Source organism: Myodes glareolus, chromosome 2 (assembly GCF_982192425.1).
Source record: "Myodes glareolus chromosome 2, mMyoGla1.1, whole genome shotgun sequence".
Classification (NCBI taxonomy): Eukaryota; Metazoa; Chordata; class Mammalia; order Rodentia; family Cricetidae; genus Myodes; species Myodes glareolus.
Genome location: NC_142027.1, coordinates 117,097,549 through 117,334,330, shown reverse-complemented (window position 1 = coordinate 117,334,330; position 236,782 = coordinate 117,097,549). Strand labels below are relative to the sequence as shown.

At 49.9% G+C, this 236,782-nt stretch overlaps 1 protein-coding gene across 5 annotated transcripts; it reads left to right on the top strand.

The window, feature by feature from the left end:
- Positions 1-58,844: 58,844 nt before the first annotated feature.
- Positions 58,845-174,955, top strand: Adgrd1 (adhesion G protein-coupled receptor D1). Of its 5 annotated transcripts, none has more exons than XM_048433707.3 (26): positions 58,845-59,422; positions 59,529-59,565; positions 71,136-71,219; positions 74,239-74,334; positions 76,177-76,299; positions 83,355-83,534; positions 87,843-88,097; positions 90,571-90,626; positions 91,878-92,072; positions 97,609-97,668; positions 100,286-100,403; positions 101,406-101,516; positions 102,927-103,002; positions 104,476-104,617; positions 134,414-134,487; positions 142,785-142,908; positions 149,025-149,128; positions 150,113-150,224; positions 150,532-150,685; positions 159,625-159,691; positions 161,050-161,116; positions 169,207-169,298; positions 171,042-171,168; positions 171,480-171,521; positions 171,812-171,904; positions 172,867-174,955. In XM_048433707.3, the coding sequence occupies exons 1-26, from the start codon at positions 59,357-59,359 to the stop codon at positions 172,960-172,962; spliced, it is 2,751 nt and encodes a 916-aa protein (XP_048289664.3). In that variant the 5' UTR covers positions 58,845-59,356; the 3' UTR covers positions 172,963-174,955. The 5 variants fall into 5 exon arrangements, with proteins under 5 accessions (XP_048289664.3, XP_048289666.3, XP_048289665.3 ...); XM_048433708.3 differs by having other exon boundaries at positions 58,849-59,422; positions 91,917-92,072; XM_048433709.3 differs by lacking the exon at positions 74,239-74,334 and having other exon boundaries at positions 58,848-59,422.
- The last annotated feature ends 61,827 nt before the right edge of the window (positions 174,956-236,782 follow it).

Genomic DNA, 236,782 nt, shown 5'->3' with positions numbered 1-236,782 from the left:
AATGTCTAAGAGGATGCAGGTAATGGGAACTCTCTTTACAACTTGGAGAACTGAGTGGTTTCTCAGAAAACTAGGCATAGTCTTTCTGCCTGATTTAGTGGTCACATTCCTTTATAGTTACCCCCAATGAGCTGCAACTACTTCTAAACAAAATCTTCCATGTGGCTATTGAGAGGAACTTTTTCATAACTGTCCAATGCAGCAGCAACCAAGCTGTCCTTCAGTATATGAAAAGATAAGCCATGGTGTATCTAGAAACAATATTAAGCAAAGAAAAGAACCAAGCAGCTGGGCTGGGGAGATAGCTCCGGGGAAAGAGTGTTCGCTATGCAAGCGTGAGGGCATGAGTTCCAATCCCTGGAACCTACAGAAAAAGCTGGGCGTGGTTGCACATGCTTGTAAACTCAGTGCTGGCAGCAGTGGGGCAGAGGAAGGTTGCTGGGGCTCACATGTCTCCAGTAGAAAAATGAAGAACTCCAGGTTCAGTGAGCCTGTCTCTAGAACAGGTAGAGAGAGAGAGTGATACAGTAGGCTGCTGAATGTCCTCTTCTGACCTCTGGATGTTCTTATGGGCATGTGCACACCACACATACACACACACACACACCACCACCACCACCACCACCACCACCAACAACAACAACCACAAAACCCACTCAACAATCAAGCCAAGAAAAACAGGAAGGAACCTTGAGTGGACCTCAAGGCTCTTGGGACCCCTTTCCTCCTACTGGGTTGCCTCGTCCAGCCTTGAGAGGAGCATTTGTGCTTGGTCTTATTGAATCTTGTTATGCTGGGTTAGGTTGATATCCCTGGGAGTCCTGCTCTTTTCTGAAGGGAAACAGAGGAGCAGTAGATCTGGGGAAGACCACGTGGAAGGGGAATGGGAGGAGTGGAGGGAAGGGAGGCTGCGGTCTGGATATATTGTTTAAGAGTAGAAAGAAAAACACTAAAAACAAACAAGCCAGGTGTGGTGGTGCACACCTTTAATCCCAGCACTTGGGAGGCAGAGACAGGCAGAGCTCTGTGAGTTCAAGGCCAGCCTAGTCTGCATATCCGAGTTCCAGGTTAGCTAGGGCTACACAGAAACTCTGTCTCAAAAATCAAAACAGAACAAAACAAACAAACAAACAAATGCCAATGTGAAGAGGCTGTGATTCCAACTCTGCCACATTCCACCCACAATGAGGTTCTGAAAAGGCAGATCCGTAGGGATATCGTTCATGGGAGCAGCCGCCAGGGAGGTCAGGAGTGAGCAGGTCAAGCACAGAGGACCCCAGGAGCAGGGCAACCCACACTCCATAAAGCTGCAATGATGGACAACATCCCCTCACAGCACAGAAGGCACAGGGTCATCTAACGTAACATACGTGCCCCTGAGAAAGAGCGCTGATGGATGGACACATGGTAGCAGGGAGCCAGGGAACCCAGGAGGGCTCTACTCTGCATGTAATTTTTCTATGACCCCGAGACTGCTCTAACAGTTAGTTCTGTTTCAGATAATAAGTTTTAACTGCATCTAAACCTATTAGGGAGACAGCTGTCAACGGGAAAAAGATGAGTGTCTTTTGTTGGACAATTTGTTAGCAAAACTGATTTGCAAAATTTATTCTTTGAATCTTGCTCAAGCCATCTCAGAAGCAAGTACTACTTGCTGTAGCTGTTAGCATGGACAGTTATACCATCTGAGTTCATATAAAGGAGCCAGAAGCCTCAGCACATCTGCCCAAAGCTAAGACTACGAGCGAGTTTTGGAAACACGGTCTCACTATGGAGTGCCTGCTGGCACTAGACTCAAGATCCTCCTGCCTCAGTCTCCCCAGTGTTGGGATTATCACCAAGTGCCACCACACAGTGGAGAGTTCACTATTTTAAACACTTGAGAGTCTTGGATTGTCTACCACTAATTTGGCACTTTGAAAATGCTCCTGGGTGGGGTTGGGGCAGTGGCTCAGTGGTTAAGAGCACTAACTGCTCTTCTGGAGGATCCGGGTTCTATCCCCAGCACCCATATGGCAGCTCACAACTGTGTGTTACTCCAGGGGATCTGACACCTCATACAGACATAAATGAAAAAAAAAATCATTAAAGAAAGAACATTTCTAATGTTGGGCAGTGATGGCACACATCTTTAATTCCAGCACTTGGGAGACAGAAAGAGATGGATCTCAAAAAAAAAAAATACTGCTCTAAATTATTTGTGATGTGAGTCTATTTACAGAAGCCTGACAGGGAGATGTGTCTGGCAGATGAGTTGACAGGAGAGGATGTATCTGAGCCATTAAGAGAGAGCTGAGCTGTCGGTTCGCTCACTTGGAACAAAAGAAACCTGGCTGGGGAGTTGGTTCAGTTGGCAAAGAGCTCGCCACACAAGCGTGAGGTCCTGAGTTTGATCCCAGAGCACACATATACCAGCTAGGAGCAGTGTACACGTTTGTAATTAATCCTGGTTCTGAGAAGGCGAATACAAGAGGATCTCTGAGGCTCGCAGGCCAACCAGACTGAAGACTCCTTGGTAGGCTAATGAGAGACTTTGTCTCAAAAAAAAAAAAAGTATGTGTATGGGGTTCTGCAGATATAGCTCAGTCAGCAAGAGTGCTTGTAAGCATGCATAAGGCCCTAGGTTTGATCCCTAGTGCTGCATAAACCAGATGTGCATGTGCAGATGTGCAATCCCAGTACTTAGGGGATAGAAGTTCAGAAGTTCAAAAGCAGCCTGGACTACATGAGACTCAATAATAGCAATAACGATAATAATAGATAAAACAGCAGCAACAATAACAACAATAATAATGGGGCTGGAAAGATGTCTCAGCATCTAAGAGCACTTCCTGTGCTTCAAGAGAGCTGGAGCTCTCGTCCCTGCACCCACATTAGGGTCTCATACCTGCCTGCAACTCTGGCTCCAGGGACCGGGACTCCCTCTTCTGGCCTCTACAGGTACTGCACTCACATGGTATGCACTTACACAGACACATACATGTAAACGAAAATAAAAATAAATCTTTTGTTTGTTTGTTTTGTTTTTTTCGAGACAGGGTTTCTTTGTGTGACAGCTCTGGGTGTCTTGGAACCTGGTCTGTAGACCCAATTGACCTTGAACTCCCAGAGATTCTCCTGCCTCTGCTTCCCAAGTGCTGGGATTAAAGGTGGGTTTCCCAACCACCTGGCCTAAAAATAAAATCCACAAAAACAAAGTGGGCCCAAAGAGATGGCGTAGAAGATAAAAGTGACTGCTGCAGAGGCTGACAGTCTGAGTGGGATCCCTGGACCCCACACGGTGGGAAAAGAGAAGTGGATCTGGGCGGTTGTCCTCTGACCTCTGCGTGTACATCATGGCACAGTGCCCCCTCCCCCCATAAATAAATGCAGTTAGAACAGACAAGGTGTATAGCTCCCAAAGACAGATGCCTGAGGCTCTCATTTAGCCTACACACACGCATGTATACACACCCTCACTCAGGAAAAGCAAAGAGACTCAGTATATTTCCGGCAAACACCTAAGAACGAGGCCACGCTGCTTCCCAGGGCCTCTCTCTAGCAGCGTGGTGCCTATCACACAGGATTGGGTCAATAAAATTCACAGCATATATTTTTTGAAACCAGCCAATATAGATAGTGCATTTTAAATGCAGCGTGTGGTAGGTTCACAGTGTGCAAGCACAGCTGCCAGTCCCTGACACATCCACCCAAAGGAGGCTTCATAAGTCAGTCCCCTGGCCCAGTTTCTTATCTCTGCTTCTGAGTCCCTCTAGGTCTAGATGTTTTGTCACCATGGGGCAACCCAGTGAATGTCTGCTGCTGTCCCTCAGTCACACATCCAAGACTTGTGGTTTTTTGTTTGTTTGTTTGTTTGTTTTGTTTTCCTTTCTTTTTATGGCTGAATACTGTTCTGTTGTGTGGCTAGACCCTTCCTTGTTGTCCACTCCTCACCTGGTGGAGGTTTGGACTGTGTCCACCTTTTGGCTCTTCGAACTAGGGGATCTGCAAACACTCTGCAAACACTCATAAGAGTGTTTTTATTTTTTAATACTTATTTATTTATTTATTTATTTATTATGTATACAGTGTTCTGCCTGCATGTACACCTGCAGGCCAGAAGAGAGCACCAGACCTCATTACAGATGGTTGTGAGCCACCATGTGGTTGCCGGGAATTGAACTCAGGACCTTTGGAAGAGCAGGCAGTGCTCTTAACCACTGAGCCATCTCTCCAGCCCCTCACAGGAGTGGTTTTTGTTTTTCTTTAAACTTGTTTTAAATTCTTTAAGATCTTGGATAGGAATAGGATGGTTCGTTCTTATGGGAATTCCAGCCTCAACTTACTATTTATGTAGTGTGTGTGTGTGTGTGTGTGTGTGTGTGTGAATGCATGCATGTTGAGGTCAGAGGACAAGCTGCAGGAACCAACTCCCTTCTTCCACCATGTGTGCTCTGGGGATCAAACTGAGGTCGTTAAACTTGGAGGCAAGCACCTCAACTTGCTGAACCATCTTGCTGGCCCTTTCCTTTTCTTATTTATTATTATTAAAGCTTTATTTTTTTATTTTCTGTGTATGGATGTTTTATCTTCACATCTGTCTGTGTACCTAGTGTGTGCCTGGTGTCAGAGGGGATTTCTGAGAACCAGAGTTACAAATCGTTGCTGGGAATCGAACCTGGGTCTTCTGGAAGAGCAGCGGGTGCTCCTAACTGCTCAGCCATTTCTCCAGTCCCATGAAGAAAAGGTTCATTTTTGCCTCATGCTTTGAGGATACAGTCCATCATGGCGGGGAAAGGATGGCAGCGGGAGCGTGAGGCATCCGGTCACGTGGCATCCACGGTCAGGGGCAGAGAGATGGATGCTGGGGCTCATCTCACTTTCTCCATCGTCTTCAATTGGGGATACCAGTACGGGAAGGACACTGATGCCCACATCTGTGGGTGTGGCTTCCTTCCTCAGCGAATCCTCTCTGTCTCCCTTGCAGGCATGCCCAGAGATGTCTCCTAGGTGCCTCCAAATCCCAACAAGGGGACAGGGAAGGTGAACCATCACGGAGCGTTATTTGAAGTAGAAGCTGTTCAATTGGAACCTCCAGCGGGGTCTGGTTCGGGAAACCCCATTTCTGTCTCTCTCTCCAAACCCCATCCACTCAGAGAATCTCCGAACAAAGAAAAGGGGTCCAAAAGCCCACGCATTCTTGGTGGCTACTGCAGCTTCCTCCCCTGAAGTTGCCAGCGGCCCAAGTCCCCACTTACGCGCTCAGCTTTTGATCCAAACCCAGCTTGTGGAAGACAAATCATCACTCCTTGCCTGCAGCCTATAAAACTTTCCTACCCTGGCTCTCTGCGAGACTTCTCGGGCCTCGAACTCTGGGACCAGAGAACCTGTCAGGCTGCTTTGCTTGATATACCTGTTGATATATTTTTTCAATTCAGTTTGACCTGGCTTACTGCATCGGGAGAAACTTAATATGGGAGGTGGGCCGAAAACCCTAGAAGCTATTTTAATTTAAAGATTTAAAGTCCACTTAAGTTTTTGTCAAGCCTTCCAATTTTTGTTTGTTTGGTTTTTTTTTTTTTTTTTGGTTGTTCTAGAAGACTTTGGACTTCATACAGCCCCTCTGTGGCATAATTTATATTAAGTTTATACAGGGTCAAGTACAAGAGTCTTTTTTTGTGTGTAGATAGCCCGCCGATCAATTTGTTGAAAATAAGTTCTTTTGTGCACTGTATTACCTTGACATCTTGCCAAAAATCCACTGACAAAACACATGCAGGTCACTGTCGGACTCATCAATTCTGGGTTGATGTTCTTCAGGTGACCTGACACTGTCACCCCAGCATCTCTGATTCATGTGGCTTATTCCTTGGTGTTTGAGAAGCTAAACGTTCAAGCTTTTCTTCTGTGAATTTACTGATTCAGGTCCTTGTGACCACCTTTATTTAACTCATTTAACTCTAGTGACCCCCGTGCTCCAAGCACAGCCTCAGCGTGTGCTGGAACTTTGGCATATGGAGGTGGGGGAGCAGAAACATCCATTCTTCCACGGCTTGTTGGACCCAGCCCCCAGTTCCTTTCCTGCCTTCTTGACCTCTCCCGACAACACTTAGAGGCAACACCTGGCGTTCAGCAGTTCTTCTGACGCTGGTCAGAAAGTGAAATCGGATTCTGAACAATCCCCGCATTTAACTCCCACTTCACAGACAGTATGGAGTCAGAGGTCTCGGCTGCATTGCATCAGGCAAGTCCAGAATTCAGGAAGCATAACAGAACAGCCTGAAACAAAACAAGGAAGGACAAGGGCACTTTAGAGCTCACACACTTGGAAGCCCTGTAGAGCATCCTGGTCCTAACAAACTAAGGGAGATATTTGCTGCATAGTTTTTTTAAAAAAATTTTCATTTGACTAATGGTTCTCAGGATTTACACTCTTCTGTGTGACAGATTTTTGTGCCTACTTTTCTTAAGTATGAACATTGAAGTAAGCAATGTGTTTATTCCCTCATCCATCTTCCCTGACAGCTTTCATGGTCATAGATGATTGATAGATGTAAAGATGTAGTGCTTCGGTCCCGATGGCACAGTGGTAATTTCTTGATTCTATGGTTCTTGAGCTTGTTAACTGTGATTCTTCTAAAGAACAGCTTTTCTACATTAACCACTTGGTAACCCTGACGCAAACCCATACAGGGCAGGCATAGTTAATACCGGTACTTTCTTACTAATAGTGATGGGTAGATAATCTTCATTGCCAGCTTGACTGGGTTTGGAGTCACCTGGGAGACACACCTCTGTGTGTGTCTGTGAGGTGTCTCTAGAGAGGTTTAATGGAGGAGGGGGCATCATCCCATAGACTGGGATGAGAAGGAGACTGAATAAAAAGGAGAGAATGAACTGAGCATCAGCACCCATCTCTCTGCTTCCTGACTGTGGATGCCACGTGACCAGGCACCTCGTGTTTCCACCATGATGAACTATATACTCAGACCATGACTCAAATAAACCCTGCCTTTCTTAAGTTGCCTTTGTTAGGCATTTTTTTTTTGTCAGCACAACGAGAACTCACTAACATATCAGCTTTGAGAAGAATTGACTCGGTACGCAGTTTCCGGGATGGCCAGTGAGCGTTTCCCATGGCGGCATCATTAGAGGGGCATAGATTCTTACATCTTGGCTGTGTTTTGATATAGCGAAGCCATTATTTTCTTCTTTATGGTTGAATGCTCTCTCTTGGGCCATCGGGGACCCATCAAATTGGTTTCTATGCCATTTTGCTCTGGCTTTTTCCCCCTTTAATGTATTTTTTTGCTTCCAGGCATGACAGAGCATCATCTTGATCTCTGGCTCCAGACCTCGTTAGAGACTTCTGCAGTTAGTGTCAGCTTAGAAGGAGGAGGAAGCCTGTGGTGCCAGGGCTGCTCATTCTTGGTCTGTCATTGCCACTAGACTGCTTGATTGACAGACATAAGAAGTGGGTATTATTCTCCGAAAGGGAAAATTAATCCTCAATTTCCAAATAAAAATTAAGAATGCACAGGTTTCACTTAATGTTTCTGAGGCTCTATTTACATCTTTATGTGTTTCCCACGTATTTGTTACTTTGTGTGTGTATGATGTGTGTGTGTGTGTGTGTGTGTGCAGATGTGAAGAGGACAGCTGTGGGAGCCAGAAAGAAGGGAGAAGGGGGAAGAGGAAAATGTAAACACATATTGGTGCAGATGTGTGTAGAGAATCCATGCATAACTCGTATCTCCTCTTTCTTTCCTTTTTGATTTTTTTGAGACAGGGTTTCTCTGTGTAGCCCTGACTGTTCTGGAACTCCCTCTATAGACCACAGAGACCCACCTGCCTCTCACCTCTGAGGTCTGGGGTTAAAGGCAAGCGCCACTACTGCCAGGCTGTATCTCCCATTTCTTATAAGATAGGCATTCTGTCTTTGACCCACCACAGCCGTCTGAAGACCTTTGAACTCATTTGCATAAGCCTCCTAGGGGAACATTTTACGTGGAACACTGCAGGACCTGCGCGAATGGGGGCTGTTTCCAGGATTTGGTGGTGGGGGTCTAGTGGGGGTGAAGCATCTCTACCTGTTGATCTAATCTCTCTTTGTTTAAAATCTCTAAGTTTATGAGTGCATGCTGGGGCCAAGAATTCAAAGGGCTAAGGCCTACGGCCATGTTACCCTTAATGCGCCCAATCTCAGCAAAGGCAAAGGCCTACTGAGCTTTGGAAATGACTTCCTGATTCCTTCATTTAGGGTCCTGCCCACTTCCATTCTCACCAGCAATGCTTTCTGCAGGTTCAAAAATCTGCGTACATCAAGTTCCCTTACTGGGGCCAAGGTATATTAGCCTTACATTCTGCTAAATAAAGTGGCATTCGGCTCCTGATGAATGAAAAAAAAAAATCTGCGTACAATTCTGGTCAGTCCTGATGGCTCACGGCTTTAGTCTCAGTGGCTGGGAAGCCTAGACGGAAGGACCACTGTCTATTTAGGCATGGGCTAAATAGCAAAGTTCCAGGTCAGCCCAGGGTACAAAATGAGATCTGCCTCAGCAAAACAAAACACACACGCACACACACACACACACACACACACACACACACACACACACACAGAGTTTAAACATTTCCCACAACAATGTACATTTTCTTGAAGAATGAGAAGCTATGACAATATGCCCCCCGTAGTCCCCCTAGCCCCCCTAGCCCCCCAGCCCCCTGTAACCCCCCGTAACCCTCCCACAACCCCCTTCATCTCCCCCCCCGCCCCATAACTGGAACAGTTCTCTGGGCTGCCTTACTCCTGCCTCTGGGACGAGGTGCCTTTGCTCCTGTGCTCCGGGCCAGGCCTTGACTCATCACAGGCCCTGGATTTTAGAACCTGCCTAAAGTCACACGTTGTACTTTCAGGCATGCGCTGTTAGTGAACGAGACAGAACAGGCCTCTTCTCTGAGTGTGCTTGTGTTTGGGGGAAGGTGAGCGTGTGTTCGACTATGGGTGTGAATCCCTCCGAGTGTCAGCCTGTGTGTAAATGTGTGTGTGTGTGTGTGTGTGTGTATGCCAAGGGCTCAGCATGTCTTACAAAGTCCTTCCATAAGGTAGAAACCAACCTCTGTTTCATGTGTTTCATGTTCCAGGACTTTTACATTTATTACTGTTTTTAAAATATTTATTTTATGTGCGTGTGTATGCACCGGGGTGTTTGTATGTCCACCATGCACATGTGTGGTGAGCCCACAAGTATTAAACAGTAAATGGACAGCTGACAGAGCTATTGGACTATCCACGGGATATATGTATGCATATACGTATATATGTATATATGTATATATATGTACATATGTACACTCCACCCGGAGAACCTGTTTTTGCAGAGTTGCAGGAACATCTGTCCTTTGGATAAGTCACCGTCAATTCTGCAAAACTCTTGTGAAATCATGGCATTTCTCCCTTCTATGGTATCCCAGCAGAGTATCAGTGTATAAACCTGACTTTTCCTGTAGGACAACTGCGTACCTCCCCCCACACCGTGGAGACTTGGCGTGAAAAGGATTCAGTTAAGTCCTTGTTCTTGTAGCCAAAATCTACATAAAAATGCTCCCCACAAACTTCCTTTATTGACAGTGGTCACTGATAAGAAAGGAACCTCACACAGGAGGCAGTATGTCTGCTCTATCAGCAGACTCAGGAAGGTGTCATCTACTGGTCTGCTCTAAACTAGTTACTAGTATTCTGTATTTACCCTTCACCTCGGTTTCAATTATCATAGGATCGTAGACAGGAGATTAGCTGTTTATACAGGGAAAAGGCCCAGTTGCTAAAACTAGCTTCAGAGAGAAAAATTCTCACTCGGGCACCTTACTGGAGTCAAAAGCAGGGTCCCCAAAAGAGATTCCTTTTAACTCAACCGGACAGATGCTAAGGCAGATCAAGCCCACAGGTTAGCACAGATACCAAGGCTGTGTTTCCAGCCGCGGGGGAACGTCACAGCCACGCCCCCTCTGAGACCTTGTGACTCTGTGAACAAGCATGCTTGATACTATTGTTACAGCCTATGGGACTGCTTCTTTGTCTGTGTGCCTGTATAAACTGAAAGCGTACCCTTAGCCTTATGCCCTTACACCCTTACCCTTACGCCTGACGCCTTTATACCTTATGTCCCTATGCTGCTTCTTCTTTTTCCTTCTTTCATCTTTCCCCAAGAAATAAAGATACATGCCGGAAAAACGTGCCTAAGTCAGTCAGTTTGTTCTACCTCTCAGATCCCCTTCCCAAGCCAGTCTTCACGTGTAGTAGAAGTCCTATTCTGAGCCCTGAGAGAGTGCTGAGCAGGACTCAGTAACCCTCAATATGCATGCAGTATCCACAGAGTCCAGAAGAGGGTGTCAGCTTCTTTTCTCTCTCTCTCTCTCTCTCTCTCTCTCTCTCTCTCTCTCTCTCTCTCTCTCTGTCTCTCTCTCTGTCTGTCTCTCTCTCTCTCTCTGTCTCTCTCTCTGTCTCTCTCTCTCCCTCTCCCCCTCCCTCCCTTTCTCCCTCCCTCCTTTCTTTTTCTTTTCTTTTTTTTTTTTTTTTTTTTTGAGACAAGGTCATACTTTGTAACCCTGGCTGGCCTGGGGTTTGCTATGTAGACCAGGGTGGCCTCTCTCCCGAATGGAATGCCACCATTCCAGGCTAGCTGGTATTCTTGACCACTGAGCCATCTTTTTTCTTCTGCTTGTTTCGTCAGTGCAGTGATGGGGCAGCTTTGTCTGAGGAAGGTCTTAATCTTAACCTTGTTCAGGGACTACCGGGGAGAGAGGGTGTCTTTGTAGGCTGTGTGCTTACATCTACCTGGGCACACTGTATCTTTTTCTGATGAGAGCAGACTTAGTAGGAGGCCACAGCGGCAATACCAGTCCTACTGTGTTGCGAGAGATACACATTTTTTTTTCTGCTCCTCGTCCTTTTAACAGGAAATCAGCCAATATTTGACAATAATCAAGGCTAGCAAAATTCCAGTGCGGGAAGCTCTTCAGTATGCTATAGGAGTGCCTCTTTAAGTGAGGATTATTGGGATTAGGCGTAGCCATTCGGATCTACTTAAACAAGGACTGGCGTTTCAGAGTGGAGATGTGACATGTTTCGTACTAAATGCCATCGAGCTACTAACCGAAATGATGTGCAGATTCCTGGAACGAGCCCAAAGCGAACTGCATGAATCTGGAAGGCTCGTCCCCCGCTCTGAAGAACTACAGCTTATTCTTCAACACACACTTGATTCTAACAGCACAATCACCAGAAGAGATTAGAGCAGAAATATTTGTAAGCCTCATCAGTCTCCCGGAGGGCCCTTCCAGCGTCTCGAGTGCTCACATTAGTCTCTGTTCACCAGTTAGGAGTGATGGTGTCCATCTCCGCTTGCCGCGGCTCTCGTTCTGTGGACCTCGGCTTCTTGATGATGCTGTGGGTCTAGGATAGCTCTAAGGCACGGCTGTCCACCCTGGTTAGCAGTCAGGGAGGCCAGGAGGAGTAAGCCCTGAGATGTCCAACTCGTGGGACAGGGGTAAGGAGCAGGAGGGATTTGGAGGGATGTCACAGTCCTCTCACTGACTTGTGATTTTTGCCTCCTGTTGTAGCCCCAGTAAGGAATAGTCACCGCCCCTGTCCCCGCCCATTGGTAGTTGGGGATTAAAATGCAGAGCCTTGTGCATGCTAGGTAATAAGCATATGACCACTGTAGTCCATTCCCAGCCTTTTGTTCTTGCTTTTGGTTCTTGGTCTGGGGATGTAGGTGACTCCTAGGGCACATGTCTAGCCTGTGAGCTCCTCAGTTTCTATCCACAGAACCATGGCAAGGTAGGGAGGGGGAGGAGAAAGAAAGAAGAGAAAAAGGATGAGGAGGGGGAACTTGGTGTGGTGGTGCATGCGTTTAATTCCAGCACTCAGGAGGCAGAGGCAGGGGCAGGGAGAGCCTCGTGAAGACAAGTTTGAGACCAGCCTGGTCTCCCTAGCAAGTTCCAGGAACAGTTAGAGAGACACAGCGAGATCCTGTTTTAAAAAAAGGAAAAAAAAACATTAGAGCCTACTAATTACGTGATTCAGCCATAGCCTCTTGGCCAGGACACCCCGGGCCATCATTTGTCCCCCGAGTTTCTCTTGCAGTGAGATCCAGCACTGAGCTGTGAAAGACTGGAGTTCAGATCTGCTGGCATTGCTAAGAGACACACAAAGAGAGTCTCCAATGGGAGTGGAGAGATGGCTCAGTGGTTATGAGCACTGGTTACTCTTCCAGAGGACCCAGGTTCAATTCTCAGTACCCACATGGCCGCTCACAGCTGTCTGTAACTCCTGTTCCAAGGGACCCAACACCCTCACACAGACGTACATGTAGGCAAAACACCAATGCACATGAAATAAAAACAAAAACCAAAGAAACAAAAACAAAACCAAACAAAAAAAGACTCTCCAATGTGAGGCTAGTGGCAAGGCACAATGAATGAAAACACTTGCTGTATGGCATTAGGGTTCAAGTTTGAATATCTGGAACCCATACAAAACGTTGGGTATGGCCATCGATCTGTGACCCAGACATTGTGCAGAGCAGACAGCCTAGCTCCAGGTTCACTGAGAGACCCTGTTGCAAGGGAATAAGGGGGAGAGCGATGGAACAGGACACTCAGGGTCCTCTGGCACACAGGCATGTGCACACACACATCTACTTACAGATACATACATACATGTGTATACAACACACATATGCACATACACCTATGCACATATGTCATAATGTGCTATAGCATACACATATACACATACATACATGCATATTTAGTATACATGCATGTATGATGCATGGCATATAGAATACACAAACACAGTCTCCAGCATGTGGTCTGTTTCAAAGGGCTCTCATTTTTTCCACTTGTTTTTATTCGCATATTTAATTGAATTTTTTGTTTGTTTTTCCGAGTCAGGGTTTCTCTATATATTCTTGGCTCTAAAGACCATGCTGGCCTTGAATTTAGAGATCCGCCTGCCTATGTCTCCCATGTGCTGGGATTAAAGACGTGCACCATCACTGGTCAGCAGTATATTTAATTTAATTACATGGAAGGTATGCATTATTGATATGTATTGGTGGGTGTGGAGGTTTGGAAAAAAAAAGTCCCCAAAGGAAGTGGCATTATTAGGAGGTGTGACCTTGTTGAAGTAGGTGTGGTCTTGTTGAAGGAAGTGTGTCACTGTGGAGGCAGGCTTTGAGGGCTCATATATGCTCAAGTCACGTCCAGTGAGCCAGACCACTTCCTGTTGCCCATGAGACAAGATGTAGGACTCTTGGCTACTTCCTAGCACCATATCTGCCTTCAGACCTCCATGTCACACCATGATGATAGTAGACTAAACCTCTGAAAATGCAAGCCACCCCAATGAAATGCTTTTCCTTTATGAAAGTTGCTGTGATTATGGTGTCTCTTCAGAGTAAAAAACAAAACAAAACAAAATAAATCAGAACAAAACAAAAAAAAGACAGTGGGGAAGCTAATAAAAGACAATATATATTTCTAATTTTGAGCCGGGCGGTGGTGGCGCACGCCTTTAATCCCAGCACTCAGGAGGCAGAGGCAGGCGGATCTGTGAGTTCGAGGCCAGCCTGATCTACAAGAGCTAGTTCCAGGACAGGCTCCAAAGCTATAGAGAAACCCTGTCTCAAAAAACAAACAGACAAACAAACAAACAAACAAAAAACCCAAAAAACCAAAAACTAATTTCAGCTGGACTTGGGGGTGTGTCTCTGTAGTCCCAGCATTTTGTAGGTAGAAACAGGAAGATAAGGACTTTAAGTTCAGTAGCCGTAATATATTGGGTCTGAGACAATGCCTGAACTTTGCAAGACCCTGTCTCAAAACCCCCAAAACTGACCAACCAATCAAATTAGTTTCTATAGCATAAGTACCAGCCACAATGTCAAATGCTTTACCATTATCTTATTTAGCCCCAGATAAAACTAATACGCATATTATCATATATATATATAATTTTCCCAATTTTAGAGTTTAGCTGGTAGATTCTGAGTTCTTTGCCCAGTGTCTATGTAGTCAGTAGTGCCAGGGAAGTAAATATTAATTGAGATGTCTGCTGGCTTTTACTCCACCATCATCGTCTTGACTTCCCCAGGAGCTCTGCCCAGTTCATACTAAATGGTTCTGTACAAAGGTGATTTAAGGATTCAGAATCAAGACAGTACTTTGCATACAGCAAGGCAGATTGAAAACCACGTGAAATCCCTCAGCCCGAATTCACCCATCTGTGAGCATCGATCTGTTCCTTTAGTAGTTGCCAAGTATCCTGTTGCTACGGTTACCTTAAGGCAGCCCTCTGGGATAGGATACAGAGAAGCGCTGTATCTCAGCACCCACTCCTGTTGGAATGCGGAGCCCTGGGCACAGTGATACTGATTCTTTGAATTTCTTGAAGGACTAGCAGAGCTCATCTTAAGGAAAACAGCTGAGGTGCTAGAAGAATGTTCCCAGTTCCCAAATCAAACAGAAAAAGTTTCTCTCCTGGGTCATTTTTTGACTAACGCTTTCTCTCTCTCTCTCTCTCTCTCTCTCTCTCTCTCTCTCTCTCTCTCTCTCTCTCTCTTTCTTTTCCCCTGAGACAGGGTTTCTTTGTAGCTTTGGAGCCTGTCCTGGAACTAGCTCTTGTAGACCAGGCTGGCCGCGAACTCACAGATTCGCCTGCCTCTGCCTCCTGAGTGCTGGGATTAAAGGTGTGTGCCACCACCGCCCGGCGCTATTTTTCTTTTTAAAAGAAGTGGTCTAACTATGTGACCCTGGCAGGTCTGCAACTTGCTGTGTAGCCCAGGCTAACTTCGAACTCACAGAGATCCACCTGCCTTTGCCTCCCGAGTGCTGGGATGCTCCCAAGTGCTGGGATTAAAGGCATGAGCCACCACTGCTGGTTTTAATGCTTTAAAAAAAAAACCATTTATTTATTTTATGCGTGAGAGCTCTATCTGCATGTACAGCTTTACGCCAGAAGAGGGCATCAGATCCCACTATAGATGATTGTGAGCCACCATGTGGTTTCTGGGAATTCAACCTAGGACCTCTGGAAGAGCAGCCAGTGAGTCATCTCTCCGGTTTCCTCAATTTTAAGGCTTTTATTATGCTGTTTTAAACACAGAACAGTGAGTGAGAGAGAGAGAGAGAGAGAGAGAGAGAGAGAGAGAGAGAGAGAGAGAGAGAGAGAGAGAGAACCATATCCATCAGAGTCATTTTGTGTTCTCAACTGTGAATGCATTGAGAAGCTCTTATTTTTACAGAGGGTTGTCTGCTAGGACTCTCATCACCTAAGAGCATAAGCCTTGAAACTGTACCCTGGAAATAAAGAACATGCTTTTTCTTCCCTGGAGAGTTAGGAAATCTGGGGGTTGAGTTTTTTATTTGTTTGTTTTTCAAATTCTTATGTTTTGATACAGAGTTTCTCTTTGTAGCCCTGGCTGTCCTGGAACTCGCTCTGTAGACCGGGCTGGCCTTGAACTCACAGAGATTCACCTGCCTCTGCGTTCCCAGTGCTGGGATTAAAAGTGTGCAACAACACCTCCTGGCAAATTCTTATTACATTTTATTTATTTATTTATTTTGTGTACACGGTGTGGGGACATGTGCCTCTTAACATGGGTGGAGGTCGGAGGACTTGTGGGAGCTGGTTCTCTGCTTTCACCATCTAGGTCCAGAGATAGAACTCAGGTCACCAAGCTTGGCAGCAGGTCCCTTTGCCCCTGAGCTATGTTGTTGGTCCATGCTTAATCCTCTCTTTCCCTTCCCTTTCCCTTCCTTTGTTCCTTCGTTCGTTCCTTCCTTCCTCCCTCCCTCCCTCCCTCCCGCCTTCCCTCCCTCCCCTTTCCTTCCTTTCTTAAAAGCATGTGCCACCACCACCGACTGGTTTCCTTCCTTCCTTCCTTCCTTCCTTCCTTCCTTCCTTCCTTCCTTCCTTTCTTTCTTTCTTTCTTTCTTTCTTCCTTTTGTGACGGGGTCCCTCTATGTAGTCCTGGCTGTTCTGGAGCTCACTGTGTAGACCAGGCTGGCCTCAAACTCACAGAGTTCTACCGTCCTCTGCCTCTCAAGAGCTCGGATTAAAGGCCTCGCCTGTGTTTGGTTTCCTAACATAAAGTCTCACTGTGTTGCTAAACCTGTCCCATAATTTGAGATTTTCCTGCTTCTACCCCAGAGTGCTGGAATGACAGGTATGCATTGCCATACTTGGTTCTAGAATGTTTTTCCCCCCATCCCTCTGAGATGGGGTTTACGTGTAACGCTGGCTGTCCTGAAACTCGCTTTGTAGACTAGGGTGGCCTTGAACTCACAGAGATCTACCTGCCTCTGCCACTTGAGTGCTGGGATTAGATGCACGCACCACCACTCCTGGCTAGAATGTTCTTTAAAGAGTAAAATAAACAAATAAATGAAAATACAGGCTAAGGTAAAAATACAGTTGAATTCTGGATCCCATGCTCCTACATAAGTAAAACATTGAGCTGTTTTCAATAAGGAAAAAAAAAAACCTTCTTTCTAACAGATGGTAACCATTCTTCTCTGATTTTTGTTTTCCCTCTACTAAAAGAGGGTTAAATGTTTTCCTTCTATAATATAAAAATCTGTTCATTTGGATTTTTTTAAATGACACTTGTATTTATTGGGATTTTTATATTATGCTTATTTGTTTATATATTATTGGCTCTCTCTATCCACCACGTTGGTCTCAGGGATGGAAGACAAGTTGTCAGGCTTGATGCTAAGTCTTATTACCTACCAAGCTGTCTCTCTGGCCCTTTACTGGAACAATTTAAAAAAAGAATGACCGGTTTTAGTTAGACAGGAGTAGATGGTGATTATACACACTGTCGATGCGGTATGCAAATGTGCCCCGGGGCAGGAACCTCACACATAGCGGTTGCTAGTCAGAGGGAATGTAATTCTCAAGCACTTTTGGAAAGTACATTCTCCCATCCCAAACCGCTGCCCATCTATGTAACCATTGGCAACAGCCTGCTGGGTTATCCTTCTATAGAGTGGTCCTTTGTCATGCTGTGTGAGCCTGAATTTAGTGAGGTTTTAATACTCTGAATTATTCGAACAAGGGATGCTTAGACATTCAAACGGGCCAAAGCTGGAGAGCTGGAGGCACCTGGCTGGGCAGCGTCTCTCTCACCACTGCAGCTCTGGGTCTGTTTTTATTTCTCATGTGTGCTGCCATGATGTGAGTATGCAGAAGAAGCAATTAGGATATAGGCCCTTGTTTTCTCTCTACTCAAAGGCGCTATTGGTGTCTGGCTTTTTTCCCTCACAGTATAGTCTCTGGGAGAATGCTCCACATTATGTATATTGAGCTGGTTCTCTCCCTGGGTTGCTGATAATGTTTTGTTATTAAGAACACAGCTGCAAACATAACCCGTGCATGCTTGTCATCCACCATGTGTGCGCAGACGTTCTCAGGGGGAGCATTGCCGAGTCCCTGCTCCACTCTGGTTAGCTGTCTGTTACCTAATCGCCTTTCCAAACCTTGGACCGTCCCGCAAGTCCTGGAAGAGCTGAGGTTTCCGAATCTTGTTCTGTCTGACCAGTGTCTTGGTAACTCAGCATGGTTTGAAATTTTGTATCTCTCTCCAATGTGAGTTGATGCCTCTTCATCCTTTCCTGGGTGCTGGACCTTTCTTTGTGGCTTCCTGCTTCTATCCCCAACTGCTCTCCCCGAAAGTTTCATTTCATTTTTCATTCATTTTATTTTGCTTTTTTTTTTTTTTCGAGACAGGGTTTCTCTGTAGCTTTGAAGCCTGTCCTGAACCTAGCTCTTATAGACCAGGCTGACCTTGAACCCCCAGAGATCTGCCTGCATCTGCCTCCTAAGTGCTGGGATTAAAGGCACGTGCCACCACTGCCTGGAGTTTTCATTTTTGGAAGCCTTTTATTGTGGAAAAATACTGTTGATAGAGCATTGGTAATATTTTCTTCCCATTCTCACTATGTAGTCCTGGCTGACCTGGAAGTCTAAGTAGACCAGAGGGTTGGAGATATTTCTGCCTCCACTCCCATTCTCACTTTGTAGCTCTGGTTAGCCTGAAACTAGATCTGTCGATCAGGCTAGTCTTGAACTCTGTGACTCTGCCTCCCAAGTGCTGGGATAAAAGGTATAAGCTACTACACCTAGCCTGATTTTTGCATTCTAAAATATAGACAAATTTATCAATTTTTACTTTTTAAAGAAATTAAAGTATGATTTATTTATTTTATGAGTGTTTGCGTGTATGTGTGAGTATCATTAGCACAGTGCCCTCAGAGGCCAGAAGAGGGAATTGTATTGGTGTAGCTTAGCAGCCCCCATAATTAAATGTCTCTTTGCAGTTAGCTCATTAGCAGTCAAAAAATTTAAAGAAAACACAGTAATATGCATAATTTAAACCCTGTGTATTTTTATCTTTATGCGGTTTATTTTTCTACTCTATTTTTTTAAATTTTATTTTTTAATTTTTGTTTTTTTTGAGACAGGGTTTCTCTCCAGTATGTGTTTTTTTAAAAATGCATTTGAAGATTACTTTGACATTTAAAGGTTTTACCACACTGATTACATTCATAGGATTTCTCTCCAGTGTGAGTTCTTTTATGCCTTTGAAGACTACTTTGACATGCAAAGGCCTTTTTTATTTAGATAAAAAGGAAAAATGATGTGAGATTCCCCTCTGTATGCTGTGAATATGTTTTTATTACCATTAGTTAATAAAGAAGCTACTTTGGCCTATGACAGGGCAGAGTATAGCAAGGAGGGAATTCCAAGCAGAAATAGAGGAATAAGAAGATGCCATGTAGCTGCCAAAGAAAAAAGACACCAGAGCCTTACCATTAAGTCACAGCCTCGTGGTAATACATAGATGAATAGAAATGGGTTAATTTAAGATGTAAGAGTTAGTTAATAAAAAATCTGAGCTAATAAACCAAAGAGTATGTAATTAATATTAAGCCTAGAGTGGTTATTTCATAGTGAGGGGGACCAGTGGGTGGAGAGAATATTTGTAGTTACAGAACTGGTTTTCTTGGAACTGAGGTATTAGGTGGTTGTGAGCAGTCGCATGTGTGCTGGAAACTGAACTCAGGTCCTCTGCAGGAGCAGGGACACTTTTAACCATGGGGCTGTCTCTTTAGCCCCTCAATTTATCAATTAAAAAATGGTTTCTGGATTTTGAGCCAGAAGTAGTAGGGTAATTTTCCCCTCACGGTGATAATGACATTTGTCGACTCACTTGGCAATTGCAGGTTTTACGACTTATGTTTTCTGTCCCTGAGACTGATCCCCATGCAAGTATCGGAGGCCTTGTTTTGTGTGCTTTTATTACCCTTGTTATGCATAAATCATCACACAGTCCCTGAAGATGCTCCATATTCTGGGATGCCCCCTTACTTCTAGTCTTAATTATTTTTTCTGTTGCTGCGGTTAATATTCTGAAAAGCAACCTAAGAGTTTATTCGGGCTCATGGTTTGCGGGTGCACAGGCCATCAGAGCAGAAGGCACGGCAGCGAGACGTGAGGCAGCTGGTCACATGGTGTCCACAGTCAGGAAGCAGAGAGAGACGGATGCTGGGGCTCAGCTCGCTTTCTCCTTTTCACTCAGCCCAGGATCCTGGCCTAGGGTATGGTGCTGCCCACTTACAGGGACTGTCTTCCCCCTTCAATGAACCTAGTCAAGTAATCCCTCATAGCCGCACCTGGGAGCCTGTCTCCTAGGTGACTCTGTTGAGTTTTCAATCGATGTTAACCACCATGGTTCTGTTACAGCTGGACATCTGGGCTCAGTCTGTACTTGTTCTGTTCCACAATGGCCGCTTCTGTATCAACACCACGAGGTTTTAATGGATGTGCCTTTAGAACTCCTCTCTCTGACTCTGTCTCTATTTCCCCGTCTGTGGAAATCTTCTTTTATGGCTTCCAATAAGATACCATTAAACTTTGTTGTATACTTTTATTTAAATACCATTTGGCTCACTTTTTGACAAATGGGATAGTTTCTTTACTTTTTATTAGCTATTTAGGGCTAATACACAGAAAATAACTTAGAAGTTTTTATCATCAATCTGTCTGCTTTTATACACTGCTTTATTTACTAGCACCATTAATTTATTTTACTAGCCTTTATTTTTGGAGGGTATGAAGTCATATTCAGAAAAAGAAGTCACACTATCCCATCCCAGATGTTTATACTGATGCTTGTGTTTATAAACCTACAGAGACTGCTAATCCCCATGGAGCAATAATGCTACTATGGATGTCAATGTCTCCTCCCTGGTTTTAATGGAAAAAGCATTTGTTGCCTTGAGGATCTTTAGTCTTGCTGTCTGTTAAATGATTTTAAATCCCATTTATTTAGAGAGATAGGATTAGAATGGTCATCAATGTTTTCAATTATCTTTTCAGTATATTTATGTAATCATTAGTTTAGTTCTTTTAGCTGATTGACACACACACACGTACACACACATATACGACCAGGTTTCACTATATATCCCTGGCTGTTCCGGAACTCACTGTGTGGCCAAGGTTTACCTGGAACTCACAGAGATCTGTCTGCCTCTGTCTTCAGAGTGCTGGCATTTAAGATATGCACCAGCCACCATTTCTGCCTTGAGGTGCTTTTTTAAAATATTGACAGACTTCTGTACATCAGACATTCTAGATCTTTTGCAGTGAATCCTGCTTGGGTTAATTCCTGTTGCGGTTCTTGGATGATCTGTTCTTGGGTCCTCTGTGTTAGTTTTTGTGCCTGTGTTCCAGTGGATATCGTGGACAGCTGTCTGGCTTCAGATGCTCCCCAGGCTTTGTGTCAAGAGCAGACAGGGCAGCACTAGCCATAACCTAGACATGAGCCACTTTTGGGAGGACCCATCCCCTACTCTCCAAAGGCCTTGCTCCTATTGACAGTGTCTCCCTTTTTCCTTTCACTTCCCTGCCTGTAGAATGAGGCTGTGGTCAGAGGTGCTTCCCCAGCATGTGGAGACTCAAAGAATCGCAGTTCTCACACAGCAGAATAGAGCTTTAAAGGGAAGGGAGAGGGGACTGGAGAGATGGCCCAGTGGTTAGGAACACTGACTGCTCTTGCCGAGAACCTGAGTTCGATTCCTAGCATCCACATGGATGCTCACAATCGTCTGTAATTCTAGTTCATGAAGATCTGGTTCCCTCCTCTGGCTTTCTCCAGTACCAGGCATGCACACTGTTCATGTTTATACATGTAGGCAAAGTACACGAACATTAAAAAAAAATCTTAAAAATATGAAAGGAGAGGAGGGTGTTCCTTTTTATCGTCTCTTAGCCTCTCCTTCCCCCTTCTCCTCACCCCTTCCTGGGATCACTGGACACCAGACCCCATCCATGCTGTGCACATACTCTATCCCTCAGCCCACTCTACATTTTATGTCTGGAGTTATGGACGAATTTATGTTTTGACTTCAATCTGGACCCAAGCACTTGCTCTGAGTGATCTTGAAATCCTGCGGACACGAAAGTGGGAAGCAGAGATACGAATTGAAAGATACGAAGAAAATGGGCTGGCTGTCTTGTGACCTTTGCAAAGAGGCGCGGAAAGCCCCCTGACTCTGAAGTTCAGCCGCCACACTCGGGCTGTGTCTTCCAGAGAGCAGCGCTCCTGGACGCTGCGTCTCTTTCTCCTCTGGAGGAGCTCTGAGTTTCGAGATACACTGAATGTGCTCCGGGCTTCTCAGGGTTTGAAGCGCCGAGTTGGACTTTTCCTTAGCAGGCCTTTAAGTGACAACAGACGCCAGACACATAAGTGTGATTTTCCCTTTTCAAACTCTGAGGGCTCTCCAATGGAGGAGTAGGCTTGTGCTTCTATAGTGAAGCCTCGTAGGGTGGCAGCCTCAACAGAAAGGTCACGTGTAAGTGGGGGACTGGCAGCAGAGAGTGAAGTTCCTGAGTGACTCCGAAGATCTGGCCAAGCAGGTGACAGCACTAGCCTTTATAGCAGGCCAAGCCACCTGACTGATCACTCCCCATGGCCGCCGACGGCTCCCGGGACCCGATGTGAATGTCTTAGCGCCACATTTTCATGTATTATCTTGTGTGACTCTGAACTGCTTCAGCCTTTACCTCCCTGCTGAGTGCTTGGACGGTCCACACTCACAGCCTTCTTGGGAGGAAAGGGTGCCATTTCCTCTAGGTTTTGGTAACTTCCAGATCTCTTGCCTCGCCACCACCTCCTCCCCAAGAGTTCTTCTGCCTGGCAATGACTTTTCCCCCAATGGGGAGGGAACACACACGTAACTCACAGGATGGTCATGTCATGTATCAGCCAGTCTCCCACGGCCAGGGAGACTCCCACGGTCTGGGATAGGGCAGCCAGCTCACTGTAAACTACCGAGAACAGGGGCTGAAGGCATGGCTCAGTGGTGAAGTTATACACTGCTGTTACATACAGCTCTTACAGAGGATTGGGGGGTGGGTTCCCAGTACCCACACCAGAAAACTCATAACTGCCTGAAGCTACAGCGCCAAGGAATCTGACCCCCAATCTTGGGCTCTGCTGGTATCTGCATTTGTGTGCGTGAACACAGACACATGTACCTAATTAAAAACAGTTTTAGAAATGCCTGGAACAGCATGTCATCACAGTTACCTGTAATTTTCAGTATTGTGATGTGCCGCCCCATAAAGTGGCATTTCTTGGTCTGTTTGGAATTGCAAAACAAATTTCCATGGCCTGGGCAGTGCATTAATGGAAAAGATGTAGCTTCCATGCTCTAGAGGTTGAAAAGTTCAAGATCAAGAACCCAATAGAGCCGATGTCTGGGAAAGGCCTCCTCCAGGTTCTCCAATGGCAGGACTCAGTGAGGGAGCACTCCAAAGTCTCTGTCAGAAGGCCTAGGACCAGGCACAGAGGTGCCATCACCTGACTAGTGTCCTCCCAAAGACCTCACTTTCCGATCCCACCCCACCAGGGATTGCTGTTTCAACTGAGAGGGGTCAGGCACAGACCTTCAGGTCACAGCATGGAGGTTCCTTGTGGTTTGATAAATGCCCATGGCTTGCTGGTTTGGGTACTAACCACGATGCCAATTCTCTTCAAACTGATCTACAAATGCTATGAACCCAGAAAAAAAGTCCCGGCAGATTGTGAAGAAATGAACAAGGTATTGTTAAAAAAAATTAATCTAGAAACATGAAAGACATAGAAGAGACAAGTTCGAGGAAGATCATCAGAGACAAGGAAGGCCATGAAAAAGATGACTACAGGGTTAAACCCTAGGGGTCCAGTCTGGACCAGAATAAGCCTGTCCCGTAGCATTTGAGGAAGGGTCCCCATGGTGTCTCTCTGCCTTGGCTGTCTTGGTGTCATTTACACAGCAATCTCTAGGGCTGGGAGAGGCTGGTGTCTGATGGGCATGATTATGACCTGGAGTGTTTGGAGTGTTTGAAGCATCTCGAACGTTTTTTCACACAGCCCCCAAACTCCAGATGAATCAGCAGGTTTCCTAGAGGCCCGCCCTCTCTCTCCCCAAATCAGACACTCTTGTCCCTTTCATGGTCAAGGACCATAACCGTAAAATTCCCATCCTCATCACGTGCAACATGAAATTTGGTGGGATTAGAACATTCACCATGTAGGGTAGACATATCATCATCATCATCATCAATAACATCATCACCATCTACTTCCTCAACCTCATCACCCTGTCCTGGCTGTTCATTACTGGAACAAACCCCCGAGGGAAGATGCTTAACAAGAGGAAATGTTTACTTTGTCTTATGGTGTCAGTTCACGGTCGCTTAGTTATCATTTTTCAGGCCCGTGGCCAGCAGAGTATCTTAGAGGGAGCAAGTGGTAAAAAGGCAGTGTCCGTGCACATGAGAGCAGATGTCAGCAGAGGCCAGAAGAGGGTGCTGTATTCCCTGGCACTGGAGTTCCAGGCAGTTGTGAATCTCCTCATGGCATCTGGGAAGCAGAAAGACAGGAGGCAGCAATATTTCCATCAAGCGCACACTTCTGATGGCCCAGCTTCTTCCTACCACACTCCAGAGTTTCGACTCTCTCCTCGCAGCACCCCAGGTGCTGCGGAGCCTTTAACACATGCAACCCTCAGCGGAGGCTTTGTCCCCCTGGTGGCAACTGCTCCCACTCTGCCTTTCCAGTTGTGCCAGCTTGGTATGAACCTTGCACCTGGAAAGAAGAAACCTCAACGGAAAAATTACCTTCGTCAGATAGACCTGTGGGCATGTCCATGGGGCATTTTCCTGATATGCTCAGCCCACTGTGGGCGGCACCATCCCTAGGCCTGGGTGAATCTGGGTTGTATAAGAAAGCCTGCCAGAACTTTCAGAATAAGTTATTATTTCAGAATAAGCCAGAGAGAACAAACCAGTAAGCATTTCCCCCCAACAGTTTCTACCTTGGCTCCTGCTTGAGTTCCTGCCCCTACTTCGCTTCATGATAGAGTGTGAGCTGGGAGTATAAGTCAAACACACCCCTTCCTCCACCGGTTGTTTTTGGGCATGCTGCTTATCCTAGAAATTGAAAAGCAAACCAGAATGCCAGCCTTCGCAACCATGGATCTGTTTTCTGTTTGCATGGATTCTCCTCTTCTGGACAGTTCCTTTAAAAGTGGCCTTCTGCCTAACTTCCCACTCAGATCATGTTTTATGACCGACCCACCTTGTAGCCTGTGGCGGAACCTCATTTCTCTCTGTGACTGAGCTCTGGAGTTGCGTGCATGGACCGCATTTGCATAGCCACTTATCGCTGGCGAGCGTTTGGTATCGACTCGTTGGCTATTGTCTGCAGCCTTTGTCTGTGGTGTACTTAGAACACCTGTTTTTTCTTCCTTTCTATACACAGCCAGGAGTGTGGGTTTACAGGTCAAGCGGTGGCTCTGGATTGCCAGGGTCCCCACAGCAGCTGGGCTATTCATGGTCAGCTCCAGTCTCTATTTTCCTTCACATGCTTGCTTTGTTCTGAAAAAAAGCTACTGTTATTGAGTCTTAAGTCCTCTTCTCGGCCTTTCTAACCAGGGTAGAGCTGGATACCTGGGGCCGCTGTCTGATCTAAATCGCCAGAACATGGAGACTTACGGGCCCTGCCTAAGGGGTCCCTCTCTACGGGGCTCCTCAGGGGTGTGTCAGGGTATTTGTTCTGTGCAGTCACAGAACAGTCTACCGTGCATCCAGATGTGAAACCCACAGACATGTGTCTTTCCTCTCTAAATGTGGCAACCTGGCGGCAGCAGGCACCACCCCCAGATGCCATGCCGAGTGTGGCTTCCTCATCTGCTTTCGTCATCACCAGTGTTGTCAGGCGTAGAAAAATACGGCTTGGCAGAGGATTGTTGGCGGAGGTTTCCATCCTGCCCGGTCCCACAGCGTCCAGAGGGGAATGCCACATCAGAGTTTCATTGAAGAGCCTGAACTATTCGTAAAAGGACACTACTGAAAGATCTCTGAGGATGGTACCCACCCTCCATAGCCAAAGAAGCCAGACATCCCTGTGGGCCTCCCTGCCCTGCTCTGGGAGGTGCCAGCCTCCTGAGGTACTTCCTCGCTCATCTCTTCCTCCCCAATTACTCCTTGTCTCTTCTATTTTCCATGACTTAAATTTATTCCCTTATAGTTCTAAAAGCCAGAATGGAAAAGTCAGGGTGTTTTCAGGGCTGCCTTCCAGAGGCTTCTGGGAGAATTCTTCTTGTCTTTTTTTTTTTCAGCTGTGGGAGGCACCATGATTCTGCCTAAGGTGAGGCGCTCCTGCATCAGTCTACCCCCTCTCTCCTCCTTCATCGACCCCCCCCCCCACTTCCCTCCCCTAAACTTTAGATGCCTTGTTACATGTCTGACGATGCCAACACCTCCCTAGTAATCAGGGGACCTCCCATTTCAGGCTCCTGAGCCATGCCACCTGCAGAATCCCTCACCCCCTGTGCAGCGACTTATTGGGCTGTTTCTCAACTGTCACGGCCTGGCATTCCACAGGCTTGCTTTGTGCGGCCAGCGCTGATGACAGAGCACCCCTGACTGGTGAGATCCTCCACTTCCATCTTTGGGCTTGGCTGTTGTTCACCATTCCTTGATTCAGGCATCCTCTGAGAGATACAGAGGCAGACAGAGTGAAAGAGACAGATTTGGAGAGAAACAGCAAAGGAGACAGACGTCGATGGAGGAGGAGACAGAATGATGCTCTGTCTGCTCCCAGAGATCTTTCAGACGGTTTCGAGTCCTCATCATCAGTTTGCTATTGTCCGTCCATCCGCCTGACCCATCACTCAGGTGCCTGCCAGGCTCTTAGTGCTGATCGGCTAACAGAGGCCTGCCTGGACCCGGACTGCGTGAGTGAGCTATGCCCTCTGCTAACTGCAGTCATGCCCCACCCTGATAGAATGCATGCTCCCCAGTGAAGGGGCCCCTTTGTCATTTTCATCTCACCTGGAAGTCCTCAGTGTCTTCGATGCTTCTGGACTGCTGAACTCGGGATGCAAACACCCCTGAACATTTCCCCTAGTAGCCACTTGGGGGCGCTCATGCTCCATACTGCGGCAACAAGCCTTCAAGAGGATTTGTTCCAAAGGCCCACATATGTCGCCTATGTTCATTTCATATATATTATACATTTATATATTTTATACTTAATACAAATATATGTGTATAAAATTTGGTGACCACGACCCTCAAGGCTGGAAGGGTCACAGGCAGCTGCAAAGACAGTCCCTTACGACACACAGGTTTGCGAGAAGTCGTGAAGCAAAGCCACTCCATGGGTCTTGGCTTGGCCAGAACCTTATGCGGGGCTGGAGACACATTCCTTCATTCTGGGGCTTAGAGTTACTGCCCTTGAGACCCTCACATTTTTGGAGCATTTTTACCTTGAGAGAAGGGACCTGAGGTGTCTCTGGGTACCCATGACAGGATAGAAAACTGGGGACACATTTGCCAAAAGATAGGTATCCAAAGCCCCAGATATGTAGGTCCCAACCATTGAGGAAGAACCTAAAATAACCTCATGGGGCCTGGGCAGGAGTCGGTCACATTTCCCACTTAGAATAGACCAAGCCACTCAGTTACCATCCATGTTGTTAAGAACGACGGTGTATCTGCTCAAAACTCTGTCCTGAAATGCTATTCTAAGCTTCAGGGAATGAATTCTGCAGAGGCTCCATTAGGAGACGCCCAAAATGAAGTTCAAATGAAAGCGGTAGGCCTTTTAGTGGTACCCAAGTCCCACATCCTCTGCAGCATCTTGGTTGATGCCGAGCAACAGACACATCAGGCAAGTTGGGATATCGTCTAGGGACAAGAAGGTAGCTTCTGAACGGCAGGGTCTGGCTGAATGAGGCTGCTGTGGTGGGTCCTAAGATCCTAGGGATGCTTGTCAGGTCTTTGGGTGCGGGGGGGGGGGGGGGCGGGCGCGAAAGGGTGGCACAGAACCAAGGCACAGTTGTGGATGCTGCTTGCTTGGTTTACATAGGGTATTCACGGGGTAACTGCAGCTGCCTCCGAATGCTGATGCGTGTGCATTTGGGTCCCCAAAATCTTGTCACAGTTTAGATGTGACTTGGTGGGTCTGGGTGTATTGCCAGCACACAGCTGATACTGGTGCCATAGTTCTTTGTCTCCATGTGGTCACATGTCTGCACAAACGCTCAGTGTAAGATGCGTCCCAAACAGAGGCCTCTGAGGCCTCTGTTCTCCCCTTGGGTTTTTCTCTCCGTCATTGGTTCAGGAAACCAAGTGCCCACAGCATGGTAGCCTGCGTGCATATTCCTCTAAGTCAGGCACCCAGTCACCCGCGAAGTGACCTCTGCTATTGACGGAGCGCGAGTGACGAAGAAAACAGCGCCACTCCTTGTTGTCACAGTCTGTCACTGTAGTTTGCAAGCTAATCACACAGTCTGCTAGTGTGATGCTAAATGAATGTGGACACGAACACAGGCCCAGGACTGGGTGCCAGTCGGCTCTGGAAGGTAGGACTGAAATCGTGCACGGAGGAGTCTTGCTGACGTATGGGGTCAACCGGTGGGGAGGAAACTTCAGAGACGAGGATCTTTGGCAGAGAAGTACTGAGGGGCTGCGTCACTAAGGAGGGCGAAAAATAAGGAGCTGAGTCGTGGGGGGGGGGCGGCTGGTGAAGTGATGGTCACCGCTAATGGGTTGTCCCCCTCATCCGGCTGTTTAAAAGAATGGGGCTAAGGCTGTTTTTCATGAGTGTGACTCTACAAAGATCGTCCACCAGGGGGCAGCAGAGCAGAGGGAGCAGAGGTTCCGCCGGAGAATTTTAGAACTGAGTGGTCCTATGGACTTTATTCTAGACGCCCGGACAGAGGTTGGGGACCTAGCACGCAATCCACAATCGCCTGTTTAGCTCAATTGTCCTCTGATACTCCTGTGGGATGGCAAGTTCCCAGGATACTGCGGTCCTGAGAGAGACGCTCACTTCTTACTCATCCTTGGGACTTCTGCATAGCAGTTCCAGAGAGTCATTCCCCTCATGCGCTGTTGCAAGGCCACGGCAGGCGCACGGGAGGTTTTCCAGATGGCAGAAGTGATTAAACCCCGAATTAGCTGTGAGGAGGGGTGGTGGAGTGGTCTGGAGGACAGATGGACAAATGTATTCAGTGTGCTCTGGCGGGGCGTGGGGGGAGGGAATCCTACCTCGTGAGCGTTACCTCATGGACATTATCAGTGTGCAGGTTCTGTGGATCTCCCACCCTCTTGGCATTCATAGAAAAAGGCTTATGGCAGAGCGGGCAGGAGGCCATTCTCAGGTGTGGGGAGACCACACCGGCAGTCGGGTTTGCAATCACGAACTGTGAATTAGGACACAGCAACGGCTCTTTCCTTTCTTCATCCACCCGCGCGCGCCCCTGTTCGCTTAGCTGGAAAGATGGTGGGAAAAAGGAGCTGAAACTCCAGCATCCTGTAAATGCACTGAGGCTCCGCCGATGTCCACAGAAGTCCCGGGACTCCGGGACTCCGTACGCACACTGTCACACTGAGGTCTCTGCTCTGTAGGATCTTGGCCCCTGAAAACAAATCTTATATGCCCCTGTGCAGCAACTGTGGTGACCAATGGAGGTCATACTTCCCTCTCCTGTCACGGACTTTAGCTCCCAGGAGCAGCCCAGGAAGCGCCAGAAATGCCAGCCTATCAGATTACTGAACCCTTTCAACAGGCGCATGATTGATGTTCTTGCTGGAGAGGCTGTTTGTGGGTGTCTGTGCCCTCCCAGCCCCGTGGCCTATGTGTGAGACTCTCGGTGGCTGACAGACAGCAGTTTTGTTCTGATTTTCTTTTCATGTGGAGCACAGGCGTAACCATGTGGCCCGTGATCCAGTGTCCCAGTGGTGTGGTGTGGTAAATGGGAGGTGACTAGAAGAGGTATTGGGCGCTGGGCGGTGGTGGCCCACGCCTTTAATCCCAGCGCTCTGCAGGCAGAGACAGGCGGATCTCTGTGAGTTTGATCCCAGCCCGATCTACAGAGCAAGTTCCAAAACAGGTTCCAAAGCTAGAGAAACCCTCTCTTGAAAAACCAAAAAGGAGGAGGAGGAGGAGGAGGAGAAGGAGGAGGAAGAGGAGGAGGAGGAAAAGGAAGAGGAGGAGGAGGAGGAAAAGGAAGAGGAGGAGGAGGAGGAAGAGGAGGAGGAAGAGGAAAAAGAAGAGGAGGAGAAGAGGAGGAGGAGGAGGAGGAGGAGGAGGAGGAGGAAGAGGAGGAGGAGGCGGCGGCGGCGGTCGTATTGGGGACATATGTCCTGACCTGTAAATACTCCCCTCACTTGTCTGGTTACCCACTCTCGCCTTGCCTGGTGTGTGTGTGTGTGTGTGTGTGTGTATGTATGTAGGCTAGAGGTCAAGGTTCAGTATCTTCTTTTATTGATTTCCACATCATCATCATCATCATCATATTTATTAATACTATTACTTTTTAAAGAATTTAACCTTTTATTACTTTTAATTATGGGTATGCATGCGGTCTATGTGCTTACATGTGTGCAGGTGCCTGCAGAGCCCAGAGGTGTAAGAGTCCCTGTATCTGGAGCTACAGGCAGTCTTGTGCCTCCTAACATGGTTGCTGGGACTCAACCTCAGGACCTCTGGCAGAGCAGTGTGTGCTCTTAACCACGGAGCCATCTCTCCAGCCCCCCACTTTACTTCTTGAGATAGGGTTCTCTTGCTGAACTTAGAACTTGCTGGTTGGTTGGACCTGCTGGTCAGGAATCTTCAGGGGTTTCCGCTACCTCTACCTCCCCAGCACTGGAATGACGGGTGTGTGTTGCCATGCTCAGCCTTGTACATGGGGGCTGGGGATTCGAACTCAGGTCCTCAGGCATGTGCCACAAGTCCTCTACCAACCGAGCCATCTTTACCATGCTTTCTCCTTTCTTCTGGCTTGATGCAGGGTATCGAGGCTATATGGTAAAACTTAGCTGGAGGAACTTGTTCTGAGGGCACGCGTGAGGAGGGTCGTGGCTACCTGGGGACCCTTGAATCCCTGCATATGACAGATGAACATTGATCTCCCCTCGTGGGTCAGGATTCACAGCAGGTGGCCCTGACATCCCTGCACCACACAGCCAGATTCCCTGGAATCCACAGATCCAGCAGCCTAAGGATGGAAGGTATCCCAAACGCTGTGTATGTTATTTTGGCGTTGGTGGCATCGCACCAGAGCTGAGTGGTAACAGAACCTTTAGTCTTTGCTGAAAGCCACCCACCCAGATTCTGGGAAGAGTCAGGTTTTATCACATAGCTTGGGGACCTGAGGTGGTTCTTGGAGTCCAGCTCAGTCCTCGGGGTCTAGAGGATGGACAGGGACTGAGGGTTTTAGCATTGTAAGTTCATGAGACGTGTCCGTGGAGCTGGAGCCAAGGGTGTGGCTGCCTGGCCGTTGCATCAGATCTGGCTGGGGAGGTGGGGGTGGCCGGCTTGGCTGAGAACACCCAAGCATGTGTAAACATTTTTTTGCCCTGATATCAGCTGTATTACTCAGGGTTCTAAGATGCAAGTGCAAGACAGAGCCTGGCAGGCTCAGGCCCAGAGGGAGTCTCCGGAGAGATGCTGGGGTCTGTAAGATCGTGAGGGCCAAGGGGGTCATGCTTGGGTAACAGAACCAACTGAGGAGCCGGGACAGGTCAGACCATGGAGGCCCTGCTCTGACTCCGTGTGAAGACAGACCGTCTGCTGCTCATTTGGGGCTCAGTCCCAGACAAGAGGGCAGAAGCTAAAGAGGTTGTGTCAAGGGTTTATCCTTGACATTTCGGGTGGGAAGCGAGGCTCTGCCTCATTTGACTTCGAACGATCTATTGTCTCTCACCATGCGGGACACAATGGCAAGGCCTTAAGAAGCCAGGGGTGATGGGGAACTATGCTCATTGTACAATTTTATGCCCTTTTAAACTAAGGCGATCCCTGAGAGTGGATAATCTTCTATGTCTGATCATTCGGGGACTCAGGAGTGTAAGCACTGACTCCGAGTTCTGTGCCTTTAGGCGGGGGGGAAGGAACGAAATGACCTCAAGGGCTGTAAAATTCCTGGCCCCAAGTACTTTGGGTGGGTGGGGTGGGTGATCCACACACGTTTGCTCATATTCCCAGAAACACCATGTCACCACGAGGGATGCTGGGAGGTATGGAATGGGGAGGAACTGGTGAGTGCCGGGTGCTTTGGCTATAGGAGGCTCATGGGGAGGGAGGGAGGGAGGGAGGGAAGGAGGGAGGAAGAAAACGTATTTTATGACAATGATATGGTGAGAATGACCTGTCATGGGGCAGGTAAAAATTCTTGAGTATCTACTCTGAGGGCTGACGTGAAGGGGTGGGAACCCTAGTGTCTGGTCCTCTCCTAAGTGTGGAGGGGAGGAGGAGGACCAGCAGCTGCCCTGTGTCAGCCCCTTTACAAAAGCATCTCTAGGGAATCACAACACCACCCTGATTAGTAAGTGTGTTCTTCCCATCCCCCCCCCCCACCCCGCAATGGCCAAGCTCAGTTAACAGCCTTCCGAAGGCTGCTTGCCCTCATCTCTCTCTCCCCTCCCCTTCCTTTCTTTACCTTTCCCCTCCCCTCCCCTCCCCTTCCTTTCCTCGCAGGGCCAGGTTGGAGCCCAGGGCCTCCTCACACACCCTGGAAAAGCTTTCCTACTGAGCCGCGCCCTGGTTCATCAATCTTGTCTGCCCCAAAGCACATTCCACATCCCATTTATCACCCAGGATAAGGACTGGTGGGTTCTGGCCTGGACCGGAAGCAGACTGATGTGCCTGGACCAGGACTGGGTGGAGTAAAAGCTATGCCATTTGGTGGCAGTGACCCATGAGCTCTAGGAGTGAGCCACGTGTTTTCTGTGGAGCACGGATTGGGGTTAAAAAGCTGGCTGGGTGGGAGGAGCCGGGAGGGAGGAAGGAAGGGAAGGAGTTTATCTGACTCAAGTGAGGGATGTTATTATCATCAAATATTTTCTCTAATTGCAAAAAAATTAAGGGGCTGAGGGATGCCAAGAAAATAAAGTACATATGCACTAGGCGTTGGCTCTTTTGGCAAAGGAAATTTGTCTGTAATCACTTTTCCAAAGATATAAAAGGAATTGCCTCCCCAAATGTGATCACTTCAGCCCGGCTTTTTATCTGTTTCTTCAGAAACATCACATTTCGAAGGGAGTTGTATTAGCTGAAGATGGTGAATTTGTCTGGTAATTGCTTCCTATTATAAATCTAAGCAACATTTAACACTACCCAGGAATGCAAAATTATCAGGAATGCTAAATGGAGCAAGGTTCTTTTGTTAACTTTTGTCTTCCTTGTTGAAAACAAGTGGTTTGTGCATGTGTCTGTTTGTGTGTGGGGTACAGAACACCATTTTGTATCACCAAACAAGATTATGGGATGTGGACAACACACAGTCCCCGAGTCCCTATGGGGTGGTGGGTCTCGCGTTATCCACCAGGGATGTCCAGTTGCATTCACTGTAGACAAGAATATCTACCAAGGAGAGGAAGGGGTGAGGCTGCCCTGTTTCCAGCTCTTTGTTGTTAGGTATTTAAACATTGGCGCGGATCTTTACTGTGGTCTGAATGTCCTTCTCCTTAGTTTAGGTTGAAATCCTTGCTCCTGGGTCAATGCTATCAGGAGGTATTTAGGGCACGAGGGTGGAGCCCTTGTGACTGGGACTACAAATAACAGCCCGCACCCCCCACAGGAGGACCCACCGAGAGCTCGCCATCTACAAACTGGTGTGTTAGTGACTTCCCTCACTGGCAAAATCCCTGACAGAAGCCACTCAAGGGGGGCACTGCTTACGTTGGCTCACAGTTTTGTGGGTTCAGTCCATTACGGTGGAGCAAGCATGGCGGCTGAGCTTGTGGCCAAGCTTGCTCAGATCTCAGTGGATTGGGAAGCAGGGCTGGATTCTAACCTTCTAGGGCACCCAGTAGTCCATGTCAGCCCAGGAGGCCCCGAGTCCCAAAGTTTTCACAGTCTTGTAAAGCAACGCCTTCAGTGGGGGAGACAAGCGTGCAAACCTATGAGCCCATGAGGTTCTCACGCAAATCTTAACAGTTGGGAAACAAATGCCAGGTTGTCAGAGCTTTGCTCTTGAACTTTTGGCCCCAGGACCGTGAGCAGCGACTGACTGTAGTTCATAATCTAGCCAGGGCACACTGTTTGTTATCGGATCCCAAATGGGCTAAGGCAATTTTTAACCAAACCCACTTGTTATTGTGTTTTCAAATCCTTTGATACCAACATATTTACAGGAATTAGAAACTGGACCCTGGGGCCTTATTTTTTTTTCTGCTTACATATTTTCTGCACATTTGAATTTGCAATGTTGTAAAAGCCAGACGTTTTACACAAGATTAGAATCTCATAGCATCTCCACAAAACTCAGAAATCCTGTGAAATAGACTCCCCCATTTTCCTGGGCAGAAGGCTGGATGAGAGAGATAGGAAGTGAGGGAAAAGGGAAGGGAGGGAAGGCCAGAGACAGAGAGAGGGAGGGAAGGCCAGAGACAGAGAGAGGGAGGGAAGGCCAGAGACAGAGAGAGGGAGGGAAGGCCAGAGACAGAGATGGAGGGAAAGCCAGAGACAGAGAAAGGGAGGGAAGGCCAGAGACAGAGAGAGGGAGGGAAGGCCAGAGACAGAGAGAGGGAGGGAAGGCCAGAGACAGAGAGAGGGAGGGAAGGCCAGAGACAGAGAAAGGGAGGGAAGGCCAGAGACAGAAGCATAAAGAGAGGGAGGGAGAGAAAGTGGGAAAGAGAAAGGGAAGAGGAGGGAGGCAGGAAAAGAGAGGGGAAGGAGAGAGAGAAACAGAGTATACATGTGACATCCCCACAGGAATGCCCAGTGTCCCACACAATAGTTCAGTGTCCCCTCTGCCATTGCTTGGTTCTTCCGCCTGTAGCTGACTGACTTACAGAGCTGGGCTGAGCACAGCCTGGTGTCCCAGGCTGTGGCTCACACACCCCTTTGTGTCTTTTCCTTACTTCCTATCCATCATTTAATGTTTCTTGAAAGGCTATGAAGTCTCTGGGCGTAAGGTCGTCATGTCCCTTGCGGTATCACACAGAACCTCCGTCATCTGATGCTCCTTGCTGATTAGTGGCTGATTCTAACTAGGGACTAATTAAGGATGGCTGCGTAGTCAAACTGCATGGTCTATGGGGCTCCTTCCTTCCTTCCTTCCTTCTTTCCTTCCTTCCTTCCTTCCTTCCTTCGTGATCAGTTTATTTATTTTTATGTGCACAATTACTTTGCTTGCATGTATGTCTGCACATGCATGCAGTACCTGTGGAAGCCAGAAGGGGACATTTGACCCTGTGGAACCGGAGTTATAGATGGTTGCGAATCTCCATGTGAGCCCTGAGAATCAAATTCAGGTCCTCTGGAATAGTAGTCTGTGTTCTTAACCATTGAACCGTCTCTCTGGCCCCACTAATTTCTTCTTCAGTGGGGTGGTACTTGCTTCTGGAGGGCTGTTTTCCTCCCAGCCAGGAGACAGTCACAGACACCAGAGAAGACCTCATATCAAACACGGGAGAGCAGAGTTTGACTGGGAAAAGCTCGGGGCTCCTTAACTGCTGTCTTCCCATCTCTAAACTGGTCAGGGAGAACCTTATTTTCTATTCTGTCTCTATCTAAGAGCTATTGGCGCGTGTGGAGCCACAGAATGGGGAGCCACACCCCCTGTCCTCGACACATACACACACACACACACACACACACTCACGCATGCACGTGCACACACACATACATGTGCACACATGCACACAATACACACACACATACACGTACACGCACGCACATACACAGACATACACATGCATGCACATGCACACACACATACACACACACATACACACACACACACACACACAGAACTGTTGCTCAAATTCTGAAGTACTAGGTTTGAAAACCAAACGATGGGTGGAGATCATCCAGTAAAGACAAACAAGCAAACAAGCATCCTGGAAGCCGTTAAGTCTTCATGTGTGCTCCAGAGCTGTCCCAGAGCAACCTTTGCAACTCAAGCATTGCGGACACCTGTAGGTCACAGCTACACATGGGGCTGGAGGGCACAGATGCCATCCCCCTCTCAGTTCTCCACAGTAACGTTTCCTTGGTATTCGTCTGCTTGTATCTCCTCTGTGCCCTCCACACAGGTAAAATACACGCAGAGAAGAGGGTGTGTGTGCTTTGCCTGAACAGCTCTCCACCGTGGTGGTGGCTCTGTTTCTCAGGCCTCTTGCCTATGAGAGCTTTTCCACTAGTACCTACAGTACCTTGAGTTTCTTTGGACCCCCTAAAGTCCCCATGGTCCTGACACCTGCTTCCTGCCCCTCTGTGACAAGCCAAGGCTCCCTTCCAGGAAAAGGATGATCTCTGCCCTGCATGGCTGGCTCTTCTGCATATTCATTTGCCTGAACCCATCGATTACTAGTCTCTATCCCGTTTCTCGATAAACAAAGTGAAAACGATCGCAATTTCTCTGGAGCGTTATCAGAAGACTGTCCTAATAACATCGCAGGCAGTCAGAGAAGAAGGCGGGACCTGGGGCTTCAGACACCTTGGTCCTCAACAAGGCTGAGCTGAGCAGCAGGATCCCTGGATCCAGTCAAACCTACAGTGGGTTATTAGTGGTCTTTCCTCCCAGGGACCTATCCATCTCCCTCTCCCCCTACAGCAGAGGTTCTCAACCTTCCTAATGCTGTGACCCTTTAATACAGTTCCTCATGTGGTGGTGACCCCCAACCATAACATTATTTTCATTGCTACTTCATAACCGTCATTTTGATACTGTTATGAATCGTAATGTGAGTATCTGATCTGCAGGATGGCCATAGGTGACACCTGTGAAAGGTCAAGGGTCGTTCAACCCGGAAAGAGGTCACGACCCACAGATGGAGAGCCACTGTCTTACAGAGTCACAGCTGCAGGGCGTCAGTGTCGGCTGCTGGCACCTTTCTTTCCTGCTTCAGCATCTGCTCTTTTGCCTCACGACCCAGCTCTGCCCCACTATTTTTGCCAGCCTTGCAAAGCACCCAGACCAGTCACGCTCCACCCGCGGTTTGAACCGTTAGGGGTTCACACCATGCTCACTTACCCGTACACATGTATCGGTCCGCATTCGGCTTTGTCACATGTAGGACAACAGCCCCCGTTTTTTCTGTGTAGCCCTGGCATAGCCTACTTGGCCACATACTCCACAGCCATTTTAGCTCCAATGTACTGGAAAAGTGACATACGGGAGATGTTTGGCCGTCTCCTCCACGCATCTATGTTTCCTGGTCTGCGTTCACCGCCCTTGAATTCCTGCCAAGGAGCTCGCGGCTTGCTGCCCTACCCTCATCATTTTCTCCCCTCAGAGAGAGAAGAGGCCAAGCATCCTGCAAACCCCTCAGCTGCCCACTGCGCATTGATCCTGCTGCTTCATTCCTTCCAGACTGTCGTTTTGAAATTTTTTGTAAAGCACTTCAGAATTTTATCAGTGAGGCAAATGGGAGCCACGCTCTTTCTCGATTAACGAACACACCTCTGGGTGCATCGGCCACAGATTTCCATGCCTGGCGCTCACGGCCAGGGAGCAGGGATGTTGGAGAGGAGGCCTAGGCAGGGCGGAATATGAGGGTTTCTTTTGTGGGGTTAAATAACCAATCATTCTCTTGAAAGGAGGATGCTATGAGCCTGGGAAGGTTTCCAAGGTCTTTGAATTGTTGCACACGAAAACACGTCACAGAACCTCGGAAAAATAATCCATGAGAATGTAAGCGAAGTGTGTCTCTCTGAGACACATCTGTGGGAACAGACCAGAGGGGGAGCCCAGGCTGTGTGTGGCTTTGTGTATTTGGCATGCTAGGCTCCAATAGCAGGGGAACAGAAAACTTCGCAAATGCAAATTTCTTTTTGTAATTTTTTTTCTGAAATGTTTGGATATGCGAGATGTTTGGTGTCATGGTCAGAACTTGATTTGGAGGCTGGACCTGGGACATTGACCCGTAATCCCAGCTATATGTGTGTGTGTGTGTGTGGGATGGCTAAGGTAGGAAGATTATAAAGTCTGTCCATTTAGTGAGACCCTATGATTTAAGAATTCCTTCCTGCGGGGAGGGGCTGGAGTGATGATTCTGCAGTTATGAGTACTGATGGCTCTTCCAAAGGACAGGGGTTCAATTCCCAGCTCCCGTATGGCAGCCCACAACTATCTGTAACTCCAGTTTCAGGGGACTGAACAGCCTCACACAGACATACATGCAGGTAAAACATTAATGCTCAGAAAATAAAAATAAATAAATAAGTAAAAAAGAATTCCTTCCTGGTGGGGAAGTGGGGGGGAGGGGCAAAAGCAATGTTTGCTTCTTCCTCGAAAGGTCCCAATAACAAATCAAAGCGCGATTCCACCAAAGTTGACCCCAGGCACCAGTGGACTTATTGGACTTCCTCACAGAGCAGGAGTAAGTGATTACCTGTGAGATCACAGGTGACCCCAAACAACCACACTGGAAAATCTTCATCCTGCGTAGAAAATGGCTTCCTGACAGCTGCAGACAGAGATCCCTCCAATTGCCCTTTTCGGCTTGTGTACACCCCTCCCGAGACCCCGAGGCCACATGTGATTAGGGAAGAATTGCATGGAAAGGCCGGGAGAAGCTTTGGCTTCAGGGGGAAGTTCAGTGACCCTCCAACCTTCTTCTCTGCGGGAACAGTAACAGTCAACAAGACCTGTCGTGATGATCTCTTGCAAGCAGGCATGGCTGATCTGATGAACATCTAGGAGGAGGGCAGTCTACAACGCTCTGTCTCAACATAAAAAGTAAAAAGGCTACACCCCAAACAAAGTTAACCTACCGATGCCCCAAATAACAAACAAACAAACCATCTGTAAAGGTATTACAACAGGACACACCCTGCCGCATTTGGCCTTGGCAATGAAGATGCAGGTGACGTCTGGGATGGCAGAGAGAACAAAGAGGAGGATGCTGTGTCTGAGAGGACATGGCTGTATGGGAGGGGTACCAGTGTCTCCCTCCTCTGTGCAGACTCTGCTCAACTGTGCAGTGTTTATCTACTCGGGACTCCACAGTCGAACCATCCCAGAGACACCCGAAGGCAGGCTCGCCATTCAGATGCCCAAAAGGTTCACAGCTTTGAGTCAGCAGCCTAATTTTCCAGAATGGCTAGAACATCATCGCTCCCATGCCTCCTGCTGGCACGCAGCTTGGCAGTCACATGACTTCAAGGCTATTTTCCCAATGAAGGAAAAACAAGATTGGTTATGGGCACAGTAATAATTTTGGAGTAAGGGCCAAAAGCAAGGCAATTTCTTTCATTTATCCATTGGCTGTTTCTGCAGGTCTGAATGAGATGTGTGTCCCTCAGTACAGTACCTGCCAATTTACTTTGCTGGCTTGTAATCAATACTTCATCACTCTCGTCTCACTCCCTCTCCTCCCTCCTCTGCACACAAACACACACACCACACACACACACACACACACACACACACACACACACACACACACAGAGGCCACATCCCACGTACAGGCATGCACATCCCACAGGCACAGATAACATGCACACATGTGCATAGACACATAGACACAGGTGCTCCCTATGCACACACACACACACACCACACATCACATGTACATAGATATAAATACACCCTTCTGTGCACAACCACACACCCACACACTGCATCACAAGCACACAGACACACCCCGATAAACAGACAGTCACACTCACAAACACACCACACACACATGAACCCACAGACACAAACACACCACACACACACACACACACACACACACACACACACCAGCCATCCCAATGCTATCTCCTCTGAATCATTGTTATTCTGTTCTGACAGATGACTTAGAAAGATCTGGAATTGTCGGAACATAGATTAGGATCCCACATCCTTTGGCTGGTCTGCCCTACTCCTTACATAAGACACAATTTAGAGCAGAAACCAAACGCTCTCTGAAGGCTATGCTGTTCCACAGTTTAATACACAAACTGAGAGAGACGGAAGACTCCTGTTTTCTACATCGATGATTTTTCACTTGGCACTCTCCTAGTCCAACAATAATCTCTGAGCATGTGTACGAGGAAAGTAAAGGATCTTTGCTACACGGCAGGACTAATCCAGCAAAGCGATGCCCAGATGCCGCCTATTAACGTGATTGACAGCGATTAACTAGCTCGTTCTGGGTTCTAAGCTCAGGAGGTATGGTCTCGGTCACTGCATAAATAGTATCTTTTTCTTGGGTGACGTGGATCCCTCTGGAATTATCGCTCAGGCCCAAGGATGAGTTCATGGCACAACATCTTAATGTTTCCAACAAAGTGTGGCTCCAAGTTATTCAAATGTCAGGGTCAGAGCAACACATAGCATGGACCACCCACGCAATCTTCTGGGAAGATACTGAAAATCCCATCCTCATTGCCCCTTCCTCGGCATGCTCCTTGTTCCTATGCTTCCCTCCAGACTCCAGGAGGGAGGGCGGGTTTCCAAAGCAGCAATGAGCATTGCTCTTGCTTCCAGGTGCCATGACATTTTCTCCTCCCCCAAATATATAGATACTCTATGTGGGATGCTGATCCTCAAACCACACCCTGAGACAAACCCTGGCAGGATGTTTCTAAAGTGAACTCCAGGCCCGTTGAGCGGGCCATGCCTCTGCCGCTCCATCCCGACAAGCCTAGTATAAGGTGACTGGCTCCAATGGGGTTTTAGTGGGTCGTCAGGCTTTACAAGGGGCAGAGCCACCTGGCAAGGACACTTAGAGGCTGGCAGGTTTATAATGCTCTCTTCCCGAGTGGTTAGAGCATAAGACAGGGGATCTCTTGGCAGAATTATTAGTCAGACTTCCAGGAAAATCAGCCCTTTCCATTTTGCAAAGGATGCCCCGGTGGTCATCTTTGGAGCAAGTGAACGATTGAGAACACAGTCTGATGAGGTGCCCATCTCCAGGACGGGAGGGCTTCTGGGATTTCAGTTCCTTCCTTCCTTGTCTCTTCCACTAGACGAATAGCACCCCTTTGGTTGGTGTCAGGTGACCTTGCTAAGGACTGGGAGGTTAACAGAGGCTTGGAGGATTCAAAGGTAAGAAGGTGCCTTGTATTTGGACATAACCACTGAGCAGTGACTATGAAGGAAGGAGGGACTTTGGAAAGGAGCTCCCTTTTTTTTTTTTTTTTAAAGTGTGTGTGTGTTTAAATAAGGTCTTCCTAGGTAGCCCAGGCTGGCCTTGAACTTGTCACTTTCCTCACTCAGCCTACTGAGTTCTGGGATTGTAGTCGTGTACCGCCACACCCTTCTCGCTTGCTCAAAGTGACTTTTCAGAGATTGACCCGCCATGAGCCACCTCCAGCCCACCTCCTGTCCAGCTTCACTGATAGAGGGACACCTTCCAGGGCCACTTAGGAAATACCACCTCTGAAACTAAATAGACGGCCTCCAAGGGACGACAGATGCTCAGGGGAACAGTCAGGAGAGTGTGAAAGTTCTGGGGTGCACACTGGCTGTTTGCTGGGGGTCAGAGAAGGCGGGCAGGTGAAGAGTGTGTACACTCCAGACAGTAGGATGTGTGGGCATCCTACACCTTACGTGTGACGAGGCTTCAGGAAGGCACTGTTTTCCCTCTGTCGAAGTTTCTGAAGGGGCTTTGCTGAGCCACCTGTGCATTCTCAGGAGCCACGGGACAGACAGGGAGACACAAAATGGACTGGGCTGTAAGCGTCATCGGTGCCTACCTTAGAATCATCAGAGTAAAGCGATGCCCGGGAGACACGGTGTGTTGGTGTTAGGTACCAGCATGGAGGTAGAGAAGGGGCATTCCAGCCTAAGGCTGGCTTTAGTCTGACTTGAGCAGGCAGCTGAGCCAGGCACGGTGGCATCTGCCTGTCACCTGAGAACTCGGGAGGCAGAAGCAGGAAGATCAGCTGTCCAAGGCCAGCCTCTAATTCATAAGTGACTTCCAGGCCACCCTGGGCTACGCGACAGTATCTCAACCCATCCCCCCCCATTCAAAAAGAGGAAGCTGCTTAGGAAACCCCCAACTGGAACCTCGTGACCATGGTGCTCACATGTGAGGGGCAGGTATGTGCGTGGTGGGTGGAGGCTGGGGTAACTCCCTTTTGGATGGAAAATATGAAGGTGGTGATATTTGGAAGTGATTGGGCCTTATAACAGGAAAAATCAATAACCATCTTATCTGTGAGCAATTACCTGTCTCTGGAGATCTCCAAGCGTGGAAACTGTAGCGAGGCACTAATTTACGCAGCACCTCTGGCCTGAGATATAGCTACGTAATAAGTATATTCTTTTTTTTTTTCCTTTCTAGTTTGTCGTAGAAGCCTAGGTGACTGATTTAGGAGGTTTCTTCTTTCCTGGCAAAAGCATTCAATGCTATACATTTTCCTCCGCTCGCGGCCTTGGCTGTTCTCCACTCAGTGGGATGCAATAGATCGCCATTTTCACTCAGTTCAGAATGTTTTCCAGCTGGGTGATGGTAGTGGTAGTGGCGCACACCTTCAATCCCAGTACTCGGGAAGCAGAGGCAGGTGGATCTCTGTGAGTGCGAGGCCAGCCTGATCTACAGAGTGAGTTCTGGGATAGCTGGGTCTACACAGAGAAACTTTCTCTCGAAAACAACAACAACCAAAAATCTGATCTCTCATTGGGTTACTTCTGAGCTCATAGGCCACGAAAGAATATGTGTGTTTTTTTTTTTTTAATTGTCCAGGGATTAGGGACTTACCTGTTATTTCTCCTGTTTTGATTTATGGCTCAAGTTCAGTGTCCAGAGGGCATATTTGATATGGTTTCACTTCTTTAATATCGATTAAACTTTATTTTATGGTGTGAGATAACGTTCTGTCTTGGTGGCTGTCTCCTCTGCATTTGAGAAGAACATGGATCATGATGTTGTTGGGTGGGGCGCTCCATAAATGTCAATTAGATCCAGATGGCTGCTTGCGTTGTTGCGTTCTGCTAAGTCCCTGGTTAATTTTCTGCCTCCTGGTCCTATCTGAGGCTCTATTAGTCAGCATTCTGCAGAGAACAGAGCTAGTGGAATACCCACCTCCTATTGATCAACTGTTTGTCTTCTCCCTTCCTTCGGAGAATTGGACTGAGCCTGAGCTGTCATCTGCTGGGCTGACCTCACTCCCTACAAGCTGGGGACCTGGGACTGCAGGTGAAGGCCAAGAGCCAACAGCTCTGATGTTCAAGGGCAGAAAAAGACAGAGAATCTCAGTGCAGGAAAAGGGGGCAGGAAACAGGGAGAAAGGGAAGGGAAGTGGAGAGAGGGGTAGGGAGGAGGGAAGAAGGAAGGGGAAGGGGAAGGGAAAAAAGGTGGCAGGAGGGATAGGGAGAGAGGGATAAGGAAGAATGGGAGGAAGGTGGGGAAGGAAGGAAGAAGGGAGCAAGAAGAGGGTACGGAAGTAGAGGGAGAGGGAGGGGAGAAGGGAGGGAGAGGAAAGGGAGAGAATAAGGACAGAAACAACAGACAACAGCAGAGAAATTGCTGAGTATGATGGTGCACGCCTTTAGTCTCAGCACTTGGGAGACAGAGGCAGGTGAATCTCTAAATTTGAAGCCAGCCTGGTCTACAGAGTGAGTTCCAGGAGAGCCAGGACTACAGAGAAACCCTGTCTCAAAAAACAAAACAAAACAAACAGAACAAAAGGCAGAAGAAATAAAGCCCCTCCTTGTCTTCCTTGACTGATTGGCTGGCGGGCTTACCCAGCAGGGCAGATCTTCTTGGCTGAGTCCACAGATTCAAATACCGATCACCTCTCGCATGTGTAAACATGGCAGCCATCTTTTCTTCAAGGATGTTGCTTTGTGCATCACTTTCCCCTTGTTCCTGGACAGTGATGAGGTCATCCTTACACTCTCGCCCCTCAGGTCTGAGAAACTCTTCCCCTGTTTCAATTAGTTCTCCCTGCTGTTCGGATTGCTTCACCCCTGCCCGCGTCTCCTCAGACAGACATTCTCCAGAGTTTCACTCACAGCCGTTTTCAGTTCTGACTCCTTCTCCATTAGACGCTCGGCTCTTTTCCTTGTCTTCTTCCCATGCAGACTGTGAGAAATGTTTGTACAGTTTCAGGGGATTCTGCTGTGGAAACATAGGGGACCAAGCAGACTGGATCCTAATCCCAGAAGCCTTTGCTTTTTCCTGTGCTCTCAGAGATCTTTCTGTGTCCTCCACGTTTGTCCTCAGTCTAAGCACCCTCATTGTGGCTGCTCCGAGGGCAGCCAGTTCATCAGTATGGTCTTCTGTTTTGTTAACTCTGGCTGTCCTGGAACTTGCTTTGTAGACCAGGCTGGCCTCAAACTCAGAGATCCGCCTGCCTCTGCCTCCCGAGTGCTGGCATTAAAGGAGTGTGCCACCACCACCTGGCCGGTTTTCTGTTCTTGATGAGTATTCTTAGCCAGGGACTGTTCCATCTGTGGAAGCAGCAATGGGAGCAGAGCCCAGAGGAGAGGGGACAGAGCACAGGGTCTTTGGAGCCAGGCAAGTGACTCTGTCAGGCTGGGCTACCGTGACTCGGACGCTCAGAGAGGGGACATGTGTTTCTCACAGTTGCCGTACTGATGGCTGCTGCCAGGGAAGGGGTTGTCACTTGTCCTGGTGGACAGATGATAGTTGCCACGTCTCAGGGCTTTCTATAATAAGAGAGGAGTCATCTACCTCCTGCTTCTTCTCAAGAGGACACGAGCGCCCTTTCGAAGGGTTTCATTCTTAAGACAGCCCTGTTCACAAAGGTCACCATACTAAGGACTTGGACTTTCGCCTAGGAATCAGCAGGGTGGGCCAGGCAAATGTTCAGTCCATAGCCATGAATTGGAGGTAGGAAGATGGGGACTGCTTGGGTCATAGGAAGGGAAAAGACAGCTCAGAAAACTTGACATAAACAACGGTATCAAAGGAAAAGTGACGAGCTATGACTTCAGTTCTGGCTGGTGTCAGGAGGATGGGCCTTGGGGGCTAGAGAGAGGGCTGGGGGACTGTCCAGTGGAAGTGCTGAGCAATTTGTTCGTGGGTGCTGGCATGTGGATGTTGGTCGAGATGGAAACAGGCAATTATTAATGTGAAAGGTCTAATTTGTAGTTATATTTACACATTCTGCCCGGAGCACCGCTATATAAGGCAAGCTTCGGTGGATGGTGATTTTCTCTGCAGAGGGGAGCAGGCTGAAACCGTCAGAGGTAGAGCATTGGAAGCTACTCTGGCTAGGGTAGAGGCCTCTCCTTAAGATCTCAGCACGGAGGATGACAGAGAGCCCAGGGTTGAAAGGGTGAATGGTGTGTGGAGGAAAGCTGGGCACTTGTGTGTTCAGAGGATGGACTGAGAGCAAACGCCTGGAGGTAGAGGGCCTGCTCGTCCTGGTTTATTCAAAGCATCTTCCCTGAAGGTCGAATAACTAATTCCAAAGCAATTCATTCCAAATGGACTTGGACAGAAAAAGAAACTTATTGATTGGTGTAGAAATAGTGGGTTTTAATGTGACTGGACCCAGGGATATGAGCAGGGTCATCAGGATTCACCTGTTTTCCTCAGGCTTGGTTCCTCAGGGGTCAACAACCATGTGAGTGTTGCAGCCTTCCAGGTGAGTGAGGTGAGCAGGACAAGAGACTCTCCCTTTCTCTCCCCCTCCCCTGAGACAGGGTTTCTCTGTCGCTGTGGAGCCCGTCCGTCCTGGAACTTACTCTGTAAACAACGCTGGCCTTGAACTCACAGAGATCTGCCTGCCTCTGCCTCCCGAGTGCTGCGATTAAAGGCTTGCGCCATCACCACCCACCCAGTGAGACTATCCCCTCTTAATGCAAGGTGTCTGAGGAAGATGCCAGCACTCCCCCTGGGTCCTCATGCACCCTGTGACTTGAATAGACTAGTAGGCATGGCCTCATCCGGACCTGTGACATGCTTTGTGAGTGCCGGCTCTCTCCCTTTCTCCAGTGCATGCGAGCTTTTCTTTCTTGTGCAGCACTGCTTGGTTTCCATGGTCATAGATGCATTACTTGTTGACTTGTTTATTTTTTTCATTAACTCTTAATAATTACAAACCCAAGTTTCTCAAGACAGAAGTCACTTTCTAGTTATAGACATGGACAGGTGACACGGAGGTCGTTGTCTGCTCCATGGGATGCACTCAATACGGACTTTTTGAGAAGCTAAGAATGATAGAGGGATAAGGAATCCTTTAAAATGAGGCTCTAGGGCTGGAGAGATGGCTCAGAGGTTAAGAGCATTGCCTGCTCTTCCAAAGGTCCTGAGTTCAATTCCCAGCAGCCACATGGTGTCTCACAACCATCTGTAATGGGGTCTGGTGCCCTCTTCTGGCCTGCAGGCATACACACAGACAGAATATTGTATACATAATAAATAAATAAATATATTGATAAAGTAGAATAAAATAAAATGAGGCTCTGTTTACAATAGGAAGGAAAATGAATGTTTAGCAGGCCACGGGTTCATTAGCATCCTGAACTCCATCATGACTGTTACCACCCTCAGTGTTATTACCGTACTCAGTATCTCCATCATCATCACTGTCATTATCATTAACAGCAGCATCATTGTCATCTTTACCACCATCATCATCATCATCACCATCACTGTCATTATCATGAGCATCAGCATCACTGTCATCTTCATCATCATCATCATCACCATTATCACCATCGTCACCATCAGCATCATCATCATCATCATCACTGTCATCATGAGCACCAGCATCACTGTCATCTTCATCATCATCACCATCACCATCATCATTATCATCATCATCACCATCACTGTCATTATCATGAGCACCAGCATCACTATCATCTTCACCATCATCACCATCATCACTAGTATCAGCATCATTGTCATCATCATCATTGCCATCACCATCACAACTGTCACATCATCATCATCATCTTCATCCCCATTATCATCGCTATCATTATTGCCATTGATTTCATCGCTATCATGATCATCACCACCATCATCATCACTAACCTTTTAAAAATTCTATGAACGTTTTACTTGCAGGTATGTTTATGCATCATGCGAGTGCCTAGTGCCCAAGGAACCTAGAAGAGGGCATTGGATCCCCTAGGACCGGACTTCCATATGGTTATTAGCTATAATGTGGGTACTGAGAATTGAATCTGGGTCCTCTGGAAAAGCATCCAGGGCTCTTAATCTCTGAGCCAACTCTTCAGTGCCCACATTATCATCTACCATCATCACTGCTATCGTGGGCATTATCACCATCATTATCACCACTGTCATCATGATGATTGCTACTGAAATCACTGAGCACTTACTGTGAGCTAGGCATGACTGGTATAGACTTGACACCGTATTAGCATTTATTCCAACTGTATGAGATAGGCACTACTATCACCCTTGTGTTGTGGGTGGAGACGCTGAGTCCTGGGGAGTTAAGCTCGTACCAAAGGCCTGAAGCAGCAGCTATAGATGTAGAATAAGATCATAAGTCCTACTTTTTTGCTTGCAGAAACAGCATGTGGAAGGGTTAGCATTGTGGGGTCTGCACTGTGGAGTATCTGAGTGGGAGGAAAGGGACAGGGAAGGATGAAAAGGGGCTTGGCCCTTCTGGAGGTTCTCTGGGGAGGGTCAGTCTGTATAAATGATTCCAATGTCTCGAGCCCAGAGGCCAGAAGAACAGATGTGTGGCCAGCTAAGCTGAGACGTACAGGCCAACATCTCAGCTTAGCATCTCACAGTGGAGCCTGGCTGGTCCCCATATCCTATGAGTCCAGGCTTTTGATTTCTGTCCTAATTCATAAGCCAACCTACCAAGACAGCCCAGCCCCTACTCTTAGTGATTATCATAAGTCATCTTTGCTTTGATTCTCATTTTGAGCATAACTCAGTGTTCAGAGGAGTCTGGCTCCTTGTAGCCATTCTGATGAAGGTGTGACCGTCTCAGTTCTTCATGAACAGAGGTGGTAAAAAATGACATAGGGGTTTGTAGACTGAATCTTCAATATGTTCCTCTGTGTGGAAGTAACCATTTGCCTTTCACTAGCCAAAGCCAGTAGCTCTGTGTTGCAAATTCCAGAAGCGTGAGAAACAAGAGCCTAACTAGAAACACTGGGATATCACTAGTGTTGGCCCTAGCTTCTTTCAACCCCTTAAGGCTACCTGTGGCTCTAGCCTAGGACCCAGGTCTTGAATACAGAGTCCAACTCAGTACTTGCATGAACTATCTCATCACACCCTTCAATCACAGAGGTTGGTGCAGAGATGGACACACGACCCGATGAGAGGTGGAGGACACCTGCTGCTGATGTAAGGACATAGAAAGGCGCTTCTGCAGCCATCTTATGACAGCAAGGCAACAACTCAATAGAGAATGGAGCAACAGGAAGAAAGGAGATAAAGAAAGAGGTAGAAAACAAATTCCCGACACCACTGACTGAGCCCTGAGTGGGGCCATTTTGTCCTTGGGTCTTTGTAGTACTGGAATAAATATTTTGGCCCCCTTTGAAGAAACTGGATGGCTTCAGAGCTCTTTCCAATCTTCGATTGTTTTAAAAATGACATTTACTTATTTGATGTGTGTGTGTGTGTGTGTGTGTGTGTGTGCCATGGTGCACATGTTGAAGTCAGGGGACAGCTTGTGTGGGTGGTCACTTTGCCTCATCTAGGGTGTGGGTCTTATGCATCAATTGCTGGCCATCAAGGTTGGCATCAGGCACCCCTAACTGCTGAGCCATCTCCCTGGCTCCTGGCTGTCACTCTTGCAGGAGGAGGGGGCGGGTGGAAGAAAACTGTAGAAAGATTCTTCTGTTGTCACCGTTTTAGGCGATGACAGCTCATGCATCACAGAATCGTGAGGCTGAGTTTCAAAGTTGATATCTTTCTTTTATTTCAGGCCGCAGGCTTCATGAGGTTCCGTGGCAGAGCGCATGCTGGTGTAAGCTCTGCTGAGTAAACCCCCTGATGTGCCGTTCTGTCTTTGAAGGTTTGCACCTAGCCCGGCCTTGTCAGTCAGAGATGCCTCCGAGGTGCTAATTAATCATTGCTCTCTGTTCAGGCGTGGTTTTTCCAAAGGCGCGAGATAATTGATTATCATCCCCTTCCTCCAAATGCCATGCACACGGCGGCTCCTGACTGATGTGTGACTCAGGTGCTGAGTCCTTAGTACTGTGCGGTCCCTCCTTTAGCGTCTAGAGTTCTTAGTTCTCATCACAAGTAGGTGAGAATGAGGACGGATCCACAGGGAGATGCCTCAGCACCGTGTAAACTATGACTCAGAAGCCCCATTTCTGCAGAGGGAGAAGCAGCTGAGATAAAGATGCATGATCCAGGAGAGGTTGGCTCAAATTCTCCTGCCCAGCTGGAGATAATTTCCAAACACATCTAACAGAACCGCACTGTAGGCTTTGCCACACGGAGGGACAGACAGACAGACAGACAGTCCAGTATCACCAAGCACCCACACCCCCTTCACCTTTGACTGTGATATTCTTAGCTTATGGGGGTTTTTGTTTTATATAGGTTTATTTAGGAATAATGATAATAATAAAAATCACCCTTGCACTTGGGTAGCGGTATACACCTGTCTGTGATCCCAGCTCCTCAGGAGGTGGTGGGAAAGAATTTCAAGAACTAACCTAGCCTGGTTTATATAATGAGTTTGAAGTTAATCTGGGCTACGTGGTAAGACCTTGCTTCAACAAGACAAAACAAAAACAAAAGCAATCATAAACAAACAAATAAATAAATGTCCCTCTTCCCCAGAAGGCAGCTATGAGACTTTTCCATGGTGTCACCAACATAACAAGATACAAAATAGACTCAACATCCCCAAAATATTCCCTAATAAGGGCTGGAGAGATGGCTTAGTGATTAAGAGCACTGCTGCTGTTGCAGAGGACTGGGGTTCCATTCCCAGCACTCACATGGTGACTCACAACTGTCCATAACTCTAGTTCCAGGGGATCTGATGCCTTCTTCTGGCCTCCACAGGCACCAGGTATGATACACACACACACACACACACACACACACACACACACACACACACACAGGTAAAACACTCATACATATAAAATAAAATAAATAATTATATTTCTTTGCTTCTCTTGTAAATGGTATTTTAAAAATATTTGTATTGGAGGGTTAACTCAGCAAAGGAAAGGCCCTGGGCTCCAGCCTCAGCATCCCAGAAACCGAGCATGATGGCGTATACCTGCCAGCTTGGTGCTTAGGAGGTGGAAGCAGGAGAATCAAAAGTTCAAGATCATCCTTGACTACCTAGTGATTCTAAACCAGCCCAAGTTACACGAGACCTTGTCTCAAGGGATGAATAAGTTTTAATTCTGATCCTGAATTTCGAGCATATTAAAACAGATTTGGCTTTTCCTGTTGACTTTTTTCTTGTGACCTTGGGGAGCTCACGTGTCCATTCTAAACCTTATATACTGTCATCACTGTGTGTTTATTGTTACGGTTCTGTGTTCTTCATGCCTATCTATTACCTACCTACCTACCTATCTCCTATCTATCTATCTATCTATCTATCTATCTATCTATCTATCTACCTACCTATCTACTTACCTACATCTATCTATCTATCTATCTATCTATCTATCTATCTATCTATCTATCTATCTACCTACCTACCTCCCTACCTCCCTACCATGGGACAGTGTGTGTGTGTGTGTGTGTGTGTGTGTGTGTGTGTGTGTGTGTATGTGTGTGATCCCCTAAACTTGTAGTTACAGGAAACTCTCCACATATGTACTGGCTGTTTTTGTGTGTCAACCTGACACAAGCTAGAGACACCAGAGAGGAAGGAGCCTCAGTTGAGGAATTTTTCTCAAGTAGTAATTTTCTCAAGTAGTGGTCGATGGTCCTGTGAAATGTGTTTTCCATCCAATTTTTGTTATTGTCATTGAATCGGGTGTCTCCCTTTATCCAAGGACAATTTTATACTAAAAGTTACTCCTGGTTTTATTGTCGGCTTTGGAAACAAAGGCGTGTACTCAGCAATGTGTTTAACTCTTAGGTTCGGTTGGGGCTGAGGCCCCTTGCTTCATTCTGCTCTGAGGAAGGGGCTAGAAGACCCTGTAAGTTTCCTGCTTGAGTTCCTGTCCTGACTTCCTTTGGTGATGAACAACAGTTGGAAGTGGAAGCAGAATAAATCCGTTCCTTCCCAACTTTCTTTTCGTTTAGAAACCTGAACCAATATAGCAGATGTCCTGATATGGGTGCCGGGAATCAAAGTCTGGTCCTCGACTGGTGCAGTGCGTGTTCTTTTGTTTTGCTTTGTTCTTTCAAGACAGGGTTTCTCTGTGTAACCCTGGCTGTCCTGGAGCTTGCTGTGTACACCAGGCTGGCCTCAAACTCAGAGATCTGCCTGCCTCTCTCTTGTAAATGCTGAGGTTAAAGGCGTGTACCACCACCGCCCAGGAGCAGTAGGGGTTCTTAAACTCCTGTCTCCAGTGAACTCAGAACTCAGAACTCAGAACACCAGAACACACACACACACACACACACACACACACACACACACACACACACAGTTTCTTCTGTTTCATGTTTTTGCCACCCTCTTCCTGTAACCTCCCTCCGTGTTTCCACTTACACGCTTCTCACGTGTCGGCAGTCAGCGCTTCCATTCTTCGTCTGTCTTTTATTCTCACTCCTGGGAGAAAAACCTGCCCTTCGCCAGTTATCTTCTGTCCCATCTGTCTGTTCTCTCCTCCCTCTGCCTTTTCTCCATCTGCTCCTGGATTAATTCAGAATTTGTGGCTTGCTGTTATTGACTTATCTCTAACTTGATGTCCCTCCAGTGACTGTCCTCGGATCTGTCGTGTGCTTCGCTCAGCAGTGGCCACCGAAGGCATCTTTTAATTGCTCCCAGGCCACTTTCCAAAGACAGGACATAGAGATGAACCCCTCAGCACTGTCTTAGGTTAGACTGTGTTTCCTGCCTCTTACTTCGTGCACAAAGCCCACAGCCATCTGCCTCCACCACCTTCATACAGCCACTTTCTTTGCGTGACAACCAAACAAGGGAGTATAGCTCAGTTGGGGGAGAGCGCTTGCCTAGAATGCGCAGAGCCCTGAGTTCAGTCCCCAGCATGGGATAACCCGGGTATGGTGGCACAGGCTTGTAATCCCAGCACTCAGGAGGTGGAGGCAGGAGGATGAGAAATTCAAGGTCATTCTTGGTTACACAGAGAGTTATCAGCCTCAGTCTGGGCTTTGCGAGACTCTATCTGAAGAAATCAATAAAAAACAGCAGCAGCAACAACAAAAATTCCACTTAAATATTAAACAAAGGTGAGGGTCTTTCCCACTTAACTTGAGTTAAACTCTTTTCTTTCCTGGCATGGATGGAGTTTCTGTCGGGAATCCTGTGGTTCCGATAGAGAACGGGTTACATTTCTTCCTGTCCTGGTCTCCTGCTCCTGGATTCTTTCCATTTCTGTTTGAGGTGTTTATTTCTCTTTCTGCTTTATGAAGGCGTAATTCACGTACAATAAAAGCCACTCTTTTAAGGGGTAAAACCCAGTGCTTGCTGGCTAGCCGCAGTATTAAGCTGCCGTCGGCATCCGCCTCTACCTTCAGAACAATTAATCATCCAAAGAAATCCGGCCCATGTCTCAGGCTCACCTTCTCCCCCACCCCTGGCCCCGTTCCAAAAGGCATCTCACGCCTTTCCTTTCGAAACACACATCTGTTTTCCTTCCTGTTCCCTTCCCTTCCCCTTTTCTCTTTCTCCTTTCCCTCCCCTTTCCTTCCTCTCCCCTCCTCTCCTCTTCTTTTTATTTTCTTTGATCTGGGACCGGAATCTAAGGATCTGGACGTACTAGGCAAGGGCTCTCCCATCGTGCTATGCTCTCAGCCCTCAGTATTTAGTTATTCCCCCACATCGTCCTTAGCTGGAATAATTGTAAATTTTGGTGACGTTTCTCCGAGTCCTTGCTTAGTGTACTATGTGTGCTTTTCTTTCTTTCTCCTCCTTGATCTCCCCCTCCCCCCCGCCCATTTACCTTGTCTGCCTTTTCCAAGCCTTACTGACTGTCTTTCATTTGCCTCCTTTACTCTCTCTCCTCTTGTCTCCCAGTTTCCTTTGGTCTCTTTTTCTCAGTTCTAGAATTCCAATTCCGCCCCCGTCAGAGAAGATTTGACTTGCGCTTCTGCTCTTTCATGCTGTTTTAAGAGGGTACTCTTTCATTTCTGTGCTCCGGTTTGACTGATTTGAACGGACCTCTGTCAAGGTCGCAGCCCTTCCTTTGCCTTAGCTAAGTCTGTCATACGAGCGCTGCATGTCATCCAATTTGGGGACCAGCACTCTACGTGACTCCTGGCATCACCCCCATGTCTGCAGAAGTCCTGCTAGGTGGCGAGTGTTGTCAGTGTTTAGCGAATCCGTTCCCTTCCCTTGGCGTTCTCCATCTCTTGGTTTTGACCGTCTTGTTTCTTGACAGCAGGCATTTTTTTCTTTTCATTTTTTCCCTTGCCTTTGTGTATGTCATCATATTAGAACGGGCAGTTTGGGAAGACTTCGGAGACTGATGAGCTGTGTTTGTCCCGAATGTAGCCCGAGTTCCTGCTGAACCATTAGAGTGTGCGTATGTGTGTCTGTGTGTGCCCAAGTGCCCAAGCATATACTCTTATGTGCGGTAAGTCCATCTAGCCAAAAGGGTATTGTCCTGAGTCTGGCTCCATTGTTATGGAGACCCCTAATGCTGCAGGCCCCACACTACTCCTGCTCCATACTCCTCTGGTCTAGGGTAGGGCCTCTTGCTGTCTCCCTGCACTTCCAATGTCCAGACCTCCTAGGCACCATCACCTCCCCAAATTCTTCTTGCTCGAACCCCAAAATGCTGCCTCCCATGGGCCTGGAGTTGGGGTAGTGTGAAAACTGCCTCAGTGGCCCTGTGCCTCTGTGTCATTGGTGGATTTTCTCAAGTCCTCTACCTATCTTGGGCAGAAGAAGGGCCCAAATACTCTGGGCCCCATTTCCTGTCATTCTTGATCTCCTACAAGTTTCTCCTGTCACATGGCGTAGGGTGGCTGTCCAGCTCCCAGGAAGGTAAGGGCTTTGGTCCAAGGAGAGATGGTCTGGGTGGGACTGGTAGGCTCTTTTCAACAGTGATGCTGACCTTCTGGGTGTGTGCTGTGGCTTGTTCTGTCACCTGCCCACTGCCAGCCTTCCTTGTGGGCACTTGCTGGAGTCCTTGGGAAAGAGTGGAAGTGGGGCAAACGGTTCATGTATATGAAGCTTTTGAGGGCAGCCTGTATTCTTTGTGTAGCTCTATGGAGTCTGCTGAGTTCTCTGTTCATCCTGTGCTCAGGTTTCTCTGAGCCAATGCTCAAGCCCCATCTCTCCTGTGGTCTGACTGAGTGACTTCGGATGACAGGTCTGGTGTTTCCTTCCCCCAACCCCTTTAGTGGGTCAAGGAGAGTCAAGAAGACTTTGGACATGGGCCAGGCTTCTCTTGCCAGCATCTTCACGGTTTCCTCCATCTTAGAAGGGGGAGCTTTCGTCATCATCAAACCCTCAGAACATGGTTCTTCATCCATTGCTCCCGGCTGCCACCTTCGAGCCAGGGAAAGAGCCTGTCCAAAGGCTCTGCAAGAGTAAGGAAGGTGTATACCATTGGAGTCCTTTCCTCAGAGACTTCTGTCCATGTCTTATTGTTCACAGGTCAGGGGCCACGACTCAATAAAAGGAGAGTGTATTAATTGCCGCTGTGACAAAATGCTTGACGCTAGCAGTTTAAGGAACGAAAGGTCTGTTTGGGCTCACAGCGTGAGGGAAGAGTTCAGCATGGCAGTGAAGGCATGGGGTCAAACTGTGACATCAGGGATGTGAAGCAGCTGGCCACACCGCAGCTGTAGTCAGGAGGCAGACAGCAATGACTGCTGGTACCCAGCTGGCTTCCTCAGTCCGGAACCCCAACCCACGGGACAGGGCTGCCCACATGCGGGGTGAGTCTTCACAGCTACACCTCTCTGATTGACCCCCTAGTCACACCCCAAAGTGTGTCTCCTAGGTGACTCCAAATCCAATCAAGTTGATGGTGGAGGCTAATCATTACAGGTGGTGACCTTTCTTCTCTTCCAGAAAGTTGTTGGGGATGAAGCCAAGGGTCCTGCATATACAAGAGAAGCGCTCTACAGATGTACTACACACACCCCAGCCCCGGCACAGCAGTTGTGTGTGTGTGTGTGTGTGTGTGTGTGTGCGTGTGTGTGCATGCGCATGAATGCACAAGCTTGCTTCAAGAGTTGTTTCTCAGGAATGTCTGTCTTGAGTTTAGTATTTTCCGTAGGTTTTTTTTTTTTTTGGTTCATTCACTCGTTTGTTTTTTACCATTCTTCCCTCCATCAGCCACGTCATTTCCCTTACGACTCTCCCCGTTAGTCTGTCTAGGTCTGTCTGTTCTGTTCCTGCCTGTGAATGGCATGCACGCTTTGTGTGGCAGAAGCTACTGTTCGGTTTGCCCATCTGTAGGGAGAGTGTATAGTGAATCACACAAGCCAGCTGCCCCACATGACTGAGATGGCTGGTTGGAAGGCCATGACAGGGCATGGGAGGTGCACTTGAGGGTATAGAACTCACCAAAGGAACTCATCCACTGAGTTCCTCGGCCGTTCCAGACTGACCCCTGCAGGACCTCTGTCCTGCCCAGGCTGGCCCCTGTGTAATTCGCTAATGCCCTGCCACCAACGAGCTCCCCCCACAACTTGCAGCAACCCCATAAACATTTATTGAGTAGAGCCTCATCAAAGCTTAAGGCTCATTTTTTTTAAATATTTAATTAGCATCCACTCAATAAAATCTGATGGAGTTTTACCGAACCACAGCATTTCCCCACATGCATTCATTTAAGTTAAGTGGGCATGCATCCTTTCAAAAGATACTGTTGGAATGCTGGATGCCACACACTTTGCCCTGTCTCAGAGCGCGCACGGGGCTCTGCTGCATGCCCATTTCAGTCGGAAATAGCGTGGCTGCGACTGTAACACATGCTGGAGATACAATGTGTGTCAGGTGGTGATTAATGCCCATGAAAGAAAAACAATGGGGAAGGGCTGAAAGCCACCTGTCGGGGTGATGCTTGGGCGCCGCCCGAGGGAGTGATGGAGCAAGGCTCACAAAAGGACTTGGTTATTGGAAGGCAAGCCCACACGTCACCCCAGATCCATGTCCAAAATTCTGCTAAGGGTATAAAGCAAATCACAGACAAACGCGGTGTGATTGCTTGGATATAGAGTCTCAGGAAGTCGATTTCATGGGAGCAACACAGCGAGTGGAGGCTAGAAGCGGCGAGTCAGAGAAGGGACATGCTGTGGTCCTGGGAACAAAGACTCGGGAGGCTGGAGGAGGATGCTTTAGTTAGCTATGCGGTGTGCTCTGATCATAGTAAATAACACGCTGGGCGGATGGCTAAGATGGCTTAGTGGGTGAAGGTGCTTGCCACCAAGCCTGACAGCCAGCGTTACCTTTCTGGGAGCCACATGGTAGAACGAGAGAACTGGTTCTTACAAGTTGACCTCTGACTTCCATATCAGGCAACACCACAACTTTTGTTTGCCAAGTTAGCTTTGAGAATTTCTCCACAGTTGACATTTCAAAGCCGGTTTTGAGAAAACATGGCACGAAAGGGAGGTGTAGGGGAGTCTCTACCCCAGCCTGTGAGCATGCGCAACTCTAGGGACAGGTGAGTACCCCATGGGGTGGAGCCTGGCAGCTAGGCTCTGGCACCTGGCAGATGGTCCTGCGAACTGTGTTTTCCATCCGGTTTTTGATATTGTCATTGAGCCAGGTGTCTCCCTTTATCCAAGGACAAATTTATACTAAAAGTTACTCCTGGTTTTGTTCTTGGCTTTGGAAACAAAGGTCTGTAGTTAGCAATGTGTTTAATTCTTAGGTTCCAATGGGACTGAGGCCCCTCCCTCCACTCTCCCTCTGGGGGAGGGGCTAGAAGACCGGAATGAGAAGTAATTTATAAATCCCCTTTTCCCTACACCGCAGGCACCTAGGCGCCAAGCTAAAGGTCATTATTACAAACAGCCTGGAGGTCAGAGTCCAATTTCTCTGGCTCTGGGAGGAGGGCTATCTGCAGAGCCATCTGGAACCTTCCCTAGTGAGGTGACTGGATTGTAAGGGAGGATGTCAGTGCAGGCGGGAGTTAGTGCAATCACCTTGCATTTTGACATCCCATCTCCCTGCCCCCCTCCCCCCCCGGGGGCTGGAAGCCCTCTTTCTGTCCTCTTTAGGAAGCTTGCTGGAGACTCAGGACTCTTAATTCCCATTTAAAGCCGGGGCAATTGAGATGGTAATGAGAGCCCGCTTTTATTGGGTGTTATGTTCCACTTTATCGTAGTAATCGGAACATTTATTGAGTGTGTACACCTCTCTCCCAAGCCCCGTGTAAGGTCTTAAGGGCCTTATATGTTAGTCTCTGTCTCCTGGACACACAGTGCTGTCTCCAGTCTGCAGAGGAGGAATTCAGGAGGGAGACAGCTCTGCCCAAGAGCACACAAGTGGGGAGAGCTGGGAGGAGGGAGCTGTGTGCCTTGTGGCCATGCTACCGATCAGACTCTGCAGGGATGGCTGTTGTGTGTGTATGTGAGAAATGTATATGTGTGTGTGTGTGTGTGTGTGTGTGTGTGTGTGTGTGTGAGTGTGTCTGTGTATTTGGAGCAAGGTGAGCCAAGTCTTGGCCTTGGCTAAACTGAAGCACGGTTGACGGAAGTCTGACTCCGTTGGGTGCTGAGGTGTGCTAAGGTAGGGTTGTATGGTAAAGGAAGGTGTCACACATCAGGGGTGTCCTGAATTCCATAAAGGTGAGCTGAAGAGAAAGCATGGCTGGCTCTGGATGGGGCATGGGTAGATGCTTCCTTTCTTGTGTGTGCATAATCACTGTTTTCCCATGCTCGAGAAAGACCCGGATCTTAGTGGCATTCCCAGTTCAATACATACCTGTGCTTCCTAATATTGATAGAGATTTTTGAGGGTGCCAACGGGAATGAGCCTGCAATACACGCATATCATAGTGGTACTGAGTCACACCCAGTCACATACACTCATCCGCAACTACACTTTTTTATCTTTATTTTTTTATATTTTTGGTTTTTCGAGACAGGGTTTCTCTGTGTAACAGTCCTAGCTGTCCTGGAACTAGCTCTTGTAGACCAGGTTGGCTTTGAGTTTACAGAGATCCACCTGCCTCTGCTCCCCGGGTGCTGGGATTAAAGGTGTGCACCACCACAGCCCGGCTTACACTTGTGCTAATACCCTGTCTCTCAAAGGTTTATAATTTTTATTTATGTGTATGTGTGTGAGGCTACATGAGTTTATGGGCATCTTTTGGGTATAGTAGGCCAGAGAGGATGTTAGATCTCCTAGAATTGGAGTTATAGACGGTTGATGTGAGCTGCTAGGAACTAAGCTCAGGTCCTCTGCAATAGCAGCAAGGGCTTTTTAATCACTGAGACAACTCTCTTGCTCCATATCCCTCTCAATGCTAATGAGGCTTTGAGAGTGCCGCTGAGAATATGCCCTTATGATGTATACCTCACACCAGCACACCCATACTGAGTTACACTCATATGCATATACACTTCCTCACATCCGTCCGCACCCACACCCACGCATACCTTGCATGCCTACACGGTCACACTCATACACCTCTGCAGGATACACATACATCACATGCATGCATTCTCACTCCCTCCCGCATCTACACACACACACACACACACACACACACACACTTGTGCACATCCACACTTGAAAGTACACGGTGAGTAGGAAAGTAATGAGCAGTAGGTATCTTAACATGCGTAGGCCTGCACTCACCCACGCCCCACACATATTCCTGCCACCTGTATCTCCCTACGTTCACATCTGCACACACTTGCTCGTACCTACCTATGCACGCTCACACTCCTCCACTTTTACCCCACTCTTCATTCTTCACTTATACCTATTCTGACATCACCTACGCACAAACACTATCCCTCAATATCCACTTTCTTGCACCCCCAATACTCTGACACATACGCTTGCACGCACATACCTACACACACACTTTCTCACCCCCAAATACTTACACTCTCACCACTACCCTCACACACATTCTCACCCTCACAACCTCCCCCACACTTGCACACGCACTCTCTTACACTCACCCCCATTCACACTCTCACCCCTCACACACGTACAGCCCAGGCTTGCCTGGCCACCTTCAGATGGGAAAGTCCTGGGAAGGGCTCAGCAGTTCCTAGCAGACTGGTGTTAGGACCCAGGAAAAGCCAGAGTGGGACGGATATAAATAGAGGAGAACAAAGTTTGAGGCCCACTGACATCACTCTGGCTCTCCACCCAAAGCCACGGGCTGGACTCTGGGCCAACGAGGTGTGGCGGAGCTCAGCTGCAGAGGGAGGCAGCGCAGACATCACTGAGCTCCAAGCTGTGAGCCGAACTCTGAGCTCTGACTTGAGACAGGAGGCAAGTGACGACCAGTCCCCGGCCCAGGACACAGACTCCTGAGCCCTGGCCTGTCCAGCAACAGCAGCAGCAGCAGCAGCAGCAGCAGCAGCCAGGAACTTGGGGATGCTGGTGGAGCCAAGGAGGAGTGCTCACTCAACCCGGAGCCGCATCTAGCCTTTGGGTCCCTGAAGACTCCAGATTGGAGAGGAGACTTGCCCCGACTTCGCTCAGGCACTGTACATCACAAACTTTAGGGGACAGACTTTGTGACTAGAACCTGTGATGAAGATGTCCTTGTCCTCAGGAAGTTGGAGGTAGAGAGGTTCCCGGCAGGCTGTGGGAGATCCCACCGCCTAGTTCCCACCATGAGGGATCTGCCGGCACTGTCTTGCCGCTGGGCCTGGCTAATCTGGTCCTTCTGCAGCTTTCAGGTAATGCCGGGCTGCCAGGCAGCTGGGATAGCCCCGAGGCACCCAGGCAGCTGGGATACATCTGCAGAGGCTGTTCCTGCACTTACCCTGTGACCTTTCCTTACAGATGTGCGACACCCAGCCCAGATCCCAGGAGCACCCAGGTAAGGTCCCTTTCTGCTCTGATGACTCTTCGCTTTTCTCCTTGCCTTTGAGGGTATGCCGCAAACCATTAGTGGAAGCCCCAGAAAATACATTCCGTCCTTTGAGGCAACAACTCTGGTGTGACCGGCGCCTTCAGGCTGCTGGTGAGGAAGCTGGCCTCTGTCCCAGCTGCCTCTTGATCCAGGTTAGGTGTTGTCTTCTAATTAAGGAGACATATTAGGCAGACTCTTAATTAAAAGAGTAGGGTGTCTTTTGCTCTCTCTCGTGCCTACTTTGGATCACCACCATGGGAACTCTCTCTGGTGCCTCCAACCTCATGGTGCTGTGGACCCTTCCAAGGGTCCTGGACACCACGATGTGGTGCCTTCCACTTGTGCTGGATATGCACAGCCGGGGCGGGGGGATCAGAACACTTGCCTTCAGCTCTTGTAACTCCCCCTTTTAGACGTGCCAGGGTGACACTTGTTTGGAAGTCCAAATCAGCCCTGTTACAGATAGGAGGCTTGCCACATCTATAGTGGGGGTGAATAGGAAGAGGCTTGCAGCCTGCTCGTGGTCGGTCCTCTGGGACTGGGGTTCTCGTTGAAGGTTGGAGCCAAAGGACAAGCATGTCTGACCCATTGCTGGGAAATCCTGGTGGGTCACGGCAAAGGAGCCTGTGACTCAGCTCAGAGACACTGGGGTTCCCAGCAGAACTGATCAACCGAACCAGCCTGCCTCTTAACAGGGGCCCTGCCCAGCCAGTGCTCACAAGCCAACATGGTAGCCATGGTGAAGGGCAGCAGAGAGGGTGGGGATCTGGAGAACATACTGAAACTGTTTTAGGGAAAGACCTCCCTCCCTTCTGATATGGGGTGGGGACTGCTCATACCAAAAGGCATCTTCAGTCAGTCAGACCCAGAACTGTGTGGATTGCTGGTCTGAGGAGAGAAAACATCAAGGGCCTTTTCCAGAATTTGTCCTTTGACGGAGTTTCTGCACACGTGTCTGTACACACGCGTATAAATCTACACATACTTACACATGTCCACACCTCCACTTCACACGTGAACTGGCATCCTGGACTCTAAACTTCAGTGGTGCCAGTTCAGCTTTGCTCTGTGTAGATGCCTCAAACCTGACCTGATGCTGGGGAGAACAAGGTCTCTTCTGGTAGAGCACCCTCAATAGCGGCCCGAGGGTTCCCGGAGCCTAGGCCAGGGATCCTGGGTGCCTCTCAAAGTCCTAGACTAGGCTGAGAGGGCTTCCGTCTGGTCCCCACTCCCATCCCTAGTAGTTCTTTTGTCCTTTTTCCTTCTGTTTCCACTGACTACAGGGCACAGCAAAAAGGCTGTCTTCCCCCTCTCCCCTCCTTCCTTTCTGCCTCCTCGCTCACCTTTTCTCTTTTCCATTTTCCTCCTTCCTTTCCTCTCCTCTGTTTCTGTTCCTTGTTTCTTTCATCCTCTCCACTCTACTTCTTCACACCCCCCAACTTATTTTTGTATTTTATTACATTTTGGACTTAGGCTATGATTTTTTTTTAAAATAATATCCAGCCCTTTCTGCAAGGCCTCTTTGGATTTCTCCTCCTCTCTCCAAAGCCCAAGAAGTCCCAAAAGGAGACTTTAGGAAAATCTGATCCCTGACAGCACCCCCCCCCCCATGAGAGCCCCAGATGGGCACAGGGTTGACACATGGGCCAAGGGACTGTCCGGACACAAAGAGTGAGAGTCACGATTGGATGTCACTTGCTGAGAAAGGGAGTGTCCTTGTGATTGCCCAAAGCAGCTGAAGAAGGACACAGAGCTGGCTCCCACCTGTGCACACACACCTGCACAGCTGCCAGTCAATAGCAAGCCTGTAGCTGGAGTGGTTAGTTCAAGCTCACAGGAATGAGACGCCATCTGGAGGGAGTTAGGGGAACTGACACCTGGTGGGGGGAGTCACCTAGAACTGACACAGCAAACTCACGATAAGCTCTTACCCTTTATTGCTTCCTCCCGGGACCATCCCTGTCCATATGTACAAGGCAGGACTCACTTGTCCTGCCACTAAACAGCCACTAACCATCTTCCATGTCTTGTCGGTGTAAAGACAGTGGTGACATCCTGTAAATAGAGAACCAGCTGAGGCCACCTGCATTTTCAGCTCCCCGTGTTTAGGTGTCTACCCTGACCCAGGTCACCAGGTATCTATTGTGTGAGTGGTCACTTAGTTTTGCGAATCTCAAAAATGGTATGAGATCCTTTGGGCTGTCAACACCTTCCGAGTCTCCCTGTGACTGTGACCGTGGGCTGTCACTGACGCGGCATTCTAAGAGCTAGAGTTAGAGCCCATTTAGCTCCAAGTTCCCACTTGAGAGGGAAGCTGGGAGTAGAAGCGGGACTCCAGAGAGGGGACTCACCCCACACTCATCTGAGACCCTCTCACACACACCCCAGGTCCTGGTTCATAGCCCTTTTTTTTCCCCAGGGCGACCTAGGAAGCACTGAGGTTGGTCGATCCAAACCCATAAATGGCATTCGTCAAGATTGCTGGCCACTTTGTAAAAGTTTATAAACATGTCCTTTTATAGATGATGTTTGCAACGAGGGACTGCAAACTTGAGAAAAATAGCAAGCAGTGTCGTTACCTAGTTTCCTTCCAGGCCGTGGGGACTGCCGATTCCAGGACAGCCCCAGACTTCACAGCCCTGCTTGGCACACAAAGCAGTCAACGACAGTGTTATTTATGAAGTGACTTGAAAGGGCTTCTGTAACCACCGGGTCACAGCACAAATACCATGCTCCGTCTTTGCTGGGCCAGCCAAAAACGAATATGTAAACCAGGTGGTGGTGGCGCACGTCTTTAATCCCAGCACTCAGGGAGGCAGAGGCAGGTGGATCTCTGTGAGTTCGAGGCCAGACTGGTCTACAGAGTGAGTTCCAGGACAGGCAGCAACACACGCAGAGAAAACCCTGTCTTGAAACAAAACCAAAATCCATAAATAAGAAGATGTATTCACAATGGAGTTGTTAAAAGAAAATTTTATGTGCATGCATGCTTTACCTACATGTATGTCTGTGCACCATGTGTATGCCTGATGCATGTGAAAGTTTGAAGAGGACATCAGCTCCCCTGGGACTGGAGTTATAGGTAGTGAACTGCCATGTGGGTGCTGAGAATCAAACCCATGTCCTTTTGCAAGAGCAGGCAGAGCTTTAACCCCTGAGCCATCTCTCCAGCCCCCATAATAGAATTTTTAAAAACAATGTTTGTCCCATATCAAAAACATGGAAATATAGCAAGGAGAGATTTTTTTTCTAGGAGATGCTAGATTTATAAATATATTTTATGCATATAATTATGTTCTGTGGTCATTCTATGTTTATGTTTAATTATATCTGTCTAGTTGTTTTTATACTCTATCATTCATTCTACCTATATAGTTATGGTTTTAATTACTAACATTTAAAACGGGAGGCTGCAAATGCAGAAACCTGAATTTCACACACACACGCACGCATACACACAGAAAGGCTGTAATTTGATGCAGCAGACTCATGATACAGAAGAGATGGACCTCCTCCCTCTACCACCTTCAAAGATCAAGATGATGAGGCAGACAAAAGACCGAACTAAAACATGGTCGTGGGGCACCACCCTGAGAAAACAGAGCAAGATGCGTTGGAATCAGGAAGTTTTGCAAGAGGGAATGTGGACCCAGATTAGAAAGAGGTAGCTACGAAAAACACGGAGAACAGTATTGCAGACCGTCGAGACAGCAGGCAACCTCCTTCAGGGAAGAGCTTTGTGTGTCCAAGGCCAGCTGCAGATGGCAGAGAGAGACAACTTTTCCACTGCAGAGAGGCTTCCGTGGTGTCTTGGTAGCAGAGCCCAAAGGAGCGTTCCCTAAGGGATGTCCCCGACCCCATGGGAGCCAGGCTCGGAAGGGGAGAGATCGGACATGGAGGATTTGAGTGTTGATCTTCTCTCTCTCTCTCTCTCTCTCTCTCTCTCTCTCTCTCTCTCTCTCCCTCCCTCCCTCCCTCCCTCCCTCCCTCCCGACCCTTCAAAACAAACCTTCAAAACAAATTGATACTAGATCAGTGGAATATTAGATATGCGTGATAAATGAATTCTGAAGAACTGGCTTACGGTTATGCTGTAGACTAAAACCTTTCTCCTGCTTCTTCCTTCTTTCTGTTCTCTCAGCCCCTCCTTACTCCTGTCTCTTCCTTTTCTCTCGGTCATCTTCCCTGGCCTTTGTCTTTGTTTCTCTCTCTTCCTCTTCTCCCTTCCTCCTTCCCCTTCCTTCTCGTTTCTCTGCCTTTCCCACTCCATTATTTTCAGCCCTCGAGGCTGTTTGCTCCCTGAGACCGGCCTGCCAGCCCCGTGGGAGTCTGAGCGGGCTTTTCACCTTTGCGGTTTGAAAACAGCCATAGATTAACTTTTTCCCATAAAAGATTGAGGCTGTCTTGCTGTTACGAAACTTCTCGAGGACTGTGTGGGTGATCTGACCCTGTTGGGAGTTCAAGAAGCCTGTGGATTGGGTCTAGCCCATCTTATTAACACCACACGATTTTAATTAAAAAAAAAACCTGACGATATTAGCGTCGGCGAAAATTTCAAAATCCAATTTAAAACATCTGTATTTCTGACATCTTTCACAAGCGGGCACCTTGAATCAGCACAATTGGTAAACGCCTATCAGGGCAGCACTCAGAGGCAGGAAGATTCTGAGTTCATAGTCAGCCTGGTCCACAAAGGACCTTGATATTTAGAAAACAGACAAAAATGAGCTGGGCGGTGGTGGAGCGCGTCTTTAATCCCAGCGCTCGGGAGGCAGAGGCAGGCGGATCTCTGTGAGTTCGAGACTAGCCTGGTCTACAGAGAGTTACGGACTGGCCCCGTAACTAACTGAGAAACCCTGTCTTGAAAAACCAAAAATAAATAAATAAAAATAAAAGAATAAGCAAAAATGGATGAGGTAGTTCACGGCTGGGAAGGAATACTTATCGTACTGTCAGTATTTCTTAGCGCCTGCAGTTCCTCATCTAGGGTTGGGGCCCTGTGATAGGCCTTTCACACTGGCACAACTATTGTTGACCCTGTTCGGGTCTTGTTTACGCAGCCATGCTGTTGAAGGATCATGGTGAAGGCTGCCTCGCCATTTCTAAGGGCATATAGTCTCACGGCAGATTCCTCTGACCCTTGGAAATCTCTACCTTTGCCGCCTGAGATGCTCCCTGATGTTCCCTGCCGGAGTTGTATCGTAGATACACCAACTGGGCCTGGGTACCAGTGATCCCTTGCTCTATGGTCTATGGATTTTGACTAATTGGGAGTGATTTGTAATGGTCTCAAAGAGAAGTTTCTTTAAAGAATGCTGAGATTTATACTTTATCGAATCCAAAAGGGGAGACCTGGTGATCCCAGGTGAACCTTCACACAGTGTGACACCGGTCTAGTCTAGGGCCAGAGGGGCTGGCTGCCCTCCCTGCTTTAACTTTCCTGCTCCGAGGCTGGCCACGGCTCGGCGTTGGCTGCTCTGGCCTCTGCTCTAGCTCCTGTGTCCAGCCATCTGACTTGTCAATCACCTAGAATGCCGTCCTTCTGGGGCTACCTGGCCCCACCCTCCTTTCTCTTAAGCAGCCTTGTCCCCTGACTTCGTACGTGTAGACAGATTCATACAGATTCATGCTGTAGTCAGAGGACAAAGGGAGCAGTGTGGGTACTTTGTCCTGCCTTGGGGTTCATGCCAACACTATGGTTGACAACGTGCTCAGCTCAGACCTTTCATCCCATCTCCTTTGCATGGGCTTGTTTTGGGGTGACTCTACACCTTCACTGGTCAGTCTTTCTGTCCAGAACTGGCTGTAGCCTTGTTCACTAGAGATGGCAGGAAGGATGTGTCTGTGTGGCTTAGCGGCAGAGGTGGATTTTGAAGGCCGAAAAGCTGGTCTTTGCCAATAGATGTTCTTTCTGTTTCTGATTTTTTCCCCCCACATGAATTGAATAACGAGCCCTGGGTGTTTTTTTTTAAAACCGAATATCTTCAGCTTCTGGGGTTAAAAAAAAAATCGACGTTGAAAATGAAAGCTTTGGATTTTTGCCTTTCCGAGTCCGGCCTATCCCAGCTGGAGACTGCCCGCCACTGCTTCCTGGCTGCATGCAGGATTAGGCCTTGATTAATTTCCTAAGGCCCCAGTGGAGGACTTTTTCTGTTTTTGGCTTGCATTTGGGAGTTGTGTGGGAACACAAAAGGGACAGGGGAAAACCGTGAAGGTTAATGTTTCCAATTCAACAGTATTCAGAACCATCTAGGAGGTAAATCTCTGGGCATGCGTGTGGAGAATTCTCTGGATTGAGTTGATTGAGGTAGGAAAACTCACTGTTGTAGTTAGATTGCCATTGCTGTGATGAAACACTTTCACCGAAAGCAGCGGTGAGGGGAGAAACCAGATAAACTGTGACTATAATTATATATTCATCTATAGAAGATGATAAACACAGATAAAGTCATTTAACTGTGACTCCCAGGTCATAATCCCTCACTGAGGGACGTCAGGGCAGGAATTCAAGCAGGGACTGAAGCAGAAGTCGTGAAGGACCCTGGCTTGTTCTTTGCCTCACGTTCAGTTATCTTTCTTAGACAACTGATTGAATGCTGCTACCCACAGTGAGCTGGGCCCTCCTATATCAATTAGCAATTAAGATATGCCCCGGCCCCCAGACGTGCCCAATCTGATCTAAACAATTTATCCGTTGAGGCTTTTCTCTCAGAGGACTCCAGGCTGTGTCAAGTTGATAGAGCTAACTGGAACACTACCTATAAATGTAGACAGTGCCATCCTATGGCTAGGGATCCTACACGAACTGGAAGGAGAAAGCGAGCCGAGAGTCAGCGTCCGTTAATTTCTCGTGGCTTTCTGACTGTGGCCGAGCTGCTCATACTCCACCATGATGAACTGTGAGCCTACAGAAAATCCTTCCTGGAGATGCTTCCTGCGGGACATTTTATCACAGCAGCATGTAAAGTAGTTAAGACCCAAACTGGTACACAGAGCCAGCAATCTGAGGTTCAAGAGATGAGGTGTGAAAGTACTTTAGCTGTCATCTAGGATTATCATGTTAATGCTGCCCCAAGATGGCGCCCAAGCCCCCCCACCCCCACCCCGATTTTGAAGGTGGGACTTAGCAGTGTTTTGCCAAGGAAGGCAGGTCAGAGGCTTGGAAAACAGGATTGCTAGCAATGTGACTCCTCCTTCTCTTTTTTTCTTGCTTTCTTTATTTTGTGTGTGGGGGCAACATCTCTCTACACAGCCCTGGCTGTCCTGGAACTCACTATGTAGACCAGGCTGGCCTCAAACCCACAGAGATTCACCTGCCTCTGCCTCTCAAGTGCTGGAATTGAAGGTTGTGTACCACAATGCCTGGTTATCACCTTGATATATATATATATATATATATATATATATATATATATATTTAAAATTTACTCATTTTATTTTTTTTAATATTTTATTTATTTATTATGTATACAATAGTCTGTCTGTGTGTATGTCTGCAGGCCAGAAAGAGGGCACCATCCCATTACAGATGGTTGGGAGCCACCATGTGGTTGCTGGGAATTGAACTCAGGACCTTTGGAAGAGCAGGCAATGCTCTTAACCTCTGAAGATCTGTATTACTACTATATTTGGCTAAATTATTTTTATCACTTATTATTTTAATCAGTTTTTTAACACTTATTTATTATTTGTGTGTATGTGTGTGTGCGCGCGCATGTCACAGTGTGTGTGTGTGTGTGTGTGTGTGTGTGTGTGTGTGTGTGCACGTCACAGTGTTTCTGTGGAGGTCAGAGGACAGCTTGAAGCAGTTGATTCTCTCCTTCCACCTTGTGGATCCAGCAAGTGAATTCAGGGTGGCAGACTTGGTGGCACACTTACTGAGTCAACTGATCCGCCTTATTTTGAACTGGCTCATAAGAACACAGAACCTATGATGTTAAAGGTACACATGTCTTTTCTTGGAGTGGGCACACACAGAGATCGGGGTAGGCTTCCATCTTCACAGACATTTATCACCCTTCATGGTAAAGACGTTCAAACTCCCTTCTTTCAACTTTTTTTTGTTTGTGCTGTTTTTTTCTGAGATAAGGTTTCAATGCAGCCCATGCTGGCCTCAAATCCGTGATCCTTCTGCCTCAGCTTCCTGAGAATTAGACTGACTTCTGCTAGCCTTTGCGATTCATGGGACATAGCTGCTCTCCATAGTCGATCTCCCATGCAACAGAATATCAGAGCTTCCTACTGTCTAGCTACAATGTGTTAGAAATTGTTAAGAGTGTGCATGTGTGCGTGTGTGTGTGCGTGTGTGTGTGTGTGTGTGTGTGTGTGTGTGTATTGGAGGAGTCAATTTTCTCCTTTCACTGTGGGATCGGGAATTGAGCTTAGATTAACTGGCTTGCCGAGAAAGTACTTTTAACCACTGACCTATCTTGCCAACCTGGCGTTTTTGTTTTGTTTGTCTGATTTGGTTTAGTTTTTGTTGTTGTTTTTGCTTCTCCCTAACAATACCAATGAAAGAACATTGTAAACCCACTATAGTCTCACACATGGATAGTTCTAGTACTTGGGAGGTAGAAACAGGGGAATGTCAGGTTTGAGGCCAGCTTGAGGCCAGCTTGGGCTAACAAGTGAGCCCACCCATTGTCAACAAACAAACAAAACCACAAAACATTATAGGAATCAAGGTGTGTGTGTGTGTATGTGTGTGTGTGTGTGTGTTTGTGTGTGTGTGTGTGTATTTTGCTGGGTCTAGAGCTCAAGGGTTTTCGCATGCTAGACAAGCATTCTACCTGCAAGCTGTAGAGCCAGCTCTCCTGAGTACCACTCTGATGTCAACCCATGCATGTTATTCTTCACTGTTTCTTCGGCTGCACACCAGCTCACTCCACATACACTCTGATTATTTAGTCAACTCTCCGCGGATGAGCATCCAGGCTGCTCTCTGGTTTTCGGCCCTGTGGGAACATTCCACAGCGAATACTTTGTGTACAGGTCTTTGATCGTACATTTGAGAGCCTCCGGAGTTAAATTCCTGGGAGTAGAGTTACACCAGAGAGAAAGTGCCCTTAACCTTTGCATCAACTTAGCCAAACTGTCCTCTGGAAAGACCAACCTGACACTGACTCCCTCTGAATCTCTGTCAGAACTGTCCAACTTCACACATCTGGCTTCTTGGTTGCCATTCCAACAGAAGAAGTCCGGCTGGGAGGGTGAGCTGCTTTATAATTAAAAACCAGGTTTTCTTTCTTTTTCCTTCAACTATCTTACTGCACCTAAGTTTTCTGTTGATTTTCTCTTCATTGATAGGTTTTCTCTCTCCTTCCTTCCTTTCTCTTTTCTTTCCTTTCTTCCTCCCTCTCTCTCTCCTTCTCTCCCTCCCTCCTTTCCTTCCCCCTCCCTCTTCCTCCCTTCTTCCCTCCTCCTTTCTCTGCTATCTGAGGATTGAATCCAGGCCCTCACACATATTAAGTGAACATTCTACCACTGAACCATATTCCTAGCCCACAGGAATTTTATTAATATAGTAAATTGAACACATCTAAAAAAGAAATCGAGTTTCTGTCATATATACTTCATGAATGTTGTCTCACAGTTTGATTCAGTTTATTTCCTGCATAGAAATTTTCAAAATCAGCTAAATGTAAAACCTCAGAAAGTTTCTATTTCTTTATGTATTTATTTGAATCAGGGTCTTATGCATCAGGTTGACCTAGACCTCACTATATCATGGAGGTTGGCTCTGAACTTCTAATCCTTCCACTTCCCAAGAGGGAGGGGAGGATATGTTGAATGATATATATATATATATATATATATATATATATATATATATATATATATATGGATGATGGAGATGAGGGAGCACTTGTTTGGTGATGGAGATGAGGGAGCAGTGATGGGTGATGGAATGAGGGAGCATTGGTGGGGTGATGGGGATGAGGGAGCCCTGGTGTGATGATGGAGATGAGGGAGCACTTGTGTGGTGGTGGAGATGAAGGAGCACTGGTGGGGTGATGGAGATGAGGGAGCACTTGTGGGGTGATGGAATGAGGGAGCACTGGTGAAATAATGGAGATGAGGGAGCACTTGTGTGGTTATGGTGGAGATGAAGAAGCACTGGGTAGTTCACTAAGGACTACTTCAGCATGTTATTATTGAAGGACAGAGAGAGTTCCCTAAGCCTTAATCGCATATGGGCACAAGGCACAGGTCACTGTACCTGGCTCACCTGTTTCTTTTTAGACAGGGTCTCACCATGTAGCCCTTGCTGGCCTCGAACACGGAGATCCCCTTACCTCTGCCTCCCAAACTGAGATTAAAACCACGCACCACCCCACCCAGTCTCCAGCTCAGCTTTTGTGTTACACTCGCACTTAGAGCCGTCCGAAGTATTAGTGAGCTGAGATCTTATGTTTTTCCCAGACACCTAACTGACTTCAATCCCTGTGGTGAACAAATCTTTGATTTAAAATGCCACTTTCATCACAAGCCAACTGTCTATATGTAGTGGAGCCACCTGTGGCCTCTCCTCCCACTGAACATCTGCCTACACATGTGGTACCCAATGTCCCGTTATTGCAACCTCCAGGCTTGTCCCCAGCTCCGCTCAAGACCTCTGCTGTCCCCAGCATTCTCCAGTACTCGCCCCACCCATACCAGGTCTCTTATTTATTCTTGGCTATAGCTATTCTTGTTTGGATTTAATTTTTATGTTTTGGTGTGAGTGTGTATGTGTGCACACTCATGCGCATGCAGGCCTGCAGGGTCTCAAAGACTCTCATTGAACCTGAAGCTCATGTTTTTGCTAACCTGGCAGGCCTATGAGCTCCCAGGATTCTCTAGACTCTGCCTCAACAGCACTGGGATCATAAGCGTTTACTACCACACCTGGTTTCGCGTGGGTCTGGGGGCTAGAACACAGGTACCGCACGCCTGTGTGGTAAGCAGCTTGTCCGCTGAGTTGTCTCCCGAGTCCTCCGGCAGGAATTCTCCCTTCTCTTTGCAAACAGGGAAAGAATGTGCTATCTTGCAGGTTACTGTTAAGAGACACAGGGGAGTGTTTGTTAAGGGCCTCTGTGATGCCTGACACAACATTGGGGTTATCATCTTCCCCCTGCAAAGTCATTTTAAACCTTGTTTCAGTCTGTGGTCCAATTATTTCAGACGTTGCCTCTAAAGCTACTCCAGGTAATAGTAGGATAATGGGCATTTCTACCTTTCCGCTACACTAATGGGCAGCTCCTGGCCCCGGACCCACACACGGACGGGGCTTTTGTTTTCTTGAGTTAGGTGGTGTCCCTCCCTATTTGTCCTGCTCTGTCCAATTAGGAAACTAGCCATTGATTTCTAATTTGAAGTGGTGGTTTTTGTTTAACCAGGAGTGTGTATTGAATTTTTCTTAATGCCTTTCCAGCCAGATCCGTGGGCATCATGACAATTTCACTCTTTCTCAATCTTCGAGTGCGTGGGTCACAGCTCTTATCTTCAGTTCCTTCCTCCCTAATTGTGATTTAAACTTTTTGGTCCTTTCTTTGCAGGGTTTGCGGTCTTGGCTTCTGCTTCTCATTACTGGCCTTTGGAAAATGTGGACGGGATCCTTGAGCTTCAGGACACAACTGGAGGTAGACAAGGGTGGTGAGCATGCCTGAGTGTGGAGATAGCGCCCCCCAGGGGTGTAGGGAGGTGAGAATGCCTGAGTGTGGAGATAGCGCCCCCCAGGGGTGTAGGGAGGTGAGAATGCCTGAGTGTGGAGATAGCGCCCCCCAGGGGTGTAGGGAGGTGAGAATGCCTGAGTGTGGGGATAGCGCTCCCCAGGGGTGTAGAGAGGTGAGGACGCCTGCAGTGTGAGGATAGCGCCCCCTAGGAGCTCAGAGAGGTGAGAACGCCTGCAGTGTGGGGATAGCACCCCCCCCCCCCCCCCCCGGGGTGTAGAGAGGTGAGAATGTCTGAGTGTGGAGATAGCGTCCCCTAGGGGCTTAGGGAGGTGAGAACACCTACAGTGTGGTGATAGTGCCCCCAGGGCCGTAGGGAGGTGAGAATGCCTGCGGTGTGGGGATAGTGCCCTCCAGGGACATAGGGAGGTGAGAACACCTGCAGTGTGGGAATAGTGACCCTTAGGGGCATAGGGAGGTGAGAATGCCTGAGTGTGGGGATAGCGCCCCCAGGGATGTAGGGAGGTGAGAATGCCTGCAATGTTGGGATAGCACCCTCTAGGGGCTCAGGGAGGTAGGCATGCCTGCAGTGTGGGGCTATCACCTCCCAGGAGCTAGACCATCTGGAGAGAGAGAAAGACTCTCTAGATGCCCCCAGGATACCTTGGAGCTGTAGGGATAGAGATGATCAAACAATTGCATGATTCACTCATGGTCACTGCAAAGTGTTTAATGAGAACGTTTATACATTATTATGATAGTTGGGCAGGGCTTCCTAAACCTTAATTAATGTAAAACCCTCTGCTGTGGAGTGAGTCTGGGTACATGTTTATGGGAGGATAGAGCTGACTTGCCATAGCAAGCCGATGTATGGATCTTGACGAACTGTGACAGATTCCCTTGTTTTAAGGTCACCGTTTCGCAAAGCAAGGTGTTCCCTGTCTACCAAGCAGCTGTCCACACATTGTCCAACATCCCTTAAGATGCCCTTACTGGTGCTAACTCCACAGGAGGTGTCAGGGTCTCTGACTCACTGAGCTCAGACACTGATATTGCAGGAACCCAGGACAGTTGTGAGCATGTCCATTCCAACAAGAACCCCTTGGAAAGTACTGATTCAGAATAAGTTCTGGAGGTCTTTGACTTTATGTTTATAAGCCCATTGCTCCAAGGATGTCAAGTGCGGACACACACACACACACACACACACACACGTCGTGGTTCTGGATATACACAGGGTCTCGTGCAGTACATCCAAAGCACGGTTGGTGGGCACGCTGTCCACCTCAGATCCCTGGCATCGTCCTCATCGATGTGGCGCCAGTACAGTGGGAAGCTGTCACAGAAAGTTTTAAAATGTCTCCCTAAAACTTTGGAGTCCAGGGGCTGGCTGAGATAGTTTAGAGAATAAAGATACTCCAAGCATCACGACTTGAGTTCGATTCTCTGGACCTAAACGGTAGAAGAATTGAATCCTGAAGATTATCCTCTTATCTCTACTTATGCCTCCTGGCACACATAAGCCCCATTCTCTAAAATAAAAAAAAAAAGTTGACAACATGGGTCAGTGGATAAAGGTGCTTGCTCTCAAGACTCAGCCTGAGTTCAGTCTCCAGGACCCACACGATGGAGGGGAGAATACACTCTCCTCAAGTTGTCCTCTGACATCTACATACATGCTGTGTCATATAAGCATGTGTATGTGCATGCATACAATGCACATACAACCGATCAATCTGTATTTTAAAAACCAAAATAAAGTAAGTGAATTTTTAAAATTAAAAGTAAAAATTAAAAGTACACATGCATATAGAACAGATAAATGTATATTTTGAAAACCAAAATAAAATAAATAACATTTTGTTTTAAATTAAAAGTAAATGAAAACAACAACAAAAAAAATCTTCCAAGTCTAGAAGCACCAGCTGGGGTCTTAGAGCTGGTGGCCGGTGTAGCCTCTGCAAAGGACTCAGTCTGACCACACTGCTCCTCCATCCTTCGTGGGCCCTCCCAGGTGGTGGGTTGCTGGTGGCCCCTGCAGACTGTATGACAGCCAAGAATTTTTTCACTCTGCTGTAGCAAGGGCGACAGCGCCCTGTGCTAGCTGGTGTGTTGGATCAAGGGCAAACAGACCAACAGCCTCTGCCATAATCTCAATGTCTTCTCTGGAAGTCTTTATTTTGAAACCCCTGGAGAGGCAATCACCTGACCAAGTGGAAGAGCATTGTTGGGTTCCCCGGGGTCCTCCTCCCTGGCATTTTCACCCCATCTCCCGCTCACAACTGCTGATTAAGTCGGTAGCTGACGGTTTTCTGAAGTCCCGTAATCACTCAGGCACACGGCAGGAACTGAGTGTTTTGACTTCTGGTGAAATTCTCAATGCTTCCATGTCTGTCCCCACACTGCGATGTGGCGCTGGCACCGCGGCTTCATGTTGGAGTCCCCTCGGCAGTCTGTGTTGCTGAGCAGGTGTGTGTCATCCTGAGAGCAGGCACCCAGGATGAGGAGGCAAGCTGGGATCTACCAGCACCTCTCAAGGCTGGGGACCGCTGAAAGGCTCTGGATACCACTTCCTGGATACGCAACTCTTTTGCCTGCGGCCAAACCCTCTGTCGTCTTGTCTGTTGCCATCTCTCGCAGGTGTTTCTCCCTCATTGGTCCCCCATATCACGGCCATTCCTCCTTCTGTCACCACTGCTTCACAAATGGCTGAGTTCAACTCGACATCTCTCAACGACGCATCTGTGTGGGACTGGGGGCCAGCAAATTGAGACATTTGTCTCCTTGATTGTGGCCAAACCCAGCAATGGACTGACTCAGGGGGTCCATTGGAACTGGCTACGGGAGTCTGCTGAAGAAACCTGTGGGCAGGGGAGGAGGAGGAGGGAAGGAGGAGCCCTTCCCCTGTGTGCCGAGGTGAGAGATGCGCTGTTTCCATTTGTGTCTCATGTCACTCATGCATTGTCTTCTCTTTTGTCATTTCACCCAGCGTTGCGAACCCACAACCTCACTGTGCCTCCCTCCCACAATGCTACCTTTGTCTTTACCAATGACTCTGCCTACTCCAACTTCTCTGCGACCGTAGGTGAGCACCGGTACTGGGGCCTGTCTAATTTGGAGCCCACTGGAATCAAGGACCGGTCCCATCTGGTTCTGTAGGACTCACTTGGCTGGTAAAGGAGTGGGTGGCCAGATGCAAGTGTTGGACAGCAAGAGAGAGCCAGGATGCTGGGAGCAGCCACACCGGCTTCTGACTTAGGAAGCCTCCCTGATGGCCGTGTCTGGGAGGGGTGGAGGCTCTTCCACGTTGCCAGGTTCTTTTGAATCAGTTACTTGATCTCAGAAGCAAAAACAAACACGGCCCAGATCTTTCCTAAACAGGGACAGCAGATTCCTGGCCCCACCCTTTTTGGAGGCAAGCTATATGTAGCCCAGACTAGCCTCAAATTCTCTGTGTAGCCAAGGATGAACTTAAACTCCTTCTTCTCCCCAGGACTAGGATTCTAGCTGTATCCCATCATGCTTGGAAGAAACCGGAGTTTGGAGTATATTGTGTTCTTCGTGGGGTGGGGCTGGGGGAGTCTCACCCTGCCCAGTTCATGGAAACTGCAAGCTGATTTTTTTAAAAACTCATCCAAAACCTAGTCTCGCAAACATCCCATCAGCATTTCTGCAGCTGTATTCTGAAAACTCTTTAGGAGCCATTTTAGAAGACACGCCCACTTGAGTCAGCCGATTGTCAGTTAACCCAGAGTCTGCGATTCCCTTGAGCTCAGGGCTGACGGACGGACGGCAGTGGTGGTGGTGAGCGTCTGACGGGTGCAGAAAGCCTGTTTGGACTGTGTACGCCTCTCCGTCTTTTCTTAGCACATATTCCGATTTCTTGCTCCATTGTGGGCTGTTTGCCATCTCTAAATGATTTTACTGAGCAAGCAGTCTGGTTCTTGGGCCCGTGAAGTCTGGCTCAGCTATCTGGTGGGTAGTTATCCATTTAGTGACGTGAGATATAGCCCTCCCATGGCAGCCAACGGGATAAATAGAACCAGAGTTTAAACAAGGCCCTTGCGTGGATGTCCATGTGACAGCGAGGATTGCATCTAGCCAATGGTTTGTGTGAGCAGATCTCGAGTGCACACTTGGCCAGTAGCCAGAATGGTGTACACTCTCACCTCCCTGTTCGTACACAGGTTGGGTGGTCTCTGTGCATGCTCGTTCTGCTGCATAGGGGAAGCCCGTCACCAATAGTTTCTACAGTCTTCGCTTATCTAGCGATAAAGCAGTCACCTTCCTTTTGCCGTGGGACACACTAGCCATGGCACATGACAAAATAAGGTAGCTGAGTGAGCTGTGTTGGAGACAGGGGTTTGTGGCTCTCTGGGATTGGCAGACCCTTCAGCGACCTTCCAAATAGGGCTGTGGTTTCTCCTGGGTCTGGATATGGCTCTAAAGCTGGGGGATGCATATACGGAGGGCCGGGATGCTTCAGCGAGTACCCAGTCAGACCAGAGTGCAGCTGTGGCCTCACACTTGAGTAATGAGAATGCTCCATTCAGAAAACTCGGCACGAGGCAGAGTGGGAGGGACCCTAATAGCAGGAGTGTGAGTGGCATTTAGGGTTCAACTGTTGGCAAATATGTCAGCTACAATATTTCTATATTTAAAATACAGGTTATGCTGACCTGACATTAATAGAAGGGTGATAATTTATTCCCTAACACTTAAACCTATGAATCATTCACACTCTCTCCATCAATAATTAAATATTAGTGAATGTGATTGCTATCCGGGAATAATGTGTGACATTATAAATGTATTATGGAGGAGGGTAAAACCGGGAACTCATTTGTAAGGTGCTTGTATGTCTGACAGGTGTGTTTAGTCTTCTGGTGGCGATAGGGTAACTGACAATGTCCATCTCCTTTCTTAGATATCATGGAAGGAAAGGTCAACAAAGGTATTTACCTCAAGGAGGAGAAGGGGGTGACGTTCCTCTACTATGGCAGCTACAAGTCATCCTGCATCAGCAACCCGGCCCAGTGTGGGCCTGAGGGTGAGTTGGGGCTGGGGTGTATGCTACCCCGCTAGTGGCACATGTGAACAGTGTGTGTGTGTGTGTGTGTGTGTGTGTGTGCGCGCGCGCACATGTGCGTATGTCTGCATAGATGTGTGCATGTGCATTCAGTAAATGTGCCCATGCTCCAGAGAAGGATACCAGGTGTCCTGTTCTATCACTCTCTGCCTTACTCCACTGAGATGGAGTCTCTCATTGACCCTGGAGCTAGGCTGACGGCCCTAACAATCCTCTTGAAATCCCCACCATAGCATTGGGGTTATAGGTGAGCATTGCCATACTTGGCTTTTCTTTTTGTATGTGGGTTCTAGACATCTGACTCGGGTCCTTATGCTTGTGTAGTGAGCATTGTTCCCTCCTGAATCACGCCTCCAGCCTAAGAGAACATGCTTCTTATCCACCGCAGTGTGTGCGAAAATGTCAGATGCAAGGCGGAGAGAGGGTGAGGGGAAGGGATGCAGCCACTCGAATGCGGTCTCCATTCCTGGAGACTGAAATTTAGGACGTCGCCCTCCAGGGACAGGAGGTCAAAATACTGAACCTTGCAGAGGAATGGGGAACGTCCCGCTTTAGAACACGGCCGCGGAGATGGCTGTCACTCAGGCTGGGATGGGGCCCGGCACTTGTGGGAAGGAAATTGATGGCTCTCACAGTGTTATTTCTGGATCTGGGAGGTTGATGACGGGTCAGGCCTGGCAGAGCAGGGTGTGCCTGTTAACCCCCAAACTGGGTTCACTTCTTATGTGTTCATTGAGGGTGGTTGGATGATGGCTGGGCCTCTTCCAACCCCTGACCTGTGGCTGGAACTCATGACAGGGGTGTCAAAGAGAAGGCAGACCCCACTTCTCCCCTTGGAGTCTGGGCCACATTTGAATCCTTTGGGGACATCACCCTCTGTCATCCAAGACAACTTCATGTTCTTTTCCTCCTGTCCTTTTCATAACCTATTCATCCAGCTAGTGTTGCCTGCAAGGCCATGGGTGTGGGGCCGTCCACCAGAGGATGGGGAACCTGCCAGTGACCACAGTCCTGAAGAAAATGGATTCCCCCTCCAGCAGTCACCAACTGTCAATAGTGCCTGGAAGTGGGACCTCATGAGCCCATCCCCAGCTCACGTCGGAATGTTACTGACTTGACGTTGCCAGTGACTACAGCTGGTGTGAGTTTGTGAGGGCCACAGCCACATTGTGTCCAGAAGACGGCCTTTCACAACACCCCTCCCCAGCCTCCAACTCTTACATTCTTTCTGTTCTGTGTTGGTCCCCATGCCTTGGAAGCGTTGACACAGACGTTCCGTTTAGAAATGATCACTCAGTAATCACATATTCTCAACACTTTGAACAGTTATGAATCTAGGCCTGAGCCTCTGCCCTCTGCGAGACAAAGCTCCTCTGACCAAGGTTGACACACACACTGATCCATGGGTCTAAAGAGAAATATTTAGAAGGTCCATTTTTCAAAGCAGCAATAGTAGATTTCTCATGAAAATCTATGGCCTCTTCAACTACATATTGTTGACCAAGTTTACAGTAGCAGGCATGACCTTCTTCCTGGGAACAGGTTCCAACCCCATTAGAAGGTGGTTGGTGGCACATCTTGCCCGACAGGTCAGCATTTTATCACGCAGAATCCAGCCAGGGATGAAATCGAGGATGACTTTGCTTTCCCAGTGGGCTGCGTAACACCTTCCAGCGCTGTGAAAGCTAACCAAAAAATAAGCGCTCGGGTCGGTCCTAGCTTGGTTTCTCTCCGTCCTGCCATCAGAGCCTGTGGTGTCTTCGGCCATCAGGCCTTACCATCTAGTTATGGTAGAGAGCCATGAACAATGGCAGGAGCCTGTGTTGCTCCAGGAGTCTCTGGACATCAGGAGTCTCCCTGACAAAGAAATAACTGTAGGGAGGTGTCCATGCCTGGCACTGAGGTTTTCGTTTCAGAATCGGTATCTTCTGAGAGCCTCGTTGTTGACCTATGCAGGGCACGTAAGTTTGAATTCCTTTTTTTTTTAAAATTATATTTTAAGTAGCTAACAAAGTAGTATTTTCCACAAATGTTTTTTCACATCTCTTTGGTCTTGGTTAGTTCACCCCCAGTTTCATTCTCTCTCATCCCCTGCCCCCATTCCCGCTTAACCCTTTAACCCCCAGGAGTTCCCACCTGTTTGTAGCCCAGCTGTTCAATGTCCTCTCACACCTTCAGATCTCTCCCCCTCCCCTTCTCGTGGGTCCTTTCTGGCTTCTCTATGGGCATTCAAAATTAAACCCACAAATCTGAAAATTCAAAGCTAGGATCTGTGTATGAGAAAGGACACATGAGACATTATGTCTTTCTACACTGGGGTGACCTCACTTACCATAATATTTTCCAGTTCCGCCATTCTCATGAAAATTTCATGATTTCATTCTTTTTTTTTTCTCAACAGCTGAATAAAATTCAGTTGTGTAAAAGTATCCATCCAGCCATTGATGGACGCCCAGGATGGTTCCATTTCCTGGCTCTTGTGTACAGAGGAGCCATGTCTCTGCGGTAGGGTCTGGAGTCCTATGAGTATATGACCAGAGGTGGTATAATTAGGTCACTGGGTAGCCCTATTTTTAGCTTTATGAGAAACGGTGGAACAATTTTAAGGTCAAAGTGTCAGAGTCTTGTTGTTTGTTAACCTACAGTTGAGCTGGTCCCCAGTGCAAACATCCATTAAAACGTACAAGGCTATTTTCTCTCTCTTTCTTTTCACTTTGCTGTCTTTCAAGACAAGAATTATAGGAATGCGCTTCCCACATGGTTTTATGCAGTGCTGGAACTCAACCTCATGGCTTCGTGCATGAGTTTGCTGGCCTTCATGCTAGGCCAGCGTTCTACTAACTGAGACACACATCGTACCCAGAGCATCAGCCTCAGGCAACAGTCTGTCTGTGCTCCTGCAGTTCACGGAGCACCCATGTGGGGAAGCTGAGAGTCGGTAGGGCCTCTCTGCAAACCTAGGGATCTGCCTGCAGACCTGGGGCTCTGCTCCACACTGCCTTTGCTTGGCAAGAGCCTCTGCATCAGACTTTCTGCCCCTGTGTGGCAACTCCTCCACAGGACGTGGTGATTGATGGTGAAATACCGTCACATCTCCTTCCTGGTCTCTGGCATGGTGTGTGTGGGAGATTCTGCCTGGACCGCCACAGGTTCTCCGAGTTCAGCCCTAGGCAGTACTCATGGTGCATTTACTGAGCAGACACAGCCGATCTGGACGCCTCACTGGTGTTTCTGTCTAACTCGGTACATCCCTGACAAGGGGCCGTGGAGAGATTAGGATTTACTGATCCTAACGAGAGCAAACTACGGAACCAATGTGCTGATGTGCTGTGCTTATTTCTTTCCCCTTCAGACTTCCTTCTCTGTGTTGATGATCCGCACTTCTGACAGGTGCTCTTGTGGGCACATTGCGAATCTTTCCAGTCCGTGGAGACGCAGACTGATATTTCAATAAGGGTTTCTGCAGACAAGAGTCATTACTTTGCAGGTTGGCTGAGCTAAAATGCATGGCTTCGCCGGCAGAGTCCACGACCTACTTTCCCCTTGTCCCTGTCCAACACTATGTTGAATTTTTAATTTTTACTCTTATTACCTAACACTGTATTGCATTTTTTATTTTTATTTCTCTTCCCGGGGAAGAGGCACATTTGGCAGAGGCGGCATCGTTTTGCTTTTTGAGTTGAGTGAAAGGAATTTTTTTTTTTTTTTTAAGGCAGCAGCATTTTGGGGGTGGATGGGGAGAAATGACTTGCACAAGTGCTGCACGAGATACGTTTCACGACAGAAATTCCACAATGCGTCTTGTTCCTTTCAATATGGAGCTGGGTGTTTCTGGGTATGGCAGAGGTGGGTGGGGGAGGGGGAGCCTGGTGGAGGAAGGACAGGAGGGAGTCATCTAAGTCCCCTCCTCCACAGCCAGGGTGGCCTGGACCTGCACCCCCAGCCTCTACGCTGCCTCTCACCAGCACCCTATCCCGGTGTTGGAGACTTCCCAGGATCGCTTTCCTCAGCAGCCCAAGGATGCCTCTTAGACCCGGATTCTACGCAGAGCTCCCAGAGCCCCAGAGAGGACTGGGAACTTCCCAGTGTTTGGAAGTTGTTAAAAAGCAACAAAACGTAGTTTTGAGCCAGGCATGGTGACACACACCTTTAATTCCAGTACTCGGGAGGCAGAGGCAAGTGGATTTCTGTGAGTCTATGAGCCTGAGGTCAGCCTTGCCTACATAGTGAGTTCCAGGACAGCCAGGACTATTCATCTATCTATGTGTCTGTCTGCCTATCATCTATCTGTCTATCCATATATCTATATGTGATATATATTATATATAGATATGAACGCACATAATTCTATGGCCGGCACGTTAGGCAAATACTCTATCATCGATCTACACCTCCCACTCTTAATGTTTATTTTGTTTTGTTTTTTATTGGGAGACAGGATCTCACTAAGTTGCCTAGGATTGTCTTGAACTCACTATGTAGCCCAGGCTAGCCTTGAGCTTATTTATGATCCTCCTGCCTCAGCCTTCCAAGTACCTGAGAAATAGACCTGTACCACCATGCTTGACTAGCTTTTATTTTGTCATTTTTCATGTGTATGTGGGTATGTGTGTTTACATGCATGTATGCATGTTTACATGTATGTGGTGCGGGCATGTGGAGGCCCAAGTTGGTGTCAGGAATCTTCTTCAAATGCTCTTCCACTTTATTTACTGAGGCAAAGTCTCTTAATCAAACCCAGATATGTTTATAGATAGGGTTTGTCTTGTTAGTCACCTTGCTCTGGGGACTCTGTTTCAGCTTCTGAGGCCAGAACTCTAGGCAGGCTGCCACGGCCATGCCTTTATGTGGGTTTATAGAGATTCGTGTTCCAGAAGTCACACTTGCCTGGCAGACGCCTTCACTGCTGAGCCGTATCCTGAGTCTTGATTTTTCATTTTTGATCCACACAGATGATTATGCATTCTGTGGGTACTGTGAGTCTCACCAACACCCATATGGTGAAGACTGACCTGAGCGGGGCGGGTCAAAGTCTGTCCATCCCCAGTGTTTGTCATTTGTTCATCTTTTTTGGGGGGCGTATTCAAAACCTTTAGATTACTCTTGGATCAAAAATAAAATGGAGACATTCCAAGCCAGCACTATTATCATATGTCCTTCAAAAGACTCTGACAGACCAACCCATAAACCCTAGTGGCAAAGATGGCTGGCACTGAATGAGACACCAATTTACATACAAGAGATAGGTGTCTTGGACACCTCTATGAATGACCTCAATTTGTTGATAACAGCTATAGTGGATTTGATACCATTTCTATTAATAAGGCCAGGACAAAGGTCCCCACACTTCCTTCCTCCTCCCGATTTGTACCCTGATCCATAGCATATTATGATTAACCCTGTGGGGAGATCAGCCAGAGTCACTGACGCCTCTCACATCCCTGGCCAGGTGGGAGGAGCCAGTTGTTTTATTTCTAGCATCCACACACAGAGTCCAGCAGGTGGCCAACTTTGCATCCACACACATATGAAAACACATACAAACAGTGTACATGTCTGGTAAGGGAAGTGGGCACAGGTTATGGGAAACAGGGAAGCTACAGCATAACCCAGGGACGTCTGTAACTCATGGGGGAGGTCCCACCAGGTCTGTGCCTCAATGGGCTTGAGTGAAGGTGGGCCCAGACCTGCCTGTGTGCATGCCAGACACTCTTGGCCATCCAGAGCCTGGCTGGTCAGCTACATTCTCTCTGCGTCTAGAGACGAAGAGGCCACATCCACTGTGACCTGGCTCATTCACACTGATGTTTGTAGCAAAGATCACATAATCCATGTGGGGTACCACCTTCACACTATAGTCCTCATGGGGTGCCACCCTCACCCAGAGTGGGATCTGGGCTCCGAACTTACTAGGATAAAGTACTCTGACAAAATATGACTTAGGAGAGAAAGTTCCTTTTCTTTTAGTTTGAAAATTCCAAGTTATAATTCATCATTGTAGGGAAGTCAAAGCAGAAGGAGCTTATAAAGCATCACATCCCACTCATGGTCAAGAGCAGAGAGAGAATGAATATACACATGTGCTGTTCTCAGCTAGCTTTCTCTACTCGTATACAGCCCAGAACCCAAACCTAGGGAATGGTGTTGCCCACAGTGGGCTGGATCTTCTCACACCAATTAAAGCAATCAAGATAATCCCTCCCTGGCACACCCACAGACCAACTTGATGGAGACAGTCCTCTACTTGAGACTCCTTTCCCAGGAGATTTTAGGCTGTGTCAAATTGATGATTAAAACTAGCCGTCACACATACCCATACTGGGGACTTCCAAAACATGGTAGCTGCTCTTATCTCTGCCCGCCTCACACCTTCACCCGCAAGAAGTCAGCAGTCAAGGTGTTATGAACCTGGAAAACTCAGCTTCCCTTTTTACAAGAACACCCCCCGGGGAACACATTCTGAAATATATACAATTTGAGATATGTCAAAAAAATTAGCTTCAAGTTCTGTTTGGAATGTTCCTTCAAAACTTTGAAGGAAACCATATGACTCAGAAACAGGGGCTTGTTTAGGATGTGACGCCAGGCAGACATAAAAACGACAGTGTAAAAGTGTATTTAGGGATGTGGGAGGACATTCCGGAGGCAGTAAATCTTTTAAAAGATGCCGTGTGTAACCGGAATGAACGAAACAGTTTCCTTCCTCTGTAAAATCATTGTCAGGATCTGGGGAAGTAGGTGGGGTGGAGACTGTGGCGAAGGGGTTTACATTTGCACACTTTTGCACACTCAGAGTCAACCAGCACAGGTCTGTACCCGACCTCCATCATTCACTAACCCGCCGGCCTCAGTTTCCTCTTCTATGCCCTGGGAATGGCAGCAAGGCTTCCCAGTGTTTGAAAGGGGATGATGGCTCAGGTCACGCCCTTGGGAAGGTACTTGGCCTTGACCAGATACTGCTGTGACATTTGGTGCTGTTATAGCACCAGCTGATGCATGCCTGCTTCTCTCTTCAGGAGTCACGTTTTCGTTTTTCTGGAAGACTCAAGGAGAGCAGCCTCGACCAGCCGCCTACGCTTATGGGGGACAGGTCATCTCTGATGGCTTCAAAATCTGCTCAAGCGGAGGAAAGGGCTCTGTGGAGCTGTACACCCGCGACAATTCCATGACATGGAAGGCCACCTTCAACCCTCCGGGTGAGTGGAGAATCAGCTGGAGCCTCTGTGCCCCTCAGTGATAACGGAACACTAAAGGAGTCTTTGCAGGACATGAGTTCTTCCTGCCAGCAGCTTGGGAAGGTCCCAGGAGAACAAGAAGGGCACCTGTCACAAGGTGACCTCATGCCAAGGTCAAAGCCCAGGTGGTAACCTGACTGTGAGTCCTCTGTATAATTGCTGCTGCCCAGTGCCCCTGTGAAGCTGGCTTTCTGCATAGTGGAAGTGACATGGCCTGTACCCAGTCGTTGGCAGGGACAGAAGCTGTGAGGCGAAGACAGACGGTGGCTAAATCCTTCTGTCCCCACGCCGTTCAGTGACTGTGGCCTTGAAGATGCTCACAGAAGTATAAAACGTTCTGGGTAAGACAGGCTGCCAATCATGGAGCAGCAGGCAGTAAGGCAGGACGAGAAGCTGGGGTACTGGGTGGTCTTGGTTGAGGATGTACCTTTAGAGCCAGTGGGAGGGGACTACAGCGCCAAGGGCCTGAGTTTCATAATAAATGGAGACGCTCTGATGGTCTGCGCTACAAAGCTCATTAGTTGTGCTGGACGCTGGACACCTGAAACCAGGGCCACGGAGGGTAGTGTAAGATACTGGAGGAGGAAGGTGACCAGCAGTTTCATGTGGCGTGCAGGGAGGACCTGGACAGAAACCAGCCAGGTCGGAGGTGGGAGGTGGGGAGGGGGTGTCGCTCCATATGAAGCCTCTAGAACAGCACTTTTCAGGCCTTTGGGGGTTGCATGCCAAATGTTGACTTTACGATTCATAACAGTAGCAAAATTGCAGTTATGAAGTAGCAATGAAAGTAATTTTATGGCTAGGGGGTCACCGTAACATGAGGAGCTGTATCAAAGGCTCGCAGCGTTAGGAAGGTTGAGAAGCACTACCTTAGAAGCTAGCAGTGCCTTTGATGTAGCTCAGGGTCCATTTCTGGCCCATTTGGAGGAGGTAGCACAGCTTAACTGTTGAGCAGTCGAGTCAGGTCCTAAATCTGCCGTCTAGCTTTATGGACCTGGTACATCACTTGGTACTTCAGTTTCTTCATTTGTAACATTCGAAGAGTAGCAGTAATTATTTCCCAGGGAGACAGACAGTTGATGGATCGGAGGAGCCTTGAACAATGGGCTGCAGAATCCTGGGAGACTTGGGTTTGCCCTGTGGGTGCTGGATATGCTTAAGCTGAATTCATAACTCCTCCGTAAGGTGGGAAAAAGCAGCAGCCAGGGAAGGCGTTGAATTTCTGGATGCTCTCCCACTCTCAAGGCCTGAAACACTTTCGCCTTCCTGCTTCACGAGGCTCCTTCTGAACCTGTGAGATGGCTCTCAGTGAGGACCTCTTGTGGTCAAGGTTTCCTAGGTAACAGCTCATCCTCCCCTTCCCCCATGGGCCTTAGGCCTGTGGCACGGCATCAGGCATCTAGCAGGTTCTTTGAAACCGAACACGTTCTGTTTTCCCACCCAGGAACGCCGAGAGACTTGTAAACACCCTCTCGTCATCTGCTCCTCATGTCTTCACTGGAGGGCTTTGTTATTCTCGCTTTCAAAGTCAAGTGCAATAATGCTTTGGCCCTGCTTAGGATCCAAGTGTTCTTCAGAGCATCAAAAATTACTAAAGTGTTACACAATCCCCAACAGGAAGCCCTGACGTAATCACTGGCCGTCCACGGTGACCAACGGGCAGGGGCAGGGGCCTTTAGCAGGGCTGCTCTGTTCCTTCTTTGTCTATCCCAGGAGGATGTCTTACAGCAAGGCTTGTAAAACAGACGAGGCCCTTGTGAACTGGTCTTCCCGTTGAAGAGAGGAGGGACCAAGAGGCTCCCTAATGATGACAGAGCCAGGAGGCTGACCATTGTGTCACCTCATTTTGGTTAATGTCGTATATTCAACATCAGGTCTACCCTTGGATGGTTTGGGGGTCCCTGCCCTCTGACTGCTTAGATTGTCAATGACGTTTTGAATGGGCTTTGACCAGCAGTTATGATTTCATGTCTGAGTTCAGATCTTCCATCTTCCCCTGGAAATAAAAGACAATGGAGACATCATTTTTTTTTTATTTCGAGACAGGGTTTCTCTGTAGCTTTGGAGAACTAGCTCTTGTAGACCAGGCTGGTCTCGAACTCAGAGATCCGCCTGCCTCTGCCTCCCGAGTGCTGGAACTAAAGGCATGCGCCGCCACCACCGTCGTGCAAGACTTCATTTTTTATTGACAGGAGGGATGAGGGTTCCTCCCAGGAGCCACCTCCCTATACAGCCCAGTCAGCACACAGGCCTGTCCGCAGTGGAACTAGGTCTCTACTCCTACCTCTTCCCTGGTTCCGCAGACCAGAGGTGTGGGCACTCGTCTGGCGTGACCGTACTATTGTTCTCAACAGCCTCCATTTTTCCCGGCATTTAAAGAACTCATACCGAAGTTGAGAACGAGGAACAAAGGGCTCCCAGTGGCTCCCCACCTCTGCACATGACCAACTTTTCCCCAGTAGCACCCCATCCCAGCACTGCCCTCCAGTGATGAACCACACCAGTGTGTGCTTAGTTTTAGGGCTGTCAGGGTCCCACTCTGGTGTCATACACTCTGTATGTTGGGGAGGAATCTGTCCTGAGCTCTGACCTTTTACCTCTTTAAGTGGGCTATTCGCTTGCTTGCTCTGAGTTTTGAGGACTCTGTGTGGGTTTTGTCTGACAGTGTCCATTGCAGACACTTTCCCCAGTCGTGGCTGGCCTTTCCACTTGTTCTGTTGACAAATTCTTCCACGGTGCAAAAGTTTTCAGTTTTAACGGAGGCCAGCTTTTCAGGTTCTCTGCTCTGGACCTGGGTGCGATTCCCAGCACCCACATGGTAGCTCAAGACTGCTTCTAAGTTCAGTCCCAAGGCCTTTGATACCCTCTCTGACTCCCACGGGCACTGCATGTATGTGGTGCATGACACACATGCAGGCAAGGCACCTGTACTAGCTAGTTTTTATGTCAACTTGGCACTTGATAGAATCATCAGAGAGGAAGGAACCTCAGTTGAGAAAATGCCTCCATAAGATCTGGCTCTACACAAGCCTGTAAGGCATTTTCTTAGTTAGTGATTGATGGGAAAGGGTCCAACCTATTGTGAGTGATGCCATCCCTGGGCTGGTGGTCCTGGGCTCTATAGGAAAGCTGACTGAGCAAGCCATGAGGAGCAAGGCAGTAAACAGCGTCTTCCATGGCCTCTGCCTCCAGAATCCTGCTTTGAGTTCCTGCCTTGACTTTCTTTGACGATGAACTGTGATGTGAAAGCATAAGCCAATAAACCCTTTCCTCCCAAACTTGCTTTGACTGCGGTGTTTCATCACGGCAATGGTGATCGCAACTAAAACAACGCTCATATGCATAAAGGAAAACAAACAAACTTTTTAAATAAAAAATCAGAACCAAGCCCAGGGTCATTATAGATCCCCTTTTTATATTCTGGAAGCTGTGCAGATCTGTGTTTGGTATTTCCATCTACCACCCACTTTGAATTAGTTTGGGGCCTAGGGATGAGGGCCCTATTCATTTACTGTTATTTTCGCATATGGCCCCCTGGTTTCCCCAGAATCCTTGGTTGCAGAGACTGTATTTGTTCCGCCGTGGCTTTGTCGGCTCCAATTGGCTTTGCTCCTATCAGGTATCAGCAGATGGTGTCTGTATAGCTCTATACGGGGCTGTCTGTTCTGTCCCTCTGATCTATCCGTTTGTTTCCCTAACACCACGTGACTTCACTTACTGATCCAAGCATGTCCGACCTCTGGGCACTGTAAAACAACATTACTACCTGCGAACTTCATGCTTGAGACCTGTGCTATTGAATTGCAGAAGAGAATCTCATAATGTTTTAAGTATCTTTATTCTGTTCTTTCCAACCCATGTGCCTCTTTCCCTGCTTACTGTAATTTTGGGGACTGGCAGGAGTTTTGACAGGAGCCTGTCCTTGTCTTGTTTCTGACCATATTGAGATTTTCAACTAGGATTGTGTTCCGATTAGTTGGTGCTTAAATCTCGCCTTTTAAACAATTCTTTTATTACCTTTGGTTGAAGGTGTTTAACTCTGTGACTCTGGTGTTAACATAATAAAGGGCCTCCTTGAGTTGCTTTTGGAATTTGGGGGAGTGGGAGAAAAGGTCATGTGCTCCAAAGAACTAAGGGGAGTCAGGTTATGTTATAATCCACAGTTGGACTCACTAAAGTCAAGTGTGACCAAGCATCGTATGAAAGAGGGATGTGCTTAGGAACGTAAGCTTATGTAGAACTCATCCCCTATGCTTCACTCTCTTCCAGGTCCTTACTGGACTCATGTCCTGTTCACATGGAAGCCTAAGGAGGGCCTAAAAGTCTATGTCAATGGGACTCTGAGCACCTCAGACCCGAGCGGCAAAGTGTCTCACACCTACGGGGATCCCCATGTCAACCTGGTCATAGGGTCTGAGCAGGACCAGACCAAGCGTTATGAGAACGGAGCTTTCGATGAGTTCATCATCTGGGAACGTGCACTGACTCCCGATGAGATCAACATGTACTTCACAGCTGCCGTCGGTCAGTGCGCGGGGAGACTGTGGGTAGATCTGGGGTCTGCACCTAGAGACGCTCAGCATCCTCGCCACCCTTCAGCTCCTCAGGTTCTCGTCATGGCAGATGCGAGAGGTGTCTTAATGACCCTTATAAGTATAGTCATGTTTCTGAGCACCTGTTCCCCAAGATAAATGAACAAACAGTTCACAGGAGACACGCCGAGATGAATATTCTCGGATCCTCGCAGGCTCCATGGGGTATACAAAGGCTGATTACAGAGGTTTGGGTGGCAACTATTCAGGCCCTTAACAAATGCCTCCCATGTGCACATTCTCTGCGGGGTCCTCAAGGCCCCAGGATATTTTCTCCTTGCTCAACTACAGGTGATTGCTCCAAGCAGGGGCCTGTTGCCAGGTGGACATGGTTCAGTTCTTCACTTTGCCTTGGGACTTTCAAAAAGCTTTGATAAATTGCATGTGACATCTGTGTAACCATTTAAAGTGAGCAGTTAAAAAACAATAGAACAAGAGTGATAGCCCGATAAGTAAAGTGCTTGCCTCTCAGGCGTGAGAACCTAAATCCCAGGACCCATATTTAAAAGGCAGGGTGTGGTGGTGTGTGCTTCTCACCCCAGCACAGGGGAGGCAAAGGTAGGAGGGTCTCTTAGCCTCGCCCTCCAGCCAGTCTAGTATCACCAGTGAGCCCCAGGTCCTAGTTTTAAAAAAAGATAGACAGACAGATCCTTAGGGATGATGCTGAGGCTGAATTCTGCTTCTGTGTGCACACACACAAACAATGAAGTAGTGGCAACAGGGTAGAGTTTGGTGGTGTTTAGCAAATTCACAGGGTGCGAACACAGTCTCTACATCATCTTCAGATATTTCACAGTCTTTAAGGGACATTCATGTCCGTTAAGTTGTCACTGCCTTCTGCAGCCACCGAGCTTTTCCATCTTTCTGAGGTTCAGCTGTTCTAGATATTCCATACAAACCCCATCACTCACGGACTCGTAGAAAGACGGAGAGTTGACATCTGTTTTCCCAGCAAGGTTCCCAGACGCTGCTGCCCAAGTGGGGAGCAGCTCCCATGCAGAGTCAGAGAGGGTCAAGTGCAGACTGGGAGATCTCAGTGCACACATCTGTGAGGTCTCGGCATGCGCCTTGCCAGACGACCCCCTGGCAGGAGTCACCCCAGGACTGAGCCAGACCCTGGGGACGATGAAGGCAGCTTCTCATCTCAATCTCACACGGCCACGCCCACGGTGTGTAGGGAATTCTCTGTTTCCCTCGCCTTGATCGCTCGGCTGCACACGAGTCAACAAGAATTGGCGATGGCATGACATGAACACATGGCACGGCTGCCCCGTAACTTCCTGGCGCCCGAGCAATGAGTGTCACTCTATCTTGGAGAACAAAGTGCTTTTGGGGTCCAGCTCGACATCACCAGCCACCTCGCCTCACCCAGTCCCAAAGGGCCCATCACTCTCCAGCCAGCCAGGGTGATGATGTCATTTCCTCAGGTCACCCAAAGCAACCTCGAGACAGTTCCCGAAAATGAGGTCAAATATCAAGTGAAGTGGGTGTTCTCAGCAGGAAACAATAGAGTCAGAAGTAGTCAGTGAAGCATAGGTGGAAAACACCAAGTGGGGGGCTTCATCTTTGACCTTGACCATCTCATCATGGGGAATGACTCGTCTGTAGAGAGTGCAACTAGGCTCCTTACCGCAAAAGTTATGTCTCCTCCACCACTTTTGGGGTGGTATCTTAGCCTGGCATATCAGCTTCTTTTTTGTACCTGAACAAAAGTACGTACTTAAGTAACATTGATTTGTATTAGCTCATGATGTTGGAGGGTTCAGCCGGTGGCCACTGGGCTCCACCCAGTGGAGTGGGACACCGTAGTGGAGGAGGACATTTACTCACATGCCAGTGTGGCAGGAAGCAGAGAGAAAGCTACAGAAGTGGGCAGGGATAAATACTCCCTCAGAGATCTGTCCCAAGTGGCCCCAGTTTCTCCAGTTAGGCTCTATCTCCCCAGAGTGTCCAGAGCCTTCCAAAAAGAGTGCCACCAGCTGGGTACCAAATGTTCGAGCGTGGGAGATGCTTCTGATTCAAACTGTAGCACCCAGTGATTAAGAACCCTGTGTTTTATCTATAATGAGTCCCGGTGCCCCGGAAGCCTATTCCTCATTCTGCCTTTGTCTGAAATTCGTGAGACCTTGCATAAAGCCATCCTTTTATGTGATGACTTGCATGAACGGTGTTCAGAAGCAATTTACAATATAAATGGAAAAATAATTTCTGCTGGGAAAATCCATATAATCTACCTTTTAGGCTGATTTATGAGCCCTTTATCTTCCCAGCAACATCCATACTCAAAACATCCCAGGCCTCTGTAGGACACCTCAAGCTGGTAAATTCCGGGTAAGGACAGGCCTCCCTGGGGACGGCAAAGGATAATTTAGCCCCCACCGAAGCACTGTTTTGTTTTCTTCCAGGTAAACATGCTCTATTGTCTTCAACACCGCTGGCAATGCCCACGGCACATTCTGTGGTAAGCAGGGGCCTTTTCCCTTTGCCCTGTGTGGGAGTCACATTTCATAGCTGGGACAAAAAGTCTGAGAAGACAACCCAAAGGAGAAGGGTTTTCAGTTCATGGTGTGCTGGGTGCATTGCTGAGGGTCAGAGACAGGGCAGAAGCAGGGTAGAAAGCCAAGTCAGGGGGAGGTGCTTCCTCCATGTTCTAGAGCAGCCAGGAAGCAGGGGTGGGGTGGGAGAGGGAAGAGGGGTGGAGTGGGAAGAGAATGAGAGTCTGAGGATAATCTATATCCTTCAATGGCATACCTTCCTTTCTCCATCCAGGCCCCACCTCTATTGACCATTCTTCAACATACAAACTCACCCCGTGGGTTTAATCCGCTGATGAAGTTAGCAACCCGGCCACGACCCAATCACCTCTTAATACTGTCACCGACCAGAGACCAAAGTTTTAGCATAGAAGGCTCTTTGAGTGGCACCTCACATTCAAACGATAACCCCACCCTTGTTGTTTGTTGGCTTGTGCTGTGGGCCAGCTAGACTCTGGTCGGGCCTAGAAGGAAATAATAGAGGGAGGGACGCCAGCATCAGGGTAACGCTTGGTGCCCAGAGTGATTGGAAAAATGATCCCCTTGATTCCCGTTCCTTGGAATGCTAGGAAGAAAGGAAATTCTGGGGAGACTGGGCAGTTGAGACCCATTTCTATTTATTTATTTATTTATTTATTTATTTATTTATTTATTTATGTATTATGTATACAATATTCTGTCTGTGCATATGCCTGCAGGCCAGAAGAGGGCACCAGACCCCATTACAGATGGTTGTGAGCCACCATGTGGTTGTTGGGAATTGAACTCAGGACCTTTGGAAGAGCAGGCAATGCTCTTAACCTCTGAGCCATCTCCCCAGCCCATCTCTTCTCGTCTTTTCTGATATCAGAGGAATGAGTTGATTTGTACAAAATGTGGCCACTTCAAAATAGTTTTTGTGACTAAAGAATGCCCCTTACTCAGGGACTTTGAGAACCAAGCTAGTCCACTTGGGTTCAGCTCCTTATTTACTGCTCATTGACTCTGTATGCCCCTCTGTGGCTAATTTCATCTTTCAAACAGTTTTACCTTGTTTTTCAAGGTGGCTGTGAGGGTGGGATACTGTCCTATGCAGGCTCTTCACAGAAGCATCCGTGTGTGGGACCAGTCTTGGTGCTGTTCTGATAGGACCAGAGCCAGAGGTCACCTTGAGTTTCTATAGACTGCCCTGGTTTCAGTTCCTGGCAGGAAGAAGTCATGTGGCCACTGCTTTTCAGATGCCCACAGATGCCTACCACCCAATCATCACCAACCTGACGGAGGAGAGGAAATGCTTCCAGAGACCCGAATCTGTGCTGCGGTACCTTCAGAACGTGTCTCTCAGCTTGCCCAAAAAATTCCTCTCAGAGGAAACCGCGCTGAACCTCACACAGGTCAGGCTCCTGGTGCCTTTGACTGGTGGGTTGGGGCTGATACACAGCTGGAACATGGATTAGAGCGTTAGAAAGATCCAGAGCCATGGTTAGATGACTCAGCAGTTAAGAACACTTGCTGGTCTTACAGAGGGCTGCAATCCAGTTCCTAGCACCAATGTTGCATGACTCACGGTCATCCATAATTCCGGATCCAGGGAATCTAACACTCTTTTCTTTCCAGGCTTCCCTTGGCACTGATATGCATCTAGCATAATTTTTGTGTTTGTGCGCGTGTGTGAGCATGTGTGCGCACTTGCATGAATGTGCGTACGCACGCTCGCGTGCACGTGTGCTCGTGTACACACACACACACACACACACACAGAGAGAGAGAGAGAGAGAAAGAGAGAGGGAGGGAGGGAGGGAGGGGGAGGGAGGGAGGGAGAGAGAGAGAGAGAGAGAGAGAGAACCTTTTGCCTGACAGAGTTTAGCCTTCTTGTAAACAGGCAGATTGCTCTGGCCAGCTCTGTGCTGCTCAGTGATGCCTCCTTGAGCTGGGAATTGGACCTTCAGTCCACTTCCCCAACATCTAACCTCCCCGGTCCATTCACATACCTCCCAAGGCTCCAGAGCCAATTGGGCTTGCTGTCACGGTCTCCATGGCAATGAGGAAGATGGGGATGTTAGCAGATGTGGTTAGAGGCCACAGAGCATCATGTTCAGTGTGACTTCCTGAAGTCATACTCTGTGAATGTGGTACTTAGGACATTAAAGTTAAGATGTTCCCTTCCTTCGTTCCTTCTAACAATTCCCAGGTAGAGACTCTGTTCCCATCAGGTATTTTGAGGTATCTCATGGCTTTATGGTCTTCTTGAGTTAGGTTCTTGTCTGGTATGGAGAAAGAAGTGGTGGTTGAAGTGGGCCATTCTTGAGAATACACCCCAAGACTATAAGCAAGGAGTGTGGAGTCTGGCTGCTAGGACCATATTTGCCCTGCAGGTTACAACTTTGTGTCCTTGTTAGGGAACGAATGTTGCTGGCTTCCTCGCTATTCTGAGACTTGGAGCTGATAATCACTGTGACCATTTCTCAGGGGACCAAGGGGGTCTCTGTACACCTTACCATCTGGTACAGGGTCATTTCTTCCCAAGGGTTCTAGTTTCTTGGGGGTTCTAGTGCTGAAAGAAAACATGTCAGACCTGGGATATAGTGATCAGAGGCTTTCCTTTACTGGAGAGACTCAGTAGCTTTCTTGATTAGGGTAGGAGAAGCAAGTAGGGTGCCTGAGATTTCATCATCTCTCAGAACACATAGGTTCTAGAATTCTGCATCACCCGGAACCACCATGACTCTCAAGAGGTTGAGGGACTGAGATAGATAGATTCAGGTTTTGGAAAGTGTTATGGAAGGATGGGCTTGGGTAGCTTGGTTTAGGTTCCAGGCCCTGGAGTGGGACAAGGTGGAGAGGATCCCAGCCCTGTCCTCTTTATAGTTTGGTAGGCGCATAGTCCAATCCTGCAGGGCCTCACTTTCCCTGGAGGTGTAGAGGAGTCGTGCTGCCTGGGTGCTTAGCTGGTACCTGCAGGACAATAATAAGATTTCAGCCTAGAGCATGCTTGGACTATGGTGTTTGAGTCCTTGGCACTGACAGTGGCTAGCGGATCTGCTGTGTGACCCTCCTTTTTGCATGCTGGCCACTGATATATATTGTTGTTCAGGTCACTGTGTTCTGGGATTATAGTGTCCAATGGACCCAGTCCCTGCATCCATACAACTATACCTAGTCCTTTGCCTTTGTATCTGGATGTGCCGGGGATGGGATGGATGGGTCGCTCATCTTTTTAGGAAAGAAGCCTTCCCGTGACACCCTGGAAGTAGCCACCCAACCTTACTGATCATAGCTGGGCTCATTGACCTCACCGATACCAATAACCAGCCTAGGGGAGCAGATTTAGCATGGCAGGCTAGCCAATCATGCAAGAGATCTTGGTTGGGCAGGATTGCCTGTGTGGCACACTTCCCATTTCCACAGGAAGAGGGGCTGGATTGGGTGGAAGATCCCTAAATTTGGGCAACCCTGTAGGCCCCCAGTGGGGATGGTATGCAACACACTGGAGCAGGATTTGGCCTACAGTAAGCATGTCATCAAATCTCTCTTTTGTTCCTGTGACAGCTGGTCTCAGAGGCTGTCTATAGAGTGTAGGAATCTTTCAAAAGTCTGCGTTCCTCGGGTCCTCAGTACACTCCAGTCCCTGCCCCATGATCCTTTATCTCCTGCTGGATTGTGCTGGGAGATGAGGGAGGGGCTGTGACAGACACGAGCCGTTGCCTCCTTGAGTGTGCATACTGAGAGGGACTGTGACTGAGAGCCACAGAACGAGCTTCCATCATCTTTCAGGAGGGACATGGAGCTGAGCACAAAGGGACTTGGGTCAGGGGAGACAGACTGTCCTGTCAAACCCAGGGTGGAGCTATGTGATGGCTGGTGGGGATGAAGCGAGGCGGGGACATATGGCCAAGGTGGTTCCACGTTCTTCATGAGATGTGTATTGGAAGATACACTTCAGTGTAGGCCACATGGGAGACATTTCCTGAGCTTGGTGGCTTTGCACTTTGCCTGTTACTTCCGCTTTACCTCTCTGCTGAGCATCACAGAATCAGAGACTGCAAATCCAGATGCCTTTGGGGGTCAACAATCCAAGTCATGGGTGCAACAGGCAGGACCGCCGGGCAGACAGCTGACCCACGGAGAGCAGCAGCCAGCTACTTAAAACCTCTTGATTTCAACCTTCAGCCCCATCCATCTCATCTGATTTGGCAAGGGAAGCCCTAAGTCTTGTAAACACGGCTGGAATTTTAAAAGGACATGTGTAGAGATCCAATGAGAGCCATCTCAAGACTAGCTGAGGCCAACGATCATCAGTCTGAGGCCTTTCCATGGACTGGGTGGACCCCAGTACCCTGGGGACAAATCATACAGAATGAGGTTGTTCAGAACGTCTCAACTCCGATTCAAGAGGAAACAAAATTTTTAGGAAGTCATTGTACAGCTTTCAGTAGTGTCCTGGCTCTCAACCTTCGGTGATGGCCCAGTGCAGTGGCCAGAGGCCATTTCCTAGGCTGTGCTGCTGGTCATGTGTGCTCTCAAGTATGAGACCTGTGGTTTGTGTACAGGAAGTAGTGACCCGTGTAGAAGATGCCCGCTGGAGTCCTCAACCTGCACGAAAGAACTGTGAAATATTTAACAGTTAACAGAAATATGACGTCCATGTTAAGATATCATTTTCATGAGTTGAATTAAGTAAATAAAATATACTATACAATTGATTTAACCCCACACATAGAAGCAGCTGATTGGAAATAGAAAGCTGCATGTGGTGGCACACACCTGTAATCCCAGGACCTGGGAAACTGAGGCAGGGGGCTCTTAAGTCTGCATAATGAGATCCTACATACACCCCCCCCCCAAAAAAAAAGAAAAGAAAAAAATCAAGTTAGCTGATGTGGTTCTCAGAACTGGTCTCTATCCCTCAGGCCTATTTCTGTAGTAAAATTTTAGGTACACATGGCCACTCATGCACAGTCTAGCTTTGCTTCTGTACTCTGTGACAGAGCTGAGGGTAGAGCCGGGTTACCTGAAGCCCTTACTTTGTGACTATTTAGAAAGGTCACGGGGATTGTGGGCATGGCCCAGTTGGAAGAGTGCTTACCACAACATACGTGAAGTCCTGGGTTTGGTTCCCAGCACTGCACAAAATGAGTGTGGTGGTGTACACCTGTAATCCCAGCACTCGGAAAGCAGAGGGAAGAGGACCAGATGTTCAAGGTCGTCCTTGGCCTGGGTTGTTCTTTGTATAGTGAATTTGAGGCCAGCCTGGACTATATGAGTCCTTATGGAAGAAGAAAAAGGGGAGGAGAGAAAAGTGGGAAGGAGAAAGGGGAGGAGGAGAAGGAGGAGAAGGGAGGGAAGGAGGAGGAGGGAAAGGAGGAAAAAGAGGAAGAAGGAGAGAGAAGAGGAGGGGGAGGAGGAGGAGAAGGAATAAGAAATCAAAAAATGTTTGCTGTTCCTCTGATCAAGGAGAGAAAGCAGGAGCATTTTGTGGTCATTAGTTCGGCCCCTGCACTTTCGAATATTAATAAACAACTGTGGAATGAAGATAAATGGGAGAAGGAAGCGCCGATGATACATTATGCATAGACGGTGTATCTGGTGAGCAGGCACAGGATTTTGTTGACCATGAAGACTCCACAGGTTCTCAACCTGCGGGTTGTGACCCTTCCGGCAACCCTCTGTCTCCAAGAATATTTACATTACGATTCATAACAGTAGCAAAATTACAGTTATGAAGTAGCAATGAAAATAATTTCATGGTTGGGGGTCACCACAACATGACAAACTGTCTCAAACATTAGCAACATTAGGAAGGTTGAGAACCACTGGGCAGAGGAAATGGAGGCTGGTGAGTTGGCCTTCGAGTTTGAGTCTGGTGTCTGTAGTAGGAGACGAGATGGAAAGATGGAGACAGGTGACTGGGGAGGGGCGGGGCCTGGGACAAACATCGCTGAAGCAGCTATGCTGCTCAGCTTCGCTCCATGGTTACCTGGGATGCTGGCAGACTAACGCCCTTTTTTCCCCCCAAAGGAAGCAAGAAGACCAGTTTTCACTTAAATCTCCCTATTTGAAAATGCTAAAATTGATTTCATTGTTTTAGAACAAGAATGAGCCAAACCAAATGTGGTTTTAAGGTGACTGAGGGGGGCGGGGCATAAGTGGTTTCTGCTTTGTAGAGGCAATTTCCAGCTGGCATAAGTGGCTTAATGTTAGGTTGTCCCTGAGGAAAGCAGGCTTCACGAGCTGTGATTATATATCCATCCACCCATCCACTTACCTATCCATTCATCTGCTCATCTATTCATTCATTAATGAGACATGCTGGGGCTTGTCACACACCCTGGGCACTTGTGATATACACTTTCTGCTCACTGATTCTACAAGGTTGTCACAAGAAACAAGGGAAGGGATGGCATCTGTAAGATATAACCTGAGGCTGGGGAGATGGTTCAGTGGTTAAAGCATTTGCCCCACAACCCTGAAGACCTGAGTTCGGATCCCCAGGATCCCCAGGATCCCCAGGATGCTGAGTGGACATGGTGACCTGCCTATAATTCCAGTCTCAGAAAGCAGAGACAGGAGCTCCCCAGGGCAAGCTGACTGGTGAAGTGTAGTCGTATTGACTAGCTCTGGGATTAGTTGAGAGAGTCTGCCTCAATGAATAGGTGGACAAGCCGTAGAAGACAGTCCCTGACACCAGCCTTGGGCCTCACATGCACACACACGCACTCCCAGGCTTGCCATCATGGAAGTGTGCCCACACACAGGTAAGCACACATATACACAGATGTTCGCACACCACAAATATAAGCTATTATTGCCTGCCATTGTGCTAAACCAATTACCGAACCGAGAAGATGTGGGTCTTCCGGAGGAGACTGATGGACTCAGGTGTAGGACTCGAAGATCTACGCTAAGCAGTGTTGTTCTGTTTCTTTCTAGACCTTCTTAAGAACTGTGGGCGAGGTGCTTCTACTGCCCAGCTGGACCCAGGCATCAGAGGTAAGAGGAAGGATGCTTTGGCCTTCAGCATGTGATTATGACTGTCTTCCTGCAGTGGCATCCCGGGGACCTAACGATCTCTAAGAAAAATGAAGCCTTTCCCGGTCCTGATGTCTAAGGCACTGAAGTTCATTTCTCTTGGCCATGACATGTACCTGGGTATGGTGTCTTCTGGGGACTCTGGGACCTTCAGCCCTACGCCACACCATCTCTGGCTTTGGGAAAGGGACCAGCTCTTCCAGAAGGCTGACCTTTGCTTGCCATTTCACACAATGCATTTTTTTATTCTGCATTCTTGAATAGTCACAAGAGCCATATTTGGCGTTTTAAGATCAGCGGATTGAGTGAGATGGCAGAGCGCGAAAGTGTGCCTCGTGATTAAAGTGAGAAAATGAAAGGCTTTTGTCCCCCTGCACTCAGAATTCAGGACGCGGAACAGAGTGCTTTTCTTTGATTTCAAACCACCGTATTGATATTACTTCTTTAAAACATGAGAACAGCTGATGAATAGTAGTGGCGATGGCAGATGATAAAAATACCTAACGTAAGAATTGTCCAGGCCTCCTGGGAGAGCGTGGTGGTGAGCAAACCTCATATAACCCCCCAGTTTGGTCCAGAGCCCACTCATGCACATTCGTTCTATAGACATCTGACGGAACCTACTTTTCCTTACTTCTACCAAGAACGTTTGCCAAGGTGGGGTTGGGAGATGGCTCACAAGCATACAGACTGGAGTTCAGATCCCAAGCACCCACATAAATGCTGCCTGAGCATGGCTGCTCCCCTTTAATTCCAACCCGGGAAGGCAGACACAGGGAATCCCCAGAGCTAGATGGCTAGTCCTATCGGTGAGATCTAGGCTTGATTGAGGAACCCTGACTCAATGAGTGAAGTGAAGGGTGATGGAGACTGATTCTCAGCATGAACCTCAGGACCCATGCGCATTCATACATATATGCGTATATATGCCCCCACACATGCAAAAACATGCACATGCTTGCATACTGCATATACACACAAAATGGATAAAGGGGGCAGAAAGAACATTTGCCAAGGTCCTCTGTGTACCTTGTTAGTCAGGTCACTATAAGACATGCTGCAGTAACAACAGACCCCACCTCACAGTGACTTGGTATAGTGGGCTTCACCTCTCAGAGACCCTGTAGTGACTCGGCATCTCAGCTTCCGTGCCACACATGGCTTCTAGGAGTTCAGTGAAAGAGGGAAGATGAAGGCTCCCAGGTGCCCAGGAGGGCCCTGATCATACCAGCGTACTGAAGTGCTCACTCTCCTGGGCCCTCCTCCTTTCAAACCTTTAAAAGGTTTTGCAAGGTTGAGAGGCAGAAACAACAGCCAATTCTCACCTTATTAATAAGATGGCATGAGGAGCGGCGTTCCGCGAGCCCTTTATTGAACAGCTTCACGTGAAATGAGATTGCATAACACTGGCAAGCAAGAAAGGAAGGGGGTCAAGAACGACACAGTCTCGTGTAGAAACACATTCTTCTTCACGAAGCATAGACCTCCAGGGATAGGTTTCCAAGGGACTTTGTGTACAAGCTGCAGTCTGAAACCCGGGAGACCAGCCAGTGGGGATAGCCAGAAGAGGGGCAGCAACCAGTGGAGGCTTCAGATCACCCAATTTTTCTCCATTGATTTAAATGAACTTTCTTTGAATGTAAAATATGCAAATCTGCTGCAAAAATATGAATAATTGCAAAACAATCCAGGCTTAGGCAAGCTTATGCGCACTGAAGAGAAGGGCACGCATGAATCGCTGCTCCTCCTAGAAGTGTGTGCCAAAGACACAGACGTTCTGATTGAAATCAGACCAAGGGCCTAGGAGACAACGTCTAAAATTGGCCTGTGTATCTGGTTCCGCCTCAGTAAGTCCCTCCTGGAGTGTTCCTGAGAGGGTGAGAGCGACAGATGCTGTCTATGAAAGGCTGGAGGGGATGTGCGAGGTAGGTAGAGGAGAGCCAGACAGAATGGGGCGGGGGGAGGGGGAGCCAACTGTTCTTTATTGCTGTGGTGTCTGGGGTCCAAGACAGTCAGGCCAAGGTGGACATGAACCCTGACATGGACGCTGGCAGCAGAGGTCTGTGCGACCTGAAGGGACCCTCCTTCATGTGGGTGGAATCCAGTGGTGTCCCTTTTACCTTAGAGTAGGTGAAGAAGGTCGCTGGGTGGAGGGTCAAGGAGGCCAGAGGGGATTTGGGGGCTGGTACCTCCAAAGAGACTGCTGCTTTACTGAGAGTGGAAAAGACTTGCAGGTGTCCTCAGGACCATTAACTGTAAGACAGAGGCATGGGTAGACCTAAGACTTGCCCAGGTCCTTGGAGGGTTTGTAGCGGAGCTAGAAATAGGTGTCTGAGCCCTCTGGTCACTCAGGAGCTAATGCTATGACATTGGGTCAGCTTTGATTCGTGTCCATGCTCTGTGAACTCAGTCAGGTGCATGGTCATCTCCCAGGCTTCCAAGTGGGGCAGTTGGATGGTTTTCTCTCTCTTATGGCCGTCATGGGGAACTGCAGCTCTGAGTCTGTTGTGTGCCCATTTTACACGATGCTGGGAGTACTGGCCTCAGAGTCTCATGTCTGTGTCTGCGCTGCTTGCAGGACAACACCGTGACGCTGGGCCTGGTCGACACCATCGATACCGTCATGGGTCACATCTCATCCAACCTGCAGTCGAGAGAACCCCACATCACCCTCACAGGCTCTTCCTCCACGGCAGGTAGCCCTTCTCAGATTGGAGGGGGGTCAGTGGGGGTTGTGGAAGAAAGAGTGTCAGGTGTGTGGACCATACTGGCTTTCACATTGTCTGAGGCTCACACAACAGCTGAGACAAACCACCATTTCTCTAAGGTCCAGTGCCTTGTGGAAAAAAACACTTGTTTTTGGAAACAAGTGTGTTAGAAGAGGCTAGAAGTGTGGGGTCGTGGTGTGCACACAAGATTGTGTAAGCAGTCGTGGCAATGTGGAGCTCCAGGTGTCTCATAACAGCTGTCTGGGTTCATACAGAGTGCAGACTCCAACCCCTTTGAACCTCTGGGTCCTTACGGATTCAATGGGATGTTCTCTGCCTTGGAGATGGGGAATGAGTGAAGAAGGCCATTGGAGGAAGAGGAGACCAGAATGGGGTCTGGGTGAATGCCATAATGGGACATCTCAGAGGAAGCAGCCTGGTTTTCCCAGGGTGTGCCAGGTCCCCCATAGACAGGCGTGGACTCCTTGCCTTGAGCTTCTCTCTGAGGACACTATAGTGCAGGGGAATCAAAGAGCACCCCACCATGGCCCAGGAGCTCATCTGCCTGTCTGCTAAGGCACCCCCTCAGTGTGTGAGCTTTAATTTTCCCCTTTCTGATGCCCCTCTCCCAGAACTCAAATAACCACAATTTCCCTCCCTCCCTCCCATGGGGTCAGGCATCATCACCACCATGAGACTGCATGAGCTAGAGGGTTGCAGAGGGTCGGGGTCCCTTCAGGTAGGAGTTCTCTTAGGGTATGGCTGGAGGACTTGGCCTCTACATAAATCCCCTTCCAAACTCATATGACTGGACACACACACACACACACACACACACACACACACACACACACGTTCTGGGTCACCCTTTCTAGAGGCGATTCCTCTCCCCTAGGAGTTGACTTGGTTAGTGACACACAGAGTCTTCAATCTGAGACTTGCAGCCAGTGAGCCTGCTGACCCCATTTACTGTGTCCACTTCTCCCTCAGATTTCTCCGTGGCCAAGGTCCTTCCCCCAGCACTGAGTGCCCCCCACTACAGATTCCCAGCCCATGGGCACAGTTACATTGAGATTCCGAGAGAGGCCCTTCATGGCAAAGGTGAGTGGCTATGGTTGCTCGGGCTCTCAGGTGGTACAGCCTGGGTGATTGTCCTTCCCTGATGGTGCCATCCCACAGGAGGGTGGGTTCGGGTGCTCTCAGAGGGGGCTCTCAATCAAGGCACAAGGTACCACCTCATCCCACAACACACTGTGGACTGAGCTGGGACTTGGAGTGGGGTTCTGCAAATCTATGTTCCAGTGAGTCTGACCCACCACACAGGATACTGTGTGCCCCTCCCCCATCTTCTCAGCTCCTGGTTAGTTAAATATGAGTAGGTGGGACGCCTCTTCTCCTTGTTCAAGGTAGCCATGGGTAGGTATGTTTGTATAGGAGAACCAGAAACGATTCTAGAACAGGCCCAAGTCAAGTCTCATTATGAACAAGTAGCCAAGGGCACCTATGGATATAACCAGGCGATTCTGGCCATATCTAGATGGCGTCCTTTCCTCTTGTGTCCACTCACAGTTGAAGATTGCTGTGGATCTTCATCACAGAGGGCCCAAACAAAGGCTCAGGCTGCCAGACAAAGCCTCCCTGAGCAAGGATCTACCTCTTGGTCTGGAGGACAGGTGCCCACAATGTTCATCTTCCCAGACTCAGTGTATCCTGCTCTCAGGAGAGAGGCAGCACAAGGCAGCCTTGTGTAGCGTCTTCTCCTCCCATGTTCCATGGCAGGACACATTAGAAACAGCCAGAGGCCATGTTCTCAACACCTATTGTCAACTAACCCAGATTCTGTGGTTAGAGCCCCAGCTTAGCCACTCCTGGCTGTGTGGCCTTGGGCAAATGCTGTACCAGGACAACAACAGGATCTGCATCATGATACTGTTTCAGACCTTACAAGGCAAAATGTGTATAAATCACTGTGCCTGGCATGTAGTGAGTCCTGAGCTGACAGCAGGGGTATCTCAGATAATCAGCCAATGACAGCTGCCCGAGTGGTCTCACCCTCCTGGAGAAAGAGCTGAGTATGTGGTTCTCACTGTAATAAGGGGCAGGGGAGCCATTGCAGCCATCTGGGTGTCTGCTAGTCTGTGGACCTGCTTCTGAGGATTAGCATACTCCTCCTGCAGACTGATGGAGAGGCCATCATTGCCAGGCAACTGGCAGCCCATGAAGAGTCCCCAGGCCCCGCGCAGCTCTATGGCGTCTAGGACAGGCTTCAGCACCTGTGTCTGGAGTGGACACAGGGGACAGAGCGGGAGGTCATTGTCCCAGCTGAGCATGGGACTAGCCACAGCTTCTGTGCTAATGTAAATGTTATTGTTCCATGGCTCTTCCTCCTCCCCACCCCAACCCTACCTGAGTCACTGAGTCACGGCCTTCAGTCCCCGTGTGCGTGATTCTGCACGCTTTCTGCTTGTAACAGGAGTGTTGACGAGTGTCTGACCTCTGCTTTGTCCTCAGCCTGGACCACCATTGTCGGCCTTCTCTACCACTCCATGCACTATTACCTGAACAACATCCCACCGGCCAGCACAAAGTGAGTGTTGTACAGTGACGTGTGGATGTGTGTGTGTGTGTGTGTGTGTGTGTGTGTGGTCTTGGATGACCAACCAGAGTGACATGCTACACTGCCACACACATGCATAATTTACTTATTGTTAGAAAATTCTTGGTACCAGCACCTGCTGCCTTGCTGTTCAAGCCAGGCTGGGTTTTAGTCCTTTGGAAAAGACTCAAGAATTCCTCCAGTGGGATCCAGCAGGCTCTGGGGGAAGACTGGCCAGCTATGCTCAGAGGCTCAGGTGAGAGACCTCAGCATCCCCTAGGCTGACAGTGATCTGGGACCTGTGAATGGAGCTCTCTGAGTCTCAGTTTCCACATCTATAGAATGGGAAGGCGGCATTGAATTGCCTTGATGATTGTCTCCCTTGGGAAGATTAGTTCCCTCCATCTCCCTATTTCTCGCTCTCTCTTTGTTACTTCTTCCACAGTTGCTTTGAGGGGAGCAGAAAGCACAGGCACATAATTAAACTGCAGGATCGTTCACAGGCCAAGCTCAGCAGACCCCAAGCCAAACTTCTGTGCACCAGGTGTCTCGCTGCCCTGTCCCTGACTTTGGCCATGAATAGCGTTTCAACCTCTGAACTCCAAGATGGGGTTAGGAGATGTCAGGGGGGTTGTTGTAGATTGGAATGAGGCAGGGAATTCTAGTCTGAGTGGTTCCAAGCAGATGGAGGACTTGTTGAATAATATAATCTGAAAGTCCCACAAGCAACTGGCTTCAGGGGCAGTGTGGCCCACCTGTCCAGATGTTGCTACCAGATCTCATCTCTGGGCTCATCCCAGGAAGGGCTCCCTTCTCTGTCCTGCAGTCCCCTTACAGTTTTAAGCCAGGGAGACCTTGTCCTTCAGAACCGACATCCAGCAGAGAGAAGTGAGACCCTCTCTTCTGGAAGGTTCCTGGGGTGTGACATCATCTCCGGGCTGCCATGGGCTTGAGCAATGTGCTCTGCTGCCCAGCTCAGCTGGAGATGGCAAGGTTTGCTCCTGAGCCATGGGCTCAGTTCTGCGTACGTGGCTGAGTGGAGGAAGAGTGGCCGACTGCGTGAACAGGGGAAACTGAGGCACCTTTGTTGGGAAAGGAATGGACAGGAGGTAATGAGACAGTAGACCTCACCACATAAGCACTGGCCTCATGTGTGTGTAGTCAGGGAAAGTGGGGTTTAGGTCCCGGCGAGTGAGAGCCTGGTCAGGCAGGCAAATGCACTGAGATTCCAAGCCTGAGGTCAAAGGCCTGTTCTTCCCGAATTCCCTGGTGTATTTTGAGGTCCTGCCCTCTATCGCCTCCCAATTATCTTGTTACACTCTCAAGAGGGTAGAACTAAGGGACAGAATAGAGATGTTTAGTAGCAAGGATTTGATCCAGATGCGTGATCAAATATCGGTCTCAGAACTCTTGACCTTGAGGTCACAGTCTAGCCGTTGTAACCCGTTTCCCTTCGTTTCCAAGGATTCCCGAGGCTGTGAGCTGCAGAGATTGCTTGCTGTCTGTCGCCAGCCACCTGATCTCCCTGGAGGTGTCCCCACCGCCCACTCTGTCCCAGAACCTATCGGGCTCTCCTCTGATTACTGTCCACCTCAGGCACAAACTGGTGAGTGGGAGGCATTCGCCTTGTGGGTCCTGGATGCAGTTTGATGCCTGAGGCATTGCGTGAAGAACCTTTCATGGGCCTGGGGCTGGGCAAAGAGCACTTTCTGCTTCCCAGAGTTCATCTCCTTGCCATTTTATTTTTGAACTACCTGACTGAGCCTTGCCAATGACACATGGGCTGACGTTGAATGAAGAGGCCTCTGGGGCCTGCCGTGGTTCTCCAAGGCGAGTACAGCCCTGATGGGTGTATGCCCCTAGCTTGTGGAGTTGTTTTGTTTGGAGCAGAGGTGTGGTTGTCCCAGTGTCACTTAGCAGGCACGCTGGTGGCAATGCAGAGCTGAGTCTGGTCGTGCGCTGCTTCAGAGGTTGAGAGAGACACCTCTGTGCTTTGGGTCTGGAGGGATGAACTGTTTGTCCGGATGCGCTCATCTGCGCTGAGGCTCTCTCATCTTTATGTAGCTCTGCCCAGAAGTGAGAACGGCAGAGTTGGAGGCTAATGTGCCGTGGCTCCTGAGATTCTCGAGTGACTGTGTGCACACGTGGACAGGCATCGTCTTCCTGTGCATCTCTCAAAGGCCTGTAGCTGGCACCTCGATCTTGAGGATGGTGCTGGGCACACACGGTCGGGGGGTCACTGACTGAGATCTTGGTGAGGCCTTGGTGAAGCATTGGTGAGGTTCTGCGTGAGGGTCCTGGAAAGGGAACTCATGAGTGATAACAGATGTCACGAGGCCAACTGGAGGCACATTGGAAAACACAGTCAGGGGTGTTCTCTGAGGTCAGAAGGTAGACAAACCAGCTCAGAACTAGGGCTTCATGTTATCTCCTGGGTTCAAGCCCAGGAGAGCTCACATGCTTGTGTGCATCCGTTCCCGTGTACACGTGGGCTTGCATGTACTTGGGTTGTCTGGAGCTAAGACATCTAAGACATAAAATGCGTGTTTGTTTCCATCCTTGTGTTCTGGTGTCCTTTCCTCTCTCCCTCGCCAAGGGAGACACTCCTGCTCTTCTCCTTCTTCTTTGTGTTCGAAGTGTCTCCAGGCTGGTCCCAGAAACCCCAGTTTTGTCAGCTGCATTATGCTGGTGGCCCTGCCCCCAACCCGATTTACACAGCTCCCGGTATCAACAGCCTCCTCTGAGAATTCTGGGTTTGCCATGGATAGCACAGTAGCAGGGTCTGCCCAGCTCTCTGGAAAGTTTTTATCTACCTGCAAAGAGACTTCTTCTTTGCTAATAGGCCCCTCCATCCAGCTTTCTTCTTCTGGTACCTCCCCCCTCACCATGCCATGGAAGTAAGTAGAGGGAGGGAGGGGGAGAGAAAGAGAGAGATAGAAATAGAGACAAAATCAGAAACACACACATTGGGAGGGGATACAGGAGAAGGCTCTGAGGTTGTCATCCTGGTAGGGTGACAATGACAGATTGCAGCCCCCCCATCTTGTTCGGGGCCATGTGTTTGTGTGTGAGACTCGCTTCTGAAGATGTAGATTTACAAGCAGTCAAGGACAGACTAACGGTGAGTCCTGAAAACGGATTATCTCACTGAGGTCCTATGGAGCTTTACAGCAGCAGTAAAAACTGGAGTTCACCACCCAAATGAGCACCCTGTCCAGCAGAGCTGACTGAAGTGTGGTCTCAGGAAGCAGAAGTCGGCTGCTGACCCACTCCCTGGATGTTCAGGGAGAGGCAGCAGGTGGGGTGGGCGCCTGCCTGCATGCTTGCATACTGGTCCTGTTGGAAAAAAGATAATGGCTTATGTGGGGACCCAGAAGAACAAGATGTCCAAGGAGCTGGTGAAGAGCGATAGACCTACCTGAGTGGGGCTGTCTGTTCTCAGGACGTGTGTGTTTCTGCTTCAAGTGCCGACTCTACTTAAGAAGGGAGTGGTGGGGTCAGTGAGACTGCTCAGCCGATAGGGGCCCTGCAACAAGACAACTTGAACTCAGTGCCTGGGACAGAACCAACTTCTGCAAGTTATCTGCTAACCTAAACACACACACACACACACACACACACACACACACACACACACACACACACACACCAGGACCAACCAGGGGTCCCAGCCAGCCTGAGATGAGAGGACTCACCTCCCATTGCTGTGGGACTACAGGTTCAGCCTGCTCTCTTAGTGCTGTCAGTGGCTGTCTTGGGCCTTGTGGAAGACTCTCCTTTCCTTTTTTTTTTTTTTTTTTTTTTTTTTTTGTCTTCTGTGAAATTCTGGGAAGGTGCCAATTTGCAAACCAGAGGGGAAAAAAAAGGAAGGGTAGGCTAAAACACATTCCCGGTTTAATGGCCGGTTGCTGGAGTTATTTTTAACAAAGAGCTTGAAAGAGGGATTGTGCCTTAAAGAGAGACAGAGGGGAATTTTTATCCTACGGGAAGAGAACAGTAATTAAAGACAGTCTTAACTGAGTGTCCTCAAGAGTTTGGGGTTTTTGTTGTGGTTTGTGTGTTTTTTTTTTTTTTGAAGGTTCCTGTTGTCCTTCTGAGGATGCTTAGGAGAGCCTGCTGCTGCAGCTGCATGGAGCAGTTCCTGTGGCGGCCTCTCTGGAGCTAATGGGAATGAACAGAGAGAGAGTTTTTTTTTTTTGTTTTTTTTTTTTGCGGGGTGGGGGAGGGAAAGGGGTTCAGCGTTGTCCTCCCCAACTGTATCCATAAAGCATGGAGCAGCGGTCATAGCACCATCTTCCAAAACTCCAAAGTACATCCAGGCCAAGACTAGGGTTCCAGGCTGAGGGATCCTCTCTTCTTGTCCTAAACTATGGTTGACATGGGCTCCCCAGGATCTCGAGGAGGTAGGTACCTGTCCAAGCTTGCTTTCTATGGCTGTGATAAACACCATGCCCACAAGCAACTTGGGGTGCAAAAGGGTTTATTTGGTGTATGTGTCCTGATCGCTGTTTATGGTGAAGGGAAGTCGGGGCAGGGACGGACGCAGAGGCCGTGCAGGGACATTGCTCCCCAGCTTGTTGCTCAGGCTCATGTTCACTTCCTGAACTGCCTGCCCAGGGGTGGCTGCACCCACAGTGCCTTAGCCCTCCCACGTCAATCATTAGTAGAGAAAATGTCCTACAGACTTGCCTGTCGATCAATCTGACAGGCATTTTCTCGGCTGAGGTTCCCTCTTTTCAGATGACCCTGGTTGTCTGAAGTTACAACAGCATCCACCAACCCCAAACTAAACCAAAAAACCTCACCACCACAGCACACTACCAGACATGTCCTGGAGGCTCCTGAGCAGGTGCCTATGAGTTCTAGGGGTGAGGGGTGGGTACAGCACAGGTCCCCCCAGTCCATCTCATTTCAAACCTGCTGAAAAGCTCTGGGACCTAAAGTTTGGTTGCTCTGAACGGGCTAGGCGCTGTCCACCACCCTGGATGCTCAGGCTGCAGAGGACGAATGAGCTTAGAAGGTTCTGAATCAGGCCAGTGTTGGGCGCTGTCCCTCTGCAGACAGACGGCCTGCCCAGGCTTGGTGTATCTACGGACTGGCCAGACTGCAGGGATATCTGCTATGCTCTCTCGTAGGGCACTGCACCACCTTTCTTGACTCCATCCCTGAGACTGTTTTATCCCACGGTCCCCTCTAAGCGTACCAGGAGCCAGGCCTTCTCTCCGAGTGTTATTTTGAGTCCTGGGAGCCCTTCTCCATGCAAAGTAGTACATATCTACCCAATCTTCCACATCACTGGGATTGATAGTGTGTGGGAAGTAGATGCCAAAGGCTTGTGGATCCTATGACAGTCCTTCAGCTTAATGCTCCCACAGAGCTGGAAGTTTTGCCTGCATGGCACACTCAGGCATGGGATCCAGATGCTGCCTAATCTTTCCGTAGCAACTGACCTCTCTGCTGGAACAGCTGTGGCCTCTTGACTCAGCAAGATGCCGCCGGGATGTGGGGATTTGGGGGCACCGTTGATAAGCTGTAGGGCATCCCGCAACATCTGCAGCCTCTATTCACTCAGCGCCTGGAGCAGACTCTCCGGCCGTGACAACCAAATACATCTCCAGACGTTGCCAGGAATGCCCTGGGAGATTCCCCGTTGAGAATCCCGTATGTCATCGCAGTAGTAACAGCTAGATTACTACTGTTGCTGTATACTACTCCATTGTGTGGGCGTTCTATCCTTTATCTCCTGGGGCGTGCTTGGGTTGTTTTCCGCTTTAGATTATTAAGCACAGTCACTTTTCTGTTTCCTAAAGAAAAAACACACTTAAAAGCCGGTGGTTTGCAGCCATTATTTTGCTATGATCTGTTGTGAATAAGAAAAGGTCTTTTTAAAAATTCACCTTTATTTGTGTGTATGTGTGTGCTCACGAGCTGTGGATGTGTCCAGAGGCCAAAGGACAACTTGTGGGTGTCAGTTCACTCCTTCCGCCATGAGAGTTTTGAACTTAAGTCAACAGGTTTTAGGAGCAAATACTTTTACCCACTAAATCATCTTGTTGGCCCCATGAGAAGTCTTGCTGCTACATTAACATTATCCTCTCTTGCTGTGGTGTTCTGTCTAAGACTGGTAGCCCCTCTCTGCAGACTGTGTTTATTATTATTATTATTATTATTATTATTATTATTATTATATCTGTCTACAATGAATGTTGAGCTCTGATGAACTTACTCCAGGACTGTGTGGAGACCAGGGCACACACACAGACTTGTTTAAATGAGGCGAGGCCAGTCATGCTGTTTTTCCCAGTTTTTGGTTCAATCTGTCTGAGTGTCCAGGTCAATTGCCATAAACTCCCTGGTCATTTTCATGGCTGCGTCATAGCCCACACCCTGCCTTCCGCTGTTGCGTCTGGCTTTCTCCAGTCTCCGCCCTAACAGACAAGGTTGTGATGAACGGCGGTATGCGCACACAGCTCTCTCTCTCTCTCTGCGGTAAGGTCTTAGGAGTAGAATTATTTGGTTAAGGGGTCTTTTCTAACTTGTTTGTGATGTTTAAGCCAAGCATGTGTTTATGCCCAGGGGGAGACAGTAGACCTGTGAGCTTCGGCTCAGAATCTGAGCTGTGGGGGTGTCTTAGCTAGGGTTTCTATGACTGCAACAAAACACAATGACCAAAAGATAAGTTGGGGAGGAAAAGGTTTATTTGGCTTACACTTCAGCATTGCTGTTCATCACTGAAAAAGTCAGGACAGCAACTCAAACTGGGCAGGATCCTGGAAGCAGGAGCGGATGCAGAAGCCATGGAGGGGTGCTTCTCACTGGCTTGCTTCTCATGGCTTGCTCAGCCCACCTTCTTATAGAACCCAGGACCAGCAGCCCAGGGACGGCACCACCCACCATGGGCTGGGCCCTCCGCCATGGATCACTAAATGAGAAAATGCCTTACATCTGGATCTCAGGGATGTATTTTCTCAGCTGAGGCTTCTTCCTCTGACGACTCTATAACTTGGGTTAAGCTTACACACAAAAAACCACCCAGTACGGGGGGGGGGGGATTAGGGTAATTCAGAGCAAACTCCTTCACTCCCCTCTGAGGAGCTTGCATTAGGGCAGGAAACAACCTCCCAGGAAGCCACCTGTCAGAGTGAGGGTCACATGCTTCACAGAGTAGACATGCTCATGAGATCATCAACCCAAGCCAAGTGGCAGAATGCAGTCAGTGTCTGAATGTCCCTTCCACGCACAGCCCCATCCCAGAGTGTGCTGTGCAGGGAACATGACTGGGACATTCCAGACCTCCCTGGTGTGTGCTCACTTCTGTTGGGCATGAGTCCGGGAATATAGTTGCTTGTCCTTGGGCAGGTGTGTATGTGTGTGTGTGTGTGTGTGTGTGTGTGTGTGAGTGATTGATGAATAGCACCAATAACTGATCACATTTCCCAAAGTGGGCACCATTCCAAAACCCAGTGAACATATGAACCTGTCAATCATGTTTGGGACTGTCAATCTTCTCTGGGCTGGTTGTCCAGGGGGCTGGTATTGCCTTATTCTGGTTTCTATTTGTTTTTCTCTATGACATTGGTGGCCTTTTTATGTGTTTATTGGGCATTCTCATCCTCTTTATATATAGAAAGAATCTACCCCCATTTTCCCATCTAGTTGCTGCTTTTGTTTCCTTATCGATTTTCCATTCCTGGCCCGTCTCAGGTAGGAGGCATTTGTACTGCAAACTCCTTCTTCCGCTGCGCCTGGCCTTTTTGCTCTCAGGGTGTCTGTTGAGGAGTGGCTGCTTTAAATTTTCATGCAAGCCCATTTATCAAGCTCCTGCCTTGAGCTTCGTGCCTCTTGGTGTCCTGGTCAAGGAATCTCATCTGACTGGAGGTCACAGAGCAGCTCAGGTGCTGCCTGAAGCGGTCACTGCTCGGTCTGCTCGCTTCCATTAAGTTCTGCGGTTGTCGTCTAACTATGGCACTGTGTGGTGAGGTAGGGCCAAGATTTATTTTCCCCACATGCACGCCCAATTTACCAGGCTCCACCTGTTGGCAAGATAAACCTCTGCCTCAGGCTGCTGGGCTGCCTCCTGCATCCATCAGACTGGCTGTTTCTATCTCCCTAACTTCAGGGGCTTTATGCTAAAGCCGCGCTAACCCTCCCGCTTCGCCTGGGCTGTGGATGGCGGAATCTACATCTTAAATGACTGATGTTCACTGCGGAAGTGCCTTCAGAAGGATTCTAAGATCAGCGCTGTCACCACCGGGGCTCGTTAGCCCGCTTCCCACTTAGCTCTAAACTCTGATGGGTGAAAGTTACAGCTGCTTGTTTCTGTTTGAGTTCCTTTGATTGCTGGCAACGCGGGGCGCCCTTGCCTGAGTGACTTGGCCCATCTGCATTTTCTTTTCAGATCATGCACTCTTGCCTTGATTTTTTCGGGAATCTGCCGTTTGCTTCATTACTGACTTCAAAGATCTCTGCTCATCTCGCGGGTAACACATTGCCTGCTGCAATCCGCCATAGCTGTTTTATTTTGACAATTATTTTTCCTTGTGCAAGTTAAAGAGTTCTGTGTTGTCAAGGGTGTCAACCATTTCCTCTAGAAAGATGTCTTCGCTCCCCACGGCCGCTGTGACAAATGCACATAAACCCAGTGGCTTGGAACAACATAGCTTTACAATCTGAGAGTCCTGGAGGGCTGATGTGCAGAATCAGTCTCCTTGTGCTAAACTCCGGGAGTCAGAGGCCCAGAAGGACAACTTCTTTCTTGCCTTCCTAGCTTCTAGAGACACTCTCAGGTCCGTGCCTCTGAAACACTCTACCAGTCCTTGCATTGCTATCTCTCCTTCTCCCCCACCCCAGTTCTGACCCTGCTACCTCCCTCTCGCAAGGACTTCATGATGACCTCGGACCACCTGAGTGATACAGGGTGCTCTTTCATCTCAAGACCCTTGATTGAAAGACATCGGCATAGAGCCTTTGCCATATGGAGACATTCTCTTACACCCACACACGCCCACATACACAACAGCCCCCCCCCATACACACACACTGGGAGTGTGGACACCTTAGGTAGCCCTTTTTTTAGAGAAGATGGCCACTGTGTGGGCTGACAGACCCTTTCTCCTTCACCTTCTTGGTGGTTGAAGTTCTTTTGTGTTCAACCCTTTCTTCTTCTCTGGGTGACAAGACACTCAAAAGGTGAGAGAGATGTCGTGGATGTCATTCCCAACCCCGATAGAGAAGTCCAGAGTAGGGTTTCCCTCACTGTGCATCAGGGCATTGAGGGATGCTGGTCACTAGCCAAAGCAGCAAAAGTCATTTGGCTTCCTTCTAGGGATCAGTTCTGGGAACTGCTTGGGGGCAATCTTGACATGCCTCAAAGGGCATTGCCCTCTTCTGCTTCCAGCCCTGCCCATGTAGAACCAGGCATCCGACAGGTACCTCTGTGACATGCTGCTGGGGCAGGGCACCTGTGAGTGGCCTGAGTCTCTCCTAGTGTTTGGCTCTAGGGCTCTGTCAATGGTGACTCACAAAAGGGGACCTGCCCTACAGGTACCCTTTGAAGCTTCCTGCAGAATCAGACATGAGGCAGGCCCTACCCTGGAGGACATACAGCTTCCCAAGACCCTACTGAAGCCCCTGTATGGTGGGAGCAGACCCTCCATTGCCAGCCAGGGTTGGGAACTCATAGTGTGGCTTTGCTGAGAAATCCATAGCTTCACCCTCCCTGGGCAGTGTGTGTTCTTCCAGGTCCCCGGTGTGATGCATTCTGACACCAACCTTGGAAATTCTGCATGCTAGTGTAACTCACTCTTGTCTTCTTGTTCAGATCTCCCGCCGTTGATATGTCACTGTTTATGGGGGAGGCAGCCCCGAATGCTCCTCCACAGGACCTTTCTCGTTTGTGGTGAGGTGTGCTCTCCCGAAGGGGGCTCTTCATTTCACCTGGCTATCATGTGAACCTTCTGCTCTCAGAGGCCCAGTGTAGGTTTGCTCCCCTGTCTGTTGGGAGATAGTGAGTGATGGCGTCTTTAGCTCATTGGGTGCTTCATTATCCTGAAGGAGAAAATGGGACCCTGTTCGCCTCTTCTTTCTTTCTTTTGATGTTTGGCCAAGAGGTCAATAGGTTTGCTTTGCCACGCATTCCTTGCTCTTGCCGTCTGGTACCTCAACAGAGTCCAAAGTAACGAGGACTCCCCCATAAATGGGCAGGGACTCAGAAAACTAGGGACTCAGAGTAGCCCTTGGTTGATTTATCAAGAGTTGTAGTGACACAAACTGAGCACACAGCCTGGGGACAACAGCAAGCATAGTGAGGACTTAGAAATAGTACTGACAGGGCCTCAGGGCCTCCTCAAACATTGACTCCAGCTGAGAGACCACAAATTCACCCAGTTTCTTAATTTAGCAACTCCTACCTGCCCAGTATCCACCTCTGTTAAACCAAGACGTCACAGCACTATGGGGGAGGTTCCAAGGTTCATGTCTGTCTGAGCAGATGTCTGGGGCCCCTAGTGGGCAAGTCATTAGCAGGCATCACTACAGGGCTTGCTTTCTGTCTTGTGTGGTGTAAGTGTGCCCTAGAATGAGCTACATAGACTTAAGTGAGTGCTCCTGACTTCCCACTTCTATCCAGACGGGGATGGGGTGTGTGGTGAGGTGCAGGGTGGGATCGTTCATGTCCTTTTCTTTGGCTGTCAGTCAGGGATCACTGACTTCTCATCCCTGATGAGCGTCCAGACAGGCAGCTCTCGGTGCAGAAGGGATGCACATCCCTTCTGCCGGAGTTAACTGGTGACCACAGAGAGTAACCGCAGGGTGGGGACACAGTGGTCTCTGGGACTGTGAACAGGGAGTGTCTAGCCAGAGCCACTCAGCTCCCTCTTCCATGGCTCCATTTCCAAAGCTTTGGTGTCACTTGAGCACGGGGTGAGGTAGGAAGCCAGGCCCAGGGTGTGCCTGGGCATCAGTGTGCATGGCTTGCTCTGCCTCCCAGGCAGGGCAGCGCTACCCCCTGCCAACGCTGCTACATAAGAGAAAAAGGCCCAGCTTCTAGCTGCATCTGAGTTCTATGCTCCATCTCCCATCCTTATCTTAGTCTCTGACATCTTTCTGATAAGACAGCCACACCCCCTAGCTGTCCCCTTATCCAGACTTGGTCCTCCTTTCAACTTAGCATCCAGAGATCTATTCAAAATCTGGCTAGAGAGATGGCTTAATGCTTAAGCATGCTTGCTTCTCTTGCAGAGGGCCAGGGTTCAGTTCCCAGCACCCACGTGGCTTCTAATAACCACCCATCACTCCCGTTCTAGGGGATCTGATGCCCTCTTCTGGCCTCTGCAGGCCCTGCATGCGTGTGGTACACATACAGGCAAAACCACTCAACACACACATGAAAAATAAACAATAGGCAGGAATGAATAAATCTTCAAGTGCTCTAAAAACTGTCACCTGTGCATTGAAAACCTTTTTCCGTATCGTCTGCATTCCCAGACTCCAGCTATCATAGCCTCTTCCTGGTCCTCCCTCATACAAGCCAGGCCCTTTCTTTACATTTTCCCTCCTGAACGGAATGCTCTTCCTCAGGTCCCCAAATGGCTACCACCTTTGCAGAGTCTGTCTCACAGCCCAATTGTCCTCTAAGAACTAGCCGCACACTCCGGCCACATCCTATCCTTCCTACTACCTTTGTTCCCATCACGGAGGTGGACACAATCATGTTTGCGTGATTTTTGTTGTTGTTGCTGTTCTCTGTCTTCTCTGGTAGAAAGCAGTTTCCATGAGACAGACGGGGAGGAGGAGGAGGAGGCGGTGGAGGAGGAGGAGAAGGAGGAGGGAGAGGGAGAGAGAGAGAGAGAGAGAAAGGGAGAGAGAGAGAAAAGGAGAGAAGAAGAATACAACCTCTAGGATCTCTACCAATGTTTGTTGACTGAATACCTGCCTGAAAGAAGACATCAAACACAGTGGACCCTGAACCACATGGGTGCACAGCTCGGTCAGGGTGAGTCAGTCTGAGCTCTGAGCTTTGAGGTCGGTGGCTCTTTCCTGAGGCTCTCCCTTCACCAGCTGGCCTTAACAACACTAAACTGTGCCTGGACCCGGGTTTCCACTTCCAGGCCTCACACCCTGGTTTAGCATGGCGGTGTTCTCTGCCTGTTTGCTGTTGGGCCTTCTTGTTGGCCTTGAGATGCTGTAATAGCATTGTCAGCCTCTCTCCCATGGTACAACAAGGTCCTGGAAGAGGTAGATTCAGTTACCTCTCCATGTGCTCTGAGCCCTCCCCCCCCAGGTCTCCTAACCCCCCAGTGGGGCGAGGGCAAGCCCTCCCAAAGGTCCTTACTCAGCTTGGGCTTCTTTAATGCAGCCCCCCCCCCCACACTCCACTCCCTGGTTTTACACATGAGGCTCTGTCTTGTTCTTGTACCCAGGCTCCACTGACTTCCAGTGCCCACACGGAGCCGGTGAGGCCTGCCCACCATGTCCCTTCCCCAGGGCACCAATGTTCTCTGCGTGGTCACTGAAGTTTCTCTGAGGCCAGAGCTGTACATTTGGACTTGTGTGTCATGCCAGGTGTCCCATGTGGCACATAGTAGGAGTTACCACCGCACAGGAAACACCTGTGCTAGTCAGCAGGGGGTATCAGGCCCAAAGCATGGAGCCTGCAAGACTCACGGCACTGAGTTCGAACGCAGCCCTGGTCTCTGCCTTGCGCTCTTCAAATGAGCTCCGCTGGGCTCTCTTTCTCCACGTTCAGCCCAGGCTTAAGCCCCCATCTCTCCACCAAGCAACATTCTCTTTGCTGTGCTTAGATGATGGTGCAGTGGCAATCACCAGACCCACAGAGGACGCTTGCTTTCTTGTTCTAAGACTGGACAATGGAGAAGCCGCAGGAAGCCAAGTCTGAGACAGCGCTATTGTTATGTCCCAGAGAAACCGTATTCTAACAATGCTAATGGGGGTCAAAACGAAAGGAGAGAAATCCGCCCACTTCCCTAGGTCCGGGTCTAGCTCTACAGATGTCTAATGCACACAGAGGGTTACGTGGAGGGAATCACAATGTGGATGAGATCTGTTTCCTGGGCTAATTATTTTTACCAGCTCCACAAAAGCAAACTGGTCTCTGGGAGATTTATTCACACAGAAATCACTGCGGAGGGAAGCGGTGCACTATCAAGGATGTTTATCTGGGAGGTGGGGTCACATGTGCCATGGCACTCCTGTGGAGTTCAGGGGGCAACTTTCAGGCGGTCTCTCTTTCTTTCCACCGAGTGGGTCCTGGGGATCAAATTCAAGTTGGAAGGCTTAGCTGCAAGCCCCTTTACCTGCTGTGCCGTCTCCCCAGACTCACATCTGAGTTTTAAAGATGCGTTGGTGTCCATGGACTAGAACCCTGCTCAGGTTCAGTTTCTCTTTGTTGGACTTCCTCCAGCAGGCACCTGGATCACCAGGAGCTGTGGGTCTTGTAGCTTGTGTGAGTGAGAATCCCCACCCCCCTGCCTGAGCCACACACCATGGCGTCTGCCCCAGCTAGGAGAACATGAGCAGACATGGAGGTAAACCTAGGAGTCTTTGTCAGCGGTTCCAACGGCGAGCACTGTGGATGACCTGGCTTCGTTGTCACAGTGACAAACCACCCACGGGTGCTGGGTAGATTTATCCAGTCACACTATTGAGATTCCTGAAGCTCCCAGCCCTGTTCATCACCTGTCTGTCACATCACTGAGTGCCTACTCTTGCGTGTGGCATCTCAGGGCCACTTCTCCAGAGAGGAGCCAGGCTGTGGGTGACACCAGGTCTATCCAGCAGGTTTTTCTTTTTCTTCCTGCATAGAGGTCAATGCCAGGGCGGAAATTGAATATTTGCTTTCTGGAGCAGATGAGGCAGGTGCAGTACCCAGGGTCAGTCACTGAGGTGGCCAGGTACCTGAGAAAACCTTACTGTTAGCACGCCCTGATGGAGCAGAAGTGACAGAGGGATCACTTTCCTAAGTCAAGAATACATCTAAGAGTTGGGGGTGACAGGTGAACTGGCCTTGACACTGGGATTAGAAGAAAATAAATCTGAGCCCCACCCCCCACCCAAGCTTGGGGAGTACCCACCCCATCTTCTGATTGCTGACTATGCATGTAACGCTGGCTGATGTGTAAAAACCTCAGCGCATGCGTGAGTACATATACACAGGAATGGGGCACAAGCTGACACCTGGGGGCAAGCAATGGCCTCATGGTGAGTGGTCCTGGGGATTTGTGATTGCTTTCTTCTTGGAGTTTTTTTTTTTTTTTTTTTTTTGCAGAGTTGGAGGCTGTGCAAGCATGCAAGACACTGGGGAATTACATGAATGGCCAGGCTGTATCCCTTAGAATGTTCTGTGTAACGTGGCCTGTGACCCCAGATCGTGGGCCCAGACCCACCTTGCCCAAACTAGGTACCCTGGAGGAGGGGGTGGGGAATTGGAGCTGGCAGAAGCATTTCTTAGGTGCTAGTGACTCCTCACTGGGTAATGGTGAGGAGGAGCCACCAGCCTGGTAATTCTGGCATAGTGAGGACTAGCCTGCCTGGAAAGGTTCCCCTGCCCACAGCCCCTCCTTGAAACCCTTCTGGAACTTCCTGGAAACAGCCTCACTTTGACCACCTGCTTCAGGCAAGGCTTTGCCCCAGAGACCCTGACTTCCTTTCTGTTTTAAAATAGTGAATTGTTAGCAGATGTCTGTGTTATTACTTTACTTGGTTGGCTGGTTTTGATATTTGGTCCCACTTTATAGTCTAGGCTGATCTGTAGTTTCAGACTTGCTCTGTAGCCTAAAGTCTTAAACTCATTGCAATCCTCCTGCCTCCGCCTTCTGCGCACTGGGATTATGGCTGTGCCAGGCTTAGAGCCTCGAGGCAACACATGCAAATCTGGATTTAAAAATGCCATTGACGCGGGAGGCCCTGACGAGAGGCCGCGTCCACGTGCATGTCACTAGTCTCTGGGTTGGGTTCCAGACTCCATCTAGGTAGACATGACTGAAGGGCTTGCCTGGCCCTGCCTTGCCCTATGTGTCCAGCAGGTTGGTGCCTGGGCAAAGAGATGCAGTGACTTTTGCTCCCGCAGAGGTGGCTGAGTCCTGTCTGCTATGCTCTCCCCGTAGTCTAGAGTAGGAGGGAAGGATGGGTCATTAGGACATGGACTGGAACTCCTCAGCGCACCTGTTACCTGCCTCCCCTACACTCATATCATCTCCCTTCTTTTCTGCCCCTTCCTTCCTGCTTACCCTCTTCAGTTTTCCTCCCCACTCCTCATGATGTAACCCATATGATCCCCAAATGCACACCTGGATCAACCCTCCTGTTTAGAGTAGACCCTGCTCCCATCACAGGTCACGTGGCTACGTATCAACCAGGGCAGTGACCTTGGAGCCTAGCCTCATGCACGGGGTTATAGACGGGCAAGTTCCTGAGTTCCACAGGCTTTGCACAGTTGGCTCAGAAGGAGCTGCTAGTGGGAGAACTGCTAACGTCATATCAGCTGTTTTGCTCATTGTGGTGAAAAACACCCGACAATAGCAACGGAGGGGAAGCAGACCTATTTTGACCTATGGTTCAGGGCGTATAGTCCACCATGGTGCTGGGTGCAGCTCGGGTTTGCGGTAGCACGACTTTGAGGCTGCTCATTCACATTCCTAAGGACCAGGAAGGGGAGAGCAGACAGCAGGCAGGGCCGGCCTATTAACCCTCAAGATCATTCAAACACTTTTCAGTCCCCATCCCCCAAACCTGTTCTGGCAGACACACGCATGCATATCTTCCTAGCCGTCTTCGGTGGGTCCACTGGGGTGCGTCTTTATGTGGCATCCACATGAGCCAAGAGGTGGTATCCATACAGCTGGGTGCACATGCTCGGGGAAAGCCTTTTGCTCTGCTGTTCTTCAAGACAGAATTTAAGGGGCCAGATCCCCCATCCATTCCACTGGTGACAGGCGAAGCTATGTTGAGTCTTATAAAGCTTCACATAGGAACAGTCAGACAGCGGGCCAAGTCAGCCTCTGTGTTCAGCCCTCCATCCCCCTGAGTGTCTTGACCAGAGCATGGCCTCCCCTTCCCTACTGCTCAGAACCCTGTTCACACCCTGCCTATGGCTGGAGCCTTAGCTGTCCTAAAGGGGCAAAGGAAGAGTGGGGGGGGGGCTGGGGAGGACACTCTAGGTAGAGACAAGGTGGTAAGTGTCCTTGGTGTCCCAGGAACATCGGGAGTCCCTGCAAAGTTAACTCTATATTTAACAAAACATGGCCGTCTAGATCCATGATCCTTTCTTTTACAGGGAATGTAGGGGGCGCTGTGAGAATCTTGCAGCTGATGAGGGATGGAGTTTGCTGGGACTCTGTCTTGGCTACAAAATTCAGAACTGAGAGTAGAAGCCAGGTTTTCAAGCCCCCGGGGAAGTGGGAAGCTGCTGTCAGCAGCATGTGGGCATTACGCTGCCTCTCACCATGCATTCACTGCCCAACCAAATGCAGCCCAGCTTCTGTGTGTAATGAGAGCATCCTTCTGCCCTGCACACTGCAGAGATGACAGTCTGCTGGCCTCTATCACCCTGAAGGAGAGAAAGAATCTTGCCCTGAGGTCAGGGCTGTGACACAGCTGTGTGTGGGCTGGTCACGCTAGCTCCACCCTGGAGAAAGACATTACTGCCATATGGACACAGGGGTGCACCCAGGACAAAGTGAGCAGGAAGGGCTGCTGGGATAAGCAAGGGAACCAGTAAAGAACTCCATTCAACTGAGTGGCCTTGAGGGTTATAAGGCTATCCCTGTGTGTCCTGCAGATGGGTTAGGCTTGTATGCTTCACTACAGAATGAAAACTTACCTTACATGGGTGTGATCCCTTGGACTTTTTTTTTTCCAGAGCATTGGTGGGCCTGGTGATTAGGCCCCCACAGGCTTCCATGCAGTCTTTCCAAGTAAGGCTCCTGAGCCTCCCGCATGACGGGTCCTCTCCTATATAAGAGAATGTGTGGACTGAAGCATCCAGTTGCTAGGGTGGAGTCACATGCCATCATAGGTGCTCTCAGTTTGGCTCATGAGAGACTCTACCTGTTACCCATAACATCTGTTCACTTGGTGCGGATTACTGAGGAAAGATATGGGCTCAGTCAGGAGCAGCTTCTCTAAAGTTGTGGTTGCTGGCAGCCCCGGGTCCTCCCTCTCTTCCCTGCTGGAGCTCATTTCTGCCCTGCCCATTCTGTAGCTGTGGGAATGTACCCATAGGTCCTCTGCCGGTCCTACACACTCAGGGGACCGATGCGTAGAAGGCCCACCCATCTCTCTGGCATGCGTACATGGCCTCCAGGAAAACTGGGAAGTATGGGTGGTATGTGGGCCTGGCTGTAACTTGAGGTTCCTCAGATGCACAGGGTGGGGGCCCACTGAGATGGCAGCTCCATCTCAGCCAGCCTTCAGATCTGCCATTTATCCCACAATGATCATAGGTTGTGAAGCCAGCTGCTTTTTATAGTTATGCTAAAGGACTTGTCTGCTGAGAAACTGTCCCTTGTTTGTGGGCAGGACCAGCCCTCTCTGTGTCTTCCTCTACAGTGCTCCCAGGTGTCTGTTGACTGGGGTTTCTGTCCCACCAGGTCCCACAATCGTTCAGTCCCAAAGAAATACACAGAGGTCTTTATCAATTATAAGCAGACTGGCCTATTAGCTCAGGCTTCTTATTAACTCTTTTTTTAAGTAAATTTTATTAAATTATAAAAGTTTCCATTTCCGCCCCTCTTCCCAACACCCTCCCACTCCCCCCACTCCCTCTCCTCCTCCCTCTTCGTCCCTTAGGGCAGTCAGGGTTTCCTGCCCTGTGGGAAGTTCCAGTTCCCTCCCCCTCTCTCCAGGTCCAGGAAGGTGAGTGTCCAAACAGACTGGATCCCCAAAATCCAGTATATGCAGAGGAAACAGGTCCCAGTATCATAGTCAATGGCTTTTCAGAAAGACTTCGGGCCAGCCACAGTCAGAGAATCCGGCCAAATTCCGAGAATCTGGTTAGATCACCTCCTCGTTCAGTCCCAGTCCAACTGGCCTTGGTAAACTCTCATTAGATCCGTTCCCTTGTATCAGTGGGTGATAGCATCCCTCGCAGTACTGATTTCGTTTTTCATGTTCTTCCTCCTTCTGCTCCTCATTTGGACCTCAGGGGGCTCAGTCCGATGCTCCAATGTGGGTCTCCGACTGTATCGCCGTCCTTCGCCAGATGGGGGATCTCTCCTTGGACCTGGGATCCCATATATAATCAAGTCTCCTGTAAACCCTAAAATGACTCCCTTAGTTGAAATATATTCTTCCCTGATCCCATATTCATCCTTCCTCCCTCCCCCCCATCCCAGGCCACCGAGCTTTCCCCGTTCCTCCCCTACTCCCTTCTCTCTAACCCTCTCCCCTTCCATCAACCCTCCCACCCCCCCATGCACCCGAGGTTACCTGGGACTCTTGTCTATTTCCTACCTCCTGGTGGATAGCTAAATAATCTTCATCAGGTTCATCTTCTTATTTAGCTTCTCTAGGATCACGAATAATAGGCTCAAAGACCTTTAATTATGGTTAGAATCCACTTATGAGTGAATACATACCGTGTTCCTCTTTTTGGGTCTGGCTTACCTCACTCAGTAAAGCGTTTTCTATTTCCATCCATTTGCATGCAAAATTCAAGATGTCATTGTTTTTTACCGCTGAGTAAAACTCTAATGTGTATATGTTCCACACCTTTTTTAACCATTCTTCTATTGAGGGGCACCTAGGCTGTTTCCAGGTTCTGGCTATTTCTGGACAGAGGAGAGGGTGCCTGAATCGGCCGTGGCCCATAACCATACTGATGTATATTTTGCTTATCACCTTATTAACTCTTATAAATTATATTAGCCCATAATCCTTGCTTGTGTTAGCCACGTGGCTTGGTACCTTTTTCGGTGAGGCAGTCACATCTTGCTTCCTCTGTATCTAGATGATGACTGCAGGCTGACTCTTCCCTCTCCCCAGAATTCTCCTGTTCTCATTGCTTTGCCTCTACTTTCTGCCTGGTTGCCTCACCTATACTTCCTGCCTGACTACTGACCAATTAGCGTTTTATTAAACAAGTACAAGAAATAAATATTTGCAGGGTAAAACCATTGTCCCACAGTACTACCTTCTTTTTTTCAAAACAAGAGCTCTGAATCAAGTCTCTCTTGTTTAGTTTTCTTCCTGATCATTATCCATGCAACTTGTAACCAACATTCTAAACAAAGTCAAACATCCATAATCCATTTTTTTGGGAATGTGGGCATAGTTTTCCAGGCTACTTCCTGCTGACTGGGGCACTGATAATCTTATGGGGACCTAAAGAAAATTTAGAATTATGATCAAGTCATGACTAGAGTATGTTGTGAGGTTTCATCATCTCAGGTCGCAGTCTTGAATCTGTTCTGAATGTAGAACTCAGACACCTGGACCATCTGTTCCTACCAGAGATTTCTCAGGGGGTCTTCCTTGATCAAACCTGATTTTTTATTAATCCAGAATGAATCCACAGACTCTCATTTCCTGTGGAAAGAAAAGCAAAACCTCTTCTCCAAAGTAACATTCCTTTTGATTTAAATTTTGAAGTCAAGGCATTTTAAAAATATATATGGTGGATTAATCCAGCATCATTTATAAACAAATATCTTTTAGCAGTTTTTGCTCCTTCCTCAGCAATCAAATAATTTAAAGACAACATAATAACATACAGTATCCAGACTCTCTGTGCATTTTTCACCTTTACATGGCTTTATTTTAACCTCTATTTCTTTTATTTTTATTTTTAATTTTTGGCTTTTTGAGACAGGGTTTCTCTATCTATCTTTGGCTGTCCTGGAATTCACTCTGACCAGGCTGTCCTTGAACTCACAGAGATCTGCCTGTCTCTGTCCCCCAAGTGCTGGGATTAAAGGTGTCACCACATCCAACTATTCTCTTTCTTCCTTTTTTATTTTAAGGACTTTATCCTTTCCCTTTGTCTTCCAAGCCTACATATATTTTTAAACACACTGTAAACTATTTAGAGGTTTTTTTTTTGCCTTTGAATCTATCTTTAATATATATCTCTCTTTTTCTGACTGCATGAGTCTTTAATTTGCTAAGTGATATGGCTAGGATTAAAGCCTTGGCTTTGATGGCTGGATCTAAGTCATTCCTTAGCTTTCATGAGAGTCTAGCCTCAAGGCAGAGGTATTGGCTGGAGCCCTGTTTATTGCTCAACCTCTATGGAGTTTTAAGGTCTCTGCCACTACCAAGAAGCATGCTGTCAGCTATTCATAAGCACCAGTTAAGTGTTTGGTGGCAGAGCCTCTTAAAAGAGCTATAAGGTTTCACAGCTAAAGCTGAGTCAGAAAGCCTCTCTTAAACGAGATGCGCTTGTCTCTAGCAAAGAGAACCCACCCGAGAAAGGGCTGCTATCAATAAGCCGTGCTTAACTCTATTCTTTTCTGTCTAGAATTACTTCCCAAGCTCTCTCAGGCTTTATGTGGATGCAGTTGTCCACGTGGCACCATTTGTTGACAGAGGTTTTCAGCTTTACGATAGGTCTGGCTTTCCCTCACGCTCAGGATTAAAGTTGAGAAAGAAAAGAGAAGGAAGGGGACAAGAAAATAGACCAGGTACCAAGACCAAGTGAGGAATGAGGAGGAGGGAGTTTACCAAGGTGAGCCACTGTGACTTGGGTTGGCTTACTGTCAGACAATAGTCAAGTCCCTTGTTCTCTGGCCTCAGCTTCCCTCACTGTTGGGTGAGTCTTTGATACTGTTTGAGCCCAAGGCTGTGAGATGGCCACACCAAGTACCAGCAGCAGGACTGGGGCTGTGTGGCTGCCTTCGCAGAAGGAGTACGTCATGGGAGCTGTGACTTTAATGCCTGCTCTGGACTCCTCTCTTGAGTCTCGCCCACACAGTCTCTCTTCCTTCAGATGTGTAAAGCCCATGTTTGCCTCATCTTGATAAGCTTGCCCCCTCCAATGTCTGCTTCCCTCTTATTTTATCAATGTCAGCCCAACACACCCAGAATAACATACTTATAGTATAGTGTTCTAGCCTACACCAATGACCTTATAGACCAGAAGTGGTCCCCTCTGAGGGCTGCAGATGTCTCTGACTAGTTGTCACCAGCATGGTGATCGTGTGCTGTTTGCCTGGGTATGAAAAGGGTGTTGTGGAGGTGCAGGTTGCAGTGGGGGTGGTGATTCTGGGACCAGCCTCACAGAAATTTCCTTGCTTGGATGAAAGATGGACCGAGAATCAAGTTACCCGGCAGGACTGGCTATCTTGTGGTTGGCATTAGTGGGGATCCCAGAGGCACCCACAGCCAGGTCTGTGACTGGAACCTGGAGGTGAGGGTGGGGGCTGTTACCAGGTGCCGATCCGTTCACTCAGTCTGATTAGGAGGATGACTGTTTGGGGCTCCCGCGGGTCGTCCTGGGTGGCCCAGGAAATGGCTTCTGCTCTACCTCAGCTGGGCTTTGTCCCTGAGGAACTGAGCAAACGTGTTCTGTCTGCAGTGTCGGAAAATGTGTTGGAGACACGAGGTTCCAGAACAGTGTGCAGGAAGCTGGGAATTTGGCATGTCCCAGGCAGAGCAATGGCTCGCTGCCCATTGGTAGCCCTTAGAGAGCGATGTCCCCATCTTCTCAATGGAAATAGCCTATCATCTGCACAGTCTCTGCCGAGACATCCTTGGTGGCAGCTGTGGCCAGGAGGTTCCATTCGCTCGTGTCTTTGGAAGTGTCCAGGCTTTTTGCTCTTTGCTTCGTGGCCATGCTGACATCTCCTCCCTCCGTTCTGTCCCTCACTCATCACCTCCTTTTCAGTTGGTGTCCAGGCAGGAAGCGATCTGACATCTAAGGGGGTGGGGGCAGAATTGCCTTGTACCGAAGAACAGGGCTCTGAGACACCTGCCCCCCAGTTCAGCCCAGGTCACAGCTTGGATCATGAGGTGGGCACCCTGTTATATCATGTTGGTGGCCAGAGGGCGGTGCCGCTGACCCTATGGTCATTTCCCAATGGGCAATGCTGGAGCTATGCTCTCTTAGAGCTGGGTAATAGCCCCCCAAGTCATTCCCTCTTTTCTGGTTCCCTTCTGTGGGATCACGTCTGCTCTGCCAGGAGGCACAAAGTGGGGGTGTTGCTAACTGACCCCAGGGAACCCCAAGGCTCCTGCCCCTCCACTTTGCTGAGCCTATCTGGGGACTCCACAACCTGGGCCGTTGCCAGTGATAAATGTTTTTCTTTTTCTCTTTCTTTCCTCTCTTTTTTTTCCCTCGGATGTTTCTTTGTTCAGGCTGTTTAATTCTGCTGAAGTGCTCTGCTGAACGGGGAAATATGCCTCTAAGTAAAAGCTTTTTCACTGAACACCACAGTGCTTTGGTAAGGACCTGAAGTGGTTTTTTGTGCCCTGGGAGTGACAGGTGATGTCCCAGAAGCAATCAGCCATAACCCCATGGTAACCCCATAAATAGGGCTGTTTTTGTGAATTTTAGTCATTGTTAAAGTGAATAAATAGAACATCACCTTTTTCAGGGACACAGAACCCAGTCCTTCCCTACAGTGGGAGGTGAGTGTCTGTGTGAGTCCATGGTGGGTCTCACTGATTTGTGACTCAAGGGATCTTGGTTTGGGAGAGGGGGTACGGCTCACAATTAGGAATGGGCTCAGTTTTTAACATGTTTACTTTTCTATTAATTAAATTTGCCTCTTGTCAGTCTCTCTCTCTCTCTCTCTCTCTCTCTCTCTCTCTCATACACACACACACACACACACACACACACACACACACACACACACAATGCACACTGGCCACTCTGACTCCCTTACCTACTTCCAAATCCCTACCATACCATTCTCCCTGCACTGTTACCTAGAACTCTTTCTCACTTTTATATCTGTTTGTTTTGTGACCCACTGGGTTTAAACTGTGACCACTGGTTTGGAGGAATCCATTGGAGCTAGTGGGCTCACGAGTGGGCACACACGTGAAGATCATGACTCCCCCTTTCCCAGAACTAGTAGTCAACGGCCACTAGTTAAGCAGTAACCGATAAGGTCCCACGAGCTCTCGTCCCATCCCTGGCTAATTGTACACTGGAACTGTTCTGTGCTGGCCCAGTGCAGATGGCTGGAGCTGGGAATCCACCATCACACGATGGCCGTCAAATCACCGCCACGCCCTATCTTCCGGTTCTTACATTCTCTCTGCCACTCCTCTGCAATGTTACCTGAGTCTGATATCCAAGGAGATGATGTAAATGCCCCTCAACTTCTCTTACTCTGAGCACCTTGGGCAGCCATGAATCTCTGCATTCACCGCAGTTCGTGGGTCCAGGTCTGGGGCTATGACGACTGCACCTAGCTTCACACTGTGCTGCAGAGCATCGCTGCTTGCTCACCAGCACCACCAGAGGTGCCAGTTTGTGCTGGCATGAAGTTGGTCCCTCTTCAGTCCCCTATGAGCTTGGTGCTTTTGCACACAGATCTCTGTGCGCCATTAGTTCCTGTCGACCTTCACCAGGGCAGCCTTCCTCTGGGTTGACCTGCAGGTCCCGGAGCTGCTTCATCTGCACCCTCCAAAGCACAGTACAGAAAACAAACAGAAGTCACACATATTTAAAGTCTGCTGTTTCCGGAGTGCAGCCCATCACTGCTAGGATGACCAGGGAATGTGCTTCTTACCCAAAACCCCCTAGGCCCCTTTCAACCATCCCCACCTCCAGCCTCCGAGACTTATCCCAATGTGGTTCACAGCCTCTGTAGTCTGTACTGCTGCTGCAAGCAATTTTTCTAGAGCATCCTGGGACTGAGCTGCTGTGCTCTGGCTGGGCATTGTCTTGCCATGCTACCCGCTGCCAGTGAAGTCAGGCGAGATGAGAATCTTCGAAGCAGTCTGCCCATCAGACTGTAAGTGTGTGGCTTTCTGGTTGGTGGTCCTCAGGCTGTCCTGCCCGGTGGGCAGTTCTTTCCCAGCCTACTGTCGCTTCCTTGACTGCTCGCTGGGCATTTGATCCATCACCGTGTTGAGAACAGGTAGAAGCCGTTGTGGGGTCTCAGGGCCATGCCCTCTGGGCAGCCACTCTTCGATTCTCAGCACCAGGGAGTCGGCTGGAATCTGTTCATGTCTTCTCTCCATCTCTACCATCTGGAAATTCTCTCTGCTAAAAACGGGCTGTCAGTGAGCCCCTTGCCAGCGACCTCCCTTCTCCACCTGCTGTTGCTCATCCGGCTATGTACCATTCTGATGGATTCATCGCTTCTAGGAGCAAGACTTCCAAACTGCCCTGCCATGATGGGCTGGCTCCTTGCTCTTTGTTACTTCCACTCAGACACCCTCATTCCATGCCTGGCCCATCAAGACTGCACTTTATTTCTGTGTGTGTGTGTGTGTGTGTGTGTGTGTGTGTGTGTGTGTCTGTAACTTGTGGAAATAACTGTGGAGGACTTAGAAGCAGAAGGACGCACAAAATGTTCACCTGGGCCTTACCTGGCTGTTGTCTAGCTTCTCCCGGTTCTATTCTGTCTTGCCGTCCTCCCCCTCTTACCCCCCCCTCCCCCTTGCACTCTTGCACAGCGCTGCAACTTGCATACTGACAAGGCTTCAAGACCTCATTCTTCCCACTGAAATGTAAATCTTGTCTGGCGCAGACTTCTTGAGTCCCTCCCTGTGGATATCGGCCAGTTCTGAATGTTTTGTGGCTATTAAGCAAATTTGCTTCAGTAGTTCTGATAGCCTCACCTGCTATGAGACTTTTTCTTCCTAGAAGGGCCAGTTATGCCTGCTAGTCCCTTGTTAATTAGTGAGTGAAATTAGACCTTTCTCCTTGTGTCTCTAAGGAATCTTCATGCACCTTTTTAACTGTTAACCCTTCATCAGGGGGAGGATCTCAGAAGCAAGTTGTCCATTTTCTTAAACAGCGTACATGTGCTTGTGTGTGTGTGTGTGTGTGTGTGTGTGTGTGTGTGTGTGTACTTGGGGCCCAGGGAGATTGGGATTGAGCTGTATTGTATTTAAAAGCTTTTAAAATAGAGTAACAGATGGGGGAATAAGGAACAAACAAGGACAAAACTTGGAGGTAGCTCTGTTGGGAAAGTACTTGCTGAGCAAAGAGGAAAATAAGTTCAATTCCCAGCACCCACCTTAAAAAGTCAGGCACTGTGGCAACTACCTGTCGTTCCAACAGAAACATGCAGGTTCCTGATGCATCTAAGCAGACTGCCTAGCGTACTCAGTGAGCTCCAGGCTAATGAGAGTCCTTATCTCAAAGGAACAAGGTAGGAAGCAGCTGGGGAATGACAGCCAAGGTTGGACTCTGGTCTCTGTATGTGTGCACACAGACACACCCATATGAACACACACACACACTGCACAGAAATAGATACCACTACAGCCCATGAAACATTTGCTTTCTTTTCTAAGTAAACCAGTTCCTTTCTTGTGGGGAAACCAGTGTTTTCACGTGGCATTTTCGAGGGTACACAGTCACCACAATCCACCACCAACAGCCACAGGATCAGCTGCTGGAGAGGTGGGGAATTTCACAGTTCTGCAAGCCAGCTCCATCCTTTCCAAGGATGCGAGGGATCAGACGAATCTCTGAGGCTCATTAGCCAGCCTAGCTGAGGTGGTTGGGCCTCGGACCAAGGAAAGACCATAGCAAGATAGATAGCTATTGAGAAGTGACACTTGAGATTGACTTTGTACTTCCATGTGCATGCATGCATACACATGCACATACATACACATCACACACACACACACGGTGGGGGGGGGAGGATAAAACTGCACAATTTGAGTGACAGGTTCAGGTCTACCAAAGACCATCTTCATCATTCTCAGCACAGCAGAATCCCGGGGCAGGAAGGATGAGGGGGATGAGATGGAGAGTCCAGGCAGGGCAAGTGTGGTCCGTGGTCCAGGCTCCACTCTATCTCACCTTGTATCACATCAGAGTGACATCAGAAAGAGGATCGTGCATCCTGGGAATTTCTAACTATGCATCTTGAGAAAAGTAACTATCCATAGACATAGTCCCTGAACAAAGGTCTCTGGAAGGGGAAATCGCCCAGCCAGTCAGTGGGTAGCCTTTGCAGGAAAGGGCTGTGGATCTGTCACGGTGCTGGGCCTTAATGGGCAGGAGCTCCACACAGCCCCATCCTGTGGGTCTGAGCTACACTTGACTCTGTTCCTTAGATCAGGCTGCTGTCCGAGGGGAGGAAGGAGCAGCCAGAGTGTACAGAAGTATCAGCAAGGCCGGGTGTGAGCATAGTACGAGTACATGCGTGAGTGAGTGTGTTTGTTGGTGAGCTGGAGAAGACTGTCCCTCTGCGCCCGGCAATGTAGGATGAGAGCAGGTGCTAGATAGACAGACTCAGGGCCCTGTTGTCATCCTGAGCAAAACCTGTTCTGCTAGCAAGAACTGGGAAGTGAATACTGATCAGATGTCACCACAGCGAGCTGGAGTCACTTGAGAAGACAGATGACCTTCTGAGGTCCCCTTCTCATTCCACTCCCCTAATCTATACCCAAGTCACCTTCCTGTCCTTCTACAGCTCTGTAGATGTGTTGGGGCAGATCCCAGGGCATGACTGGGGTTCCCATGGGAGCCCACGGAGAGCGGGGTGACTGTCCAGTTCATGAGTCTCTGTGTATACAACTTACCTATCTGGTAATGGGCGCTGTGTAAGGGGGTGGTTGCGAGGGTGGGGCCTGCTCTGGGGCTTTGATACTCTGGGAAAGCGTGGGATTTATCAAACACAAGAGTGTGCAGAGAAGAGGGGGGAACACAGCAGTGGATGGCGCCCACGGGGGAGCCTGGGGCTTCGGTGAGGGTGAGCTCTGCTGGAGTGTCAGGAGGGTTAGGCCTCCCAGGCAGCTGCAGCAAGATGGGTAAGCTTGGGAGAGGTGTGTATGGATGGGCAGAGTGGATGATGGGAAGGCAGATGGGCAAGGGAGGGGTATGTTGGTAGGACAGGGCGGGGGAGTCAGGTGATGGGGGGTGGATTCATGGATTAGGTAGCTGGATGAATGAGGAAGTGAGTGAGTGGAAAGGAGGTAGCGGGAAAGGTGGGTGGTCAGGTAGGGGTGGTCAGAGGTGGGCAGATGGGGCGGAGGGATTGGCGATGAGGCAGAAGTTGTCAGGCAGATGAGCAGGACGATGGGAGGGTAGATAGGCAAGTAGGAAAGATAGACTGACCGGAGGACAGATAGGTGGATGAGTGGTGGGTGCGACAGACAGACGGGTTAGGCTCAGCTAAAGCAGAAGGCAGTGCCCCAAAGGGAGGGTGGCTTTCATCCCTCAGGTGTCTGAGCTGTCTCTGTTCCATCTTTCCCCTGAAGATCGTAAGTGCGTGATAGGACTGGATGTGTGCAGTGAAAAGGACAAGGCCGTGGAAGGGGGAGGATGGGAGCCAAGGGCAGGAGAGGCTGTGGGAGGGCAGGGCAGCTGCCTGAGCTGCTGGACCCAGGTAGCCATTGCGGTAGGTGTGCTAGGCTGGATGGTAGCGTGCTCGTGATCACAGGAAGCACGTAGGCGGGTCTTCTTCAGGCTGCACCCCTGTAGTTCAGAGAAGAGGTGAGGTCAGTGTGAAAGTAGGTAGGGCCCATTGAAAACTGGGAGGGGTGGGAAAGAAAGAAGCGGGTCTGAGGGAGATGGAGGGGGACCACTGCAGGGGGCGCTACCGGACACCAGAGGCATCTTTGGATGTCTCTACTGGTGGCGGGACCCCTCTCTGCGTCCCAGGTCTGGCCTGTTCAGGATGGTGGAAGGTTAGTTAGGGCCCAGAGGATCCTGGGCCATTAGAGACGTACCCTCACTGGCCCAGCTCTCACCAGGGTTATCCTGCCTAGCTTCTGCCTTCATCTCGACCACCCTCCGTAGGCTCCTGTGCTCCCTCCCCTACATCTCCATCATGGGGTAACCAGAAGCTATTTAATGCCAAGTGTGGATGCAGGCATGGAGTCCTCTGTGTTCCTGTGTCAAACCTTCCCCCTGAGTGCCTTATGGATGTGTGGTACCTGGTACCTGGGAAGAGGGAAGATATGAAAGCCCTTTCTCTTCCACTCGGAGGCAAGCACTTCTAATTCCAGGTTCCCGCCCCATTCCACAGAGTTCTTCCTTCTTCGTGTGCAGAAACTCAAAAGCGCTCTGATTGCCCCACTCCTCTGTGCAGGCTGTTTCTGAGCAGATAAGAGAGCTGGAAGCCTGCAGGTGCTGACCTGGAGAAGCCCTGGAGGGGCGTGGCTGAGAAGCTAGCTTGTGTTAAAGGACTGGGTCTTTCCTTTCATGGCCAAGGGCTCGCAGTGGCCATGAAGAGATTGAAACCTGGATTCTGTGCTATGTGAACGTCGTTTCTTGGACCTCTGGGGCAGAGGCTGACCGTGTTCTCTCTGACCCTGGTGCATCCCTGTGGTGGTGTTCCCATGGCAGTGATGAAGCTGCACCTGGAGAAAAGATGTGTGTTAAGAGGTGAGGGTGGCCCTTCTATAGGGCTGAGGCCCACACGCAACCTATTGCTAAGGAGACATGCTTGACGTCACCAAGTATATGGGGCTGTATGTGCACCCTGGTTGGATCAGACAGAGTCTGGATGAAGTTGATGTCCCAGGGTATAAGAGCATGGTCTGTGGGGTCCCTGGGGTAGGAGTGGGGGGGCTCTTCCTACTTCTCTGCTTGGGACAAGAGAGTCAAAAATCAGGCAGCAAACGCATAGATGGTGGGTTTGGGGAAACATTGAGTTCAAGGCTCAGACAGGATGTTGCCTGGCTCAGTCTTTCCCTTCTGCCCTCAGGGTGGCCCATCCCATTGACCTGTGATAGAGATGCAGATCCTGGGATAGGAAGCTATGCATCTCATTGGTTCCTTCTTGGCTCTGACCCAGAGGGTCCACCAGTCTTCCACGCCAGGGCTTTCGTGGGCTATGAAGAACTATCCTAAGAGTCTCTGAAACCAGAGAGCATCAGGCCTTTGTCTTGTGAGCCCTTTTGTCACTCTGAGCAGGGTCTGGCTGTGGGAAAAAGCCAGTGGGAGGTAAAGAAGCAGAGAGGGTGGAGTGGACCTCTGTTGGACTCTGCCTGTGTCTGGCCCTACGCTGGGCATGTGGTTATATCAGTCTGTGATGCTGCTTTGCCGAGGGTCGTAATTAAGGATCATGGTGATGGTGCCATCTGCCTTCTGCCCGGGGTCAGGGATGAAGAAGTGTCTCCCACTTTCTTTATCAGTAAAGCCACACACGAAAACACAAAGTAAACACATGTCTGAACAAGGGATGCGAAGGGAACTTCTCAGATGTAGCTCCTTCCCTTTCATGTTCAGAAGCCCACACTTCGCCTGTAAGCAGCATGTTATGAGTAATTGGCTGGCTAATCCCGTTGGGAAGCTCACTCCAGAGGTGGGGGGAGCCTGTGGAATGGCAGGAGCTATTCTGCAGCCTCTGAAGCTCTGGACACACAGCAGGTGTCTGCGGGGGAACCACCAGGCTTGTGTGGGCTGGTCCCGGGGTTCTCTGCTAGGATCTTCACAGAGACCCTGCCAGGCCCTTCCGGATGCCCAGCATCCTGCTGACCTGCGGAAATGGTTTTTCTCTCCAGCCCAGGCAACTGGGACTTGGATGGACTGTTGGCCTCCCACGGTCCTCTTCAAGTGGAACGTGGGCTGTGCGAGGTGACTCACCTTCTTTGGCACAGCCGCATTCCCATATGTTAGAGTCTCTCTGGAAACGTCAAGGCTTCCTTTTTTATTTATTATTATTGTTTTTTTTTATGTTTTAAGCAACTCGCTTTTGTCGGCCAAAGAGCTGAGCCTGGGCCAGAGTTTGAGGACCAGCTGGGCAGGGAATTCCTGGTCAGGACTGTGCTCTTGGCCCCAGACCCAAGACGGCTAGTCTACCCCTCCCTTGTGGACCACACACACTTGGCTTTTTCTGCACACTGACCAGCTGCACTTTTTCTTTGAAGGATGATTTAAACTCTGGTCTCCGGGGCTGGGAGGGGCAGAAGCAAACCACCCAGGAGAAGACAGTCTTCCGACCACCTCCCTAGAGCCCGCGTCTCTTGTGTCATGAGGGGCTGGGGCTGACTTCCTTTGGCCACCTGCTTGCTTTAACTACTTCTAAATGACCTGGGTGACCCAGAGATGTAGCTCTTAGACATTTCTGCACAGTTTGAGTCCAGAGGAGATACTAATCACAGGGCTTGTATTCCAGTAGAGATGCATCTTTACCTGGGCCGGTCGTCACCAAGGTCATCCTTCCTAACTTTAAGCTCAGTGTTACGTCATCCACCCTCCATAGGCTCCTGTGCCTGCACTGCCTCCCCTACATCTCCATCACCGGGTAACCAGAGCTGTTTAATGCCAAGTGTGGATGCAGGCATGGAGTCCTCTGTGTTCCTGTGTTAAACCTTCCCCCTGAGTGCCTTATGGATGTGTGATACCTGGGAAGAGGGAAGATATGAAAGCCCTTTCTCTTCCACTCGGAGGCAAGCGCCTCTAATTCCAGGTTCCCGCGCCACTCCATAGAGTTCTTCCTTCTTCGTGTGCAGAAACTCAAAAGCGCTCTGATTGCCCCACTCCTCCATGCAGGCTGTTTCTGAGCAGATAAGAGAGTTGGAAGCCTGCAGGTGCTGACCTGGAGAAGCCCTGGAGGGGTGTGGCTGAGAATTAGTTCACATAGGTCACTCGGCTTCTTCAGCTTGGTCACAGGCGCCCTGGATGTTCAGAATGTGAGAGATCTTTGGGGAAATAGAAAAATTATGCTGCTGGAGGGATGCCTCCACAGTTTAGAGTGTGTTTGGCTCTTCTGGCAGCAGAGCCAAGTTCGGTTCCCAGCACCCATTTCAGGTGGCTCACAACTACCTATAATTAGCTCCAGGAGGTCCAGTGCCCCCTTCTGACCTCTGTGGGCACTGCGCTCACATGCATGGATATACAGATACATATATACACATATGTACATACATCTTAAAGTTCAAAAATATGTTTAAATAAATGAATTGCAAACACTTTAAAATTTGTGTGTACTGATGCAGGCATGTGTGTGCCATGGCACATGCGTGAAGGTCAGAGACAACCTTCAGGAGGCAGTTCTTGCCTTCCCCCTTGTCGCAGGCTCTCTCTTGTTTAGGAACGGTGCCACATACCCAGGTTAGCTGGCTCACAGCTTCCAACTCTCTCGCCCTCATCATTCATAAGGGCCCTGGGATTACAGATGTGCACCATGACATCTGGTTTCTATTTGGGTTTGGGGATTGAGTTCAAGTCAAGTCCTGCATGGCAGCTGCTTTTACTTGGTGAACCACTGTCTCAGCCCCTGTGCGGAATCCTGTCCCCCCTCCAGGACATGTGTTTGGCCTTTCTTGTCACAACTGTATCCCTTTCCTTTCATTTCAGACTCATAAGCAGTATGCTGACGCCACCAATGAGAGCAACCGCCTCTTCCTGTATTGCGCCTTCCTTAACTTCAGGTACTGTCAGTGTGGGGGCTAGCAGGCAGACAGAAGGGGGAGAAACAGGGAAGATGGGAAGACAACAAGATGGCCAGTGGCTCAAGGTGTTTGCCTCAGGACGCTCTCACACCACACAGGGCAGGGTTGTGCTCACTTGTTTATGAAACCAACATGTTTGCATGACCGTGCGTGAGGCAAGACCTGGTAGGGTATGACCGGAGGTTGCATGGATTCAAAGGTCTTTTTGTAGTCCTTAGAATCATTTCATCAGGGCTCTATGAGGCCACATGGAAATACTGTCCCAAGGCCTTCCCTAAAGAGTGTCTTGAGGGAGGACTGGGATGCGGGGCTTTGGGAAACAGCATTCACTGGCTAGCATATCAACATCTTAGCATTGGGGCCAGCGAGATGGCTCAGTGGGTGAAGGTGTCTGCTGTCAAGTCTCATAACCCAAACTTTGGTCCCTAGGACATGGTGGAAGGAAAGAGCAACTCCCCTGATCTCCACATGCACACACTGGCATGCGCACATACACTGCCCCCAAACATATGAATAATGTAATAAAAAATCTCTCTATTTGATGTTTAGTGTTGAGGTTAATATCCAGAAATAGTTTCCAAAAGTTTAAACTACCCACTAGCCAGAGACCCAAGTACCCTGGTTAAGTCATGGGCGACAGACCTAAATTGTCATTTGCCAAAAGAAGAAACAAAAACAGCCAGCAGATACAGAAAAGAAAAAGCAAATCAATATCCCACTCCCCAGGGAAATGCGAGTAAGACCACAGTAAGATGGATCCCCACCGCAGTAGGGATGGCTGTTAGGAACAAGACGAGGGCTGTGGGTGGGACCTCAGGGGTGATGGACAGGACCTCAGGAGTGACGGACACAGTGCAAGAAACTGAGATAAGAATGGGTGATGAGCTCAGAGTGAGCAAGAGTGAACCACAGAGAATCCTGAAAGCCCAGGAGAGTGTGATGGAGAAAGAGGCCAGACAGAAAGGGCCCAGACCCGAGTCAGAGGCTGCAGTGAAGCCATTGACCAGAGGACAGGCATCAAGGAGAACCTGCACCAGCATGAGTTCCGCATAAACACACATCTCTCATTTCATCCAAGAGTACAGTCACCTGCAGCTTGGAGGAGCACCTCACTGACACCCTAAGGCAGCAGGGAGGATCCAATCCAAGAGAGCCGCTGGGGGCAGGGCTCATTTCTATGGCCTTCAAGGAGAAAGGGTCAAGGGACAAGCAGCCGACTCTAGGAATTGTACATTGAAGGAGGAAATTGTTGGTATTTCCAGCAAAGTGCCCTGGAGACATATGGGTGGAATTCAAGGGAATCCTGGGATCGTCAGAAGGATGAACCAGTATATAGGGGGTATGTTCACTGCCCTGGGATACAAGCTGCTCCTGACAGCCGGCTAGGGCGCAGGCATTGAAGACATTAGGGAACCTTTGCACAGATTCCAATAACACAAGAAGGAGATTGTAGCAGCCATTGAGACGCTGGGTGCCCAGCGGTCGGGACTCTTGTCTAGAGGATAATTGCAAGTCGAGTAACTCTGGCCTCTTTTCATTTCTGCAAAAGATCAAGCCTGCGAGCGACTTCTTGTGTCACCGGCCTTTTGACCACCGCAGTTCAGTCAGCCACAGGAAGAGAGAAGAAGATTTATGAGTTTCTTTTTGGCGTAGGGGAGATGGCTCAGATGGTTACACATTTGCCACGCAAGCATGGGGGTCTGAGCTTGGTTCCCCAGAACCCGTGTGAAAAGCTAGACATGGGGACACATGCTTGCCGTTCTAGTGCTGGAAGTCAGAGACAGGAAGGTGCCTGTGGTGGGCTAGCAGCCTAATAGGCAAACTCCAGGATAGCGAGAGACCCTGTCAAAAGTTAAAAGGGGGGTGGTGCCTAAGGGATGGCACCCAAGGCTGACCTCTGGCCTCCACATAATCTTGTGTACACACACACACACACACACACACACACCACACGCACCACACACACACACACACACACACACACCACACGCACCACACACACACACACCACATACACACACCACACACACACCACACACACACACACCACATACACACACCACACACACACCACACACACACACACCACACAAACACACACACCACACCACACACCACACACGCACACCACATACACACACCACACACACACCACACACACACACCACACAAACACACACACCACACCACACACCACACACGCACACCACACACACACACATACACACACACACACACCACACCACACACACGTCACACACATACACACACACACACGATATCTTTTCACTCTTTGTTACCAAGTGAGCTATTTGACTCTTCAAAAGAAAGATAAAAGGCAGCATTCTGGGTAAATTCTATTGCTGTGATAAAACTGGGACCAAAAGCAACACGGGGAAGGAAACGGTTCTTTTGGCTTACGTGTTAGAGTCCATCAAGGAGGGCAGTCAAGGGCAGGAACTGAAGCAGAGACCACGAAGGGACACTGCTTACTCCCAGTGGCTTGCTCAGACCAGCCACGCCCACCTGCCTAGGAGATGGCACCACCCACAGTGGCAAGGGCCTGCCCATATCCATTAGCAATTAAAGAAATACCTCTCAAACGCGGCCACAAATCAATCTAATGGAGGCGGCTCTTCAACTGAGGCTCCCTCCTCCCAGGTGCTTCTGGGTCATGTCAAGTTGACAGCTGAGACGAATTACAACAGACAGCAATGCCGACCAGGGTGTGGAGAAACGGGGGAGGCTGAGTCAGCACAGCCATTGTGGAAATCAGTCTGGAGGTTCTTCAAGAAAAGAAATCGGACCCACTGCTGGTACACATCCAAAGAAAGGAAGACAGGGTGTTAGAGAGAATGTCTTCCCAGCGCTGCACACAATAGACAAGATATGGTATCAGCCTGCATTGATATGCATGCGTAGTGCAATTTTCGTCAGCCCCAGATTTATAATTAAAAATATTATATGATCTAAAAGGTACTTTCGCTAGCTCCCAGAGAGAGCCACACCACAAGCGTCCGGCCACAGCACGTTTCAAATGATTCCTTATTATGTATTCAGGGAGATTCAGTTTGAAAGCATAGTTCTCTTGGTTTTGATAAGTGAACACAGCTGTACGATCACATGACCGAGTTCTAGGACAATACTGCCCACTTCAAATGTTCTCCCCACGCTGTGCATCTGGAGGTCAGAGGACAACCCCGGGAGTCAGTTCTCTCTTTCTACTGTGTGGGTCCCCGGGGATGGTACTCAGGTCACCTGACTTGACGGCAAGTGCCTTTACCTCCTGAGCCATCGCACCGGCCCCTTGGTTCATTTGGAGCGGAGCTGCTTAACTTCCAAACAGTGGGAGCATTTCTAGAGCCCTTTCTGCCGGTGATTTATAATTAAACGTTTTATGACCTAAAAAAGGTGCTTTCGATAGCCTCGGTTTTTAAAAGGTGCTTCAGGTTGTTTATACCTATACTGTAGAGCTCCCGGGAAACAATGCATTCGTGGCAGGAGTTCCATAAATGTCAGCGAGGTCACATTAAGAGGCAGTTATGCACAGGTCTTGCTACTGTTCTGTTAACTTGTCCTGTCAATCACACCGGGCCCTCAGTACCTATAATTTTGTAGTAGATATGCAACCAACTACAAACCTGAAATGTTTGGGCTGGGGGGAATTACACCTTTAATGGGCATGGGCAGCCTTCTGCTTGTCATTATTCCCTCCTTGATATAACTGTCCGCATGCCATTCACATTGCAATGGACATTGTGCATCATCTGGAGACTAGCATAAGAGGGTATGTGGCGGCTCAGTATAAACTTTGGGCCACTTTAAATCTTTGAATTTCTTTGGAGGGTTCTGGAAGCCAATTCTAAGAGTGAGAAGCTGAGCTCAGACTCACAGGCCAGTAGGACAGGAAGATAGCAAGATCAAAGCCTGCTGAGGCTACAGAGTGAGTTCAAGGCTATCCCAGGCAGCTCAGCGAGACCCTGTCTCAAAACAAAAAGGAAAAACGGTGATGGAGATATGGCTTAGTGGTAGGTAGAACCCTTGCTTAGCGTGCGCGAGGCTCTTGGTTCAGTCTGAGAGGCGGAGTGAACAAGACCCAAGAAAGATGAACTGAGAGGAGGCGTGTAGATTCTCCTCTGTGATTGATGGTGGCCTGGGATAGTTTGCTCCCCAGGTGCTCCCCGTGGTCCCTCCTTCTTTACCCTGGGAGATAAGTGCTACACTGAGGTTCTCCCCATCACATCGAGACACACTCTGCTGCCCCTTTTAAAAGCAATTTTTTATTATTTTTAATTAGGGGTGTGTGTGTGCACCTGTGGGTATATGCACACAAGTCAGACGATAGAGAGAGCTAGAAGCCAGAGATATCGGATCAGCTGGAGCTAGAGTTACAGGTGGTTCTGAGCCTCCCAGTGCGGGTGCTTGGGTGCTCTGGAAGAGCAATAAGAACTCTTAATTCCCACAAGATTTCTCCTGGCTTTGCTCTACCCCTACAGCATGTATTTTCTAGTGCTATAGCTTCACCCATTTTTTTTAATTTTCTTTTATTAAAAGTGGGTTTTTAAGACCATCTCTTAGACTTGTTCAGACGATTGACATTTCGTGCCCTCGTGTCTGGCTGCAGTGGATACTGCATGACTTTAAGAGTATTCTAAGATGTAATTAATACCCACCTGTAGTTCCTCCTGCCCATCGATTGTAAGGTTGTCACTGCTGTCAGTAGATCTTTACAGGTTTTTTTGTTTCTGCCCACAGACAATCAGCTATCTTGTAGAGCAATTACAGACAAGACCAGGGCCATGGCATGGACGCCTACACTTATCCCATCTCTAGCTATTTTTATGCCTGTGTGCAGAGCCACGTTTCTGTCTGGCGTAATGTCCCTTTAACCTTCCTTGTACTGCGAGCCTGCTGGAAGTAAATTCAGTTATCGCTCGATCGTCTGAGAACAAGGTTCTCTTTCAGTTTTGAAAGATGTCTTCCCTGGTCTTAGAATTCTGGGCTACTTTTTCTAATTTTATTTTTTTATTATCTGTAATCTTAAACATATTTATTTCTGTGCGTACATTTGTAGTTAGTTGGGTGTAGCTACCATCGCTCCGGAGTGTGTGTGGAGTGATCAGAGGATGGATGACCTGCAGCCCACATCAGCTCTCTCCTTCTAGCCTATGTGTCCCAGAGATCAACTGAACTCAGGCCCTCAGTTTTGACAGCAAAATGCTTTTACTGGCTGAGGAGCCATTCTGCCAGGAGACATGGGCCACTTTTGGAAAAGATTAATACTGTAAGAAATTACACAATGACTCTCTTGGTATATACTGAATATTTATGAATATATGCTTTTACTTATTTCCTTTGTGGGACCCAGAGCTGATCATGCTAGGCACGTGCTCTATCACTGAACCCCCTCCCCCACCCCCTAATAGATCCACATTCCTCTTTTCTATTTGTTTGAGACAGGTCTCACTTTACCAAGTAGCTTAAAAATGTACTGTCTAGCTCAGACTGGCCTCGAACTCACAGCAAGTCTCCTGTCTCAGCCTCCTAAGTGTTAAGATTGTAGGCATGTACCACCACGTCTGGGCTTTGAAATATCATTCTTCTCATTTTTAAAGACCAAACCTTATTTTTTCAAGAAAACAAATACTTCTTCTTCTTTTTTTTTTTCACATCGTACCCTGAGTTTATGCACGTGTTTTGAAATAATTTGTGCGTCATGAACACTTACGTTCATAGGAAATATACAGAAGTGTTTTAGTCCAACATTTCTTACATTGTTCCACACCGTTTTCTTTTGGGTTCCGCCTCTGTTGATGCCTGCTTCTTTTACTGTATTTATATACGTCACATTGTATTTATGTACCCAAGTGAACATATTGCTGCCACGACGTGGACGTCCCAGGTCACAGGCCGTGCATATTTTTTTTGATGCTATCTGAACCGGCTCAGCTGTCTTCTGGGCAGATTTATTTCTGCGCGGCTGGGAAGCTTCCCGCTCGTCCCCACCACCTCCCTGGGGAGCAGATTTCCATCCCGTCCAGAGGTAACACCTCTCAGAACTCAGCTTCCCTGGCTGATTATGGCAGAGTCACACCTGCGGGGTTCTGTTTCGGGTCACGACTTTCATGGATGGTCTGTGCCGAGGGCCACGTCCATCCTCCTGACAGGACGGTTTCCACCCCTGTTAATTCTCAGGGTCACCTCAAATGGAAATGTGGCATCCTCGCATTAAGTAGGCATACAAAGTAGCTTCATAAAACACAGTCGCCTGTATGGCGGTCCTGGGAAAGTTAGATCCAAATGCGGGGTGGGGGAGGGGCCCACGACTCCTTTGTATTCTGCCCTTGTTGATGGGGATCTGGTTCCTCCACGCATGGTTCCATTGGCCCAGGCTTTGCTTCTTGCCGGTTGCCTCCGACCTCCAGCTAGAGGTGGCTCATTCATCATGAAAACCACCCAGAGAGCTGCTGTTCCCTGCATCTCAGTTACCAGGTGCAGTGCCCACACCAGGGCCCCGGTCCCACACTCTCAGCCCCACCCCCCAGCAGGGTTTCTATTGCAAGGGCTAGCTACAGGCCTCTTTGGGATATAAAACTTCTACAGCTGGGTGCCCATGGATTTCTTCGGGGAGCAAGATGGGGGCATGGATTACCTCGCTCCCAGCGCCTACCCTTGGAGAAGTAAGAACTATAGCAGAATACTAATCAGAGACAGTCTGAGGCTCAGACTCCTTCAGCTCGGTAGTCTGGGGGCTCCTGCCTCAAGCTGAGACGCAGGTTTGTCTTTGCGAACAAAGATACCTGCTTGTCACTTGAAAGGGCAGAGAAGTACACACGAGAAAGTGACAGTGGCCAGCACACTCGCTGCAAAGATTAACCGGCTGGCATCAGTGCATACTGGCCCGGGTGTCACTGTGAGAAGAAATCACAGCTCCAGCAGCAATTAGAGACTTGAACATTTCAGAAAAGCAAACATTCCGTTTGACCCCAGCCTCCCGCCCCGACCTCCTCCCCGGGGTTTGAAGACCACTGTGAGGAGGCTGTCAGTTCCTCAGTAATTTGCATTCATTTATGTGTGAATCCACAGAAACCAGGTAGCTGCTGCCTCCCGCATACCGTTATGATGTTGTGTGTGTCGTTCCTGTGTTTTGTGTGTAATGATAGACACTGGCCAAGGGTTATTTTTAGAATAAGTTCTTGGGGGTTGAAGAGATGGTTCAGCGGTAAAGAGCACAGACTGCCTTCCAGAGGACCTGCGTTTCAATTCCCAGCACACACATGGCAGCTCACAACCACCTGTAACTTCAGCTCCAGGAGATCTGACGCCCTCTTCTGGCCTCTGCAGGCACCTGTATTTCCATACAGATATCCCCAGACCTCAACACACACATACACACACACACACACACACACACACACACACACACACACTAAAATAAAACCCTTAAGATAAAATTTTAAGTGACAATAATGTGTGTGCATGCAGAGTGCATGTGTGTGTGTGTGTGTGTGTGTGTGTGTGTGTGTGTGTGTGGCTGCACATGCCCACACATATGTCATGCTCAAAGGAGGCCATCAAGTGCCTTCCATACTTCCCCAGCTTAGCCTGTGAGTCAGGGTCTCTCCTTGAATCTTGAGCTTGTGTTCTTATTGGCTGGACTGGCAATCCCAGCAATCCCCCTGCTTCCACTCGTCCACAGCACTGGATTTATAGGAGGACACAGGACCATGCCCAGCTGCTACACAGGTGCTGGGAATCAAATGTAGGTCTTCATCATTTGCACAACGAGTAACCCTGACCACTGAACCGTATCTCCCGCCCTAATGTTTCTAAAATGCTAGGTAGGAGTTTCATGTTTACATAGACCACGTCATATATTTGCAGGCACTGCATTCTGGTTATTTTTATATTACTTATATACACCTTGTGTTTTTACATATCTGTCCCCGGACATGCGCTTAAGAACTGTAACGCATTTTCTTAGATCACTCATGATTCCCCAGTTCCCAAGCTGGACTCTGGATCGCACACATGTCTTCCCAGGGTGGGAGGGGTCTAGGTGCGTCCTCAGTGAACCAAGCTGAGGCAGTGATCCCAGCCTCTCTCTGTCTCAGAAGAGATCTTTCTGTGGTCTCGCTAGTGCCAGCCACCTCCCAGTTTTAATACCCGAAGACAGTTTGCACCCTGGCGTCAGTGTTAGCCAGTGAGTTGTTGAGCCTGTGGGACTGAGGGGTGCCATTGTCCCCACTAATCATGCCTGTCGATTGTGCCCTCAGCTCCGGGGAAGGTGTCTGGTCAAGTCAGGGCTGTGCGCTCACAGAGGGAAACCTCAGCCACTCAGTGTGCCACTGTACGCATCTCACCAACTTTGCCATCCTCATGCAAGTGGTCCCACTGCAGGTGAGTGCCACATAGATGCCGCCTGGCCCTCGGGTCACGGCAGCTGTCGCCGCCCCTGGAACAGGTCTAGACTGTCTACAAACCGATCTCCTATCCGGGAGGAGGCTGGACACATTATCGTCTTTGAAGAGCAAGCTGGGGAGGCTGACATGTGGTTCACATGGAAACCTACATGGGTTAAGGGAGCATGATGGGACATCAGACACAGACCACAGGCCTGGAGGGGAGATCAGTGAGAAGCTGTGAACCCCTGGGAAGATGCTCTAGAGTTGTAGGAAGCCAATGGCTTCCAACAAGCACACATTGAGAGGGGCAGGGAAGGTACCTTGGCCAGTGATGTTCCTTCCTTCTTTGTGGGTGGTTAAATGAGTGAGCATCCAGTGTGCTGGCTGGGACCCTGAATGTCCCCAAAGACCACTCAGAGGGAAAGCGCAAGTGCACCCCTAGACTAACTGAGAGAGACAGGAGCTTTCACACTATTGGGGACATTTCAAACGACACCAGGGTAGAGAGCTTCCTCCTCTGGGTCCCCCACATGCTGGACCATTGATCTGAGGAATATTCTGCTTTTCTTTGGCCTACCCAGGAGGGTCTGCTGAGCAAAACAAAGGGATGTGTACTCTCCAGGGAGTGGACACTCATGCCTGGCGTTTATCCCACGAGATATCCAATCTTCAAAGTCAAAAAGGAGGAAAAACAAAAAGCAGAAGAAGAAGGAAATCCAGACTCATTTATATCACAAATCTGTCACCAGTCAGTATTGGTGACACCAAATTTAGACAGCCTGTGGGTGTCTTCGGGGGAGAAAATTCACATCTATTCATTGCTAGGAAAGGTTGATTTGAAAATGGTTTAAAATTATCCCTGTTTAAAAGGAACAGTTCATGAACATTAACGAAATTAAGGCAGATCTCACAAGTGAGGCCAAGCCTGGGGCACACTTACAGAATTCAAAAGGTGGCACAAATGACCTCATCTCCTCGACACCAAGCCAGCTTCTTCCTGGGCACCTAAATTCACCCTCATGGCCTTTGAGCTTGTGGTTCAAGCCTGCCCTTGGAGGTTCTCGTCCCACTGTGCCCCCATCTATTTTACTCTCTGAGGTTTCTCCAGGCCTCCTCCACACCTGGCTTCTTCCTAAGCACTCACTTCTGGAGGCTTCTGTCTTCTTCCCGGGTGAGTGTGGCCTTTCTGTGCTATCTTAATAGACAGTGAGACATCCCTGAGTAGTAACTTAGACTAGTGGACCACTGTTAGGAGGGATGCTCTAAGATGATGCCCCAGGAGACACCAAGATGGTGTCCTAGGAGACTCGAGAATGTGTCTGAGGCTGGCCTTGGCCACTTAAGTATTGACGAAGTTTAAAGGTGGAAGGGCTTGGCTATCGCATCAGAAGCTCATGCTCAGATACTTTACCCGAAAGTCTCGATTTCTTGTTTGCAGGAAAGTAAAGCAGGGCTTGGGAGAAGGCTTAGTGATTAAAGCGCCTGCCTTGCAAGCCTGAACACTGGAGTTTGTTCCCAGAAATACACTTACGGGTTGCATGGGTTTTCATGTAATTCCAACCTTGGAGGGTAGAGGTGGGATCACCAGAGCAAGCTAGCTAGCCAGACTAGCCATTTGGGAAAGCTCTGGGCTTGACCGAGAAACCCTGCCTCAATGAATAAGGTGGAAGAGGGGTGGGGGAAGATTTCTGACATCAAGTTCAGGCCTCCACATGTAAGCACTCGTGTGCACATGCACCATACACATGTGCCATGCACGCACACATGTGCACGCATACACACACACACATACACCTTCGGTTTGTGCTGAAGTAGTAGGGAGAAGGACTTGGCTGCTCCAAGGGGCTCTTTGGGCAGAGTGGCCCCGTCTGCTCTCCCTGGTGGGAGCCTCAACTGACCTCCTGCAGTCTCTCCGGGCACTTCAAGGGCAGGGAGTTTGTGGTCGCTGACTCAGAGGGATCCAGCCCTGAAACCAACACCACGTTTTGTCTTTTTTTGTTTTGTTTTATTTTTGCGTTTCTAAATCTGGCCATGGTGGGAAAGAAAGGGCACAGCCAGTGCACACAACGCTGTCGTTAAGCTGGTGCTGGGCGTGTTGTGTGGGGTGCTGTCGTGGAACCCTTTCCCACTCGTGACCATTGCACCATCTCTAGCATGGATCCAAGATAGGGGCAGTCATATATCGCAATGAAGGGGGCCCGTATGTAGGTGTGAAAGCAAGGAGTGATGAGACTGGTGTGACCACCATGTGAGTCACTTTTGTGGTCCCAGGAATGTGCTATAGCCAGGGTCACGTGGGTGTTTCTTGAGGCTGGAGGAGTATATGAGGACTGGGCACAAACAGGCTCCTTCTGCAGGATATTCAGCCTATGCATGGCAGGCAGCCTCCAGTAAATACTGTAAGTCAACTATGCCAGCTATTGGGGTACACTGGGTTCCTCCTTGCCATGTGCTGTGTGGGTCTGCTGAGCTCAGCTCTGCCATCTGCAGCAGGGTGGGGCATAGGTGGGCGTGCTCCTGGAGGCCCACGGCAGATAGCATAAAGGGAGGAGTGGGCACCATCCACTCTGGGAACCCAGCCTCAGCATCCTGCTTTTAGTCCCTAACCCCGAGCACTCAGTTGTGGGGTCAGTCTCTGAACCAGCCATCATTTCCTAATGCCCAGTCCTGAGTCCCATTCCCTGAACTCCATGCCTGGCCCAGAATGAGCTCTGAGCATGAGGGTCTTCGGGATGTCCTCATGTCAGTTTGGGGCAGAGAGAGGAGGAGGAGGGGTGGGTCTAGCCACTCCCACCGGGGCTGTGGACCTTTGGCATTAAAATGTCAGTGTTGGAAGCAGCTCAGTGAATAAAGTATTTACCATGCAAGTGCGGACTAGAGTTTAGGTCCCTAGTCACCCAAAGAAAAACAGAATGGGCTTAGGTGAATCCCTGGCGCAAGCTGGCTAACTGGGCTAACCCATACAGCTCTGGCTTCAGCAAAAGACCGTGTCCCAGTAATAAAGCGGGGAGAGAGACTGAAGGGAATACCGGATGGCAATGTCACCTGTGCAGACTGGAGATCTCAGAGCGGACTCCCTCTTCCTCACTTCCCTGCTCCCTGTCCTGTCCCCTCCACCTCCTCCCTCTTCAGGTTCATTTCTGGCCCCCATCTTGTCTCTTATTGTCTCACTCTCTCCCCATGGTAGCCCCCCCCCCACGCTGGTTACTCCCTGCCAGGCCTCTTTCCCTTCAGGCTCTGGGGAGACTCCTGGGCTGCCTGGGTCACGGAAGCGAATCTAGAAATAACAAGAGAGATAACTGTAAAAACTACTCTTAGGGGAGCGAGGGAGGGAAGGAGAGAGGAGGGCGCCTGGGACACAGGAGATGAAGGGGAAGTGTGTACAAGGCTGCCAGGTTCCTCTGGGGAGCCCTGCCCTGGTTCCTTACTCTGGGGTCCCCCCTTCTGACTCCCTGATGTCAGTTCTGCTAGCCAGACCCACGATGCCACAGTTGAAATAGAGACCTGGATGGTGCCGGTGTTATTCTAGAATCTTCACTAAGAATCAGCTGCTCTGAGCTGTGGGGGTGGGGCAGGAACTCTCTCTGTGAGTGTGGGGGGAGTCAGGAGCTCTCTGCAGAAGGAAACTGCCTGCCTCCTTTGGGATCCTATTTCAGGAGGAGGCTGCCTTCAGAATGGGGTTCTTTCTCCAAGGGCAAGGATAGGCTTGGTGGCTATAGGTGCAGAGACAGGGCAGATGGGGCAGAGGGAAGTCTCCATCCTAGAGGGCCCCAAATGAAGCAAAGGGCTGAGGATGGCCATCATGGGCAGCTCGGGCTACAGGGTTGAAGCGGACCATAGCCTAGGTTCTGGCCTCCTTATGGACAGAGGACCCCACAGGAGTCCAAGGACCAGATGGAAGAGGCATAAGGAAGTGGAGGAGTTCTTTGTGGATTCTGTAGAGAGTACACACACCGGGCAGAGAGCAAACCAACATCCCGCCTCTCCCTCTCTCCTGTCTCCTGGGTCCTGCACACACGCAGGCTTTTCCATCATCACCGACATGCCTTCTGAGCCTGCAGCAAGCACCCTTTGTTCTCTGAACAAAGGGTGAAGATTGCTCCGTTTTCACAAATGAATCCGTGAATCTTCGCGATTGCTCCGGCTAGGTGCATACAGACCAGACACATTCACGGGACCCACTGCCGTGTCTCCCCAGGACTCTGGCCTCCATGGGGGCATGCGTTAGTGGTGGTTGTTTCTCTAGCCATTTCAAACAAGGGTGATATGTCACACACCCCTTCACCTCCTCTTTTGGGTGCTGTCCTCCTGGTGAACCTGAAGCCCAAGAATTTCAGTGTTAAAACCCATGCCGCTGTCTTAAGCTGCCTGGCTGTGCCTCTGAGAAACAGGGAACACCTTTGCCTGCAGTTAATTCTTTCCCTCAGCAATTTGGGGTCAGGGTTTGGCAGCCCAGGGAGAGGGTCGTTTTCTCCTGGTGGCTGGTGTTTATGAAGGACTCAGTCCTGAGAACCTATGTCACACCGGCCCTGTGTCTTTGGTCCAAGGGTTTCTTATCCATCCCTGCCTGGCTTTGGACTGCAGGCTGACCTCAGTTTCTGACAACCAGTTCAGATGATGGGGAAAGAGCCCAATAGTTTTTTTTTTTTTTTTATCCTCTGTGGGCTACAAGTGCCTCTTGGGAGAGGGACTGCATCCTGTTATGGCACCAGTTGCCACTAGGACCCCAGGCCCTGGGTTCTGCCCTATAGCCAGGAAAGTAGTTCCCTGTTGTGTTTGACATCTTAGTCACTTCATCAGCCCTGAGCTTTTGATGAAAGTCCTGAATTTTGTTCACTGTGAAGGGCAGATATGCCTTGTTTTCCCGGTAAGCCAGGTGGCTGATGGGAGACACAGAGACTCCTGGGTCCTAGGAGGAGGTGCTGGAGCCCTGGACCCCTTAGTTGACTCTCATGAGGGACCTGAGCTGGGGGGGGGAGCTAGACTCCATATCTGATTAACCCCATGAGAGGTCATGGGATCTCCATTCTGCCACAGCAGCTGGGTGGCATCTCCATCCTGCCACTGCGGCCAGGTGGCATCTCTATCCTGCCACAGCAGCCGGGTGGCTCATGCCCACCTCTACCTGCACTGTGCATCCTTCTCCATGGGACACAGAATGCTGACAGTCTGGGGTCAGCCCTAGCCAGGCTCCTGCCTGTGGCCAACAAATGCTATAAAGCTGATTAAGATGACGGACAGTTGCCAAGCTAGAACTGCTCAGGGAACTATGGTGTCTCTCAAGGTCTGGCTATACCTGGGTTCTATCCAGGGCCAGAATGCTGCATGGAGGGATCTTGGCATCCATTGCAGCTGGGACACAATCCCTGAGAGCCACAGATGGGAAAGAACCAGCCTCAACCGAATAGAGATGGGTACCGGATGCTAGGGCATGGATGGGACGCTCAGGTAAAGGTTGCCAGGCTCTAGTCGGGTGCAAATTCTGTTTACGCATGTCTTGTTATGCCACGAAAGATGGGCTACTCCAACAGATGTCAGCCTAGGTGACCACGTGGGTGTCCACTCAAGAGAAAGTCCCAAGGGCTTGTGTGTGCCTGCCAATGAAGATGAGCATATGGTGGCTGGCAATTTGGGGACGAGCAATGCTCTTGAGCTGAGGGCCAGAGAGGGTATTGACTTTCTGTGGGTCAGAAGAGCCTTTCAACCACCCTACTGTGTGTGCTCTTCCTAGCATGAGGCCTTTATGTCTATGAATCCACTGACCCTTCCCCTCTTCAAGTCCCTCACTGTTATTTCCTAAATTTCATAGCCAGGGGAGACATATGTCCCTGGTTATCCTAGGCCACCCCTTCAGACATGGCTGGATTGCCTTGAGTCTGGGGGTGTTGTCATAGAATAGGTCGGGCAGCCTAAGTCAGGAATCCAGGAGATCCGGCATAGCAACCTGAAATAAGAAATGTCAACCCTGAAGTCCAGTGTGGCATATCCCTCTGCCTGTGGCTGGGGCAGGAGGCCGGCCCTGGTCAGCATCACTATGGCATCACGTGCTACCTTGGCAGTCTTGGAATGGGGTAGAAGGCCAGCCGCCCACACCTTGCTCTCTTCCTGCAGCTCTCACACGGACACCAGGTGGCGCTGTCGTCCATCAGTTACGTTGGCTGCTCCCTGTCAGTCCTCTGCCTGGCTGCCACACTGGTCACCTTCGCAGTACTGTCGTGAGTCACCCCTCTCCCTGTGTCCCCAGGAGGTCTAGCAACTTACTGGAAATGTCTATGCATCCTGCCACTCTGGTCACACCCCTCTCTGGCTTTGAAGACCCTGAGGGGGTGCGTCTGAGCCCTGCTAGATGTGACTATGTGACTGCTCTCCCAGGGATGCTCACTTTCAAAATCTGAGGTGCAGGGAAGATAGAAAGAAATATCAGGGCCCGTGGAGTGGGGTTAGCAGGTTTCAGACACACTCGAAAACCCCATATCAACACTTGAGGAGTTCTGGGGGTGGGGGTGGGGTGGGATCTGAGCCAGGCAAGAGTTAGCACAGGCATCCTTGACTCTCCCCTCCTCAGCAAGCTATGATGTCTGGTTTTGAGGCCAAGTCATGCATAAGTGCCTTTGGATGGGGTCCATCAATAACCAAGAAAGCCAAGGAATAACTAAATGCTTTCTTGCTCAGTCTGCCAGGCACAAGGAGACAGTGCAGAGGTGAGCATCTTGGGGTGGGAGGCTAGGAAGCTATCCCTGTCGGTGGCCATCCAAGACTACAGGCAGAGCCCTGCCAGGAACCATTCTCCTGTATCCAAGCAGCTCCTTCCCTCCCTACTATTCTCGATGATGTTGATGGTACTATGGGGTACATATTCTTGCAGGTTCTGATTCAGAATTCAGATTGATGTTCCCACCCCACACCCCCTCCCCAGGGTGGAGGGTGTGGAACAGAAGAGGGCCCAGGGAATTTAGAAGAACCACTGGGATGTCAGAAAAGGCTGAGGCTGTGCAGGATGGTTGGGTTTATGAAAGGAGCTGGGATGCTAGCCAAGAGGAAAAGGGAGCCGCTGAGGGTCCAAGCAGGGAGCGACAGCATGGGGAAGTAGGGTCTATAAGGATACCCATGGTGTCTCAAAGAGAAGTAGGGAGGGGGCCAGAGTGGGGAGGGATGCCGAGGCTGAGCTCCGGGACTCACACTGGCCTGTCTGTCTCCAGTTCTGTCAGTACCATTCGGAACCAGCGTTACCACATCCACGCCAACCTGTCCTTTGCTGTCCTGGTGGCCCAGGTCCTGTTGCTCATCAGTTTCCGTATGGAGCCCGGCACGGTGAGTAGGTGCCGATCCTCACCCTGCGGCTGTCCTTCTGCACCCAGGTGTCTCTTCAGGAGACACCGGGAAGGGGATGCCTTGGAGTCCTTCCTTGAGTCATCTTGTTAGGAGTGAGCATGGGTGGCGAGTGACAGTCAGAGGTCGTAAGAAGAACTTTGGACTGAGAAACTGAGCCTCGGCTCCCTGGGATGAAAATGAGGTCATGTGACTAGAGGCATCCAGGAAATAGACGCGGGGAAGAAAAACCTCAGCAGGGCTGCTGGGCACCTTGTGACCTCACCCTGCATCTTTGTTTGATCCCCAGGTCCCATGCCAGGTGTTGGCTGTCCTCCTACACTACTTCTTCCTGAGTGCCTTTGCTTGGATGATGGTGGAGGGCCTACATCTCTACAGCATGGTGATAAAGGTCTTCGGGTCAGAGGACAGCAAGCATCTCTACTACTACGGGATAGGCTGGGGTATGTGGTGGGGGGTGGGCAGATGGCAGGGATGGGCCAGGCTATGTGGTAGGGGTGGGGCAGGTGGCAGGGGTGGAACCAATTAAGGTAAGTAGGGAGGGATGAGGCGGGTCAAGCAAAAGTGGGGCAGATGGGGTGGAGTGGGGCTTAGTGGCAGTGAAGCAGAGTAGGTGAATGTGGGACAGGGTTTGGGGGAGATGAGACGGGTCTTATGGAGGTGGGATGGGTTCAGGTGGGGATGGGTTCAGGTGGGGATGGGATGGGATCAGGTGGGGATGGGATCAGGTGGAGATGGGATGGGATCAGGTGGGGATGGGATGGGTTCAGGTGGGAATGGGATGGGATCAGGTGGAGATGGGATGGGATCAGGTAGGGATGGGATCAGGTGGGGATGGGACCAGGTGGGGATGGGATCAGGTGGAGATGGGATGGGATCAGGTGGGGATGGGATCAGGTGGGGATGGGATGGGATCAGGTGGGGATGGGATGGGATCAGGTAGGGATGGGATGGGATCAGGTAGGGATGGGATGGGATCAGGTAGGGATGGGGTGGGATCAGGTGGAGATAGGATGGGGTTGGGCAGATCAGGTTGTGGGGTGACACCGGTGAAGATGGGAACAGTCAGCATGCTTCGACTTTTGAACGTATCGAGGTTTGCCTCCTGGCTTATTAATGTTCCATCGCCTCGGGAAGAATGGGCTGTCTGCTGTTGGAATGTGTGTTCTCTCAACGTCAGGCCTAGCTGTCTCAAGGTGACATCTGAGCTCTCTGTTTTGGCCTAGATCTTTCCTCTCGTTGCTCTTCCAGCTATTTGAAGTGAGGTAGTGACGTCACTTGGTCTGTTTCCTGTTTCTCCCCCTTTGCCTTCTTTTGAATTAAGTGGGTATTTTCCTGCGCAGCATTTTAATTCTCCTAATGAGTTTTCCGCCGCTCTTTTTCTGGGTTGTTTTCTTAGTGGCTGCCCCCGTGCTTAGTGTATGCATTTCAGCATATTAAAATCTATTTTATGTTCTTACTAAATTACAGCGCAACACGGAAACGCTGCTTTTAAGTGGTTCTATTACTTTATTCCTCTTTCTGTGGTTATTGCTACACATATCACAACTACATGGGGGGAGCAGGCTGTAATATTACTTTATCAGCCTCGCCTCTCTAAAAGAGGCCGAGAGAGGAGATGGGTTGTGCTCCTACAGCTTTTGTCCTGTTATCCATCGGACGCACCGTGTCTGCGTTTGTCCCTGTGAGTCTGAATTGCCATCTGGCCCTGTCACTGTGTCCCAACACAGCTTTGTCACTCTCCCTCTCCTGTATGCCTCAGAAGCTTATTGCATTTCTATTTGTTATGGGCCTAATAATGCAGCTCTATAAATGTCATTTGATATTATTGCTTTTTAACTCAATTGAGGGGAAAAAAAGAGGGCACACAAGTCTATTGTTGCTGATAATTCCATAATTTATCAGCGCTGTTGTGTGCGTAGGTCTGTGTTTCTACGCGTGTGCGTGCATTTGTGTGCGTAGGTGTGCGTCTCTCTGTGCGTGTGTGTTTCTGGATGTCTGCATGCATGTGTCTTTGCGTCTGCACTGATGTACATATCTGTGCATGCCATTGCCTTTGGTGCCTGTGTCTGATGAGGCAGGCCCTCTGAACACATGCTCAGATAGTTGTTTATCTGGGAGTGTCTGTCTCCCCTTCATTTTACAAGGCAGTCATGCAGGACATGGATTCTTTCCCCTGGGGCACTTTGTGGCCCCTTGTTGCCTCTGTCTCCATGGTTGGCTCTGAAGTCTGCTCTTTATCCAGGTCCTGGAGCTGAAGGGCTGCTTTTCTCCCGTGGTGTTCAGCGGTTTCATTTTCTTTCAGCCTTTGCACTCAGTCGTGTCCAGGCTGCCTCCCTCCTGCTTTCTCTGGCGTTCTTCCTGGGCCTTATCAGCTGTTGAAGCGGCGGCCACGTGTCTTCAGACATCCGCTTCGCTCTGCTCTCCTCTCTGACACTCTCTGGTGCCTGCCCTAAGTCCTATGGCGTCTGCGTTTCTCTGGGGACTCTGTTGGCTCCTGCTTCCTCTGATCTTCAAGTCATAAAGTTTTCGTGTTGTTTAAGTCCCCTGACTCTTCCTCCTGCTGCTTGGCCCCTGCTGGCTCCTCTAGTGGAGTTTCCGTTTCAGTGATTGATTATATTTTTCGCTTCCAGAGTGCCCATTTGATCCTCGTTTCTCCTTTTTTATTTCTAAATTCCCATCTGCTCTCTAATACCCTGAAGAGACCTTGCCTGCCCGTCACACTCTGCTGGTGGCTTTAGTTAGTTCTCTCAGCATCTTCAATGACATCGGCCCCTCCCAGGCAGTTGTGAAGGCCACATTTTTCTGCGATCCTGTATGACTTAGAACTTTGGCTGAGGGCCTGGTGTTTTGGGATGAGCTCGCTCAGAGCTCCGAGCCTCCTCAAGTGTCCACCTGTCGGCTGGCTCGCTGCTCTGTTGCTTTAACTGCTTGACGCTGGTCCTGGACTGACCTTTCCTAGCGGGGCGTGAGAGAGCAGGGACAGAGTGAGGACAGTGCCCGCCTGGTGTCATGCTGTTCTTCGTAGGTCTCTGGGAAGGGACAGTGGCCTCTGATCTGCAGAGCCCCTCTCTATCCTAAGAGCCAGCTGAGGTAGGACACAGATAGCTGCCACATCTGTACAGATGAGCATCCTTCGGACTGGGGTTGGAGGCGGGCAAGCAGCATGGGTGTCAATGGCTTCCAATTGACCTTTCCAATGTAGAGCTGAGGGCTAGGGATTTTGACTCTATCTCCCACGAAGATCCTGCAGGCCTGGGCTGGGGAGCATGGGAAGGGCTGAGCCTTGGCTTGTGTCACCAGCCAGCTAAGCAGGTGAGTCACTCAAGTGTCCCTGGCCTCCCTATTCTTACATGGGTTTTGTAGTCGTCCTTGAGATTTTTTATCTCAGTCTGCTACACACACTTAGGAAAGTTTACAGGGATTTTGAAAGTTTCAAAAGTCGGATCCTTATCATCCATCGTCTCACTGGGCCACGGCCTGTACAGCGTCCTGCTTGTTGGCTGCGTTGACTCTTGCCCATCCCAAGGAGCCCCTGCCAGCACAGTGGATCTGCTTCCTGCCAGTGTCGCACAGAGGATGGGCACCCACCGCTTCCGCAATTGTTATAAAACATGGGCCAGGCGTCAGAGACCTGCTGCTTACTTCCACTTCCCTTCAAATGGGTTTAATTTCCTCAGCCCTCATTATGCAAACAGCAGATTAACCGTGTTTACTGTGTGTGCTTTGGAGTTGGCAAATGTCATTTATTTGAGACCGAAGTGGAGGCGTTGACACTTGACACTTTGGTCGGGATTCCCAGGAGAGACGAGAGCAGAGGATGTGTGGGTGGGCAGCTACCTCCTACGGCTGCAGGCCATGCAGCTGGTACCCGCCGTCCCCATGGTTCCCACTCAGCGTGACTACTCAGTTTATCACTGCTCCTGTTCAGCCTGACAGCTTATTGGTTCAGTATATGTATGGCACAAGGCTGGGCATCCCCTGCTCTCCCTCCCTTCTGTGAGGCTGGTTCAGGTGTGACCTGCTCCCTCAGGCCCCCCGATTGCCCAAGTTGAAGGATGGTTTCTTCTTGTGACTTCTGACTTCAGTTAGGAAAGGTCTAGAAATAGACGTGGGACTACCTACTGTAGCTTACTAATTTCTTCATGGAAACTGGTCATTCTGGTAGAGAGGGCCAGGTGCTCGGGACTGATCGACGGCGTGTGTGGATGTGTGCGTGGGTGTGTGGAGAGGTGTGTGATGGGTGTGTGGGTGGGTTGTGGGTGTGTGGTGTGACAGGTGCGTGAGTAGGGCTGTGAGTGGGTGAGTGGGTGTGGGAGCAGATTGTGAATGGGTGTGTGTTGGTGTGCGAGTGTGTGACAATCCATTCTATCCATCCTGGAGGAATATCTAACTTGCTCTGCCAGTACTGGAGAAAGATGAGCCATTGGTCAATATTAAAACACCGAGGGCCATTACCTACAACGGCAAAGTCCCTTTGAAAACCAAGGAGGCAGGGCATCCTGCTTCCCAATGTGGCAGGATCTGGCATCTTCTGATGCCCACACATGTGGTCCTCACAGAACTCAGTCTGCAGCCCTGATACAAGCTCTCTACAAACAGAACTCCAGGCAGCTCTGACCCCCACAGCCTCCATCCATCTTCCTACCATCCTGCCTTTAATTAATTTCGTCAGGAGCCCGTGAACTGTGCCTTTCATCTTGCCAGGGCTAGGTTGGCTTTGGGCCTAAGTACAGTCAGTCTGCAGGCAGCAGGGTTTTTAGCCCCCAGCCCCTAATGAAGCAGGAATTGGAACTGACCCAGGAGACCTCATTGCAGGCAGAGACCCCAGGAAACATAGCCGCTTCCCCTCAGATCGCTCCCTGGCGGTGCTTCACCCTGCACATAATCGACGCTTTTAGAAATCTGATGCTGTGTGGAAGCTGAGGTGAGGCGGGGAGGCATGGAGTCGGTTACAGGTTTGCTGGCAGCCGTGCCCTGAGCTGGGGACAGGGGTTTGTGGAAGCGAGGGGAACAGGTTGTGTCCCTAGGGAGATGAGGGACTGTGGTGCCTGCATTTTGATGGAGCCAGCTGGAATTTGATTACCAACCCAGCCCTGAGAGATGTCACGAGGTTTATTGTTCTCTATTGAACTTGATGTCTTCTGTGACTCCCCCCATCATCTGGGGCGAGACCCCATCGAAGCCCGTTCCAGGCCTGCCTTCCTCTGCCTTTTTATTTAGGACGCCAGCTCAGCCTCTGTGCGGTGGTGGGTTATTAATCAGGGCCTGCTGGGCGATGCTGCGGGAATCACCAGCTTCCTACCTTTGGCTGGGTTTAAATGCTGTCCGCGTTAGGGTTATCACTACTGTGATGAAACACTGCGACCAAGCATCAACGTGGGGAGGAAAGGGTTTATTTGATCCACAGGCCCATGTAACAGTTCCTCATCAGAGACAGTGAGGACAGGCACTCAAGCAGGGCAGGAGCTGCGAGGCAGGAGCTGCGAGGCAGGAGCTGAAGCAGAGGCCATGGAGGGGTGCTGCTTACCAGCTTGCTCCCCATGGTTTGCTCAGTCTGTTTTCTTATAAAACCCAGGGCCACCAGCCCAGGGATGACACCACCCACCATGGGCTGGGCCCTCCCCACGCAATCACTAATTAAGAAAATGCCTTACAGCTGGATCCTATGACGTTCTCAACTGAGGCTCCCCCTGTTGACTCTAGCTGGTGCCGAGTTGTCAGAAAACTAGCCAGTACAAATGCCAAGCACTGGCTTGGGGTTTTTGAGACCCATCCACCCTGAACAGTGCCAGCGAGAGGGTTAAGAGCCCAGAGTCCAGAGTGCAGAGGTCACCACCAGAACCAGTGCTGGGAACTCAGTGCTGAACCCGTGAAAAGCACACGGCATTCCAGCCAGCCTGCCACACAGAGCAAGGTCCCAGGAGCCTCACTGTGCAGAGCACATGCTTGCCACAGGTGGAAAAACAGCAAACATGGAAAGGCGGCTGTAACATGAGAGCCGGCTTGTTGGGGTATCTGTCCCACCCGGTACCCCACATCCAGCAAGTTCCAAAGAAATAACAGAGTCTACATTTGGTTACAAACTGATTGGCCCATTAGGTCAGGCTACTTATTAGCTCTTATAACTTATGTTACCCCATTATCCTTATCTACGTTAGCACATGGCTCAGTACCTTTTCCAGTGGGGCAGCTTACATCTTTCCTCTCTGCTGGTCTGGGCAGAACTGCGGAGGGAGTTTCCTGCTTCCCAGAATACTCCCAGTCTCTTTGCTCCACCCCTACTTCCTGTCTGGCTTTCCCGCCTATACTGCCTGCCTGGCCAATCAGCGTTTTATTAAAATATGATTGACAGAATACAGACAATTCTCCCACACCAGGGGGTCTCAGTAATTTCTCAGGAGGTGTCCAAGCATTCCCCAGCAGTAGTTCCCCAGATATGTCTGTCACCCCAACCAAGATCTTAGGAGGCCAAATCTAGGGTTGGCATTAGGCCGGGCTCTCTGAAAGGCCCCCCGTGTTCCTGAGAGGAGCGCATCTCAACCCAGGGAGACCGTGTTTGCAGTGACAGGGCCAGAAGGAGTCCAGATGGCCCACAAAGGAGCCACACAAGTTTGCTAGGGTTTTGGGGAAGACAGTTTCGGACGAGAAGTTGGTGAGAGCAGCTGCGGAACCTGAGTCACCCAGGATGCTGTTTAGGACAAGGATCAGTGTCACACTCGAGGGCTTTACCGTTCATATGCATCTCATGGGGTCCTTGCCCCATGTGATCTCCATTCAGAGAGGTTCAGCCAGCTCTCTGAGGTTGCACAGCAGGTTTGGTGCGTCCTCAGGAAGGGAGCAAGGTGTCATTTGATCCCACGACCCAGGCTTCTTCCCTTTGTTGTCTTCTGTCTGTGTCTACTGTCTTTGTTTTTCCGTCTGTGAACTTTTCTTTCTAATTTCGGACCCAAAAGACACACAATCAGATTCCCAAAGCAGGTCACACGGATGAAAGGAAGGAAGGAAGAAAGAAAGAGAAGGAGAGCGGTCAAGAGCAAGGGAGAGAGAGGGAAAGAGAGGGGTGGGTAGGTGGATGAAGCCCCAGGCTTTCCACCTCTCTGCTTGGCACTGTCTCCTGAGCAACCTATCCACCCTCTCGCTGTCCCCTGACTGCTCATCGATCATGTGATGATATACAGTCATGACCTGGGTCCAGGTCACTCATTCAAAGTATCGGAGGCAAAGTTGCCATCTTGGGTGGACTGGGAGAGCCTGACGTAAGATGTGTGCCTTCCGGAGCCTGGGGATGCTACATCATCACTTGCCTTGGTGTCTTCATGATGCCCGAGGCTGTGGCTGCATCCAGCAGGGAGCAGAGAGTCATCGCCAACATTTCCTCCAATCACCACGGAGAAGCGGCCATCTTTGCCCAGCGGCACTTGCAGGGGAGGCCGAGGGTGACTCGGGTCCACAGCACTGGTTGTTTCCTGTGCTGGCCACTGCGTTCAGAGACTCCCTGATGTCTCATGTCTTTGGGTTTAAACTGGTCCTTGCCTCAGAGGCAAAGGATGTGGGGGAAACGTCTTAAAAGACGAAGCTAGAATTCTGATCGAGAGAACGGAGGCATGAATACCTTTCCGTCTGCAGGGGGCACTAGAGAGCTGTGGGGTGGAGACACAGGACTCCTCTCACACATTTGGGTGAAGCTGAAAATGAGTTTCCTCTAGAGCAGTGGTACGCAGACTTCCTAACGCTGCGACCCCTTACTGCAGCGCCTCACGTTGTGATGACCCCCTAATCATAAAATTACCTTTGTTGCTACTTCATAACTGTAATTTTGCTACTGTTATGAATCGTAATGTAAATATCTGATATGCGGCCCCTGTGAAGGGTCAGGTGACCCCCCCCCACCCCCAGGTTGAGAATCTGTTTTCTAGAGCCCTTTCTCCTTGGAGGGATCTTATGGTGTGGTAGGGAGCCAGTTCCTTTGGCTCTTTGGCCACCCCCACCTGTCCCACCAATGTCCTTGCCCTCTCCGCAATGCCATGAGGAGAGAGTTCTTTCTTTCCAGTCTCGAAGGCAGTCTTGCTTTGGAGTCCCTGCTGGAGTCTTATTGGTTTATCCAGGTCACATGTCCATCTTTCAATAAATCCTATGGACATGGGGGGATTGATGGTCCCCTGAGACAGTCACGGGTCACAAGCCTGAGAGCCAGGAAGGAGCCAGCCTCTGGGCCCCGCAGATGTGGAGCAGAATGGCTGGCTGGAGAGTTATGGGCTCAAACACTGGCAGCGTGGGGACTGTATATTTGATAGTCTAGTTTTAGACTATCAAGGTCCTGGATCACTTCCTTCCCCTGTGGCTATGGAGTGGTTTCTGGCCTCACACTCTCTTAGGGAGTATCTTAGGTTTTATTGCTGTGACTAGGAACAATGACCACAACAACTACTTTTCTTTCTTTTTTTTTTTTTTTTGGCTAGGTTTTCATTTATTTTTAAAAACATAATAAAATAAGATATAATAAAATAAAACAAAAACTATCACATCGAAGTAGGATAGGACGAACCAAGAGAAGGCCCAAGAACCAGAGACCCATTCATTCTCACACCCAGGAATCCCATTAAAACTACTAAACTGGAAGTCATATATTTACAGAAATGATTTACTTTATTCGTTTATTTAATTTTTCAAGACAGGATTTCTCTTTGTAACAGCCATGGCTATCCTGAAACTAGCCTTTGTAGACCAGGCTGGTCTCAAACTCACAGAGATCTGCCTGCCTCTGCCTCCTCAGTGTTGGGACTAAAGGCATGCACCACCACTGCCCACGAAGCAACTATTATAAAGAAAAACATTTAATTGGGGCTGGCTTACAGTTTCAGATGTTTAGCCCTTATCATCACACGATAAGGGCCACTCCCTATAGGCCAAGCATTCAAACACACAGTCTTTGGGGGCTATTCCTATTCAAATCATCCTAGGGAGCCATCCTGTGGAATGTGGGCTGTTCAGCCAATGCCCAGGACACGCATCCCTGTTAACATATACGAAATGTCTTCATCCACTCACACATGCTTCCTGTAAGTCAATTTGAGCTAGCTAGGAATCGTGGCCAAAACAGAGGACACCAAGCGTCCCTTCTTGTCACCATGAACCACCCTGCCCCAAGCACTGGACTGTGACAGACCCCTAAGCTCCTTGGTAGAACGAAAAGGAGGTGCTGTGTGAGTGAGATCGTGTGTGACCTCTGGCTTAGCCTGTGAGTTCCTTGTGTCTAACAGCACTCTGGGCCCAGTGCTCAGCCATGGTCCCCACGGCACATGCCAGCTATGAGCTGACCACACGCGTCTGTGGACAGAAGGGGTGGAAACATGCACATGACACCTCCATCTCTCTGCAGGGTGCCCTCTGCTCATCTGCATCATCTCCGTGTCATCCTCTATGGACAGTTATGGGACAAGTGACAGGTGAGTGACCCTCTGCCCACTGAACATGCCGGATGATTGGCAGGCCTCCTGTAGAGGAAGATGCTGGAAGGTGACCACAGTCTCAGAAGTCCACATTCACCTGGGTGGAGACTGAGCATCCGCTGGCTACCCCAGGCCTGCACAGAATAGCAATCCTCTTATGCTCTTAGAACAATGGAGCCAGGCGGTGGCGGCACACACCTTTAATCCCACCACGCGGGAAGCAGAGGCAGGAGAATTTCTGAGTTTGAGGCCAGCCTGGTCTACAAAGCAAGTTCCAGGGCAACCAAAACTACCCAGAGAAACCCTGTCTTGAAAACAAAAATAAAAACAAAAGCAAGCAAACAAAAAAACACCAACAAAAAAAGAACCACAATATGGATGTTACAATGTTCCAGGTTTCTTTTTCTTTTTGCATCTATTTATTCAGTGTGTGTGTGTGTGTGTGTGTGTGTGTGTGTGTATGTTAGTGTGTAAATGTACTTATATGCACGTGCATATGTGCATGTACACACACACTATGGCACACATGTGGAGGTCAGAGGACACCCTTCATAAGTCAGTCCCCTCCTTCCATGGCATGGGTCCTGGGGTTCGATCTCTGGTTGTCAGGAGGCCTGACAGAAAGTGCTTTTACCCCCGATCCTTCTGAGGGAATTTTTTAATCCATGTGGTTCTTCCAGCTGCGTGGCTCTAGTCACCTGTGAAGCCCATGTCTGTGACCTTCAGGCGTTTCTCGGGTATTAGTGAATATAGAGCATCTGGCTGAGGGAATATGAGAATATGCAAATGAGCACAGTCTGGAGTGCACAGGCCGATGGGTCTTGTAGCCCTTACTTGGCTGGGAGGTTTGGGCTGCCCTTTCCTGCTGTCTCAGTGGGTCCCAATTGTGTCATGAGGAAGGAGTATTAGTGTCCAGGATTGAGAAGATGACATTCCCAGACTCCACCCCAGCACTGGAAGGACATGGAACCCTGTGGGGGAAGCTAGCCATGTTGCCTGAGTTAGGGACCAAGTCTCTGAGAACAGGTAGACTCCCACATCCTAGTCGCATGTTTGAGCAATTGCTGGGACGCACTGGAACTTTTCCTGTGCATGGGAATGTAGTGACCAGAGCTCCCCAGAGGTGGCTGACCTAGGCATCAATCCTGAGAAATCCTCTCCAAGAAAAAAAAAAAATCCTGAGGTCACTGCGGAAATGATTGGATGAAGCATGGGTGTCGTAGCAGCTCCTGGAGCCGATGAATTCTTTCACTGTGCTGCAGGCCCTGACATTATTGTGGCTGAGGACCACTGGGGTGGAGGTGCCTCTGTGGATGGTGGACAAAGTTACCCAGGTAACTCTTTTCTCTCCACAGCTGCTGGCTGTCACTGGGGAGCGGTGCCATTTGGGCCTTTGTGGGCCCTGCCCTGCTGGTCATTGTGGTAAGTCCCCACCCCACTTCATGGGTAGAGTCAGGCAGGTCAGGGGAAGAGCCATGTGGACTGTTGCGGGCTCCCTGAGGATATACACCCCCAAATATAGCATCATGCTGACATTTATCTTTTATACTTGCTTTCTCTCCTGGGGATTGGCTACCCAGAGCCTCAGGAAAGCCCTGAGTTTGCAGCAACCCCAAATCCTCAGTGCACCTCACTGAGCTCAGGCCCAGAGGCCTGTCCCAGCACCCCAAGGCTGGGACGCTAGAGGGGACTCATGGGAACCCCACGTGTAAGTGAAGACTCACAAGCAGCAGCAAGGACAGCCAGGGGCATAGGTACCAGTATCAGCCACATAGCTCAAAGCAGGACGCCAGCCCTTGGCTAAGGAGCTCATTATCCTCCCTGTGGCTATTCTCTGTGGCAGGTGCCCCAGAGTTAGCAAGCAGCCAGACCCATTCAGCATCCTTGTAACCATGGCTACCTCCTCCTGCTGACCCCAGTGCTTGTGTGCTGAGGCTCATATCTGTTGGGATGTGGGAGTTCACAGAGCCAACTTAGTCACAGGGGTTGAGACACCATCACCACCCCTGCCTAGACTAGTCATAACTGGGATCTGGAGCTTCTGCCCACCTCCCTGCTATCTTTGCGTGGTGTTGTGTTCTTCATGGGTCCAGCATGGACCATTGCTGACCAATGCCAAAGGATACCCTTTATACAGATACATTGGCCTCCAGTAGGTTGGTTTGCTATTCCCAAGATGGGGTATCCCAGTTCCATCTTGATAGCGGAGTAGTGTGTGTGTCATACACACACACACACACACACACACACACACACACACACACACACCCTGTTCTCACATCTCAAGTGACACCAGACTTCACATATCACCAGATCAAGGGTGGGGTGACTTCTGGGATATCTTGGACTGCATCTGAGGGTCACCCTCTTCCTTCATCTACACGCACACTCCAAGAAGGTCATAACCCCTTCCCTCTCCTCTCCTTTTCCTGGCTATGACTTGTGTGACCTTCCTCATTCAGTGGCACTAGTTGAAGTAGGTCCCTGTTAGTAAATTATAAAAGAAATTGAGGAAGATGCCAAACTGCTGGACCTGTTCTTCTTCATAGAAATTCCTCTGATGCCCTCGTGCTGATGGGCACAATGATGCCTCTCTTGGCTGGGGGTTTACAGAGGGCAGAGAGTGAGCTGGCATCACAGGACCCTTTGTGGCAGGGAGGCCAGGCACTGTCACTACACTTGTGGCTGCTGCTAAACACGTGACTGTTGTAGCTCCTGATGTACTCTGGTGGGCCTGCTGCACCTTTTCCCACTGGAAGCTCTGCTCTGTGGGGTCCATAGGACCCAGGGTCCTGGAAGTCATTTCCTCTGTTCTTGGGGGTGGGGTTGGGTGTGGAGGTGGACCATGCCAGCTTTGAGGTTATTAGCCTTGGCCCAGGATCTATGTTTACAGGTCAGTCCCCTGAGGTGACTCCCAGGGCTTGGCTTCTGTCCTAGGCAAACTTGCATAGCCTCTTGGGAAAAGAAGCCCAGAGGACCTGGAAGCAGTGACCCAGCAGGGAGCCTCACAGGGTCTAGAAAGGGTCCCATTCAGTGTGGGAGTCACCTTCAAGAAGATCTGTGTTGTGTAGACTAGGGATGAGGTGGAGCCCAGCTCCTCCAGGTTTGTCTGGAGGAGAACTTCGGCCTCCACATGGGGTTCTTCCCATTAGTGGCTCTCAATGTAGAGACCACAACATATACAGGGCCATGGAGCTTCCCATGCCAGAGCTGTGCTGTGCCCAGGCTTACAGGAGGGCCAGCTGCCACTTTAAGTTGTTTTGGTGGCCTCATGGAGGCTTGGACAAGAGGTTGGTAGCAAGTCTTCCCACTGTCTGGGGTTTAACAGGACCCCTCATCACGCTAGCCATAACGTGAAAGCATTTTCAGTAGAGATTCCCACTCCCCCACATTCCCTGTTGGTTCAAGGGGCACCATCAGCATGAAGGCACCCGTGGGTTGGACAAGACAGGGAGTGCTTGTGTGTGAGGTCTGGCTTCCTTTCTTTCTCTGTGCATCTCTGGCTGTCCTGGAACTCACTCTGTAGACCAGGCTGGCCTTGAACTCACAGAGATCCTCCTGCCTCTGCCTGTCTGAGTGCTGGAATTAAAGGTATGTACCACCGTTATCCGGCTGGGTCAGTCATTCGTAACCTCAGGGATGGAAGTCCTCAGTCATACCATGTGATGTTTAAAGCTTGTCCTGTCGGTGGGGGATTGAATGACCTTTTCCCAGGGACCCCCTTAGACCGTCAGAAAACACAGACATTTACATTATGATTCATGACAGAAACAAAATTACAATTATGAAGTAGCAACAGAAATAATTTTTATGGTCAGGGGTCACCATATCGTGAGGAACTGTATTAATGGGTCACACATATGGAAGGCTGAGAATCACTGCTCTAAGGGCTCCTTGGTAAAGGACAGGGTTGGTTGCGTGCGACAGACATGACCACGCCTACTTTGAGGTCAGGTTTTGGGCCACAGCCACACCCGCTGATTTACAATATGTCTGCAACTGCTCTGATTGCAGTGCCGAGACACTCTGCAGCAGACACTGCAGCCTTCAGAGCCCAAAGTATTTACGACCCAGCCCTTGGCAGAAAAAGGTAGCCAATCTCTGGTGTGAGGCACGCCGTGGCCAGTCCTGCTGACTGCCAGGCCTCAGACTGGGTGCTGGGGTAAAACGTGGAATGGCATTTTCGTGCCCCGCCTCCTACTCCCCCCCCCCCCGAAGATGGAGTGGTTTGTGCCCTCCTGAGCCATGCCCTCATTCACCCAGCGGTTCTCTGCCTTACTTCCAAATGAAGGAAGCAAGTTTTGGATGTCAAGCGTGGCCTGACCCCATTTGTGGAAAAGCTCTCCACGGGCTCTTATTCTCAGGCAAGTGGGAAATGGCTGAGAAAATGTGGGGCGGATACTCCCAAATGGCGGCTCCCTGGGGAGCAGTGTGGGACTACCTCCCAAAACTTAGACTTCGTATGCATTAAAAAAAAAAAAACAACCCTGCATGGCTGGCATAGTTTTCAAGATTTATTTTGATTATTTTTAATGTTGTGGATGCATGCATCTTTGCGCGGGTTTGTGCCCGTGAGTGTGAGTGCAGGAGCCCGTGGAGGTTGGAAACACTGGATTCCTCGGATCAAGAGTTATAGTCAGTTATGAGACACCCTCCCCCCCACTACCACCAGTGTAGCTGCTGGGAACCAACCTCAGGCCCTTTGCAAAAGCAGTGCATTCTCTTAACTGCAGAACCCCCTTTCCAGCCCAGTTTTTGGAGACAGGGTTTCTCCGTGTGGTCCCGGCTGTTCTGAGACTCACTCTGTAGACCGTGCTGACCTTGAACCCAGAGATCCACCTGCCTCCCTGGTGCGGGAATTAAAAGGGTGTACCACCACCACCCGGCGGGTTTGCACACTTTTCAAGTAGAGTCATTTTAGAAAGTAGGATATGTGTGTCAGAAGGTGTAGTTTTACTTGTTCTAGCGAGGGCTAGGCTGCAGGTGTGGGAGGTTGTGCACAGTAGCTGGCCACCGAGACCTTGAGCTAAAGAGAAAAGCAGAACTGAGCCCCCAGCATCAGGACCCATCATCCCACTTAATGATGCTAAATGAAGCCCTGTCCAATGGACCAGAAGTTCCCCAGGGCTTCATCTGCACAAGATCTTGCAAGAAAGTACCATAGACCAGGGGCCTGCATGAAGGAAATTATCCTCTTACTGTCCCAGAAGCCAGCTATCCGAAATCAAAAGCTCGGCGGGTCAGTTCCCCTGCTTTCCTCTCTCCTTGGCCATTTGCCTGTGGGAGGCCATAGCTCTGTTTGATTACAACCCATACAAATGACCTCAGTTTAATATATCACCTCTCTGAGTGTCCCACCTCAAAATGTTGTGATAATCTGTGGTTATGCAGTAGAAGCTTGGCCACAAAGGAATGCAGGTTAGCTCAAGGAGCAAGGACACCACCTCCCCCCCCCCCCCCCACGAAGGAGAGACACTTCATGAAGAGAATGGTTATTGCAGACTGTGGTCCACGGTGGATTGGGCTGTGCCTGTCTCAACAAGGAGAGGAGAACAGTGCCTCCAGGCATAAGAAAGAGAAGGAGTCTAGTATTCAAAATCCTTGTCTTCCCCAAGAAGACAAGTTTAGACACATGAGTAGGTAGATGCAGATGCAGAGCTACAGGCCCATAGATCCTCAGATCCAAAGGCTATAGGCTCATAGAGTCACAGATCTACAGAGCTACAGGTTCATACGTATATAAATACACAGAGCTACAGACATAGATCCCCAGATCCATGGAGCTACAGGTCCAGATAGATGGATGGATAGATAGATAGGAGGATAGATAGATAGATAGACAGACAGACAGAACTATAGGTTCATAGATTCATAGCTACAGACACAGAATTATAAGCACATAGATATATAGAGCTATGGGCATATAGATTCATGACTACACAGACACACAGGCACATAGACACATTATAAACAAAGCTAGAGGCACACAGATCCACATCTATACAGAGCTATAGGCACATAAGTCCAGAGCCACATACAAGGCTGCGGCTTTAGAGTTCCCAGGCAGACACAGACACAGGAATTCTGGGACACAGTGTAGCACTGGGAACACTATAGTTGTGTATATGTGTGCAGATGTGGATAGCTTCTTCTCCCTGTGAAACGCTGGTGCACATACCAGTGTTTTTCTACAAGCTCCTAGATGACCCTGAGCTGACAGTGCTGCAGAGCCTGGCCCAACCCCAGAGGCGTCACTTCACCTACCATTCCTCCTTTGTCCCCCAGGGGCCACCGTAATCTTTTCCTAGGTCATGTTGGCCTGTGATCGGCTTTAGGTTTGACTGCCTGGTGTGCAGTTTGCCTTTTTTATTCTGAAATACAGCTTGGAATTGTGCCTTTAATATTTGCCCTCAATAGTTTGTCCTCATTCTGATGGGCCACGCAAATAGCTGCAAAACCCCGACAGTCATGTTACACAGCATCTCAACCACACCAGGTCTCCCTAATTCTGCTAGAACATCGTGGGCCAGAGCGAGCAGAATGGAGCCAAGAGGCCACCCTGTTTTGTAGTTCTGTGAAATTCTAGATTGCGCTGTCTGTAAGCCACTAGCTTGAATTCCTACGCAGATGCAAGATCAGCCTCTCCCAGTGCCACAGCCGCCAGATCGGTTCTGGCACAGCAACAGATACAAACCCACAGATGTGGATAAGTCGCTACAGATACGGTGGACCAGGTCCAAGGTCCTAGGCTGTGTGGAGGGCAGAAATCAAACCCAGAGAAACATTAAAAAAAAGAGAAATGGGATGAGTGGGGGATGGAGCAATATGAGCAGCCGTGCTGGTGCTGGGACACTGTGGTTCTTGAGCAGTTCAATCAAAAAGTCCTGGAGTTACCGCCTGTTACATTTGCCTGTGCATGAAACACTGTATCATGAGTTGGTGGCCCTGTTGGCAGCTTGGTTTAGGAAGCAAGACTGGGAACATGAAGCTACATCTCCGGTCTTTGATCTGAGGTCTGGGATGGAGCCTCCTTTTCTAGTGTCTGGAGGAGGTGCTGTGACTGTGAGCTCACGAGACCTGCTCATCATGATGCACTTTCTCAGCCCACATGAGGAGCTGGCTAGTATGACCTCTGACCTCACACAAGGTACCAGAATCTCTCCCACGGGCAGCACCCCAGAGGCCCGTCTCCAGGCCCGCTGCCATCCCTGAATCACTAGAACCTAGCCCAGCTAAATATCTATGGGACCCCACCCCAGGGATACTGTTGATGGTTCATCGAAAATGAGTTTCAAGTAATTTTCCTTTTAATTTATAATTGTTCCAAATTAAAAAGTAGTCAGATGATATATGAAAAAATATGAATATATGAACAATCTTTGTCCACGTCTACTCCTCCACCCCCCAGCATCTACTATCTTCAAGGGAACAGACTTGATACTAGCTCCCCCATCACCAAGGGTTTTCTGTGGACTGGGAACCTCCATCTGCATCTTTACCCTAGTAGTGTCTCCTTCAGGGGGTACAGGACCCTGGGGCTCTAGGCAGAAGAAGGGACCATGGTTGCGTCACAGGTCTGACCTATAGAGAGCCCCGCAGCCACATCTGTAGTCCACCGGTGCATAGCCAATTTGTTTCCAATCATCAGCCAACAGCCTTTGCAGGTGTGTGAGGTAGTGAAGCTATAAACTCCCAAACTGGAAGAGGCAGGCTGACAGCATGCCAATGGGAAAGGGAATCACTCTACCCCCACCCCAAATCAGGGGGGAGGACAGCAGGAAGAATTGTGTTATTAGAAACCCAGCACCCCGGAAATGAACTGAAAGCATCCAAACAAAAAAGCATTTATTAATTGCCCCCCTCCCCCAATCTACTGAATCTCAGGATGATCAGAAGGGTCCGTGATTTTGTGAGCTGGGGCTCCTCCCTCTCCACTCTCTCTGGGGACACAGTGGGTGCTCTGTAAGATATGGGGGCACACAGCCTAGGGTACCATGACTGAAGACATCAGGACATTCTCAGGTGTCAATGGCCGTAGTGGTCTGAGGTGACGCCCCTGCCCCTTGAATCAGTCGCCACAAAGAGCTCGCTCCGACTTCTGTCGCTGTCCGACTTGGAGCATAACTGAGTCTAAAAGCCAGCGGCCCACCACTCCCACTGCCTCTTCTTGCTCCTGTCAAATGCGGTTTTCTGGCCGCTGTCCTCAGTTGTGGGAAGGGCTGGAGGGCAGCTGAATTACTGGACGCTGCGTGACACTGTGCTAGCTGGTTATGCATTAACCTTTCTCATCTCCTCCGACCTCGGGAGACTCTGTTGTTACCCAGGGCAACAAGGCGCCAGGGGAAAGTGACGGTTAAGCTTTTGTTCATGTCTGACGGTAGCATAAGCAAGAGTCTAGACAGGACAGGCAAGGTACCCACGGTGCCTCATTTTCCCGGCGGAGCACAGATCCAGAATTGTCTCTGCTGAAAACCTTTAACAAAAGGCTCCCGATGACGGATGGGAGCCGGGAGGAGGCAGAGGGAGAGGGTTGGAGTGGAAAAATACCAGCTGGAATCCGAGAGAGGAAAGCATCTCAAGTGCCCCCAAATCAGAGGGGTCTCAGAATGGACTGGGACACAGTCACCTTGGCTACGGATGCAGGCATGTTGCTGCAAGGCTGTGGGGTCAGAAGTCTTGACTGCAGGCCTCTCCAGGTGCGCCTGGTCTGGCAATGCACAGGCTGGACAGACTAATAGCCTCCCTGAGAGGCCTGATGGTGAAAACTCTGTCAGTTCTAAGGTCAGGAGCCTGGAGCTGGCTTCCTAATAATCCTGAAGATTTTAGCACTTAAGGGAATGGGCTCTGGCTACAGTGTGGCTCTCCCAACCCACTGGAGGTCCCTCAAGCAGAAAGAGACTGTGAGTCATTCCTCCGGCTAGTCACACCATGCCCCTTAACAGTTAGGATTCAAGAGAGCTGCCAGGAGGGGAGGAGCTGCCCAGAGCTGAAACTCCTGAGTGCTGGCCCAGCATGGGAGCCACCCAGCATGTCCCCATGTCCCCACCCTGCAGCAGAGACAGGGCTGGGTACAGATAACACACCCTACTGCTGTGGCTTTCAAACATCACACACCCGTGTGTGTGATGAGAGCCAGCTGCCATATAAGGGCTGGCCAAATGAGGCATCTACTCTCTCCCTGGTCAGTTTGCCCCAGCCAATCTTTCTCACTTCGTGGGAAGCAGAGATTTCCCAAGACCCATAGAGGTGTGCAGGGTCAGACGGAGTGAGCAAGCATGAGATGAGCTTTGACTGACTCATTTGACCCCAAAAGTCACACTCATTCTTCCTGCCACGATGCTTGTGGGGCAGGTTTAGGTGGCATCTGTCCTGCTGAAAGCCCCGAGAATTGCCTTGAATCTGTTCCAGCTGTGTTCCCTGTTGGCGGAGGAGTGGCTACCGTGGGGGCATGTCCCTGTGTCCTGTGGGTGGACCCTGCCTCTCACTGCCTCCCTCTCTCTCCTTTCTCGCAGGTCAACATTGTCATCCTGGTAGCTGTGACGAGGGTCATTTCCCACATCAGCACCGACAATTACAAGATACATGGGGACCCTAGTGCCTTCAAGTAAGTTGACTCCAAGTGTCCACACCCCATTGCACGGTCCATGGGGACTACTAGAGGCTTCAGGAGGGACAAGGTTGCTTCCCAGGGCCAGCACCTGAGTCTTCGCCTGGCTCTGCATTCTCAAGACCTGCATGGCCAGTCTTGGTTGGTTTGGGTCCTTACTCCGCTCCTTACTTCTGGTGACTCCAGATGAGATCTTAATGCAGTCATATGAAGATGTCCTCTGGGGATTTCTCCAGTCAGAATCAGAAGCAGCTGGAGGGAGGGGAAACAAAGATTCTAGCGACGGAAATTTGACTTCTAGTTCCCTCTGCAATGGGCCTCTCTGCCCTTCACTTCCTTCACAGCGGAAAGGGACTATCAGGGCCCTCTTCTTGGGATGCCATGTGAGGGAGCATTCTAGAAAGCAGTGTTCCACGCACACTGGGCTACCACTAAAAGAGAAGGTGTCTTTGGAAGCACCCCACTTCCCATGGAACTGACATTCCATTTGAGGTTGCCTGGGTTCCTGGTGTTTATCTATTGGGGCCTGGCAATGGCAAACGTCAGAAAAACCTACAGCAACTGGATGGGGCAGGAGACACAGTGACCACAAAGTCCTGAGCCTATAAGATACCCCATACACGGAGATACAGCCACCTGGGCTCAGTTCCCATTTTGTGTCTCTCCTTTGAACGGACTTCATGCCCAAATCCACACTCCCCCCTCCGCCCAGAGGCAGAACAGCAGTGGCCAGTGTCCTCTTGGGAGAGTGTCTTCCTTCCTGTTTGGTTGGGAGGATACTATGGTGATCATGGCCAGGCCTTGTGCTCAGTGGAATGGGATTCACTCCTGGGACTCATGGACCCAAGACTCATAGTCCTCCGTGACCATAGGGAACTGTCAGCATCTTGAACCCTAAGGATCATAGGTGGTTTGGAAGCTGCTGCAGTGACAACTGGGTCCTGTAAGCCACTTTAAAAACAGTGTATTGAGCAAAACAAAAACAAAAAACAAAAAACAAAACAAAACAAAAACAAAAACAAAAAAACCTATGAACAAGCAACAGCAAATCAATGAGATAATTATTCTAAACCCCATAAATTAACTTGACAAGTGGCTGCTCTCTTGGGCTTTTTCTGTCCCTGGAACCTTCTAGGCTGTGCCTGAATGAGGAAGTGCATTCATGAGCATCAGGAGCACTTTCCCTTCTCGTTATTTGAGAAGTTATCTGAGAAGGGGTTCCTGGGTCTGTCCCCTGCCCACTGTGGCCTGACCAGGAGCAGGGCTGTTCTTTCTCACTCCACCTTCAGCCCTAAGGCGTTCAGCGGTCAGGATCACCATCCTGTACCCAGCTCTCATACCCAGCCCAGGTTTTTGCTCCTATCTTAGCCTGGCCCCTGTAGTACCAAGGTTGGCACTGTGCCCAGGACATATATACTCCTACCCCCCCCCATTCTACCCACCATCTCTCCCAGAGCTCAGCTAGGAGGTCCCTTCACCCCTACGTCTCTCTGCAGAAGCGACACCAAGTGCTGGTCCTATCTGGGCTCCATGAAGCTTCAGGTATAAGTGTACTGTGGGAAGGCAGATTGGCATTTGCAGAGCTACAGTGACAGGCACCATGCTCTCAAGTGTCCACAGACAGCCCAATCTCATTCCCCACTGAGCTATTTCTTCTCCCAGCAGACTTGGCACCCCAAGGTCCTCCTGGTCTAGTCTGCCTGCCCACCGCTAACATGAATGCCATGGCCCTTGTTTCAGGTTGACAGCCAAGGCTGTTGCTGTGTTGCTACCCATCCTGGGAACCTCATGGGTGTTTGGGGTGCTCGCCGTCAGTGACCGGGCCCTGGTCTTCCAATACATGTTTGCTGTGCTCAACTCCTTGCAGGTAAGGGGAGCCTGCAGGCCAACAGGTTGGCAGCATGGTCTGCTCCCATCATCCCTGTCGGGTGTGAACACTAAGGTGCAACTAAAGCAGTCTGGTGTCCTCTGTTTGGAAGTTGGGGTGGTGATCAGGGTCTTAGGCTGTCCCTGAATTGAGCCATCTGGAAATCTCCCCTTCCCTGGGGCTGCAAGCCTTAGGCTCCAGGTCACAGCAAGCCCCCTACAGTGACCTGTGCTCACGTCACCATCAGAATTGAGTGTCGGGGGAACCTTGTGTCATGCGTGGCTCTGACGCTTTCTCCCCTTCCTTTCCAGGGCCTTTTCATCTTCCTTTTTCACTGTCTTCTAAACTCAGAGGTACGTCCATCCCACCTCCTCACAGCTCCAAGTGGCCTCTCACTTCCATTAGGGCACAGAGAAGGGCAGTGCTGTCTAGGGTGATCCAGCCCTTGTCAGGCTTTAGGCTTTCCTTAGGAACCACTGACTCGGATGTCGATTACCGTACCAACTTTGATACCCTGCCCTTGCATTGGGTGCTTGGGGCTCAGGACAGAGCAAGTCTCTAGAGGCTGTTGGCAATGACCCCCGAGAATTTTCTATGCCAACCTCTGGAGTTCCCGCTAAGGCTCCTTCTTCTGCCTTTGAAGGTGAGAGCCGCCTTCAAGCACAAGACCAAGGTGTGGTCCCTCACGAGCAGCTCTGGCCGTACCACAAGCACGAAGCCCTTCAGTTCTGATATCGTGAGTATGATGGGTTAGGTCTTCCCTGGCTTTACTAAACCGGTTCCAAACGCCTTCCTCCTTCCCCTCGCCATCCTCAGGGCCCTTGTTAGTGTGGCTGTTACCTGAACCAGCGAACCTGGACATCAACCTGGCTGTAAGCCGGCTTCGCAGACAGACATAGCCTCTGCTTGAAGGAGGAAGCATGCTGCTTGCAGGCCATTGTTTACATGCAGAGGTCCACCCACAGCGCCCTCTTCTCCAGGCCCCTGGAAGGGTGTAGATGCGGTCCACTTCTCTGCCATTTACTAACCCCTTGCAGTTCTCAACCTCCCTACTGTTGCGACCCTTTAATACAGTTCCTCATGCTGTGACTGCGCCCGCAGCCATAAAATTATTTTCATTGCTGCATTGTAGCTGTAATTTTGCTACGGTTACGAGTCATAATGTAAATATCGGGTAGGCAGGATATCTGATAGGCAATCTCCAAAGGGGTCGAGACCCACAGGTTGAGAACCACCGCTCTAGGGTTTCCTCCTTGGATGGCACTAGGTAAAAGTGTCGCTGACTTATGGTCAAACTCCCACCTCAGCCATTTGCCTAATGGCCTTTGTCTATCTGCTTCACAGGAATACCCAACTTGAGAGAGCAAAGAGGAAGCTTAGCTTTGTCTAACAACCCCCACCCCCAGATACACACACACATACACACACACACACACACACACACACACACACACGCAAAGTTCCTGGTGCATGGCGTGTTCCATGAAGAGAGCTCACCTGGCTGACTGGTAATGAGCGAAGAACCTGGTCTTGGTAGGCTAGGAACCTGCATGGGTTCTGGTCTGGACTCTTTGGGTGTTCAGAGCCTGGGTCTGAACCTCAGATCCTCACATGGTCCCAGGCCCAAAGCTTTTTGTATTCACATGGAATGAACTCTACCTCTTGAAATTATCTTCACACCTCCTTTGTGTTTTGTAGGTCAATGGGACCCGACCAGGCACGGCATCTACGAAGTTAAGCCCATGGGACAAGAGCAGCCATTCTGCCCACCGTGTGGACCTATCTGCTGTGTGATCAGGGTGGCTGCCACTCAAAACCAGTGCCTTCCCCGAAGCAGAGAAAAATGCACACCCTGCCTCCATCATGGGTCCCTTTCCTTGCTGCCTCAGCCTGGGTTTACAGCCCCGACCTATGACTGTGCAGAGTGCCTACCTAGCACTACAAGTTGACTCAGGAGGGGTGTGGCCAGCGACGATGTGGCCCTTCTTCCCTGATGCGGTAGGCACTTCTGTCCTCTGTGGACCCCAGAGCACAAAGTGGTCCTTGGTGACACTTAAGTGTAAACCTCCCTTGTTACCCTGTGCACAGAGCACCGCACCAGCAAGGCTGTGGTAAATGAGACCTAAGGATGCAGCCGCAAGAGGGCATAGCCTCAGCCTTGATGGAGACTCGGAGTCCTGAGGGATATTTCAAGTCCTGTGTGTCTCCAGTGTCTCCAGAGGGTCAACAGAGGTAGCTGGGTGATGTGGGCGAATGAGGCCGGCACCAATTGGAATGAACACCTTCATGTAAGGGGCCACTAACTGGGCCACTTCTCACCCTAGCAGTACACCAGTTTTGGGGTCTCTGCCTTTGCCTGTCTGGAGTCACCCATTCTCCTGTGTATGGAGCCTTGTGAAGACAGCATAACAGAGCCTCCGCTTAGGAACTGACTCAGCCTATTTCTTGCAAGCTGTGCCTCGCTGGACCCAAAGTCAGCCTTAGAAAGCCTTTTCAGACACGAGCCTCTCTACTGTCCCTTGCCTCCTTCAGGGCTGAGACCCCCTGCTGGGCATCCACTTGCATCTGCATCTCCCGGTTTTCTACGGGTGCAGCTACCCCTGTGGACTGCTTTTCCTGATGGATGTCCCTCATGTCACATATCAGACCAACCACACTGCTGAGAGTGATTTCTCCCCATTAGTGACCGCACCAAGTCTCCACCGCTAGGCAGGGTGGCCCCTGGAGGCTCTTGGGTTGGTATGACGTAGCCCTGGGAGGTGCAGTCACTGTGACAACCGCTTGTCAACAAGATCCCCGTGTGGGTGGGGACCACGGAGAGTTATGGATCAGGCTGTGAAGGGCCAACTAGTGTGACAGGAACCTAAGTGTCTGTGACGTGAACAGCCCAAACGACCAGGCTGGCCCTGATACTGGAAAACCCTCACTTCCCATGACTTCCCTGAGCTCCTACCTGCCCCCTGCCCCGCACCCACTTTCTTGCCTCTAGAATATGTTTCCACTCAGTTCTATGGATCTTTTTGGCTTAAATTGTTTTCTTTTCTTTTCTCCACTGTACTGAAATGGAGCCAGGGCCAGGCATAGCTAGGCAAGCTCCACACTGAGCCACACCCCAACCCCTAAGTGACAGCCCCCCATGCAGGCATCTCTTCCAGAAGCCCTAAGGCTATAGGACCCGACTTTGTTCTGTCCAAGCCAGGACTTAACTCTATCAGCCAACTGGGCCTCTGTGACTCTCCTGCAGCCCCTTTGGCCGACGCAGACTGAGGCCATGCCGAGACTCTGTGCTCGGTGACAAGTCCCGTCTATAGAATGTGTGTGGTCACTGCTCAGCATCTCACTACTCCTCAGACCAGACACCAGTGACCCAGGGTCCGACCTGCCCTGCTGAGCTCCCAGTAGTGAGAACACTGTATCCCTGCTACGCGTGCTGGGCTCCCACTGAGGCAAGGCAGGCCGGGGCTGGCTTTACTCCCCATGGGATGCTCAGTTTCTGGCTTTTTTTTTTTTTTTTGGTAATACTCGCTCTCACGTAGCTGATATATCGAGAGAAGTCTAAAGCAGACCCTGTCTCGGCTCCCCGTTCCCAGTGAGTGAGAGCATGCGGTTTATTTATAGGCTACCGACTTTGGCTTCTGCAGGCATTTATTATCTGTGTGTAATTTGGCCCCACATAAATTAGGAAGAATGGTGTGTGTGAGAAGTTATGGCAGAGGGAAGATGATGAGTTGCTGCTATCGTGAAGACATGTTGCGGTTTTGATGAAATAAACTCTTAATGTCCTTAACTAGAGTGTCGGGCTTCGCAATCTGTGCTTAGTGGCACCTGAACACGACGCTGTCCTTAAAGCCTCAGCGCCTACTGCATACCCAGTATATTCCAGCCCAGGGGTCTGTATCCAGGGGTGGGTGTGAGCACCCCAGGGGAGACGGCAGGCTCAGAAAGAAGGGAACCCCAGAGGGAGCTGTCTGGCTTGGGTCTTTCTAGGCTGTTTGCTGCAGTAGACAACCCTTCCAAATGCATTTCCCTCACTGGCTGCAACCTGCTGCTTCTTTATTCTGCTAAAATTAGCTCTTGGTGGCAGGGGACGGTTTGAGCTAATGCTGGAGAGTTTAGTTGATGTGCAACCTAGCAGGTGTTTGATTTCACCAGCCTCGCTTACGTTAGTTCCAGCCCCGCTCACTGGCCGGTGGGTTGTGACTTATAGTCATAGTAAGAGAGATGAAAAGCAACAGTGATTGTCAAACTATAGCAATGTCAGGAGAGGCGTGACCCTGATATTTCTCTTAATGCACTATGCTTGTGTTTTCTTCCTGGGAGGATGGGAGGCGGCACAGTGCCTGTGAGACCAGATGAGACGTGTTGATGACCTGGGCATCATAGCGTAGCATTAGCCTCCTAGATAAGCATGATTTGATCCAATCACTGCTGATCTCATGACCAAGGCTGCTGAGTGATTGGCAGGTAGAAGCCAATACGGCATGGATGCGGCAGACCAACAAGCAGGGGGCCTGTACAGTGTGGCTGCTGTACACCGATGGATGGATCCTATATGTGGTGGGACATATGCTAGACGGATGGGCAGGAAGCAGCACGTGGTGCGGATGCTTCCAGCCAACAGGCAGGAGGCATGTAAGACACGGACACACTAGACAGATGGAAGATCCACATTCCAGGTGGATAGAACAGGACAGCATGAGATTTTATGGCATTCCTCAGAAGGGCATGAAGTTTTTTTAAAAAAAAATTCAATTATTTATTTCTGGGATCTTTTTCGTTTCACACTTTTAGACTGTGGTAGACCACAGGTAGCAGAAACTGCAAAAGACGAAACCCAATAAGGTAAGGCTGCTGCCACGCCACTGTAGCTGAACGGTTAGTTCTTAAATCAATTAGGAACCAAAGCAGCCCTTTATCTCACCTTCCCTTATTCTCAGATATTCCACTCCTGCGGCTCTGTTCTTCACATTAACTAGGGTTTATATCCGATCTAATCACTTTGCTTTCTGAGGAAACTCACCATTTCCTGCCAGGAAGCTGTGCTGAGTATCCATCCCCCGGCCGCTTGTCTGAGATAGAGTTAATTTTCTTCATAGGATGATTTCACTAGAATTATGATATTCGACACTGGTGTGTTTTCTTCTTTCATTGCTCGAATCTCACCCCCCACCATCTTCCTGAGCAGAGTTGGTAGGAAGTTCCCTGTAATGCTATTCTTGCTGCTTTGTGGGTAATCTGGGCTCCCACTTCTGACTAAGGAGAAATTTACCTGGGGTTTGCACAATTTTAATGGCACGTCTTGGTGCCTTTCCGTGTGTGTGTGCGTGTGTGTGTGTCTGTGTGTGTGTGTGTGTATGTGTGTGTGTGTATCTGTGTTGCTCCATGCAGGCTTCCTGCATGCATAGTTGGTGTGTTGGGAAGCTCTCAATTATTACCGCTGACCTTATTCATTTTAATTGAAAACATTATATGATTAAAAGATCTTCATGTCTCTGGGTCTTTCACCGGCATATATGTCTGTGCACCATGTGTGTACAATACCCAAGGAGGCCAGAAGAGGGCACCAGTCTCCTGGAGCTGGAGTTACAGACGGTAATGAACTGGCATGTGGTTGCTGGAGATGCAACCCCAGTGCTCTGCCAGAACAGGAAGTGCTCTTAAGCACTGAGTCGTCTCTCTAGCTCCTGTCTTTGTTTTTAAAATTACTTTGAGAGAGACAGAGACTCAGACCCAGCCCATGGTGGAGTTCATGGTTGAATCAGAAAACTATTTGCTCTGGTATTGGTTTTCTCCTTCCACACTGCAGGTTCTGGAGATCAACTCAGGTTGGCAGGCCTGGCATCAAGTACCTTTACCAACTGAGTCACTCGCTTGCCCAATCATTATTTTTACACACTCGCACACACACACACACACACTCTACAGTCTCTTCTCATGTTCACACAGCTTCCTCTTTCATGGGGAGGAGGAGAAGGGGGACCAGCCTCCACCCCCGGGACTCTTAGCACACCTTCTATTTCTGTTTAGGAGTCTCTTAGTCTGTTTACAAACTACCCACTCCTGCCCTGGCTGTCTGGACTCACCATGGTCTCTAGAGGCCTTCTGTATTGCTTTAAGTGGAGAATTTCATTCTGATCGTTACTTCTATGTCTGCCTATTGACCTCTCCCATCTGTCTTGCATGCTTTGTTCCCTTTCACCACGGTGCTTAAGACATTAACCACAGAAACTTTATTTATTTGGTTTTTAAGTCAGGGTTTCTCTGTGTATCTCTGGCTATCCTGGAACTCACTCTGTAGACCAGGCTGGCCTTGAACTTGGCGATCCAGTTGCCTCTGCTTCTTGAGGGCTGGAATTAAAGGCATGCAATACTAATCCAGGCTCAATCTCTGCCGTTTCCCCTCTCTAGAGATTGTCATGGCAGCTCCTCAGCTGATGAGCTACAAGGATGGCTGTCCCTATTTCCAGGGACACCGTGCTGTCAATTTTAGAGTGCACAGGTAGTTAGTATAAAGAAGTTTCTAGCTACAGATGATTAGTGAGGATGGATGAGAGAGACCCAGGTCCCTGCCTGGGGTATAGTTGCCCTCGGATGCACCTTGGAACCCCCTCTTGGACGCACCATGGAGGCCCTGGTGGGTCACTGCAGGGTCCCCAGGATATCACTCTGGCAGGAAGGACTGCACCACACATCATCTCCGGCTGGGAGCTGAGGCAGGGTTCTGGGGGATGCCACCTGTGGTCCTTGCAAGCGGCAAGCCTTCAGCTTTCTTTCTCCCTTAGGAAGGCTGCACTTAGAGGAGATTTAATCAGGAAGAAAGGATGGGCCTAATGGAGTCTGCCCAGGGATCCAGGATCCTGGCGCCTCCTGCCTCCAGCTCAGCTGCTCTGTAATTGGCCCCATAGCCTCTTCTGCATCCTTTGGGTTTGCAGCTGCGAGCTCAGCTATGCTGCAGGCCGCCTCCTGCTCTGTGTTCGCCGCCTGCTTTTGCGGAATGGTCATCCTCCTCTCTTGCTGTGTGCTGTGGATGGACACTGGCCAGGCTCTTTCCACAAGGGCTGGGGGCTGGTGCCCACGACATCCTTCCTTTCCTGTGGCCATGCTGGGACAATGTCTTTGCCTTTCCCTGGGTACATCTCAGGATGCAACTCAGTGTGAAGCCGGTACCCAAGCTTGGAGGGGGCTGGGGCAGTCAGACTAGAGTCAGGTGGGATGGTGGCCTTCCTGCCACAGGCTGTCATTGATGTGGAGCTAGAGTTTCAGCAGCCATGGTGGAACTTCAGAGAAGTCAAACACAGAGGGGACCCTAGAGACAGGACAGAGCAGGCCCTTCCCCCGCAGAGGTAAACACAAGACCAGCCCTGCATGGTATTGTCCACTTAGATTTGTTAGGGAAGTAGGCTTTTGTCCTGTCTCAGCTCCTGTGGCATGGAGTTCTCAGTCACTCACAGATGACCCACCTGTCACTAGAGGAGTGATGTCTGGTCATAGGTGGACTGACTGCAGAGAGCAGCTCCCTGCAGCTGGGGTTCAGCTGCACCCCTCAGAGCCCCCAGTGACTCTCCCTCTCAGTGTGCCACATGCAAACAGCTGTCCACAGCCATCCCCTAAGCATTCAGGGTACCCAGGGTCCCATGTGTTCATGCCTTCATTGTGGGGTATGCCCTTAGCTCCCTGTGGTCCCCACTGTGTCCCAGGAGCAGGTGACCATCTCTGCGGGGTACACCACGGTGCAGAGCCCCAACTTTATGGCAGTGGGTCTCCAGGGTTCCTGCCTCTGGAGCCTCTAGGTGTGTTGCCTGCCTATGCAGGACGTTCATCCAACCCTCACCAACTGGGTTCCAAATAGAGGAGCCTCCCGGGAGCAAGGACTTCTCCACTCCTCTTCAGCCTCCAGGGAGAGCCAGCAAGTCACCTGCTGTCCGCTGGCTGCCCCATGAGCTTCCTCAGTGGTCGGGCAACTGTGGGTGATGGCAGAATGTGCCAGCAGGTGCCTCCGCAGCCTGTGCTTTTCCTCGCCTGCCTGGCAGGGTGCTGACTTGAGATGGTGTCCTCCATTTCCTCTAAAGCTCAGTGACAAAGCGTCATGGCAACATCCCCGGAGACATGCCTGACTTCCTGATGAACTGTGGTCTGTCTGTGCCTTTTCCCAATGACTTCGGGCTCCCTTCTCTGCAGGTTCCCAACTGGGCCTCATGGTGCCCTAAGGGAGGCCCTAAGGGGGAATGAAATAATCTAAAGGCTGGGAGACTGGGAGCGGGGACACAGCTTTGAATACCCAGGGTCTCTTTGTGACCTCATCATGAACTTGCGGCTCTGTATTTCCTTTCAGTCTCTCACTTACCTGGCTCAAAGTTCTCAGTTTAAATGTCGCTTCCTGGGGACTTCTTCCCCAGACTTCTGTCTGTACCATGTCATTAGAGTCTGCCATGCTCTTCCTTCGTAATGTCTGCTGGCTTAACTCTTGCATTGATAGGGACGTCTCAGGCCTCCGTCCGAATCCGCTGTAGATGGGAGACACCCCAGGGGCCAGGGCGCTCTGTCCTGTAGTAGTTACAGCTATGGCGACACAGACAGAGCCTGGACACAGAACTTAGAAAATGTGTGCGGAGTGACACATGGCACCGCTCCACCCAGGTCCTTGCTGGGCTCCTAGGGTGAGTTACACACACCATGAGACACGGAAAATGAGCCGGAACAAGCACATAATTACCCTCCAAGGGGCCTGTGTCTCCTTTCCTCCTAATTACATTTGTGCATTATGGGCTTGTGATTAAAGCGACGGCCAGTGTCACGGCACAGACCACGCCCAGGAAGTGAGCGGTAGAGATGGCGCTGGAGGGTGCACTCACAATGCTGGGAACCGTGACGCGGCTCTGAGATACGCACTTTGTTCTGGAAAACTGAAATTGACTTTGATGTCCTTTGAGAGCTTTAATGCATTTTTAATTCACACAGAACCTCCCTTCTTAGCTCTCCATGCTCCTCAGAGAGAGCGCCACGAATAGGTGGCATGCTGGGAGGAGAGCCAGTTTGGGAGGAGAGGGGCAGTTTGGGCAGAGTCATTATAAACCATGGTCTAATTTCCAAGCCTGTCTCACAGAGCATGGCCATGGGGCGTCTGGAATCCATATGCACAGAGTGAGTCCCAAGCTGCAGACTGTGACTCTGGGTAGTTCAGATGACAGGAGCCCATCTGCTCATTTACACCCCACCTTAAAGACAAGGATATTAGTTGGCTAGTTACACACCCCAAATCCTTACACCCTGCTTTAAAGACAAGAAAATTGATTAGCTTGTTGTACACCTAGGAAGTCAAGGACTCTGAATCCACTTGTATCACGCCAGACACATGCATCAAAACCACCACGTATAAACCTGGATCTAAGGCCCTGTGCATGTCACATGGTGTGGGAAAGGGCTCAGATCAGACAGCTTCACGCTGAAGTGGCTGGTACACAGCAGCCTGCGTTCCTGTGGCCCCCTCAGGGATCTCGACTATCCGTGGTCCACTGTCTCCCGAGAGCCAGTGTGGTGAGTGCTGGGAGATAATACAGCTGCATCATTTTACCATGAAAGATGCAAAGATGGACAGCTGGGACCAGCCTCACTCCCACGGTTCACCAACCGCATCCTGAGGGTCCTTTAATAATGCAGGAAGCAGGTGTCTTCTCAGCAGTGCCAGCCAAGCTGAAGCTTCCAGAGACTTCCTGGGACCTGTGCTCTCTCACATCTGGACTCGGCAGTCACACACCCCAGCTGTGCTGCACTTCCAGGAAGAGCAGGGGTGCTGGGGGCAAGCCCGGGCAGCAGAATGCAACAGAGAGATTTATGTAGATGTCAGCCAGGACTGTCTGCATAAGCATTTTTTTTCTAATCTAGGAGATAAAGGCTTCGCTGCAAAGCACTTACTGAACAATTGACATTGGGAAATAAGGCAACCCTCGTGTATTATACATGCCCACCAAACACAGGCTATGTGGAGCCGGTGCGTGCTCACTTGGGCAACAGGCGGGCTCCTCACATGTATTATGTTGAGGTGTGAGCAGCTTTGGTCTATTGTCCACATCGCTTGAGTTCACCAGAGTGTGTCACCATCTTGAGTTCCTTGCACACATCATTGTGTCAGTGTTTGTCTTACCCTGTGTGTCACATGGTTGAGCACGGGGCTCATATGGGTGATATGTGCATTTCCTGTAGATGGTCTCTCTCTCTCTCTCTCTCTCTCTCTCTCTCTCTCTCTCTGTCTGTCATTTTGCGGTCCCTGTGTCCGCTTCGGCATGCTCTCACTGCCACATGGAGGTGTGGCTCTGCGGGTCCCTTACATGCACTATGTGTGTATGCTCTGTGACTCCGGTGTGTGTGCTCCCTGCAGCTCACATGTGGGGATGTGTGCGTCACTTACAGTGATCATATCTGTGTTCTCCTGGTGACCAGACGCCTCACTCCCATGAATGCTGCCCACAGGTGGTTCCCCATAGCACTCCACTCTCTCCAAATGGTGTAGGGTGTGCATTCAACTCCTTCCCATGGGTCTCTGGTGCCTGGAGGAGGCTAACAGTATCGCCAAGGCTAAGCTCGCTCTCCTCTCACAGGGACAGCCTGGAAGCCTGCCTGAGCGTCGGGGAGGCACTCTATGAGGACAGGTCCCAAGCAGCCGTGTCTACGCAGGCAGAACCCTCCATGGACTGCAGCCCCAGTGGGCAGAGCCTCTCCTGCCAGCTCCTTTCTCTTGATCTGACCAGGATGGATGCAGAGAACCCAGATGGGCAGTGGGTCTTGCTTTAGGAAACAGCATCTTTCCCCGGAGCAAGGTTCCTGGACAGCCAGTGTTTCTCTGCCTCGTCCTCAGGGTGGGCAGAAAAGTGCAGAAGTGCCCTTCTGGACACCCACGCCCCCAATGCCCTCATGCCAGTGACAGCTTCATTTGGGAGCCCCTCTGACTCCTGTCACAGAGGGGAGACTGAGGCTTGAGCGCTCAGTGTGGCAGAGCTGGGTGACAGGAACAAAAGCTACTACCTCAGGTGTGTTCAGGAAACAAAAGGGAAGGGGCAGGGCTGGCTCTCAGAATCAAACCTCTATAGAGTAGGCCTGGGGGCGGGACTTCATGACGTCACCAGAGTCAAGCTCAGTCCTTCCATCTCAGCTGTTGCTGTGGCTTCTCAAGCTTTGACTTCAGGATCCGGAAGCTGTGGCCACTGTGCCACGATGGCACTGGTCACTCTTGCTTTCTCCCAGACTCAGCTCCCGTCAGTCCCGGGGCAGGTCTGACGCTCACTCTGATTGGCCATGAGTTGATCTCTAGAGGCTGGGTACAGAGCATGAAAAGTGTGAGAGCCTTTGCCACCCGCCCTAGGGCAAATCACATTTCCTGGGATTGGACCGGCTGGACCATGTGCGGACCATCCCTGCACCAATCAGAGACAAAGAACAGGCTTGGGTCACGGGCCCCTCTCTGGATCAGAGATGCTGCCCACCAGGGCCTCAGGCTTCCGAGGGACCCAATATAAAGATTTTCCTTGAAAAGAATCATGCTCGTTACATCCGTTCTGTTGCCTGGAAAGTTCCTGTCTTAGGGTTTTATTGTTGTGAAGAGACACCATGACCACAGTAACTCTTATGAAGGAAAACATTTGACTGGGGCCGGCTTACAGTCCAGAGGTTTAGTCCATGACCATCACGGTGGGACCTGGCAGCATGCAGGCAAATATGGCGCTGGAGAAGGTGCTGAGAGTTCTCCATCTTAATCTGCAGGCAGCAGAACCACTGGGTGTAGCTTGAACATAGGAGACCTCAAAGCCTGCTCCCACAGTGACATGCTTCCTCTAACAAGGCCACACCTACTCCAACAAGTGCCATTGTGCCTAATGGGTCTCCTAACAGTGCCATTCCCTATGGGCCCAGCTTTCAAATACATGAGTCTTTGAGGTCCACACCTATTCATGCCACCATAATCCCCTGACATTAAGACAGGACTGGACCTGGGCACCTACTTCTCACTTGGCTCCACTTTATCAGCCCCCGTCTGGTCGCCTTCAGGCCACGCATACAGACTCAGCTCTCACCTGTTTCTACAGAGCTGTCAGCCCCCGCGCCCCTGAGACCCAACAACGGCGTGGTCCTCTTAGGACCCACATGGGTGATTCCCCTGAGTCTCGAGTACCTCCTTTTACTTCCTACATCCACTCCACATGGAATAGGCTGTAATTGGGTGGGTCCCCAAGCCGGGAGTGGATTTTGAGTTTGTATCCGAAATGCTTAGCATACAGCCTCGGAAGCTGACAGGATCATCCACCACTGAGCCGGGCTATCAGAGAGCTGCAGACTGTGGACGTGCGCGCTGGTGTGAAACCCTAGTCCCGGGATTTTCCGCTTCATTTGGGAACCAGAAACGCGGCCTAATGACATGGGAAGCTTTGAGACACACGCGGGAGGTGGTGGGCTCTTGGTGGAGTCTCCGGGGAGCAGATGGGACTGCAGCAGCTACAGTTCTGTCCAGAGGAGGGGGGCACAAGCCCCAGGGAGAGATCTGAGGCTTTTACAGGGAGGAAGAGTCCAGGCCCTGCGGCCCTTGCCCCGCCACAGCAGCAGCTGGTCAGCAGGATCCAGAATGGGTCTGACTGAAAAGGAAGCGAGCAAGTCCCTGTGAGGCTCTGCGAACATCTGTCAGTCTTTCTTTTCGGGCGCCTCTCCAGCTCCCCTTGTATCTGCTGCAGCCGCTGCTGCCTCCGAAACCCCTTGGTAGCGGATAGAGTCACTGGAGAGTTTATTCCATTTTGCAGTTTGTCTACCGCTTCTGAAATATGGGGCGGCCGCATTGGGGCTACATTGGTACTCCTTGAGATCGTAGGTGCAGAGATATCTGATTTTTCGGGTGTGCGCTGTCATAGTCCCTCTTATTGGCAATGGAGATAGTGGTGGCCTGGTCCTGCGTTGACCTCAGTGAGCACAGAATCTCTTGTCCATAGAGATTGGCAGGTTAAGTGTGGCTAGGAAGATGTTCTCATTTCCTTTCTGTGGCTGAGCTAAAACTCTCTGACCTAAACAAAGCAACTTAGGGAAGGGAAGGGTTGATTTGACTTATACTTCCAGGTCATAGTCTGTCACTGAGAGAAGTCAGGACAGTAACTTAAATAGATACCCAAAGAAGAAACCATGGAAGAACATTGCTTACTGTCAATCACTCATGCTTACCCAGCCTTCTTGTACCGCCTAAGACCACCAGCCTGGGGACTGACCCCACCCACAGTGGGCTGACCCTTCTACACAGTCCCACAGGTCAACCCGACCTAGGCAATTCCTCAATGGAGGCTTTTCCCCCATATGGCTCTGGGCTGTGTTAATTGACAGCTAAAGCTAACTAGTTAACTAGGACAGATCTTTGGAAAGGATTATGGCCTCTTCAGCATCTGTTACCAAAGAAGGCATATCTTGTGATGGAGAAGAAGCACGGCCAGCAGGGAATTGACATGCGTCCTCCTGCATGCCTTGGGCCCTGCCGTTGCCCAGATCAGCTATCACCCAGCATCCTGCATCCCAGGGCTCAGAGATGAAAGCCACATGCTGCAGTCTCCTGTGCAAGGACTAGAGTTCACCGTTGGTATCTGGCATGTCTGATTGATTAGTTTTACTGTGTTTATTCCTTATCCTTTCCAATCAGTCTTTGAAAATTTCATGTATATTTCATTTTGGCTTCGAAGGCCCCTGGAGAAATTGGCAAGCTCCACCAAGGGAGAGGTTCTTCAAGATGGTAATGGGGAGGGTGTGTATCCCAGGAGAAGAAACCAGGAAGTCAAGGCTTAGGGTAGGAACACAGTGGGGGTGGGCTGGAGCTGCTGCAGGGAAAGGGGTGGGAGACAGGGGTGGGCGGCGGTGTTAGCAGGAGAAAGACTTCCACCTCTGTGGGGATGAAGGAAAAAAGATAAGATCAGATCTGATTGACAGGTCTATGAAAGAGACTCTTTTGGATTTAAAAAGGCATTTCCCTGGACGTAGATTGTAGATGAGGTTACATGCCAGAAGGGCCCTCGGATATCCATTTAACCTCATCTGCACTTAGAGAGGGGAAGTCATTCCCAGGGCTTGAAAGTTAGGCATTGGCCTGGAATCCCTATTCCTGATTTTCCTGGACATCTATCCCTGTTCTCACTGGCCATCACGGACAGGCATAGACGTTCCCACACTTCAAAGGGGACCGACTCAATCAACTTCTGTCCACCATACTCTAGAAACCCACATCCGAGGGCATCCTGAGGATCTCACTACACACAGACTCAAGTTCTGCGAAGAACCTTTGGAAGCTGTTGACCTTGGGAAGTTTGACCTTCAAGTCGGATGAGGTGGACAGAAAATCCCTCATCAAGTCGCGGGGCAACTCGTATGGGGAAATGGAGTCAGGATAGCCTCCACCTCAACTCTACTCGAGGTGTTGGGGTTGGCGGGCGGACAATGGTCCCTTAGACGTCCACTACCATCCCCAGGATCTGTGAGCACAACACCAATCCAAGGAAAGATACTTTGTGATTAGGGTTGTGGAACTGGAGATCACAGGGAGCTTGAAGGACCCAAGGCAGACCAATGTCACCCCGTGAGTCCTTCTGATAAGATGATCATGCCCAGATGGAGCCCCACTGACAAATCAGAGTGAAGAAATAGCTTTGAGGACAGAGGAGAGATGAGCCCCGATGAGCACAAGGGCCCAGGAAGTTGGTAAAACCTCAACTGGCAGCCATCAAGGGAAAGGGACCTCAGTGTTAAAATCCGAATCTTCCAACACGCTTCCCCTTAGGTCTCTAGCAACCTACTGACGCTTTGACTTAAACCATGTGACTTCTGCATCCAATTTCTGATCTGTAAAAAAGTACACAAAACACACATGCATCCACTGAGCCTCGAAGTCAATGGTGGGTTTTGGAGGTGGTGGCAGGAAGCTGATGCAGGAGGCCAGGTTTTCAAAAGTAGAGGAAAACAGCTCTTCTATAGAAGCAAGCTGGCTTTCATTTTCAAGGGTGGAGCTGACCTTGAGACTGACAGGAGCCAGGGGTGAGAAAGGCGTGCATGCTGCAGAGTCCTGACAGGCCCACCAGCTGAGCCAAGACCCTGTGAGTCCCCACCATGCGGACAATGCTGCCGTTTCTAAACAAACCTGGTGGAGGCCCAGCCTTGGCCTCCCGGCTCAGAAAGCTCTTGGATCTGCCAGAGTGTTTTCATGTTCTGTTCAGATAAGGGTGTTTTGTGCTTTTCCCCCCGTCTTGGCTGTGAAAACCATACATCTAAAGATGGATTTTGTTAAGAAAACTGCTCTTTATGATCTGGGCTTTCACACATCCACAGGCTCTCGGGAGCTATTTATCCTCTCGCTGGCGGCTCTGAGCCACACACCATCACTTACAGAGCGGTGGGGAATTCCTCTCTGTCATCGCTGGTTCAGGCACGAGCCCCGGAACGCTGTCTACACCTTGTGGGGACAGGCCCTGTCTTTTCTGGAGCCTACGCAGATTTTGTGATGACAGCCTGTGTCCAGGACAAGACCTTGGCTGGGTGGGTCCTGGACTTTGACCCCCCGGCCTGCAGCACTACCTCAGCACTAGCCGCTGTGACTGCACCAGTCCGGGCCTCTCAGGTGTGGCGTGCGAGCAGGAGAGCAAGGCTAAGTTCTGTGAATTAAATTCACGTGGCAGAGATTCAGGGAAGGCAGAGGCAGCGAGACGTGATACGGTGTCATCTGCTCAGCCGGAGTCCCAGCTGGAGGCTAATTTGACTTCATCGAAAATATTTTGAATTCTATTTCCAGATAATTAATGTTTTCTCAACCGTGTGTCAAACCTCAGCTGTGTCCCTTGGTGTCCACCCTCACCATTGGCCTCTCCTTGCATCTGGGAGGTGAAGCCACAGCCTCTCCTGTGGTTGGGCCTTCCTGAGATAATAGTGGGCAGGCTGACAGGGGCAGGAGAAGAAATGGGTGGTGTCTGGTGTGTGTTGGGGGGGGGAGGAAGGCCCAGTTGTCAGGGCACTCTGATGAACTGGGGTTCATTGAAGGAAGCTTTATGCGAGAGCATTGAAAATGAGAAGAGAAATGGAGGTGCTCCCGGGAGCACTGATGGTGGACAGGGATGGAAACCAAATGGGGGAGTCGGACACCACGATCCAGCTGGACCAAGAGACCAGGGGCACACTGCCAACACCCACAGGATGCGTGCCCGTGTGGAGCATTGTCCAGGACAGACCTTTGCTTTGTCCTTGTTTCAAATGATTCACAACACAGAATGGGCTGAAGCTAGCCAAGGGCAAGAGAAAGACAGCGGAGATGTACAAAGGCACCGAGCCACACACTCTCGAGAGCTGTCAGAAGGCCGGGCGGTGGTGGCGAATGCCTTTAATCTCAGCACTCGGGAGGATCTCCGTGAGTTTGAGGACAACCTGGTCTACAAGAGCGAGTTCCAGAACAGGCGCCAATGCTACACAGAGAAGCCCTGTCTCAAAAAAAAAAAAAACCCCAAAATAAATAAATAATAATAAAAAGCTGTTAGAAGAAGGAGTTCTGCGGGAAATACCTTTCGAATGAAATAAAGAAGAAAAAGATTAAAAAGACCCCAAGCTTTTGGACTGCAGGAAAGCCGCTGTGCTGGGGTAATATATGGCTGGGAACAGCAAAGTTAAAACAGAGAGAGGTCAAATCCATGATCTTACTTCATACTTTTCTAAAGATGAGCAAAGAAAATCTAAAACCAGTGGGAGAGGGGGAACAAAGGGCACAGCAGAGATAAAATAAAAAAAAATCAGCTGATTCAGGGAAAGCTATAGCTAGTCCTTGAAAAGAAAAAAAAAACTTCCGAACAACTGGTGGCTAAAGTATGGGGGCCACAGAAGTGGGTACGCCCCGCCTTGACAGGTCAGAGAGCTTAAGCCTGCTCTTGCTCTTTCAAGGTTATTGACAGGAAGTCTGACTTAAGGAGTGGCTACAAACAAGATTTCCTGACCTAGGGTGTGGTTACCTGGTGGTTTGGATATTAAGGTGACCCATAGAGGTGCATCAGCTCCACCATGAGCAAAGGTCAAAAATTTCAAGCCTATTCCTACTCCTTCAAGGATATGACAGGAGATTTGACCCAGGGACCGGGTGCCTGCAGAATATTTGGTGTAAGGTGTGGTCATTATATGTCCTGCCTAAACAACAGAATACTTAGTTAAAGGATATAGTTGCTTGATATTTCAAGTATTAAACCAAGTGATTGTTCTGTTTGTCCTTTGACTCATGCTAACGCAGTCTTTTGCCTTTTTCCTCCCTTTTATGGGTTGGGGTATATAAGCATGTGGAAAATAAACACAGGCGTATCCAGTATTCAGTATACACTGGATAAACCATCCCCACCCCCGGTTCTATACTATGTCTCTGTATTCCTTTTGTGTCTTTGTTCCTCCTACCTAATTTTTCTAATTCACATGCCCCTACCCTGGAACATTTGAACCCCGTCAAGGCTGGACCCCAACAGATGTCACCCCAACCTCTGGCTGCTACATCGGAGAGATGGCTCAGTGATTAAGGGTGCCTACTGCTCTTGAGTTGGTTCTTTTCTTATTGTTTTTATTGTTGAGTTGGTTCTTAGTATGGGGGTCTGGGGCCTCACAACCTCATGTCACTCCAGCTCCTGCAGATCTGTCGCCCCCTTCTGGCCTCCTTTGGCACCTGCGCTCCTGTTCACTCGCACACAAGCGCCATTAAAAATCAAGTCAGGTCTTATTTTAACAACTGCAAAGCCTCTCTCCCTCTCTTTCTCCCTAGCCCACCCACGGATGCATTAACAAACTCAGCAGAGTGGCAAGAGGCACGATCAACACAAAGCCCAGCTGTTCATATTCAATCACCAAAGAACAATCTAAAGCGCAATTATGAAACAATTCTATTTATTGCAGAAGCTAAAGGGGTAAAATGTATACAAATGTATCTCACGCTAACCAAGCAGGAGAAAGAGTTACACCCGGAAGACTCCAAGCCTCTGCCAAACATCATGAATATGCCGTTGACCTGCACACTTGCAAATCATTCACTCTCCATTTTTGAAGTTTTATCTTTAAAAAAAAAACACGGAGAAAAGGGAACAATAGCGGCTGAAAAGACAGTGGAGGGAAAATGAGAAGTTGAAGTTTGAGCAATTTTAGTTTTCTGTCAGGTGTAAATTAAAAAGAGCCCAAAGTGAGCTGACTGCAGACTCATGAGCCTGTCTCCTTCCTCAGGAAGGTGAGCCGGAGAAATGAGATATGAAGGGGCGAAATGGATGCGCTGACTGAACGCTAATAACCCATAGGCGATGCGTGAAAGGCAGGATTTATGAAACCAGAATATCAATTTCCGTGTTAAAAAATAACAAATAGTCTCTCGCCAGCTCCTGTGATTATCCCAAAATGGACGTTTAAATATTGGGACTGTGATGATACGGAATGCTGGTTTAGGGAGAGAAGTGGATATTAACATAAATAATTACTGAGGCCAGAACTCTGTTTCTGAGGGAGGGGGCGCTGTCTGATTAAAGCCTTGCATCCCAGCACCTCCTTCACAGAGAGATACACTTAGACAGCCCAGTGGATTCCCAACCCTGCACCCTTGACTGTCTGCCAGCACCGGGGAAGTCGGTACTGACAGTGCTTAGGAAGAGTCTGCCGTGTGGGCCTACTCAGAGGGCTAATGAAGAATGCTCATGTTTGACCTTCACTTGGTGCTTTGGGTACCAATGTCAGCATTTTAGCAAGAGGAAACTGAGCTACCAAGAGATGACCCCTGTATGGCCGCTTATGCAGTAAAGCATATTCCAGTATTCACATGTTGCCTTCTCCCCAAGCTGGACCCTGAACACCAGGGTTGTGCTTCGGAGCTCTGAAGCATAAGTAGCCAGGACAGAAATAGCATCAAGGTGACCCCGGTGAGTGCAGTTTAAATCCAATTCTGCTTTTTAGAAAATACAAAACAAAACAAAAAACAAAACACTTGAATGGCCCCCTTGATCACTTCTAGCCAGTGGTTGAGCGACTCAACTCATAAAGAATTAAATGCACAAGGGAGGGTCTTCGCGTGGGGAGAACACAGTGAGCCTACAGCCCCAGGGGTCTCTCCCATCCACATTCCACACCCTCCATCTCTGATCTGTCCATCAACAAAATGGAGAGGCTCCAAGCCCTGGCTACACCCTGCTGCAGCCACGGTGTCCCTACTAAGACGATCTAGATGGTGCCTGTACATCAGGAGGGAGGTGTCTATAGCAGCCGTGACCCTGAGGCCCATGCCCAGCTGCACCTCTTCCATCTTCTTTCAGGGGTAGATGAGCTCTCCAACGGGAGAGGGGATTTGCTGTGAGAAATACTGCAGAGTGTGTGTGTCACCTGCCTTTGGTGGACACATGGCCAGTCCCGGTCTGAACTCTTCCTCTTTTAGGCACTGGAATCCTTAGAGCATCTATGCTGGTGCAGGGATCCATCTATGGAGGACCCGTGAGCATAAAGGTCAGTGCTGTATTCTGGTAGCAGGGACCCGGGACATGAACTGGGGGATGCTGGCCATGCTAGAGAGGGAGGATCTTCAGTCTGCTAAAGGATGCGTGTAGGCACAACTGTGTGATAGCGGCTCAGCCTCATCCCTGGGATGAGATTACTTCTGGAGTAAACCATCTGTTTTGAAGACCCCCGTGAGCGTCAATGGCTGGGATTTGTGGCCCGTGTCTGGTTAGCTGAGCCGGAAGCACGGAGAACCATGCCTGAGAGAGAGGGTAGAGTCTGGCCACTGTGCTCTTTGATGTGGGCTCTGTACTACAGCGATCAATAAGAAGGGTCGCTCTGAGTCTGTTGAAGAAGGGCTGTCCGAGGAGGTGACATTTCGGTGAGGTCTAGATGGAGGCATGGGAGGAGAGAGATGGAGGCTCCGGGTAGTGGACCCTCTGTCACGAAGGACAGAGGTGTGGTAAGGCCACAGATCAGGAGAAGTGACCAGGCGAGAACAAGTCCTGCTGGTCACATCTCTTGTGCTCAAGCCCTTGTAGCCCCTGCCCCCAACTCTTCAGGGGAGGCTTTTCCCTCCTGCCTTTCACTGTTATGAAGAGGAAGCCACCTCTCCACTTCCCAGTTTCCCTTCAATCACATCCCTCTCCTGACCGAGCCTGTCATGGGACTACCCATGAACCCTTGCCCTGATAAAGAACCCAGGAAGAAGATGGTCCTGGGTGGGGTCCCTCTGAGTGGGTGGCAATGCTGGAGGGATGCTGGACATTAGGGGAGCTCAAGACTAAAAGGACAATCTGGGAACAGCCCTTAGAGGGATGATTGGAACCTCTTTTGCCCTAAGGGGATCTGGGAGCTTCAGGGTGCCCCCCTGGGCTACCCAGAGTCAGCTTCCCCTGGGTCTGTAGGATGGGAACAGTCTGTGTCCCCAGGCTAGACCAGCTTACTATGAGCCACCCCTAAATCAGGCTGGTGAGTGGGGTGCACATTAATGTAGGGGACAGGAAGTGGAATGGAGTGTGCCCTTTCTCCCCTCCCCCACAGGATCCTTCAGAGTTCTGCTGACAGAGTGAAGATCCTGATGAGACAGAAACCATAGGAATGGGGCCAAAGAGCAAGACTGTAACCAGAATACGGGAGCTCACACGGCCCGACCCAACAGAGGCTAGTTAGCAGAGGCAGGAATTGCATCTTTTAGTTGTGTGTTTTATTCAGACAGCCGATGGCCTGAGAAGGTGGGATTACCATCCTAAGATCTGCCTTACACATCATCCCCAGCCACTAGGCTCTGGGGAAGGAGAGGGAGGGGGAGACAGTGGGTCACTGCAGAGCCCAGCTGGGTCTCTCTGGTGGAGTGCTTTATACTGTGTTTCTGAGGCCTGTGACATTTGGCCTGCTTCTGTTATCACCACTCACACACTTCCCTCACAGATGTTCAGGCTCTGGTACCTCTTGGTATGTTGAAGCCCAGTTTAGCTGATGCTGGTGTGAACCTTCTCTTCTTCCAGGGGCATCTGGGTGGGAGGGGCTGACTCAGACAAACCAGCCCTTACTAGTGTGTACATGCTAAGTTAGTGATGATTTGTTTGCGCTGGTTCCTCTTTACAGCATGGAGCATCTTTAAAACATAGAATATGCAGGTGTCCCCATTGGTCCCTCCTATCCCGCTGCCAAGATGGGAGTATCTTAGAATATGTTTTCTGATGCTGGATACAGTGGGCCCAGAAAGAATGAAGAATAGGTCCAGATACATCCACGGAATTACACATCCATTCCTGAAAAAAAAGCCCCAGATACACCCTCGTGCACAGCATATGGATGAACTTAGAAGCACTCCACCTACACGGCAAGGGTGGGGAGACCTCACCCCAGACTTTTCCTGTGCCAAGTCTCCAGAGTTGCTGGACGAAGCCAGCCTGCTGAACCAGCCACTCACCCTCGAAGAAAAGGAGTCATTGGATGGAACTCCCATGAGACAGCAGGCTCTTGTGGCAAATGGTTTCTGGGATGACTGACAGCCCTGGGCCAGAGGGACTGCTATGTCCCAGCCTCTTTCAGGTCAGGGAGTGTCTCAGGGCTCGGAAACAGTGGAGGACCGTCTAACAATAAGGATCAATTGCCACTGACTTTTTGTTTGGGATGTTATTTGACAAGCTTGGCCTCTGGGCAGTATGCCCCCGGCAGTGGACACCTGTGGCTCCCCCAAGAGCACAGCAGGCAGGATGCCCTGTGACCCCAATCTGGTATAATGTGGACTCTGCCTTTTGGGCCTGGTGGAGGGACTGGGCACAGGGACAATGGGGACATTAGCACGTGTCCGTGCTCCAGCCACAAATGCCGATTTGTACCCAGGCCAAGTCAGTCCCACTAATCCATTTCAAAGGAAGAAAATCACATTTGCAAGGCAGTGATTGAGCAGTAATTGCACTTGAAATTAGTAATTCCATGAAATCCCATTATGTGTGCTGAGGCTGGAGATGGGGGTCTGGCTCCCTGGGATGCTCTGCTTGCCCTCAGGAGGAGCCTGGGTCTTCAGAGGCTCTGCCCTCTTCAGGCGACCCTGGTCAGTTCTAAGATTTGCTTGTCCCCCAACTGTTTGTTACCAGACTCTCCCCTCCCCAGTTTCTGAGGCAGCATCAGCACCATACAGCCTCTGACTAGATTATCTGGAGGCCCTGGGGACACTCCTCGCAGTTCTGGTGACAAGAGCCGCCCCAAGTATGGCTGGAAATGGAGGATGTCACAGCAGCCTGACCGCCTTCAGCTCTGTAAGGGAGGTGGGTTTGCAGAGATGCATGACTAAGCTTATGGTCTGAGCATGTGTCTCTGGGTAAGAAAAGATAATTTCTAAAGTAAAAACAGAATAGAATAAACCAATGGTCCCCTTTCTGGAAGGGTGAGGCTTCTCACCTGGTGCGATCTTCATTTGTAACTTTAAGTCGCTTCTGTGCTAGCTCACCGGAGATGATATTCCACCAGGAGCTTAATTCCTACCCAGCACTGGGTAATGACAGCAGTTCATTGATGATCTCCATCAGCATGCAGATCAATCTATAGACAGACCTGCTCCCTGCTTGGATCACAGAATGCCCTTGACAAGGCTGGTGAGACCGGGTCCTTGGCTTAAAAGGGGGGTGCTGCCCTCAGAAGGCAACCACTTCTACAGAGTCTAGGAGTAAAGGGATGCCACCACCAGTCCCCGAAGAGTGACACCCCTCCCCCAGACCCTATTTTCCAGGGTGAGGGAAGAGAGAATAGACAATGTGTCCCAGTGATAGGCTTTGATCAGGAGCCTGCACTGGGTCCCCATTGATGTGCAAGTCACGGTAGGACCAGAGAGGGTGAGGAGGGAAGGATCAGCAGGTTTCGGGAATACATACTCACCATGTACTTTTGCTGCCCATCATTGATGCTGTAGTCATAACAACCCCATTGCACAGGAGTGAAGGGCATCTTCACTCTGCAGAGGTGGATGTGGAGCTTAGCACTGATGGAAGGTGAAATCATGGCTGCTCTCAAGTCCCTTCCATGGCCTGGGTATCACCTTGGCTTGGGTTCCTGAACAATGATCTTGTGTTCATGGATGGGGAGTCTTTGCCCTCTACTCTAGTGTTTCTTGTCATCACTAATTCAGCATCACCGGCAGCATCAGAACCATCACCAGCTGCAGCCGCAGTATCTCCATCCTTGTTAGATTCATCATTGCTATTACTGTTCGTCTCTTCACCACCACATTCTGACACGGACATCACCAGCGCCCTCACCATGGTCACCATTACCCCCATCATTGCCACCACCATTGCTATTTCATTATTTTCACAGTCATTGTGAATTTCTTACCATTGGCAGGTTCATAACCATCACCACCACTGTCATTGGAATTACGTCATCATCTTCTTCATCCTAGTCCCCACTTTCCTTATTACCACCATCATCTTCACCATCTGTCCAGCCTACCGTGGGTGGTGCCATCCTTGGAAAAGTGGTGCTGAGGTGTACAAGAGAGTAAATTGAACAGGTGGGTAGGACCAAGCCGGTGGACAGCACTCTGTAGTCCCTGCTTCAGTTTCTGCTCTAGGTTCCTGCCTTGACTTCCGGCCCCAACTTCCCTTCCTGTTGGACTGTACTCAGGACATCTAAGCTGAAGTAAACCCCTTTCCTCCCCAAGTTGTTTTTGTTCATGGTGTTTGACCGCAGCACTAGGAAGCATCACTAAGGCAGCATCCTTGCTATCAGCAGCATCATCTTCATCATTATCTTTCCCATTTTCACCCCCTTCATGTCACTGTTGCCCGAAATACCATCACCTTTTTTGTCTCTGAATGTGGTACTTAACATGCCTACCCCGTGCCTACCCCGTGTTCTTTCCTTTGGTCACGTCTCTGTTGTCATCACAAGTCTAGAAGGTAGGTGTCATCACCACGTCCATTTTAATGCTGAAGAAGCTGAGTCAGGAGAAGGTTCAGAGATTCTCCGTGGTGCCCAGGTCTCAGATCCAGTGTCTGGTCTCACAGTCCACCCTCTTGGTCAGTGGTGCTGCCCACACCTGCCTGGTCTGCCTGGACAGTTCCTCCCCTCAACACAGCAGGCTGCACCTTAGGCTCACCCGCCCCAGAGTGCCACCACCCAGTCAGCATCCGACCCTCCTCTGTGTAATGATGCGCTCATTCCCGGGCAGCGCCTCTCCCAGCTGGAGGGCTCAGCCCTCAGCACTGCTGCTGCTGATTCTGCACAGGGCAGAGTGCTCCAGGAGCCAACCCTCCACTTTCATAGATGCCACATCTCAGATCTGGAATGTCTTCGAGGAGGATCTGGTCACAGCCTGTTGTTAGGTTGGCCATGGTTCTGATGCAGACAGCAAGGCCAGGGCAGGGCAAAGAAAAGGACAAGGAGTCTCCATCATCTCAAATACTTCACATCTTTACATCACAGTCTACGGTAACCTCATGACTATGACGTCATCCCCGCCTTCCCATCCTCCTGCTGCCCCTCACTAGAGTCCCAGATCTGAAGGTGAGCATGGGCCGTGTGGGCAGCTGGGAGATACGAACTTGGAACGAAACAAATTGGAACTGAGTGGGCCTGGCCTCCCTGCAGCCTGGCCGGCACCTGCTACCAAAGCACTCACTCTTGATGTGATCTCTGCTAGTGACACTTTGTCTCTCCTTATAGAAGATCTGTCCTCTGAAGTGGTAGTTCTCCCGCTGACAGGAGAGCAGGACATGGAGTCAGAACAGCTTGTTTAATAGTCAGCCCAGGCTTCTTTAGTGACAGCTGAAGAGAAAAGCCACTCGCGTGGGAGTCATGGCTCAGCCGTGGGCATTCTGGCAGGAGTGACATGTCAGCCCTGGAGGAGGACACTGGGTCTCCACCGACCATTGTGAAGAGCGAGAATTCCCAGCTGGCCTTGAGCTGCCACACCCTCGGAAGCTCTGATTATAGGACCCGCCCACTGGTCCCGACCCCAAGAGTCAGGTTGTCTTTGCTCAGTTTGGAGATGAAGAAACTGAGTCACAGACGTGATACACTCACTTGTCCAAGGACACAAGCCAGTGGGTAATGTACTAGCTTCATCCTCACCAGTATTAATATCTCATTCACAATGATCGCCATAATTGGCAACAGTGCCAGCACCAGCCTTGTGTTGTCTAGCATCTCCACCACTACCATCATCTTCCTCATCCTCAGCATCACCATCATCATCACCACCCACCGTCACCCCCACCCCCTCCAGCTGCAGTAGCAGATCCAAATCTTTCTCCTCTCTTTCTTTAGAAATGAACGTTTTTCTTTGATGTGTCATTGATTTCTCTGAAATAGTGGAATAATCTTCCTTTGTGGTTTGCTTGTCTTATTTCCGTATTTAAAAGGACATGCACTATTCAGACACTTACGAAGACAATGTACTTAGTTACTGTGGAATTAAAATGGAATCACTATTTGGATGAGGCGAATAAAAGGCTGGTCATTTGGCTCGATAGTAATATTTTGACAGTCCTCTTGCCAGTGTTATTTTTATATAAAATCGTGTCTCTTTTTTTGCCAAACACAGGATAGAGTAGCACTGAAGAATTCCTAACCAGTTGTAATGTGTGATTTCTGTACCCATACTCACCACCTTCAGTAGACATGCCCTCACATGGCTTGCCTATGGCTATGTACCACATGTGTCTCATGGCATGGCGTGTTCTCCCATGAGCCAGCCAGAGGCTTTCATTCACGCTCTGTGCTGTTCAGTAGACAAGCCCATCACCATCCCCCTCTCTCCAGTTGAACCCCACTCCTTCTGGAACCATTAACCTATGATCTTCATCATATAGGGTAGTGGTTCTTTTGTTTGTTTATTTGTTTGTTTAAAAATGTATTGATAGCAAATCATTAAAGTTTTATTTGAAAATGATTCTTTTTATATTTGTTTAGTTATTATGTATACAATATTCTGTCTGTGTGTATGCCTGAAGGCCAGAAGAGGGCATCAGACCTCATTACAGATGGTTGTGAGCCACAATGTGGTTGCTGGGAATTGAACTCAGGACCTTTGGAAGAGCAGGCAACGCTCTTAACCGCTGAGCCATCTCTCCAGCCCCTGGGTAGTGGTTCTTGACCTGTGTATTGCAACCCCTTTGGCGGTCACATGTCAGGTATCCTGCCTATCAGATTTACATTATGATTCATAACAGTAGCAAAATTACAGTTATAAAGTAGCAATGAAATAATTTTATGGTTGGGGGTCACTACAACGTGAGCAACCATATTAAAGAGTCACAGCAATAGGCAGGTTGAGAACCACCGTTCCAGGGTCAGGTTGTCTGGGATCCCTCTCTTCACAGGGGTGTTTGCTCACAATCTGTAAACAGTTTCAGTCTCTCCTTGTCACACACTTCCTGAGGACTTAGCTGCTATAGAATCCAAGCCGAGAACTGGGGACCTAGGGCATCTATCTGCTTTTATTTAAGTAGTCACAGGAATCAGGCATTCACCAACCTCCTGAATCCTCACACAGCTCACGAGGTGCTATGTGTCCAATTCTGCACTGCAGTACAAGGCGGCTGACATAGCAGGTGCACAGGGACCATGGAGGTTCCAGTCTTCATCCAGGATCTGATCTAGAGCTGAGCTGCAAGGAAGCCACATTGAATCACAAGATCATGCCCCTCTCCCTGCCTGTGCCTCGAGGAAGCTGACAGATCTTGCGGCAGATTGAACACACTTGCTGGCAAGGGACAGAGAAAGGTCCTGTGTGACCAGTCTGGGATAAGCATGATAGTCTAGGGGATTCGGGGAAGCCTGGCCCTACAAGGAGCAAGGATCACCAGGTCCATTCCCAGTTTTCCGAGCACAAACAGGTCTAAACCCCTCTGTGTGTTTAACAGTTCTGCCTTCCCTACTGCGCTCTGTGAGCACAGGAACTTGGTGCCATCTACATCCAAGGAGATGGAACAGTCGGGAAAGTCCTCTCCATGAGCGCATGACAATCTGGGTTTGAGTCCCAGCACCCACATGAGAAGCCAGGCCTGGCGGTGCCCACTTGTAATCCTAGCACTGAGGAGATAGAGACAGGTCTCTGGGGCTTGCTGGCAAGACAGCCTAGCCTACTCGGCAAGTCAATAAAAGACCCTAACTCAAAAAATAAGCTAGCTGAATTCTGCCGAATGATTCCTGCGCCCAACCCCTTGCTTCGACAAGTACATGGATGTTCAGAAATATAAACAAGTTGTTTTTACAAAAGAAACAATATCCCAGCCATAGGACCAAAGACAGCGAGCACAGGCCAGGAATCAGGGTCCTGAGATCCAGGGATCATTTGTTACACAGCAGGACGCCACACATCCCAACTAGCTGCCATAAACACACAGTGCCATCTGCTTGAATTGGCTATGGCATTCAGTCCTGTCTTCTTCTGTGTCTCAGGACCACTGGGAGTCACCCTAAATAGCTGCTGACTGACAGTGTCTATGCCCTGCAGGCCTCACTCTGCCCATCCCCCCTTCCTTGCATTGCCTTGCCTACCTGTGCCTCGGTGGTTCCATTTCCTATAAATCCCTTGGCTACCTGTCCCCAGGGACCACAGTCGCTGGTCAGGAGTGGTGACAGGCTCTGCCTGCTCTGAGCCATGGTCATTAGCCTGAGCTGACCAGTCCCCTTGGCCTCTGGGCTGGTGTGGGATACAAGATGGATGCCTGCCGTACACAAGGGCTCCAGAGAGCAGAGCTTGCCTGAGGCGGCCCAGGAAGAAAGCAAATCTCTTTGACTGTTGTTCAAATTCAGTTTTCCTCCAATTGAGGAAATGTTCATGCTCTGGCTGCCACGATGTTCCCGGGTCAGAAAGGCCAGGGCTTTTGTTCTGCCCCGTTCAGCTGTAGACAATGTAGAAGAAACCGGAGGGTCACAGGCTTATGAGTGCAAAAACAGGGGGCGGGGGCCCCCGAAAGGAACCATTTTGTGTCTGTCCATAGACTCTTGTCCTGATACAGAAGTCCCCTGGACACACTTGTTACCCTCCCTGGTCTCCAGAGAGAATGTGCAGAGATGTCTGCTTCACCTCTCTGGGTCTGCCAGCCACAGACTGCCCCATCCTACCTCTTCACTATGCAGGGGACACTTGTCCTGGCCAATATCTGCTCTTTGGGGTCACATCGTGATGATTTGGGGGTGTTGTGATTTGGAGATGAAGCAAAGACTCATTGCTGAAGGTTTGGTCCCCTTGGTAGATCTAGTTCACGGGAATTCTGATTTGATCGTTGGACCAATCCGTTGAGGGTTCATTCTGACAGTCTTTGGGATCGGGTGGAAATTAGTAGGTAGGGCCTGCTTGGGAACATGGTCACTGGAGTGTGCTCTGAAAGAGGACATCTTGCCTCTGGTCTGTCTGTCCTTGCTTCTCTGCTTTGCAGCTTCCATGAGCTGAGCAATGTCCCCATCACATACCCCTACCATGATGCTCCTCTTACTGCAGGTCCAATGCCATGAGCCAGCCCACTGTGCACTGAAGCCTGCGGCTGTGAGCCAAAACCATCTGTCCTGCTTATGAAGTGTCCTTCTCACATATTTGTGATATCATCCACAAATGGACTAATACAGGGCCATGCTCATCTCCTATCATCCTATGCAGTTCCTCCCTGGATGTTCTGGGACCTAGATTCTACCCATCTCCAGGTCCAGACAGTGTTGGAGAAGTGATGGTAGTCTGACCGGTCAAGGCTCATCCTATGATTCTGAGACTCCAGGCCAGGAGGACCAGATGGTGGCGGCTCATCAGTTAGGCCTGTGTAGGAGGTTCTGGACTATAACATACACCCCTGCCATCCTTTTGGGTCTCATTTTCTGGTCCCTAACTCCAGTTCCCAGAGGTCTCCAGATCCTGGCAGCTCAGGCTGCAACAGTGTCCGTTTCTCTTCCAATTTGGCCCAGGCTAGCCCATGGTATCACTGCTGTTCCTTCAAATCAAGAGGACACAGTTCCCTTGGGCACAGCTGTAGCCTATCCTGGAGGGGGAGAAAGCTCGTAGATGACTTTGTCCAGCTCCCTGGGGACATGCTGGGGGCCGGGAAAAGTTGACTGTGTGTTGGAGAAGGGAGCCTCTTTGGGGCTGATGACTAAAGAGATGGCTATTGCTGATGGGAGCCTCAGGCTCTGTTGGAAAGTGCTGGACTGATTTGAGGCTTGACTCTGCTTATTAAAATGAACTGAACCATAAATCATGCCTGTCACATTCCTGTCCCTTCGGCCCTATCGATGTCTGCTGGAGTTTTTAATATAACTGTATACTGGGCGTCACACAAAACTTCTGGACAGAGAGCTGGTATGGCATCCTCCACATCTACCTGTGCTCCTGAGGCTGAGGACTCAGGTATCTGCGGATGTCACCTGGACAGTCTGGGCCCTGGACAGCCATCATGAGAGGAAGGTAACATCGATAACGGGATGATGATGAAGGACCCAGCTTGAGGAAGAATGAAGTTGGAGCGAAAGATGTGGATGCCACTGTCGGGTCTCCCACGGACATGGGTAGACGCTGGGCCAGCTCTTTCCCCTCTTCCTGCCCAGGACACTGGCTGTCCACCAGTTCTCAGACTCATGTGTGTCGAGGTCCACTGGGCCCCATGTCTCTGTGGCCCCTGGGCATGAGTTTTCCCACAGTCACCTCTTGCACTACCTCACCCACCTTCTAGGTCTGCCCATCCAAAACCTAGCACACCTTTGTCTCACCTCCCTAATCCAAGGAGACACTAACCACCTACAACAGACACACAGAGGCCCGCACAGAGACCCAAGCTGCTCCCAGCAGCCAGGCTGACCCCGTGCGTGTGCTGCCTCCACCATGACTCTCAGTCCTAACCCTAAAGTCACCTCCTATTTCCCAGCCGCAACCTCCCCCTCACATCCACTCCATTCTTCCCTGGAGGGATAGACTCTCCCCTCAGTACACCTTCTTTCCACAGCTAAAATTTGATCATTTTTTTACAATTTATTTATTGAATTTATTTTTGCTCAGAGGATGTTGTAAGTTTCATAAATGACATCATCCCCGGTGACCCCCACTCTAATGGGGGCTTTGGGTTCGCTCTACATTATCTATCTCAGTAGACTGTAAACATATTCTAAACTCTGTTACATGCTCTTTATTTTTTTAATTTCACTTTATATTATTAACATTTTTTTTCATTTATTTTACATTCTGACCACAGTTTCCCCTCCCACTTCCCTCTATCCTCCCGCCCATCCACTCCTCCATTCAGAAACAGGTAGGCCTCCCACGGGTTTGGACAAAGCAGGGCACATCAAGTTGAGGTAGGACTGAGCTCCTCCCCCTGTATCAAGGCTAGGTGAGGTCATCCAGCATGGGGAGCAGGCTCCCCAAAGCCAGTTAAGCACCAGGGACAGGTCCTGAGCTCATTGTTTGGAGTCTTACAAACAGACCAAGCTACACAACTGTCACATACAAACAGAGGGCCTAGGTGAGTCCCATGCAGGCTCCCTAACTGTTGGTCCAGGGTCCACGTACTCCCATGAGCTCAGGTCTCTGTGGGTTCCCCCATCATGACCTTGACACCCCGACTCCCCACCTTAGTACAAACACTCCTTCTCTTTCTTCAGCAAGACCCCCGGAGCTCAGCCCAGCGCGTGGCTGTGGATCTCTGCATCTGCTTCCATCAGTTACTGGATAAAGGCTCTCGGACGACAATTAGGGTAGTCACCTATCTGATGACCGTCGATGACCAGTTCAGGCCCCCTCTCCACTATTGCTAGGGATCTTTGTTGGAGTTATCGTTGAGGTTTCCTGGGAGATTCCTTGGCACCAGGTTTCTCCTTAACCCTAAAATGCCCCCCTACCAAGATGTCTCTTTTGTTATTTTTCCCTGTCTGTCCCACCCCAACCCACCTGCCACACCCAGCCTGCCCAACCTGCTCCCTCATGTTCCCATCACCCCCCACTCCCACCCCCAGTTTCCCCAGGAGATCTCTTCCATTTCCCCTTCTCAGAGAAATCCATGCATTTCTTTTGGTTCCCTTTTGGTTATCTAGCCTCTCTGGGGCTGTGGATTGTCGGTCAGTCATCCTGGTCTCACTCCTAATAGCCACTTATGCGTGAGTACATACCGTGTTTGTCTTTCTGGGTCTGGGTTACCTATACTAAACGGCCTGTAAATTTCATGAGGCCATTGTTTGGCTTGTTTGTTTGTTTGTTTGTTTTTGCAGCTGAGTAATACTCCACTGTGTAAACACACCCCTTTTTCCTTATGTGTTTTCTGGTTGAGGGGCATCTAGGTTGTTTCCAGGTTCTGGTGAATGACCCTGCCATGGCGCATGCTTTTCAACCGTGCACCATGCTCCCTCCCATCCTCTCCAGCACCTTCTCATGCTGTCTCCCCCCCTCCTCATTTGTGAGCTATACCTTCTGCCTCTCTCTGCTCTTGGTAACCCTTTTAAAAATGTGCATTTAATTGATTGCACTTTAAATGAATTAATGTTTCCACCTCCCTTCTAGATTATAGTGATTAATTCGGATCTTTGCCTGGGCTGATGGGTTGCTAATACATGGCCTGTCTCCTCTGCTTTATTTTTAAACTTCTCTGTTGATATTATTACTCAACGGTGCCTGCGTAGCTTTACCCCGGCACACCATCTTTTTAATGTTACTGGCTTCATTTTGATATCACTTCTCACTCTGCTTGTCTCTCTGTGTCTATCCTGGGGGATGTTCTGGAGCAAGGGACCCAGGGGCTAATTCCCCACTCTTTTCTAGATCTTCAGGCATCCTGAAACCTTCATGGGGGGTCCCTGTGAGTGCTACCCACCCTCATTTGCTGTTTCTGTTGTATCTACTCAACCATCTGCTGGTGGCCTGCTGATCCCTAAATCCTCCCCATAGGCCGCCTGTGGTCAAACCAACCAGAGCCTGTGTCCTCCTGGCTTTCTAGGGAGTCTGGCTGGATTCTTGTGTACTGTGACCCTGGGGGCTCCTGTACCATCCTTAAGCCTGTCGCTCCACTGCCTGTGGCTCTGGGAGGGGAGCCTGTGGTGGCACTGGCTAAAGCGTGGATGGGGACATTAAGTTTTGGTGTGTTCCCATGCATGTCCCTGGCTCCTCCTGGCTCCCCGAGGAGAGTCCTGATGGCGCTCTTCTCAGCTGTGTCCTGGGGAGGTATACGCTGGGGACCACAGGTTCCAGGGCACTCCTTGGGTGGTTTACCCTGAATGAGCTCATTCCTGTTTGGTTATCTCAGAATTACAGTGTGGTGATATACTTTAGGAGACTTGGAGAAAGAAATTCTGTCTTCATGAGATCCCCTAAGCACTGCTGTGCGCTGTATCAGCTCAGCTCTGGTGGCCAGACATAACTAGCTTCACCCGCACCTTCGAACCCTGTCCGGAAGTCATCCTCAGGGTAAACACCTTAAGGCACAAGCACCTAACCTCCCCTCCAACCTCTCCAGCAGTCATAACGGCTGTTTCTAGCCCCTTGAGATAGCAGATCAACAGGCTACAGGAAAAAGAAAAGTCTAAGATTAGGGTCCTAACATCTCACTAATCCCTGAACTTGTCCCAAGATCAGGCCACCACATCCCTCCAATCCCGGGCCACCCTAAAAAGCTCCACCCCACAAGAAACCCTCTACAAAGCCTGCCTCCTGCTCTGTTCTCTGCTGCTCCTCTCTGAGCAGAGGCATCCACCCTCTTGTGTCTTTCCCAACCAATCTCTTGTGTGAGGTTTGCTGTACTGTGTGACTCTGTTGTCGCCCCTGGCTCCTGACTGCCCGGATACCTTTCCCCTCAGAGCCGTAACACTTCCGCTCAGAGTAGCGGCAACGCCAGACTAAACACAGGCATCATGAGTAGCTTGCTCTTTTGAGGAAGCTCTTGACCTCTGAACAGTCTGAGCTCCAGGGTTCAAGCACCAGGTCCAATGGCAGTTGAGATGACCTGTAAGGCACTGACGTAATGCCACCTGCCACCGTGGGAGGTCTCAATGGCAGTAGCCGATCTTGTGCCACCTGCCTACACAGGCTGCCATCCTGTGGTGAGCAGTCCCTGTCACAGCCCTGAGGAGTGATCGATCTCTCCTCAGGTTGCAATCTTTTCCTGCTGAGGACCACCGTGACCAGAGCTCTTGGATAAAGCAAGGCAATTGATTTTGGTATCTTCTGGTCCTGGTTCCCAGGAGCCCCTGGGATGTGTTCTACTGATCCGTGTCTGAGAAGAACTGTCCTCTCACTAGGGACCTTATGCTTCCCTTTAGCCAGACTCAAACTGGAGCTTTCTGTTCTGTGAAGTGACCCTCACACTGGTACGCTCCAGCACAGACTCTCATGCCAAAAAAGGAAGCTTCTGTCCATCCTGCCTGGGTCCGGGCTCTGTACCCACAGAGTTTTTATCATGAGTTTCTCAGCATGGAGCCAGTGCAGGTCTCAAGCAGACATAGCAAGAGCCTGGGCTCTCGGCTCTGGAGTCTGAGAAGATCCACTAATTCCCACCTTGCTTTGGAGATGTGGGGACATGGGACACACAACCAGGGGACAGACACTGACAGAGTACCGATGGAGGAGTTTGAGAAGAGCTGAGGTTGATGCCTGGGGCTGCCCCTGAGTTCATCTTTCCGCCAGGGTGCACAGGGTTGGCCTTTATGATTTTATTTCCCAGCCTGCCTTGCAGGTAGTCATGTGATCTGGGTGTCTGGTGGGTGTGGCAGACAGAAAGGTGTCATCCCCTCCTGACATCCCTGTCCCGCGCTACCGTCTCGCCAGCAAGAACGACGCGGGACACTTAGGATCCTTCTGCAGAAAAGTTTTAATGCGTCTTGAGAGAGAGAACATAAGCTTCCAAAGCGGAGACCCAGAATGAGGGGAACCCATCCCTTATATAGGAAACAGTCCTCGCTTCGGACGTGTCACTCCTGGATTGGTCCGCTGCCCATCAACCCAGATTATGCCTCGGGAGTAGGCGGGGACGCAGCAGTGGAAAATTACCAATCACATGCGCATTATCTTGTTCACCTGGCGGTGAGACCGGATGCCAGCGCCATCTTGTAATGGAGAATGTGGTTGCGGCCCTCCACACACCCCTACTGATGGGATCTTCCACGGACCCTAGGGAGTATGGTTCTGAGGGACACATGGGGCTGGGCCTTTCTGTGGACTCAAACCCACTATGGTTGCTTCTGAGAGAGTCACGCGTGTCTTCTTAACTGTCATGTCACCAGATCCTGGTGTCCAGGTGTCCCTGAAAATTTGCCCAAGAGTTTGCAGTGGAGGCCTGGGAAAGATGTGGCTGGCCATTGCCTGGGGCAGGAGATAAATGGCTGGCAGCTGACCCCTCGAAGTTCAGGAAAGGCAGCGGGAGCCCTCACAGGTAGGGGTTGCATGTCCTGCTGTAGATGTCAACTCTGTGCTCCCCTAGAAGAGAAGCCATTTGTGGCCCCTCCCTCCGCTTAGGGACCTATAGTGGCCACTGACTGTCCTGTCCTGTTCCCTGTCCCCTCCCTTATGTCCCTTGCACTGCTGGCTTCGGGGGACGGCACCTACTGTCAACCCTGCCACTGTGGGAGGGGGAACCAGCCTCAGACCTAGGGAGATACTGTTGATGAGGCTGCGGTCCCCAGATTTCTGGGCCTGAGCTGCGGACACACTAAGTGCTCCCTGCACGTGGATCCTTGTCAGCTGCTCTCTATTGTCCACTCCCAGGCCTAGTCCCCTCGTAGATGCCAGTTACCCTGAGACAGAGAGCTGGGGAGGGCTGGCTGGATAGAGTCGACTTTCTCACTTCCCCCACCCCGCCTCCCACTGCCTTTCATTTCAAAACTCATAAATCAGCAATGCCAGATGCAATCACTCTCGCATAACCCGCTCTGTGCCCCAATATTCTGGCTACGTGGGAAACATAATTTGGTCAATCCTGGGAAAACTCACTTAGGTTCAGTGTAATGTGGTAGAAGGTACTGGTAAAGGGAATCTGCAGAGAGACACTGGAGGAAATTGACCATAGTCAAAGAATATCTGTGTGTGTTCTCTGCTGCTAGGGATGAGGAGGCAGGGTCCCCAGACAGTGGGGCCAGGGTAGCCTCCAGCCTGTATACAGGAGAGAGAGTGCCCTAGAGAGTGTTCCCTATCTTGCCCTCTGCACTTCACAGCTCAACAGCACCAGCTGGCCAATAGAGTTTTTAATCACATGACCTCTGAGAAAAGTTAGTACAGGCAGGGTATAGATTTGAGGGTACTGGTGCCCAGGTCCAGGGTAGACTGCCAGCTTCTCTCAGGGGTGGTTTGGGGACAGCAGCAACAGAGGGAGTACAGCAGCAATAGATCGAACACAGGAGTAATGGAGGGAGCACAGCAGTGACAGAGGGTGTATAGAAACAACAGAGGGAGCACAGCAGCAATAGAGGGAGCACAGTAACAACAGAGGGAGCACAGCAGTGGCAGAGGGAGCACAGCAGCAATAGAGGGAGCACAGCAGCAGAAGAGGGAGCACAGTAACAACAGAGGGAGCACAGCAGTGGAAGAGGGAGCACAGCAGCAATAGAGGGAGCACAGCAGCAACAGAGGGAGCACAGCAGCAACAGAGGCACACAGCAGCAGCAGAGGGAGCACAGTAACAACAGAGGGAGCACAGCAGCAACAGAGGGTGTGTAGTAGCAATAAAGAGTGCACAGCAGCCACAGAGGGAGCACAGCAGTTCACTGCAGCCCCTCTAGACTCACTGTGACATGGCTTTCCCTATTCCTGCTGGAAAGTGATTCTGTAGACTCTTGTAGCTGGATATGGATGGGATGGGGGGGATTCACCCCAAACCACTCTCAGATGATATCCAGCTGTGTGTACATCTGGATAGAAATATACAGAAGGAAACTTGCTATGGGTCCCCTCAGCAGATTGCAGAAGATGAAATGGAGCCAGCATAACCCCCTCCCTGACACTGCTCACCTTCTCTAGGCTGAGCCTAACTCAGCAGAGCATGCCTCTCCTCATACACTGGACCCAAGGTTTCCTCACCCCCAAAGTAGAGTCACCTCAATGTCCTTGTCTTTAAGGTTCCCAACAAAGTTTCAGGGTCCCTGACACAATGGCTGGTGGTGATGGCAGCCCAGGTGACTCCTCACCCACAGATAAAAAGCCAGCTTCCTGCTGGCCGATGAGGGGTGCATGGAGATGGACACAGGAGGGTTCGGAGTCACATCGTGGCTAAGGTTAGCAGTGGCGTGCGGTGGCAGTAGCTGATCAGGCTGCTGTCTCAACCCAAGGCCGTGTTTCCAAACAGAACATTGAAGAAGAATCCAGCCCTCAGGAGGCTGAAGGCTTTCTACAGAGTCCCCACCAGTGTGTCCTGCAGGCACAGGACCTCAGGTTGCCTGGGCTTCTCATTCTAACCCAGAAAGGAACAAGAAGCTGAGTGAAAACAGCATTTCCTCCATCACCCCAGCGTCTTAGTCCCTTCCCAACACCCGGAGTCTTCGAGCGCCCCACTTGTGGGTTTTGGTTGGACATAGGCAGGAGAGGACAGGGTTTTCAACAGTTGCCTACATGGCCCGGGGAGTTGTACCCATTTGGCGGGAGCAAAGTCAGGTAGCTGGACCAGCTCTGTTGTTACCACGACCTGAGACACCACATGGAGAACACATTGAAGACTGTCCCTCACCTATCTCTCTGGTACCTGGCTGAATAAAGGTAGAAGGCACACAGGAGTCCCATGGAACCACCAGAAAGCCCTGGAGGGCTCAGCCCGCAACGGTGGTACTGAACCATCTAGACCAGGTGTTGCTGGGTCCTAACGGCTCCTCGGGGGAGGGGGTGAGAAGGTACAGCATCAACGGCATAGACAATGGGAGTCAGGTAAAAGGTAAATAGCAGATTCACCTATTCAGCAATGGGGAGAACCTTATATACCCTCCCAGCACGCAGGCTGCGTCCCAATCCGGGGACATTGCATCTTGGCCCACCATTGGCTAGACATGTTCAGGACCTCTGAGAGCGCCTGTTGCTAGGCTCTCAGGCAGACTCCAGGTTGGCTCATCTCTTGGCCTCCTAGGCCTTATCTTCCTGTAATCAGGTGTACTCAGCCAGATCCTGCTGGTTACTCTAGGCATGTCCCCGTAGCTGTTTTGGGTCAAGACTGATCTCTTGCTTCCCGCTGCTCAGCTGAGTTTCGAATCCCCCAGTGTGATCAGTGGGATCTGAACTGCTCTCACAGGCTTGCTTGGATATTGTGTCTCCAACTAGTGGCACTATTTTGAAGACTGTGGAGTCCTTAAGAGGAAGGAATCTGGCAAGTAGGTCACCAGGGGCAGGCCTCTGGAGACTGAACTCGTCCCTGGTTACAGCCTTACTTTCTGCATTCTAGTCCACACCGTGTGCCCAGTGCTGCCTCGTGTTCCTGCCACCAAGACAGTGGTGCTCCACAAGCTCCCCCCTCTGTGACACATCCTCCAAAACCGTGAGTCCAAATGAGCCCCATACAGACCTCACAGGTGGGTTGTGGCATTGATTTGCAGTTGGTTTCTTGTGTTGATTGAAAGGTTGTTGTGTTGATGGGCAACTTGCTTTTTGGTGGTGATTGGCAGGTTGTTGTGTTGACCAGCAGGATATCTGTTGTACTGATTGGTGGGTTATTAGTCGTATTGATCCCTGTAAGCCTAGAACTGACTTACTTCTCTGGAGTCCACACTATCCATGGCCTAGTCCAGGCTGCCGGCAGCCAGGCATTCATCCTTGCTGAGCTCGGAGACCATGGGAGCCTCTCCAGCTTCTGTAAGCAATGCTCACTACTGTTGAGGAGCTAATGACTTGGCTCTGGGTCCATAGTCAACCTCCCTGGCTCCCAGATAGGCTGAGCAGAGGAGATCAAGTCAGGCACAGGGGCCCCTCACCCTTTGCTGCATTTGTCATTTTTGAGAAATTAAGGATGTGTGTTAACAGGGATTTGACCTAAGGCGTCCAGCTTCCATGACCAAGTGTTTGTGAACATGAACGCTGACCTTGAACTTTCTCTAGTGGAAAGGTGGTACCTGCTGTCAGAGTTTATCAGTTTCTGTTGAATGGACATTTTGTATCCAGACCTGTGGTGCCAGCCAGCTCTGTGACGAGGTGAGGCAGAGACCCTGGGAGGCAGCGAGAGCTGTGAGCTGCTCAGCCTGGAGGGGAAGAGGACACCCTCCTGGGTTGCTGACCTCCATGCCGTGCCTTTGGGGAACCCAGCCTGGTGTACAGGAGTCAAACTACCCTGGGCTCTGGTTGGATAGGAAATGAAATTCCAAAGTCAGGTCATGTGAGGAAAGCTGGAGACACCAGCCCTGGGGTGACAAGGTCCATTGTCCCCAGCCTGTCATGTCAAGATCAGCTTGAGCCGTGTCAGAGGTCTCTGTTCAAAGGAGGCTAGACTTTGGTTGTCCCTGCCTTCCTGGGTCTCAGTGGATCCTGGATCCTTCTAGCACTCTCTTGACCCCTCTCAGAGGACCCCTTGCCCTCTGTTTCCTAGACCACACCATGTGCACAGCGCTGTCCCATGCTCCCGCCACCAAGACAACCACTCTCTGCCAGTCTCCCCTCTGTGACACACTGAGACCTTCAGAAACTGTGAGTCAAAATGAGTCCCATACAGACCCCACAGGAGGGTTATAACCTGTGGTGACAGGGAGAGCCCCACCTCCAGTCTAGGGTCTGAAATCTGTCTCCTTCCCAAGGTAGCTGTCGTGGATGGTGTCCACGTTTTTCCAACCCTAAAAATGCTTCTGGTTGAGATGAAATTGAAAATAGGGAATGCAGAAAAAAAATGCTGACTTCAAGGACCTGGCTTCAGCCCTATCCATCATCCTAACTGTCCCCACAAAAGGGTTATACACAGTGTGTCTGTTCTGATAATCCTCAGGGCTCCCTGTCAAACCCAGACCTGAGAGGGACAGAACTGCGTACATGCATGGGATCCACAGGGATCCTGAACTGGGGAGGAAGGACTCATAACCTCGTCCATCTCCGGGGGGCCCTGAATGTCCTTGAGTCTCTTCCCTCTTCCACGTCCTGGCTGTTCCTCCAGACCATGGGTGTAATTGACCCCCTTTTTAGGTACGACACTATCTGCCCTTTGTTCTGGCTGCCTGCACACCATCTCAATAGATATCTCCTTCATTCCCTTCTCCAACACTCCCCCCCTTCTGACCCTGGAGGATTATGAAATATGTCAGGCACCTGCTGTGTTTCCTCTGCTCCTGTATCCGGTGATGTATGTGTCTACTCAGGGCCTTTCCCGAGATTCCCTTCCTACTCGGTCATAGGCAGGGCTCGGTGCTGTCTCTGTGTGAATCAGCCTTTGCACGGTGCTATTACAATTCTCTGGGCATGAACACCCATGGCATTGTTATCCGTTTCTGTTTATTATGTATTTATTGTTACAAATCCCAATCTTGTAACCACCTACTCTTTGCTAAGCACACACTACCTCCTGGGGTCTCACCGCTAAGTGGGTCTCATACACCCCACACTCCACCCCCACCCCATTCTCTCAGGGACCTCTATTGTCACAGGGGCCCCTCCCAGCCATCACAGTCACTGTGGCAGCATCTGAACACTGTCCTGTGACCTGGGTGAGAATGTCTCTGGAGAGACGGAGCGGAAATCCACGGCTGTCTTCCTTCCTTCAGGGCACAAGTGTCCCCATGATACTATCTCCTGTACATCTGGCATCAGCCACCATCAGTGGGAGGGGCACAGAAAGGGAGAGAGAGCATGTCCAAGAGGACTTCCGGGAGCCTCACCGTTTGAAGGCTCCACGTGTCCAGAGCATCACAGATTGAGGACCAAGTCTTTGCCCTCGACCCAGAGGTTTGGGTACATTTGCATGCTGTGAATTGAGACGTGCTGTTCTAAGAATTTGAATCTGGAAATCCCATGCTGTACAGAGATTAGAAGCTGTCTGGAATCACACAGGGGCGAGGATACTGTCCTGTCTCAGATGCCTCCTGCCGGTGAGTGATCAACCACACACAGAGTGGGGACAGCTGACTCTGTTCTGGTCTCATCTCTCCCCCAACCTTGCTCAGTGACCCAGGTGAGTCCCATCGACCCCCCCCCCCAGGTCTCAGTTTCCCCTTCCACAGGATGAAGAACTTAGCTAGATGACTTCATATCTCCAGCGTCAGCGTCCCCAGCACGCAGCGCCTTCTGTGCCTCCCAGCACAGTCTCCTCAGTCTTTCTCTTTAAATCTCACTTCTCATCTAACTAAGGTTTCCATTAGTGTGGCTGGAAACCACTCTTGACTGGAAGCAGGGGGAGCCACAGCAGGATACGGAAATGGTGACTTTGCCAAAGGACCTGAAGTGTTTAAGAGGCTTCGGCTCCGACTTCCACCGCTCTCTGTGGCTTAGGTAGCTGGGAGCATGGGTCCAGCTTCTCTCACTTTCCAGGGCTCCTGGGCTTCTGTCGGCTCTGGGGTTGGATCTCTCATGAGACTCATGGCAATTCAGATCCCATAATGTCACCTAATGTCATCAGATCTCAGTCCCTCCCCCTGACCACCTGTCATCCCATCAGATGCCCGTGAGCTGTGACATCAGCTGGAGCCATTGCCTGGGTACCCTAAGCCCCAAAGGGCAATCTCTTGGCTCCGTTTGCCAGGAATTAGTAAATCAAAGGGCATGCTTCTCAGAGTCTCCAACTCCCTCTTCCATGGAGGCCAAGGAGACGGAGGAAGGAGGGATGCTGGGCAGAGCTTCCCATGGTGCTGGTTGCTACAGCTTCAAGGCCAAGCAGCTGCAGCCTCACCTCAGAGCTCACCCTAAACAATCTGGATCGCTGTTCCCATGAAAGACCTGACCCCGATTCCTTCTCTAGTGATAAAATGTTCCCCACAATATCCCCATGACCTCAATAGTGGCTGAAAACAATGAGAGCAGATGCTTCACAGTCTCCCCGAACCAACTGGGGAGTTGGCTCAGCTAGTAAAGTTCTTGCCTTGCCAGGGCGAGGACCTGGGTTTTCTCCTCAGAACCTTTGTCAAACACCAGATGTGTGTGCTTAGGATCCCTGCCCCGGAGAGGTGGAGGAATGCAGATCCATGGGCTCTCTGGGAACCCTAGCATACTTGATGAACTCCAGGTCAGTGAGAGACCCTGCCTCAAACAAACAACGTGAAATGACAGCCGAGGCTGTCTTGTGACATCTGTCTACATGGACACAAACATACATGTACACATGAATACACACACACACACACATACACGCACGCACACATGCATGCAACCACACACAGACACTTTCAGAATCTTTCAGTTCACACCAGAACATGCTGATCTAGTCATAGCTGAGGGAGTGAGCCAGGTCATGGCCACATAGAAAGCCCTTGAGCTGGCCCTCTGGCCCTTCTATGCCGTTGGCCACAGAATGTGAGGAATCCAGAGATGCAGATTTCAGTCAAAGCAGTTTTCCATGTGGGTCAAGAAGCCCTCGGGAGGGGGCTCTTTAATGACCTAGCGTGAGTACTTCCATGTTACAAAAATGCCACAGCACTAGGCCAAGTGGGACTTCCCCCGGGGTCACCTGCATAACTTTCATTGGAGTTAGGTGGCTACATGCCATGCTATTTTGCTCACCTAGCATCTTGCTCCTTCTAAGTCCTGCAGTAAAATCCTGATATTGCTTCGGGCAGCTCTCCTCTCCCCATGCAATCACTCCTCTACCTTCCCGCCTTGTCCACAGGGCTGCATCGCCACAGCCTCCCCGTCAGAGGAAAGTGGGGCAGAGAGAGGTTTGGCGCACATGCTTCTTAAATCTGAGCAGCCCCCCCAGGTAAGCAAGCATGTTGGGCCAATTGAGAACAGATCAAGTAAATGTAAGTAGATCCAGTCTCCAGCATGGAAACTTCCCCAGGAGGGTGATGTCCCTCGGGGGTGCTTCTTCTCCCCGCAGCTATAAAGCGAATGTCTTGAGGGCTCCTCCTGGTCTTTGTCACCAGCGTAGAGCTGCAATCTCTTGCCAAGGGCCCTTTTCACCTGAGCCAGATGCTCTCTCTGAGCTCCGCAGAAGCCTCTTTCTCTTAATAAAATGTCTCAATTGCTGTATGTAACCATATGTCTCTGGTGCAATTCTTTGTCCGGGGACACGGGCACCTGCAAGCTTCAGCAGGCTCCCTGAGACTCAAACACACGTCTAGAACCATTCCCAGCGGCGAGCTCTTTCATTTACCGTCTTCATTGCTTCTAACCTACCTGGCTCTTTTGACCCTGGTGCTCACTTTAACCCTGATGTTTGTTTTCACGTAGCAGCGTGGTCCCAGACTCCTCACGGAGGAAGCCGGTGGAAATGCATGAGTGGACAGAGGCAGGTACGACCCTGCTCTGTGGATCTGTGACTTCCTGGATAATTCTTACACGGTGCCTTCAACCCTCAACGACCACTGGGGCTCCCGGGGATCCCAGTAGAGCCCCGATATTGATTTAATGGCTGGACTGATCAATTCCACCTCCTTTCTTCCTCAGCATTGATAAGAGAATTAAGTCCTCATCTATGAACTGCTTAAATGTTGTATATGCTCAGGAGGGAAAGAGGGAAGGGGAGGGGAGAGAGGAGAAAGGGAGGGGGAAGGAGAAGGGATGAGGAGGGCTACCACGGGCAAGAGCCCCCACTGGGGTGAAGAGTCAGATACCCACACCTTGTCCTTGGTCACAGCCAGTGGCAATGGCATTTGCTTTCTGCCACACGCCAGCTCTACTCAGCCCCAGCTTCAGGAGGCCAGGGGGGACATGACCTGGGTGTGTCCCCAGGGCCAAGCAGTATGTCTGTTCTCATCAAGCAGGCTGTTTTTGCTGAGGATGTCGAATGCAGAGGGCACCAGCGATGAGCAAAAGCTATTTCCTCATCACCTCCTGCTCTCAGCAGCTCCATGGCCCTTAATTCGCTCTCTCTCTCTCTCTCTCTCTCTCTCTCTCTCTCTCTCTTTCTCTCTCTCTCCTCAGTGTGACTTGGTCACTGGATGTAAGTGCCTACCTCTGTGAGAAGTCAGCTCAGCACAGACATCCTCGCCATGCCTGTCACATCCCCGTTACCCCTCAGAGCAGCTCTGTCCCCGAGAAATGTCACCATGCAGATGCTTCTCCAACTTGCCTGTCATTCATCTCTGTGTTTCCCGAAGGAATCCTCACTCTCTAGAAAGCCGGCATAGGAATGCACATCCTGTGTCCTTTGTGGTCCCGTCTTTCCTCCCCACCCCGCCGCGTGCCGCCTCCACTCAGGGTCTGGTTACCTGAGACCCAAAGGACTTTTTTCTTGCTCTCCTGTGCCCTGCTGAGTGGACACACTGCACCTTCACCACTGCAGCTTTTCCAGGTTCTCTGTGCGACCAGGTTGGTCCTCCACAAACATCAAGCAATGAACCTGTGCCACACTAGGAGAAACAATGAATGCCAGGGCAGGTTTACCCAGCCTAGACTTCAGCAGCCCATTTGAGTCCTGTTTCTCGTGGGTTCCACCACGTGTGTTACATTCGTGAAACCTCTCCAGCTCCTGCCTCAGTTTCCTCCTCTGTGAACATGGAATTCCTGCAGGACAATTACAGAGCCCTTGGGACGAGTGTGGATGTGCAAGGTGTAACCCAGGTCTGCTAGCCCGTGGCAGGTGTGTAGGAAATGTCAGTCATTGCTCTGGTTGTGTGGCTGCTGAATGTTCTTGCTATCCCTGTGTGGTTCTTGTGCCCAGGTGGACACTGACTCATGGGAGGTTCCGCGGAGGACCTGGCTCTTTATAAACTGTGTCACACTGAAGCAGAGACAGAGATGGGAGGGTCTCTGCTGAAGAAACATCGTTACTTTCACCCAGGCACCCGCTCTGCCAAGCTCTGCTGGGAACACTGCGATCTGTCCCCTGATTCCTGCAGCATCTCAGCTAGAGCCAGATCTGATTTTCTCTGTTTTGCAGATCAAGGAACTGAGGCCCCTAGACATCAAATCAGTTGCTCAGTGCCCAGCCAGTACACGGTGGAGCCACACTGCAGGCAGGCTGACACGCAAGTCTTCACCCTCTGTGTATTTGAAGTTTCCTTCCTGCTAACTCCTAATCATGTCTGACCCGGCCCTCCATTCTCTGGAGCTCGTTACACAAAGTACAGCATCTTCTTGATGACTTAGGATGGGCTAAGCCCTTGTATCAAAAGGCTTTAACCTTTTGTGTTAACTCGCCTCGTATCATCTCTCCCTTCTTATCTCTGAGCTGCATTCACAGAGGTTTCCGTGGAACCTGATCTGGACAAACCTTTGATCCGTCATCCTGCCAGCTCTAGTCTCTGCTGACATCTGTGGTGTCCACGTGGGCTCTTTTCTCACTCCAGGCTTTAACACAATGATCAGTGACTCCATCATACCCCGGTCTGGCTGTGTTTGTTGTTTTGTGTCTGGAGTCTCCCCTGCCTCTTCTACCGCGCTGTGATCTTTGGTTGAGAGTTTGTCACAACTGATGCCATCACTTGGCTACTGAGAAGAGTGGGTCAATAAACATGGGCTTAAGAGTTCTTCTGGTGCCTACCCAGGAGTACTCACCAACAGAAGAATGAATAGAGAATAAAGAGATAGGGGAGATTTTTCAGCCAGGAAAAAAAATGAAATTTTGCCATTTGCAAGGAATGGATGCACTTGGACTTTACCATATTAAATAGAGTAAGAAAGACACAAACAGAAAAACATTGCATTCTCTTTTATTTGTGGATCCTAGAATTTTTACCTATGTGCAAAAGCATTTATATTTGTAACACATATATGATTTATATATATGTATGCATATGCATATATATATATATATATTGCATGAAAGTAGAAGAGAGAGATGGAGTGTGGGGGAGATTAGTGGGAGGTGGGAAAGGGGAAGGGACAAAGCCTGAAGAAGATATTGTAAAAGCATATGACATACGTATCTTCTTAAAACCCAACACTGCCCAGTGAATACATGCACCTGCCTTTGAAAATGTTTATGGGCCAGTGAGATGGCTCAGCAGGTAAAGGAGCTTGCTGCCAAACCCGACGATCTTTGTTCAATTCCTTGAATCTACACCATGGGAGAGAACTGACTTCTGCGAGTTTGTCCTCTGACTACCACACTTGCTCATGAATGTATATACACATACTTGATAGAAATGAGAGAGAGAGAGAGAGAGATGGAGAGAGAGAGAGAGGGAGGTAGGGAGGGAGAGAATGGTTTGAGTAAAGGGGCTATGGAGACGGCTCAGCTGCTAAAGCATTTGCCATGCAGATGTGAGGACCGGACCTGGGTTTGGATTCCCAGGACCCACATAAAAGCCAGATGTACGGATGTAGCAACTGGGGAGGTGAAGACAGGCAGAGTTCCTGAAGTTCACTGGTCAGCCTGCCTAGCAGATTGGTTAAGCCTCCAGGTTCAGTGAGAGACTCTATCTCAGAAAATAAAGTGGGGAAATTGAGAGAGACAGTGGCACCAGTCTTGGGACTTTACAAGAACAGACACACACATGCAAATGCAGACACACAGGCATACATGCACGAACACACCACATGCACGGTTGTTAAAGAAGTCTTGAGTAGTAAAAGTGAAGAAGAGGAAGAAAAGTAGATATAGAATAGGACTCGGAAGTAGAGGCGATGGTGTGTGTGTGTGTGTCTGAAGATAACTTGCCTCTTACTTTCCCGGGACCTCATTTGGGGTAAGATGGATGTGACTTTGGACGGAACTGATCTGGATTTGGTGACTGCTGCTCACGGCTACTCTCACGGCAAAATGGAGTCCTTGAGTGGCCGTCCACTGTTCCTCCGTGCCTGCTGTGAAGGTTTAGCTACTAGATGTTTGTCTCTGCTCCTGTCCCTTCTCATCTCTAGGCTTTATGTCCCTTCTCAAGACCCAGAGATTTCTCAAGACCCAGAGATTTCTGCCCGTATCTCTCTCTTGGGTTCTCAGCAGGGGATGGCCAACACCTTGGGCCTCACAGTTGGTACAGGATAATCTCTATATACTCTGTGTATCCTCAGCTGTCCTGAGCAGCGTTGATACCTCCTGCCCACCCCATCAGTCCACCGAACCCCCCTCAACTTTTCCTTATCATACGAAGGATTCCAGTGCTTCCAGGACCTGGAAGCCTGTGCCGGCTCCCTCAAGGGCTTCCTCTCTGCTCCCAGCTACAGTGGCTCCTCACTTGTCTCCTGGAGGAACCAGGATTGCTGACTCCAGCGCTTCAGTTGATCAAAACTTTGTCCCAAGTGTGAGACAGGGTAGAGAGACCCAGAAGGGTTGCCTTCCACCTCTGCAATGACACCTGTGATCCCTGATCCCCGACAGTTGACACCATAGAGGGATGATTTTTCCCATCTCCCTCATCCTGCCAAGCTCCGTGAGAAGCCCTAGAAGTTTCTCCCTGCTGCCTGCAGGCATGTAATGGCTGTTACTCTGGCTAGGGCACACTGAGCTTAGAGCCTGTTGAAGATCTTGAGACAAATATTCTGAGAAGCCGTGGGTGGTCCCCCTTCTGTCCTAGCAAGCCAGTGTCCCCAACCACCGCTCCTGGAAGTCACATGTCTTCGTTAGGAGCGAGCCAGTGTCCCTGAGACCTCAGCTCTCTATGCTGCGATCCTGAAGATTGTCTGGCTTCTCCTTGTTAGCATGGAACTGATGTTCTTTGCGGCACTCTGCAGCCCCACTGGAGACCACACGTGGTCTTCCTCTTTAAGGGCACTGCTTCTTTCATGGGCTATTGGTCAAAAATTGGTCACACGTAGCTAAAGAGAACAGTGGAAAATGCAGTCTGCGTTCCAAACACCCCAAAGGCGTCAACTGTGGGAGCTGGTGACATGGGCAGTCCTCAAGGTGTACGCGGCATCTCTGCCACACCCACAGTGTTTAGACTACCCCCTCCTCCCTCCTCTTTCCCACCGGGAACACTGCTGCAGCAGAAAGGCACCCTTTGCTCAGTTCCTTGCCATCAAAGCCTCAGGGTCCAGCATCTACAAGAAGGACTGTGTGGGCAAGGCTCATCTGCAAAGGACCTGAACCTTCACACTGGGTGAGGCTCCTTTGTGTGCACAATCATGATAGTGTGGGTAGAGCACCCCCAGGGGCTGGTGCCAGGGCTTAGGGGACAAAGCACTTGCTGAGCAAGCATGAGGACCAGTGTTTGGATCCCCAGCGCTCACTAAAAATCCAGAAAGAAGTGACAACCTGCAGATAATTCCAGAGCTAGGGTAACGGGTGAAGATAGGAGATACCAGGGGTGGGCTAGCTGGAGTATCTCAATCAATGGGTTCTGGGTTCAACTGGAGACCTCGCTTCCACAGATGAAGCAGAAAGCAATCAAAGAAGGCATCCAGCACCATCCGGTGCCCTCCAGGCACACGCTCACAGATGTGCGTGCCCACCTGCAGGCAGGTGTGTTCCCACACACTGGAACACACACACATACATGCAAGAATGTATGCACACCACATAGACACACACACATTAGAAATCAAAGGAAATCAAATGACCCTGGCGCCGATGGTGTCTAGGAAATAGAGGGCCACAATGTGAGGGCGTGGGCTACTCAGCCGCCCGAGCTCACCCGGGTCTTTCATCCTGCTCCCCCAGACTCTCCTTGTAGATGACTGACACACACATCCTTTTGTTCTGAGCTGGGTGTTCAGAGTGCACCTGGGAATCTCTGCCAAATGACGGCGGAGCGTCTTGTCTTGTTTCATCGTAGCCGAAGGGGAGGATCCAGGAGGGAGTATTTAAGAACATGTTGAAAGAGATATCTTCAAGGTGCGGAAAAAGTGATTAACCCTGCGGTTTCAGCCTGGGGCAGTGACAGAGGCACAGGAGCAGCTCCCTGAGCAATGCACAGCCAGTTTGTAGCTCTGCAGAGTTTCCATCATTCTGACAGTCGCTTCTGGCCCATCAATCCCTACTAACTTCTCAGGGAATCTTCTCCATCCACTGGCCTCAAAGCGGTCACATGACCAGGTCTTGGCCAAGGGAGCTGGATTGAGTGGGGTTCCTGCTCTACAGCATGGTAGAGTTTAGGGGTTGAGAGAAACTTCCTAGGAGAATCCCCCTAGATGATGCTACAATGCACCTCTTCTCCCCCCAGGCTGCCTGTGAACTGGACAGAACTGCCATGCACAGTCCACATAAAGGACCTGGAGTCCCTAGCTGCAACCCTGAGGCAAGACGTAAAGCCTGTTGCGGAGTTAGTGCCCAGCACAAGCAGTAGAACAAGGCTGGGGTGAAGGATCCTGAAGTGTCCCGATGGAACGCTATGAGATGACAAACATCTAGACTGAGGGATGGGGTCAGGAATTTGGGTACAAGGCGATGGAGGTAGAGAGATGGGGAGCAGCATCAAGAGGTGGAGCCCAGCAGGAACAGAGTCCCAGGTAAGCATGTCTTCAACAGAATGGAGCGGGCGGGACAGAAACTTCCGTCTACACACCTCCATCATCAACAATCAGGCACATGCCAGTCAGCGTTGTGTGACCGCTGCCCTGTGTTGAAGTCCCAGGCTCTCATCTGCTTTATATCACGTACACTAGCCAAAACTCTCTCCTCCTCATGATCCAGCTCTTGGGCATCCAGCTCCCTGCAGGGCATGGCAGTGACTAGGAAGGGCTACCTGCTAGCTCCTCTCTCATCTATTGGGCTGTCCATGTTACGTGATGGATGGGATGCTGGGTTGAGTTTTTATTCTGGGATACAATGTATCCAGCTACATCCAGGAGGCTGTAAGCTACTGCAGAGGGATGGACTCTGGGGAACAACAGCCCTGCCCCAGGGCACCAGGTGTGTCCACAGCACTGACAGCCTTCCCTCTGCGACTGGAACCAGTTCCAGGCAGGTGAGGGAACTCAAGAGATGGACAGCAGCCTGCACAGATGGTCCCCGACAAGCTGGAGAAGGGAAGTCAAGCTGGGGAGTTCAGACAAGCTTGAGATTCATTTTCCTAGAAGTGATTGGAGGGTCACAAATTCAAAGGTGAAAACGGAACCGACGACAGCTGGCCGCATGGGGAAGAAGCTGGAAACTGTTACTTCGGTGTTTATGCCCCAGCGTGAGGGCACACTGCAGATGTGGCATTATTAGTTTTGTTTCTCCAGCTGGGTATCGTGAGCAGTGCCACCATGACAGGCCTTAGCACACATCCCCTGTGATGCCGGTCCCTCTCTTTGTTATGGAAGCGACAGGCATGGCTCTCTTCAGCAGCTCTGCATTCCTTGGTCTCTGACACCACATGGGGGAATTCAGGGACTGAGGTGTTTCATCCATTTATGCAGATGTGACCAGAGGCTGAGGACAGCTTCTCAGTATGCACCCCAGGCCAGACACCGCAGTGGAGAGCCCATAGCTGAAGGGAGAGGGGGTCAGCTAGTCTGCCTTTTATCCAGCTGGGGCATTAAAGCTGCACACGGCTGAGTCTGCTGCATGAAGTCAGCGCCGCAGCTATGAACACCAAGCACTCTTTAACAAGGGATTATTTTCCCCCAGAGCTGCTGACGGCTCACCTCTCCATCCTGAGAGCAACTGTCCACACAGTTAGTGTCACAGGGGCACTGTCTCACACACAGGCAAGGGATGCAGTCTGTATCCCTCACTCAGGTGACTGCTTCTGGTTTCCGAACTGTCCTCGTCACCTGGATGTGTCCTGAGAGAGTCCCTGAAGGACCCCAGGAACCTAGCTAGGGATGCACGTTCAGGTGTGTTTCTAAGGTTACACTTCAGGACCCTTGGCTCCCTGCCTGTTGCTCCTCCATGATGGGCGGAGGGTTGCAGCTAGAGTCAGAGATGGCCTGCCCTCTCTCGGGAAATGTAGTTGCAGCCAGAGAGAGGGAGCCACAGGGGTTACTGAGCCAACTGCTGTTAGCATCCTGATCAATGTTTGGGCAGCATCACTGGGTCCTCTTCTTCTGTCGCCCACCCCAGGACCTGTCACAACCTTCCCTGGGGACTGTGTGTGTTTTCCTCGGCTGCTCCAGCGCCTGGGTCACACAGACACAAGTCCATGAAAATCAGTTCCGTCTGTTCAGGCTAATTCTTACTTTTAAGAAGACCGTTCATGCGTTCATGACAAAGTTGGCCATAAGCATCTAACCATCTCTGCTTGTGGAAGTCAAGGCTGATTGCGGGGCTCCTCTCTCTCTCTCTCTCTCTCTCTCTCTCTCTCTCTCTCTCTCTCTCTTTCACACACACACACACACACACACACACGTCTTCCTCTGCACGCTCCCTAGTTACCTCCAGGAAGCTGCACGGCAGCCGCAGCTACTTGCTGCCAGTGTGCACCAGTCTGGCTGCAAAAGCACTGTTTCAGTCACAGCTGGTTTAAACAGCCTGCACTGGATCTTTTTGCCTACACAAGTCTCTGAATTCTAGAGGACCTGGTTTACCCTACAGCTGTCCTCTCTCAGGCCAGAAGGGGAGCACTACCCTGCTGGTTCAGCCTAAGGCCTTTGATTGGTACAAGCACAGTCCTTCATTTACATGAAGGCTCACTTTGATTGGCTGAATCACCCTCACCACACCCCTTCTGAGTATATGAGCAGGCTGATTGGCTCACAGACCCAACTCTAGTCTTCTCTGCTGGTCTCTCCTTGTCTGTTTCTGACCTTCACATTTCTGAGCGGAAACAAGCATGCTGGGTGTACCTGAGTTTATTCAAGGCTGGTTTCTCAAACGATCACCCTTGACTTATTAGATTAAGGGCACCTCGAAGCAGAGTGACCGTGTCTGGCTCCTTATTGCCATTTTCTCCTTCCACATGCTGGCCCTGGATGTCTAGGAGATCTTGGACCCCAACTGTTGGGACTAGTAGATCTATAATAAGTCAAAAGTCACCCAGAATCTCTGGGTGAAAACACTGAATGTGGCTGACATGGGGGCTGACTGAGAAGCCATTGACAATGGCACTGGGTCTTGTTTTGTCTGCATGTACTGGCTTTTTGGGATGCGAGTCTGTTTGGATGCTCACCTTCCTAGACCTGGAGGGAGAGGGGAGGAACTTGAACTTCCCAAGGGCAGGAAACCCTGACTTCTCTTAGGTCTGGAGAGGGAGGAGGAAAGGGAGTAGGCGGGAGGAGGAGAGGGAGTGGGGGGAATGGAAGGATATGGGGAGGAGGGGAAGAAGTGGAAATTTTTATAAACAAATAGATAAATAAATTTAAAAAATAAAACACACACACACACACACACACACACACACACACACACAAGTTTTCAGGAGATGCCAGTATACAGCCAACATGAGTCCTGACTCTCCACAGCCTGGAGTCACCTGCATCCTTGGAACCTCGGAGGAATCAGGTTCTGGATCTATGAATTTTAATACGGCTGGGAGTCCATGTCTCTAACAAGCTCCAGGCAATGCCTTGGCAGCTTGCCCATGGACCCTATGGAGGAGTGAGGCCTCAGAGCATCCTAAAGGGATTGGGGGACTTATTTTGGAGGCACCATGCATTTTGAATACTTTTCTGGACGTTTGGAACTGTGAAAACAACTTAACAGTAGAGAGGAGTAAACACAAATCATTGTGGAAACCCAGTGCTACTTGACATACATTGCAGGGCTCTCCAGGGAAGGGCAGAGGGGGCCATGCATGCTCAGGTACTGGGGGCGGGGCAAAAGCTGAGGAACCGCCATGTCTAAGGTGTCCTGACCTCCCCACAGGAAGCTTGGACAAAACAATAAACTGTCCTGTTGTTATCTCCTTGGTCTCTCTAGCATCTCAGGATGCCCTTGGGGACCCACAGAAGTGAGGAACAAGCCTCAGGGTCCATCAGACTCAGGTTATTGCCAGGTGAGATCGACAGTCACACAGAGCTGGCCCTTCTTGCAGATCAGCATCTGAGCTGATCGCCAGCAGATGCGCAGCTCTAAGGCCTTGAGCCACCAGGGAGGGTGTCACAGCTGGTTCTCAAGTGGTGCAGACTGTGGTGATGGTTCTGGGGGGTTCTGCTTATGATGGTACGAAGAGAGGCGGATCATAGTGACGGTCTCTGGGGTGTGTGCTTATCATCAAACCCAAGTTCACGTGTTAGCTCAACACAACTGTTCACATCTCAGTCCTTTTATAAACATCTTAAAAATGCTAAGTGTCAGCCTGGCAGTGGTGGTGTTCACCTTTAATCCCAGCGCTCAGAAGGCAGATGCAGGTGAATCTTTGAGTTCGAGGCCAGCCTGGTCTACAGAGCGAATTCCAGGACAGCCAGAAATACAGAGAGAAACCCTGTCTTGGGGCGGGGGAAGGCATCAGGTCCAAAAGAAACTGGGGGACAGGGGAACAAGATGGCTAACTGTGGTGTCTGCTAGCATACCAAAGCTCATGCTGGCCCCCAGGCTCTCTAAGTATCAAGATTACCTGCGGCCCCTCTCAGCTCTTCTCACTCAGTCCCCTACCCTAAACCTCTCTAGCCCGCAGGCTTTCCTTCCCCCAACTTCTCATTCCTAGACGGTCCTGCCATTTCAGCTCTGTGGTCTTGAAGATCCCTCTCTCTTTTATCTCCCTCTCTTGCCCTGGTCCAATCTACAGGCTGCGTGTGGTCTATTACATTCTCCGCCCCCCCCCCCCGTCCTGGACCCTCCCAGATGCTTCTGGCTGTGCTCTCCCTCATATCTACAATAAAAACCTTCCCCTGCGCCATACCCTGGGAGCAGCCATGCCCTCTCTTTATACAGTAAGGCTAGAAAATTTTATGTACCTGTATTTCATCATAATTAAAGCTCATTTTAAAAGGAACAAATTGGAATTATCTTTAAGTCAACGGCGTTGTCGTTTAGTTGTACATATATAAATATGCACAGGTTTTTATTTTTATTTCCTCTATAATTTCATCTATTTTTCAAGCCATGAACAATGAATCACCATAATAAGAAAATAAACCGGGGGTGACATTTGTGTGTCCTTCGTTAAAGTCTGTATCTGGGAATGTTCGACTGTCTTGGGGAGAGCAAGAGAGCTGTGTCCCTAACCACAGCCGTTGAGGAGAGGGCAAAAAGACCAAGGGACAACAGGATCTCGGGTACACACATAGGCACCACAGGAAACTGGAGCCAGTTAGCCGAGGCACTGATAAGACATGCCCAACCCAGCAGGTGGTGCATGGTCATGGATGCCAGGAGCTAGGACTCAGGGCCTCCCTGCCAGACCTTGAGATTCCAGGTCTTCCCCTGCCAAACCTTGACACACCACTGGCTCTGATGGCGCTACGATGGCAGTCTGCATGTCACCTCCACTTAAGGTAGGAACAATGGTCCTTCGCAGCGCAGCCTGCAGATGTCAGACCACACTGAGGCCGGCTCTGTGCAGGCCTCTGTCCAGCCTGAGTGCAGGCTAGAGATAATGGCCACGTTTAGTCTCCGTGAGCCTCGGTTCCAGTTGTCACTTGTTCCGAGTCGGAGCTCCTGGTGCCTGTGATCAATCCTGAGCCCCAGGGCACCCCAACAGCCAAGCCCAGGATGGCCAGCATGGCAGATGGCTGCAAAGCAGCATTTATCTTGGCAGGGAGCGCTGCAAAATAATGGCAGAGTTCAGGATGTCCATTAGGGAACATTAAAAAGAAGAAAGGAATTGGCCTCGGGAATACCCCTGAGGTCTGATCCGAAGCCAGGTGGCGGCATGGAGGGCACTGCTGGATCCTTCGCTGGCGCCGTCAGAGATCATTTCTCACACCATTGACAGTGCAGGATCTGGCAGTTGAGGGAGTCTTAGCTTCTACTGCAATTCACTACTTACAACTCCTCTATTGCACTGTTCTTTTTGAGTGCTGCACGTTTAGCTCCGTGAAGACCCCTCTAGGCGGGCGCTTGCATTTCACCCAGGGCCCATAGTGGGGGGAAGAATGCTGACCTGAAATGAATCCAAGCATCACGCTGTGGACCAATGAGAATTATGCCCTTCACTGTGTTGACTAACAACAACATCATCATCATCACTGTCACAATCACCGTCGTTACCACCACCACCACCACTGTCATCGTTGTCATCATTGTCAGCATCATCACCGTTACTGTTACCACCGTTATCATCACCACCTTCACCCCTACTATAAATACTACCGCACCATCACCGCCATCACAACCACAGCCTTTGTCATCATCAGCGCCGCCGCCATCATCATTCTATCGCTGGACCATAGGCTCAGTATGATCAAAGATCTGCATGCTTGTCCCTCCCGCCTGGCTCTAGGGGCACAAATGGCACAGCCCACGTGTGTTGACTGGATGCACCTGGGGGTTAATGAGTGAAAGAACGGAAAGCACCCAGTGGGCTTCTCCTGTGACGCCAACATTCGAGGGGATACACAGTTTATTGCTTGTTTTGGTCTCGGTTCTAGCACTGTGAAGAGACATGATGACCAAGGCAACTCTGACAATTGGGGGCTTACTTATGGCTACAGAGGCTTAGTCTGTTACCATCATGGCTAGGAGTGTAGTTGCACACAGGCAGTCATGGCCCTGGAGTAGTAGCTGAGAGCTTTGCTTGCTGAGCCACAGGCAGCAGCAAGAAAAAGAGACACTGGGCCTTTGCAACCTCAAAGCCCACCTCCAGAGACATATCACCTCCAACAAGGCCACATCCCTTCCAGGACCAAATATCCTCCAACAAGGCCACACCTCCCAATCCTTCCAAATAGTTCATCAACTGGGGACTAAGCCCTGCAAATATTATGACCCCATGGGGGACATTCTTATTTAAGCTACCACACTGCTACAGCCTAGACACCACAGGACCACCACCCACTCCAGACGTTCTTCCGGCCTGGCCTCCTTCCCTGGAGTCCTTCCTACCTCACAAGGCTTCAGGCAGCCTCATTGACTAAATGTCCAGGCCCAGTAGATAATCGATTTACCGTCAATACAGGCTGCCCTGGGGGCAGACCTGGGCAGGCAGTTCTCTAAATAAAGATGTCTAGTGATGGGTTGACCTGGTGGAGAGATGCAGGAGAAAGCTCTGTTAACCTGGACCGGACGCACAGGATGGAAGCAGGTATAAGCCCTCAACTGCACCGGTCTCTGAGCCAAGAGAGCCTGGCTGGGGGGCTGCCTGGGATGCTGGGCAGAGGTTTTAAGGACTGTCTGATGAGGAACTCTGAGGCTCCCACACGTCTAAAAAGGCAAGTCCTAGACCTTGTGACCCACCTTCTTGGAGAGGGCTCAGACAGCTTGGGACAGCCATTGGACAGTACCTGGCAAGGATGGAATGAGTATATTACACCTTGGCAGAGTGGGGACTTGGGGTGGCACTCCAGTTCAAGAATGAAAGAACTGTCATTGCTGGCCCCTGCTTGCAAAGGAGAAGGTGACACTTGAAAATATCATGCAGAGGGCTGGAGAGATGGCTCAGTGGTTAAGAGCACTGCCTGCTCTTCCAAAGGTCCTGAGTTCAATTCCTGGCAACCACATGGTGGCTCACAGCCATCTGTAATGAAATCTGGTGCCCTCCTCTGGCCTGCAGGTGCACACGCAGACAGAATATTGTATACAAAATAATTAATTAAAAAATATATATATATGAAAATATCACACAGAAATGCGTTCTACAGAATTGCATTCTTAATTCTGCTCATATTCCCTGGAACCTGGATTCTGGGGGCTCCTGTATCAATACCTCCAGCTTTTTCTGCTGAACTGCCCAGACCCTGGGGCGGTTATTGGATAGAGAAGCAGTAACAACTTAGGACCTGGCTGTTCTAGCCTTCAGCAAGGATTGCACGTATTTCAGTACTTTGTACCTCTGCTACAGGAATCCCTTGGTTCTTGTCTGCTGGGGGAAAGAATTCACTTCGGATGTACATAAGCAGAAGTTTATTTAGCAAAGCAGCATTGAGACTGAAATGCGGTGCTCTGGAAATGGACAGTGGCCCAGTGGGGTCTATGAATGTTTAGGAAGCTGGTAGCATATTCATGGAGAAAGGTGGCCCCCTTTTCTCTCTTCCAATCACAGGGGACCCACTTTCTTGGTCAGGGTGTTTTTCCCCATGATTCTTTAGAAAACTCACAAGGAGGGGAGATCTAAAGTTTACTGCAAATGTTGCAGCAGTGAAGCCCGAGTCTTTGGAGGGTACAGCAGACCTTTGGTGTGTGCACATGTGCAACAGACAGGAAAATGTCCTGGTGCCTCAGCTTCTGTTTTTGTGGGAACAACCTAACTGCAGCTTCAAGGATATTTAACCACAAAGGGTTGCTTTGAATGCCTGGAGACGCAGCTAAGTTTTCCCTGGTTACCTTGTATTTAATTCTTTGTCCTGGTAAGAGTGTATCACTCCTTCGCTCTTCAATGAACAGCCTAAGGCTTAGAGAGGACAGGAGCTTGCCTAAAGCTTCCCAGCATATTCTTGCAGCCCCAAAGTCCTATCTTACCCTACCTCAGGTGTCTCTTCCCCTTGCCTTGCTGTCAGTCATCCTGATGGGAGTACCCAGCAATCACCCCATTTGAAGGTGTCTTAGTTAGGGTGTCTATCGCTGTGAAGAGATACCATGCACACCAGCTCTTATAAAGGAAAACATTTAATTGTGGTGGCTCGCTTACAGTTCAGAGGTTTAGTCCATTATCGTCAATGATAGGAAGCAAGGCAGCACGCAGGCAGACATGGTGCTAGGGAAGGAGCTGAGAGTCCTTACATCTTGACTCGCAGGCAACTGGAAGCGATCTGTCTCACTTGGGCGTGGCTCGAGCATATATGAGACCTCAAAGCCAGCCCCCACAGTGACATAGTTCCTCCAAGGCCACAACTGCTTCAACAAGGCAACACCTCCTAATAGCGTCACTCCCTTTGGGGACATTTTCTTTCAAACCACCATAGAAAGCATCTGCTCTTGCCCTGGGCTGTTTCTTCTCCCTAGCCCTTGCCTCTTGCATCCAGCAGTGTGGATATCAGATCACTGCCTCAGACAAAGGCCAGGGGTAAGGATAATGGAAGCCAAGGTTTTGCTTTGCATTTGGGACCCATGGCATCATGTTGAAGGGCATGTGGGAAGTTTTGGCAGGTTTGACCAGGTCGTTTAAATGAGATAAAACTGGCCAGTCTGACAGTGAAAAGAGAAGGCAAGATTAGCTTGGAGGAGAGCCCAGAAAAAAACAAAAACAAAAACGGAAGAGCCCAGAATCAGGCGATCTGACCCCCTCCATAAAGACAGAACCCCAGAATAGACTCACTTCACCCCCAAATCAGATCTCTCACCCCACACTCAACCCTCTGACCCTGCTTCACACAAGCCCCTGACTTGAGGGGAGAGGAGAATGGGCGCCATAGCAGACAGTGCAGGCCTTTGCATCTCTGTACTACGGTCGCTCTGCGTGTGCGGTCACTTACTGTTTGTGGCCAGTGTCCATGTGTGGTCCGTCTCCGTGCCACAGTTATTCTACGCATGCGGTCCTTCACTGTATGCCATCCACACTCCACATCACTTTCCGTGTGCTGACTACTCCGCTGTGCTCACTGGCTAGAGGCTGGTGCTGTGGCCACCCCCCTCCCGGGGCTTGGGGACCATACGCGAATCCATGAGCGAGTCCCCAGGAGTGGAGGCGGGAACTGGATGACCCTTCCTGATGAGGGATGAGAACGAGAACTACACCCACCAGCACGCACTGTCCTTTTCCTCAGAGCTGGTGGGTGCAGGGGGCCCACCCACACCAGCCTCACAGTCTCCTCAAAGCCACTCGTCTCTCCCTACCCTCCTGGATGCAGATGCACAGTCCCCTGATGCTCAGATACCTGGCAGTGTGTGACATTTTCACAGGGAAGACCTGCAGGACAGGGTTGCCTGCGTTCCTCGGAGCCTCGCTGGCATCTCCCCTGGGTCGGAGACTTCAGAACAGCAGGAGATAGACCCCTGTGGCATGTGGTCCATAAGAATATGCCCAGCGTCCATCTCTGGGCAGGGGCTAAGGACGCAGTCATAGGACAAATTTATACTCTTAGGCCCTCCCTGCATCAGGACAGGAAGCTGCAAGCCATACCAAAGAAGACACGTGGGGGGCCACAGTGGGTCCCCATGCTGAGCTGTTCCCAGGTCTGTCTCCTTCTCAGGCAGGGGAAGTTGTCCAGGGTAGCTCAGCAGGATGTTGCCCACAAAGGTTCCTGTAAGCAGGAGGCCAGTGTCCTTTGGTATATTAATGTGACGACCACCGGGGAATTTATCAATGATGGGTGAGCTGTCATTAGAGGTAATTTCCTTAGCACCATCACATTAGTTAGGAACATTCAATGGCCTTGTAAAAAGTCACAGCCACCATTAGCAAGATAGCACCCTCGTCTGCAGTGTGCTTTGGAAGTCAAAGCTGAGCCAAACCCCCAGGACGCCTGCAGCCTGTGTTCCCTCAGGCCACTAAATTACCTGTCTGGACAGTATTCCAGGATGGAGTTATTAAATACAGACACGCTGACCCCAGGAAACCAACTTCCTGTAAATGTGCTGGAAGAAAAGTCAAGATGTGTTGGCCCTAGGAAGCCCGCTTCCTATAAGGGCACAGGAAGAAAGGTCACGGGAAGTGCTGTGTAGGACAAGGGAGCAAAGAAGAGGGCCACAGAGACCCAAGACCCAAATGCTGGGGAAGGAGAAGGAGACAGAGATGTCGGTCTCTGATACTGGGAATTTCAAAGGGCCAGTGTAGACAGACTAACATGGGTCTAGCCCTCAGAGCTGTTCCGGTGTCTACACTGATCTTCATTGGGCCCGTGTCTCTTTGAATGAGAACTCAAAGCCCTTCCTTAAGGAAGCAGGGCCAGGCCACCAGCAGCTCTCCAGTAAGTCCGGCTTCACTGTGCTCTTTGACCCTTGGCTGGAGGCAGGACTCCGGACTTAGTTGTTCAGTTTTGGATACACTGACCATTCTGTTCCTGGGATCCTCATGTTCCATAAACACCAGAACACATAGACAAGCCAAGAACTTGCTGGCGGCTGTGCCGCTAGAGAAGCCAAAGACTGATTCCATCTCTCCACGGCGAGAAGGCTGCAGCACAGTTCCACCCAAGCTTGAATTTGGGAGTGAGACAGGGGCAGAGCCCCTGCCCAAGTTCATCTTCCCCTTGTCCAAGTCCACAGCCAGACATCAGCATATTTGCATAGTCACAACCTCTGAGCATCTTAGGAAACCCCCTAGGACCTGAGCCAGGGACCCCAGAGGTCCACCAGGTGCAGCTCCCCGGGTATGTAGGCCTATGGAAGGAGACACTCTTCCTTTCTTCTGCCCTGGGAAAGACTCCAGCAGGGCCTGAAGAATGCAGAACTGGCACCTGTCTGTGTATCTAACCAGAACCACTCTAGTCCCACAGTGCTGTCCCCTGTTCCTGCTCCTGCTGTCCTCTTGAGTCTCATCTACAGAGGCCCCGTGTGAGCCGCTCTAAGCACCTAAACCCTGTGTAGTCTAAGCCCGCATCCCTCAGTACCCTCTGAGTCAGGCCGCCTCCAGATCAGCTAGCTCAAGGTCAGCGAACCTTCCCTGTGCCCTGAAGCTGGGATTACAGGTGGAGCTTTCCAGAAAAGACAAGTTCGAGTCTTAGCGAGGGCATTAGCGAGGCCAGAGTCCCAGGGGAGAGGCTCAGAACCACCCCAGGCCTCAGCTCACCCCGAGGGTAGAACGACAAAGCCTTTTTTCAGATCCGTTCCCAAGCCTCTGATTCCAAACTGCAAGGAAGGGTAGGCCCCTTGGCCCTCCCTGCCCTGTATAATCCAGTGTGTACACAGTCATTAACAGCAGTCGGCATGCAGGGAGGTCCTTCACCCTCTGATGATCCCTCTGAGCTATGAGGTGCCTGAGGCAGGGAGAAGGTATGTTCTCCCCCCTCATCCAGGTTCACCTGTTAAGTTGGGAGTGTGGCCCCCAGCTTTTGGCATCCATCCCAGTCCACATGGCCTGGGAGTTGCTTTGATCTGGACTCCAAATCCCAGCATGCCAGGTCCTAACCCCTCCCTGGAGAGGGGTCAGGACCACTCCCACAGGGTATTTAAGTGGGCTCCCAGAGGAAAAACATGTGGTTTCAGGTTTGCATGGCCTCCCTGTCTCCCTGCCATGCGCTCGGCCTCCCGAGAGCATCTTACTTAATAAAACAATGGGCATTTTGATTTGGTTTGATTTGACCTAATTGGACTTTTTTGCACTGGCAGAGCTGCCCTTTTCTTATTATTTTTACTTAGCAACACCCTGCTTGTATTCTACTGCCCTGGCACTTCCCTTGTCCTAACTGCCTGATGGCACAGGTGCCCCCAACAGGCCCAGGAATTCCACCTAGTCCCTGAGCGGGGGCAGCTTTCACAGTGGCTTCTGGTTTTCCACCTCTCATCCCACCCAGTGATCCAAGTCCCCCTTAAGCAGCCCGTTGGAAGTGACATTATAGTATCAAGTCATTGCTAATAGCTGGCTGCCAAGTCAGGAATCACACGCACCCTCTAGGCCCTTGGTTCGCAGTCTCTGGGTTATTTGCATCATGGTTCATAACAGTCGCAAAATCATAGTTATGAAGTAGCAATAAAACTAATTTTGTGGTTGGGTCACTGCAGCATGAAGAACTGTACTAAATGGCCAAAGCATTAATTAAGAAGGTTGAGAACCACTGTTCTAGGCTGACTAAGTCCCAGATCAGTTACACAGAGACCCTGCCGACAAGCGGCCCTTCGGGAGGTGGGGAGGAGTGTGATTTACCCTAAAAGGGGGAGGTTGCCAAGGTTGCATACCAGCTCCACAGAGCCTGCAGGAAGCCCACAGACTTGCTCTGAGGCACCCCAGGAACTGATGTCTCTGCAGCCTTGTGGGGGTGTTTAATGCCCCAGGGTCTCTAGATCCAGAACAGTCTGAGGAGAGGCGCTGGGCCCTGCTGGCAGGGACAGCGCTCTCTTGTTTGTCATCACATCATCACACAGAGAGCCAATCTAAGGTGAGACTCTCTGGTGAGCCAGGCAGGGACCTGGGGCCCCTCAGGACTTGTGTCTGGAGGATCAAAGGCATTTCCAATCTGCCTGCTGCCTAGTCCTGCCTCCAGGAGTCTCAGTCCTTGCAAAATGGAGGGTCCATTGCATGTTCAGGTTTCTACCTCCAGGGCACTCCTCTGACCCCACCAGCTCAGGGTTCACCCTTCAGCACCCTCCCTAGCACAGTGTTGAATCTCTGTGCCTTGCACCCCTGGCCTGGTAGCTGGGTACAATTCCATGGGACTCCCACTCCTACCACGGCCTTTCCCCAGGGGAGATGCAAAATGCTGGCAAGCGCTGCTCATCCGTCCTAAGAGCCTGGGGACTTCAGTTGTATCCAAAATATTACTGAACTCTGTTTAAAAAGTGTTTATTACATGAAGTTCACTGGGCCCACGTCAGAACAATGAATCCAAACTCTTTGCATAAGTATTTGACCTTAATAAAACATAAGGAACTGGTACGGTTTTGACTATTTACTAACATCCAAGTTTAACTAATTTATATAAATCAATAGGTGGCCTTAAGGGCTGGGGCTGGGGGTAGGGGATGGAGGCATTTCTACCTAAGCACAAAACACAGAGACTTACGGGTTATTTATTTCTTTAATTTGCCCCTCAGAATGTAGGCGTAAATCTGTACTAAGCGACAACTTTAATGAATATTCTTTTCTAAGGTGAAATAGGCATTGCTCTAGTTTCTATTCAAAACCAGAGGGGAAAGCAGACCGTGGTTCATGGCCTCTGGTTCTAGGGCAGCTCAGGCGCCCATGGGACACCAGGAGGCCTGACTGCCACGTGCCTGTAGGAGCTCCAGAGAATATGCCATATGGGTGAAGCACTTCACAGTGTGTAGGGCACTATGTTGCCCTTGCCCTGAAGCACATGCAAGGGAGCTGCCAGCTACCCCTTCCCTGCATAAAGTCACGGGGATGCTCCCGTCCAACGAGAGGGGTCAATCACGTAGACACAGGGTCAGAGGCAGAGACTTTGCACCCAGACCCAGTGGTCACACACAAACCAGAGATCCCCGCACACTGCTGGGAGCTGTGGGCAGAGGCAGGAAACCCGAGCTCTCCAGTGTTTTCTCCACTGCCCTCTGTCCCTCTCAACTTCCGGCCTTCTCTATTATTGTCATCCAGTTCCTTCTCTCCTCCCTCCTACCTCTTGTTGCCTTCTGCACCGCACATGCTGAAGAAGATGCTGCGGAGTGGAAAATGGGTTTGGAACGAGATGTCCCTCACACATCTTCAAAGAGGCGAAGCCTGAGTGAGTCTGTTTCCTTCCTAAACTCAGGCTGTGGCTAGGGTGACACTCGGCACCAGCTGAGTTCTTTTGGTGTCTGCTTGCTCCTGATATCAGGGCACAAGAATGGGGAGGGAAGCAGAAACTGAACCGCTCTTAGGGTCCCAAGTGCTGGGTCCTTAGGGTCTGGGGGCCAGGTTCTATCTCTATGCTCATATAGAACACATAGACTTGAGAACCAGACAAGTCAGAGAGGGATGGGAGGGGGGTGGTCCCGAGTACTACATGATGTATCTGTGTCCAATCAAGAGGAATCACATGATGGAGCTAGACAACGGGCAATCTCTTCACAAGTAGAATGGGTGGTGATGTCACTAGATAAATGCACACAGACTCCAGCACTCCTGGAACCTGACCCCAAGCCCCTGCTAAAGATTACAGGATAAAGCACAGTCTTACAGGCTGGAGAGATGGCTCAGAGGTTGCTCTTCCCAAGGTCCTGAGTTCAATTCCCAACAACCACATAGTGGCTCACAACCATCTATAATGAGATCTGATGCCCTCTTCTACCCTGCAGGCATGCATGCAGGCAGAACGCTATACATAATAAATAAATCATTTTAATTTTTAAAGACATGGTTTTCCTGGCACTGCCTGGTCACCACATGGGTGGAGGCAGCAGCCATCAGGCAGAGTAAAAGCTGAACAGGACTGGGATACCAGGAATCAGCATCCAGGGATGAGAAAATGCAGTCCAGGATGGGGGAGGTCATCCGTGGAGATAGAGAGAATGAGGTAGGTGCCCCCAGCCTACCTCTCTTATGAGACAAATTTAAAGGCAAAATTATTAAGAACTATAGAAACAGTCACAGACCAGTGAGATTAGAAGTGGTTCTTGGCCCACCTGATACACAGTCCTGGACTTTCCCCCTTGGGGTCTAAGAGTGGGGCAAATGCTGGGACCATGGGCACCAGACAGCATGGCCCCATCACGGTAGCACTGGTACTTACAGTGCTTACAGGGAAATCTGAGGACAGAGGGTAAGGCTCTCGGGGAGTGGATGAACAGTGGGGCTCATCCAAAGTGACTGGGCTTTGCTGAACTCACCCAGCCACCCAACTGGGCTCAGCAATTGTGGATGTCACTTGGAGGGGCACACAGGTCTTCAGCCTCCTGCTTCAGAGCTGCGCGTTAACTGAAGGGTGCTGTCTTCAGCCCCAGCCCCAAAGCTCGAGGAGGAACTGCAGAGGGCTCATGGGATACTTGCAAGGCGGCGGCAGCTGTGACCGTCGCTGTTTGCTCTTTGGGGGCAGCACAGTGACAAATCCGAGTATCTGTTTCTGGACTTGGGACTGGCTGAGTTCTATGGCTGAGAAAGCTGCCCGACACGAACCACCCAGGCTGCATAGTCCTGTAGGCAGAGACAACTGTGGCTAGCTCCCTGACACCCTCCGGAATAAAAACAAAACAGTGTATTTTTGTGACAAGCCGTTGATCGTGAACAAGAGCTTCCTAAATTAGACTCGTTTAAAGCTCCATTGACAACGCAGCCATGGAACACGGCTCCCAGCTTCTGGATAACATATGACAGCGGGGTCCAAATGCTGTTCCCAGAGAGGACAAGCCCAAACTTCCTCCTGTTTCTGTCTGTCCCATGCTGGGGTCACAGACATGTAACCACTACAGCAACACTCCCTTTGTCTTGGTAACTTTCCAGGCTCTGATACTCTATTCCAGCAACAGAGAAGAGGCTGGGACAGCCCAGGCAAACTCCACGTTTCACCCCAGCACCTCCTCTGAAACAGGATGCTATGTTTGCCGTGTGGTCCCAGGTCACGTGAGTCACGCAAGGGAAGAACACGGAGGCTCCCCTGGCCCACATGAACCAAAGGCAGGGGAGTGGTCGACTTCAAATGGAGGGCCAAGAAGAGCTGTCGGCTGTGCTGAGGCGGGGGATCAGAGATGGCCACAGGGGCACATCCTTCACACGCAGTGGCTGTCGGTCCTCCGTGGTCAGCGGTCACTGTGCAATCATTCCTGCGATGCCTAAAGGTCTTTCAGCTCCAAATCCATAGGTTCAGAGTCTGAGACTATCTGAGCGCTATTCTAAATGCAGTCGGGAAGATGAAGTTGGGAGCCCGGGGCTATTTCACTTGAGTAATAGATTGAGCTTCTGGCTGTCGTAATTCCAGGCATGTGGCACTGGCTTGGGCCCCTTGATGATGAGGTTTGCCTAAGGCTTTCATCCTTCGGGCTGAGTCTCCAGGAGGCTCTGCTGAGCCTGCACTTCTCCCCCACTGAGGGTTTGCAGCAATTATCACCCTGATTGATGCTGCGCTGTTTCCGCCTGTGATTTACAGGATGCAAAGCTGCCACTTTGACTACTGTTGGCGACACAGCCATGGCTTCACTCCAGCACCTGCTGCTCCCAGAGACCTAACTGTGTTCTGGGGGATCGGCAAGGAAAGGCACTATGACTGGGCTGGAATGGGATGGGGGCACATTAGGCTTCCGTCTATGGGGGATGCTGCCTCCAGAGCAGCAGGAGGCTTGGGGCTCAGAGGGGCGCAGGCTTTATTGTGACGCTCAGACTCAGTTTCTCCTCTGAAGTGTGGACAATGTTTCACAGTGTCCTCTCAGGAGGGCACGTGGTGGTCCTGTTCGGGCTGCTGATGTGGATGGGTCCTGACACATTGTGAGTGATGGGGACGTCCAACATGGACACATTCCAGATCTAGGTGCATGGCAGGGACGTGCTGGGGTGGCTGTCCCTGTTACTGATCTGAGGCCGGTTACCTGAGAGCTTCCCCCACCCCATATCCAGAGACAGAGTCAGGCTGGGAGAGACAGGAGGCTGAGAAGGGGACCCTGTGGTTCTGTGCTAGACCAGACTGATGGGACACTGTCCAGGACATACCTATCTCCTCTTTCCCTCATCTCCCGTCCCCCACAAAACCCATTATTCTTTCTTCCTCTTTTCCTGGCATCCACCCTATACCTCATTGACTTCCCTTGCTCTGGGATCAGCCCATCCTCCATGTCTCTCTATCCGTCCAGACTCCTTCACGGTCCACACTGAAAGCATTCCAGCACCACCCTTTGCCCCTAAACCAAGGGTGCTGTCCATGCACCCAAGAACTTCCTCCTTTAGGGGACAGCAGGTCCCCTCTCTCTTTCCTCACTTCTCTGCAGAAAGCAGCCTTCCTGGTCATATCCCTTGGTGCCAGCTTCTCCTGTCTTAACCCAAATCAAGCTGAAGACCCTCAGAGCATCATCTGGTCGATCATCCTCACTAAGAAACCCCAGCAGTTGGGTCTCATGTTGTAGGAAGATGGCTATTTCCTCCACACACTGAGTGACTTCTCTGTGGAGGGACCCAAGGAGAGGCTTTGAATGCCATCGGGTCTTGGGCCTGGCCAAGACTGTGCCTGCTCCTTTAAATCTCCCTCACTCCTCTGTCTTCACTGAGTGCATGGCCGTGACCACTGACACTCACAGGGATTGGCAATGGTGCTTCTGTC

What these genes read in the sequence shown, in the direction of transcription:
- Adgrd1 (XM_048433707.3), top strand. Translation starts at nt 59,357, where the DNA reads ATGAGGGATCTGCCGGCACTGTCTTGCCGCTGGGCCTGGCTAATCTGG. An exon ending in AGAGGCCCTTCATGGCAAAG is followed by an intron (nt 101,517 to 102,926) that starts GTGAGTGGCTAT and finishes CTTTGTCCTCAG; the next exon opens with CCTGGACCACCATTGTCGGC. An exon ending in CTACTACGGGATAGGCTGGG is followed by an intron (nt 150,686 to 159,624) that starts GTATGTGGTGGG and finishes ATCTCTCTGCAG; the next exon opens with GGTGCCCTCTGCTCATCTGC.